We start from the raw sequence: 248,882 nt of genomic DNA on the forward strand, positions 1-248,882 counted from the left end.
ACATTTTAAAATAATACTTTTAATTATGTCTTTAAAATTGAAACTCTTTTCCACGAATAGAGAAGGGAATAAAACATAATTTTGTTTTTCGTTTCCAAAAACACATTCAACGTGTTAAATCTAACTCAATTTCAGGAACCACTAAAAAAGGAATAGAAATGTCTATTTTTAAATTAATAGAAATGTCTATTTTAACATGTATATAGTATAGCAAATAATAGGTTAAATATATTTTTAATTCATGAAATTTTAATGAAATTTAAAATTATTTTAAAATAAAATTAATTAATTTAATCATTTATCTTTATAAATATGTAGATTTAATTTTTTTAACTAAATTTTGTTAGTTTATTTAATTTTTCAAGTGTATTTCACAATATTATTTAAATTATTTATATAATTTAACACATTTTCGTTTCAATGTTAACTCAAATATTATCATAACATTAGATAAACTTAACAAAAATATAGTTAAAAGGACTAATTTCATATATTTTTAAAAATAAAAAATTAAATTGATAAATTTTTTAAAAAATGAATAATTCTAAATTTTAGTAATAATATGTTCAAATAAAATAATTTAAAAAGATGATTCATTTATTTAAAAAATTTGAAATTAAAGAAAAAGTATCAGTCGGCAGGAGAGCTGCTGAAGCATACATGAAAAGAAGACATAAGAAAAAAATAAATAAAAATTTGAATATATAAGCAGACATTTGCCTGCTGTTTGTTTGTCTGTACAGCTCAGTGCAAAAAATGCTGCAAAAATCACCATCTAATTTCCGCAGTTCAGAAAACCCAACCAACCACGAAACAAGAACCTATGATTTCCCAACAACATTAACAAAAACCGAAGCTGCAAACACATGATTAATCGCAAGTCTATCTATGCTCAAACCAAAGTATTGGCTATCACAGCAGCAGAGGGCAACACGTAAATTTAAGGAACACACTTTAATGTTTGACTACGGAAACGAAACATGTTCTTCATGGCAAAGCTCTTTCCTCAGTTTATGCGAAAAGAGCTGGCATGCATCCATGCTGAGATCAATGGCAGCAGAGAGTGCAATGAACAAAGCAGCATCAGCCATGCACGTCACGTGCTGTGCCCCAACTTGAACCAGAGGTTTGCTTACTTTGCCTTCACCCTCCACGGTGGAACCCATCACGAACCCTTTTCCCGGTAACCTTGAACTCAACCCTGAATCCTTCATCACCTTGTAGTCAATGCAGAATTGGCCACCCTTTTTCACATCCATGGTGGCCTCCGCAATGGGTATGCCATTCACGGGTCCATTCTCTGCAACAAGCTCGAACTTGTAGCCCAACCCATCCACGGGACCTCTCTCTCGCCATGCTTCTAACCGACCCCATGGTTTCCAGCTACTCACGGAGGCTCCGTTGGGCCGCAGAATGAGCCATGCACCTGGGTTTGATCTTGACACTCTGTCTGAACCAGGAGAAGGAACAAACGGGGTGATCATGGAGGCTGCAGCAACCGGTGACCCAGAGAGATCATGGATCATCACCATCCAACCCTTTCTCTCCCTCCCATGACGCTCTCTCACACCCTTCAAGGTTCTCCTCCATCTACTCGGATTGTTTCCAAAATCTGAAGGTAGAGGCCTGAATTTCCAACACCAAGAAACAAAAACATGAATATATATCGGAGGTTAAATATGTTTTTAGTCTTTAACTTCCACTGTGAAATTAGAATTCATCCCAATCCGAAACTTATACATTTTAGTTCTCAAACTTAAAAAAATGAATGGATATAGTTCTTTTAATCCAATAATGTTTAATTTTTTTTTACGTGTCATATGCGTTTCATGGCAGCATTTGAGTTGTTTACACCGTTTTACATGTTTTTGCTTCGGTGACAGTTTGAAAACGTGTTTCACATGTCAAAAAAAATTCGCGTAATTGAATTAAAAGGGACTGTATTCATTCATTCGCAAAATTTGGAGACCAGAATGTATTAAAGTTTCAAACCGGACGAATTCCAATTTTACGTTATAGTTTAGATACTAAAAACATTCTTAACCCTATAAGAAATTATACAACTTCAACATATAGGACACAACAAGTAAAAGTAGGATGCATATCTGGATGTACATATAGAATTTCATAAAACATAATAGTTATATAGTTATAATTTTATAATTTCTTTCTAGAAATCATCCATGTAAGGAGGAGAAATCACAGTTTTGTTGGTTCAGAGAAAAGAAATGGTTTTATATTTTTGTATTACACATGTTTATACATCTCAAATCATGTGTAATCTTTCGTAAGTTTCTTAAAGACTTGAATAGTTTATAGACGATATCTTCTGGCATCGATCAGATACGAATACCTAAAGAAAATAAAAGGATATAGGTTGATGACTACTTAAGAAGTATAATTAATTGAGAAACATAATAAATTTAGTATGACAAGAAACAACCTAATAAAAATGTAAAACGTGGTAGGATACTAAATTATGAGATACTGAGACTGCAGGCAGATCAGTGGCACATGGGAGGGAATCCATGGCTGTTAAGTTTCACAGTTTGGAAAATCTCTGCTGTCTGTTTGACCAAACATGGCCCATGGCACATGCAAGAAAAGCTTAATTTAAACTTGTCAAACATTTAGTTTATTCTAGTTTTTTTAAATCTTTTAAGTGATTTTTATCGGAAGTCTTACGTCGATTAGAAATAAAGTCAATTTATAATATATATATATATATATATATATATATATATATATATATATATATATATATATATATGGATGTAATTTTCACCTTACAAGTCAGTTTGTGGAGTTGAGTTAGACTTAAAACCCACTTCTAACATGATATCAGAGTCAGGTTAGAGTCTATCCTAACAAATTTTCTTGTTCATTCTGTTTCATCCGAATCGAAGTAAAAGTGAAGGTGTGGCTTTCCAAAGGGAGAGTGGCATTTTGCATGTGTGTTTGAGGAGAGAGTGAAAGAAAGAAGAAAGGTAACAAGGAAGAGAAGAGAAACATAAGAATGAAAAGTTAGGTACAAACTCCATAGATATGCCTAACCTCACCTTAATTCATTACTATAATTAACCAAACATATTAGCCCCACCACTAATAACTTTGCCAACCCATACCAATAATCCTTGCATAACAAAACTTTCCTATTTACCACACAAATTCACATCTCATAACACAAATTCCTAGTTGGTACTTTTAAATAACTAGAAGGAAACTATTTGTTTCTGGGACTAAAGCTTAAGCAGTCAATTTAGTTGACTTTTTAAAAATTATATTAACAATTTACTAAATGAATCATCATTGTTGATGCTTTTATTTATTTTTCATTATTTATTAGTAGAAAAAACACAAGCACTCGTTGATATTTAATATGGATATAAAAAATAAATCTAAAACTATATATAATGTTAAATAATTGAATTGAACAAAATACATACACTTTTACATCCAATAACAGCTATAATTTCAATTGTTAAATCTAAATTTTAAAGTACTATTAAAAATCATAAAGTTACAACATGGTAACGAAGGTTAGAGTAGATCTAACCGGCCGAAACTTAATTAGGTCTGGCGTTTCACTTTTTACTTAAAAATTGAACTTTATGATAAAAGTTTGTGATCAAGTTCGGTATAATTGAAACTTTTATTGAAGAACAACCTCAAAAATACCAAAAATGTAAATAAGTTTGGTTAATATAAAAAAAAAATGTAGACTAAATTCGAAGAAGAAGAAAAAATTGAAACATTTTTTTTTTATTTCACATGTTTATCCTGTAACCTCTATTCTCTTTGCAAAACTCCACGGAAATTATAAAAATATTTAATTTTAAAAATATGTAAATGAAAAAAGTGAAAAAGATGAAGTGTGTGTGTTAGAGTGGTTGGTTGATTAAACAAATATAGCACAGAACAGCACATTGAAAACTAAAATGCACCATATTATTATTATCTTATTATTAATACTATTATTATCTTATTATTAATACTATTATTATTATTATTATTATTATTATTATTATTATTATTATTATTATTATTATAATTATAGTAAATAGAAGAAGAAAAATCGCTGACACACTTACCTCGATCTTGAGTTACGATCAGGGCTGAACTTACAACTGAATACAGGCTGTCTGATATTATTCTCCTGAATCTGGAAAACCACGGGACTACACTCCGGTTCGCCCCCGAACTGGAACACGAACCGCGGATCCGGTTCAGAGCGGACCACCATGTGGAGCCGAGTCGAGGGCTTCCGGTTCGGTTCAGAGCCGGTTTTGTTCCTGTGCAGGCTGAGCCAGCCGCTGTGGAAGGTGATGGGGCGGTCCCTTGCGGTGGTGAGGTCGAGGGTGAGGGTGAGGCGGCCGAGGAGCTTCGCGGCGGAGACGCTGCAGGCACGGGCTGTGCTGCCGGAGTAGACGGCGAGACGGAGGGAGATGGGGCGGCGGAGCGCTGCAGAGTCGAGGTGGAAGCCGGGGGCGGCGGTGACGGCGTCGGGAGCGGAGGAGGAGGAGGGCGAGAGAGGGAGAAGCGCGGTTTGAGAGGGGAAGTTGGTGGTGCGGATTTTGCAGAAGCATGGGGTGGTGGAAGGGTGGACGCCGGAGATTGGTGGGGCTTTGGTGGCGGAGGGAAGGTTTAGAGCGAGAGAGTCTACCATGAGACGCACGAAGGGGCAAGGATCCATTGTTACCGATGAAACTGAAAGTGAAACAGAACCACCTCTTCAAACGTCAATGGGTTTTCCGAGACATGTATGTAGTAGTTGTTGTTGCTGTGTACGAGGAGAAGACAACAATGATGTTGTGTTATGTTACAATTTCACTGCTTTTTCTCTCTCTCTGTCTCTGTTTCATTAGTGTGTTCTGTGAACTTGTTTGTTTTCTTCGGGGTTTACGCGAACACGATGACGCATGATGATGGCCATTTATAGCTGGAAAATACTCTTTTTTTCACGTCTAAAACTTGCCTCCTAATATTTATTGCAAATAAAAAAAAATTAATATCTTTTTTATTTATTTAATAAATTTTTTGCTGATAACAGATAATTATTTAGATAAAGAAAGAGTATTTAGAAAAGTATGTTATTTATGGCTATTGGTATTTTATTTTTTTCTTCACTCCGTAATTCATTACTTATGCATGTTTACTATTATAATATTATTTTTCATTAATTATCAAGCGTGTTGGTTTTCTCCTTCCCTTTTCATTGTATTTTCTTTCCTCGGGAAAAATAAGTTTTTTAGTCTACGTATTTTATTTCACATTTATTTTTATTTTTTATATTTTTATTAAAATTATATAGTTTTAGTTTTTCTTTTTTTCACGTACGACATTAGTATTGGATTACCTTCAACGATCACAAAAAAGAGATAACAAATGCATTCATATAATATGTGATATTGACTTCTCTTTTTTTTTTTTTCATACCTAAGTTTAATAAATTCACATTATATTAAAATTTAAAGGTTAATTAACCAACTTTAAAATGCAATAATGAAAATGAAATGAGAAAAAAGTACATAGACAAATACTTAATGATGTTCTTAATTTGCATGTTCTCACCTCAAACAACTAGGTGGAGTATGTACGACATTGTCTTCATCCTAAGTATCATGTGAAGAATAGTTTTTTTCTTCTTTCATTTGTCTTTAATACAGCATCGATCATGCTAACATGCATAATTGGTCAGTTACTTTATGGTTTATTTTGACGTTGGTCCATTAAAACATTAAAACTGGGTCAGATAGGTTAAAAATATAATCCGTTTCATCAGTTTCTTTTAATAACCTTGGTATTTTTATTTTTTAATTTTTAATATTACAATAGGAACTAAAATTGGAGGAAAATATAGAAACGTTTTAGAATCATTTCGCTGTTTTTATTTATAGGTCAACCTAATGTTATATTCAACAATGATTAAGTTTTTTAACATGTTCTTATGAATCCTGACCTAACATTTCTAAGATGGAAATTTGCGTTCTTAGAATGTTTAGCATGTCAGTTTATATATTTGGTGTGAGAAAGTGTTGTTCACAAACTATGGAAAATGGAATGTGACAGACGTGATGAGCTCTTTGTGAAACTGTGAAAAAGACAACCTGTTGGCTTGTTGGAAACGAGAGAGGCGACATTGAACTGCGAAAAATACGAAATTTTTGGGTTGTTGGAAACAAGAGAAACGATGTTAAACTCAACATACGACCGACTCTCTAATTATTAGAAATGAGAAAAATAACGTTAAATGGTAGAAAAGACAAACTATTGGGTTGAAATCACGTCATAGAAATTTTTCCTAATCAAATTAATGAATGAGCCAAACTAAAAGAAAAGAAACTTTGCTGCTAATTATGAAATTAGTTTCAACTAATTATTCATAGGGAATGTGGGTCAAAGGTTTTTAATGATATTAGTAATAATATATATTCCATATCAATAATTCGTATTAATACCACAATTAATAAAAATAAGTTCAAAGCAGTTAAGGAAGAAAATTTTCAATGTCAAATTACAACTTTGGGGTCGTTGAAAATTATATTTCACAACTTAATACAGAAGAACGACATAATTTTTTTTTCTTATGGCATATTTATTATCAAAAAAGGAAATAAAATAGCATAGGAGATTTTATTTCACAAATTGTATACCAGTTGCATTTTCATTTATATCAAATTGAAGTCATTTTCAAAAAAATTCAGGCTTAAAATCAAGTATACCACTTTGATTTAAGTGTCAAAAAAGGAGAATTAGTATGCATTTAATATTTTAAAGAATTTAACTTAATTGCAATTTGTTTGAATTGATATAAAACATAAAAATTAATGTATGCATTTATTATCATATTATGGCACAAGAGAAAAATAGATCCTAATATGGTTGGTGGGTCCTAAACAGCTGGATTTTGGCTGTCATCACATTATTGTAAAAGGAATTGGATTTGGACAGACCAAGACACAAATTTTCCTTAGTAGAATCAATTGTTAAGGTAGCAATATTATTATTTCCTTTCTATTATCTTTGACTTGACGGCGCATTTCTATTTTTTACATTATTATTATTTAAAAAATTATATTATAGTGATGATAAATCACAAAGTGCACTTTAACTAGTAGTGTCAACTCTTAGTTTTTTTTTTTTCTATTGGCATGCTTAGATGAAAAAAATATTTTTATAAATTAAACTTGAATTATATTATTTTTTATGAGTTCAATCAAACTCAAATATCTCCTAACTTTTGTCTTATTTCCACTTGTTTTTTTCTAATCGCACCTCCCCCAAATGGGAAGTTAGTTGGTTACTAAATCCAGCTCGTGAAGGGTGGGAATGCTTGATATACTGTGATAATAATATCATTTTGAATCAAAACGAAAGAGATAAAATAATGTACATTTGATTAGGATGTTAAATTTTTTAGGTTAAATATGTTTTTTGTCTTTTAATTTTCAGTGAATTTTAGAATTAGTCTATTTTAAAACTTTTAACTAATTTAATTTTTTTAATCAATTTTTATTAAATTTATTTTACATTTTAAGCCTATTTCATAATAGTATTTAACTTAATATTAAAATAAAAATGTGTGAAAGAGTATAAACAACTCAAATACAATATTGAAATGTGTACAAAACATCAAATTAACCTAACAAAATTTAATTAAAATAACTAAATCCATGTATTTCGAAAGATGAATAACTAAATTGATAAAAATTTCAAAATTGACCATATACATATTTAATCCAGTTTTTTAATAAGTTATGTAAAACGGTATTTTCTGTATGAAATAAATATTGATTATACATCTTTATTTTATTTATACTTATTATATATATTTTTCTTCTAATCACAAGATATAGTTGATATTATTTGAATTTATTTATATATTAACAAATAATCTTTGTTTTTATTAAGAATAATTTGGATATGGTTAATATCTGATTTTTTTAATTGGATATAGAAATAATGATGAATATTCATATATTCGTCTTATTTATGTTTCTATACCCATCACAATACACGTTTTCCTCTTTATTTTCATATTGTTTAAATTAATAAATTATTATGAGGTGATATGAAATTCTTATCACAATTTTTTTAGGATTATGTAATGATGTATTCTTTAGTTTCTATGTGTTATGTTTGTTTCTTTTTACTCTTTTTTAATATTTTTATTTATTTACTTTTTTTACATAAGAATATTCAACTCTCAATTTCAAGTATTCAATGGTATCTCATTTATTACGTGATATTGAAAATTATTTTATTTATTCTCATTGATCTTTAATTTTGTTCCATTTTAAAAAGATTGGTTCACTCAAAAATGTTATTAATTCTTAACAATTCAACTAATTTGATATATAAAATGTTGTTTTAAATATATATGGTATTTTTCATCTAATTATATACATTTATTTTTTTATGTGATTTCATTTAATTATGTATCAAATAATTTCCAAGACATACATGATATTTTTACCTATTTTTTAATATTTGTATTCATTGTTTATTTATTTTCATGTAAAGTGAGTTAATGATTTTTGGTCTATGAGGAATCTCCAACACTTTATCAACTTTGTTTATTTAACATTTAAAACATCAATAAATATTTTTGTTACAATGAAATTTTATTTATGTATAAATGTGTAATATTTTATGTAATTATTTTACTCTTGCTAAATTGTCATTTGATATTCTAATTTAAAATTTACATAATTATAATACATTTTGAAAACAATGATATGTCATTTTGATATTAAAATATTTAATATTTAATAAAATCATACATAATTTAACATGATTTTTATTTTAATTTTATATAAATCGATCAATTAATATTAAAATAATAAACAAATTAATAGTCACATGAGATATATCCGTGTGAAGATGAGGATGTGAAAAAATATATATATACACATAACATATGAGTATAAAAATGCAAATGAAAATTTGTCATTAAAATAATTATGAGATAATGAAATTTGTCTCATCCATTCTATTTGTTATTTCTACCTATAACCGTATATTTTTTTTATCTCTAAATGTATATTAAGTACTTATGCACATTTTTTGTATTAATTAATCATTTTCATAATTAAATTTAAACCTATATATCATTTGCATAATTGACGTAATTAAGGATAGTGTGTAGTAGTGGTGGAGTACCAAAGAACGTTCATTGTATGGTTAATCATATGCAAACCACATCTGGCACATGTTAATGTTACATCAATGTTTCTGCCACCATTGCGACCACAACGTAGGGACAGTTCGTTTGTAGTTTTGTGCCTTTACCAAATTCCAATATACAACTTTAACAAGATAAGACTTAAACACATTATAAATTTTGTGCACAATCATAATTTAAAATTTTTCTTATAATTTAATATATTATATTTTAATTAATTTAAAAATATAAAAAATAAAGACTATTTAAAAAATAGCAAATCAAATTATAAAAAAATTATTAAAATTTAATTATTAAAAAAATATTTTCTAAATTTTTTAACAGTGTTGTGTCAGTATTCTTTAAATGTTCACAGAACTAAATATGTAATTTTAAGTTTGTTTATTTATAAAATAAATTTTAAATCTAAATATTAAAAATGTTAATTTATTTTATTTCTGGTAAATGGAGAACTCAACGTGGTAAAAGCAGGTTGGCAATGAATGAATGAGCATGGTGATGAATGTAGAGTAAAATATTTATTAATATTATTTTATTATAATCTATAATAATATATGAATGATTATTTTTTTCACATTTTAAAATACTATTTTTATTCTTTAAAATATAATTATTTATTAAAAATTGATAATTTCTTTTATAAACTTTTTTATAAAATTATTTATTTATGTCCTTCTTTTTTTTTTATCTATTAACAACTATTTTTTATATATTTTATTTTAATTTTAATAAACATAAACTTATTTTATATATTAAATTAATAACATTATATTATATATTAATATAATATCATATATATATATATATATATATATATTTAAAAAATCATATACACAACTATAATGATGTTTGTGTATTCACCAGTATAGTAATTAATAGAGTCACATTCTCCATAAATTACATCGGTAATATAAGCAGCATTTGAAAACTTCAAGGAAAAGGTCGTGGGATGCATTTTGGTTTTTGGCGAAGGTTCATGTTCCTTTGCATTACAACACTTCTATCTAAACCCCACCAATTCTGTAGCTTTACTTTGCATCTTACAATCTTTAATCAGTTATCAAAGACAAATACATACGGAAAATTACTTTAAATGGACCTGCCTAAACATATACTTTATGTATACTCGATTTTTAAATATATACGATATTATATTAATAAATCACAATATTATAATATTATTAAATTAAAATAAAATATTTTTTTATTTATTAAAAATAAAATAAAATATATTTATTAAATTAATATATACGATGTTTTATCCCGAAGAGTAATTTATCTCATGCACACTCAAACTTTATTGTTTCTTATCATATATATTAAGGGTCTATTTATTTTGAGAGAACAATAATTGTTTTTATCTTCACTTCATGAAAATTATCACCTTATTCTTATTTTTGTTTTAAAAAATATATAGAAAGAAGTAAAACCCATTTTTTAATATTGAAAAATTAAAAAAATAAATTGAAACTGTCGCTGGAATTTTATAATTAAAAGTGAAAATATACTATAAAAATAGAAAAAAAAAATTTCAAAGTAAAATTGATCTTAAGTTTTCGTGTTTGTTTGAAAGGATATTATTCCTTTACGCAACATACAACAACAAAAACTTCCAAATTGAAAAAAAAAAAAATGGGTGAAGATACATATTTTTTGAATATAGAAAAAAGATAAATATTTTTCTGACAAAGCTATAAAATATTGTAAAAAAGTGTAACATACAAGTTTATTTTCTCATTCAATATCGTTTTAATAAATGTTTAAACATTTTTCGTAGATGTATTAATTTATTTTCTCTTTATTTTTTGTCATATTTATATGGGTTAAATATGTTTTTGATTCCTCAAGTTTCAGTGAAATTTAGAATTAGTTCCTCATCAAAATTTTTGACTAATTTAGTCCTTCATATTTCAAAATGCGTGAATTTAGTCCTTTTAACCAAATTTTGTTAAGTTTATCTAACGTTTCGAGCGCATTTCATGATAGTATTTAAGTTAACATTGAAGCAAAAATGTGTCAAACAGTATATATAATTTAAATACTATCATGAAATGCGTTTGAAATGTCAGATAAACTTAACAAAATTTGGTTAAAAGGACTAAATTCACGCATTTTGGAAAATAAAGGACTAAATTGGTCAAAAGTTTTGATGAGGGACTAAACCCAAATTTCGCTCAAACTTGAGGGACCAAAAACATATTTAACCCTATTTATATATAATAATTGTGACCTGCCACTGGATCCAAATTCCTTCCATTGATTAGGTCAAGTTCAACCTTATCTCGTTGGATCAATATTCAAGTTCAGGCTTAATAAAATGATATCAAACATTCTAGATTAGATTGGGCTATTGTTTCTGCACCCCCATAATTACTAAGTGCACTCTTATAATATTAAGAAAAGATTCAAACATTTTTTTATCATTGTATACCATATAACCACCACTATACAGAAAAAGGAAAGAAATTCAAAAAAATACCTTGTTTTACAAAGGTTTTTTCAAAATATATTTTACGTATCTTGTAAAGTTCTTTCTAAAACTCATCTCATGCAAGGATGTTACTGAAAACTCATTTCAAAAAGACATTATATTTATTATGGAAAATTTATTCTGAAATATATTTCATACATTTTGGAAATTATGTTCTAGAATTTGTGTTGTGAAAATATTGTTTAGAAAGAAATATTCTGAAAAGTTTTTGAAATATATAATTCGAAATTACTTTTACAAAGGGTAAAATGCTCATTTTAAAAAACTTGATAGGGTGCATGAAGAAATTACGGGTGCAGAAAGTAAAAGCAATAGAGTTTTATAGTTTAAAATTTGAAAGGCCCGATCCCATTAAGAAACTGTTCAATGGTTTAAAACACTAGTCTAATAGACTAATACAATTATATTTTTAAGAAAATATGACCTATTAAACGTGTAAATCACGAGTAAAAATGACCAAAAAATAAAATAAAATAGTGAATAATTTAAAATTTTGTTTATATGTATTTGGTGAGTTTCCAATGTAATCTATTTGAGGAATGAATAGAATTAAGCCCTAAAATGAAGGGTGAGTTGAATGGTAAGAATTGAATGAAGTGCAAAATGGACGGTCACCGCATGCATGTCATCCTTTTAAAACTACATTCATTCCAAACTCTCACACACAAAAACCAGACACAACACAAAAACAACACAAAGGAACCACTTAAACACACAAATAATGTCGTGGCAAACCTACGTAGATGAACACTTGATGTGTGACATCGATGGCACAGGCCACCATCTCACCGCCGCCGCCATCATCGGCCATGACGGCTCCGTTTGGGCTCAAAGTACTGCATTCCCTCAGGTCTGCATGCAACATCTCTAAAACCTACCTGTATTCAACTTTGTTTCAATGTTTTCTTATTTTTTTTATCGATAAATGTTAATCGTTATTTTCGATCCGGTTTGAATCATGATCCATTTCATGCTACATTTTCAGATTAAGTCTGATGAGATCAATGGCATCATGAAAGATTTTGATGAACCAGGCTATCTTGCTCCTACCGGCCTCCACCTCTCCGGCACCAAATACATGGTTATCCAGGGAGAGCCCGGTGCTGTCATCCGTGGAAAGAAGGTATATTTTTTTATATCGACTAGAGATAAAACCAATTTATAATATATAAAACCAATTTATAATATATAAACAGATGCAAAACTCGTCTGGGTAAATCGTGCTAAATCATATAATAAAAATAAATGCAAATCTCATCTAACATGTCGATTTTGTAGGATTGAGTTAGGTTTAAAATTTATTTCTTAGATATAAGTTAATGTTATTGTGTTGGACAGGGATCTGGAGGAATCACCATTAAGAAAACTGGGCAAGCATTAGTGTTTGGAATGTACGATGAACCTGTTACTCCTGGACAGTGCAACATGGTTGTTGAGAGGTTGGGAGATTACCTTGTCGACCAGGGTCTGTAGAGACCAAAATTTTTCCAAATTTATTATTTTTTTTTTCTTTGGGTATTGTAAGTTGTTATATTTACAATTATGATCTGCATTGTTTCAACCCCATGCATGTTGGGAGTTGTTGCAGACAATAAGCATATCAGAGTTAAGCACTTGTTCCTTCTTTGAATTTTTATATTTCATTATTACTTTCTTTCTTAATGCTGTTTTCTGCTTCTCTTAACTTGTATTCTATGGATTTTCACTAATTCTTGTTCCTATTATTTATACATATTTATGAACAAAGCATATGTTATATATATACTTTACTATTAATAAATGAAATAGTATATTAATAAATATTTATACATATTTATGACCAAAGCATATACTTTACAATAAATAAATGAAATAGTATATTTAATTTGTGAAAATAAAATTAAAATCGTTTGCTTGACTTAATCAAATATGCTCAAATTGTTACCCTAAATTTTAGAAGCTTAACATATAATCGGTTGGAACAATCATATTTTATTTTTTCGACATTAATTTTGAAAACATGGTTAACTTTTATTACAAATAATTTTTTCCGATTTTGAAAATGATTTTTTAACCTGAGTCATTTGATAACCTATTTTTAAGAGTAAATAATTATTTAAAAAAATGAATTTTTATATTTGTAAAGGAAAATAAAAAGATAGTAACAAAATGAATGTAACAATTTTTTTTTATGTCAAAATTTCATTGTTCTTTTTCAACCTAACTTAATAATATTATTTTAGGATAAAGCTTTATATTGTTTTACCAGTGCTATCTGTATTGTTGGGCAAAAGAAATAACATTTCACTTTGGTAATTTACGTGATTCTTTAATACAAATATTTATCCAAATGAAACTTAACTTTAATCGAAAAGCATCATAAAACGTATATATATGAAACTTATGTAAATTTTGTGCATTACATTTCTTCCGCCAAAGGTGTGAATGAACATTGAACCGAAAACAATAAACTCACAGATATCTTAACCTTCGCAAACAACACTTAACAGTGTATTCCTTGGTTTATATTTATCAAATATTGTAGACATAATATTTTATTAAAATCCTCCCATATTTCTTGAGATATTTATCATATTCTGTTATTCTGGGATATTCTAGGACGTCTTTCATAACTTGAACTATCATGTGTTTTCTTCAAAATCTAGAGTTTCATCACAGTTTTATCTTTAAGATGTGTCTTTGAGGATGGAAAGAGAAATAAACATTTAAAATATGATTGACTTCAATTTCTAAACGATGTGAGATTTATTGATGTACCAGAACACACACTACCCATAAAAATACAAACTAGTAAGAACAAAATATTAATATATTTGGAATATTGAGTTCACTAATATTATTAAAGTAATTTTGGACTTAATCATTATGTATTGTATGTATTGAGATCTCAACATATATAATATTTGAAATATATTTGACATAATTTTGGCTCATAACGACTAACATGATTTTATTTTATGTATGATTGAAATAATCTTAGTCAATATCCACATTGAATCATCTTAGATAATCATCAATATTTATCAATATTATTTTGTTTTGTAATGATCGAAATCACATCAATCTGGTTGGAATACAATTAAAAAAGAGATTAAAAATTAAAGTGTATTATTAACATCATTATACAAATTAATATGGTAGTTATCTTTAAGTTTTTGACCTTAATTAACTATTATTTGATAATGTTTTTCTAGTTGTGAGTGTGATAGAAGACATTGAAAATAAATATGGTTTTTTTTTGGGGTTAAAAATATATGTTTGATGAACAAAGACTCTGTATGTAAAAAAATAACATTTTAAAAAGACTAAAACAAGAAATCGTCAGAACAAAAAAAAAATCCACAAAATAAAAATGAGTTTTTATAAAAATTAAAAGTAAAATAAAACTATATTTTTTTTAAAAAAAATTAAGCTTTCTGTTAAATTTGAAATTTGATAACACATGCCCATACTTTTTCCTGCATTTGGGTTTTCTCCATTATTAATATATGATTGAAATTTTGAATGAACAAACACTTTGTTGTCCTTAAACGGTATTCTATCTACAGCATGAAACTTATTCATAAACAATTAATTAAAAACAAATAAAAATATAAAATACTTATTTTATTTTCGCGGCCACTTCATTTGAATTTATTCATACACTTCTGCGCATACTTTCTTTATGCTCTGTGTGTGTAAGAGAGAAGAGAAACTGTGAATCACTCAATCGTGGATCCTAAAGCAGAAGAGAAGAAGAACAACGATATCAGTGAACAGTGAAGATGAAGACGAAGACGCCATTGAAGCAGCTGAAGCTCGCCGTTCCTGCTCAGAAAACCCCCATTACCTCTTTCCTGTACTTTAATTCCCTTTCCTTTTTCCTTTACCAACCCATTTCGTTTTCTTCGCATCTTCATTCAATTTATGAATAAAGTTCCCGTTTTTACTCTCACTCCCTCATTTTGTTGCTTCTCTATGTTCTGGGCATTTTGATAGTGTCTACGATGTGCTAGGGTAGACATGGGTCAGAGGATTCAAAGTTATATTTTCATAAATAGCTTCGTTTTTTGTAATTTTATCGTGATTGAAAACCTGTTCAATTCAGGAACCAAAAAAGTGAAGAAAGTTCACATTTTGATTTCTATCATTTAAAAAAAAATACTTTACTTCTGTTATGTTTTTGAAATTGAACGATTTGGTTTTGTCAAATTGGGATTAGGACTGCTAGTGGAACTTTCCATGATGGAGATCTACTGTTGAATCAGAAAGGGTTGCGTCTTATCTCTGAAGAAAAGGAATCACGGGTAGTTCTATCACTTTACATTCCTAGTGATTTCTAATTTTCAACCATTATGTTCTGCAGAATTTATATTGTGCATTATTACATGCCTCAATCAATGATGGAGTTCAATTTTGATTATGTTCCCTTCTACTTGTTTCCTCTTTGTATGCTCGCCCTGGTGTTGGGGTTGATGACGCTCAACCCCAAGAATCTTATATACAATTCAAAGACCAAAGGGTTATGAATTATGAGTACTTGTTGTTGATCCATGGAGAATCCTATTTGGCCCAGGTGTTTTTGGTGGCATTGCTTTTCGTAATCTTGGTTTTCTTGTTGCTTTGCTTTCCATTGACAAGGACAGTGCACAAGAGTATGCTTCCACTGTTTTTGGTTTATGGGAAATCAAAAAGTTGAAAAATGACTCTAACTCTGGTGCTCAAACTCATCAATGGGAGGAATATACAAATTCTTCTATTTGGGCCCATGCTGCACATTCTAATCTAATACTTTATCACCATTATGCAATTCACAGATTCATTTTTCTGTTTCTGTCTTTTTTTTCTCTCTATTTTGTGCTTCTAATATCTAAGCTTACAATTTACCTCTTTGAACAGCCATCTGACGGTAAGGAACTGGAATTTGACTTCACACTAGATGACCTTGAGACCATCAAAGTAATTGGAAAAGGCAGTGGTGGTGTGGTACAACTTGTTCGCCATAAGTGGGTTGGAAGATTGTTTGCTTTAAAGGTTGTCATGGGCATTTTTTTTAATACCTCTTATGCGTAGATTTGCGTGTATGGTTATTCTTTTCACAGTTTTTTTTGTTTACTCTTTCTTCATCTGATCTCTTGTTTTCTGTTTGACATAGTGATCTTGCACCTGTTATACATTGCCTTTTAAAACAAAGGCTATTGTGATGAAAATAATTTTCAATATTATGAATTGGGTTTTACCTTTCTTATGATTGAGAAATATCTTTGGACTTGTATTGCAGGTTATTCAGATGAATATACAAGAGGATATTCGAAAACAGATTGTTCAGGAACTGAAAATAAATCAAGCGTCACAGTGTCCACATGTTGTAGTTTGCTATCACTCGTTCTATCACAATGGAGTTATATCACTTGTGTTAGAATACATGGATCGTGGTTCTTTAGCAGATGTAATCAAACAAGTTAAAACAATTCTGGAACCATATCTTGCTGTGGTTTGTAAGCAGGTAAGCTAGACCATACTTCCATTTCTTGTTGAAATTGACAGCTTCTAGTCCTTGCAATAGTTGATCCTTTGCTTTAACCATTCACATGCATATTTCAGGTATTGCAAGGTCTTGTTTATCTGCACAATGAAAGACATGTAATACATAGAGACATTAAACCATCCAATCTGTTAGTTAATCACAAAGGGGAGGTGAAGATTACTGATTTTGGTGTTAGTGCTATGCTGGCAAGCTCAATGGGTCAAAGAGATACATTTGTTGGAACTTACAATTACATGTCGGTGTGTAACTTTCCTTATTCAACCATGTTCCATATTACCATAAACTGCTTGGCAGTTGTAATCAAATTTATGAACCTTCTCCTTTTCTCCATACCTTGCATCTACAAAATGCTTAACTTTGGTTTGTTTCTGTTAATTTCCTTGTTTAGCCAGAAAGAATCAGTGGGAGTACTTATGATTATAGCAGTGACATCTGGAGTTTGGGTATGGTAGTGCTTGAATGTGCCATAGGAAGGTTTCCTTATATTCAGTCCGAGGATCAGCAAAACTGGCCTAGTTTTTATGAGCTTCTGGCAGCAATTGTGGACAGCCCTCCACCTTCTGCTCCTCCTGATCAATTCTCCCCGGAGTTCTGTTCATTCGTGTCATCCTGGTGATTGTTTCATTCTGTTCACTTCCTTTGTTTTAAGAGTTAAATATGTTTTTAGTCTCTGAATTTTGATGAAATACATTTTAGTTTGATACATTTTAATCTTCAAACTTTAAAAATAAATGGATACAATCCTTTTAATCCAATTACGTTAATCAAATGCATTTACCGATCGACATTGAAGCAAAATGTATCAAATGGTGTAAATAACTCTGATGCTGGTATAAAATGTGTTTGACATGTAAAAAGTATTTAACGTAATTGGGTTAAAAGGATTATATCTATTCATTTATAAAGTTTGGGAACAAAAATATATCAAAGTTTCGTACAAAGACATTCTAATTTTGCGTCAAAGTTCAGGGACTAAAAACACCATTGTAAGAACATCAAAAACAGAAGTTTAACACGCCAAATTAACATACCACATTTATTATCTTTGCATGTTCGTGTGCCTTTAGTTAGTATTTGTAGGTTACTCTTCTGCAGTAGATACAGTTTGACTTGTTTTGTTTCTTAGTTAATTCCTTGTTTTAATCACAGCATCCAAAAGGATCCTCGGGATAGATCAACATCCTTGGAGCTTCTGGTTAGTAACGTAATGCTGTTTTATTGTTTATCTTAGATTTTGTTACAATTCCTAATTGCTGATTCATCTAATTTCATGGCACTTCCAGAGTCACCCTTTCATAAAAAAGTTCGAAGACAAAGATCTTGATCTTGGAATTTTGGTTGGTAGCCTGGAACCTCCTGTAAATTTTCCCAGATAACTCTTATATTGTAGAGTGTAAAATTTGTGCTAGACAGCCATAACTCTTGGTTACAGCAAGGAAATTCTCATCAGTTATGCTATATTAGATACGAGTATACTGGTACTGGTATCATGACAGTTTTCTTAAAGCTGATATGTATAATAGTTGCTTCTTATTTGTTGTATTCAAAGGCTTGATCATTTTGTTTGATATTCTCTTTAGCTACGAAGACTAGCTTCTGACATAGATACATAACACAATCATTCATTCAACTACTGTGATAAATATAGGAAACTGTTTGATATAAAATCTATTTAGATATAAAGAGCATGAGATTTGAAAAGATGTTCAATTTGTATTTATGTATTCACTCTAAACACGATTGTTTGATATTCCTTTTCATGGCATTCTGATATCAAAACAACAACATTCAGTGGCATTAGACAAGTCTGAAGACTTCAAATCAATTATGATTCGGAGAGGATAAAATTTTGTTATGGGTTAGGTTCTAAATGTTTTTGTAAATTTTATGATGAAATGTAAAACTTTGTTATGGATATTTGAATGAATAATTTGATTTCCACATCTCAGAATCAAATTTTCCGAACGCGTATACAATCTTCACTCCAATATAATGAAGAGGTGTAGAAAGCAATTATGAATTGCAAAAGGTAAAAGGCCCAAGAAACAGTCAAAGCCTTTTTACTTTTTATTTTCTTTCGATCATTCGATACAATATCACGTATTTTATTTTATCAGTTGTAAACAGTTTTTATTTCATTTTTTTTTAATTTTTTTATTCTATGAATAAGTAATTAGCAACACTATAAAAGCTGAACTATTAAGTGAAGAAATTCAAATTAATAAATCTTTAAATTTTATTTTAGCAGTTTCATGCTGATTCTTCACCTTATGATTACGAATATTTTAGTCGTACAAATTTATTTATAAGAGGGAATATAAATGGTTTTTCCGGGGATACATATACTATGTTGACGAGGGTGACGCTTTTTAATAGCATAACTTTTAATTATAAATTTTATATTTTTTATTGTAGAATTTGTATAGTATCATCAATACCTAAGAACTAAACTTGTTTATCAAATTCCACTGTGTTTAACAATAAAGTGGTCAACTTTTAAATATTTATGACTTTGATTAATTGTTAAGTATAAAAAATATTTTCCGTTTCAAAATGTCTAGTGCAACGTATTATTATTAAAGATATAAGTGTTTTCTTTGTGAAAAGACATAATATTATTCGATTCTAATTTAGGTCTAATAAATCACAAATATTTTAAGACAACAAACAAATAAAAGTAGTGAGTTAACCTCGTACTAAAATGAAAATACATAAAGAAATATTTTGTGTTACAGTGAATGTTTACTTCTTCTATGTAATAAAAGAGACTTGATAAATAATTGAGATACCTTGAACAAATAGCTAAAAGTGCATTTCTTTACCAAATCCTTAAATAAAGCTATGTCAATTATGAAAGATTTGTCTAAGCGATCCATCATTAGGTTTAACTGAAATCAAGTAAATGCACACAACCCAATAAAAAGATATATACATTGAGTTATTTGGATGTTGCACGAAGAAGAAACGAACATTTATCAATGCTATAGTGCATATAGCATTAAATGCATTCATCATTAAGAAATTCTTAACACAACATAAAGACATTTAGATATAAAGCTACTCAACCACCAAAAATGATTTTTACAAAAACTATTTTTTTTAAAGTCTATATAAAGCTTTTCAAGAAGAAGAAGAAGAAAATGAGATACTTCATTGTATATTAAAAAACACTATTTAAACTTCTGGTAAATAAAAACTTCAAAATAGAACATTCATCTTGTTAAATAGTAAGTTAGAGGAGAGCATTAATCCTACATACATCTTGAAACAATCAATTCTTAGTATCAACCAATTGATCACCCTGGATCACTTTACACACAAATATCCATCTTGGTCAAGAGTGATTATTTGGCAAAAAATACTCGTTATTAGACAGAAATGACTATTGTTCAAAGAATGTTTGTGTAACCCAGAATGGACTTTAAAGTGACCGGTGAAAGTGAGAAATGGCTTGTGAAAGTATACTCAATTAAGTCAAATGTGGGTAAGAGTCAAAAAATACTTAATACTTGATTTAATCAAGAATAGCTTGTTCGGAGAGTACTCAAGATGTTAGTCAAAAGTGACTTCGAGCCCAAACAATAATTAATAAATTTATTAAGATTGATTACGAGCCCAAACAATACATAAAATGTTAGTCAACTAGTTCAAAGAATATTGAGATTATGTTTTACACTATTAGTTTGCCTGATGAAATTGTTCTGATACATCTAATAATCTTAAATCACTTAAAAGTTGAGGTTAAAAATAATTTAAATACAACTTCCTCCTTCAATCCTCTAAGACGGTTTGTAAAGATAAAACTAGAAAAAAATTAAAAACAGAACTAGAAAGAAATTGGATATTATCAAGTATTCGAATCGACTAAGATAAATTATTTTGAACCTATGCTATCATATGAACTCAATTAATTTATTGAGATGTATGATTGAAGTTTTTAAATATTAATTTTATTTTAATAATAAAAACTAATCGCTTAAGCAGACCTAATCTTCAACGAATGGTGTGAAGTTTTTGAATGATGCTAATTATAATGAGAGAATGGTCAATTGTGAATTTAGAATGAGGTGACTTTCCACTATTGCTTTAATGAAATGGGTCAAAATTTTGATTAATTAATGAAATAATTAATGTGGGTTGTGTGGGTGTGTTGCAGTTTTGGAAGGAAAGAGAATGTGAATGGATGGGATGAGTGGTGACAAGCAACCAATGAGGGGACCAAACGAAACGTTTCCAATTGAATCAGTGAACGTTCTCTGTTGATTCATTCAATCTGTGGATTAAAACAGTGTCATAATCTCATCACTCGTGGACACAGATAAGAGTTTGAAAATTCATTAATTATTTCATTTTCAATCATTCATTTATTTAGTCGATTAAACCTATAGTATTACGATTTTTAAAAGTTTCGGGTATACTTTAAAAAGAAATCAAATCATTACATAATTCATGTCAATATTGTATGATATAATGAATATAATCTCAGTAAAAGAAAATCATTTTTTCTTTTGTAAGAAACTCTATGTCTCTTGACTTTTCTTTAGTTAAATCTAGGAATGAATTTTGGGATCACAAAGTAGATTTGGCTTGAAAGATCGGTTCGCATGTTGGTTGAAAAAATGTGGGACGGATTGATATATTGAATTCGCTAACCTGCAAGTCCAACTGCATAATTTATAATCTATATGGGTCAGAGGTGGGACGAGGCGGATTGGCTCGTGTCCCGCAAAAATAAAAAATAAATTTGTATTTGTGTATTTTAGTTACTTTCCTTTTGAATTTCGGTATGGACGTTCCAAATTCTTATGAGTGGAAAAGACAAGTGTTACGTATTATTAAATGTGCTAAAATTTAAATAATTTATCGTGCCTGCCAAAGTACGAATATGGATATGATGCAAATGTTAGATTATCATTTTATCATTCAACTCTCCAAAATTTCTACTTAATTTTGTAAATTTGTTAAAGTTTTCGAGCTTGTTGAACATTAAAAACTTTATCATAAGAATTTAATTTGTTAAAGTTTTCGAACTTGTTGAACATTAAAAACTTTATCATAAGAATTTAAGGAAAAAAAGTGAACCGGTCGACGAGTCCCATGAACCAAAACATATACGAGACAAGTCAAACTTTTCAACTCGTATTTTCAATGCAGGACAGATCAACCTAACCTACATTTTTCGGGCCAAGTGTGAGACGGGTCTAAATGGGCCAGACGAGTTCGCATTGTCATCCTTACTAAATATATGGCATAAGTTGGAAAAAATGTTTTTTTTTTCTCTTCCAAGGACGATCTTGATTGATTACTTAGTGTTCTTATACATTTAATAGTTTTATACTGTCTAAAATTTCAGACTAGATAAAAATTTGAATTTCTTTTTAGCATAAACATGATCGAAATTACTTAAGAGTACTCCCACATACGAAACTTCAGTAAAATACTATAAACAGATGAACCTTGCACATGTATTTCATCTGAGTTAAATTTGTTAAGAATTTCACCCTATTAAAGAACTCATAGTAAAAGAAAAAAGAAAATCTCCATTTTGTAGAGGTTATCTAAATTCTTGGAAGAAGAAACACAATAAAAAATATGGCATGTGTGGCCTAGTTGGAAGTGGCACCAAAATGATGAGATAAAATAATGATGTGGTGAGAGTTTAATTGGCCATATCCAAACACAATGGCATGATGACTCGTGAGTTGTGACCAAGTCAAATCTCCTTATCTTCCTCACTCACAACAAACATATCCTCTTTCTCACATGTTATATCCTTCTCGTACCAATCCAGCTCATTCTAATATATAACCTTAGATCTTGTCTTGTCATTGCCAAAAAGATTCATATAATATTCTTTTTTATAGGTTAAAATACATGTATCTCTTCACAAGAAAAAAAAAATGTAGATCTCTTTAGTTTGTAAAAAAACCAACTAAAAGTGTTTTTGATAATATGTTTTATAACCATTATTAATATCTAGTCTTACGTTCGAGATGTATTAGGGATGATAATATGAACTTGGTTTGCAAGCCCGTAAAATTTCGCGACCCACACGGGCTGACCTACATAAAAAAAAAACTTGCACATGTGTATATCAGTCACCTTTTTTATGGACTCTTGCATTAACGTTCCGTTCCATATCCTGGTATGATTAGAAAAGACAAGTATTATGTATTTTTTAATGTGCTAAAATTTAAACAATACATAGTGTATGTCATATTCCGAATATGAATATGATGAAAATGTTGAATTATCAATTTATCATCTAACTCCCTAAAGTCTTTGCTTAATTTTGTAAACTTTATAAAGTTTTCCAATTTTTTGAACATTGAAAGTTTTATCATAAAAATTAAAAAAAAGGTGGACTGACCCGCGAGCTAGACTTTTCAACTTGCGGTTAAAATGCAGGACAGGACAGACCAACCTACATTGTGCGGGCCAAATGCAGATTGAGCCTAACGGACGAGCCATCTACATTATCACCACTAATATTTATATATATATATATATATATATATATATATATATATATATATATATATATATATATATATATATATATAAAAATGAATCTTATCCCATATCTAAATTTTAAAAAATTGATTTAAATTTAAATTCCATTTGAAAACAAATATTATTACAAATGAACACAAAATTATGCAAATATTATAATATACTAAACATTTTTGTGTGAAAAGAGTAGAAGTGAAAGCAACAATTATTCCAAATATAACTAGTCAAAATGGGTCTAATAGTGGAGAGTTGAGATAATGTATGAAAAAATATAGAGGTAGATGCATGAATGGATGAGGAATGAATGCAACACCTTCAAACCAATTGTTAAGTGCCGACACATTCCAATCCCATCAATTTTCCTCTACTTACGTGGCTTCAATATCTTGGCAAGCAACATACGACAACAACAATTTTTTTTTAAAAGAAATACTTTTTTAAATACAATTCCTTTCATGTCACCATAAAGTGGAAGTTACAATTTATTTTTAATGTTTCAAATGTTATCCTTCTAATTAAAAAAGAAGAAGCTAGTATAATAGTATCTTATTAATTATATTGCGAAAATAAGTATAATCTTGTTTAAATGTCTTTGTTTATTACAATACGAGACAGTCAAAGTATTTAATTTTTACTATATATGAGATTGATACTCTAAGTATATTATTATCAAGTCTCTTAACACTTTTTTCCTGTATGTGATTGATAATCGAAGTAAATTTCATTTGTATTTTATTTAATTTTTTAAGATTTAAAATTAACAATAATTAAAAAATAATAATTTTTTTATTATATAAACAAATTTACATGTATAAAATAATTATAAACAAAAATTTAAAAAAAAAATAACAAGACGGACGAATTGCAATGTCTAAATTTTTTTAATAGCAAACTAGTTCAACTTACACTGTTTTTGACAAACAAAAATAGAACGGATTAAAACAGTTAAGCTGACCCGTTTTATCACTTAGTAAGAGGTAACATATTATACCGATAACACTGTTTTTTACCTGAATGTATTCCATTTCGAAAGAACAATAATATTTTGACTATAAAATTTTAATAAATTTTTCTTATAACATAATGTGTCATTTTTAAATGATTTTTCAATATTGAGGATGAAAAAAAAATGAAAAAACATTTAAAAAATAATAACTAAGATTATAAAAAAAGTTATTAGTAGTCGAAAAATTATTTTTCATTCTGAAATAATGATAATTTTACAGTTGTGAAATTTGTTGATTTAGGTTTTAACGTGTAGATATAGATGGGTATGAGAAAGAGTGATGTAAAGGTGGGAATATACTTATCTGTCTTGGCTTTATGAAGCAAAGTTGGGAAGATGTGGACCTCACCTTTTGCCTCCAAAAATAATAAACAAAGTTAAGACGGTGAGTCACAACATGGATTGGATCTCTTCAAATTTAGACCTTATCTTCTATCTTAGCTGTCTCATACAACTTATCAATTTCTCACCATATATAACGTGATTTGACACTCTCATTTTTTTGTACTACCATTATATATATACATACTCATCAAACCCAACAATAAAACTGGTCAATGTTATCCAAATCTTCTTCTTTTTCTTCTTCCTTCCTTCACCATAACTGCTTCATTCATTTCTTGGCTTCGCTTCTTGGTTGGGTGACCTTCATTGTCAATGAATCAGAAAAAGGTGCAGAATTTCTTTGTGGGGAGGATCATGGATGGTCATCAAGGTGGAAACACCAACTGGGTCATCAAAGAAGATGATGAACATAGCAATGATTCATCATCCATTGGACTCATGTCAGAAGAAGAAGAAGACTCAATGGACTCTTTGTGTTCTTCTTCTTCTTCATCAGAGTTGACTGAGGATGCTTCCTCTCCAACTTCTTCTTCATCAACACACTCAAATGGACCCTTGTATCAATTATCAGACCTCATGAACCATCTTCCTATCAAGTAAGCATTCAATTTCTGTGTACTAATGCATCTGCATATCATTGAACTCATGGATCAAACTGATACAAAATCATGACATGAATGTTAAGAATTGGTGTATCTAATTTATTGTGTTAACTAAGTTTGTTTACACATGACTTGTGCAGGAGAGGGTTATCTATGTTCTATGAAGGGAAGGCACAATCTTTCACTTCTTTAGCTAGAGTGGAGAGCATAGAAGATCTTCCTAAGAAAGAAACACCTTATAGCAAGAGAATGAAATCATGCAAAAGTTTTGGGGGAGGTTTAGATAGTCACAGAATATGGTACACTCCAAAGGCTACAATAACAAAGAAAACATCAAGAGGGTCTTTTGCATTAAGCAAAAGAGGGAGCTTTCATGGAGGGTCTAGACCTTCCATTGCTGTTCATAAAAACTTCTGAAATTCAGCATGTTAGAGTTACTGCTTATTTCGTGTACAAAATCCGGAAAATTTTGAGTTTGAGGATTCATCTTACTGAGTCAAAGCCATATGATGAATTAGCATATTTGATTCATTTTTGCTTTGTTTTACATAGTGGTATATATGATCGATCCTTTTGCCTCTTACCATCATCATCACTACCTTGATTCAAAATGATCCTAAGTTATTACCTTAATTCATGTGACACCAAATCTTTTTGAGATCAAATTTTAGGTTTTCTCTTTTCTGCAATTTGTACATACTTCAGTTACTTGTATATGATTTTTCATAAATTTAAAGGGAAACTTTGATAGACTGTGTCTTAACTTTTTAATGATTTTTACTTTAGTTCTCAGACTCTTAAGAAAATATGATATTCGGTTTTAAACCATTGGATGCTTGTGTTGTAGTTCTTTTATCTAAGTTTTAGATAACTATTAACGTAAATTGCTATCTTCTTTCACTTTTCAAAAGTAAAGTATATTTTGGTACAAGAAATAACAATTCGATTTAAGGGTGATGATTATTTAACCGAAGTTAAACAGTAGGACTACAAAATAAACTTCAAAATTATTAGAGATGGTGATGTAAATGAAATTGCAAATTAAAAGTAAAATAATAGTGGTAGAAATATTATTATTCTTTATAATTATTAATAACTATTAATAAAGAATATTGTTTTTATAACCATTTATAACGATTTTTAGTGTACATATTTTATTATTAATTTTATCCTTATTAATAAATTATTTTAATATTTTACTCTTTGAATTTTATAATTATTTTTAATTCAATTAATTACTTCTAATAAAATTATAAAAATTATTTAGTTTTTCATATTTTTATAATTTTTTTAATTTAATAATATTTTTTTTCATTCCAATAATTATGACTGAAGTTAATGTTTATCTTTTATCATCATAACAAAAAAGTGGATATTTTCATATTTATAACTATGTATTCTCAATCAATTAATTGATTGTACATATGATTTTTCAAATAATTACTAGAAAAATTAAATAGTTTAATTCTGATAACGTAATAATATAATATTCATTAATGTTTTTAGTAATCAATAATGTATGTTTTTTACCCTTACACAGATATTAATCTCTCAAAGTTGCAAACGTGATTGTTTCATTCCAAGCAGTGATTTACACTCAACTTTTTAGGCCATGGACTAGTTGTGTGCTGCTGTTATTTTGGCGATTGATCTATTCTTACCGTTTGTGAACGTATTTTGTTGTTTCACTTCATCCATTGCTCACAGAGAAATTATCTTTGTATTTAGCCACCCAATCCTAAAAATAGTTCTGTAACTATCGATGACATTGAGAGAACATAATTGTATTTTTCTTTAGTACAAAAGTACAATGGAAAAAAGTCCATTCTCTTGTTATTTCTCTCCGAACACAAGTTAAACCATATATGACTTATCGAAATAAATTTCAAGAGGTCAACAATATTGCTATAAATGATTTGCTTTTCATTCTTACAAGTTACAACTCAAATACAATTAACAAAATGGAAGAGGGAAAAGAGGTTGAAAAAATCAGTATAATTATTTGCCTGAACAATTATCATTGGCGAAGATTCCTAAACTTGTGTATAACAAAAAAATATGATGAAGAAATTTGCATATGAAACTCCTCTTCATATAGGTCATAACCTGTATACAGGTTCAATTCCAAGGAGATAAAAGCAATGTCTCATCACAATTACCGTTGCTTCACACAGCAAGAGTCTACTAGTCTCCTCAGACGACCCCACAACCTGCCAAATGTACGAAGTTCAATAGCGTGAACTCAATCCAAACATTATTCTTTTACCAAACTTACCTAGGACGCAATTCTCTAGGATATAAGTACCTTACTTCTAAGGTGTGTCACAATAAATATAAAAAACCTTCTTGCATTTACGAAAAAATAATGGGAAAAGTGTAGAAATGTAAATATTATACAGCATAAGTTAATGCCTTTAAAGGTATACCTGACAATTAGAGTAGAATTTCTTTGTAAATATTTCCGATAAATTGTATAGGTATTCGCACAACAAATTCGGTAACAAATTGGTGCATGCCTCTTCAAAAACCTGACAAATAAAACAGTACACAACCTTGTATAAGGTAAGAATCTTTTGGTTTGGAAAATAATATGCAGGAACCCCACCCGCTTCAATATCTCAGTTAAAGAAAATGGAGCCCCAATAACAAAGTCTTAAATATTACTAGTATAAAAAAAAAAGTCTCAACACCAACATCTACTATTCACATATCCCACCTCAGGAAATTGCAGCAAATGGAGCCCCAGTGCACGTTCATCTTCATGATCCAACACTATTTTCCCATTCTGTTAAAAGTTGATAACCGTGAGAAATGTGCACAAGTCATTATTCAGCTAACGGATGACTAAACCACATGATCACTGAGTCATCACATTTATAATAGATTAGTGCTGAATTAAACTCATCAAGCCAACCCGACAGAAACTCTTGTATCTTGTAAAACTAGGCATATGATACAAAAAATAACTAAAACAAATATTATTTCTTTAAGAATAAAAACAAAATAAACTATAGTGAGTTGTGTTCCTGGGAAAGAAAGGTAAACTTACTCTTTTTACTTCTTCTATGTCTCTACCAGATTTCCTGATGATAGAACAGATCCTAGCATGTGCATACTGCAAATAAACAGCAGTATTCCCCTGTTTCACAACAAGCTTACGAAGGTGAGACATAAATAACTTCAGATCGGTTATTGAAGTTGGGATTGAAGAGTTCAACAAATGCCAACATAAGTTTCATATGCATATCTTTAGCTATTTTGCAGCAATTGTTACCAAGAAAAAGCACACATTTATAGGCTTGTAGGAGTAGTTTAAACTCAAAAAATGGCCTGACTCTTGAAGTGATGGTTTCACTTCAGAGAGTTATCGATAACTGATAAGAACTAAAGAGAACACCATAGGGAGTCAACTCAAACGAATGGTTTGTACCATGTTCTTCTTCTATTTCATCAAAGTCAAGAACAGCGTTATTTTCCATCCATGGTTATCTACCACGGACTGCTCCAGGAAAATACCTTATACTTTAGAGGATATTTGTTAAAGGGGGAAATAAAAAGCAGGACAGGACCCATAGATAATGTCTACACTAGCTTCTTTACTGTAGCCTCACAATCATACACTCAATTTGAATACAGTTAATGACCTTATCATTAAGCATCTGGTCAAAGTTGAATGTGTAATTTGTTAATCTGTTGATCTTCAAATCAGCATACCTGCAAACACAGACGGATATAAGAATATAAAGGGCTACAATACAAGACTATAACTCATTCAGTGTTCTCAACACAGGCATAACCACTAAAGCAAACTGAAAGGGAAAGGGATATCGAGTCAAAGAAAAACCATGTCCTGAAAGTACAAAAATGTTAACCTGGACTAAGAAAAAACCATGTCACAGTCAGCATGCTTAATCAGAAACCTCACAGTGAAAATGAATACAATCAACAGGATTAAGAGCATTTGCTCATAATATAAAACACCCGATATATAACAGATTTTAGAATTCAGTCAACAGGAATTTGTAGCCAAACAACCTGTATGTATTAACACAAGAATATGCTCACAAAAAAGCTAACTACAACTTAGCATAAATGAAGAGAATGTTGATTTTGCTTAAAAGTAGGGGGGCATTATTGAGTTTAAGGAGCTTACTTAACAGCTCCATAACCAATTGCCTCAGATGTTTTCTCAATCTCCTCCTCAGACCAATCTTTAGCTGTATCTAAAGGAACATAGTATCTGGAAAATTAACTGTATAGTCCCAAAAATTTCACTTAATGAAATTTAAAACAGGCACCAGCATCGATGAATCTTAATCAAGCATAAAATTCACTCATGGATGCTTGCATGCAGATAAGGAACAGGTAAAAAGAGCTTAGGTGCTTTACCACGTTCAAGAATGGAAGTTCTGCAGCGTCTTTTAGCTTCATCAAGTAAATCAACCAACCGAACTACCTCACTACTGCGAGTCCGAAATCGTTTCCCATCTTCCCCAAGAACAAGACCAAAACCGACATGAGTACATTTTGGATACGCATTCTCATCCTTTGGTAACCAACCAGCACGCCTGTAGGCCTAAAAGGAAAAGTAAAGCAGAAGTTTGACATTTTAACTCACTGGAATATTGGCAGCAGTAGGTCAATAAATATATCTTAGTCCAAGATTTATCCTTTAAAAGTCAAAAAAATAATATGAAATAAGAAATTATAGAAAAACCTTCTGGACATTAATATCAGAAAACATAGACAAGTCAATACCCAAGGTGCAAGTACAAATTGCTACTGCCATAAACAAGTAGAAAAAGGCTGCTGGAAAAAATTAGTAACTATAAGATACCATGAAAATCATCATTCGAAATATACCTTAAATAGCATATCAAAGTGTTGCTGCTGCCCAATATCTGTAACATATACAATCCACTCAAGTTTTTCTTCATTTAGACGATACCTACAAGGTTCAAGTATAGTTCAGATAACAAAACAGTCTGTTTTCCTCATTTTTCCTGTAACATGCTCAGATAAAAAAGCAGACCGATGAAAATATGTATCCCAGATTTTACATGAAAGGAAGAGTATATAAACATCCAATATAAATAAATTTGACATAAGAATTGAGAACAGGTTTGGTACTCATGTGAGCCAGCAATTCTAACAGAATTTTACAAAGTATGTCTGAAAAACTAAAAGATTAAAACTAACCAAAGTGATGCTAGATCGGTTGAAAAATAGTTGTAGCCACCATCTCTTTTCACAGCAATGACTGGTATGTTTACACCCTCTACATAAATCACACGTGCACCATCACTCTCTTCAATCAGTCCTAAATTGTCCAGTTTCTCCAAAACCCCAGGAATATATGGATTATAGAAGCTCTCTCCCTGGATTAAGAAAATACTGTTTACTGATATAAGTAAAACCATTCGCAATTACTGCAACATAAATTACAAATGCGAATCAATTTACTGATAAACTTTATGCACATCATAACATATAAGACTGTTGGCCAGAAAACAGGCCTTTTCATCTATGATATTTATAATAATCACCATGGAATCCTGATAACAATACTGGTTGAGATATAATTTCAACAAAGATACCAAAGTGAGATTACAAAGGCTCTTAACTCTAAATGAGCAAAACAATCAAACTTTTTATCACAGAAGAACAAAAAAGAAAGACAAAAGTTTTACTAGAGAGATTATGTCAGATCTGGTTAAAGGACAAAATATATGCTACATTGTAAATCGAATAAAAAGCACAGAAACTGCAGAGTGAATTAGACTCAAAAATATTAACAAATGCATACTTTCATAGGATACTTGGTTGTCTAACTATGCCTTGATATAAAATCTTAGAGACTCCTCCTGGAATGTACAAAATAATAGACATAATTGTTTGACAACTTAAAGTACAAACAGCCAGTTAAAAAGGAAACTGAACCTAACCCTTTCCTCCAATTGAACTCCAAGGCGTTGATAAACTTTATCAAATTCAGCCCTACTCACGTCACAAATTTGTTTCCATGCCTTACGATACTTGATTTCTCCACTCTGAAATAAAAATTAAGACATACATAAAATTTAACCAAGTTTCCCATGATCTCCCAAATAAGGAGCAAATGAAAAAAATTGTAACATATATTTTACCTGGAGCCGGACCACTGCCTGTTGTGCCCTCAACTTAAACTCAGGATCACTATCAAACCTTACTTTTGAAGCCTTATACAAAGCCTAAAAATGCAACAAGCCATACAAGTTAGTACGTAACCTTTTCAGTGAAAAAGCAAATGCTTCATCATCACCATAATGGGAAACTTAAGCAATGCATATAGAGAAAATCCTTTGCCCCTCCTCTTTGCTATTTGCCAAGGAAGAACAGAAATTTCTTCCAAGCCAGGTTAATGGCATCAATAGCAAATTAATTTATAGATTACTTTTAAATGCATAGTCTTTACTCCCATGCTGAAAATTAATCAGTTAGAAATTACAATGAGCGTGCACCAAATAAATTAAAAAAAAAATGTCTGACAGATCATAATGAAAAAATGCCAAAAAAATATATATCAATATAAGAAATTTTGAAATTCAGTTTAATATATTTACTCACCTGAAGATCTCCAATAGCTGCTTCACTAAGATCATCTGGGTTTGTAAATTTTTCAAAGAGATACGTAATCAGCATTCCAAACTACAAAAAAAAATGCCCTTTGAGCTTTATAGTACCAATATTCAAATGAGAACTTTCCTAATGGAATATTTTATTATTCAAGCAAATATGCCATAAGAATATGGTTATCTCTATGAGAAATCAGTGGGCAACGGTAATTTGATGAGTAATGGAAACAATGCAATATAAAAGCTTTTCCCATATTCAAAAGAAGGGTAGAAATGTCTTAGGACATCAATTTTGTAAGATTGCTCAACAAAGAACAACAGAAAACAAAACACACGTTAAGATGTAGATGTACTTGATCATGAAGACAATTAGAATTTAGAAAAGCAAATTATATCATCTATTTTCTCAAACATATTTAGATCTTAAGCCATGCAGTAAGGCTGATGACAAAAACTTGCCAAGTTAAATGATTGTTCCAAATGAATTACCGAAAGTTGTGCCTTTTACAAAGAAACCTAGCTTTGACAGTGTATAGCTAAGATGTACCACAAGAAATGGCAGAAATCATATGTCATTAGATTAAAGATGCACTATTTTAAACTCTTGGCACAAAAACAGTATAACAGTAGAACTAAAATCTACCTGTGTTCCCCAGTCACCAACATGATTTCTGCGGATTACGCATTCCACCCGTGAAAATTCAAACATACGGGCCAATGTATCACCAATAATGGTAGATCTCAGGTGGCCAACATGCATTTCCTTCGCTATATTAGGGGATGAAAAATCAACCAAAGCCCTCTTGACTGGAAGCCGAGGTGCCCATGCATCAATGCCATCAACTAGCATTCTTTGTACCCTCTGCAGTAGAAAGTTTCTTGTGCTTAAGTACTGGCAGAAGTTTTAAAAAGCTCAATCATCCAAACAAAATTAAAACCTTAACTTTTGCAAATATAATCCCTTCCAATCAATGAACTCAGATCCCACCCCCACTGAAAAAATAATATTAAAGGACTTAGACACTGGTACACATTTTTTGTAATTCAAAATTAAAAGAGGCAAAATGCCATCACCTGTGCTATCCACTTCTTTGACAATACAATGTTGACAAATCCCGGACCAGCTACAGAGCATGAATCTATCATTTCAGATGGAGGAAGATTGTTAACTATGGCCTACACATATAAAAAAACACATAGATGACCTTTAAGAAAACCAAACCAAACTCTAATTCCAAATAAATAATTACTAAAGAGGAATAAAAAGGGAAAAAATCACAGCTGGTAGAAATGTCAAAAAAGTGAGTGATTATCTGTGATCATACCTGCCCAATTGCTGGGGGACCCCTAAACTCTGTCTGCTTTCCCTTCACCTTAGACCACACTCCCATTGCGTTATTGCTGCATCAAGAGAATATTCTTTGTTTCAGTTTGCGTATATGCATACATATAACGATAGTAATAATAATATCGCTTTTCAACAGTGCAGCAACAATTAAGAACTTGTTTGAGTAATACGAGTACTTCTTGAAAAAGAAATTAAGAAGAACGAAACGAATTTTTCCTTAAGATAAAACTAACTTAAACTTAAGCATAAGTTAATTTGTAAAAGTTCTCTAGTATTAACTTTTTTTCTAAAAGATTAATTTTAACTTAGAGAAAAATTTATTTCATATTTACTTTTTTTCTGCTCTCCTTGTGGATAAGTTTTTTTCACACATGTTATAGAACCTCATTTTCACTTCCCATCGATACAACAAAGGAAAAAATAGTGAACCAACCATTGATAATCTCCAAACTTCACGCCACCTTTAACAGCACAAGCATCAACTAATGGCACAACATCTGGTTCATCAGGCACCGTTGCCCTCAAAGATAATTCAAACAGCTGCGCCAATTGCCTTTTGACACTGGCCGGGTTATCTATTTCCTACATCATTACAAACACGATACAATACCATTTATCACACACACAAAATGAAACCAAACAAATAAACATAGAGTTTAGGAATTGAAACTTATTAGTGCGTATTCAATTTCATATTAGATTCTTCAGAACCCCCTTAAAATAACAGTTAACTTGATTTTAGGTACATATATATTTAGTTTCATTTGCCTTGAATAAAAATATTTATAGTTATAACGTATAGTACTAACTTGCCTTCATAATAAAAACATAAATCACATCCTTCTAAATCAATTGAACTGAGATTAACTTCTTTCAAAATCAATTTTGCCACCACTCTTCCAAACACGTACTTAATGAACTTACAATTACAGCGGTGGACGTAGACTGTGGCTTGGTGACGGGAGATTGCTGCGTCTTGGTCACTGACAAAGCGAATCTCCGAGACGCAATCTTGAGCAAATCTGTCTACACATTAAAGTTCAAACGAAACGACGTGGTGTTAGTGAATTAAGTTTAGGCGTTGAAACAGTGTTGTGGTGGTAACATTGAAGAAAACGAGAGAAGCTTAACTGACCCGAACGTGAAGGTTGTAGAGCTGGAGAGGAGGGAAAGTGAGAGAATCGATTGAGGTTAAAGCACCCTAACCCTAACATTTCTTCTGTTTCTTCTTCTTCGTTGAGGTTCCGCCCTTCCCAAACACCATTGTTACGGTGTTAGCGGTTTTGTGTGCGTTGTGTTGCCTCCGCTGAAGATAGCCAGTGGGCCACCACCACTGAAAAGACCATTTTTACAAAAATTAACCAAAATTTTAAATTTCCAAATAGTTTCATTTTGGCTTAATTAGACTTTTCATTCTTTACTTTATATTCGAGGTTCATTTTGGTCTTCTTTATTTTTTGGGGTTCAATTTAGTCCTTTAGTTTGTGTAGGAGGTTCAATTCAGTCCTGTGTGTTAATAGCGTTAAAAAAATTAACGGCAGAGTGATTTGATGTGATACTGTGGCAATTTTACATGACGTGTCAAGTAGGGACACCAGCTTATGTGGACAGTTCAAAAAGAGAAATTAAAGTCAGTGGTAAATTGAAGAAGCGAAATTAGGGTTCGTGGAAGAGGCGAAAATCAGGTGCGAGGAGGAAAGAAATCTGGATGCGAGGAAGAATTTGGGGATAACGATTGAACAAATTAGAGTTCGAAGAAGAAGCGAAAATCATTGAATCAATATATTAGGGTTCGCGGTCTCCTTCGGTGCGACAAAGGTTCGTCGCTGTGTTCGTAGTGGGACGAAATTGAAGGTAAGTTTTCTGGTTTTTTTATGGATTGAATGTCCCGTTTTACTTATATAGTATTGTCTTTGTCGGCGTTGGTATTATTTTTTGTGTTATTCTGTCTGTGTGTGTTTGTAATGGTGTGTGACCTGTGGTCCCGTTGCTTTGTGGTGGTCCCGTTGCTTTGTGGTTAGTGGGTTGTGGTCCCGTTTTAACTTTTTTGGGGTATGGGATGTAATATGTATTGTATATGTGGCATTGGTTGTGCGTCGAGTAACTTGGAATATGTATTTTTTATAGGTTTGGGATGTGTGACGATAGATTTGAGGTGGTGGTCCACCATGGGGGATACTTTGAAAGGAATGAAGGTAGGTGGAGTTATAGTCATGGGTTAACGTCCACGTTGGCGTGTGACCCAGATAGGTGGAGCTTTTTTGAAATAATGGGAATACTTAGGGAAATGGGTTATGTAAACATTAAAGATTTGTGGTATAATGTTAGTAGCTCAGAGGTATTGGAGAACAACTTGAAAATTTTGACTGATGACATGGGTGCAATGCAAATGGTTAGAATTGCTAGAAGGAATGGGCAGGTTGATATGTATGTTAATCACTCAATTTGTGAAGCTAAGGTTGTGGACAATTTTTTGGAATACTTCCCTGAAGAGGTGGTTGCAGAAATAGGAACTATAAATGTTGAGGTCCAGGCTGAGGTGGATGGGCACAGTGGTTGTGGCGATGGAGGTCACATTAATCCTGTGCAGGATAATAATGTTGTCCATGAAGCTGAAATGCAACAGGATAAAAACGTTTGTGATATGGAATATGAATTGGAAGATGACGCAGATAGTCACCATAACATTAGGGTGGAGCCACAAACTGAATTTGAGGAAACTGGAGCTGATGTAGTAGTTGAAGGTGATGAAACTGGAGCTGATGGACTAGGTGTAGATAAGGAAACGGGAGTTGATGCAGAAGTTGAAGGTGATGAAGCTGGAGGTGATGGAGTAGGTGTAGATAAGGAAACTGGAGTTTGTGCAGAAGGTGATGAAGCTGGAGGTGATGGAGTAGGTGTAGATAAGGAAACTGGAGTTTGTGCAGAAGGTGATGAAGTTGGAGATGATGGAGTAGGTGTAGATAAGGAAACTGGAGTTGGTGCAGAAGGTGATGAAGCTGGAGGTGATGGAGTAGGTGTAGATAAGGAAACTGGAGTTCGTGCACAAGGTGATGAAGCTGGAGGTGATGGAGTAGGTGTAGATAAGGAAACTGGAGTTCGTGCACAAGGTGATGAAGCTGGAGGTGATGGAGTAGGTGAAGGTGATGAAGATGAAATTGATTCTGATCTAGTTGATGTTAGTGTCCATTATAAGGACAATTTATGGGAAAGAAATGGGGAAGAAGATAGCGAGGATGATGATTTAGAATTTGATTGCAGTGACCATGTTGATATGCGAGATAGGGGGTTATCTGATGATGGGTGGGAATCAGATGAAATGTACAGCGATGATCCAAGCAGTGATGACTCATTGGCAAGTCGCACCCAATGTAAGGCAAACTTTGGGACCTTTAAAATGCCCAAAAGTATGGCCCAATACCAGTGGGAAGTTGGAACATATTTTCCAGATAAAGAGGCATTTATAGAGGCAATAAGGACATATGGAGTGCAATCTGGAAGAAGGCTTAAACTTCAAAAAAATGATAAACGTAGATGTAGAGTGATATGTTTGGGTGGGAAAGGGAAGTGTTCTTGGTTTGCATATTGTGCTTATATGGCTGAAACACACATATGGCAGTTAAGGAGAATTAATGACAAGCACAAGTGCAGCAGAGAATTCAATGTGAAAATGCTTAATGCTAAGTGGTTAAGTGGTAGGTTGGAAAACACATTAAGAGACAACCCAAGTTTGAGGGCCGTTGATATTCGCAATAAAGTTACTAGGAAGTGGAATATTGCTGTGACAAAGAATGTTTTGTCCACTTTTAATTTACATGTTTTACATTGTAAGTTCAAAAATCCAAAACACTATTGGATGTCTTTTGTGCTGTAACAGCAAGTACAATGATGTGTTTCTATAATATTGGCTTATGATTGAAAAATTGTCGTTATTGAATGTTTGTAATGCTTGTAAGTAGGATACCAAACTCAGATTTCTTTAACAACAATTTTTCATTAATTAACTAAGTTATACAACAATTGAACTTTCCAATTACATATTTCAACACAATAAAAAGAAAAACACAAACTGATACCTCCAATACACAAACTGATACACCCAATACAGATTTCAACACCACCGAATACAGATTTAATCACACACTTTTCATCAATCGTGACAACACAATGATGTTCACTACAACTAATAAACCCACTATCCCTAGTAAAACATTAACAAACATTCTGGATCCCTTAAGTTCTTTTTCCAGAATAAATATCTTCCTTCTTTGCCTTATAATAGTGTTATCCTTTTCATCAGCAGCATCTTCCGAACACCATTTAAAGTAATTACAACCAATGAAAGCTTCACTTCCCCTATGTTATTGACAACATCCACAACACAAAACAACCTTCATGTTAGTTGCAAACAATTATTGATCATCGAATCACAGAAAAAGGGTGATGGATCTAACCTTGTAATTAGGACAACCCCAAAATTGCTTTCCACCATTTTTAGTAGTTCGAGCTGTTCGTAACACAACAACTTCTCCACAGTTGCATATGGGCGCTCCACCGTGAGACAAAACACCACCACCATGATTAGATAACCTTGGATTTTGCGTACCCCACGAGTTACAGGAGCAAGATGAAGAAGAATGGCCCCTAGACATCACTCGCAATTAGGGCAAATGCTTGCCAAATGAAGCTGAACTTGAGCACGACGAAGAAGACAACTAAATTAGGGCAAATGAACACTTCTATCTCCATAAATAACCTTCATTGCCACCTCATTACACCACATTGATGACAAGGTACTCAGGACTTGCCATGTCCCTGTTCCAAACCGACACAATGGCACTATTCTGACGCCGTTTAACTAAAACTAACGGGAGGGGCCATTTTAAACTGTTTTAACAAATTGGGGGACTAAATTGAACCCCGAAAAAAAAAGAGGACCAAAATGAACCTCGCATATAAAGTAGAGGACGAAAAGTCTAATTAAGCCTTTCATTTTATATCAAGAATTTAATTTAAATATGTTTCACATTTATTTATTTATATATACATATATATATATACATATATATATAATTTCTCTTTTTTGTCCACATTTCATAATACCCGTTTTACCCTTAGTTATTTTAAAAACTAATTATTTTATAAATAATTTACTTTTAATCATTTTTCTAAGAATCTCTTTTGTCTTAAATCATCATTTAAATTTTCTTTTTACATATCTTATTTTTTTATAATTTTATATTTAACAACTATTTTAAAAATTATATATTTGTTATTAATCTTAACTTTCTTGAAAATTAAAAAATGCGAATACACAGGCGCAACTGTGTTCGCTAGTGTGTATATATATATATATATATATATATATATATATATATATATATATATATATATATATATATATTATTATTAGCGAATACACAACGTTGTGGTGCCTATGTGTTCATATTTCATTATTTCAATTTTACTCTAAATTATTATTTTAAAAACTAATTATTTTATAAATAGTTTACTTTTAACCGGTAGTCTAAAAACATTTTTGTCTTCAACAGTTATTTTAAAAATCTTATATATTTTATTTTTCTAATTTTACGTTTAACAACTATTTTTAAAAATTATTATATATTCTTTATTGAACTGAACCGAACCAAATCGAATTGAAGTTAACCGAACTGGACCAGACCAAACCGAACTGAACCAAAATGAACCGGATCGGACCGAACAGAACCGCACTAAATCAAACCAAACCAAACTGAACCAAAGTGAACCACACTGAACCGAAACAAACCAGACCAGACCAAACCGAATCAAACTGAACCGAACCGCACTAAACTAAAACGAACCGGACCAGACCAAACCGAACCGAATCGAATCGCACTAAACCGGACCGCACTAAACCGAATTAGATCGAACCGAACTGGATCGAACCAAACTGAACCGAACCAAACAAAACTGAACTGAAATATTCTTTAGTTGTACTAAATTTTAAAACACCTTCAGAAAAAGATGAGATAATTTAAAGGAAAATTTTACACTATCATAATTAATTAATATAAAGCAAAAGGAGAGTCGTTTTGTAATGCAAAAAAAATGTCATACCCAAAAGTTTTTTCAGCACCAACACCACAATCGTAAGATCTGTCTTAAACAATTGAAACATAATGTTTTTTCCCAGATTAAATATAGCAAGTGTATAAAGAATGACGTAAACAATTTGTATATTTTCAATAAAAAAATTCAAACGACAAGCTTGAATTGGTTTATATTCACCTTTCACACAAATAAATATTATGTCAAAGTGGAGAACATAGAGTTCTGAAATTGGTAAAAGTCTGAATATTTAAGAAAAATATTACAAGATGATGAAAAAAGACAATTGAAATGGAAGCAATGAAGCATTGAGTATAAAAAAAATGAGAAAAATGCAAAAGACATATAAGAGAAGGATAAAATGTGTTAGTTAGAGTTAAGGTTCAAAATAAGACATACTAGTTGGGTGGTTGTGAGATATTAGAATTGCAGTGAAGATGGTAAGGTGTGATGACAAGAGCAAGGCGACATGACCTTATATAGTAGTGACAGGGATGACAACTCACGATCATTGTCTCAATGGTGGTGATTGAATTAAAAAATGGAGTATGCGCAATGTTTAGGATAAGAGGCCATTGAAGAAAAATAAGAAAATAAAATACATAATTCAATTAGTGAGTAGTTAACCGACATAAGTTCAATTTTTAAAAAAATAAATGGTAAAACAATAAGGTTTAATTTTTATTAATTTTTTTTACTATAATATTTAATTTCTATTAAAAATAGTTTTTTTTTACTTTAATATAATACAGATAATTATAGTTAAGTTTAGTTAGATTAATTTTGTTCATCTATAACAATATATAAAGAGGATATCCTCTTTTGTGTCTATGTTTCGTTATTTCAATTTTACCCTTAATTATTATTGTAAAAACTAATTATTTTATAAATAGTTTACTTTTAACTATTAGTCTACAAACCTTTTTTGTCTTCGAGAGTTGTTTCAAAAACCTGTCTTATGTACATATTTTATTATTCTAATTTTACGTTTAACAACTATTTAAAACATTCATTATATATTCTTTATTGAACTGAACCGAACCAAATCGAATTGAACTGAACCGAATCGGACCAAACCAAACCAAATTGAACCGGATCAGACCGAATCGAACTGCATTGAACCGAAATGAACCGGATCATACCGAACCGAATCGAACTTAACCAAATTGAACCGCACTAAATTGAAACGAACCAGACAAGACTGAATCGAAACATACCGGACCATACTGAACTAAACCAAATCAAACTGAACCGAAATGAATCGGACTAGACCAAACCGCACTGAACGAACCGAACCGAACTGAATCAGTCCACATTAAACCGAACCGAACCAAACTGAACTGAACCGAACCAAACCAAACTGAATTGAACTGAACCGAAATGAAATACTTTTTAGTCGTGCTAAATTTTAAAACACCTTCAAAAATAGAGGATAAATTTTAAAGGAAAATTTTACACTTCATAATTAATTAATATAGATCAAAATGAGAGTCGCTTTATAATGTGCACAAAAAATGTCATATCCAAAAGTTTTTTCAGCACCAACACCATAATCGTAAGGTCCCTCTTAAACAATTGAAACATATTGTTGTTCCCCAAATTAAATATAATGAGTGTATAAACAATAACATAAACAAATTATATATTTTCAATAAAAAAAATATCCAAAGGACAAGCTTGAATAAGTTTGTATTCACCTTTCACGCAAATAACTATTATGTCAAAGTGGAGAACATAGAGTTCTGAAATTGGTAAGAGCCTAAATATTTAAGAAAAATATTACAAAACGATGAAAAAGAGGAGTGAAATAGAAGCAGTGAAGCATTGAGTATAAAAAAATGAGAAGAATGCAAAAAACATATAAGGGAAGGATAAAATGTGACAGCGTCTGTGTTTTCGCTACCTGTTATAGATTTAATTTAATAACTGTTGTAATTATATTAGGGTTTTTACCCTTGATTTTTACTGAAAATTATAATTAGTTTTTTTTTTCAAAATTTTAATTTAATTTAGTCTCTTAATTTTTAGATACGTTGGACTTAGTCCTTTTAATCAATTTTTGTTAATTTTATTTGAATTTTAAACGTATTTCATAATAGTATTTGACTTAATATTAAAATGAAAATGTGTCAAACGATATCAATAACTCAAATATTATCCTGAAATGTGTTTGAAACGTTAAAAAACTTATCGAAATTTGGTTGAAAGGATTAATTCTATATATTTCTAAAGTTGAAGAAATTAATTGGTATAAAATTTTAAAATTATAAAAAAATAATTCTAATTTTAATTAAAAATAAAAGAATAAAAATATATTTAATCCTTATATTATAAAATATGCATTTTATTATACTTATGATTGCTTTTGAATCATCATGTAGAAATAGATGGTAGTAAAACTTATATTATATTAGTGTAAACTGCATTTTACATTGAAAAATTCGATTTCAGGAATTTTCCTAAAGACTTAGAAAGGTAATAAATACTTCAGTAAATATTATTACCTTTAGTATTACTATTCTAAGGAAATAAATAATAAATATATTAATATAAAAGTTTCTTACACTTTCATCAGGTCATGAATAGTCATTTTAATTTTTTATTTTCTATAACAATTATTTTAAAAAATCATAAAATAAAATATTTTAAATTTTAATTTAGCCCAATATTTATATAAGGAGAGTTAATAAAAAGGAAAGTAGAATAAATTTATAATTTTGAATATCCTAAAAATAACTTTGAAAATTGTTGCTATATTTAAGTAATTTTTTCTCTAAATTAAGTTATGCAGAAAATAATGTAAAGCAGTTTATAAAATGTGATAAAACCATAAATTATTATATGTATAATTATTTATTTGATCATTACTTTTGTTGACAAATTTTAAATTAATTTTCTGGGTTTTTTTTGTTTTAATTTGTAAAAATTGTGTAATTTTGATAAAAAAAACGAAGAAGACTAAATTATATAATTTTTTTTTATAAATTAAAATCAAATTACATTAATTTTCATAACCCAAAATTAAATTAAAACTGAAGAACTGAATGACTAATATTTTTCGACGAACACATGAACCAAACATAAACCAAATAAGTAATTAATCTAAGATTTACATCAACGATTATTTTTATTAGCTTAAAATTATTTACCTACTCGTTTATTGAACTAGTTGAAGGCAGAGTGTGAAGTGAAAGCATGGTTTTTCTTCTCATCTCACTGTTCTCTGTAATATACTTAAAAGATAGAAATTATAAATATTATTTATTTTAAAATATTAATTTATTAATTTTACTAATCTAATTAAATAAAAGTAAGATTATTAAAATGTTGCCCGTCATATTTTAAATGATATAATATTTTTTATGCAAAGGGGTCGGCAAACTCACATGCGAAAAATTACGAAAGTAGGAAAAAAGATATTTTAAAAGAAATAATTATTTAAAAATTAATTTCCTGAAAATTAAAATAATTAAAAATTATGGAGTTGAGTTAGAAGTTAAAATTATAAGATGTAAAAAGAAAAGGAAAAGGGCGCTTCTCCCTGCACCTCCAAGACCTCTTTTGTACCTTCAAAATTTATTATTATGCCCTTCATTAATATGTGAAATTGGGTAACGACGCAGTAAATTTCATTTATTGCATCGCCAACTCCTCTGCACCCCCAAAAAAATAACAAGGAATATTTATAAAACGCATGTTGGCATCCGTTTCACACCATTTTGAAATGGATTACGTAGTCCGCTTCGGAAAAAAAATGAAAATTTGTGGAAAACGGAATACGAATTCCGTTTCATAAAAAGTGAAACAGATTCTATAATCCGTTTCAAAAAAAATTGATATTTTTTATTGAAACGAATTACAGAATCAGTTTCACATTTTTATGAAACGGAATTCGTATTCTATTTTTTAAAAATTTTTAATTTTTTTTCGATACGTAATCCGTTTCCTAAAAATGTGAATTTCACCAAGTTTTCTCTGAACTTGGCACAACGATGGGTGGAAGGGCTTCTAACTATTGAATTGAAGATGATTGACCACCAAGTTTTCTGAGTACACACGCTGTAGATATCAAACTTGGCACATGGTTGGGTTCAATATCTAATGCTTTCCTAAATGATTTCAGAGCCTCTTGATAAACATCTCTGGCTTCAAAAACTAAACCTGCAACTTGAAGGAAGTTTAGAATGTAAAACATATTCTTTCTAAAATTATATTGAAAACAAGCTATATACCCTTTGTGTGCCATCTAGAAGCAGAATAGGGATTAATAGCCTCAGATTTTGCTAAACACGGAAGGGTTTAGCCTCAGAGAAAACCTCCAATCCATTTTTTCCACTTTCTTTCTTGGTACTTTTTTTCTTGAAATTTATTAATAAGTTATTATAACAAAAATTTTGCTCATACAAATTCCCAATTTAGCTTCTACAGCTTTATAATTTATGTATCTCCAAGCTTCCTGAAGTAGATGAAGTATAATAATTAGTGAAGTATATGTATATGAAGCTTGACCGAACAGCGAAGCTTTGCCATTAAATGACTACAGATGAAGCATAAAAAGCAATAAACTTAAACTGCGAGGTGAACTCATCAAATAATGTGATCAATGAATACTACACGGTTACATAACAGTTTTATTACATTTCTAATGGAAATTGCCACCTTTCCAAGCACATAAAACAAAAACTATGATGTGAGACCAGGAAAAATGAGATTAATAATATGCTCCAAATAAATAGGCCAACCTACCAACACCTCAACATATGGGAAAGCGTTTGATCCCCTACTCCTATGAATTGATAGAGCTCTCGATATAGGTTTGCTTGGGGGAGTAAGTGAAAAAGAAAGAGAATTAGGGTTGCAAAGACCAAAAGTGAAATCAAGTTCATTTAATTTTTGGCCTACTCATGACTTTGTTATGCTGAAAACTTTGTGAAACGAAATTCAAATTTCGTTTCACATTTTTATGAAACGGATTATTTAATCTGTTTCGAAAAAAAATTGAAAATTTTTGGAAAACGGAATACGAATTCCGTTTCATAAAAATGTGAAACGGATTCTGTAATCCGTCTGAAAAAAATTCAAATTTTTTTGAAATGGATTACAGAATCTGTTTCACTTTTTATGAAACAGAACTCGTATTTCGTTTCCCACAAATTTTCAATTTTTTCCCGTAACAGATTACGTAATCCATTTCAAAATGGTGTGAAACGGATACCAACATGCGTTTCATAAAGATTCCTTGTTTTTTTGGAGTGCAGAGAAATTGACAACGCAATAAAAGAAATTTACTGCATCGCTACCAAGTTTCACATATTAATAAAGAGTATAATAGTAAATTTTAGAAATACAAAAGAGGTCTCGGAAATGCAGGGAGAAGCGCCCAAAGAAAAAACCGTACAAATTCATTTAATGGGCCGGCCCATTGTACTAAATGACAGATGGATAGGGAACGTTGGTTTTGCAGTTTGGCGCATAGTCTACCATGCACCATACCGCACAGAAGCTTCTCCCGTCGTTCTTATCCGATCGCAACTTCTCAATCGCATTCCAACACGCACCCACAGATTAGATTCAACGTACGTTACAATTTACAGAGCTGAATAATTAATTTAAATCTATTCCTATGAAATCCCTCTATTGCCCTCACCTCCTTTATATACAAACCCTCACCAGAAAGGCTTTGAAGTCACCCACGCACTCACTCACATACTCACTCACTGTGAGAGCGAAATCAAGGAACAAGAGGAAGAATGAAGGACGCCGGAAAGAGCCACAAGGCGAACGGAAAGCCGTCGTCAGAGGCACGGAAGGACCGGAAGTCGGCGACGGGAATGAGCGGATCGCCGAAGAAAGGAGGCCATGGCGGGAAGTTCACGTGGATCGGCAACGGCTACGATTCTGTCGAGATCGCCATGGAGCACGGCGCTATGGACGCCAGGGACCCGAACTTCGAGGATCCAGCGGAGATCGCCGTCGCCGCCGTTTGACCGCGGTGGTTTCCGGTGGTCAGATCTGTACATAGTAATTGCCGAGAGAGACGTGGTTTTCTATTTCAATAATGTGAAGTAAATCGGAAGAAAAGCGTTTTCGAGTGCGTTTTCTCTGATTGATTGCTATAAATCTGTCGTGTGTCGTAGTAGCATGGCACCTTTGATGTTGTTGTACATATATGGTCCTTGAAGTGTAGCGTGCTCGCATTCGCGATTTCATGCTTCCACGCTTCTGATAACTGATAACGAGAGTTTAATATCAATTTTCTAGTTTAAGTGTTTCACTTCCGAGAAAACTGTGTTGTCACTTTTTGGGTATGATATTTTGTTAGAACATCTTTATCTTTGTTCTTGGGAGATTTTGAATCACTTAATCTAATTTGGAATGCAGGAACTATAATTTTTAGAGAGGCGTTTCCGTAAGTATTAATGTCTATTTGAATTCTTGCGGAACTAATAATTGTTTTGTGAGATTCATGGGAAACTTGTAAACAGTGCATTTCTTGTTTGAGTTTTTAGATTTGAGTATGTAAACAGTACATAGAAGAGTATTTACTTTAAAAAAAAAAAACAGAAAGTGTATGTATTATAATACACTACAACTACACAGTTTCGAGTTTCTTCAAATATTATGTATCACAATACTCAACAAGTTATACGATGTATGTGGCAACAAGTCTATTTATCCATCATTTATCACTGTGTTTTTCAATTTCAAAAATATATCTAATTATTCCATTTTAAAAAATAATCATATAAAATTCATCTACTTAATTTTAATTTATCCATTATTTAATAAAAGAACTATTTATTATTTAATAAAAAAACTATCAATACCATCAAAATTAATTTTAACTGTTTTCTCTTAATTAGATCTTTCAAAAGTTTAGTTTAAGTTTTGACAAAATATATCCTTAAATTCGTTTTACAATATTTTATTTTTATTTCTTTTCAAATATGTATTTTTATAAATATAAATATTTCTATGCCTTTAATATATATATATATATATATATATATATATATATATATAAATGGATTAAGTATTCATCCACACAAATTTAATTGGATTGCATCTTTAATTAAATGAGTTGTATTATATTATATATCTATATTTTGATATTATTATTTATTATATATTATCTAATATCTGTACCTTTACATGAATGGATTCTTTCTGTTCATATTTGTTTTCTAAATTTATTGTTTGAATAAATTTTTTCAATTAAAATAATTATTTTATCAATTTTATTTTTTAAGTGTTTATTTCTTAAATTTTAATCAATTTTTATTTGACTATTTTTTTCAAATTTAACCATTTTTATATTGTGTATCTTGTCAACGATCTCTGGCTACTTACGATAAAACTTCTATTAATAGATAAAACTTCTATTAATAGATTAAATCGTAGTTTATAAAGTGAAATTATTTATTTTACAATTTTAAACTATATTTCTTATTTATATTTCATGTATAATCATGACTTGGCAAAATTACATTGTTGAGTAATATCATATAATTAAGAAAAATAATCGTTGAGTAATATCATATAATTAAGAAAAATAATGTTTTGATTATAGAAATTAGACGTTAATGATGTTTTTTTTTCTCAAATAATCTTAAAAAACAAAAAGTTGTATAAAGTTTTATTTTTAACCAATGAATTAAAAAGTATCTCCTACTCACACATATTCATTGTAAGACTATAAATAGGTTTTTTATTAAAAAAAACAAAATTATAAACACTAATTCCTGTACTCTTTTTATTTTTTTTTTCTAAATTTCTCCTCTACCTTCTTTCTGGATCGTCGACATCAATCTTCATTTTTTTTATGACAAAAAATTATATGATTGTTCATAATGAATAATTTTACACGTACACCCAATCAGATTGAACAAAATAGTAAATCCACCTTTTATCCTTTTAGGTGATCTTGATTTATGTGTTTATATGTGTACTATATGTTAATGCACGTAACTCAAGTTAGCTTAAATTTGGTAACTTATCACTATATTTCTTTACGTTATGTATATTGTCATTGATATGTTGGTACTTACACTAAAACCTTTGTTGACATTTAAAATCATAAAATTTATAAAGTGAAGTTATTTAATTTAACAATTTTACACTATATTTTTTATTTATATTACATGTATAATCATGACACCATAAATTTACGAACATTATTTAGTATGATCTTATAATTAAGCAAATAGATGTTTTGATTATAAAAATAAGATATGAATGATGTATTTATTTTTTTATTTCATACAACATTGAAACACAAAAGAATCACATAAAGTTTAATTTCTTGTGATATTATGCATGTCCGAACACATCTTGCTTACTTGAGCTAAAATGTACTCGACTTAAGCACAATCGGATCAGAACAAGACAATATCAATCACACAATTAATGTTGATAAATTATGATTAAGTTAAGAGAAAAAGTTAAAGCGAGCTAATGGATAATTAGGTTACAAGGCCCAAATCCATCCACCTAAGAGTTCATAATCAATATAAATATGTAAATTAATTACATTCTAAGTACTGCATTGATTGCTATGTGACGGACTTGGCTGATTTGACCGTTAAGATTTTTGTTTTACAGACACACACATTTCAGTTTGGACATGACAGAGTATCTAAGATACCTCGGTTTAAAGAAGAGAAGTGATTACTAGAAGTACATAAGAGAAATAAATTACTCTTTACAAACTATATTTGGTTCCCAAAATTAAAAAACAATAATACAATAATATTTCCAATAATAATTTTCGGTAAACATTAGCTTAAAAATATTAGTTTTAAATAATAATAAAATAATATTTTTAATTGAACAATGATACTTTAACTAATTTTTTTTACCCACTTTTAACATACCACTCCAATCATCATTAGATCATCACATCACATCACTAAAAAGAATTAAAATAAATGATCTAATGCTGATTAAAGTAATAGATTAAAAATGGGTCAAAAAAATATGGATTAAAACATCATTTTCCCTTTCATTTAGACAAACCTTAACTAACATCAAGTAAAAAAAAGAATGCCATACAATAAAATTATGGCGAATTAAATAACATAAATAATCCTTATTTTTTATTAATAAAAAACCTAATTGACGTAATTAAGAATAAATTATATCGACACTGTCTGAATTTTAATAAAAAAATAATAACATTCTTACAATAATCAAACCAAACATATGATATAAATAAGAAATATATAAATTTAAAAATATGAAATTTTTTACCATTATCTAATTTTAAATAATCTTGTTATAAGAAAATATTTAATTTTTATCTTTTTCCCAATATTTTTATTGTAATAATATACTTTAACATAGAACATTTCAAATTTTAGTCAATTTATTTACTAACATAATACACTTTATTATTCTGAATAAGATCATATAAATCATCGTTATAAACTTTAATATCTTAGTTATTATTAAAATATCCAATTTTTTAATTCGATACGTGTGTTGTTTTTCATACCATTGAATAATAATAAAAAAAATTAATTATTACACTTTTTATTGCTGATAAAAAAAATTGAATAATAATCAACTAGAAATTATGTACTAATGTTAAGTTTTTTTCTTCTTTTTTTGACCTGAAACCGTCAAAGTCTTGTTAGCCAAGTAACGTGATGAACACGGCCAAACATAATTGGTCCACGTCACCAGCCACCGGCAATAGTGTTGTTTAGGGTTAGGGCTGTTTTGGAAATTAAAAAAAAAGCCTCTCACTCGCGCCGTTATCGTGCTCCCATTTCATTTCTCTCAACACACTCACTCTTCTCTTCCCTTCTCAGCTTGTTCTTCTTCTTCAGCTTCAGATTCAGGTTCATCTTCTCTCCACACAATTCATCTCTCTCTCTCTCTCTTTTCATTTCCTCACTTCACCGTTTCGCTCACACGACGTAGTTTCCTTCAATTCTTCTTTGTTTCCGAACAGGTTAACTCAACCAACGCTGCACATTTAACGCCACAATCCAATTCCATGGCGCATATCGTAAGTTCACTCACCTTCTTCAATCTTTAAATTAATCAATTAATTAACCTCTATTCGGCTTTATTCTGCATGAGTTGTTTTTCTTTTCGTCTTAGTTAGCTCGCGTGCTTGTTTGGAATGGTTTTCAGGAATTAGATTGTCCGGCGAGTGTTAAGAAACAGTTGGCGAAGGTGTTTGAGGTGTCTCTGAGGACAACCGTGCCTGATGAACCCGATGTCGTGCCTTCAGTTGATGCCTGCGCTGCCAAATCCGGTGTTAAATTCGCTGATTACCAGTGGTGAGTTATGTGTGAATTGTGGACTTGAGTTTAGGGTTTTAAAAAATTGGTTGCGCCCTGTATCGGCATTATTAAGATCCATGTGGCATTATTAATGTGGCTTGTTAACATCTTCATTTATGGTGCAGTAATAATGCAATGGGTATATTTGCGAAGTTAAAAGGAAAGCAGTCAGGATTCAGGGGACCCCCGGGTGTTGGACAGGTATTGTAAGGCATGGTTAATTCCCTTTCTTTTTCTTTTTGCGTTTTTTACTTTCTAACTATCGAAGTTAATGTGTTATTGGAAAAGGATCATCCATGTGTGTTTTGTTTGTGTAGGCAATAGTTAAAAATCTTCCGCAGTCTGAAATGATAGAATCATGCTCTGTAGCTGGTCCCGGGTTTGTGAATATTGTTTTGTCGAAGAAGTGGATAGCAGAGGTGATTGCATTTTCTTTACTATCTTCTAATTTTTGAGCAAGAGATGTAATGCAGATGTTCTTCGAGTCTGTTTTTATTATTTTAGGGAGGGAGGGGGCGTATCTGAGATATTGTGTCCGTTTATTGGAAGGGTGCTATACTAAGATTCTAATGGTCCGTTTTTTTTGGATTATTGAGTTTATTCAAAACCGCTATTATCATTTAAGTGGAAAAACTCCTCCTGCAGAGATTGGAGAGGCTGTTGATTGATGGTATTGATGACTGGGCACCACGACTTCCAGTGAAGACTGTTTTGGTTGATTTTTCCTCACCTAACGTAGCAAAGGAAATGCATGTTGGCCACTTGAGATCTACCATTATTGGGGACACATTATCCCGAATGCTTGAATTTTGCCGTGCGGAAACTCTTATTAGAAGGAATCATCTTGGTGACTGGGGGACGCAGGTAGAGTCATTTTTTCAAGGAATACTATTTGTGTTGTGAAATTGAAAGTTCTGCATGGTTAAACTAAAGTTAAAATGGTTTATGTGACTTGTGTTGTTACTAAAACTGGCATACACTGTAAAAAAAGACTAGGTTCCTTTGGATAACTTGTGGCATTGAGTAACATAATTGCAATGGTAATTTAATATGATTATGTTTGTTAGTTAGCATTACTAGGCTTGACTTTAGTTATGCTTGGGACTATGTTTTGTGTAATTTGCTTTTCTAGCTGTCTTCGTGAGCAAGAACACATTACGCCCTCTTAATTGGACTAAGGTATCATTCAAGTTTCGTACCACTCTTTACGTAACCTGAAGCAGTTAGTGTTTTAGATCACTGCTCTCAACCTGTATCTCTCCCTCTCCCTTGATAAAATAATTTAGATATTGAACCAATCAGTTAGTCCCTAAATTAGGAATGTACATCGATTTTTTTTATAGGGATATTTGTGTGGCATATTTACTTGAATCATAAAATGTTCTATAAGGAAGGTTCTCATTTTATATTTTTACCTTATGGCTCAACGTCCATGTATTTTGTTTACAGTTCGGGATGCTAATAGCTCACCTCTTTGATACGTTTCCAAACCCTGAAGATTTTAATGAAACAGCAATTGGGGATCTTCAGGTGAGAAAATATATGAAACCAAACTTTATTCTAACCATTTATTCAGATTTAGATGTTCAGTCATACATTGTTTTGTTAACACTTCTTATCCTGACTGGACATTTTGTTAGTTCATTTGATGTATACGCATTCTAAATAATTGGATTAATTTCTAATTTCTAAATGGAAGTAAAAACTATGCATTCCAAATAATTACTATATTATGATACTGGTTCACCCTTACTAGCAATTACTATGTTTTTTTTTTCACACATGTTGAAAGAAAAAGTAATCAGTGCTTGAAAGAAAAGTGATCAGTTTTATCTGCATCTTTGATTCAAATTGGTATTCTATTATTTTTTTGTGAATAAACTTAGACACAATGATGTGCTGATTGAAATCAGTTCTATATACCTCTGTATCCAATTAGCCAGTCACCTTTCTTTTATACTGAAAGAATAGTCTAATTAGCAAAAAAGTGAAGTCAGAAATACTTGTTTTGGTTGTGTTATTTTTTTGTCAATTCTTACAACCGCTGAACAGTCAGCTTTGAAAAGGAAATGTTTATAGTAAGTCTTGAGGGATAATATTCTCATTCATGTCACTTAGTTTTAAACTTATGGGCAAATATATCTCTATCATGATACTTTTTGTTCCTCTGGATAAGTGAATTATTATTAGGGATTCTGAAGTTCATGTGAGTTGGTGCATTTTTTAGGCATTCTATAAGGCTTCCAAAGTGAGGTTTGATAATGAACCTGAGTTTAAGCGGCGGGCACACCTTTCAGTGGTCCAACTTCAGGTATTGATAGTTTTCTTTTTTGTCTTGTTTGTTTGTAAGATCTCAACGACCTTGGTTTTAAATTTAATGTGTGTTAATATGGGCTTCAGAGTGGAGAAGAGGTTTATCGCAAGGCATGGGAACGGATCTGTGATATTAGCAAGGCTGAATTTGAAAAGGTGTATCAGCGCCTTGGAGTTAGATTGGAAGCAAGGGTAGGGCTTTCTAGTTTCCTTTTTGACTTACCGAGTTCACCTGTGGTGTCTATTGAATTCCTTTTTTACCTTCCATGGGGAATATTTTAAGATGTTTTGCTACATGCCAACTCTATTCATGCTTAGAATATTTTGGATTTAACTTTTGTCTTTTTTGGCCAGATGTCTCATATTCTGTGTATGAAGTCTCTGTCTTTTGTTTGTTTTCTTCCTTTCTTTTTCTATTCAAAGTTTGGTTGGGTTAGCCTAAGAAAATTGATTCATTTTTTCTTGCTCTGAGAAGCTGCTTAATGAGACTTTAATTTTTTGTTGCAATTTTATTCCCAACTAAAGTTGAAATTATTACTTTTTATGGAACAACTTCTCTGCATTTTTTGTTCATTTACAGGACATTTGTAGCCAAATTTAGCAATAATGCTGCATAAAATCCATTGTTTTTAAGCTAATTATGCGCTGATGTGCAATAAGTGTACCAATAAGTGGATTGAATTAATGGATTTCTTTTGTGATAACTTTATGTGTTTATTTCATTCAACATATGTTAAATTTGGCTGTGAACTGAACGATACTATATTTGGTTTCAGGGAGAGAGCTACTATAATGATTTAATCCCTCCAACTTTGGATAAATTGGATAAATTAGGGATGATCCAAGAAGATGACGGTGCTCGTGTGATTTTTGTTGAGGGTGTAAATATACCAATTATTGCTGTGAAAAGAGATGGTGGCTACAACTATTCTTCAACTGATATAGCAGCACTCTGGTTAGTTTACACTTTCAGTTTTTTAATAAACAAACTCATACCTATTGTTTGAGTTTCCGGCTCAATTCAGTGGTTAAATTTTGTTAATGATTGTTCATCAGAAGCTAGTACAAATAGCTTCTGGACATGTTTACAAATTAGACATGGAGCAATAATGTTTGATCCACAACTGCACATAATATAAATATGGAGCACAGAATTTATTGACTTGAGAAGTTGAACTGTAACGATTATCTGAGCTACTTTTGTCATGTAGGTACCGTTTAAATGAGGAAAAAGTTAACTGGAATATATATGTTACTGATGTTGGGCAGTGGCAACACTTTGATATGCTGTTTAAGGTATATCTCAGTTCATGTTTTTTTATGGTTTGTGTTGGCTACCACCTTTTTTTGTCGAACCATAACTCTTTGGTTTGCTTTTCCCCTTCGAATTGCCCTTTGTTATTGATGGGTTCTTTGTATTGCTGATAGGCTACAGTATCCTTGGCTAGTTTTTGTGCCCCAATGTTTTTGTTCCTCATTTCATATTTTTTCTGTTTTCTAAAAGAGAAAAGTCATGGACTGTGACATATTTCTGGGGCATAACATTTCAGTTTTCTGTGTTCAATGCCTACCTTATTTTTTTCAATTTTTCAAAAGAGAAAACTCATGGACCATGTCTGTGCATTTTTTCTGATGAGAATTTATTTTTTGATATGTGCTCCAATTTTTTCATTCAGGCATTTAGGCGTGCAGGATGGCTGCCAAAGGGTGAAAACGAGTTCCCCAAATGCACCCATGTTGGCTTTGGTCTTGTTCTTGGGGAAGATGGAAAACGATTTCGTACTCGCAGTAGTGATACTATTCGATTGGTAGAGTTGCTTGATGAGGCGAAAAAACGCTGTAAAGCTTCCCTTCTCGAACGTGGTAAAGTACTTGTTACCCAGTGTGATATTTACTTTTTCCTTATTTGCATACAAGCATGGATGAAGTGAAGTCAAGTCTGTGCTTGATTAAATTGTATTAATTCATGTCCTTTTTAATCTTATTTTGGGAGTCTTCAATACTTTGATGGTTAATCTTCCGAATCCTATGTACTCTTAGATGCTGTTAAAGATTGGACTGACGAAGAGATTGAAAAAACAGCAGAAGCAGTTGGTTATGGGGCTGTTAAGTATGTTCCTTTATCAATCCCTTTTTTCCTCTACTTCTGTATGCCAAATCATAATTTTTCCCTGGCTATAGATGTGCTGGTACTTGCTCCGTTGTAGATGCATTATCATGTGCCAAATTGTAGACAAATGTATCATCTAACGGTTTCCTGTTGACTTGTTTTTTAACCTGTATTTTTATAGGATACTTTAAATTATGAACTAATATTTGAATCCTATTAATGCATACACTTAAGATTAACAGAGAGAAATTATATTTTTGGAGGGCTTAAAGGACCCTTCTCATGTTCTTCTATTTATATTGATGAAGAGCTGATACAATAGGGGGATGAAAGATCAAAGGACTGTCCTAGATTGCTGGGCGCAGAACTAGGTGCACTAAGAAGAGATAACCCAACACACGACTCCCTACTTTAGTCTTACACATTACACTAACATAAGTAGACTTAATAATTATTCCAACACATACTAATATTCACTGGGTTTTTGATTCCATGTGCCAACTGCTAACCCATATAAATAAATTAGAATAAATAATGGTTTGCTGGCCATTCTATGATTTTTCCTGCTAAATGCTAGTCTAGGTGTTCTATTCAGGTTCACTTTTATTTAACTTAAATTTCTACATATTGCTTTTAACTGGCTTGGCAAATCTTTATTTTGCAGTATTCTTTTTCCTGTGATGAGAATAAGAATTGAGTTGTTGTCTTTTAGCCCCTTATGCCGGTGTCTTCAATTTGTGTTTGCAGGTATGCTGACTTGAGGATCAACAGATTAACGAATTACACATTCAGCTTTGATCAGATGCTCAATGATAAGGTGCACTCAGTGTGTTCTAGTGTAGCTCAGTAATGAAGCATGTAAATTATTGACAAATATTTATGTCAGTTGTGGTAGTTTTATTTCCCTCATAACAAGCATCATATGAAATATAGGGTAATTTTCGATATTAATGTGTGGTTGGTATCAGTGGGTGGATAATGCCACTGTTGTAATATATATATATATATATATATATATATATATATATCTATATATATATATATAGGGTATATCAATAACTGTCTGAAGTCTGAGAACTCAGATTTTGATGTTCTCTTCAGCGGTTATCTGTTGCGGAGCTCCCTTTTAAGTGTATCCTTCACTTTAAGAAGTAGGAACCTTTTTTAATTGTTTGCTCCTTAGAACCGCGCTAAGAAGAAATGTTGAATCTACTAGTTGCTTTTGTTGAACTGTTCATCCCAATGTAAACTTATTCAATATTATTTTGTCTCACTTTCCTAAATTTGTTATGAAACAGGGCAATACAGCTGTTTATTTGCAGTATGCACATGCTAGGATCTGTTCCATTATGAGGAAATCTGGTAAAGATATTGAGGAAATAAAGAAAGTAAGTTATTTCTCTTCCCGTAATGATGATTTACCACTTTATTAAATGGCATGAAAAACTGATTCGATTCAATTATATTACAATATACAAAATAAATGTTGTCTTTGTTTTCACTCTGCCGTGGTTGACTTGACGCCAGTCAATTTTGTTCTCATCAATTATATTTCTTCTCATAAATTATATTAGTGATATGACATCGTTTCACGTGTGTTTTGTATATAGTTAGTCAACTAAATATCATTCTTTAATTTTTCTACATTCCTTCACACGTATTTGATATTTCAACGGCTTTGTGACAAGACTTTATATCGTTCATTAAATTGTGCACATTGCTTCTTACGTATTTCGTGTTCAACACCTTTGTGACAGAATGGGAAGATAGTGCTGAATCACGAAGATGAACGGGCGTTGGGGCTTCATTTGATACAATTTCCTGAGGTAGGACACATGAAACACAAAGTGTTCTTGTGCTTTAGACCCTTTTACATGCTAGTAATGATTGGAATTTTGTTACTGGCCTTCCATTTTCTTTATACAAAAGACTATATCATGGCTAATGCGATCTAACATTACTGTATACTGGTTTATAATCCAAAACATGCCTGCGTTGATCTGTTGGCTGTGTTTTATTTTTCAGGTCTTTGAGGAGTCCCTGACTAATCTATTGCCTAATGTGCTGTGTGAATACCTCTATAATTTGACAGAAATCTTTACAAAGAAGTTTTATACTAATTGCCAGGTATACTTCTAAAGTCACAACCTTTCTACTGATTTCTATACACTTCTTATTCCTATTTTAGTGGTACAAATAAAACTGCCAAGTAGCGTATCTGCGTGTTTATCCCGAAAAACGTTGAAGATAGGTTATTGTATATACTTTTAATTATTGTTTTGTGAAATAGGTGTGTGTTGTCACCTGAAACTTCTCTGTTCAACTTAAAACTTTCTCAAATATTGCTTCCATTTGAGTCGTCATACACTAGAAGGTTCGGTAAAAAAATAATGTTTAGATTGGAGCCATGCAATTTAGCTTCTTTTTCCATTGGCAGGTTGTGGGGTCGCCTGATGAAACTAGCAGACTCTTGCTATGTGAAGCAACGTTAATTGTGATGAGGCAGTGCTTTAATCTCCTAGGAATTGTACCTGTATACAGGTTATGACCTATCTGAAGAGCTTTATATGCAAATTTTTGCAACAGATTAATTTTGTCTTCGCGGGTACTCATTCTTCTTGCTAATGATCTGCCCCCTCATCTTCTGTCTATTGTATGAAGGGAAAGTAGGAAAGTAGTAAATGACTGATTGTAGTTCTACTCACAAAATTATTTAAATTTTGATTCAAAGCTATACGGGCTGTTTCCTTTATCTTTTTTAGGTCTTGTATTAGTAGTTGATTATGTGTTATTTTCAATTATTTTTTCTTGTCTTATTTTATTTTTCTATTTTTAAAACTGTGCAACATGTTTTCATAAATTTTGTTCGGCCGAACTTTTTTGTGAACCTAAATAAGCTGCATTAGCATTAGACATCATTTATTGTTTGTATTTGTAAGTATTTTTTTCAGCTTATTATTAGGTCTATCTGTATGTAATTTTGTATAATAATAATTTAAAAAAGTCATTTTCTACCTTTCGGTTATAATTTTTAAAAGATAACATGATGTCTGTTCTAGGGGGCACTCCTTACTCGTGTGCCCATAGTGACAAAAAGATGATTGAAATCATATTCTAAGAGACAATGAAATGTGAATCGATAAATTTTGATTGAGAGAGAGAATTCGTGAATCGGTAGATTTTGATTTTGAGAAAAGAAACTTATTGAAAGGAAAGTTCGGAAGCATTGGGGTCTTGGATTGTTTGACTACATTACAGTGTTTTTTTTTTTTCTCTTAATTTTTTGTTTATCACGGTTCTTTGTTGGTTTTTTATTTTACTGGCTTGTGTTGATTTTGGTCTATATATTCTTCCTTTAACTTCATATAATTTATTCTTTTGATTTTATCATGCTCAGTTTATACAATTTGGAAATAATTCATGAACCGTATAATAAAAAAATTTAAAAGTAATTTTTCAACTATGCAATTAAAAAAAATAATTTTGGGTTATGTAATTTGAAAGTCAAATAAATTATATTGTGAAATTTGGAAGTTAGTTATTTCTTACTTTCAAATTACGCGATTCGAAAGTTATTTTCAGTTTTGAAATTATATTCTCACGTGCAAAAAGAAACTGTCACTTTTTAATGATAAGATAGACTAGATTCGTTCACATGTTTTTCCTTATCTCAAAAGTGATTGTTTTTGCCAAGTATTAACCAATTTAAAAATATTATGATTGAAATTGATTTTTAAAACTGAGATTAATCATTTTAGTTATTTATCTCCCTACTTTAGCTTAAGATATAATATCAAATTTGAATGGATTTGGTGACAATTAAATTTTAAAAATAATCTCAAGCCATATCAATTTCAGATCTGAATAACAAATTAGATGGAAATCAATAAATCAAATTACTACGTATTTTAAACTTTTATTCATTCAATTCAGTGAAAAATAAGGACAAAATAAGCACGTTAAAATTACCCCACCTTGTAAACGGCTGTGGGAGTTTTAAGGGAAATAATAAGTAAGTTTATAATTTTACACTTTTTCCAGTTTTCGAATTTTCCATATAACAATTAAAAAATATTTTCATATAATTTTTAAAAAATTTTATCTGTACTTTAACACTATCTAAACATCACCCTTGTGTTGCACAAATACTGTAACTAATTTTCTATAATAACTACTAACATTATAATCTTATTATAGTACAAATCTTTCCTTTACTTGTTGCCTACTGTATAAGATATCCACGAAATTGATCAATATCAACATAGAACTAATATTTGTGATTTTTAAGTATTTATAGTGAAATTAAGATATCAATATAATAACTCATTATATATATATATATATATATATATATATATATATATATTATTAGTGTAAATGTAAATGTATATATATTTTAAAAGATAAAATTATAATTTTAAAATGTGGATATAAAAGAGATAATACCCTTTATATATTATTTGAGAGGTCTCTAAAAATACATAAGGAGAATATCCTCTTTTCTTAACATTATATAAAAAATATCCTATTTTCTGTATACATTTCATTATTTCAATTTAATGCTTAATTATTATTTAAAAATTAATCGTGCAATATTAAAATTAATAACCTGAAATTTTTTAAAATACTAATTTAAAAAATAATTATTTTAAAATTGATCAGATAAATATCATAAATTAAAGTTTTATACAATGTGTAAAAAAAAGTGAAATGTTTAGATATTCAATAGAAAAATTAAAGAATTATCTCTTAATCTCTTAATAAAAATAAAACACTGCTTAAATATCATAAATTGTTGTTTTTCCTGTTATCAATTTTCACCCTATTCGGTTGACAGCTTTTTATCAGTTAATAATTATTACCGTTATATTACCTTTATGTTACCGTTCTTATATTACCGTTATGTTACCGTTCTTATATTACCGTTAGAGTATCAGAAATTTTAAAATTTAATCGCATCATCACAGCCGTACATCTTTTCTTTTCCTTTCTATAAATACCGCCTTGGGCTAATGTTTCTCTCATTTCATTCATAGGTTTCCGTTTCTTGTATTCGACATATGAATTTCGGGTTTGAGTTTTCTTGGTACTGCTTTGGAGGTTATTCAGTTTTCTTTCAAATTGGTGTTTGTTGGTATTTGTGTTATTCCTTTTCAATAAGTTCTCGAGTCTATGAGATTTCTTTTGGTGGTTGAGGATTTAGATCTCAAGTTTAGAACGATTATGGTTTAGAATATACCATACTTTTCTCGATCAGTTTTTTTCTATTATTTAATTTCTCTTAATTTGATCACCATGAGTTGTGAGTTGTTTCTATGCAGCGGTGTTCGATTTCGGATTATTCTCCTCGTGTCGTGCATCTCATGGAGGGTGTTATGAGCGATCATTTCCCCCTGGGTTTTAGTTCTTAAATTGATCTATTGTTCTATATTTACATTCTTAAATTTATGGTCACTAGTTATAGATTTATTGTATTGTTTTACTTTAACATTAATTTTTTCATTCTGCATTAATTTGTGTTTGTCTGAACTTGCCAGTTTGATTTTTATTTTCTTCAGGCATAATCAAATAATTTATAGTGGCATTTGTTTGATATATAGGTTTGTTGAAGATGTTGTGAACCTTTTCATCTTGCAGAGTGATTGGGGAGTAGTTTTAAGTTGGTATTCTCTTTTTAAATGGATTTTGAATTCTCGCTTTCTGTTTCCACTTTTAGTTGTTGGCCTTATATTAGTGTTTTGTTGTTTATTTTTCCTGTTATTCTCACCGCTTCATCTCACACTGAAGCGTACCAGTGAATGTGTGCTTGTACCGTGCTTGGTTGTCGAAGTAGTATGTTGCTATATGATTTGGTGATCTCTACTACTGATTCTGAATCTTGGATTTGGTTTTATACTCACTGATAAGGATCCTTTTTCTTAGCAATTCTTTTGGAATAGGATATGTTTGAGCACTACGGTTTTAACTTATGTGTTGTTGATTCCCGAACATTTAGATTGAGTTGTGGTTTGTTTCACTGCAGCAGGTTTGTATTAGTTTTGTCTAATAATCTGTATGTCTTTACATCCAAGACAAGGCAATTGATGTGGAAACTTTAGTACGAGATCATCTGATTATGTTTTGTCGCCCTTATATTTATTTTAATTTGGACGTAGTTATTTATTTGATTACTTGATTACGTGAGTATAGATTTATTGTATTGTTGTTCTTTACAGGGATGTGTGGGGTAGGAGGTGGAAACAGTGGCAGGAGCTTCCTTGAGCAGTGAAGCATTTGTGTTTTACTTTTACATTAATTTTTTCGTTCTGCATTAATTTGTGTTTGTCTGAACTTGCCAGTTTGTTTTTTATTTTCTTCAGGCATAATCAAATAATATATAGTGGCAGGGATTGATTTGCTGAAAATTAAATGACTAGCAAGTATAGATTAATTTAAAATTTTGTTTGATATGTTGGTTTGCTGACAATGTTGTGAACCTTTTCATTTTGTAGTGTGGTTGGAATAGTTTTAAGTTGGTATTCTCTTTTTAACTGGATTTTGTTGTGGTTTGTTTCACTGCAGCAGGTTTGTATTAGTTTTGTCTAATAATCTGCATGTCTTTACATCCAAGACAAGGCAATGGATGTGGAAGCTTTAGTACGAGATCATCTGAACCTGTTATGTTTTGTCGCCCTTATATGTATTTTAATTTGAACGTTGTTATTTATTTGATTACTTGCTTACGTGTAGGTGTTGAACTGTTTGTATTCAGTATGATTGGTTGAGGACTAAAATCCCATTTTGATCGGGCTCAGGATAACCCGATTCCTTCCCTTCTATTTGATTCCAAAAGATGTCTCCTTGTGATGATGTTTCTTTTTGTTTCGAATTTGTCTTAATTGCCTTTATTTTTTCTTTTTATTAGTAAAATCTATCAAACTTGCCTGTTTGATCTGATTATATTCATTCTTTTTCAGCACATTAGTGATTAAAAAATAATACATTGCTCATGGTAATATTATTTATTGGATGAGTTTCCTTTTCCATTATTTAATATATATTTGGACTTGATCATCAATAATAAGGATTCAATTGTGATTTATTTCTCTCATCCCATCCAGGGACTTTTACAAGTGAAGAAGATGTCTCCCTCTGTTTTTGAAACTCTGTAACTCTATTGAATATCACCCAACCTCTCATCCTTGATCCGATCTCTACTTCCTTGGATTTCTGAATTGTCAGATTTGCCTCTCTTTTCTATTTTCATTTATTGTTGTTTATTATCATACTCTAACCATAATAAGTCATCTTAATAGTAAGATTTGCCTTTCTTTCTTTTGGAGCATTGATCTCACTTATCAATGTGTAATCCCTTGCTGAGTTTAAACAACAATCCTTTTGGAATAGTATTTGTTTGAGCACTACATCAACATGAAGCTGGAACTTAACATGGCTGGTAGGGATGGCAACGGGGCGGGGCGGGGACGGGTTTCACTATCCCATACCCATCCCCGTAAAAAAAGTTCATTCCCATACCTAAACCCAACGAGTATCAAACTTTTATCCCATCCCCATCCTCACCGGGTAACGGGTATAATCTACCCGTACCCGTTTTCTTACTACTTTAATATTAATTTTAATTAATTTTTATAAAATAATAAAAAATTATGGTAAAGGAAACATAATATTATCAAATATTCAATATTAGGAGTATGGTTATTTTTTCGATATCAAATACTTTGAAATAAATTATAATTGCTTACATTTTATATTAGAATACCAAATAAAATTTAATGAGAACCAAAACATTTATTAAATTTGCAAACATTAATGAAACCTAGTTGATAAATTTTAAAAATATTTTTAAAAAAATATAAAAGGAAAAAAAATTCTTAAAAAAATATAAAAGGAAAAAAATATTTAAATTAAAATATATTTTAAATGTTTGTTTACTTCAATTTTTTAAATTATAATGAATCTATTTTTTATACACTAATAAAAGTTATAATACATCACTTGATTAAAATAACGCAAAGAACAAATAATAAATATAATAATAAAATTTTAACATAAATCTTGTATCTTTTAAACCATAATATATGTTGGATGGTGGTAAAATAATATTCATGACAATTACATTAAATTTTTATATTGTAGTAAATAAAAATTATTTATACAATTATAGTGAAAAAAATTAAAGTATGATTGTAATGAGTTAGAAAATAAAAAATAATTAGATAAAATTTAATAGTATTCTACATGATGAAAATAAACAAAAAATAAAAATATAAAAAAATTAACAAATGTGTGTCTTATAAACAATTTGGAGAGTATTGGAAGGAATCACACAAATGAAAACAAATATATAATTAAAGATATGATAAGATGAAAAATATCTTAGAGATCTAAGAAAACTTTTCAAATATCAACATATATACTCAATGTTTGATAAAAAATGACAAACAAATAATAAACATAATAAAATTGTATCATAGATCTGGTATTTTTTAAACTCCAATATATGTTGGATGGTGATAAAAAAATATTCATGACAAGTACATTAAATTTTTATATTGTAGTAAATAAAAATTATTTATACAATTATATTGAAAATATTAAAGTATGATTGTAATGAGTTAGAAAATAAAAAATAATTAGATAAAATTTATCGAAATAGTATTCTATATGATGAAAATAAACAAAAATAAAAATATTAAAAAATTAACAAATGTGTGTCTTATAAATAATTTGGAGATTATTGGAAGGAACTGCACAAAGAAAAACAAATGTATAATTAAGGGTATGATAAGACGAAAAACATCTTAGAGATCTAAGAAAACTTTTTAAATATCAACATATATACTCAATGGTTGAGAAATAACAAAAATTATTTTAACGAAACAAAAGAGTTCTTCAAATGAAACAAAAATTAATAATAATAAGTAAAGAATTTTTTTTATATTACCTAGTAAATGAAATGTTTATGCTATTAAACACTTAAATTGAAAGTATTAAATATTCTCATGTGAAAGGAAAATATACAATAAAAAAAATATTAAAAAATAATAGAAATATTCAAATGTTAGACATAAATTTTTTTTAATTGACATACATAATTTTAACATAATTACATAAATGTTGTGATAAAATAAAAAATATATTGGAGATGCAAAATGAGTTTCATGACAAACCAAATATTTAGAAGAAATAAAAAATAAAAAGCATCCTCATTTAAATTATTAAAATATTTACAATTAATTAATTAAGTAACCCTATATAGTAACCCTATATATATAGGGTTACTTAATTAATTGTAAATATTTTAATAATTTAAATGAGGATGAGGATATGACGGGGACGGGTATTATGGCGGGGATATATTCATCCCCATACCCAATTGAAAAAATCGGGGATTCCCCATACCCATACCCAGTCAATGCGGGGATTCCCCGTCAAAACGGGGACGGGTTCAGACAATACCCACGGAGACGGGTTTGTTTGTCATCTCTAATGGCTGGCGACTGCTCAAGGTGTCCAAATTTATTCTGAGTAACTTCTACTATTTAACTTTTCAGGACTCTATCAACATCTGTTATTTAACTTCGCTTGATCAACTAACATTAGGATTATTTGTATCTCTGCTGCAATGTTATCCAGTCTCTCGGGTCCTTTGGAGCTTTAGGTTTTGTTAACCACACATTTCCTATGCCTTTATTGAGTTGTGAATGGTTTCAAAACATACGTATTGGATTGTGAATTGTTGTTTCTCTGCAGCGGTGTTTGGGTTATCTTCATCTAGTGTTGTAGGCAATCATGTCCCCCTTGGTACAGTGGCACGAGATTCCTTGAGCTGTTATCTTTAGGGTGTGTGTCTAAATTGAAAAGACAGATCTTCTTGGAGTCATTCCTTTCATTTTAGTAGTGGCAAGGGTTAATTAGCAAGGGCCTAGAATTTTTTTTGTATTCCCTTTTATTTAATCTTGGATCTTGTTTTCTCAAATTTGCTTTCTGTTTGCTCTTTTCGTTGGCAAATCTTTTATTCTCGTTCGTCTGAATTATATGTTTTAATATTTTATTTTTCAAGCAAATATGCCATAAGAATACGGTTATCTCTATGAGAAATCAGTGGGCAACGGTAATTTCCATATTCAGATGGAAAGGTAGATATGTCTTAGGACATCAATTTTGTAAGATTGTTCAACAAAGAACAACAGAAAACAAAACACATGTAAACAATTAGAATTTAGAAAAGCAAATTATATCATCTATTTTCTCAAACATATTTAGTTTTCACTTCCCATAGATACAACAAAGGGAAAAAAATATTGTAAGAAGCTGTCATTTTGTAACGCAACACAACTTAAGATAGACTAGATTCGTTCACATGTTTTTTTTTACCCAATTTCATGTCTCTGGAAAAATATATAATTGATTTACTATTTTTTTTTTCTTTCTAAACCAATTTATAAATATTACGATTGAAATTGATTTTTAAAACTGAGATTAATCATTTTAGAATAATATAATGATGATTGAAATTGATTTTTAAAACTGAGATTAATCATTTTAGAATAATAATGAATAACAAATTTGAATGGATTTGGTGACAATTAAATTTTAAAAATAATCTCAAGTCATCAATTTCAGATGGAAATCAATAAATCAAATTACGTATTATAAAAACTTTTATTCATTCTGTAACATTCCAATTTCAGCAGCTTAAAATTAATAAAAATAAGGAGTTTCATCATAGTTCCAAAACAGATAATCCAGTACCCAATATATTAATACAATCTTACAAAAGGTATACCTATAAAAATATATCACTTATACACTTAAACTAAACTAATAAACTCTGTACTACCGACCACTAAGCTCCCACTGGAAACCTCCTCTTCAACACTAACATGATGGCTCTTCATCCTCCAGAAGTACCTTTGACACTGCAACCATATATGCTCCCACCGAATAGGTGATCATCGCAAAAGGAAACATACAACACAAGACAAGAACACAAAAAGCAAGGGTAAGCTAATCTGATTTAATCATGCAGTTCAATTATAAACTGAAACCATGCAATCTTTCTCATTATCACCAGAATCATATAGATCACCACAACACATTTACATGACTCTAGACTCAATATCCGGATTATGTAAGCGACATTGAATCTCTTGGTGGCTTGCACCTGCGACGGTTCCCAAACTCTGCAGAGTTTGGACACAAGGGGTTATCACCCAACCACTCCCAAGGTAAGTCTCATCACCTCTATGGCGGATCGGGTCCATAGATCAGGACCTCCTGCTACTCCCCCCGACGTAATCCATCATACTCTACATGAGTCTTAATGGTTACTAGGAGCGTCAGGATACCAACCAAAATTGAGTCCTTATGTCCTTACACTAAAACATTCCTCTTAGAATTTCCCTTGAAATCCTAGTTCAACCACTTCTTCTCATATTCCAACTTCATGCAATTTCACCACACATATTACTAGTCATAACAATTCATGCATATCATAACTAAGTTCATATTTTAACATTCAAACATAGTTTCGTCCATTAGAAACAAATAAATAACACTCAACTGCAGGGGTTCTCGTCCAAGCTAGAAGGTCTCGCCTAGACAAAAAGGCTCTCTCGCTCGCCTGAGCGAGGCTCAAAACAGAGAACAACCCAAACTCTGGGCGAATTCTCGCTCAGGCTAAGCTGTCTCGCTTAGACGAGAGTGACTCTCGCTCAAGCGAGACTGGCTCGCCTAGGCGAGATCTCGCGCAGAAACAGGGATGAGTTTCTGGTGTTTTCGCTCAGGCGAGAGCTGCTCGCTTAGGCGAAAATACCAGATTCCCAATCTGTTCTCACATGCAACAACAAAGAAATCTAGCACAGTCCAAGCATACACTCAATTACGCAATTCAAGCACTCATACAACAATCAATCATGCAATTCAAAGTCATCAGAATGATTTCTACATGAAATTCAAGTAAAACAGTTAGCTTCCCTTACCTGTTATCATGTTTAGACAACTTTATAAACATCAACGCCTTAAAAACGTCAACACCTCTAACTCCACAGGATGCTCTATCTACACATAGAAACATCACAAGAACGATCAGGACATACCGTTATGATCACTGATTAGTAGAGACTCATACTGATGATTAAAACGTCACATGCAAGTAGAAGAGGACTTGCATGCAATAGAAAACAGAAAAAAACTAAAAAAAAGAGCAGAAACTCAACTTACGCGAACGGAGAAACTGATCGGTCCAATTTGAAGAGCTCGTCGAGAGGATCAATCCTACGGTCTCGGTTCTTCAATCAGACGACCAGAGAGACAGAACCTCTAGAGAGAAGTCAGATAACTCTAGAAAAGTGGTTTCTAGAAAGATGGTGTGTTTTAAAATAATGAAACTGGTTTATAACAATTCTATTTATACTAAAACCTTTTAATATTAAAATAATTGAGTCTCACTATTTTTAAACCATTATCACTTTTAAAACGTCATTTTCTAGGATCTTACACATTCAGTTCAGTTAAGACAAAGTTAATTATAAACTGAAAAATATATATCTTATTTAATTATTTTTTTAAAATACTAATGTGAGCATGAATGTATTATTTATTATATATTATATATATTTTGTTTAATTATTAAATATTTATTATTTATTATGTATATAGTTACTAAATTTACATATGAAATTATAATTTGTATTTTTTTAAATTTTGACATTTTTATATTTTAAAAATGATCAAAATATATATATGAATACGTATAGTTTAAATATTATCATAAGAGTTAAATGTATTTTTTAATAAACTTTTATATAAAATTTAAATTGATCAATATTTTAAACTTTAATCCGATTTGAATTAAGAATTTTTATAACAGATTGTGATTCGCAGACTAGCCCGTTAATAATCACTGACCCTTTAAAAAAAAAAAATTAAAATAATTAATTCTAAAGATATTGTAAAACTTATAAAACCAAATATGAAAGTATCTTGAAAGCCTGTATATGATGAAATTCTAAAGATATTGTAAATCATGTTAGTTGAAAACTTATAAATTACTTCCATTGGATTTAAATGTCTTGTTTAGCATACAATTAGACTACAAAAATAAGCACATTAAAACTACCCCACCTTGTAAACGGCTGTGGGAGTTTTAAGGGAAATAATAAGTTTATAATTTTACACTTTTTCCAGTTTTCGAATTTCCCATATAACAATTAAAAAATATTTTCATATAAATTTATTTTAATTTTATCTGTACTTTAACACTATCTAAACATCACCCTTGTACCCTTGTGTTGCACAAATACTGTAACTAATTTTCTATAATAACTAAGTTGTTGCATTAAAATTTTATTATATTACAAATCTTTCGTTCACTTGTTGCCACGAAAGTTATCAATATCAACGTAGAGCTAATATTTGTCATTTATAAGTATTTTATAGTGAAATTAAAATATTAATATAATAATTCATTAAATATATTTATACGGATCTTCCGTTGGACTAAGGGGTCATGGTTCCCAATTTTTATTATTCTTTTTACATTTATATAATTAGAAAATTAAAAATGTGATTTTAAATAATGTTTTTCAAATTTAATATTTTTAATATATTTTATATATTTGATATTCTAATAAATTTTTATATATTTATATTTATATATAAGAAAACAAAGTTATTTTTCATATTTATTTTTCAATTTTATCTTTTAAATATTTTTTAAATAAAAATAATTATTTTATTAATATTATATATTAAATAATTATTTATTTAATTCAACCATTTTTTATTTGTTTATTTATTTTTTAATTTGATCATTATAAATAAAAATGAATTATATTAAAATTGTAAAATCTATTTATATTTAATTTTATATTTATAATTATAATAATAATTATAGTTTTATTATTTTTTATTATTATAGAAAAGTAAATATAATGTTTTGATTTATATAAAAATTTTAGGATTATTTTTAGTTTCTAATTTTATTCAAAAATATTAAGTTGATTTTCCAATTTATTTTTAGTCTTTGGTTAATTTTTAATAAATAGTATAATTTTGTCATTTTTTTTATTATATTTTTTGAATCAAATTAAAAATTTTTCATCAAAATAAAAGTTCTAAATATTATTGTCAGTCTAATTGACAAAATCTTAGTATTAATTTTGATAAAAAGAATCTTATTTCATTATAAGAAATTTAATAAAAAAATACTAAATGACATTAAAGTTAAGATTAAAAAACACTAAAGGATCGACCTATACTTTTAGACGGAAAAAAATAGATTAAAGAATAATTCTACTAAAATTTTGACTACACCATGATGACTCACTTTATATATATATACATATATATATTATTATTATTATTTATGTCCATGTATATTTATTCTCGGACTTTTGCTAGTAAAGGGCTTTGAAAAACCCCGCTTAAAGACTTACCATCCCTAATCCCTAAACCCCTACCTATATAAACAATTATCGAATTCTGAAGGAACAAAACTATAATCCTGCAACTGACCCATCACGGTAATGGTTCTCAATCACGATCCTTCGCAACAACCCATGAACGGGTAAGTCACTTCTTTCTTCTTTTCTCTCTCTATTCCTCACTTCACACATTGCTTCGCACAAAGTTCGAAAACTTCATCATGGGTTTCTGTTGTGCCGTGCTGTTATTTCAATTTTTGTTTTCTTTTATGTTTTCATTCTCAAACATTACGAGGGATTGAGTTTTATTATTGAGAAAATAGTTTGAGAAAACAGTGTGTGCGTTATATTTTGCACTGTCATCTACACTCTTCATTGTTTTGTACCAAGCGTATACTTTTTTATTTTTTTATTTTTTTATTTTTTATCTTCAATGTTTCTCCAATTTATATGTGTTAATGTTTGTTTTTGTGAACTAAATAGCAATGGGGGCAACAAGGTACCGGATGATTCTGGTTTTGACCAAAGGATTCTAACTGCTCCGGTGAAATCTGCTGTTGACAAGTTCCAACTTCTTCCCGAGTTCCTCAAGGTAAGTAACTGTTTAGTATGCATTGCAAGTACATGTGATGAGGTAATATAGCTATTGGTGGTTGAGTTTGAATAACTTGTTGACACTTTGGCTTTTGGTAGGTGAGGGGATTGGTTAAGCAACATTTGGATTCCTTTAACTTTTTTGTGAAGACAGAAATAAAAAAAATAGTTCGGGCTAACAATTTGATCAGGGCGAGTAGGCACCCACATATATATCTGAGGTATGGATGGTGGTTTGCTTAAATCTTGTCCATTTTGTTATTCAATAATTTTTTATGCTTGATTTGCTTTTGGTTACTGGTCTCTGCTGCAGGTTTTTAAATGTCAAAATTCGTAAACCATCAATAGTGGACGAATCTGTTACCGATGAAGTTACTCCACAAACATGCCGCCTAAGTGACCAAACGTGAGATTCATCATAAAACATGGCTAATGGTTTTAGTTAGATATTGCTTTGCAATTGATAGAATTAATCAATTTTCAAATGCATTCTATTATCATTTGTCAAGTTCCATGTAATTATTCTCTTTATTTTAATATCTTACCTGTTGAAAGTTTTACTTACAACAAATGTCCCACTTTTATTTTTGAATTATAATTGTGCCTTTAACTACTAATGAATTTTGATTTCTTTTTATTTTGTCTAATAAAAAGGTATGCTGCTCCTATATGTGTTGATGTTGAGTACACACATGGAAGTCGTGATGACCCACGTTTACATAGAAGGGTATTTGAACACTACTGTAATCTGATTATGATGAAGATCTGTGTTATTAACTTTAGCTTTGTTTTTTTCTTCCTAGCTCAATGTTGAAATTGGAAGAATGCCTATTATGCTGCGGAGTTGTTGTTGTGTCTTATATGGGAGAGATGAAGCTGAACTTGCTAAACTCGGTTAGTATGATATTGAAATACATATGGTTATGTATACACACACACACATATATTATATATATTATATATATATATATATATATATATATATATTCTTTTTACCATTGTTCTTATGTTTTTTTACTATAAAAAATCTTACCTGTTTTATTTTTCATTTCATTAGGTGAGTGCCCCCTTGATCCTGGAGGGTATTTTGTAATCAAAGGGACTGAGAAGGTGATATTCTCACTTGAAGATTTTAATTTGCCATATTAAACTTTTAGTTATTTTAATTCTTGATCCGTGTCAGTAATTTTCATTTTTTAAATATAATATAATATCATCCAGACATTTTTCCTTATATTATTTTCAAATTATGATTTTATCTATCAATTTCAGGTGATTTTGATACAAGAGCAGCTCTCAAAGAATAGAATAATTATAGAGACTGACAAAAAAGGAAAGTAAGTAATCATTCTTGGTGTGATAGTGCCTTGTTTTCCTTTTGATATCTACCTTTGCATATAAATACAAGTGTGTTTACATGTCATATATATTCTTACTGTATGCAGATAATTTGAATTTTAATTCTGTTAGTTGTAATCCCTGATTCCCTGTAATCAGAAGGATATATTTGGATTTTGTTCATGTTCATGTATAAAAGTATACTTCTACTAAGACTTATCTTTCAAGCAATGGAGCTGTAAACAGTTCCCTTTTATGTTCAGTTATGTGGGTTGTAGGAGAACATCCGATTGCCAGTTAGAAGAAAATGAAATACGGAATGGGTTGACTTTAGTCTCTTATTCCAAAATTTAGATTGTGTTTCTTATTTTATGCAAGATGAGACCATGTTGTTAGTATATGTATTTTCATAAAACATGTTAGTGATATTAATTCTATTAAGGACCATTGTGTATATAAAAGACAGTCCTTAGAGGGAGCTTTAGACTTTAGGGGTTTGTAACTAAGTGAAGTAGCACTCTTTAAGCAAGGCGTGAGGAATTCAAAAAAAGGTTTTATCCATGAAAACCCTCTACCTTTTCATAGATGTGAATACGATGACTCATCTTTTATGCTTAATATGCATGAATCAAAGGAAAGGGTGAAGTGTTGGAGTACAAAAGTATGGTAGAAAAAGCATGAAGTTTCTTCATGAAAATCTCTTAGGCTAGAATTTTCTTCATGTATTTCTTTTATTGGTGGATTGCCTGTAAGTTCTTATTTGTACTCATCCATTCTATCTGTCCATGAATTTTTTCCTTCTGTCACCAAAATAAATAGGATCACATGTGTGACAAGTAGTGGCATCTGGTAACTTGTTCTTTTGCTATGTTAATTTCATCTTTATTGGATTAAAAAAAATTATATTCTTGTTTCTAGATTGAAACTAATTTTTTAATGGGGTAAGGTCATAAAGTTTAAATGTTGTTGGATGTTATCTTCTTCTCGTATTTACTTCTAATTTGGCTGTACATTCATGTCATTTTTATAGATTACCAATGATTCTGTTTCTTAATGAAACCTACATGTACTCCATAGGGGGTTGTCATGAAGTGAAATAGTACTCTTTAAGCAAGGTGTGAGGAATTACAAGAAAGGATTTTTTCATGAAAACTTTCTAACTAGTTCATAAATGTTAATTATATTTTATGCTTTATATGCTTAAACCAAAGGATATTATGAAGATTTGGAGTACAAATATATGATGGCGAAAGTGTAGAGTTTAATGGAGATCTGTTTTCTGGGCTAATGTTTTCTAGTTATTTTGGCTTCCAGCATAGCTGCATCTGTTACAAGCAGCACGGAGAAAATAAAAACAAAAACTGTTATTGTAGTGGAAAATGAGAAGTTCTGGTTACATTTGAATCAATTCCCTAAGAAGGTTTTCTTCTTGTACATTTTAGATATGACTTATTTTCTTTTATTTAGCTCCCTCTTTCCGTTAAAATCAGCTCCCTCTTCCATTAAAATTATTCTATAGGTTCCTCTAATGGTAGTTATGAAGGCTATGGGGATGGAGAGTGATCAAGAAGTTACGCAGATGGTTGGAAGAGATCCTCGTTATAGTTATCTACTGTTGGCCTCTTTCGAGGTAATTAATGTACATACTTGTTATGTCAAATATTATGACACTTCCATTCATAATAAGTTATAGGATTTTGAATGAGCAAGAGACTTCTACAATACATTACATGCTTATCTGTTCATTGTTAGTTATCCAAAGTAAATTATACTATTATATATTTATTAATTAATTGTGAAATATGTTTTTCACAATCAATCAGGAATGTAGAAAATGCAATGTATATACACAAGAGCAAGCATTGGAGTACCTTGATAAGATGGTGAGCTGACAGTTTTATTAATTGTGTTTTATTCTACATCAATATATATATATATATATATATATATATATATATATATATATATATATATATCCATGTCTTTTGTATTATATCTAGTTTTCTACAACCTCTTCCCCTTTTATGAAGGTTCCCTGATCTGAGTGCAATTTTGTGGAGTTAATCTTCCTTATGTAAATATGCTAATATTCTTCCGCTGTTTTTCTTTATTCCAGTCTTTTGTGTTGTCTTGGAAATTAATAGTGCGAGGGAGCATCTTTCTGTCATTCTTAATCTGTATTTTGATTTTAATTTTACTGTTAGAGATGGCTTTTCTATAGCATGAAATATTTATATTTATTACTTGGAGAGCCAAACTTGTTTTTTTCTTATAATTTTCTGTCTTTTCTTTTTCACCTCATTTAGAAATGCCCATTTATTTATCTGTAAAATTGTTCGACCGGAGGAAATCCAACCCTTCAAATAGTTATCTTCTGAGTTATTTTGTTTAAGTTCTTTTTAGGAGGGTGTGAAAAGTGCGACATGAGGAAATTCCTGTGCTAGAATGCACAGTGAAAAAATTATCATAACAACTTAATTACAAGAAGTACAAGAATCACAAGTATCTTAATTACCATTTACATTTTTCTAGAAGAGGTAGTCCATTGTTGAGTTAGGAATTTTTTGGGGAGGGGTAGTCTCTTGAACAACCTTTGGTATCATTCATTTGGGGTGGTGGTTCTAGTGGTCTATCTTTGTGAGAAGGAGTTAGTTTCCATATTTTCTTAGGAGTTCAGCATTTACTAGTGGGTACATTTGCATGGCAGGATTGTTGGTTCCAGCAGATTTATAGTTTTATGTTTCATTGTTCTTATTATATGGATTATTTTGTTGATTGCCTTCCCTTAGTGAATTATTCTGTTATGAAAAAAGTAGTCAAACTCATGCAAGTGGTACTTGAATAATATAATGAAAATGAAAATTTATTTGCAGTTTATGATTTTGATTTATACACGCCCTTCAACTTTTTTCTAATTTTAGATACATGCATATAATTTGTATATTTTTTTTCTGTATTTATTAATGACTTGTGCACTTATCAGGTAAAACGTTCCATGTATTCAAGCAATTCAGCTGAAAAGGTTTCATCTCTCTGTCTCTTGTGAGAGTATTTTTTTTTATGCTTTGGATAAAATAATATATTAATTTATTCTTTTTTTTCTTTAATTTTGTGGTTTTTCATTTGAACCATCTATATAGGAATCACGAGCATTTTCTGTCCTAAGAGATGTTTTTCTTGCAAATGTGCCTGTAAGATTTTCTTCAATCCTCAGCATCTCTTGAATTTTGTGCATTTGACATCTCTCGAATTTTATGCGTTTCTTTGGGACAATTTGATTTCATTCTATATAAAAAAATTAAAATTAAAAAAAATGATTTTGAGTATGCTTTTTGTTCACTGAACACTCAGCAGAATGTTATATTAATACACAAAAAGATTTCAAGGATAAGAAATTTTAAATGGAATTGCAAGTTGGATAAGACAGTTAACTGTATCTCCGATGGTACATTGGAACTTCTGTTTTCTGAAGTGAACATTAATTCTGAATATATTGCTGACACTTTGGTTATAGCTGGATTATAGAGATTGTTGCTGGCACATGATATCCTGGATCCTTGAAAAACTTTGGTGAACAAATATGCCAATTGATCATTTGATTTTATAAAGGAGGTGCAGATTTTTCCATAAACTGTCTTCTCATGAATAAAGTGAAAATCAACTACTATGTGTTTAGTTCACTAATTGAAAACTGGGTTGGGAGCAATATGAAGAGCTACATGAAGAGCAATATCTTGACGTCACAGTTCAAAATTTTAAAATCTTAGAACTCGTTAAGTAGTTGTTTTAACCAAATTAGTTCACAAGTAATCATTTGAACAACTAATGGAAATAATTTTATTGGTAACCGTCTGAGCAATTATATTCTCAACTCTTATATTTGTAACAATCAATTACTCTAAAATTAGGACACGAAAATATGGAGAAATATATAATAAGATTCTACAGATATTTTAAACTAATCAATGCGGAGATCATAAAGATATTTGTATCTTAATAAATTACTATTTACAACACTCCCCTCCCGAGTTGGTAAATGAATATCACTAATTCCCAACTTTTCTACAAGGTCTTGGAATTTGTTATAATGAAGCTCCTTGTGAAATTGTTTGCTATTTGAGTTTTTAGGGACATGAATTGTATCTACAAGACATCATCTTCCGTAGAAAGTCGTGGTTACAACCGATATTCCTACTAAGACTTTAGATGCAGACATTTTCATTAGGCTTCTTCAAGGTAGATTCTAGGATCTTATAGGTAAGTTGAAGATAATCGACATTCATTTACTAACTTATGGGGAATTGTTGTAAATAATGGTTTATTAATGTAAAAATATATTAAGGATTTATTCCAAATGTACCTTGAGGTACATTGGAACTACTTTGCTTTTGTGCGTTGAAACTGATACCTTAAGGCTAACTCTATTTCCTTAAGGTACATTAAAACTACTGTACTTCAGTGCATTTAATTCCAAATCTTTTCAACTTCACTATATCAGTATACATGTAATTTGGCTTATTTGTGTTTGATTTGGTCTGAGTTGTCACTTTTGTAATCAATAGGTGGATGGAGATAATTTTCGGACAAAATGTATATATGTTGCTGTTATGATGAGACGCATAATGGATGCAATTTTAAATAAAGATGCTATGGATGACAAGGTAGTATTTATTTCTCTCTTCCATTTTTTTTTCCTAAACAAAGAATTTACTATTAATGTATAAGAGAATGATACAAATGCAAAATGACAAGAAATTCTCATGAACTAACCAAAAACTACAAAATAGTAAAATAAGTTAAAAAAGGTCTCTTTATCTAACAAAGACACCTCGTGAATGGATGACTCACATATGAATGAGTACTGAACTGATGATTGGAGCCAATGCATTAGGATCTGATATTGGTGCTTCCAAAGATGGTACTTGGGGTTGATGACTCCCTAAGATACACAATGAATAGAAGAAATAGTAATTAATCAGCTTCTAATTTGATTTTTATTTTTACAATATATCAAATACTAAGTGTTTCTTTTAACACGTAGGATTATGTGGGTAACAAGCGGTTGGAGCTATCTGGCCAGTTAGTATCACTACTTTTTGAGGTACTATCGTGTTTAATTTGTCATATACCATGCTTTTGGAGAGATGCTTTGTAGTTTGTACATTTTTTATTTCGATTAATATGACATTGTTCTTTCTGGTTTAGGATCTCTTCAAGTCAATGACAACTGAAGTTAAGAACTTGACAGACAAAATGTTAGATAAGCCAGACAAGGCTAAGAATTTCGACATATCTACGGTAAGCTCTGTTTAAATTTAATCTTACTAAAGCTTTTCTGAATCTTTGCCTTGTCACTTTGAAGATTTATTTATTTATTTTTTATTTTATATGGTTCTCTTTCTGTGTGACTCTCTTTTTGATTTTGGGTTCTTGTTCCAAGTTGATGGTGATAGGAACTATGGTATTATGCGTACCTATGTCCCACGTCAAGTTGTAAGGAATTCTAGTTTACTCAAGTGTTTGGCTTTCCTCCCATAATAGCTAGCTATTGAGGGTGGGTTTCCCATTGCTTGGGTGATTATCAATGCCTAATGTGCATGGTTGTTGTCCCTTTTGTGTCTTTTTGAAGTTCTTCCTAACTCGTACCGCAAAAACAAATGACGTGGTAGTCAATAGATTACTGTACCAGACTAGTGGTGCTACAGCAGAGCAGCCTTGGGATTCAAGTAAAGGAGTGGTTTTCTCTTCCCAACCATAGAGGCTGTTTGTGTGTTCTTGCAGCAATACTATAATATAGGGTTCGAAAAATTAACTTCTGCTAAAATAATGTTTTTGGGGTAAATTGTGATTTATCCCTCATTTTCCAATGCGTTTTTTAGTAATATGTAGTTTAAATATTTAAGTATTTATATGTAGTATAAAATATTTGGGATAAAAATTTAAAATATCTGCCATCCTGCTATAGCATTTGTCGGAGTTAGTTGATTTGCTGCTATATAAGATTGACAACTATGGTTAGTCAAAATCCTGTGAAATAATTTTGATTGTCAACACTCAAAAGGATTAATTTGAAAGAAAGAAGATCTCTAGAATAATTTTTATTGTCAACACTCTAACCCTAAAGTAGTAATTACAAAGAGATCTCTAGAATCTTCTAGCTGCTTCAAACAACTTCTAGTAATATACTTAATATCCTACTAAAAACATCAACTTATTACAATCTCTCTTATATATTGTTATTTGAGACAACAGTGGACCATTTATCATTGGTTTCAACAAATATGAAGTTGACTAACAATTAGTCAGCATCTGAACATAATGTGATTTGTTTTTTTTTTTGTTTTTATCTTGGAGTGATCATTTGTGGCAAATCTCAAAGTTGAAGTGTAGTTGAAACTTTATTTATTCATGTGTTATTATCAATGTAAAATCTGCCAATGGTGATGATTTTCATTTTATCATTTGTGTTCAGAATTGTTGTTCATTGCTTTGTTCTTTCAACCTGGTCTTAGCATGCCTAATTTTCTGTTTATATTTTTTCTTCGGAAATGCACCTAGCTTCTTAATCGGACTCAGAATATCATCACTCTAGGCCTGGAAAGGACACTCTCCACTGGTAATTTTGAAATTAAAAGGTTCAGAATGGAAAGAAAAGGAATGACACAGGTTGTATATTGTCTCCCTTTCAAGTATTTTTTTTTTCTCTCTTGATACTCACCATGACAAAGTCACCTGCTCTTGCTTATGTACCTAGCGACCCATGTATGGAACTTGGAATTATCTAGCACATGATATATAACCTCTAATAATGAAATTTCTCTTATTCACAGGTGTTACAAAGGTTGTCATTTATTGGTGCTATGGGCCACATGACAAGAGTCTCACCACAGTTTGAGAAGTCCAGGAAAGTAAGTGGACCTAGAGCTTTGCAGCCTAGTCAGGTGAGATGCAGTCTAATTTTGTAGCTATTTTGATGGATTGTTCTCATGTTTTTTGAGTTATGGATAGGAAAAGCTGGGATTGTTTTATACTTGTACCCAACCTTGCTTGGTGGATAGAAAGACTTCTTGTTGTATTCTTATTTTGCTTAGGCTTTTATTCTTTTGGCTTTAACTAATAAAATCTTATATACTTATGAATTTATACCTTCTTTTCTCATCTCTTCCATTTGATAGTGGGGCATGCTTTGTCCTTGTGACACCCCTGAAGGTGAAGCTTGTGGACTGGTCAAGAATTTGGCTTTGATGACTCATGTTACTACCGATGAAGAGGAGGCCCCCTTAATTTCTATGGTGTGTTTTCTTATACTATAGGATGATGATATTTTCCTTTATTATTTATCATTTTAACTACTTAGGTAAAACATATATAGATGTTACATCCAGGTTGTGGGATTTATGACATCTTCCAAGAAACTTTTTGAGGTCAAAATTCAATCTTATTATGACCTCAGTGCATAGTTACACATACTTTACCCAGTACCCATCTCTTGGAGACTAGCCTTAATGACATACTTCTGTTGCACATAGTTCTCACTGTCCCCATGAAGTTTGACATATTGTTAGTTCGACCTACAAACAGACTAGGGCACATTATAACACCTCCAAATGCTGCCAAACTACTGCAGCCATGGGATCCACTAGGCTTTGTTCTGAACTAAAAAAATGCCTTACCTTGTTGGGTAAATGAAACCTTTTGAAAGAGAGAAAATTGATGCAAGAGACGCTAAAAACTGTGTATAGACCACACAACATGGTCCATTCGATATAAGTTGATGACATTAAATACATGATATGATTTGCCTATAAATCATATTCTAATAATCTATTTATAATTATGAATATCCTAATGAATCGTTTGAGATACTCTGAACTAAAATTCTAAGATAATATCCTTAGATATTTTTAACAAAATTCATCTGCAGCCAAACTTGTGCACCTTTCACACCTCGATATAAACAAAACCTTGCCAACTTCTGCAGCTCAACAGTCTTGATCAGCCTCCTTTGCTGTAGCTGGGTTTTTTTGTTTCTTTTTGGGTTGTGTAGGAAGGCTGTTGAATTTATTATTAGGTCGTGTACATAAAGGCACAAATAAATTTAATTTTTTTTAAGAAATGCAATAGTTATAATGATCTTGGAGATAGTGGAAATACTAAAAATAAGAAGAATTGTCTTTAAGATGTTACTCCCAACAATCTGATTTTTGGACAGCATAATAAAAGGTTCTATCCGTCCTCAAAGGTGTTAAACAGTTACCTGGAAATTTTTTCAAGAAAAGGTGCATTTTCCTTTCTTTTTTTTTGGAAAAAATTGAAAATTGTTATTCTTTTCTTTTCATAGTTTCAACTCAATGAAATTATTATTTTTTTTATGTTAAAAATGTCCGAAAATTTTTACTATCCCATCATCCCCCTTGGTTTTGGAGATTCCTTGGCCTTTCTAGTTTTTTTGTCTCTTTTATTATTTTTTTGGAAAGGCTTTTCTCATAAAATTATTGAAATAGTCATTGTGCTTGTATTTCAATGTACATTTTTTGGTACAGAAGTAAATTATAGGTGATTTCCGTATACTTCACTTTTTACTGTAGATGTATGGCATTTTATTGTGTTTCATTATTTCTTGTGACAGTGTTATTCGTTGGGTGTTGAAGACCTGGAACTTCTCTCTGCAGAGGAGCTTCACACACCTGACTCCTTTCTTGTAATTTTAAATGGTTTAATCCTTGGAAAGCATAGGAAGCCACTGGTATTTGTTCTCTCTTTCATCAAATGCATAATTTTTAAAGAAATACAGTACATGATTCTTTTCTTATTATGTGTTGTTAACATTACCATTTTTTTTTCAAGCGTTTTGCTAATGCAATTAGAAAACTGCGGAGAGTTGGTAAAATTGGCGAGTTTGTAAGTGTCTTTGTCCATAACAAGCAGGTGAATAATACTGTTCATGTTTTTCCAACCCGACCCCCTCTACTTGTTTTATTTTCCTGCTCTGTGCTATTTTGATTTTGTGTTGTATTTTACTTTTTTAGGGGGTACAGTTTGCTCTAGGCATAATATTTATTGTTTCTATTTAGTTATTGTATTTCAATAACTATTTTAATGTTGAAAATATGTGAATGAATGGTGGTCTCAATTGAAAAAAACATGTTTACAGCACTGTGTCTACTTAGCTTCTGATGGTGGTAGAGTTTGCCGTCCCCTAGTCATTGCTGACAAGGGAGTATCAAGAATCAAAGAGCATCATATGAAAGAGTTAATGGTAATGTGTATTATATTCTTTCATCCTGGAAACAAAAAAAGTATCTTGTGAAAATTTAATTTTATACTTTTTCAGGATGGAGTACGCACATTTGATGATTTCTTACGAGATGGCTTGCTTGAGTATCTTGATGTTAATGAAGAAAACAACACTTTGGTTTGTTCTACTCTAATTACGTTTAGTTTTTCTTTTCTTTCAGCTATGAAATTCTATCTTATTAATCACAGCTGATACCCATAGTTGCCTTTTCTCTCTGTAGATTGCTTTATATGAAGGAGATGCCACTCCAGAAACTACACATATTGAGATTGAGCCTTTTACCATTTTGGGAGTTATTGCAGGGTTAATTCCTTATCCTCATCATAATCAGTCACCTAGGAACACATATCAGGTTCCCCTTCTTCCCTCTTTTCTCTATGTTTTACGTCCTGATTTTTGCACTTTTATGAATGAAGTGTGTTTTTCTGCCAACCTGAAATTACTATTGTTTATCTCACTGTAGTGTGCAATGGGTAAGCAAGCGATGGGAAATATAGCATTTAATCAGGTAAGCAAAGTTTTCTTATTTACACGAGTTCAACAATTGCATGTTTAGATTTCATGAAATTATTCCTATTGTTCAAAAAAATCAAGTTTATATCTTTGTTTTGAATGAATCAATTTTTCATAACTTCTTCATAATGCATGCATTCAATAAATAAATACAAGCCTGTAAATTCGTGTCCACATGGATCCAGATTTAAAATTCTAAATAGTTGCATATGATTAGATTTTTAAAGTAATTTATGAATGCTTATGGTGTGTTGGGTAATTATATTTTTACGCTCAAAATTTTTAGTAGCATAGGTTTATAGAGAATTCCAAATAATGTAATTGATGAACTTATATCAGTCTTGTTGTATTTAGCTTCGCCGGAATGACAGCCTGCTTTACCTACTCGTTTATCCTCAAAGACCTTTACTGACAACAAAGACCATTGAGCTGGTGTGTATAGTTTCATTGTTTAATTTCTCACTGATTTGAAGGGCTTTGACTAATAATCTATTTGATTTTAGGTTGGATATGATAAACTTGGAGCTGGTCAAAATGCCACGGTAGCTGTAATGAGCTATAGTGGTTATGATATCGAAGATGCCATTGTCATGAACAAGGCATCTCTTGATCGTGGGTTTGGTCGTTGTATAGTTATGAAAAAGTATGCAATTTTATTTGGTGTTTTTTCTGTATTTGGTTGCTGCATATTTTATTCTCTAAGCTTTTCACGGTAGCACTTTTGACCTTGATGCTCCCATATATATAGGTATAGTGCTGTCATTCAGAAGCATTCGAATGACACATCAGATCGAATACTTAGGCCTAATAGAGCTGCAGACACTGCAGGACGAATGCGGGTAATGTCTTCATAGTGAATAGAAACTAATTATTATTTGCTTAAAATTTAGTTTTAATCTATCTTATAGTACGTTGGATAATGTGACATTTATAAAGTATATCAAGTTTATAAAATTGCTTACGTTTACAGATGCAGATACCTTGTTGCATAAATTTACTTTAATGTATTGAATGCTAATTTAAGCAAACATAAATAGCTACTATTGAACTATGGAATTACATACATATAAACAAATGTCTCAATTATGTGAAATTTCATATAGGTGATTTGTGAAATATTTAGGAGAAATGGTGATTTCATTCTATGAATCAATTGGTATATATAAGGTTCAAATTCATGGATATTTATATAAAGTAAACAATAGGTGGAGGTCAACATTGTCAACAAGGTGTGACATGGTTGGTATATAACTGTCTCTTAAGCATGTGGCCAAGGATTTAATCTCTGGTTTGTAATTGTATCGATGGAGAAACATCTGCTGGGATAGGCCACCCCTTTAAATGGATCTCACAACTTAAAAAACAACATATAAGTGGAGGTAAAAATGAGGAAAAATGTAATTATACTTTTTGTATTGGATTGATTGAGTTTGACCAAAATATTTTGAAAACCTTATACAAACCAACCAACTTTCTTTGAAAATGGACTTTAAGCCTAATTCAATTTCATAAAATCAACTTCATGATATGACTATATTTCTAGATGATGTGAAATCTCCAACATATCTCTTATTGCGAGGACATTGAGCATGAGAATAGAGCGGGTTTGATGTAGGATCTCCCATAAACTTAAATAGGATCTCCAACAAGCTTAAATATGATAGTTTGTGTTAGTGTATGCTAGTATGATTGTATTAGTTAATCATGGTCAATAGTCAACTCTTATGTACAGCTGCTTTTCTCTTGTATCTCTATAAATAAATACAAACACTGCACAGACTATTGTGTGTAATACAGTTCAATCAAAACAGTTTGTTATATCTTTTAATCCTTTTCTTCTCTGTTCTCTCACTCGAAACTCTAATAGTTTGGATGATAACTCTAGCCAATTCAATTTATAAATGCTTTGTTAAGACTTAAGCAAAGGAGGACAGTCTAACTCAAAAAATTAGTACAATATCAAGTAGTTTATCCTGCTCAATGTGGGACTCTCAACATTGGTATCCCATTCTTGAGATTTATGCTGCTCCACTTTATGGATATTTACCTGATGTTAGGGTGTTTTCTCTGAGGCAACTCCTTCATCCTGCCTATAGGTAGCCCTTTCCAAAAAACCTTAGCTCTAGTACCCATTGTTGAATCGAGCAGTTACAATATGTCAAAAACTATAACTGATTGTAAAGATGCAATTCTTTCTATTTAAGAGTGTAGCAGCCCAAGTGTCGTAATTTGTTTGTGTCCTGACCCTCTGCCATAGGACAATTGATGTCATCTGCAATAATTATGACTTAAACATAATAGGAAAGCCCAACTCAAAAGACTATTCAAGTAGCTTGTCCTACTGAATGTGGGACTCCAAACACACTCCTAGTCACAATAGTGGTAAAAGGCCTCCTGAATGGCAGCAACAGTTGGGCTAGCAAGACTTCAATCCTGCACAGAAGTGAGATCTGTACTCTCAAAGTAAGAGGCAGAGTACACATCATATAATAATTATCATGCTATATCAAGTTCTCAGCAGGAGTTTTATGGGCTGATTGACAAAAATCAGAGCTGTTATGTCTTGTTGGTCAAGTTAAGTTCTGAATATAAATGTATGTTCTCACTGTATAGATTTATCTTGTTCCATTAATCATAACAAGTATTTGTTATATTTAATGGATAAAACATTTATGCTCCATCTTGAGCGGGAATGGTTGAATTAATCACTCACTGCTTATGTTTCTCGTTTACATTGTATTTTTTTTTTTATTTACATTATATTTGTATATTTTTCTTGAAGTATTGTAATTAATAACATATATGAAAGTGTCTATATGTAGTGTTATAGTTACTATAATTATGTTCTTATCATGTGTGTAAACCAGACTAGTATGTTTACAACACTACACATTTTTTACCATTTATTATCGATTCAAATTATATAATTGTCTGAAATTGTTTTCTATGCCACTGGGTGTTTTCCTGCTCCCTGTAGGTACTTGATGATGATGGTATTGCTGCTCCTGGGGAAATTCTTAAGCCTTTTGACATCTATATCAATAAACAATCACCAATTGATACACGTACTCCCAAAGCATCAGCAGCAAATTTGCCTGATAGGTTTGTTTCTTATTTTCTCAATATTGGTTTCACTATTGTTGGTTCACATTTTTTTCTATTGTTTCCTTTAAGCAGTGCATATCGGTCTAATGCACAATCATTCAAGGGTCATGGAGGAGAGGTAGTTGATAGGGTGGTTCTATGCTCTGATAAGGATAAAAACATGTGTATCAAATTTCTGATTCGTCACACTCGTAGACCTGAGGTAAAGCTGTTTATGGTTTATCGTGAGTTAGAGTTATTGGTTAGAAATAGTGTATTTATTTGTAGTCTGAATTTGTTGCATTAGCTTGGTGATAAATTTAGCAGCAGACATGGGCAAAAAGGTGTTTGTGGAACTATTGTTCCGCAAGAAGACTTTCCATTTTCTGAGAAAGGCATTTGTCCTGATCTGATTATGAATCCTCATGGTTTCCCAAGGTACTATAACTCATTTTACTTGTCATTGTTCCTCATGATATATAGGTGGGGGAACAATCTTTGATTTTGGAAAATAACTGAAATAATTTATTTGTGATCATTTTGGTTCTTCTCTGTTCCTTCAACTGAAATAATTTATGCAGGGAACCATCTTTACTTTAGGCAAATAACTGACATGATTTCTGATATTTCTCTGTTCCTTCAATGACATGATTTTAATCTTAGGGTTTATGGCTTCTCCATAACTAGCTGACTAGCTTTACTACTCGGTCAACAAGTTCCAACATCCCAACTGGGAACAATTTTTCACTTTTGTACTTGGAAAATTGGAAAGTGAATGTTATTTATATTAAGTCAATTGCATGACAGCTGCAGGCAAATAAAATGTGGTCATATTTGTTCCAAATGCATAACAGGGGAACAAATGTTGAGCTAAATAAGTGATAAGGACTTGGGTTTTTATGGGATGCCTAAGTCCTACGTCATGTAGTATGAAACACTCAATTGAGTATTTAAGTGCTTGGTTTCCCCCGCTTAATAGCTAGTTTCTAAGGGTAGGTTTCCCGAATGTTTGGGTACATATTGGTAGTAGAAGTATGAGATGCTTGGTGGAGTATTTAGGTGCTTAGTTCTTCCCCCTTAACATATAACTTTTGTGGGAGGGTTCCCAAGTGCTTAGCTACTTATCATTATGTAACACAACAGTAAGTATTGTGGCCACAAATTTGCTATAAGCCATCAATAAACTCGAATTTCTGAGTACCCAATAAGATCTAAATTATGAACTTGAAGATTATTGTTAAATCTGTTGTAATAATACTTATCTATAGATTGGATAGCCTATTTGGCACAGGTCAAACTCTTAGTCAAAGAAACTTACTATTTCTCATGCCTATTGAGTAGAAACAAATTTGTTTTTAAGTGAATAAATATATAATATAACATGTGTTAAGATGGGAACTTATTTTTGTTAATGGTATCAGTCGAATGACGGTTGGAAAGATGATAGAGCTTCTTGGAGGGAAAGCAGGGGTTTCATGTGGTCGATTTCATTATGGCAGTGCTTTTGGGGAAAGAAGTGGACATGCAGACAAGGTTGAAGCCATAAGGTATGTCTTGTTTGTCTTTTGTATGGCATTCATAGAGTTATCTATATCTGTATTCTCAAAGTTTCATGCTTTCACAGTGAAACTCTTGTGAGTAAAGGCTTCAGCTACAGTGGGAAAGATTTCATTTATTCAGGTTTTTATTTTCTTATTCCATATTACTATTCGATTTGTATGTAATGTATTTATGGCAAATATCATTATGAAATACAATACTTCAGTTTACTTTACATAATGTATCTGATACAGGTACTTTTAGATACTTTTCCGAAATATATTTGTGGAGTATCTAAGTCTTTAAAAATAAAAAAATCCAATACCACTAACATATGAGGCACATAAGATATATAATATAGAATTATTGTCCATTGATGAATTTAAGAAAGAAATGATATTGATAGTGTAATTCTTTGTAGATAATAGAGTGATTTATGTTGACAATTTGAATTTTCAAAATTGCAATTATACATTTTTTTTATGTTATATGAATTTCTGTATATCTAAATATGTATTTTACACGTCATATATTTTAAAATATTTGTATGTCAGTATCCAATATGATGTGCATCATAAAATGACTGTTACTTTGACTGTTGGCACTGCTTGTTGTGAGAGCTTGAATTTCTAATAAAATATGAACTATTTATATTTTGACAAGAGTGAGGGTAAGGTTGTTACTCTAGATTTGTTACTTAATGCATGTTTCAGCTCGATAAATACTTATACACAAGAAATCATATTTACCCTCTAATACGGGTGCTAATTTCCTTTTTCTTTTTCAGGTATTACTGGTTGTCCACTGCAAGCATATATTTTCATGGGTCCTATTTACTACCAAAAATTAAAACATATGGTTAGTGAAGTCCTTCCAAAGAATATTTTCTCTTAAATACCTACTACAAAATACTAATAAAATACTAATATACCATGTTCTATTGGATGAAATTATGGGAGTTCATTAAATATATTGGTATTATTTCCCGTTTGGGGTGTCCCATTTCCAAACTAATGGACAGGTACAGCAGTCTGCACTCCTGCTGTCGCAATGTACCTTTTTTACTTGAGTTACATACATGTATATGTTGCAGCTGAGGGAAAGATTCAAGCTTGTCTCCCTCTAAGTTAAGATTTAAGTGAAATAATAGAGTAAATAGAGCATAAATACACAATTGAACATTCTCTAACATATCTCGACAATATTTCCCACATTACTTCACCACTATCTCACGATTCAGGTACAATTATTTTTAAAAAATAAAATCTTTCTGTTCCTAGTATTAATTAGTGTACTTGAATCTTTCATTTGTGGTTAACAATAGAGTAAATTAAAAATGTATGGCTAAGCTTGACACCGTTTTTCAATTGGTTCCTACATGATAAATGTAAATGAGGAAAGACAACATTTTTTGCATCACTGTTATAACACTAGGGATTGATTTGTTATATATTTTGCTTTTAAAGGACAAAATTGAAGTATCAATTATAACAACCTTATTTTTAATTTAACTTGCCTGTGTACAAGTCCACAAGTAATCGCTGTTGTGTTCATCAGGTGCTTGATAAGATGCATGCTCGTGGCAGCGGCCCTCGTGTCATGCTAACTAGGCAGCCTACAGAAGGGAGAGCTAGAAATGGAGGTATATAATTTATACCTTTTTAATAAGTTCTAGAATTTATTTTATTTTAGTGAAAATTGTTAGAGTGGTCCTGTTCCCTACCTTAGTATAATGATATTTTAATTTTTTATTTTCTGCTGTTCTGTTGGTCGGGAGTAGTTTTTGTGATTAAATTGTCTTCTCTTGTGGGTTTCACAGTAAATGTAATTTATCTATGTATTAGTTAAGGTATCTACAGCTTCACATAATTCTTTCGCTTATAATTATTTTCAGGTCTTCGTGTTGGAGAAATGGAACGCGATTGCTTGATTGCTTATGGTGCTAGTATGTTGATTTATGAACGACTTATGTTATCTAGTGATCCTTTTGAAGTGCAGGTAATAATCTAGTTGACTTTATCTTAGTATCACTGTCATTCCACTATCAGTAAATAGAGCATAAATATTATTGAATGGGAAGCTTTGCCAGCACATTTAGGGTGGCTGCCTCAACTAAATACCTTTGTCATTCCACTATCAGTCTATTATTGGAAAGGGAGCATGGAGATTAACCTCATTTCTTTTATCATAAAAATACATTTTTAAATATTATGAAGATTTTTAGTTTATAACACGGGAAAATGCTAAAAGCCCCCGGTAACAAAGGGTCATGTTCAGAAAACTTTCCAATGTTTTGAAGATGGTGAAAGATAGAGAAAAGAGAAATCATGTGTTAGAGCTACAGAACAGACTCAACATGTTGTGAATATACTAAAATTATTCGTCTAGCTATATTTTGATTGTGAACGTTGGGCTTTACTGGAGAAAAAAGTGAGTAGTAGAAATGATAATGTTAAGATGGAGGTGTGATCAAGCATGAAAGGACATGATGCAAAATTATAGTTTATCGGGAGATACTGGTGTCACACTGATTGAAGAAAAGATGAGTTGGGAAGGCCAACAGAAAATATCTATGAAGATTGGATCCTTAATTGATTGAGCCTGATGGTACTGTGTGATCCATGTAGTCGACTCACCGAGTGAAATAAGGATTTTGTTGAACCCAGTAAGTATATACATACATGATATACTGAACCTTTACATACACATACGTGTTTGTAACACTCATCCAAGTGATGGCATGTAGGTCTTAATCATATGAAACAAAACATGTTACAGAGATAGTTGTATGAGGCAATCATAGGGTCTCATATATGTGCTACTGAAAGTTAGTCTTAATGTCTTCAGATCGGACACTTTCTCCTTAAAAGAAGTGATAATTTACCTCGCTGTCAATGAAAACAATATACGCTATATTGCTATGGATCCTTTTCTTTATGATCAAACTTACTGATGATAGTAATTTCCTTTTTACGCAGGTATGTACAGCATGTGGGTTGTTAGGATATTACAACCATAAGCTGAAAACTGGTATTTGTTCATATTGTAAGAATGGAGACAAGATTTCCACCATGAAGCTTCCATATGCTTGCAAACTTATGATTCAGGTATGATGTGTCATTCATAGTCAGTTATCGTAGGAAACCTTTTATATATATGTGTGTGTATGTATGATTATAGCATCAATTAGGAGCCGTCCTAAAATCTATTTTAGGACAGTACATCTTAATAATTAGGAATGAATCATTGTAATTATACTAACATGCATATATTGACAGCGAGACCTTATATAGATTCTATTTACCCATTTGTTCTGATTAGCAGGATGTGTAGATATGTCAACATAAAAAAAAGTGATTTTTAATGTTCAATGAAGCCTTGTTTTAGCTGCCACTCTTGTCTGGAATTTACAACATTTTATTTTCTTTTGTTGATTTTGTCGTACTTTTTTTGTTGTTGATCAATTTCAGGAACTCCAATCAATGAATATTGTTCCCCGTTTAAAGCTGGCAGATGCGTGAGATGATCCAATTGTTGAGACTGCACAGATATTACTGTTTGGGCAAATTACAGGGCAGAAAAATTGCCATTGACCACTGTTCATGAATTTCTGCTGATTCTTTTGTATATTCTCCTCTTCAATTTTGCTCAACCCTCCCTTTCTTTACCCAGAAAAATTGTAAAACTTAGAACCATTTGTTTATGGGTTTTTTAATTTAAAAACATTTTGTAAAGCTATTGTCTACTGTTCAACAGTCAATACCTAATTTAGAATTAATCAAGTTTTGAAAATTGTTTGTAAAGTATTTAATAACAAAAGTAGACGATAGTGAATGCCGTATCTGTTTCTCAAATGAAATTATTCACTTACGTCGAGTGTAACTTAGATTTTTCTTTTTTTAATAAGGGGCAATTTTATATTGCCACATGACTAATAAGTAAACAATACAAATAACCTACTTTACACACTTTAGAATCTAATTTAATTAGAATTCAGTGACAATTTAATATTTTTTGTTTATATTGTCATCTATCCATGGTTTTTGTGATGATTTTAAAAGATATATCTATGATGGTTTTTAATCGACTGCAAATGTAAAAGATTTTATAATTTATAATATATTTGAGAACAATTCAGCGTTAGTTTCTGTAAGCCTTATTAAATGATCAGTAATGAGATAGAGGAAATGCACTCTATTCAACTTATTATTTTTTACTTATGTGGATGTATTTATAAGAGACAAAGAGGAAGCAAGAAAAATAGTAATAAAATAGCATTGCATTTGAATATATTTCCTCTCAACTTAGAGTATATATTATATGTACCAAAGTTAAAACATAAATTGATTCCTTAGTTCATTTAGAGATTTAGTTCGAATGTGTGAGTTGTTTATTGGAGCTTACAAACTCATTAATAAGATTCTTAGGCATATTTTTCTTTTTATGAAAATAACATCAATTTTTATATTTGTTCTCTCATGAAATTTTGAATCGGAGGCAATACAAAAATTTTAGCTCTTTAAGGACTTGTTTACTCCATACAAGTTCACATGTAATTAGAATCGTATATCGATATTTAGCTTATGCACTAGATCGAATAATAATAATTTTTTATTTATTTTTCAATATACAAGGTTCATTCATATGAATAAACAATATTATGTAGTAGATCTCCAGTAAACCATATAACCAACCTAATTTGCACCACAATACCCAACAACTTAAATATTTTCCTTTTTCTCATACAACAATTCATGTCCTAAGTTCCCTTTTACATATTTGAGAATACAAATCACAACATTCTAGATATTAATGTGAGAATTTTGTATAAATTGACTAACAACTCCCATTAGATAAAAAGATAAGGTATTGTTACATTAAGATAAATGAGTTTTCTAACTAACCTTCAATATTTACCTAGGTATGAGAAAAGATAAGGTATTGTTACTTCTATATCAACGGACAAACAATTTGTCAGGTTTGTCTCCTCCAAAATATTAAGAGTATATTTTATTTGTGAAGTGATGACATCTTTTTACTGCGTTGCTTCAATACCAAGAGAATATTTTGTTAAATGATCTTTGTCACTCTATTTAAATCTCAAAAATCTACACAATATGACTAAATTTACCAAACCGAGCTTGGGGTGATTATTTTAAGATAGAGTAAATGATGTAATTGACAAACCAAACCAAATTTTCTTTGAGCAATAAATCCAAGAAGTTGTTCTATGTAAATCTCCTTGTCCAAATCACCATAAATGAAGTCATTTTTAATGTCGAACGATCCACAAAAGACAACTATAGCAATGAAAAACTATCATAGTAGTTGATACCATAAACATGAGTGTATTCTTAGCTATTATATGAGCTTTAAAACGATCTACTACACTAGTAGGACATCTCTAATGCTAAGTGACTAACTTATTGTGAATTTGAAGTCTCTACTACTGAGTTTTCCTGATCCTCTGTTGTGATTTTAAAATACACGGATGGACATTTGTCATTATCTTGTCCTATATATGGGGGATGATGATGAAATTAGACCATTTATTGATACTTTATAAAATTATAAAACTCTAAAATTATGAAGTTTAGTTTTAAAACCATACAATTTTAAAATTTTAAAATTATAATAAACAGAAAAAATTAACATAAAAATTCAATTAAAAAATTTAAATTAATAGGTCTTCAATATACTATAACCAGAACAAAACAAAAACAAACAAATCCTATGAATTTAAAGTTGACTAGTATAATCATACATAATTTTGTATTTTCGTGTAGTTTTATTATTATTTATTTACATTTTTTCCATAAATTATATATAAATATTTTAATACCATTTTTTTATTTTTTAAAATAAAATTTTTACCCGTTTTCTATATATAGGATGAATTTAGTCTTAACTGAATTAAGAAATTTTAAACCAACTATTCAGTTCGGATTGAAACAACTCCTGAAAATTTTGACCGAGTGTGTACGAGAAACGGTTCAGTCCACTCTATCACGTTCACGTCAAGTGAACCGAACCGGCTATTCAGAGCCGTACGTAAAGAATCGCCCGATTCATTGAGACGCCAAATATTTTTGTTTCATCGCAACCACGTTTGCATTTGGAATTGTAAGTTCCTTTCCTTCCAAACAAACACTTCCGATAATAATAATAATAATAATAAGAATAATAATATTAATAATCCGAAGCGAAGCTTATTTATTTTTGTTCAGTTGAGAAGAATAGCGAAACACAATGGGAAGTAGTAGAAGCACTTAATCGCGAAGCGGAAGCGCGATATGGGAAACAAAATCGCGCGCACGACGCAGGTTTCGGCGTCGGAGTACTACCTGCACGACCTGCCGTCGACGTACAATCTGGTTCTGAAGGAGGTGTTAGGTCGTGGCCGTTTCTTCAAGTCTATTCAGTGCAAACACGACGAGGGTTTGGTCCTCGTCAAGGTCTATTTCAAGCGTGGCGATTTCCTCGATCTCTCCGACTACGAACGCCGTCTCTCTCAGATCAAACAAATCTTCACCTCCATCGATCATCCTCACGTTTGGCCGTTTCAGGTCTCTCTTTGCTTTCTTCCATCAATTCATTCCTTCATTTTGACATTTAATTACTTCATTAATTAATCAATTAATCAATTGATCAATATATTAGTTCATTTTTAGAATTTTCGATTTAGTGCATTTTGAGAAATTCACGGTACTCGTGTTGAAATACTAGCTGATGTGAATTTAGGTAAATGTTTATACGTTTGTTTAGTACCGCTTTGATGATTGATTTTGACTCTGGAATTGATTGAGTTGAAGTACGACTCTTGCATGAATGAAAAAATTATACTGAATGTCCCTAGTAAGCATGTTTGGTGACAGCTGAAATCTACAGCTGCTTTTTAGGGAAAGAAAAGCTGTTTGCAGATAATGCTGTGTTTGGATCAACAGTTGAAAATTGTAAAAAAAAAAAACTGAAAAATTAGTTTGTTTTTTGGCTTCTGCAAATTTGTAGCTTATAATTTTCTTTTCCTTTTCAGATTTATATGTAAACTGATATTTTTTTTGTTGCATTCAAAGGAAAATTGTTATAGACCTCTTTCAGCAAACTTAACCAAATAATGATTATTATAATATTAGGTTGTTAAAAAGACATATAATTTATTATTAGAATAATTTTATTTTTGCAACTGTCTCAAACACACCCTATGTCTGTTTGGTTTATCGTCCAACTGCAGTAGTTTGCGTCAAAGCATAAGCAGCTAGTATAAGCTTCTGCGTCATTTTGTGATTTGAAGTGTCTTTAAATACAACACAACTTGCTTTTACAATAAAGACATCAAAAACAATTTTAACGAAAATCAATTTTGGAAAATCTACTTCTGTTCATAATCAATTTTGTCCAAAATCACGCTATTGTTTGGAACTGAGCATGTGAGAGTGTTGTGTTGCAGTTTTGGCAAGAAACGGATAAAGCAGCCTACCTTTTGAGGCAGTATTTCTTTCATAATCTGCATGATAGGTTAAGTACTCGACCTTTTCTTAGTCTTGTTGAGAAGAGATGGTTGGCTTTTCAGGTATTATTCATCGTTCCTTACTTTATCTTCTGTTTTAGTTAGTGTTGGGTGGAGCTGGAGTTCGATTTGTTTTTGTAAATTGTTGTTTGGGGGTAATGTGCAGTTACTTGTAGCTGTAAACCAGTGCCACGAGAATGGAGTTTGTCACGGTAAGTCTTGATTTAACTAGAGTCCATCTTTTAAAGATGTACACAATAAGAAAATGGAGGACAGAGTGGAGAAGGATTTATTATATGATGATAGTGTACCTTCTCTTATCTCGGCTTGACTGTGCATTGATGTTATTTGTATAAATTTGCATTTTGTTTAAGGTGATATCAAGTGTGAGAATGTGCTGATTACCTCCTCCAATTGGCTTTACCTTGCTGACTTTGCCTCTTTCAAACCCACATACATTCCATATGATGACCCATCTGATTTCTCTTTTTTCTTTGACACTGGTGGACGAAGACTATGTTATCTTGCACCTGAGGTTTGTTCTTTTCCTTTTTTCTCTATTTCATTTATTTTTTGTTGTTGAACTGTTAAATATGATATCACTGTGTATCTTGTCTTATTCTTTGTTTTAATCGATTAGAGGTTTTAGGATAAAGATGCAAGTGGAGTGCTTACTACGTAAACCTCTATTTAGAGGCTTAATTTAATTAAGTATTCACCTCAAGCTTATAAATAAGACACTTCTGTGCTTTAGAATTGAAGCTAAGATGAACAAAAAATCTGTCATGATCTTAGAGGGGCAATTTCTGTACTTTTTTTGTTGATTTAACAATTTTGACCTTTATTGGTAAATTGTTTACAGATATCTTTTCGACCTTTATTGCACGAGTTTGTTGTGATATTTTTGTTTTATTCAAATAGAAAATGCAGTTAGTGACAAAAACTGTTAATCCTTTTTGTTCCACTGATTACATGTTTTCTTGTTAGTCTCTACTTGTTTATACCTAACATGATTATGTTACTAATCCTCTCGTTCTCTCTATTTCTTTTTTGTTCATTATTTTTGGGGCGTGGCTTACAGAGATTTTATGAACATGGAGGGGAGATGCAGGTGGCACAAGATACCCCCTTAAAGCCCTATATGGATATATTTGCTGTTGGGTGAGCATTCTTTACTGCAAGAATATCAACGTAGAAGATGTTTTCTAGTTTTTCAACCATCTATGTTTCAGGCTGGAAATGGGAATATTTATGCTCACGTAATTTAATTAACTAATTAGAGCAATGCAGAAAATAATTGACCAGCAAGGCATTATACTGCTGTAATTATGGTGAGGTAGAGGTGATGTTTAATTCTGCTATTGATTTTGTTTTATGTAAACTTATGTTTAACCTTGACTCTCTCTAGGTCTATTTTGTGGAAGCAATAACTAATGTGGTGCTGTAGTTATATCATGTTTTTAAGTACTATTTTCTTGCTATGTTTTTGATTTTATTTTCTGAGTTGGAAATATCATTTTACATCTTCAGGTGTGTAATTGCTGAACTTTTCCTTGAGGGGCAGCCACTATTTGAACTGTCTCAACTTCTTGCTTATCGCAGAGGGCAATTTGATCCAAGTCAACACCTTGAAAAAGTATATACATACATATACATACATATATATATATATATATATATATATATATATATATTTATGCCTGTGCTTGTTAGTCTTGTTTGGTATTCTTGTAGTACCATCAATAGACATACTCTACAGTTTCTCACGACTCACTTTTTAATATTTTATATGTATCCTCTATGGGGTGCAGATACCAGATATTGGGATCCGTAAAATGATATTGCACATGATCCAGTTAGAACCAGAGTCCCGATTTTCTGCTGAAAGATATCTGAAGGAATATGCTGCAGTTGTTTTTCCGATTTATTTTTCACCATTTCTTCATGATTTTTACCGTTGCTGGAGTCCTCTTCATTCCGACATGAGGGTATTCCAATTTGCTGTCATTAGGGATTTGACACTTTTGGTAACACTTGTTTATGTTACCTGATTGCTTGGACTATTCTGTGTAGGTTTTACTATGCCAAAGTGCTTTTCCAGAGATACTCAAACAAATGATGAACAATCAGTCATCTGATGATGTAGGTGCTAATTCCGGGGAACTTTTGGAAGAGATGGTTGCTAAAGAAACTGTGAGTTTCGTGAAGGATTCAGTGAGGAAGAGAGACGACATAGGCAAAGGCTTAGTACATGATAACTATGGACTTCTTGGTGATATTAATAGCCTACTGAGGGATGCTAAAAGAAATAATAGTCCATCAGATGTACCAGGAAATGCACATAATTCAACCTTCCCTGAAAATCTAACAAATCTACAAACTGGTAAACTGCTTCAAACTATCTCCAATGCTTTTCGAGGAAATGACCATCCGTTTTTGAAAAGTATTGCCATGGATGATTTGAGTTCATTGATGTCTGAGTATGATAGTCAATCAGATACATTTGGAATTCCTTTTCTACCTTTACCAAAGGATAGTATGAGATGTGAAGGCATGGTGTTGATAACTTCTTTGCTGTGCTCTTGCATACGCAATGTCAAGTTGCCTCACCTGAGGAGGGCAGCTGTACTCTTGTTGAAGGCTTCTGCCCTATATGTTGATGATGAAGATCGTTTGCAGCGTGTTATCCCATATGTGATTGTAATGCTTTCAGATTCAGCAGCAATTGTCCGTTGTGCTGCTTTGGAGACTTTGTGTGACATTCTTCCCTTAGTGAGGGATTTTCCTCCCAGTGATGCGAAGATATTTCCTGAGTATATTCTTCCAATGCTTTCTATGCTTCCTGATGATCCTGAGGAAAGTGTGAGGATATGTTATGCCAGCAATATAGCTAAACTGGCACTGACTGCTTATGGATTCCTGATACACTCAGTAAGTTTGAGTGAGGCAGGTGTTCTTGATGAATTGAGTTTGTCACAGAAGCCGTTGACATCATCCAATCAGACTTCTGGAAGAATGAAGAGGATAAATGGCGAAGTTCAACTTCTGCAGCTGAGGAAATCTATTGCGGAAGTTGTCCAAGAACTTGTTATGGGTCCTAAGCAAACCCCAAATATAAGGAGAGCACTTCTTCAGGATATTGGCAAACTGTGCTACTTCTTTGGTGTGAGACAGAGTAATGACTCTCTTTTACCCATTCTTCCTGCTTTCTTAAATGACCGGGATGAGCAATTAAGGACAGTATTCTATGAAAAAATAGTTTATGTCTGTTTTTTTGTGGGGCAAAGAAGTGTAGAAGAATATTTATTACCTTATATTGAGCAAGCTTTAAGTGACATGACGGAATCAGTCATCGTTAAAGCTGTAGAATGTATGTCTATTCTATGTAAAAGTGGTTTCTTCCGTAAGAGGACATTACTTCAAATGATAGAGCGTGGCTTTCCTTTATTGTGTTATCCTAGTGAATGGGTACGGAGATCAGTTGTGTCTTTTATTGCTGCTAGCAGTGAGTGCCTGGGTGCAGTAGATTCTTATGTTTTCCTTGCTCCTGTTATACGGCCTTTCCTCCGAAGGCAACCTGTATCTCTTGCTTCTGAGAGGGCTCTGCTTTCATGTTTAAAACCTCCTGTCTCAAGACAGGTTTTCTATGAAGTCTTGGAGAACTCCAGGAGTTCGGACATGTTAGAAAGACAAAGAAAAATATGGTATAGTTCTTCACAATCTAAACTATGGGAAATGGATTTCCTGAAAAAAGGAATTGAAGAGTTAGACTCATTAAAGAGCTGGACTGAAAAGCAACAAGGTCCTGGGGTTCAACAAACTGTCGGCACTGCCTTCCAACAGCCAGGGATAAGTGATTGTGACAAAGCTGAGGCAAAATTGAGAGATATGGGAGCCTTTGTGCATAATGATAACAATGCTGCGGGACATCGTGATACTCAATGCATCGAGAAGTTACAGTTTTCAGGATTTATGTCACCAAATTTTAGCGGTGTGAACAGTTTGACTTATGAAAAGCCATCAGAAGGCATACCTCTGTACTCCTTCAGTGTGGACAGGCGAGGAACGGGAATTCCGCCTGCTGCATCTGATCCTCCACTGCCAATGAGTTCTCTGGGTTTTAGTTCGTCTGCAATGCCCTGGGTTAATCCACTAAGCACGTCCTTTAATTTGGCTAGTTCAGTTCCAGCACCAAAGCTTTTTTCAGGTTCGTTTAGTATCAGCAATGGCTCTAAACAGTTCCATCGAGTGGTACATGAACCAGATGCCAGGGAAAATGAGACTGCTTATATTAATAGCACGTTTCAAGATTTGGGATCATCTGCTAATGTTCAAGGCACTTCAATTGCAATGGAAGATGCAACTGCCCAAACTGATCTATCAGGATTTCCATCCTATGCTCGAGCTTCCATTCCTGATTCTGGTTGGAGACCCCGCGGGGTGTTGGTTGCACACCTCCAGGAGCACCGATCAGCTGTCAATGACATTGCTATATCTGCTGACCATAGTTTCTTTGTGAGTGCATCTGATGATTCTACAGTCAAGATTTGGGATTCCAGAAAGCTAGAAAAAGACATTTCATTCAGGTCTAAGTTAACTTATCACCTGGAGGGAAGCCGTGTGTTATGTGCAACAATGCTTCCAGGTTCTGCACAAGTTATAATTGGAGCGTCTGATGGATTTATTCATATGTTTTCTATTGATCATATGTCTAGAGGTATAGGAAACGTTGTTGAGAAATATTCTGGCATTGCTGATATCACAAAGAAGGATATCAAAGAAGGTGCCATACTCAACCTATTGAATTGCCCTGTGGATAACTATACCATTATGTATAGCACACAGAACTGTGGCATTCATCTGTGGGATACTAGGTCAAATTCCAATACTTGGACTCTTAAAGCTGCTCCTGAGGAGGGCTATGCTTCTTCTCTTGCATCAGGGCCTTGTGGTAATTGGTTTGTATCAGGGTCATCTCGGGGGGTTATTACACTTTGGGACCTGAGGTTTCTTATACCTGTTAATTCTTGGCAGTATTCTCTTGCTTGCCCTATAGAAAAGATGTGTCTCTTTCTTGCTCCTTCAAATGCTTCTATGTCTTCAGCTGCCAGGCCCCTTGTTTATGTGGCTGCTGGTTGTAATGAAGTTTCTCTTTGGAATGCAGAGAATGGTAGCTGCCACCAGGTATGAGTTTAACTGTTTGTTCTTTGTTTATAGATTTTAACAAGCTAGATGTGCTACAACAAGATGAAGTGCCAACAAATATTCCAACTAAGTTCTTCAAAGTTCTATTTATCCAGAGAAAAGTGCTTTTTTTTTATTTATTGAAGTTCTCTGTCATTTGTTTTGTCACTAGTGCTCGAGTTGTTGTGTAACTTCATTTCTTGTGAGGTGGTTCCATAAGACTTATTACATGATTTGTATCCAGATTTCTATAGCCATGATGTATTATTTCATATTAGTAATATTTCTGATTATTGTCTTTTACAATTAAAAAATCTTCTCGCAGGTCCTAAGGATGGTCAATTACGACAACGATGCTGAAATGTCTGATATGCCATGGGCCTTGGCCAGACCTTCTAGTAAGCCAACTTCTCAGTCGGATCTAAGACGGAATGTTCATCGCAAGTATGGAGTTGATGAGCTAAACGAACCACCTCCTCGTCTTCCTGGTATTCGCTCATTACTTCCCTTGCCTGGGGGTGATTTGTTGACTGGAGGCACTGATTTAAAGATACGTCGGTGGGATCATTACAGGTTTTGTGCTGAACTCTCACTATTTGCTTTTCTTGTGAGAATGGTCTGATTGAATAATTTTGTCTTCTTTGTTGCAGTCCTGACCGAAGTTACTGTATTTGTGGACCCAACTTGAAAGGAATAGGAAATGATGATTTTTATGAAACAAAATCTAGTTTTGGGGTGCAAGTTGTACAGGTAATTTAAGTTTCCCTTGATTTTGTTTTCAAGCTTCCTATTTGTCTTGTGCATTAATATTTATTGAGGGGGAGGTTCTCAATCAGCATAGGTAGAAAAGCTAGGTTATGGTTTGTGCGGCTGAATAGAATATCAATGTAGGTACTTCAACTATTCTTGAAATAGGGCCCGAGTAGTTAGCTTTTGGTTAGTTCAGTTCAATCATCGTGGTGCTTTCTGTCCCAACTGCCAGGGATAGCCAATGATTCCTTTGCTGAACAAGTCAAGAAATTAGACATGCTCAACTATCTTTTTTTTAATACTTGCCAAAATAATTACTTTTCATGATTTTCTTAAAGAAGAATATTGTTCAAAGTTTGTCTTCCTTCACAGTTTTTCCTTTTTGAAACTTTGAGAAAATATTGCTATGTATGACTTGTTATAGATCAAATTGAGGGAGGTCATTTCTGTATATAGTGTCTTGTGTCTTGTTGAAGTTTTTTTTTTATTTTTTATTTTTTATAATTTTGAAAAAATGGAGGAGTAGAACAAGGGAAAATAAATGGGCTTCGGGAGCGAATCAATGATAGAATGACAGATTAAAGCATGGGTGGCAGAAACCTTTTTGAATGCTTGATCCTTGTTATCCCGGTGAATAATAGACGGGTTGTATTCACAGTGCCTTCGTAATGCTGTGGGATAGTACTTGCATCTCTGTCAACTTTCCAACCTGTTTACATATAAAAGTAGCTATATTTTTATATTTTACTCTTATAAACAGGAGACAAAAAGACGTCCTCTTACAATCAAGCTGACAGCAAAGGCAATTCTTGCGGCTGCTGCCACTGATTCTGCTGGTTGCCATCGTGACTCTATTGTTTCTTTGGCTTCTATTAAGTTAAACCAGAGACTCTTACTTTCTAGTGGTAGAGATGGGGCCATCAAGGTTTGGAAGTAAATTTCTGAAGTTCATTTTGGTTATTTTGTATATAAGTAGGCTCAGATCTTAGTATAGTTAAAATTGTACATGAATTAAGTTATAGGAGCTAACCCACCAGGTAGTCACTAAAGCCCGTTTCTGTGTATATTTTTCCATTTTTTTGTACACCTGATCTATACCGTAGGCATTATGAACAGGGAACATTATTGGTAGTTTCATTGACCTTATCCTTTTATACCCTTGAGTGTTAATGACACAAGTAATTGGTGATATTACGTCTGCATAGTTAGAAGCAGATTTCGTCTACCAATTGAATACGTTTGTGTTCAATATGATGTTCGGTAAATATAACGTACCACCGTTTTCCATGACAAAGTTGCGATTTTGATATTTTTAGAAACACACTTTAATTTGAAGGTGTCTTACAGTACGAAGGGTTTCTCTTATGATGTTCAGTTTTGTGGCTCCCAATTAATTAGTTGCCATTAATCATTTCATATGACGATAACACCAACGTTAATTTCTCACAACTCGGATTTCATATCTGCCAAAATATGTTTTCAGCACAGTCTGTTGCATGTCAGCCTCCTTAAGTGAGACAAGCAATTGGTTGGAATGAAAATTCGAACCTACGTTTGACGATCAAATAACTTCCTCTTTCAATAATAAGTAATTAACTTCAAATGTCTCGTCAGTTTCTCTTTCTTATTCATGTGTGGCCAAACTCTAGTTTATGCCATATCTGTCATCAATTTTTTTATACTTCAAACCAAAAAGCAACAATTTTCTGTGTCATTTTTCCTTTAACCGTATAATTATAAAAAAAGGTAGTTTTCGGAACATGGATGAAGATTATATATTTTTTTATCTGCAAAGACGAGTTATATATGTAAAAAATACAAAGAAATAACTGAATCCATCATATACATGAAGTACACATTGGAAAGAAATAAAAAACTAAGACCCTAATACAGAAATAAAAGCATAACTTGATATAGGGTGACATCTTACTACGGGTCATGGTCCCAAATGTTTCCACAGTATATATATGAACCAAAAATAGCATCCTAATTTTGTATCTAAACTTTTCCTTTCATACCAAAAAGGATCTTTTGAAATGAAATTTTTTATTTTCTAAAATATCAATTCAATATAAAAAATAAAGGTATGGCAAAAAATTTATTAGATGGAGAAAGAAACGGCAGAGGTCACTTTTTGGGTGGGAGAGGCCCAGGTTCAGTTTCTACCAGTCGCCAAGATGTTCAGGAAATATACGCAACCAAGCATTGAATGCAAAAGTGATGACAGGGACGTTTATTTGCAAGTTTCACATCAAGAAACGTAATATTTACAAACACCATGAAAACGATTCAATGAGGTAAGGAAATTCCTAAATCGCTTCAGTTATCAAAGATTTATGCATATATACATATATTTATTCTTATGGAGATGTAATATACCATGAAGTGAGAATGTACAAGTATATTGATATTCATGTTAGCTGACCGACGAGAACTAGCGAGGCATGTTTAATGACTCTCGAAACTCTCCAAACTTCGTGCTGTACAAGATGCCATGATTCTGCAGTATGTGTATTTTTTGCCATTTTAACTGCATCATCTATTCCAGGGAAAGATTGAGAACCGTAATCATTATGTTTTGATGGTCCATAGATCTGAAAATGGAGTGAAAGGGCAATATCACTTGATTTTATGTTTGGATAACTTCAACAAAATGTTTCTATCAGGAGTAATTACATCAAAACTAAAGATGAGCTGAGAAGGGGGAGATATTGCCAAATTTTCTACATTATCTCTTCAATTTCATCATCTCTTTTTAACTTTCTTTTGGTTGAAAATTTCCTTCAATTTCATTTAACACTATCTAGACTCTGAACTTGCTCTTGTATAATGTTTACATAAGCAATCAGAAATGGAAAAACTTACCAGATGTTTATACCATGACATTCCAAAAAGACCATCTCTGTCAGTGAATGTCCGCTCAGCCATCATCAATCTATCATTCAGCTCTCTCACTTTCAAGTGGTCCTTCTTCCATGTTATCCAACTTTTACTTACTTCTATTTCCTGAACAATCACGTTTCAATGTTTTAAACAAGAACCAATATATGTTATTGGTTATTTAAAAAGTACTCTAAGCACACCTTTCTCTGCTCATTTATCTTGATAGCTGCTTTCTCAAGCTCCTTAATAGACTTTAACATAGGTGACAAATTTATGTCTTCATTTGAAATCTCATCCTCCAGAATCTCCATGCCAAGCTGTGATTTTAATATTTGGTGTTGTCAATTAGCTTTCAAATAAAATTCCGTGAGGATAGTCTTTGTATAAATTACATTAAAACACCATCTAATGTAGGCACACCTGGAGCTCCTTTGCATAAGATAGATAATCAAAAGGTAGGAATTCCTCATCTGCTAACCAAAGTGCCACTAGACCCCAAACACTTGCAGCTGTTTTTTCCACAACACAAGCAATTATTAGATAAGTAATTAAGATCAGTGCTACAGAATAGTAATAAGCATGCAGTAAATTGTGTTATGAGAATTAATTAAAGCTTATTCTTATATAGTGAAACATGGTAACTAAGAAATTCCCCTCTCGTTTGATCAACCTGCAACATGCCTTTGAAACATAGGATCCCCGAATTTTTCCATCCAGACGAAGTCATCGTAGAGAGAGTGGTACACTGGGTATCCTGCAATATCTGAATGAAAAGCGAGTTACAATGAACACTTGGTACAATGAAGGCTCCTAACTAAGGTACCTAAATTGATTTTAGTTTATGGAGAAACTCTGTGTTTTATCTTTTTATTTTCTTCACTTGTACTACTTAACTTATAGAGAAGTTTATTCAAACATGAACTTTGACGTAGTTTGTAGTTTGAGATTGTTTGACAGAAGTGTATGAAATTTATTTGTTATTTTCTGAATTGAATATTGTGATTTCTTTCTTTCATTTCGTTACGTGCTTGACCAGAAAAATGACATCATAGAGGACATGAGAATAATGATACATCAACATCTTCATGATCAAAACAATGAGTTTTGTCTTTTACCTCCTCCAAAGGCTATGTCTGCAGCTGGGATTCCTACATGTTGCAAGAAAGAAGCATAATCTGATCCTCCACCCCCTAGTCTCCCAAACTTTCAAGTTTCATGCACAGAAATAGTTCATTAGCATACAAAAAAAAAATTAGACATTCAGATTGTACCTCTCCAAAGTTTAATCCCCAGTGATTATTGGCTAATTGTTAAACTTAATAGCAAAGTAAATTAAATTTGTCCACTCTGCAATGCAGATTTGATCCTTCCCTCTATCTATACTTTATCCTCCTCAGCCAAATCCCGAGACAGTTAATTGAATTTATAACGTAAAGATGTAAGCAAAAGCAATATGCTCACCAGTGGAGAACTACCAGAACTAGTCCAAGATTCATAAATGCTCTGTGATGAGTTATCAGGGTCTTTGACCTGCATAAGAATCAATACTTAAAAAGTGGTTAATGCCATCTTCATGTATCTTATTTTTCTGATTATGGGAAAAATAGCTTATTCTATTATTTTCATTTCAGCTTTGGTGATACCTCCTGTGTTGCTTTTTTTATCAATTCATCAAGCTGCGGAGTTGCACGGACATTGAACCCCGGTCCACCAACTGCACAGTCAGCATTCAAGTAAGCAACTGCTCTTGAAGCAAGAATTTCTCTATTCTCCTCTACCCATTCAGTTGATCCTATCTGGAGGGAATAATCATATCAAACTTTCATTTGCTTCCTGTGGATGATACTATTGATCATAAAAGAAAAAAGGCAGAAACAAGAGAAGTAAAGAAAATTACTAGGCCATATTCCTCAGCATCCCAATTGCATAATAGAATTGTTCTTCTAGGTCTCCACCCTTTTTTCAGAAGCTTCCCCAGCCTCTGGGCTACCTAATGTCATGAGATACGTCACTTGTGCCATTGGCTTCTTTTTTTTTCAGTGGTTTGACATAAACAGACAAAACAATGCCTAAAACAAATCCTTGTTACCTCAAGTAGTGCTGCAGTGCCACTATTGGGATCAACCGCTCCAAATGTCCATGCATCCCTATGGTTACCTAGTATGACAAATCTACAAGCAATTGAAAAAGTGACTTAACCAAATTTGTGTTTCCATAACTGTTCCGATCCTAAGTCTCTAGAGTGACATTGTTTAGGGTTAATCACCAAACATCTAAGGTATTGTTCACTTTGGAGTGGGACTCCGTCCTGGTTTTGCCTTTAAAAAACGTCTTAGAGGGTGAAAGGAGTAAGCGGTATTTAAACCGTCTTAGACCTCAAATTCTAAGTGATATGAGACTATCGGATGTGGTAAAAACATTAAGCCCCCACTCGAGATCTAAAGGGAATGAACGGGTCCTCCCCAGTCGAGGGCTGCGTGAGCTTTTCAAAGAGAAGCAGGGTTGCAGAAAGAGTAAAGTAGAAGGAAAGAGAAAGAGTTTTTAACGAAAATACTTTCAAAATTATATAAATTAAACTTTTATAACATACCTATCAGGCTCTTCTGCCCCTTCAATAGCACCAATAACATTCTGAATTGTGGCTAGAACATCCTTCCCCTGAAAACCAACATCCAAAATTCCACCGATCAGGGTCTTCTGCATATGACATTTTCGCAACCCCATGATTGGTAAAAAAGTAGTTCAAAAGAAAAGAAGAAAGAATGAATTTGCTTGCAATTTACAGCTATCCAGTTAATAGTAAAGATCAATAATTTGATACCAGCATGGTGTTTTAGACCAAATAGAAAGTTGAGAGAATCAGACAAAAACAGATAACATAAGAATACCATGTAACTAAGGTTGAGAATTCCTGGTCCTGGTCCAAGCCTGTAATGAGGAGCATCCTTGCTTCCCTGCCATTCATCCTCTGCGACAGGTCCACCAAGTGACAACACTATCTTCTCCCCATCAGCAGCTGACACAGGCAATGAAGGTATGAGAGGAACTTCACCTCTCTTCTCCACCTCCTCCTTGCTCAGCCTCTCACAATCTCCACCACTACTTGCCCAACCAGGAGTTGTGGGGTCCCCTAAACCACCATACACTGTCCCCACCTGAACACCACTCGGTGGCAACCACCTCTCATCGGGAAACCATTTTGCCTCACCACCACCACCACCATAGTCCTTCCGATCTGAATATATCACCACCCCAACAGCACCTTCCTCATAAGCATTCTTCACAATGTCCCCTCTATATATCTTCCCATACCTTGCCAACACAATAGTGCCAGAAACATTCACCCCATTTTTTTCCTTCAGAGTCAAATAGTCCTCCACTCTTCCATAGTTCACATAACAAACAGGAGCAGCCACAGTTCCCGACTTGGCATACGCGTGGAACGTGGGGGCAGCCTCCTGTGCCACGTCAGCATAAGGATCACCCTCGTAGGTTTCCTGGCGGAGAGTGAAGGTGGTCGGAGGTTGTGGCGGCGGGTTTGTCAGAACCAACGAACGTGACAAAGGGTATGTGAGGACAACCTCGTAGGATGCTATGTGGGATGGTATGTTTGAGGAGGTGAAGACTGAGACAACATATGATGCAGCTTCGGCGTTGGCTTCCGAACCTGCGAAGTGGGGTCTGCGGGTGAGAGTTTTAAGGTGGTTGGATATTGAAGCATTGTCTGAGAGAGAATCGGATATGAAGAGAGAGTGGTACGTGGATTTTGGTGTTGGTGTTATCAGAAGAAACAAGTAAGAGGTGGCTATGGCTAATAACGTTGTAGTAGTAGTGCTTGTTTTCATGCTTAACTCTCTCAGGAATTTGAATCCTTTATTTGTTTCTTTTTCTGTTTGTTTGATGTTTGAGGCACTTAATCTTCAACACTCAGCTTTTATGGTGAGAGAGAGATTGACATTAACGAAACATGATCTAACTCATACTTCAGCTGGTAAAATCAATTCTTGGACTTATGCAGTTTTACCATGAAAGTTACTATCGTGATAGATTGGAACAATTACAACACTCATTCGAAATTGTAGAAAACAAAAAAAAAAACTTGTTAAAATTTCCAAATTCATATTATTTGGTCTATAAAAGATGAGTTAAAAAGAATCATTATGATTACACTATTGGAGATGCTTTTATGGTGGTTTGAGTTAGTTTGGCGGTTGTGTTCTGTGGGTATTCTCCTGAATGGGATGGATATGGACCTCTAATTTGTTATCAAGAGGTCTTGTATTTGTATGCCCAGAAGGTAACCTAAAGTAATTCCAAAAATTTCCAACAAAGACATACAAATAGAAACATTAAAAAAGTACTATTAAAAGTCACATCGATCTTTGAGTCATCAAAATAATATATATATATATATATATATATATATATATATATATATATAATTATCTAATAATACGTAAAAAAAATAATGAAAATATTTGAAAATTAGAGCAAATTTAATTGAAATTGAACCAATGGAAGTAGTGTGTTGAATCATGACTAAGCAACTGGCAATAATTTTAACTTGTTCTGTTAGTACAGAATATTGTTACTAGTTGCTGGTGTTGCTTGCTCTTGTCATAGCCATTTCATTCATTGCATATACAATATATGTGTCCAAAATTGGTGAGTCACAAAATCACAAGAGTGTTTGTGGGTATGAACGCTTTTTAGAGATGCACCTCCATAATATATATGTGCAACTCCATAAGATCTGCCAAATGACTAAAATACCCTTAAGTAAGTTAAAAATTAAACTATTCATTCATATTCTAGATATTCTAAAATATACAATCCAGGTATCCTCAAATGTATATTTCAGAGAATACAAAATTTGTATTTAAGAATGTATAATTTAAATTATATCAAACTACCATAACTTGTCCGTTTTTGCAATTTTTTTTTTAAAGTTTGTCAATTTCGGTAATTTAAGAAAAAAAGTACACCGCTTTAGTGATTTTTTTCGAATATTGAACCAACTTAGGTTTTGTCTTGGTGCATTTTTCTTTATGACTTTGGCCTCACCAACGTTGCTTTAGCCACAGTGCATAGCCCTTTATAGGAGCCCACAGGGTTTCTCTGATTCATTCACCAACCACATGGAAGTTACCACTGATCCACAAAATCTGAACCATTACCAAGTGCTCAAATAACACTAATCAGCTAAACAACAAGAATCTAATTACACTAACCAATGTCCAAACATTGGACGGCCATGATTCAAGCAAGAGTAGGTGTTGCCAATACTCAGCATGCACAAGCACAAAAGTTTCCCTAAATTTCTATATTTTTCATATCAAATGCTATTCAATGCACATGAGTACTACTCAACCTATTATACTATTACCTGAACAAGAATAATTCAAGGATCATGCACAAACAGAAAGAGCCTCACGGGTAACACCAACAACAAATGCAACATGACTAATAATTAATGACCAAATTTTTCTATCAGACAATGTTGTTATACGCAGAAAATGCAAGGAGTTTATACTGTAGGCAAGTTAAAATCCTTGCATTTGAATAGACTACAGAGAGATGATATAACAAAATTCCAAAACCAAACTTTTCACAAAACAATGAGAGGCATCTCTCTCTCTCTCTCTCTCTCTCTATCTTTGCCTTCTAATTTGTCTTCACATTCCCACACTCACCACCTATATGTATCTGCAAATTACCAAACTGGGGGAGAAATATATTTTATTAACACTTTAACAGTTTAAAGAACAAAGATAGCTAGATATCTGTCCTAACAAGTTCAGCATGTCACCACCCTCTCTGATGGAAATAGTTTCTGTCTGTTTCCCTAACAGATTCTGTGGATTTCTGAAGCTTTCCCATCACAGCATTCTTGAAACTAATGACTTCTTGAGCCTTTGAGCAAGACCTCTGCATTCTAACACCACTCAAGCTGCTCCTAGACTTCATCATTTCATTGAGGGAGAGCCTTTTCCTTGGACTAGGTTCAGGTCGTTGCTTTGGAGCACTATGAGACCTCAACTTGGCCTTAAAAGACTGAGTACTAGCCATGTAGTTTGGAAATTTCCCATATTGCCTTAGATACAAGTTATCATCAGGACACACACTTTGTGGTGTCATAGGTGCAACTGAGTCACAACTACAAGGATTTGTGAAGCGTGGAGTGCTTTGTGCTGTAGAGAACCGACATTCTTCCCCTGTTAACCCCCATTCAGAGTCCTGAAAATTCCTTTGATCTGGTATGGACCAACGTGTAGGGGTAGGGGTAGGGGTAGGGGTACCTCTATATGAAATTGCAAAGAAGGGAGATGAAAGTGCCTGAAGTGATGGCTCGTCACCAAAATCTGATATTGTTCTTCTTGATCTTGACTTAGGCCTGAAAGTGTCTACTTCCACTATTTTGGGGCTCCCATCAACACTTTTGTTGATGTTAAGTGTAGCATCAAAAGACGATGATGCTCGTCTACTGTGGATTGGAACTGCATACTCACTCCTAGTATCATCAAACCTCTCCTGAGAAAATTTCAATGCAGCAGCAAGCTTAATATAACAAATAACATAATCATTTACTGTGCATAATATAATTAGAAATGTAGCAGAATATGAGATCTATTCCAATACCATGGATCTTCTTGCTCTATTTTGAGATCTAAATGCTTCATTCTTCGTACTCATGAGCCTGCGAGATTGGTGGGACCGTACTCTAGCTTGAGCTCTAATAAGAGCCTGCATACTATGCAGTGTTGCTGTTGCTTGCTTCCTCACTAAATACCCTCTGATAAGTGCCTGCAACTTCACCAATCCTTTTAATGCCCTCAGTGCCTTCCTTGCCTGTTCAAAACACATGTCAATTTCAAAATTCCACTCCACAGTGCACCAAAAACAAACAGGTAGAGTTCAACATTCTAACCCACACTATTGAAGCCAAAAAGCCTGCAACTTTTTGACATAAATAAGCAAAGCTAAAATGTACAAACTCACCAGGTATCCTCTGAACACTGCTTGAATCTTGATAGCAGCCCATATCTCAGGTCCAACGCCAAACATGGTGCCACCCCTTCCTTGGCTTGTGAGTCTAACAACTGCTACGGTGGCCTGTGCTGCCGCCACGGCAGCATCAGCCGCAGCTGCAGTGGCCGCAGCAACCGCAATGGTGTGCTTGTTTTTGTCCTTCTCTGTGTAGAATGACTGTAACCAAGCTGCCTCAGCTTGAGAAATGTTGGGAGGTATAGTTCCTGGGTTGACACAAAACTCTTGAATTATTAGTACTCTCAGAAAAACCAGATTCTATGATGTTTTGTTTCTTCTCTCTCTCTCTTGAAATCCCAAACAAACTCTTGATCCACCTTGTGGCTCTCCCCATTGCTGCTCTCACTGCAAGAAACAGTTCAACCTACAAATATAGTGAAATTTGGTGGTTAAAGTAAGCATTAGCATCTAAAAAACAATGACAAAGAAAGAGATAAGAAGAAAAGAAAACACTGTGATGTGAATGTGAATGAGGTATACACTTCCATCAAGCTGAAAAGATTGAAGCCCCTGGAATCACCATCAAAGTGTCCAAGCAAGCCCAAACAAAAAGGGCAGCTACGTCAAAAGCTAAGAAGATGACCTTCTGTAAGATCTGCCAATCAGCACAACTTTTCAAAAGTGCCAACCATTACTACGCCAATAATTTCTCGCGTTGTCAAGGAAACGGGCATGTTTGATCTTCAAAAACAGCTTGTAAGCCATCTCTGTTTTCTTTGTAGCAAGTAGCCTGTTGCTCAGTTTACTATATACTAGCCTGCTTGGGCAAAACCCCTTGCCCAAAGCCTCCTCCATAACAAGAACAGCATTTTCCAGTTGTCCAACATTGCAAAGACCACAAATGATGTACTCATAAACTTCCAAATCTGAACTGTACCCACATTCTTGCATCTCCTCCCATATGCTCAACAATGTTCCACACTTTCCAACCTTAGAAAGCCGCATAAGCAGTATCTTATAAGCTTCCATTGATATCACACACCCTGATTTTCTTGCCTTCTTGTATATCACCAAAGCAGCATACGGTGGACCATAGCTACACAATCGTTTGATAAAGGCTGTTATGGTCCCAATAGACGGCACAACACCTCGCCTCAACATCTCATCAAACATCTGAAGCGAATCAGCCACTTTCCTCACTCTGAGAAACGCAGTAATTATTCTAACAAACGTATCAAGATCAGGTTCACAGTTATCACTCAACATCCTATTATAATACTTCATGCACTCCTCAAAATCCCCAACAGACACAAAATTGAAAATCATTGCATTATAAGCTGCAGTATCTGGCTGGCAATTCTTCTCCCTCATAGCACAGAAAACTTCAACAGCTTCATCCATTCTACCTACCCTCCCCAAGCTCTCCATAAGGAATCCAAACGTCCTACAATCGGGTCCAACCCCATCAGCCTCCATTTCCCTCATAATCCTCTCAACCTCACCCACCTTACCAATCTTAGACCACCCACCGGCAACCACATTGTATGTACCAACATCAAAACACACCTTCCCCTTCATCGAATACAACACAGAATTGGCAGCACCGACATGAGAACGATGACAAAGACACGACAAAAGCACGTTCAAAGCCTCGGTGTCACGCCGAACCCCGAGATCATCCAAGCTCCCAAACATCTGGATTGCCCTAGACACATGACCAGCCCTAACAAAACTATCAATAACAATAGACAACATCAACAAATCACCATCAGTGCCACGTTTCCTCATGTCACACAACACACTCATCATAAAAACAAAAAACTTTCTTCTTCCGAGTGCCTTAACAATCACATGGTAACTACCAACATCATTGGGTACCCCTGGTTGTTTAACTGCCCAGTTGAAAAACGTGACCATGGATTCACCACTGAGGTTCCCATAGTTGAGTACTTTACCGAGAACGTTAACGTCGACGTCAGCGCCAACGTTGGACAAAGCGGTTTCGATTGCAGCCTTTCCCGTTAGCTTCTGGAGGAAGACTCCCCGCAGTTTATCTTCGGAGGGCAAAAACGCGTCCACCAGTTTCGTGTCCGGTTGCGGCGGTTCGAGGGGTTTCGAAACAGGGTTCTGGGATTTGAAAGTGGCAATGGGGAAAAGGTGGGAAATTTGGTCGAGGACGAGGCGTTCGTCGATATGGGGATGGTGGTGCTGGGGAGAACAAGGTGGCGCGTGGAGAGATGAGAGTGGGGAACGGCGCGTGGAGAGATGAGGGTGGTGGTACGGTTTGGTGAAGCGCTCGAGGAAGCGGAAAGATCGAAACGACATACACCCTTCTCTGGAGACACCCCTGATAACCACTTTGTTACGACTGCAATATCTTGCCGCTGAATGGAAAAACAATGTGAGGAACAAATATTCAACATAAGCAAATATGTGAAAAAAATAGAGAAACAATGAATGAGCAGGATGTATGTGTTGCAATTTTAGCATAGCTTCAAGTCCTTTTTCAATTTAGTCTGGGATGAGCTTATCAGGGACATAAAAAGAGTATCCCTTTTGAGGAATCAAAGAAGCCTTCAACTTGAAACTATACCTGGAGAGAGGACTATTAAAACAAGGGGTATATACACATACGTTACACACACACACACACACAACATTTCTGTCTGTAATTTTCAGCCTGTTCATCTGCTGTATAAATTATTAACTCTTGAAATTCAACTAGTATGTTAGATAGTTCTGTTTTGCCATCAGAGAGTGCATAATGCTAGATAAAAGAAATTAAGGGAGGCTGCATGCTATGGATGCCATTTCTCAGGAATTAGAAACACAACAGCATAATGCTAGATAAAAGCATCTCTCACTCACTCCAAACAAAATCATAGCCCAACACACATGTGCAAACTAAGAGAAGAAAAGACGGAAAACCTGTTCAAAGGAGGCAGAATCACCAATGTGGCAATCAGGAACAGTGCGCGAACGGCGTGCGGACGGTGCACAGTGCGCGGAAGGCGCGCGGACAGCGGGGACGGCGAGCGGACGGCGGGGCCGGCGAGCGGACGGCCCGTGGACGGCGTGCGAACGGCGCGACAATCGGTGCGGCGAACGGAGCGGCGAACGGAATGACGAACGGAGCGGCGACGGCAAAGGCAACGTGACTGTGTGAGAAAGAGAATATATTTCTGAAAAAAGAATGAAGACGAGAGTAGGGAGGGAAAGGAAATTAAGAATTTAAAGATATTATGAAAGTTTTCTTAAATCTATCATAATATATTTTTAACAGTTTTGTCACCGTGATTTAGATTTTTTTTTTACTGTTGATTAAATTATTTCAGATTATACATTAGGTACTAAATTAATAAATGGGGACATTGTTTTTTATAATAACTCTCCTAAATATAATTTTTATTATCCTTTGTTTATCACAAAATGTTATTTTTCATTTTTTTTATCTCTTGTATTTTTTTTTCTTCCTAAGTAAACCCGTCCAAACAAAGTTGTATACCCTATTAATTGCATATCTGAGTGATTATTCTCTTACTCTTCCATTTTTTTTTCACATTTAATGTTTTGTTTAGATTATAAGGGAAATAGAAAATAAATAAATATGAAAAGAGAGGGGGAAAAAAGGACAAATATATACATGACATGCTATTTATGAAAAAGTCAATTTTATGTGGCATATTATTATTAAAATAAAGTATTCTTAATAAGTATTATACTCACACAACAACAAATATGTATAGATACTTTATTTCAAAACCCAACACGTTTAAAAAGCATTAAGACATTGCATATAATTACTTAATAAATCTAAACTTCTATTATAGCTAGTGAATTCACAACTATTGTTGCTATGGTGAGTCACATACTACCAATACAACATATATGATGAAACATCTATTAAGTTGTTCGAAGAGAAACACCGAGAAAATTTAGTATAAATAAATGTATATAAGAGATTATTAATACAATATTTTAGGTCTAAAACTTTAAAATCATAATCTTATGAATTTATTTATATATTGTTTATGTTACACTTTTAACTACAATTTTTAACAAAATAATTTTTTTAAATGATAAAGCAATACAAAACAAGTGAAAGATAAATCGATAACAATGAATGATCAAACAATAAAAGCATAGAAAAAGGTAACCATAGAAGATAATCGAGGAAAAACACAATTTTTTGTAACTATTATCAAAAGATAATGAAATGGAAATATTTGAAAAAAATTATAAAAATAGGTAAGTCGTATCAAATTACACGAGTCACAACTTCACCATGAAGAAATCATATTAATGTAACAAGACTTTAGTTCAAAATATTTTTAGTTAAAGTTAAGATAATGTTACACAACTTTAATTCAGAGCATTTTTAACTAAGTCTTAACACGATTTAAAATGCACTTAATTGGTGTGACAATTTGACTCAACTTAAAATTATTTTGTACTAAATTTGATCTTGACCCGATTTTTTTACAATAAAAAAAGTGTATCAAACTGTGGTAATTCGTCTACTTTTGCAATTTTTTTTTTGAAATTTGTCAATTTCGGTAATTTAGGAAAAAAGTACACCATTTTAGTGCTTTTTCGAATATTGAACCAACTTAGGTTTTGTCTTGGTGCATTTTCTTTATGACTTTGGCCTCACCAAAGTTGCTTTAGCCCTTTATAGGTGCCCACAGGGTTTCTCTGATTCATTCACCAACCACATGGAAGTTACCACTGATCCACAAAATCTGAACCATTACCAAGTGCTCAAATAACACTAATCAGCTAAACAACAACAAGAATCTAATTACACTAACCAATGTCCAAACATTGGACGGCCATGATTCAAGCAAGAGTAGGTGTTGCCAATACTCAGCATGCACAAGCACAAAAGTTTCCCTAAATTTCTATATTTTTCATATCAAATGCTATTCAATGCACATAAGTACTACACAACCTATTATTCTATTACCTGAACAAGAATAATTCAAGGATCATGCACAAACAGAAAGAGGCTCACGGGTAACACCAAACAAACAACAACAACATATGCAACATGACTAATAATTAATGACCAAATTTTTCTATCAGACAATGTTGTTATACGCAGAAATTGCAACCTGTCCTGTGGTTCACATTCTCTCTCTCTCTCTCTCCCTCTTTTCTACATACATGTCAGTACAATAACCACCCGTGACCTCTTCTTTTCTGTCTTATTTTTCACTTTACACCTAAACTTTTCATTTTCTGTGTAATCATATTCTAAATGCTAAATATTGATTCATTTTAATAGTTTATCTTCATTAAGAAACTTGTGACAGATTTCTAATCTCATTCAGTTTTTTTCTTAAACCGGTTTTGAGTCAAATGACAGAACTAATGCTGTTACTTTACACCTAAACCAAGTGCCAAAACTAGTATATAAGCCATAGCACTAACCACTTCAAGCTCCAAATACCATTCTCCATTAGTGTTGTATTATTCTCACTAACATCATTTTTTTTCTCTGTTCTGTTTGTCATTTGTCACATCAGCAATCATTTTCCAGTTTTTGTTTTTCTTCTGGCTCTCTGTTGTGTCTCTTAAAATGTCAAACTTGCATTACTTGTTCATCTTTTTAGCAGTTGTTCTTCTTTTTCTGCAAAATCCCAGTAGAGTACATTGCCATACCAAGGGAATTAGACCAAAACGTTCTGTGGGTAAAGGGTTATTGACCAACATGACTAGAGTGCAGTATTCTGAAGAGCAATTCATGAAATGGGTGAACTTTGTTGGTTCCCTCAAACACTCAGTTTTTAAGGCAGTGAAAAATAAGCTTGTGGCTTCCTACACTTTGCACGTTGATAAGAATCCTAGTGCTGGAGATTTCACCTCAATTCAAGAAGCCATTGATTCTCTTCCCTTCGTTAATCTTGTGAGAGTGCTCATAAAAGTCCATGCAGGTGTCTACACGTGAGTAATAGTACTGCATTTTCCTGTACTTCAATTTGAATTCTGCCACATTCTGATCCTTCTGCTATTTTCCCTTTCCAAATTGTGCTCTTTTCATATAAGACATGGATTTTTGCTGTTTGTCTGCATTCAAGATTACAACTTTTGTTTCTTCTAATGTCTTTTTCCTTCTAATTCTATCATTCAAAATCCCAGATAATTGGTCTTTGTCTGAAGTAAATTCTGCAACATATAGCCTTTTAGTTCTGTCCTTATACCTCCATCTTCGTGTTAGATTAAGCAAATTTTCTTACATGCTTAATATTGTGATGAATTGTGAAAAGTGTTTTATTTGACTTGCATCTGATTTTCTCATTCCAGGGAGAAAGTTAACATTCCTGCTTTCAAATCCTACATAACAATAGAGGGAGATGGTGCAGATGAAACCATTGTTAAATGGAGTGACACTGCTCAAACACCTGGTTCAAATGGGAGGCCACTAGGAACCTATGGTTCTGCAACTTTTGCTGTGAATTCGCCTTATTTCATTGCCAAGAACATCACATTCCAAGTAAGAAAAAAAAGAAAAGAAAAACCCTCTATTTATTTCTATCCCAATTTACCTTTACTTTTTGTGTTTTACAAGCATAATAATATACATTATGAATGCAGAACACAACTCCTGTTCCTGCACCAGGAGCAATTGGAAAGCAAGCTGTGGCATTAAGGATTTCAGCAGACAATGCAGCATTCGTAGGCTGCAAATTCTTAGGAGCACAAGACACACTCTATGATCATGTTGGCAGACATTACTATAAAGATTGTTACATTGAAGGCTCTGTTGATTTCATATTCGGCAACTCTCTCTCACTGTTTGAGGTTAGATTTTCTCTGCATAATCATTACTTACTACCTCTAACCTGCAATGGTTGCCTTAATTTAATCCAAAACCTTCAAATAAACCAAATTTTCAATTTACTAGAAAGAGATATTAACGTTGAATCAAGTTTCATATAGATATTGGTAATGGCCAAAGGTCAAAGGTCTTGAAACATGTAATAGTTTCTTCATACCAGAATAACCTAACCAAAATTGTATCTGATGCATTTGTTATTTGGAATCATAAAAGTTTTCAACCACTTTCTTCTATCCATATAGCACCACTAGGTTGTTTTCCAAGTAATCAAGTTAAAACAACATAAGTGATCAATTGTTGAAGTTAGTTTCTTTTAGTATTAATTGTTTTAGGTATCATAAGTTTGCTTCAGGTCTATTTTTAAGTTTGTTTTAACTCTTGAATCGCGTATAATTTTGGTAATGACAATCTGATAATTTTGTCTGTGACACTATACTATACTATTTACATATAGGGATGTCACGTGCATGCAATAGCACAGAACACAGGGGCAGTAACAGCTCAAGGAAGGAGTAGCATATTGGAGGACACAGGGTTCTCATTTGTGAACTGTAAGGTCACGGGATCAGGGGCACTATACCTTGGAAGGGCATGGGGACCCTTTTCTCGCGTGGTCTTTGCTTACACATATATGGACAACATCATCATTCCCAAAGGCTGGTATAACTGGGGTGACCCTAACCGTGAAACGTATGTTACTCTTTCTCATCTTCACATATTCATATGCAAAAACTGTATATATTTGTACCTAAAATGTTTATATTTTTCTGGATACCATAACACCTCTTACAAATCTATATTTTTAAACAGAAAGTTGAGAATCATGTATATGTTTTTCTATTTTCTTGAAAGGGATGATTCCTGCAAGTCAACGAAATTGCAAGGCCAAAAGGTCATTTTATTTTACCAGTTCAATTTATCTGCCATGAACTCTTGGCAACATGTTAAGACCATTTGACCTCACAAAAATGATGTTTGAGACCACATTAAGTAGATTGAACAAACACTATGTTACAGTTGACAGATGTCTGTTTTTTAGGTATATATTGTTGAAGATTCAATCTTTACACTTTTATTATGAAATAGTCTTGATAAAAAATTAACCCATTAAAGGAAACTTAGTATTATGAAGAAATTAAGAATCTTTTTTGATAAATAAATAAATAAATAAATAAAACCCTCCTCCTATCTTCTTCTACACATCAATTCAGTTTTGTTGGTTCTTACTTTAACCCCTTGAGCAGCATTACACAAATGGGTCGGTGCCACTCACTCTCTTACTTACTGCACATTATGGGTGTGAAGTTTTTTTTGTCATCTTCCTCTTTATCTGTTCTTCCCACTTAACATGTCACAAACACCCTTCTTCAGCCATTGATGCTACCCTTATGCTTAAATGACAAAAAAAAAACACCCTCTATTCAGTGCAGCATCAACATAACCAAACCTGTCTCCATCAAACCATTAAGAAATATGAACGAGTCTATTCTTATGACACAACAAGGGAATAATAATAATAATAATAATAATAATAATAATAATATTGGTACCTTTTTTTATCTAGTGTGAGAGGTCAAGAAAATAAGCCTAGCTAGCCATACACATATCATTGTCCATTTCCATCCATAAGTATATATATCTATATATATATAAATGCGTGGTGCAAGTCTACGTGTTATCCTATGAACCCTCCAACAAAAAGTTATATTAAAAACAAACTAGGAACTTTCTGAAGACAGAAATTTTGGAAGGACTTTTGAGGGAAAGTGATAAGTAAAATACTTTATACTAAATTCAGAGGATTCTAACCACCGAACTTCATGTCTGTTTCTGCAATATAGATAAGGTATAGCAGCATGCACTGAGTGTCTGAAAAGCCACCTAATCCAATACCTTAACCTATTATTCTATTCAATCTTACTTGGTATACAGCTATATACACATTGGCATGCGCATGTGGGTGGCTTTATTGTTTCATCAGAAAATACTACATGTTTTTCTAATACAATTTTTTACTCTCTTTCAATTAGAAAATGTGTTGAGCTCTATACTAATAATGGGAAGTCTTACGTTAATTAGAGATAAATAGGTATAAATCTCATCTTAAAAATCAGTCATTTTGGGTTGAATTAGATTTAAAGTCACTTCTTAACATGATATCAGAACTTGATTTAGAACTTATTCTAACAAAATTTGTTATTTGTTAGATTTATTGTTTTAGTCGTTATTGGACCACCCATTAATGTATAATCCCACACACAAAATATATATACATCAGCATGAGGAGATGTGTTAGAAGTCTTCTCTCGACTAGGGATAAAACAATTTTATAATATACAAGTGAGTGTAAACCTCATCTTACGCCAGTTTTATGAGGTTAAATTAAGTTTAAATTTTACTTCTTAACACTAATTCACAGGAAAACCTCTGCTATGATTTATGATTTTCTATATAAAACCTTTTATATCAGCAATATAATTAATCAACAATTTCACTTGTTCTGATGTTTTGTATTGTATTGGGTGCACCACCAGAACTGTTTTTTATGGACAGTACAAGTGCACAGGACCTGGTGCAAATTTTGCAGGGAGAGTTTCATGGTCAAGAGAACTCACTGATGAGGAAGCTACACCTTTTCTGTCACTTAGCTTCATTGATGGGACTGAATGGATCCAATTGTAGTTAATTCACAGATTCCATTTTTTATATTGATTTTCTAATTTGAATTGCTCTCATGAAAACATTTGATGTATAAATTACAAATTTTAACTTATAATGAAATCAGTTTTATCTTGCAGAAACAAGTTGTTACCAAACTCAATCTCTTTGTACAATACAATAATCTGCATTAACTTGAATGCATGTGACTTCATTTTTTAAACAACTTAAATTCTCTTCAATCAGCTATGCTCATAGAATTTGTGTCTCAAACAGTTTTAATTTTTGGTGGTTTTGGCTTCAATGCACTTGGAGACACCTCCTGACAGAGCATGATGTTTACTTTATTTTTTGGAGCTTGCAAATATGTTTAGCACTAAACATAAAAGGTTGTTTTAACTTAACAAGTGACTTTGAATTTAATAAAAAATAAAAGAGAATTTACTCCCGTTTTTATTACTATAATATTTATAAAAACATCAAACTGATTGTTTTTAATGAAATTTTCTTTTTTTAATCACTTCTTTTGAATGGCAATCCTATATTTTGAATTCACAAGTTTATTTACATCAACATACTCTGATTTTGGATTAAACATATATATTTGATGGTTCTTTTTAAAGGAGACGATTCATGAGGAAGAGATTACTTAAATATGATCTGGTCTAACTTATATCACCATTGATATTATTTTTAACTCAAAATTTTTAGACAATGAGTTTATAATACTTTTGTTACGGTTGTATTATTGTGTTGCTGTTTTTACCTATTAGTTTTGGATTTTTGGGAATGGGGTGCATTTAGTAATTATGAGGTGTACGAAGGAAAAGCCTTTAGAATCTAACAATCTCTGGAAATTTGGGCTTCAAATTATTATTCGTGTGGCCCATAGTTTTAGCCTTATTCTGCTTTGTTCCATGGACAAAAACCATGCCCATTCTTTTCCCACTCTTTATAGTTTGAAATAAAAACCTAATAATATATATTGTTTTGCCTTTAAAATATTTTCAATTTATTTTTCTTTTTGTTTTATACATTTGATTGGTAGCAATTAATGCTAGTGTTTCCTCGAATTGAAATAAACTATTTTTGAAGCTGTGAAAGACAGTGACACTTTTAACAGATTTTGGGATAATTTGTCTCTTCTTAAGACAGCGTGCGTACTTGCATTTTCTTTTTTTGTATTTCCTATTTTGTTGAAGTGTTTTTTGATTTATAAAACTAATAATCATTTGACTTTTCTTCTTTCTATGTTTAATTTTGTTTTAATATTGCTCAATATTGTGTTTTGAATTTTATTTTACTATTATTGCAGTTGTAATTTATCCTCTCTACTGTGTTGTTAATTTTGAGAAAAAAAGAATGCAAGTTATATATTTCTTTAAAATTTTAATTCTTCTATCACAGTCTATTTAATACCTAGTAATGTTAAATTTGAAATCATTTATTTTTAAATTTCACAATACATTTTTAATGTTTTCTTGAAACAAATATATCTAAATTTGACAGTCTGTAAACTCACAGTTCATGAACCAATGAGACATGCACTGTCCTACATGTTCTTAATGAATACACCAAATTTTTTGCTACAACCTACTTAACATTGCATCATAATCAAGCTTAATTAGACCCTTAGCTAGAACCTACTTTTTACTGTTAATGAACAGAACACATTGCAGAGTAATTAAATTTGCTTAGACCCTTAGACCAAGTATAGAGAAATTAAGTTACCAGTGAAGAGGTTAAAAGAGATAAAATCAACATACAAACAGTAACACAAGCTTTGAAATCACCAAAGGCCAAAGGGTCAGAAAAAACATCAACCAGTTCATGATACACAGCTACTCCTTCTACCATTCCCATTCAAAATTCAAAACAGATTAAAAACTGTTCATATCAGTAAAAGTTGTTGATCACAAAACATGCATGAGTCAGAAGTCAACAGTGTCCTTTGACATTAAATAATCCTTCAATGAAATCCCCAATCAATATTATTTTGGGGGTTAATGGAAATCTCCAATCATTAGTTGATAATTTTGGATGACTCCAATGGTTAGAACACAATCAACGTAGCTTGGCTTTAAGTCATTCATGCTATCAATGATTTGACAGAAAATATTTCTTGATACCCCAAAAAGTCTCACATAGCATGATGTTGCTTCACTTTTAGAGGTATGTTAGTACACTTCTTTGTTTACACATTTCAAACACTTTTTTTTTACACATTTCACACAAGAATAATTGTATTTGAACCATGTTATGACCTCCTTTTCATCTCGTCTTCTTTTTTTTGCAGGAAAAGTAAATCTTTAGAAATGGTTTATCAACAGTTTGAATGGTTGTTGAAGTTTCATTATCACCCACAAACCAAACTCTAAGAGAAGAAAAAAAGCATGCAAGGAGTTTACACTGTAGGCAAGTTAAAATCCTTGCATTTGAATAGACTACAGAGAGATGATATATCAAAATTCCAAAACCAAACTTTTCAAAAAACAATGAGAGGCATCTCTCTCTCTCTATCTTTGCCTTCTATTTTGTCTTCACATTCCCACACTCACCACCTATATGTATCTGCAAATTACCAAACTGAGGGAGAAATATATTTTATTAACACTTTAACAGTTTAAAGAACAAAGATAGCTAGATATCTGTCCTAACAAGTTCAGCATGTCACCACCCTCTCTGATGGAAATAGTTTCTGTCTGTTTCCCTAACAGATTCTGTGGATTTCTGAAGCTTTCCCATCACAGCATTCTTGAAACTAATGACTTCTTGAGCCTTTGAGCAAGACCTCTGCATTCTAACACCACTCAAGCTGCTCCTAGACTCCATCATTTCATTGAGGGAGAGCCTTTTCCTTGGACTAGGTTCAGGTCGTTGCTTTGGAGCACTATGAGACCTCAACTTAGCCTTAAAAGACTGAGTACTAGCCATGTAGTTTGGAAATTTCCCATATTGCCTTAGGAACAAGTTATCATCAGGACACACACTTTGTGGTGTCATAGGTGCAACTGAGTCACAACTACAAGGATTTGTGAAGCGTGGAGTGCTTTGTGCTGTAGAGAACCGACATTCTTCCCCTGTTAACCCCCACTCAGAGTCCTGAAAATTCCTTTGATCTGGTATGGACCAACGTGTAGGGGTAGGGGTAGGGGTAGGGGTAGGTGTACCTCTATATGAAATTGCAAAGAAGGGAGATGAAAGTGCCTGAAGTGATGGCTCGTCACCAAAATCTGATATTGTTCTTCTTGATCTTGACTTAGGCCTGAAAGTGTCTACTTCCACTATTTTGGGGCTCCCATCAACACTGTTGTTGATGTTAAGCGTAGCATCAAAAGAAGATGATGCTCTTCTACTGTGGATTGGAACTGCATACTCACTCCTAGTATCATCAAACCTCTCCTGAGAAAATTTCAATGCAGCAGCAAGCTTAATATAACAAATAACATAATCATTTACTGTGCATAATATAATTAGAAATGTATCAGAATATGAGATCTATTCCAATACCATGGATCTTCTTGCTCTATTTTGAGATCTAAATGCTTCATTCTTCGTACTCATGAGCCTGCGAGATTGGTGGGACCGTACTCTAGCTTGAGCTCTAATAAGAGCCTGCATACTATGCAGTGTTGCTGTTGCTTGCTTCCTCACTAAATACCCTCTGACAAGTGCCTGCAACTTCACCAATCCTTTTAATGCCCTCAGTGCCTTCCTTGCCTGTTCAAAACACATGTCAATTTCAAAATTCCACTCCACAGTGCACCAAAAACAAACAGGTAGAGTTCAACATTCTAACCCACACTATTGAAGCCAAAAAGCCTGCAACTTTTTGACATAAATAAGCAAAGCTAAAATGTACAAACTCACCAGGTATCCTCTGAACACTGCTTGAATCTTGATAGCAGCCCATATCTCAGGTCCAACGCCAAACATGGTGCCACCCCTTCCTTGGCTTGTGAGTCTAACAACTGCCACGGCGGCCTGTGCTGCCGCCACGGCAGCATCAGCCGCAGCTGCGGTGGCCGCAGCAACCGCAATGGCGTGCTTGTTTTTGTCCTTCTCTGTGTAGAATGACTGTAACCAAGCTGCCTCAGCTTGAGAAATGTTGGGAGGTATAGTTCCTGGGTTGTGACACAAAACTCTTGAATTATTAGTACTCTCAGAAAAACCAGATTCTATGATGTTTTGTTTCTTCTCTCTCTCTCTTGAAATCCCAAACAAACTCTTCATCCACCTTGTGGCTCTCCCCATTGCTGCCCTCACTGCAAGAAACAGTTCAACCTACAAATATGGTGAAATTTGGTGGTTAAAGTAAGCATTAGCCTCTAAAAAACAATGACAAAGAAAGAGATAAGAAGAACACATACACATACACATACACTTACTATGTTACTATGTGATGATTTTATCTGAAAGGAGACAAAACAAAAGAAAATACTCTGTCAAAAGCTCGTGAAAATCTGCTATATATGACAAAAACCTTGTCCATGGAACATGCAAGGAGGGAACAACGAAACTTCAAGAAATTTAATGAATAAATAAGAGTTAACTTAGTAGGTTTGGTTTCTTATGAAACATTATTAAGTAAGAAAAATGTAGGACTTTATAAAAGAAAGGAATAAAACTCCGTTTCAGTATTTTATCTTACTTTTTTAAAGCACTTAACATCTAAGAAAAAATTATGAACCAAACAAGGACTTAGAAATAGTGGTTTCCTGAAAAGAGAAAAAGAAGTGAAAAAGTTAAGAAGGGAAAAGCACTTCTAATAAAGTAAAAATTTTGTACTTCTCAAAACTCAAGAAGAAAGAAAAAGAAAAAGTAACACAAATTAATAGTGTAACAGTGAAAAGTTCTAAGACCCTCTGTCCCGCACCCAGTTACCTTTGTGGAGAGGGACGTGTCCTACAAATTGAGGGTCCTAACCCTAACATACATGTCTGACATATTTTGAACCATTCCTATTTTATTCCAGCATCTCCATAACATATCAACTTCTATATTTCTTTATTTGTAACCCAGCCATTGTTACATGGCAAATTAATTTTTTTTTGAAGCATTAAAATCTATATAAGAAATTAAGATCCTTTTTCAAATATATAAATGGTTGGTTAATTTTACTTTTAGATCATTAACTTTTATTTATCCTTAACTCCTTGTTCCCTTCGTAGCAAAATCATCACAGACATGCTTGAAAGAAGTTTATTCATAGACATTTTTGGAGAATAAATATATGATTTTTTTTATAAAACAAATTTAACTTAAATAAACTAACTTCAATTTATAGAATAATTGTTTTAGTTTTAGTTTTTTTTTGGTTGTTTACAAAACAGTTTGTTCAGGTCACACGGTTATAAAATTTTAAAATAAACTAATTTTCCTATTAAAAGTTACAAAAATGTTTAACTATAATATTTACCCAAAGAACATATTATTTATAATATTTATTGAAATAAATAATATTGTTGTTTGCTTAAAAAATTGAACTATGACTTCTATTTTAATTCACATTGTTTCAAAACTATCGGTCAGAATTGGTTTTCTAAAGATCAAATTCTCACATAATATTTTAGTTTTTTTAAATTTTGAAAAAAAAATTAAAATGGTATCAAATGCAGAAAATTTTTATCTGTATAAACTAAAGAAAATAGAAAAAAACTGAATATATATATATATATATATATATATATATATATATATATATATATATATATATATATATATATATATATATATATATATATATATACACACACACGTAAGGTTTTTTTTTTTATAATTTATAATCTCGTTCCTAGGTTATTTCTAGGATTCCAAACTTAGCATTAATTAATGTTTCCATATTTCAGCACTAAAGAATAGACAATGAAAAAGACCTTTTGCTTGAACAAAGTTCTTTCTTTCCTTAGCTACTACTTAGCCATGTTACTTTTCTTCATTTTTTTTTTCAGTTATCTCTTTTGGAGTATCTGTAGCTTCCAGCATCTCTCAGATAATATTATTCACTTTTACACTCTTTTGTACAACTTTAAAACCATGACATGACTTATAATAATAAAATACAGCATCAATGATACCTGAGTTCAATCATATAAGTCATTGACACCATTTTCAACTTAAAACCTTAAAACAATGTGTTTATAAGTTTTTATTTTTATATAATACTCAATTTTCTTATTTTTAATCAATATAAAACTTAGACTCACAGTAATATTTTTAACAAGAACATGCACAGAAACTATTTTATCATTGCTGATAAAAAAATACTTTTTTAAAGGTTTATAATAAGCTTATTTAAAGATGAAAGTCATTGAAATATTCATGCAAGTAATTCTAAAATTTGTGCCTGTAGAAACTGTGTTGCGATTGTACTTTGGTGAAAGAAGAAGATTAAAAACAAAAATTGCTTGAATTGAACAACATTGATGTGACACTGTAAGATCACACACAACACAGGTGCTTTTTTTGGAAAGAAAATTTTATGAGTTTCACTTGCAACTCTTTTCATTTATTTGTTATTTTTATTATTTATTATGGAATTAAAATTATTTTTTTTGTTGGATTACATTTAGATAATTTCATATATGTATTTTCTTTTCATACAAAAGATAGATCTTGCAAAACGAGTAACCTCTTTGATTTGTCATTCAATATATACGAAATTTTACTATTTTACCAAAAAGATGATTATTTTCGCAATAACACGTGCATTGAAAATTTTATCTTTGTAAAAAATTTTGACTTGGAAGTTGAGTTGTCTCTGTTTTGTACAACACAAACACTTTCTGAAAGAATTTAAATTTGGGCTGAATATGGACCAACGGAAAAAAGCGGGAATCAAATTGGGCCATTAAAAGGGGAATCCAAGTTAAGTCATAAAATTGAAATATTTATAAAATGTCACATTCAACTACACACTAATATTCAAAATATATTTTTAACATGAGTTTATCATTAATTAAAATCAATGAAAAACTACGTAATAACAACATAATAACTCATGAATAAAGTGTAAAAAGTATTAAAGTTTGTGTGAATTTTTAATAGAGTTTAGTAGTTATGTATTATTAGTGTACACACTCTATACTCTTAATCAATTAAGATTAAATTTTAAAATGATTTTTTTATATGATAGTTTGTGATTAGATAATACTGTAAACAAATTTTTATCACTAGCATTATTTTTTTTTTCTTTTTGATAAGTGTTCATAAAAGAAATCCTTTGCATTTATTTATACAGTGAAATATTCAACTTTTGGCTGGCTATAAGTTCTGAAAATCGATAAAATCAAATTAACTTTAGATTCAAAAAATAGTGTTTCACTTTTGTCGGTAATATAGGCCTCTTGAAAATTATGCCATGAAGCCCAGTAAGCAAAGAACATCAGGCTAGAAAGTGGGTCCTACTATATACACTACCTTTTTCTACTATATACACTCCCCAAACCAGCGTCAATATTTTCGGTACATTAAAGATTAATTAAATTAAATTTTAGTTCTCTTCAATTAAATTAAAATAGCTTCTCAAATATTAATTATTTTTAATTAACTATATTATCTGTATAATCAATAAAAATGTATTGTTTAAAAATTATTTACAAGATTATACTTATCTGTTTTAACATTTCGAAAAGAAATGTATCTCATATCTTTAAAAAAAAAAAAACTTATTTCAAAAAGTTTATTAGGGAAAACTTATTCCGTAAATCTTGTTTTAGAAGGCTTATTCTAGAAAGCATCTTGCATATTTCGGAAAATCTGTTTCAAAATCTTGTTATAGAAATATTATATAAAAAATTTTGTTTTGAAAACTTGTTTCGAAATATTATTAAAATTTATATTTCAGAAATCATCATTATTAGAAGTTAATTATAGGAATTTGGCATAAAGAAGCTTTGGGCCGAACCTTTAGGATTATAGAGTAGAATGGAGATAGCCCAAAGTAAATTAAACACAAATTTGCTTAAAATTTCACATGATAATCTTATTTAAGAGTGCTAAACACGAATGATTAAATTAACTTAAACAAGGTAATTTTATTAATCTCACTTTTACTATTTGTACTTTGTACTACATAGATGTTCTCAATGTTAAGGATTCATGTCTCACCTTATGTTTCTTTTTGTTTTATCAGTAAAATTTAAAATTAAATTAAAAAGAGTATTTCAGAAGTGCTCTAACCCTCATAAAAAAAATAGAATCATGTCTCACCTGTGGTTTTGAAATTTGATTGACCAATTACACAACCTAAAATCAAGATAATTTGAATTTATGCGAATATTTTTTTTTACATTTAAGTCAAATTAAATTTAATTAATTTAATTATATTTTTTAACTTCAACCAGCTATATAATTTGTTCAAATTAAAATTTCAACCTTAATTTTAATTTTATATAATTTTAGCCATGGCACCAGCTTTCGTTTGGTGTATACCCTCTTGAAGAAAAAAAAAGAAAAAAAAAAAAGAGGAATAATTAGAAAAGCAGTGTGGTTCAGAATAGATGAGATTAATCTTTTACATTTGAATGTATCATAATTAAATCAAGTACACAGGGAATTGCAGGGGTAAAAACATGGGCAAAAAACATCACTCGATTTAATTGGATCTGGTCTCCTTCTTATGTTTTTTTAATTAATTTTAGGGTGTTTAGTGGACCTAAAGTGTCTTTTCAATTTTTCAATTTTCAAAAATCTCCAATTCAACGAGAATACATATATGCTATAACACTTCATACAACAACAAATTTATTTAATAAAAAAATTATTTAAAAACATATAATTTCATAGTTGCATGATTTAAAGACTACTATAGATATAGAATATACCTTTTTTTAATTACACTCTTTTTTTTTTATCTATAATTCCTACAAGAAGAAAATCCTTACACTTAAACATTGTTTGTAATTAATATATAGAAATAAGTTTTGATGTTGTGGTGATAGAATAGTTTGAGTGTATTTTGAAAAATGCATGATTTTGTAAATAAAAGAAGTTGGAATTATGTGAAAGAAGAGAGAAAGAAAAGACATGGATAAGATATGTAGAGTTAAAGAAATGCATGTAGTGACTGAAATTGATGCACGTACGTACATGGATCAGATAGCCATTGCATGGCTGAATGGCATCACAAAACAAGGGTAAGTGGTCCCTCCAAGTGTCCTTAAAGAGGGCACAGAATGATGGGTAACCAACTCAAGAACCCTAACCAATAGAGGCAGTGGTGGCACAGTGAGTGAAAACGAGAACACTTATGCATGTTCTTTCTATGATCTGTGTTGCTCAAAAAAGACTCAGCAAATTCATTTTTCTCTTGGACAGATGTTAAAGTAAATCTTTAATGAACTTATTATATGCTTTTCTTCGTTTAACTCAAATAGATGAAGGAAAGATATCCTTTGTTTTTACACGACATTCTAAGAAAAAGAAAATGATCATTTTTCACTTTTCTTCATCTACTATTTTTCATCGCCTCCTTCTTTTAAATTGGCCACACCAAATTAAGTCTTGAGACATGTTAAACTGCTTGTCAAGTCTGGGTGTGAAAAAGAAAATATACAGTAGATTCATCTTCTTCTATATATCACTTTTATTTAAGACTAATAAGGTCACTTTTATTCATGTACATTTTACCTCAGTTGGAAGATGTTGGAACTTCACATTGATAAGTGATAAAGTCAGTTTAGAGTATATAAGTCGGTACAAATCTCACTTTATAAGTCGAGTTTGTAAATTTGACATAGCTGTAAAGTTCATTTTTTAATATAGTATCAGAGTGATGAGTGTCTATTATAACAAGATTTGTCATTTGTCTGGTTTATTGTGTTATTCGCTATCGAAAAAATTGTTGTTTGTTGAACATATTATTCCATCCGTTGTCGAACCATTGTTTACTCTTATGCATAATATATATATATATATATATATATATATATATATATATATATATATATATATATATATATATATATATATATATATATGAGAGAGTGTATTGAAGTATATAAGTGGATGTAAAACTCATCTTACAAACCGGTTTTGTAAAGTTAAGTTAGACTTTAATTCCACTTCCAAACAGTAGATCCTTCATGCTTTTTTTGTATGTCAGAGATAGACAAATTATAAATGAGAAAAGCTTGTCGAATATGAAAATTATAGCACTTTCTTTTTTAACACCATATAACCATCATTTAATATTTTTATAGAGGTGAAATAGTTTTAACAAAAGTTAAGTTTTATATTTCTAAAGAAAAAAATATATTGAAATGAACATAAAAAGAGTTACGGTGTTTGTTACATATATGTACTTAACCTAATTAGCTAGATACGAGATATGTTAAAAAGGCTTCTTTGACACCATTTTACAATTTCTTTTAAAAGCAAAATAGTTTTAATAAAAGTTTGTATTTTTAAAGAGAAAGAGAGATCGAAGAATAATAAAGAATAATATAAAATACTATGGTATCGTAATTGTCCAAGAGTTGCAAAGAGATAGGAGAATCTTCCACGTAGATACACGTTGTTTTGTGATTGTTGCTTGCAGAGTTAGCAGAGACGATGTTTATGATGGTGCGTGTGTCTCTCATGGCAGAGGCATAGGTTTTCTTTCAGACAAATAGAGCAGCCATGATCATGCAGTAGCTAGGGACTGCATGGTCATCATCATGTTCGTTATCGTTACTTGGTCATCATGGTGGATATATATATATATATATATATATATATATATATATATATATATATATATATATATATATATTTAGAGGGAAAGTTTTGTGTCTCTTTTAACTTTGTTTATGAGAAAGAAAGACATTGGGTGTATACAGAAACATTGAAAAGATGAAGATAGAAAATGTGAATGAAAATGTTGAGATAAGGAGACAAAGAAAGTGGTTATAACTTAGATGGATATTGGGTTGGTTGTTGGTTACTGAAGTGACTAGCCATGTGAGAAACATGATGAAGCAAAATGATGTTGTCTCTATAAAAACCAGATATCACTCATTTTTCCTATAGTTTCAATTCCCCAGAATTATTTTTTTGCAGCATGAAAACAGATTTTAGTTACTACAAGCTATAGCTACACCATCACCCTATGCAAATAATTGACCTCATGTCCCTAGCTAGCTAGCTACAACCCTAGAAAAACAAAAGCTTCTTATGCAACCTATAATTACCTATAATTCTATAGTTTTTATACACATGTACTTGCACATTCAGTTTTGACATTGATTGACACACATCAAGGCAAAATTATCATCTTTATCCAACACTAACCATGCATCATGCATGGCTGCCAGGACCAGCTATTATATATATATATATATATATATATATATATATATATATATATATATATATATATATATATATATATAATATTTCTTGAAATCAAATATTTATGACAACCTTTGAACGGGGAGAGACTCTTCTTTTTGTAGAGAAAAAGTTGACAATATAATTTGTGAGGATAAAGCTGTTGTATTACTAAATTTAAAGATTTAACGTAATCTATAAGAATATCATGTACCTATAAGTGAAATAATGTGGGGGAAACATGTTCTCATTGGACATCAAAATGGATTAATAATATAAAATTTGTGATTAAATATGTTTAAGTGAAATTTAGAATTAATATCTCTTAAAAAGTTTTAACTAATTTAGTACTTCATCTTTAAAAATGTGTGAATTTAATCCTTTTAACCAAATTTTGTTTAATTTACTTGACATTTTAAACGCATCTTATGATAGTATTTGAATTGTTTATAATGTTTGATACATTTTTGCTTCAATGTTAACTCAAATACTATCATAAACACGTTTGAAAAGTTAAACAAACTTCACAAAATTTGATTAAAATGACTAAATTCACGCATTTAAAAAATTTGAAGACTAAACTAAGTTAAAGTTTCAAAAATTGACTAATTCTAATTTTCATTGAAATTATTTAACCCTAGAATTTATAAGTGTTTATTTAAACCACCGTCACTATTTTTTTTCTCTCAAACATTAAAAAGAGGGAAGGAATGTATTCAGTTATGATTATAAAAAACATAAGGAAGAACATCGATTCTGTTGGGAATAGTCCAAGTGTGAGTTAAAGTCCCACATTGGATAGAAAAGACAAAGTTAAATACTATATAAGAATAAAAGCCCATAACAATATTGCCTTAAGGTTTTGGGGTTAAAATGGTGTCTAAGGTCTTATATGTGTAAGACTAATGTCATATAACCATATAGAACCACAATCTCTCATGACAATGCCTATAACCATGATCAAAGGTTTTACTCAAACACATGAAGGAAAATATATCATATGAGCCCTTGAGGGGAGATTCTGATATGCGTAACTTCGCTCTTTGTTAATTGTGTTTGACCAAATTAACTTGATATCTTATGAATTTTTCTGATATTTAATATGTTGGCAAGCTGAATTGGGTTCTGTTGGAAAATTTTTAGAAAAAAAAAATATCCTTTCATAATATTTATTGTTGATGAAAAACAGTAATTTTGTTCCCATATATTAATTAAGAGATAATATATTATGTGTATTATTTAAAATTTGAGGGTGGGTGGATGAATAGGTGATGTTTATCCATATTCATTCAATTGAATATAATATATACATTTGAAGATGCAAGTAGTCATATAGATGTTTGTCAATTTGCAATAAATTTGGAAATGTGATGGCATAATTAATGTAAATTAAACCTCCCATGTGTATACACATGCATTGCTGCCCACATTAATATCATTAAGACCCTTCAATTAGTGAGTTAGCTATACTATCACTCATGCATCTTCTTAATATCTATCTAATAAATTATTATATATTTTCATTAATAAAAAGGTCAACTATATTTCTCATGAACTCCCAATATGGAAAAAGCACAAGTCAACTATTTCAATAAATATGAAATCGTGGTTGCACATAATTAAAGTACTATTGAAAGATAAAATTACTTTAATTGTTATCTACTAACATAAATTCCTTGGTGAACCAGTTTTAAGATCACTAAGTTTACTTTATAATTACATTTTATATCATTTTCCATTCACCTTCATAAGAAATTTGAGGTATATGGCATGAAAATGTTTTCATTTTCTATATTATTCATGAAAAAAGTTTTTTTTTTTATAGTAAGAGATATCATGTTTGAAATCAGGTTTATTATGTTTGAACATAACCTATTTTTCTTATTTTGTATCCATTAATTCTCCTCAAACATCAATATTTTTTTAATTCATTGTTAAAATAAGGACTAAAAAGTATTTTCCAAAATTAATCATGAGTAAACTTTTGGAAATATTTTGTCGAAAAAAGTTATGTTCCAATTCCAACCCAAATTCGTCTGACAAATGTTTCCAAAAGGTATTGTTCACTTTGGAGTAGCGTGAAGTGTTGTCGCAGTTTTGTTCTTAAAAGGTATCTCAGATGTTGGAGGAAGATGGAAGTATTTAAATTACTATTGGCCTTGACTTCTAAGTGACGTGAAATTTATTGAGTGTATCAGAATAATTTGTAATAATTTAAGATTTTCACACTACACACATTAAAGATCGTGCGAAAGTAAAATTGTATGATTTACTAATTGTTTATCTGTTATCATCAAAGTCGAACTATATAATGTATTAATTAATTCTCTCTAGGAACTAACATGATTGACAACACGTTTTTTTTTTTCAATAAATTAAGACATTCTTCTGTATCAAAGTTTTGGTATAATGTTTGTCGTATTATAACATGACATGGATATGTCAACTAATGAAACATTAGCACAAGATGAAATGAGAAGAGTGACTAAAATGGAAAGCCAAATTGTTTTCGATATTTATAATGACGTGCCCACATACTTTATCTTTAAATTTTATAGGTTAAATATATATGGTTGAGACAATACATAAATACACAATATAATTTAGTATTGAATTAAAACCTCAATATCACCATCAATGGCATATTTGATTTGGTGGTAAACAAAAATTATTGTGTGGTATTCACAAACACATCTAATTCATTCAAAAACTATGTGTCTGCCGTCATAAGATTTAATGTTTTACTATTATTATTACAAAAAGAATTATTAAAATAAAATAAACATAATTGCATTAGTTTTATTTTTAATTTTTAATGTTATTTATTTTATGGCCTTTTGAAGTATTACAATTCATAAATCCTAAAGTATAAAATTGCAGAGTTTTATGCCACAGATTTTTAAATCCACCAAATAGTCCACTGTTGACTCATGTTTTTAAGATTGAGACACACCATATAAATATCATGTTCCACTCTAAGAAAATTGAAAGAAAGAGAGAGAAAAGAAATATATAAAAATATGAAACAGAAACTTCTGATTTGTTTGGTACGAGTGATTTACATTAATTTTGACGATTTATGGAGATTAATTTGAAATTATTCGGGAATAGTATATATTTGATTTAGATAATTTGTGGGAAAATTTTGAAAGAGAAAAGGTTTAAGATGAGGAGGAAGGGATATATTTGTTGGAATTGTTTTTAGTAAATTACTAATTTATTCTTATATTTAATATTTGATTTTTTTAAATTAAATTTATTTATTGGAATTCTTTAATTTTTTTCATAAATATTATTAGAAATTAATAAATAATATTGTAAAAATATATTTTTATTTTCTCAACTAATCTCTCATAACAATTTAAACAACATGCCTAAAGACAATTTTAACATTATATTAAAAGTAACACCTTCATTCACGAATCAAATTAACCACAAATATCAGTAATTTTTCCATTTAAATTCATCATCTTCTCATTGAATCAAATTTAAATCAAATTGTTCTACTTTCTACAGAGTCTCTCTTCAAATCATGAGTAAAAATCAATCTTTTATTTTCCACACTCCAATTCAAATGGGAAGTCAAAATTTTCTCATCCTATATGAAGAGTATGTTTTATAACTAAGCATATAAAAACGGATTAAATATGTTTTTAGTCCCTAAACTTTCAGTAAATTTTGAAATTAGTCTATTTTGAAACTTGGACCAATTTAGCCATTTATCTTTCGAAATACGTAAATTTAATTTTTTTAATCAAATTTTGTTAGGTTTATTTGATGTTTTGTATGCATTTCACGATTGTATTTGAGTTGTTTATAATGTTTGACACATTTTTGCTTTAATATTAAGTCAAATACTATTATAAAACGCGCTTGAAATCTCAAATAAACTTAACAAAATTTAATTAAAAAGATTAAATCCACGTATTTTAAAGATAAAGGACTAAATTAGTCCAAAATTTCAAAATGAACTAATTTCAACATTCACCAAAAGTTAAAGGACCAAAAATATATTTAACCATATAAAAAAACTCCTATTTGCTAAAAACTCAATATACATGTACCTTAATCAAATCATACGACCAAACACAACCTTAAAATGATCAATTCATTATTACATTATTTGTTCATATACCTCTAGTTTCTTGGTGAAGTTGGTGTTGGAGGAAGTAAGATTTTGAAATGATCCCGCAATAAAAGAAGTGAAAAGGAGTTATGAATTTGGTACATAGAATGAAAGGCATACTACAGGTTGTACTGGTGAGATTTGATAGCAATGGAGTGAGTAATTAATCAGAAAAATGAAGAAAGGAAGCAGAGGGTAAGTACGGGTTAGTACTAAGTGGTCCACCTTGCTTTTCACATGTGGTGCACAAATTCAGGGGGATTTTAGCCTTAGAAAGTGATGCATCATCAATTCAACAAAACTGCAAACCCTTCCATCTACCTTCTTTTTTACTGCAACAAAACACACCAGACTAGTCAAAAATTTAATTTCTATATTTTAAATTACTTTAAAAATAAGTAGTTTTAACTTTTAATCAAATTTTGTTAAATTTATTTAACGTTTCAAGCGTATTTCATTTCATGATATATATTATTTGAATTGTTTACATTGTTTGACCTATTTTCTCTTAAATGCTAATTCAAATATTATCATAAAATATGTTTAAAACATTAAATAAACTTAACAAACTTTAATTCAAAGAACTAAATTCACACATTTTTAAAAATAAAGAACTAAATTAATCAAATTTTAATGAGACTAATTTCAAATTTTATTTAAATTTGAGAAAAAAATTCTATATTTTAAATTACATTAAAAATAAGTAATTTTAAGTATAGTTTTACAGAGAAAGCCACCAGAGAATTCAAAATGATAACTTGAGAAAGAAAAAAAAGTTGGTAGTGGTGAATAATGAGACAAAAGAGTATTTTGTTTGGCTTGCAGAGTGTGTTCTCTCTCTCTGAGATAGATATTGGTCTGTTGAGAGCAGTGGCAGCCTCTGTTCCCTTCCTGCCCTTCATTATCTTTATCATGGCCACGCAAATCAACCACTTCTTCCCTTTTCGGATTGGAACACAAATTCTATGGCCAAAATTCATTTCACTTCAATTTTTTCTTCCCAACCCTTCTGTGTGTCCAAATTTGTTCCTTCTTTCCCTTTTCACCACCCTCACTCCTTTTCCATATTCATCAAATACTTACGGTGATGCACGTGATAAGGATATTATCATGGGTTGGTTTTTCGATGAGATTAATGTGTGAATGAAACGATCTTCCGTAGAGTACTTGTTGAGTGGAGTTGATATACCGTGTTTTTTTCTCTGCCAAAAGATAAGAAGAAAAAGAAAGAGTGGTAATGCAGTGAGAGAATCCTGCAACTGTCACTGATTCTGCATCTGCAACTCTGCAACTGCAGACGCAACAGACTCTGTCACTAACAGCAGTACAGTACCATCACCGTCTCTTCCTTTTCTCTCTCTCTCTCAATCCATTCTATTCACCAATCCAATTTCGCATCCGCCACGTGTCATCCATCTATTTGCAGTCTCCTGGACCACGTCACCTACATCACATCTCTGTCCCTTCTTACCTTCAACTCACCAACTTCTACGTGTAAATTTTCTTTCTACACTGTAATTTATATCAGGCTATTAGTAGAAACAATAATGTTGTTTCTGCAGACATTGAATAGGTGTGTTTGTAGTAATTTTGAGTATACGTACAAAATACGTAAACATTGTATAAGAAAATGTATACAGTTCGTAGAAAATTAGAGACAGAAGGTAAAAGTTAGAGAATGTAGTGTTTATTTGCAGTTAGGGGATAAGAAACAAAAGAGGAGAAGATATTGATATTGAAAAAGACAGAATAATGATGATCATCTCATTTATCCTTAATTAAATAGTACCCAGTTCCCACTGGAATAAAAAAATCAGCGGTGTAAAAAATAACAATTCTATCTCACAAATCTCGTCTAATAATATGAAAATTAGAAAAAGAAAAAGAATATTACACCGTCAATCAACATTCATCATCATTATCAAGTGTCAACCACCACGCCAATCAACGGTTCTTTCTGCCCGTCCGATCCGTTCCCGGAGTCATCAATGGCAGTCAACAGCTGGGCCCGGCAGGCCTGGTACTCCCAATCGGTGGTCCCGATCGTATACAACATCAGGCCCGCACAACAAACCTGGGCCGACAACAGGCCCAGCCAGAGCCCACAGAACCCAACCTCCAGCCAGAACGCAAGCCCAACGGCCACGGGCATCCCCACCAGATAAAAGGCGCCGAGGTTCACGTTCGCCGCCACGTTCGGCCGCGCCGTCCCCCGCACCACCCCGCACCCCACCGTCTGCGGACAGTTTCCAAGCTCGCACAGTCCCAAAATCGGCAGCGCCGCCGCCGTCAGCTGCAGAATCCCCTCGTCCAAAGTGAACATCCTCCCCCACCTCCGCCTCATCGACGAGGCGAAGATCACCGCCGAGAAACCCATCACGGCGGCAAAAAACACCGCCACCACCGCCGACATCCTGGCGCGTGGAGCCCGGTTCTCGCCGAGCAAGTTACCCACGCGCGTTGACACGGCCAACCCCAGGGACGAAGGAAAGACGTAGATCAACGACGTCGTTTGGATTAAAATCCCCATAGCCGCCACGCTGGCAGTGGGCTCCACAAGGAGTCCGCATAACAAGATCATGATCTCATACCACCACCACTCCAAACAAACGGACACGCAGCTCGGTGCAGCCAGCCGAAGCAGCGGCTCCCAGCCGGTAAAACACTCTCGGCTCGGCGCACTCCACGTGTCTAGGTGGACCCCACTTATCCACACATAGAGGAGCAACAGTCCCAGAATCGAAAAGCTGGAGGCGGCGGAGGCGGCGGCGACTCCGGCCACCCCGCGTCTCACGAGAACGAAGTTGAAGCCGACGTGGAGGAGCGTGCCGGCGAGGGAAGCTAACGTGACCGGTTGGGTGACGTTCTGCGCGCGAAGGTAGACTCTGATTGGGTGGAGGAAGGAGTTGGTGACGAGGTCGGGGAGGAGGTAAAGGAGGTAGTTTTGCGCCATTTTTGTGATTTTCATGTCTTGGTGTAGTATAAGGAAGATTTTGGACATGTTGAGCCACAAGAGTGAAATGGGGATTGAGCAACATGTTAAGAAGAGAACGCAGCGTTGGAGCGTGAGAGAGAGAAGCTTTGGACGCTTTGCTCCGAAGGCTTGGGAGCACAGGGGTTCCATTCCCAGGGAGAGTCCCGAGAGAACCGAGTAACCGGTGATGTTGGCGAAGGCTATGGCCAACGAACCCGCCGCCAGTTCAGTGTCTCCTAGGTGTCCGAGGAACAGCATGGAGACCATGGAACGCGCGTAGAAAATGAGAGCAGTGAGCGCTGTCGGAAATGCGACCTCCCACAGAGATTTGGCTTCTCGAATGAAGTCCCACATTGTGGAACGTGTGCTGAACCCTTGTGTCTGCTTTTCCGTATCATTGTACTCTGTGTTGGGTTCCAACATGTTGGAAATGAGGTTGGGAAGATTGATCGATGATTGTGAATACGATGACGATGATGGAAGAGGTTGTTTGTGTTTGTGTTTGTGTATGGTGTTGTGTGCAGAGGGGACTCTGTTCTTGTGATGGAGGAAGGGATCGATAGAGAAAGAAAGTAATGAGTATATGGGAGTGTGGGGGTGTGAGAAGGATGGGGGAGTTTAAATAGAGATTTTCATTTCCTTTCAATTCCACCCTGCGTGCTTTTTCACTCCTCTTTTAACCATTTTTTTAAATAATATATATCAGAAATTTTAAATTAAAAATTATAAAAATAAATATTCTTATTTTAAATGGTTAGTTAATTCAGTGTATTTTATTTGGTTCCAAAATTCTTTATTTTGACCATTGCTACCTATCAAATCAAAGCTCACACATAAAACATTCTTCTTTTCTATCTTTTCCATGCCCTCCTATTCTCTTACCAAGTTTTAACCTATTTCTAACAAGTTAATATTTTTTTTATCATGATATTTTAATACCTAACACATGTTTATATTTATTATTATTATTATTATTTCATTCTTATTTTTTTCCTTTTCTTTATAAATATAAGTTATGGTGGAGATTCGTTGTTATAAATTAAAGGAAAAAAAAATGTTGTAAGGTACTAGAAATGAAAATGTGAATAGCATAAAATAGTAAAAATGTGGGAGGATGTCAGTGTGGTACTGAAAGGAACAATTCCCAATAACAGAAATGTTCTGTGTCTGTGATTTTTGCACACTGTTATGAGTTTTGATTCCGAGATGAGAAAATGAGAAGAAAATATTGTCTCGCTTTTAATTAAAAAATCAAGAAAATTTCTTCTTGCATTCATTGTTTCCCTCTTGGTAACTGAGATTTAAAATTAACAAAAACCTCCAACGAACTACTTAAATTTGTTTGAATAAGGTGCAGTTTTACAGTTACTTCTATTAAAAAAAATCTAATTACATTGATACCATAATCAAGTAAGAGCAATTGACTTCAACGCAGTAATCATGTCATAATGAAGCCATAAAAGCAAAGAATGTTTTGATTCCACTAATTAGGTTAGTAATAAATTGATTATCCTAGAAACGCCTTACGTATTGCACAATGGTTATCGTTAATTAAACGCAAAATAAAGGAAAACCCATCACTAATCGCAATAAAATGTTACGGGTCAAACACTAACTAATGTTGGGTCTTGTGTTTTGTTTCAAAATGGCATGTGATCAAACACTTTTATTAATTTAGTCGAAGAAGCAAAACACATAAAAGACAACATTTTTTTTCGAGGGACAACATCACACATGAACACAAAACACGTAATCCTATAATCTTTGTCACTACATTTATGCTTTTATTGCTTTCTTCATCACATATCAAAATCAAATTAGGTTCACTGCCAAAAATTTAGAGTTCGTATAATCAAAGTAATGCAAGCAAGTTTGGAATTAATTCACGTGTTTAATTTGGTTTTCTTCTACCATTTACTTGTTTAAAATGTTAATTAAGGTTAAATATATATATTTTTTCAAATATTAATTCATAATTAAAGAGGTGAACATGAATTAGGCACTAATTAGTGGGTTGATATTTTAGGCGATTTGATTTTGTAGAGAATCTTTCTACTTTGCACTACAAAACAATAAACAAATAACGAGAAAGACAGACACGTGAGGGTCACACGTGGGGGCGTGAGACAGTAGATTCTATTCCTCACTGCAACTGCAGTGAGTTGTTGGGTTTCGGCCCAGGCTTGTCTGCTGAATTGGGCTTTGATATCAGACAAGTAAAAGAGGTAATTTCTTTTGTTTTTTATTTGGGAAAAAAAAAAGACTGAGATAAATGCATGAATGTTAGAATTGCTCTAAAAGAATTTAGAACCAAAGATGATTCTTTGAATCTTTGTGATGAAAGATATTATATTTTTAACCTCCTTTTATATAACTTTTGTGCATTTACTCTTTTTTTTTATTATTTTTGCGACTTGTGTACGGTAATATTTTCTTTCAAATCAACAAAAATTAAGTAATTATTAGATTTCCATCTTTACCAAAAACAAATATTATTCATTTTTTCTAATTACTATATCCAAATTAATACAAATTGAATTACGTTAATAACAGTTTTTTCGCATGTATTAAAACCAGTTAATTATTCAAAATTATTAATAATTATTCGGAAAATGATTTTACGGAAATATTTTTTTATTAATTTATATAGTTATCGAAAAATATATTTATTATAAAATAAAATTAAATATAAGTTTTGATGTTTAATTGAAAATTGAAAATGTTAAACAATATCACAAATAAAGAAATACTAAATCGTATTATTTAGCATTTACAAACTCCATTTTTTTAATATATTTTTATTATCTTTATTAATTGTCATAATGTATTATTTACTATTATAAGATAACAGTATTTATTAAAAAGTGAATTTAAAAATAAGTTTTAAAATATTGGTAGCTAAAATTTGGATAGTAAATGTTAACTATCAATTCAAACTATTTAGAAATCAATTATAAGTTTTTTTATTCATAATAAAGACTAGATATCAATAATTATTATTTTGTAAATTAATATCTAGATTAATCCCTCTAAATTAGTCACTATAATAATGATTAATTATTATTTTTTTATCTAAAATTGGTTGTTATTTAATAATTTGTTTTTAGTAAAACAAAACTCCAATTATTTTTAAATATATATATATATATATATATATATATATATATATATATATAATATCTAAAAATAAATAAGTTATTTTTTATAGTATCTAATTATATTCTATTTTGATAATATTCAATTCAATGCATCTTTGAATATTTAGACCAATTATGCTTGTGTTTGCTTTGTTTATGTTCTCCTTTGCCTTCTTTTGTATCAAGCCTTAAATGATCGAACATTCCATCCAAGAGTGAAACTAACCTCGACAAAATGTTCTTTTTTTTTCATAAAATTTTATTTTCATAAAAAAGTTTGTACTCGGGATATTTTTTTAATAAATTTCTTGTAAATTTTAAAATTCTGTGATAACTAACTATCGTAAATGATTTCAAGACTTTTATAAAACACATAAACCTTAGAAGGTAAATTATTTAAAAACATAAGTGTTAACATATTTGTGTGTTTGCATTTTTTGATCGAAATTAAATGTTTATATATATGGTACATTATCTTTAAATAGAATTAAATAAAATTTGAATACCTGGTACTTTTGTGAGTCATACATTATCTCAACAGAGGAAGAATAATATACATTGTTAAAAATACAAAAAATTATAATTTCATGAAATATAAACTGTTAATATGACTTGATCAAATATTTACATTTAACTTAATTGATTTTATATTTTAAATGTAACAAAAAATTATTTATTTTTAATTAAAATTCATTAAACATTTATATCCTTCAATTTTAGAGTGTACGATGATTCTTATGAAAATCCAATTGTATTACTATAATTCGCTTGGACCCACCTGCAAGACAAGAAAGTGAAAACGTCAGCAGAGGTTCCACCAAACTAAATTTCAGGAACTTCCTTTTCTTTTTAATTTTTCAAACCTGCATTTAGGTTTCAACTGACTTCAAAATTATAATAAATTATCCATTTTTTAACTCCTATTAAATTTAATTCAGCCTAATTTTTTAACTGAATTCCAAACACTCATTAAACTCATCAACAATCAAAGTCTTCTCCCCATTTCCCATCTCATTTCACCCCTATCAACGAATCATTGTATAGTTATTCTTATCAGGTTAGGTCAGTCATATATATATATATATATATATATATATATATAAATAAAAGTAACTTAATTTACGAATGATATTAGTGGCTGATTCTTTCGTCGATAAATAAATCATCAACATTTGTCAATTTGACGAAAAGTAAATTTTATCGACAGATTATGATTTGTCAAAATCGATCTGTCAGTAATTAGTAAATTTCTTATAGTGACATATTAAGTAAAAATAAGAAAGTTGAACATTATATATAAGAATGATTTTTTTAAAATTTTAAATTAAAAGTGATAACTATTTTTTTTCACATATATCTCATTCTCGGCGAAAGTTATGCTATTTTTCAACTATGGCATATATATAGTTATGTTGTTTGAAAATTAGATATTATTTAATGAACGTAATAATTAATAAGTTAGTGTATATACATATGTACATGAATAAGTTGTTGTTTGGAATTTAGACGTGAGTTTAAATTTTACATGAAATTAAAATAAGGAAGTTGAACATCATATAATGATGGTTGTCCTAAGATTTTGAATTAAAAACGACGTGAATCTTTACGTATAAATTAGATTCATGTTTTATAAATTAGATTCATGTTTTATTAGTGTTGTATTTTTCCGACGTTGAAAGTTGGAAATATCTTTGATTAGGTTAAAATGATGTGTATGTGAATGATGTTTTAGCATGTTGGTGTTTGAAAGTTGAAAGGGTGGTGTGGTGTGGAGTGTCCCAGTTGGCTCACAGTGCACATGGGTGCGTGCGCAATTAACGGACCGGACCCTGCACAGGACGCTCCCGTTTTCACAAACAGATGGTTGGAAGGAAACATGAAACATCCTCTCATCAATTGGCCGCATTAGTACTATTTAGTATTTTACTTCCCTTCTTTCTCTTTCTATCTGTCTTTGTCGTGTTGAGTTGGTGTGGTTCACTGTTATTGTCCCTTCCACGCCTCACCCACTCTCCCTCTTTCTCCTATGCTTTCCCTTTGCATTTATTTCTATCTGCATGACATGAGAAAAACAAAGAAAGAGGACACATGAAATCATCACTATAAGGGTAATGCATGGTTGGTACTCTTCTCACTACACACTCTCTCAACAAGATAGAAACTGCTATTATTATTACTTTTTCTATGTAGGGAAGGGACTGTGACACATCAACAATGATGTATATGGACACCCTTTAATTACGTACACCAATTCTTTCTTCTTTTTTCTCATATATATATATATATATATATATATATATGATTAGTTATTTATTTGATATAAAAAGATACAGAGGAGTCCCCACCATACTTCATCTGACAGCAATAAGAGTCTCACACTTGGGAGGCACCACTTCTTCTTTTTGTTTTCTACCATAAGAGGAAGCTCAACCCTATGCACATAATGCAGTGTTGTTGTGTTGTGTTGTGCTGTGTTCTGCCTCATTTTCTTCATATCTTCTCCACATTTTGGACTCAACGCTCACAAAATGCCACGTAAACTATTTAATTTAACCTCTTGTGCCTCCCAAATTTTCCTGATTCAAACATTTCTGTTATCCTCTTACAAACCCTTCTTTCTTCTTTTCTTTGCTTTATTTTTTCTGCATGCCTAGCTAAGTTTGGTTTGACACACATGCCAGCAACTAAGTTGCCTATATTATAAGTGGAATTGATCTTCAAACAAAAGTTACCAATTCAGAACAGTAGTACCTATATGTTTAGGCAAGGACGGTGCCAAATTGAAATGCCACAAGTGACTAAAGCTACTTTATGCTAAGATTCTGAACCAAACAGATTAAGTGTATATATATTTGACAGTATATATATATATATATAAGTGGGTGAATAGGTTGAAGGTTGAGGGTTTGGGTTTGGGGAACAGGCTCATTCTTATTGGGTGGTGGGTGGGGTGGGACCCTCCTTCAGAAGTCATATAGTGTCAATCCATAGCCACTTGATCATGGAGAGGCACATGAATGAGAGATGCCTTGTTGGATAACAACAACTGCCTTTGAACTTCTGGCATTTGTTTATTTATTGCTCATGCATGCCTGCTATTGGAAAGTTACATGTTGCCTATGTTCTAGTTCTTCAAGTGGAGCTTTAAGATTAAATTCAACATTTGTCGTTGAATATTTCAGACTGATCATAAATAAGATCAATTTATAATATATAAATAATGTAAATTTATTTTATAAAATGATTTTGTAACGTTGAATTAGACTTAAAATTCATTTTATAACGTGTATATACACTTTTGTATCCCTTAAGGATTCTAAGAGAAGTGAGAGGGAAACATACCTTATATGATTTAGGGTTACTGTTGAAGAAAAACACATGATTTCAATTCAAAACAAATATAACAGAATAAAACCAAAGTATTATACTGTATACATGTGAAATATTAAGTGTAAAAGCAACAAGAAATTGATGAAACAGGTGACTTTATCAACAGATATATCAAAATACAGAAAGAGATTTTTTTGTATTTAAGATCCCTATATATTATGGCAAGGTTATGAACTTGCAGAAACATATTTTAAACGTTTTGGTTAAATAAATGTTTTCTGTGTCGGAATAAGATGGGTAGAGACTTCAAGTTCTACTCCATCACTGATTTAAATGTGAGATCAAGTAGCTTTAAAAAGGTCATAAATGTTGCATTTTATAGTTTATCTTCTCGGCACACTTGCATTTGTTCTGCTCATGTAAGCGAATACGTTTTGTACTTATCTTTTCTCTCTCTCTCTATATATATATATATATGTATGTATACGCATATACACATACTTATAATAAAGTAGCAGTAGCACTACCAAGTATTTTGTTTCTCAACGGCTGGTATGGGGTCCAAGATGCATTATTTGGAAGCAGATAACATTGATAATTCTTCACATACCTTTGAATTGACTTGCACCTTTTATTAGTTGGGTTGGCCATAAAGAGACTATAAATTTGACATGTTGTAACTTAACATGGCCTAAGAAACTTTTCTTTCCCATTTGACATGTTGTAACTTAACATGGCCTAAGAAACTTTTCTTTCCCATTTGCCATTTCTGGTGGGTCTGTGGAATTCAATGTGTTAGATCACATATTTTCAAACCAAACAGAATTTCAATACCTATGATGGTACACTTGGCATCACCCCCACACATAGTAAATAGCTAAAAGCACAACTTTTGATCACCACAATGTCCCCTTTTTCCTTTCATCACATTGCCAAAAAGCTCTGCACAAAGAAAAGGTTACTTAAAGGTATATATATCAACACACCACAGTGCTCACCAACAAACTATACTGCATAGAGAGAAATAAGGGCAAAAATTAAGCAGCATGAGAATAAAACAGCTGCACAAGGATATGTAGTTTGCAATCATGGGCATCAAAAGAGAAGGTGTTCCGGTACACCCAATAGTCTCACATCGTTTAGAAGTCGAGGCCAAGATAATTTAAATACATCTTCCTCCTACGTTCCTCTGAAACATTTTTTTAAGAACAAAATCGTAATGGAGTTTGAGACTCCAAAACGAACAATACATCAAATGTAATGATTGATTCTAGCTTCGCACCACTAACTTTTCAACCAAAAGTGATGACCAATTGTACGAATCAACTGTTCCTCTCATACTAGATTGAATTACTATTACGACAGTGTAGTACAAGACTTATTGGCACATAGAAAGTATGGAAGAAGTGATTGAAAATCAAATATATCAAGAATCTAGTCTGTTTCTCAGCTTACAACAGGTCATCACACCAGATATGTTCCAAGTTCATATCATAAATCAAAAGCCACAAATTTCAAACGAAATTCAGAAAAAAGAAAAAAGGGCACGTGAGATATAAGAGGATGATGTCTGAGCAGGGTGATTACAAAGCCAGCTACTTGCCTAACAAACACAGCTCATTCCCAGACCCCAGTACATTAGAGGATCTCATAATTCTGAAGGACGTGTACATGTCAAAGATATATACCTCAAAAATAGGTACAGTACTAGTTTCTTAGCTCAGCTTGCAATTAATATAAATGCATTATGCATGTACTTTTAACTTAACATTATTAGGCTCTTCCTTTTCTTTCTCCAAAGCTGATTTTCCTTTTCTTTCCTCACCACAGTTCCCTTCCTTACTTGGAAGCTATATATGTTAGTATATGGATGTGCTGTATTGTATCTTGCCAAAACTATCAAAGAAAAAGAAGAAAACAAAAGCACTTCCCAGTTAGAGAGACCCACACGCATGTCATATCCCACGTGGGGCGCATTGCTGCACATGGCCGTGAGACATTCTTGTCTAAATCACAAGATTGATGAACTTTCTTTAGGTTTCTCTACCAAGTCAGAAAAAAAAAAAAAAAAAAAAACTCACCCTCACTGAGCCGTTTCAACCAAGCTTCAAGCTTCTTGCTTGGCTTGTCACCCCATATATGTACACTGACGTGCTTTTCTGTGGTACCACAAACCAACTACACTTGTCATCCATCTCTCATCATCACCTTTTTCTCTTAAGCCAATAACCATCACTTTGACCACTCAATTTCCGGTTATATAGTCAACTATGACTCCATTATTGAGACTCTTTATAGCTTAACAAAGGGTATTCTCTGATCCGGAGTCAAAACTAATTTACACCGCGTTACAAGTCTCACATCGACTAAAGATAAAACTAATTTATTGTGTGTATATATATGTATACAAATCTCACCTTATAATAAGATTGAATTAGACTTAAAATTCACTTCTTAATGACCTGTTTCAGAAATTGACCGCTTTGAACATATCATAGACATGAACATGAGAACCGAAAATCTTGTCACATACTCAAAAATAAGGTTATGTGTGAATTGTTACACCATTTTGATAAGATAATAGTAGTTAGTTGAGCTTCTTAGACTTAAAATTCATTTCTTAATGTGCTATTTCCGAAATTGACGGCTTTGAACATACACATGAACATGAGAACCAAACATCTTGTCACATACTCAAAAATAAGGTTATGTGTGAATTATGTTACACCATTTTGACAAGATAATAGTAGTTAGTTGAGCTTCTTATCCGACCGTATAGTATATATAATCTATAGTATATATAATCTATCTGGAAATAAAATTTAGTTTAACTCAATCTTACAAAACCGATAAAATCGACTTTTAAGATTATGTGTGAATTATGTTACACCATTATTTTGATAAGATAACAGTAGGTAGTTCATGTTCTTACCCGACCATATAGTGTATATACCCTACCCGAGAAGAAAAGACAGAAAATTTAGCAGTGCATTTGCTGTGGCAATTGGTGATTGCTAGCATGGTGGGGTAGATTTTGCTTAAATGGGATTTTAGTGTTGCGTTAGATCCAAATATCCTGCTTCTTTTGCAGAGGTAAACATAAAGCGCGGATTCCATAAACGTAGTAGATAGAGATTGGTATCTACCCCACACACTAATTAGTGGTCCTGAAAACTGAAAATGAATGCTTTTCTAGGATAAAGTAAAGTAGTACTCCATGGTATGAAGCATGAAATAAATTGGTGACCCTTCAAAGCTCACAAGACCTTCTTTCTAGATTAAAGTTTTACAGGTCTTACACTCTTTGTATTGGTCCAATATTAAAGAGCAAGCATGAAGTCAGCATCAACCATTACAGCAATGGAGCATTACAAAACCAGATCTAATCGTGTTCGAATCAAGCAACATTTTCACTATAGGCAGGCAGAAATTCAACCAAAACACGACCTCGAATGATTATATTAGGATATGGTTGGATTTTGGGGGGTCATTTTTTTTTTTCCTTTTTTTTCTCATTTGTTCTAGACACATGGCCTGCAATATGAAAAGGTGCATGATTAACTCATATGGAATAATGAATCATTACAAGATCATTCTGGTTGAATTCCATGAGACCATCAAAAAGGTCAGAATCAAATCCACCAAAATAAGGAACACACACATTAGTCAACAAGGCCTTCATTTTGTGAGTGATTCTCGCGTGCTTGTGATCTTGCTTCTGATTCAAAACCTCTTTAGGGGCAAAGAAAAAAAACTTATCTTCTTCAACACAATTCCTTTGATGCCGGGGAACTGTTCCTGTGTTGTCTATTCTTCACATCCTATTCGATTGAAACTATTTATATATATATATATATATAAAAATATTTTCATGCATATCCTTGAATCTTGCTGCTACCAAAAGAGTTTTTTATGTTTAAAATGTGAGATTACAATGACAGAGAAAGTTGTGAAACTGGTAACATCAGAGCAAGCTGTCATAGAATAATTGAGGTCAAAGTTTGTTTTTGTTGCTTAAGAATCTACTTTCACAAACACTAGTTGGAGATATCTTTAATTATTAGAGTTGTAAGTAAGGGTTGAAAGATAAGTGTTAGTATTTACGTGTGTACAATAAATTTTTTTTCTTGTGCACACATAAAGACACAACGATTGATTGAAGAGTGTCTTTTTGTGTGCACGAGAAGCTCTTTTTGTGCACACATAAAAACACAACGATTGATTGAAAAGTGTCTTTTTGTATGCACAAAAAACTTTTTCTGTGCACACAGAACAATTGATCGAAGAGTGTTTTTTTATGTGCACAAAGACTCTTTTGTGCATACAGAAAGACACGACAATTGGTTGAAGATGGATAGTGTGTGGTTGATGGCTCATTTAGCTGTTGCTCTCACCAAGTTGTTTATCTTCAGTCCCCAACTATATCATTAAGGAGAAACTGTGGCCCGCATTCTGCAACCAACAATGCTACCATCTTGCTAATTTTCTTTCCATGGAATCTAAGTTACTTATTCATTAGTATTTGGTTTCTGTCTAATCAGTTTCAATGCAGCAAGAAAAAGGTTATATCAATGGTGGGGTGAGAGAGAATGATTGCCATATCTATCATCAAAAGGATATTTAAATAAAATATCTTCAACGCCTCATTATTGCTACTTTTTCATGTTAGCCTTAAATTTTAGGGGAAGAACATACCCCTTATTAATAGCTTTTATTAATACCACATTAAAATTTGTCTTTGTTACAAATTTTAATATATTTTCGTCTTCAAATAAAAATAATTATGTTAACTCAATTGTGTTAATATTTTCTTCCTATGTATCATAATATACGAGGTTTTAAATTAGATTTCGATTTGATAAATTTTAACTCAACTGTTAATTAAAACATCAATTATTTAAACTAATGTTATTATGTTAAAAGAATTATATTTATTTATTTATTAAAATTTAAAACAGGTGAGACAAATTCTAAACATATTTAATCTTTATTATCGATGTCATGAATTATAACACAACAAGCAAGCAATTAAGTTCATATTTCTACACCATTACATTAATAAAGTTCAACAAAAGTGAAAGACAAATAATATCAATTATGAGAGTCATGGCATCACAAACCATAAAAGAATGTAAAAGTACTTGTGCTGAATCTTGATATCTAACTTTCACTAAAAAAGAGTGAATAAAAGAATGTAATTACTTTCCTTAGAAAAAGAATGTAAGTTAGTGTACGAGTAATTATTGATATCTAAGTGTTAATTAGTAGGTAATGCATCATTTTCTTTTTCTCTTTTTTATTTATTTTTCTAATTAAACTATTTAAAGGTGATTGTTGGGTGGAAATGGACCATAGTGATGCATTCATTTATTTTTTGTTTTTGTGACCCTATCTTTAAGACAGCATGGAGCCACATTGGAACAAAATTTTCTTTTTACCATATATATTTTCGTTACAATTGGATCATTTTTTTCTTTTGTTTTAACCTTTTACGTAATTGCATGCTTGATTATATATATATATATATATATATATATATATATATATATATATATATATATATATATATATATATATATATATATATATATATATTATAACAATTTAGAAAAATTGAACAGAAATAACTTCAAGCATAGTGGGCCAGAATAGATACCAATGCTAGGCAGTTTCTTCACATACCTTCATAAATTTCTTTCTGCACCCCATATAATAAAACTTCCATTTTACCTTTACTGGATTGCATAATGTAGAAATTACTTTTTATTTCAAAAAACCTTACAAATCGCTAGATATAAAAATAAAAAATTACTTTTAGGATGTACAATTCATAATTCAAATAACTTTCAAATCGTGTAATTCAAAAAGTATTTAAAAAAAATACTTTTAAATTATACGATTTAGAAGTCTGTTTTCACTTTCAGATTGTAAAAATCTAAAAAATCTAAAAGTTATTTGCACAAGAAAACTTCTCAGATTGCACAATCAAAAAATAATTTTTTGTTCTCATATATCAAAAAGAGCAAAATGGAAAGTTTTTTATTTGGTGTAGCAAGAAGAAAGTTATGGAGGTCTAGGAAGAAAGTTCCATTCTATAATATTCTATAATCTATGGATTCGTGTGGGCTTTGGGCTTTTTACTAACTGAACCCAATGCACCATACTATAGATAGAAATAAACTAAATATATTAACACTATTATAAATGTATAGCACATTTTTTATCATATATTCATTATCATATTTATTACTATATTCATTATACTGGAAAAATGTCTTGATAAACATTCCTTACTAATATATACAAAAATAGGAATAATAATGGTACTACACCTTAAAGATTAAAAATAAAATAAAATTATAATATACTGAAAGGAGATAGATATTCGTCCATATATTATCCTCCTTGTAAAAACATAACGTAATATTATATTTATGATATTATTTATTTTAAATATTTTTATTTTGAAGTCCACTCCATTTACTTTTGTACTTTTCTTATCTTACTATTTATAATCGTATATACTTGATATATATATATATAATCAAAGTTGTTATACACATATACGTTATGTTTTTACTCGTATATATAAAGATGTTATTATGAGTATTTTTTAAAAGATAAAAATAAAAGGACAAAATGTAAAAAAAAGTTAAATTAGAAAACCTACATAAAATGTTTTGATAAATTATTTTAATTCATACAATAACTTATCTTTTTCATTGATCTATGTTAGAAATGTTAGGAAGAAAATAATATAATTATGAAAAAAAAAAGATACATAATTAAATCCCTATCAGTGAAGAATGATTCACTGGTTAGGTATCAATATGCATTCTTATAATATTGGTCAATTTAGGACAACAAGTGCAAATTTCAAATTTGAAGGCATAAAAAATGTTTTGTTTTGATACTTTAAACAAAGTTTGGATCTTCCTATTTTAGGCAATAAAATAATAACAAAAATCAAACCATTTTGGACAAAACTCCATGGTTGTTTTGGCAGACATTTTTGAGTATGATTTCTCATTTCAAAGAAATTAACTTTAATTTAATAAATAATTTGGTCGAGAAAAATAATTTAATAAATGAATAAAGAAGGATACAAAAATATTTAAAATTATTGCCAAATTAGAAAAAGGTTCTATACAGTATTTGGTGTCCACTTTACCACTCATGTCAATCTCAACTCTTTTGTCTTTTTAATTTTAATTTGCTCATCAAATCTATGGAATATTAAAGTTAATTAAATATTATAAATAAATTTTATATATATTTTTTTATTACATTTAATTCTCAACTAATTTGAATAATGAGAATGTTTTATTATACATATACACAGTCAAATAAAAAGATAAGGAGGAGTTATCACTTTCGATGCTTCTAAGACCACAATTAAATAAATTAGTCTTAGTTTGATTTTGCAGTTAATTAAAATATTATATGATTTATTAGAATCCCTTCACCAATGTACGAAACATCGTGCTCATTTAAAATGTAGTAGTTGAAATTAAATTAAATTAAATTACTCACAAAACGAGACCCACCTGTTTTAGTTTTTTTTTTCTAATTTTATAATGCAAAACAAAAATCAGAACATAAATTTTATACTGTGATTTAAAAACAAGTGAATCACAACACTTGTGTGAAATTAACTTAAATTATTACATTGAATATGCCAAACATCGATATTAATTTACCATTGATTATTTTTTATTAAAATTTAATTAGTAAATTTTATTTGTATTATTGTTTCTACCTTTTTTTTCATATAAAATTACAAAATTCATTATTTTGCATAAAATTTTTAATTCCAAAACTCTTTAGAATAGCATAAAATTTGGTATGTATTCAATGAACATACTTATGGTTTAGGGTTTAAGTACTTACTTTTTATGATTTATTAAAAAATTAATATATATATATATACGGTTCTCTATTCTAGCTAATAATGCAACTGCGAGATATTATTAATATACCTAAGGACATACCAAATACAGTGAGAAAAAAATATTGTATTTATCACTACAATAAATTTAGTTTAAAGTAAATTAAATATTTTTTTAATCTGTAAAAATTCTGTTTAGTAGAACTAAATCAATAAAAATCAATTTTAATGGTTGTAAAAGTTAAATCATTTTAAATTCAAAGAAACCATAGAAAAATAAGTAAATTTAAATTTAAATTAAGATAAAAGAGTTACATTACATTTACATGCTTATAAAATTTATTTATCAAAATTTATTTTTTATATATTCTTTTTATAAAAAAAAATAAAGCATAATAATTTAAAGAGCAAATACTCGTAGATTTTGATATTTGTTTATGAAAGTTTGTTTGCAGACATTTTTATGATAAAATAATGATTTTATAAATAAAATTAGTTTGTATTTAAGTTAACAGTTATGTTTTAGAAAAATATTAATAAAAGTTCGTTTTTACGAATAAAATTAATCCAGAAAAGTTTTAATTTTTAAAAGCAAAGTGATTACAAAAGTGATTTTTTTAAGATCACGCTGAATATATATATATATATATATATATATATATATATATATATATATATATATATATATATATATATATATATATATATATATATATATATATTTATTTACAATCTAAAACCGTTAATAGTATAGGTTTTTTTTAAATGTTTCTTTGATATTTTCTTTTATCTTTTTTATATTTTCGTATTCTCATTTATCCTAATCAACTTTTTAGTTTTATAGATAAACTACTCAATATTCATGATAAAATGTTAAAAAATCTTTTATTGTATAATTATATAAATTAATAAAAACATATAACTTTTACAAATTTTTTATATGTTTTACTCTTTATATCTTTTAGTTATTTTTTATTGTGATAATATTAATATCAAAACTTTTAGTTATATATTTTTTTATTATCATAAAAAATATAAATATATATGCATGAGAGAGAAATGAATAAAAGTAAAATATTATTACATATAAGATGTATATATTGAGTTATCAGATAGAATTTCAAATATATATATATATATATATATATATATATATATATATATATATATATATATATATTAAAGTATGAGATAAATTATGCCCCCGAAAGATAAAGAGATTAGAGTATAAGATAAATTAAGTTAGAGTGAATTAAGAGATTAGAATGAAAGATAAATCAAATATCACAAAATAAAGGTATTAGATATAAGATAAATTCTTTGAAAAAAAGATAGAGAGAAAAATAGGATATCTCTAACCAACTCATTAAGAAATTAGAATAAAAGATAAATTAAATATGACAACAAAATAAAGATATTAGATATAAGATAAATTATTTGAAAAAAGATAATGAGAAAAATATGATATCTCTAACCAACTAATAGGCTATAAAAGGAAGAAGAAGGCTTAACAAGAACGATACATAAGCACATTAAATCAGTGATTCACTGCACAAGAGAATAGGAAGAGAAGAAGAAGCCGATTAACACTACTAAGGTACGTGTAATATTTTTTTTTTTTCTCTTACTGGTATTATTTTTTAATAAATTTTTATGATGAGTTTAAATTTATGATCTTATTTAGAAATTCATAAATTTATGATCTTAAAAATTTTTATAATGAGACTGGTTGAGTTGAATCACCTGAAAAAAAAAATTATTAGCATTGGTTAAATGTTTTTTATTTTTTCATCTTATGTTATGATCACTGTAGACTTGTGTATGATATATATATATATATATATATATATATATATATATATATATATATATATATATATATTTATTTATTTATTTATGTTTTTTTTCCTGGCAAATATATAAGATTAAGATGAATTAAATACCTTAATTATTACTTTGATAGGTGATAGTTTTTACGTCATTCACTTAGCAAACTTCAATCAAATTTAAGAATAATAACTCAAAAGCGTTGTGATAGAGATGGAGTATAGTATAGTTTATACAGTGACATCACAAATAATAAATACTTAGATTACAATTACTAATTAAAATATATAACTTATATTACAATTAAAATTATACAATATAAATACATTTAATTCTAAATTTTATATGTTAGTGTACAATAGAAAATTTAAATCGTAAACAATTATATTTTTAATCATTGATAATTTATTCTGAAGAAAACAACTAAAATCCAATTATTAAGATATTACTAGCGATAGATAACTAAAATATTAATATATATATATATATATATATATATATATATATATATATATATATATATATATTATAAATTAATAGAAAATAAAAAACGGTTAGTAGAACATTCAACGTGGATCCGTCCTGGGTCTATGTTTCTCTATTATTCTGGGTTTGGTAGATAAACGTTAATGGCTATAATTAGCATTTGATATTAATGGTAATAATACGAACACCGTACTTCCCCTTTTTCATGCGCTACTTTGATTTTTACTACACTTTAATAGTGATATTTTATATTTACTTTTTTAAGAAAATTATCTAACTTTTTTTTTACAACAAATCATAATTAACTATTGTGATTTTGAATTATTTACTAAAACTAACTTTGTTAATGATATTAATGACTATTCCTTATAAAAATCTGATTTTTTAACAAAGGCTCTAATGATTGAGTAATTTCATAGAATGGTATGCAACTTGGTCTCTAATTAATTATTTTTCATGTTGTTGTTGCTGTATGAATTATTAAATTGTGTGGGTAATTTTTATTTTTCTGGGACCATTGATATATTGATTGAAAAAGGAACAAGGAGAAGGAAATAATAAGGCGCATGTATGAATGTAGGAGTTTATTTCTGACATCGAACAAAGCGCACGAGTGAGAAAGAATCTGGGGAGTTTGCAAAAAGCAAAAAGAGGTTGTCTTGTCTCCGATTAGATTCGGCTCCGTCCACGTGACAACTGATTTCATATCATGGGCAAAGTGAAGGTGGGAGTGGCGGTCGTTTGCGCCGCGGCGGTGTGTGCGGCGGCGGCGTTGGTGGTGCGCCGCCGAATGAGGAGCTCCGGAAAGTGGGGTCTCGCGGTGGCCATGGTGAAGGAGTTTGAGAAGCAGTGTGGGACCCCAATTGCGAAGCTGAGACAGGTGGCTGATGCCATGGACGTTGAGATGCACGCGGGTCTTGCTTCTGAAGGTGGCAGCAAGCTCAAGATGTTGATTACCTTCGTCGATAATCTCCCTTCTGGGTTTGTTCTCTTCAATCCCACAACCCCTTTTCTCAGGATTTGACTTTTTCTGCTTTGATTATTACACTCTGCTTTCATGGCTGGTTTTTTTGTTGTTGTTCATGGTGGTGATGGCTTAGTGTGTTCTTGTTTGGTTTTTCATATTGTTTGGATAAACTTCTTCTGATTTAGCACTTGTATGTATGAGAAGAAAATAATGAGGTGACATAAATTAAGGTAAAATTATCTCTCAGACATGCTAAATTAGAGTGCTTTTGTTGCTCTGATAGGATGAAATTCTCCCTAAACATTATATAGGAGAAGAAAATAAGGTAATTTTGTGACATTATAGGAGAAATTGATTCCATTTTTCTTTTTGTGGTGTGTTCTTGGCATTCTAAAGGAAAGATGGTGAAAGAGGGGGTTTGAATGACTGAGCTTTTCTGTGTTTTTTGATGGATGAAAAAGAATTTTGTCATATGAATTTGTAAGTCTTGAAGGTTTCTTCCTTTTCTGATTCATTCTTTACTCTGTTGCATTGTTTACAGAGATGAGAAAGGACTCTTTTATGCGTTAGACCTTGGTGGCACAAACTTCAGAACACTTCGTGTGCAATTAGGTGGGAAAGAGAAAGGTGTTGTGAACCTAGAGTCTGAAGAAGTTTCCATTCCTCCTCATTTGATGACTGGTTCCTCACATGTAAGTCTGTTTGTTAGAAATTCTGTCAGAGTAATGAGCCTAACCACTCTCTCTAATATATTAATTATCATGGGATTGCAGGAACTGTTTGATTTTATCGCTGATAAACTTGCAAAGTTTGTTAGTTCTGAGCCTGAAGAGTTTCACCCTGCCCCTGGTAAACAAAGGGAACTGGGTTTTACCTTCTCTTTTCCAGTGAGACAAACATCAATTTCATCTGGGACTCTAATAAAGTGGACCAAGGGTTTCAATATTGAGGATGCGGTAATTCTCGTTACCTTGATTTTTGTTATATTCAATTCTATCTTCCTTTTATTGGTATTCTTTCTTATTGTATCTCATTTGTTCTGAGCATGACTGTCTGGTGCATAATCCAGATACATGCATGAGTATTCTTCTCTGTCAGCATATACACTACTGCTTTTGCATTATAGTGTTTTAACTTTGGAATTATTATGCTGACCTTTGATGGTTTCCAAATTTATCATACAAACTCTTTTGCAATGAAGAATCCCTTCGAGTTTTCTCTGCACCTCTCTGCTATTCTTTAATTGAGCAGGCTTCTGACAGTTGCTATTGTATTGATTCTGTTTGTGATGTTTGTAGGTTGGAGAAGATGTGGTGGGTGAATTAACCAAAGCCTTCCAAAAAATTGGTCTGGATATGCGTGTTGCAGCTTTAGTAAGTCTCACTTTGCTTTCTCTTTTTAACTCTGGCTTTGAAGAATAATTTTCATTTTCCATATGGCAGAAAATTTAGATTATGTTTTGAAGTTTCACACACACACACACACACTTTAAATTCTGTGTTTACTTGGTTTCTTAAACTGGAGACAAAACCTAACTTGGAAATGTGAAGGTTAATGACACAGTTGGAACAGTAGCTAGAGCAAGATTCAGCAATCCGAATGTCATTGCTGGAGTTATTCTTGGTACTGGGACAAATGCAGCTTATGTAGAGTCTGCACATGCAATTCCAAAATGGCAAGGTCTTCTACCAAAATCAGGAGAGATGGTAAATAGATCATATGACACTTACTTTCTTGTGTGCTACAAACTGTGTTTACTGTGATCTCATGAGGCAGGTAATGATTATCTGTGTATCAAAGCTTGCTGATTATTTATTGATTCTATAGGTTATAAACATGGAGTGGGGTAATTTCCGTTCCTCCCATCTTCCTCTAACACCATATGATGAAGAGCTAGATTCAGAGAGCTTAAACCCTGGAGAACAGGTAATGATTATCTATTTATTATTGGTTTAAATGAGCAATGTGCATTTATAATACTCTTCCAATCTTGTTTGCAGATTTTTGAAAAGATAATTTCTGGTATGTATTTGGGTGACATTGTAAGGAGAGTTTTGTTGAAGATGGCTGAAGAAGCTGAGTTCTTTGGAGATACTGTTCCTCCAAAATTGAAAATTCCTTTCATAATTAGGTATGATAATTTGTCCATTCAAAAGTTCACTAATTTTCTTGAATTAGACTTGCTAAGTTTACATTTGGTCTTAACTTATAAATTCTTGTATTTGTACCTTGCCAACAATGATTCAGAAACTCTGTCTTCATATTGATTGGTTAAATTATTAATTTGGGCAAGCTAAAAGGATGCTCTATTCAGATTTCTTCTCATTGCTAAGTTCACATATCATATATTTAATTTAAAAGCCTGATGAATCCACCTTTTCCTATTTCTATCTCATTTCTCATTATTGGCATTTGCTCATCATTGTTTTTTCCATTTTTAAACTTATAATCAACACACGAATGCTGCAATGTTGAATTGGGTTTCCATGGTGTGTTATGGGAAATGTTTGGTAGCTAGCTGGTAGGGAAAGTGGAAACTGGAGAAAAGGTGAAAATGCAGGGGAAAATTTGAGTAAAATGGCAGGATCAGTTTTTCACCTCTTTAATTTATCATAGTTGAAGTCTAAAGGAACACTATATATCTATCATATATTCTTTATTACTACAATCTTTGAAGAAATATGGGTGATCATAAGAAAACATTTTTATGTTTGAATTGATTATTTACTTGTGTTTCCCTAATTTGATTTGTACACATTCTCATTTGCATGGCACTATTTTCATTCTTACTCTTTTGACTTGTATCAGAGCTTTCTAATTATTTTTTTTGTCTTTTTTTATGTAACAGGACACCTGACATGTCTGCAATGCATCATGATGCATCTTCAGATCTGAATGTGGTCGGAACCAAATTGAAGGATATATTAAAGGTAAGGATGCTTCACAGACAATGTGGAATACAAAAATGCTTCTTTGTTCACACATTTATACCATGTTATGCTAAGGATGCTTGTGGTTTTTCATCATAAACAAATTGATCCACTTTATGTTAAGAATACTTAGCAACTACAAACAAGTTTGTTGGCATTGCTCCTTTCTGAAACAAAGTGATTAGGATTTCTCACTGTTTTCCCTTTCTGTCAGATCAATAACACATCCCTTCAAGTGAGGAAGCTTGTTGTTGAAGTCTGTGATATCGTTGCTACTCGGGGAGCGCGTCTTTCTGCTGCTGGCATCTTTGGCATCCTGAAGAAAATAGGAAGAGACACAGTAAAGGGTGGGGAGAAACAGAAATCAGTGATAGCACTGGATGGAGGATTGTTTGAACACTATGTTGAATTCAGAAGTTCCTTGGAGAGTACACTGAAGGAGTTGTTGGGAGATGAAGCAGCTGATACAGTTGGTGTTGAGCATTCTAATGATGGCTCTGGAATTGGAGCAGCACTCTTGGCAGCTTCTAATTCCCAGTATTTGGGAGTGCAAGACTTTTGAACATGTGGTTTAAGCCAAGGTTAACCACTGTAACACTAGTTTCATTTTTTGGTACGCCTAATAGATCAACGGATTGAAGCTAAAAGGCCTTAGTTACTAGTCCTAGGGAGGTTTCAGCAGAAGGGGGAAGGTATTTGTAGGGTTCTGTGTTCTTGCTGCTTCTTGGATAGTTACTGAGGCATTGTTTTGGTTAGTGTTTGTCTCTCCAACATCAAGGAATAATAGAGAGATATAAACTTTTGAGTTTTCATGTTTTTCCAATGTAACGTTTTCAAACAAAGTAAACCAGGATTAATTTATTGAATTCAAAGCTTTTCGGAGTTATCAATGAAGAGTTGAGTTGGCTCTGTTTATTATGTTTTGGCTGTCATATATGAACTCATCAATTATTTGGAGAGTGGTGATCTCACTGACCAAATTTATACTTAATTCATTCCTTGTGAAGTTTGTTTTTGCATGCGTTGTGTAGCTTATGTTTATGGTTAAGGATTTTGGTAAGTATATCAAGTCTATAAGTAATAAAAAAAAGGTTTTAAATTTAGATACCAAACACTGAAATAAAAGGGTCTACATCCACTTTTTTATCTTTTTCATTTCCAAGTTGGAACTTAGAATTCAGCAAAATCTTCTCTAAACAATTTGCTTTGGCTTTAAAGAAAATCTAACTTAACACTTCCATTAATTGATGGTCAAATATTTGCAAAATCCATGTTCACGCATCCATTTGAAGCCAAGTTTTTAAGAAGACATATATGGTACAACAAATCGTGTATCATCTTCACTCTTTTTTTCTATCTTATCCTTCCTCTGTTTTCTCCTTTTTCACCCTATCTTTGCACTAAAACACTTTTAATTGTTTTAAAAGTTAGGTAATTTTAAATTTGAAGAAACCATATAAAAAATTAAAATCAAATTTAAGATAAACGAATTACATTACAAGCTTATATAATATATTTATCGACTATGTATATTTTTATATATGTCTTTATTTGTATATAAAAAAAAGAAATCCCTGAACATGATTCTGTGTGAAAAATTTAAAGGAATAAACAGGCATGCTTCTCTGTAGCATTAATCTCAATTCACATCCTTTGAATTATGAAGCAAGATCTTGTGGATTTTGGCTTTGTTTGGAAAATTTTGTTTCTAAAGAATTTTAAGAAAAAATATAAAATTAATTTTTATTAGATAAAATTAGTTTATATAGAAATTAAAAAGATTAATGCAGAAACTAATTTTAATTTATAAATAAATTAACCTTTTAAAGCAATTATAAGTATTATGATGAAATACTAGATAAATATAAAGAAAAAATTATAGATGTACATGTATTGTTGACCAGTATAATTCTTCCGAAACAAATATGATTAAACAATAAATGTAGCCCCAATACTATCCAACACCTCCACTTTATTATTATTTTTAGTGACTAAAAAAGAATAAATAAACAAAAAACTAAAAATAAAATAAATAAAGGCAGTTTAGTAATTGTTGTTGGGATTGTTTTTTATAAAATGAGCGGTCTTTTTATCCCCACTCAACTCTTCCACATATACACGTGATGAGTAAAGAAAACCTCAAACTGCTATGAGGTTGTTGTTTGTTTATACCTTAATGCATTAACTAAGACCAATTGAACCAGTTGCCAAAACCACAGATTTATTATTATTCAACCTATATGACTAATCCAATAGACTTGTAATGAGCTATGTGCAAAGATATATGCATCGAAATGCTACACTGGTCCAGCAAAAACATTTGGTTCAAGGTTCAGAACAAAAACATTTAAACCTTGTTCTTATAACCACACTGGTACCAAATGATGGAGAGATCAACCAGAAACAATTACAATTCCTTCACCTTTAGATTTCTAAACTTGGTAGTTTCTAAACCAAACACAGCATGGAAGTGACAATATAACAAATTGTAATTTTATTTAAGTATTTCAGTCTCAAAAAAAACTAACATGGTAGAACCCGCAGATTCAAAAAGCTAGAAGGTAAAACTATGAATTGCATGTAGCAATCAGTTTCTCAGTTTTATTCAAAGTTTAAAATGTCAATCTGAAAATTGTAACCCAAAATCTGTGTCAATTTCATAAAATCAAATGAGGTCATCGTCTACTAGTATCTTTTTCTCCTATAACTCACTATCGACCTCAAACATTGAAGCCCTCAGCACGGAGGCACAGTCGATGAGCCTCAATCCATTTTGCACAAGCCGCTTCACCGTGCTCTACTATGCACTCATCTCGCAACCTTTTAGTGTCCGGGCAGGCACAGCAAATTTTCTTCTTTGGCTTGGTCTCTGCACCGGTTGCCGCAGTCACCGTACCATTTTTCTGTGACCCTGTGGCCAAGGCAGAGGAAGCACTTTGCAGTTGTACACCACTCATTGTCTTGTACACTCTAAAGAACAAAATAACGATAATGAAATAACGTGTAACTCAGATAAAGGTCGAGCAAGAGTGGAGAGGTTGAGAATACATTAAATAGCCGTGCAACTATAAACAATGCTGAAAACTTTGGACAAACAATGTTACCACCCTCACCGGCGAAACATACATTCAACAGGTTCAGTAATGATACAGAATAACTAAAAGTATATTGAATCAGCACTGAATATCCTTGTAAGTAAAATAATTTTGCAAACTTCAATCAAATTGTTTGTGACACTACACACTAAGCAACAGAGACACAACATGTATTTGAACAAAAATACCAAAGAAAGGGATTAAATCATTGGTCTTTTCAAGATAGACATTTATAAAAGATTCTTAGCAAACCATGAGTTTATATCCATGGCATTTGACTTCTTGCAAACTAATAAAAATGGTGAGTTATGACAACTTCTAAAAGCCCCATTATTATAGCATATGAATTTAGATTAAACAAACTAAGTTCTGATTAGTTTTTACTTCAATTCTCCTTATCATAAAACTCAGTGCCTAGTTGAGAACCTCTCCCAGCTTAAATCGCCGTAAATATAGACAGTGATCCAACTTATAACTTGGTCACAGCAATTTCGTTCTCCCAAATACAGCAATAACAGAATTTCCCTAAACCCTAAACCCAACAAATAACAACACCACCCACAGTGCGCATAAAAGCTCCGAATGCAAGAAATTGATTTAACCTTGATGACTTAAACTCCAAGCTAAATAAAATTAAGACAAAAAACAGTACCACCGAAACAAATGCTTTTTCATCACAGCCAAGGTTTTAAAAAATGTCCCCCAGTGCGGTTTCAGCCACAACATTAGGGTTTTTCAGGTACTTGCAACCACAATCGTAGCAGCATTAGTCCCATTTGTCTGCAAAATCCCGCAGTATCAAGGATATGAATTCGTTACTGCAATTCAAAACCCTGATCCCAACTACGTAACTAATACTGATATTTTGAATTTATTATGTTAAGAAATTTTTCTCCAATGCTGAGAGAGAAATCTAAAGGAAAGTGGAGTCGCTAGTACAATGTTTTGCCCACAACGGTTGAACAAAGTTTCCCCCTCTTTAAGAAGCATAAATAAGCATACGAACACTGTGAGCACCAAAATCCAAAAGAATAAATTAACAGAAAGCTGGAAAGAGAGAGTACCAGGGAACCTTGATTCGAGGCCTTTGAAGAAGAAGTTGAATAAAACAAAATTTAAAATTAAAATAAAATAAAAGTTGCATGTAAAAATTGAGCATAAAATATCAAATAATAACCAATTTCTGAATACAAATAGGCACATAAACCACAAATAATGCAACTTGTGATGAAGAAGCTGAGAAAGTATCAATTAATTTACAATTTCGCCCTAAAGATGAAAGCAACCATAAAAAAAACGAAAAAATCTATAAACCTGTACGCGACAATAGAACGGTAGGGATTCGTTGATAAAGGCTGCAACGTCTGTTGTTGTCTTCTTCGGGACGGAGAAGAAAGAAAGGGGCGTTTTCTATTTTAAGTTCCGCTAACTTAAATAAAACACGCATACAGACCTGACGATACTTTTGAAAACATTTTATTAATATTATATTATTTTTTAAATGATTATTTTTTAATTTTAATAATTTTTTTAATTAAAAAATTGGTTACAAATAAATAAAAACTATTTAATAAAATTATAAAATTATTTATATTTAATTTTATAATTAATATTATTATTATGTTATTATTTTTATTATCATGAAAGAAAAGTAAACACATGCACATAATATATGCCATAATATGTATAATGAGATTGTTGTATACAATAAATTTCTCCATTTGGTGGCGATGATTCTTTTCCAAAATAATATTTAAATCTAATTATTTTCTCGGGGATACAAGATAAATAGTAGAATTATGACTACGCTTATTATTTTCAGTCTAACAATAATGTTTTGAATCGTTTTAAAATAATTAATAATTCTTTAAATTAATTATTAAACTTCACAACGAAAGGATAATGGAACACTTCAACTCTTATGAACTTTTATCTTCATCTTCTAAGAATACACATTATAGTCCAAAATATAAAGTTTCATAATTTGCAAACACAGAAAGAGATATTATTTTTAAACAAAGACACTAGAAAAATTCATTAAGAATAGACTTTACTTAATAGTATAAATAAATAGGAAACATAAATATATCTTCTAAGAGTTTATATATTTTAACTGGTCGTTATTTTTGTAAATATTATTAAATAATACCATACATTACTAACACTTTTGGAAAATTCAATAATAGAGAAATATATTTAAAAGCCATAAATACAATAAAATATATTATCATCATTTAGACAATTCAAAAATATGAAAATACTAGTGTGGACCTCCTTCAAACAACAAAGTCTCTCTCTATATACTGGTGTGACTATTTCTAAGAGAGAAAAGAGAAAAATGAAAAGTCATTCATATATTCTAATCACCTATCGAGATACAGAAAAGAGCTTCAATGTAAACACCGGAAACAGAAAAACAGAAGAGATATAGTCTCTATATATACTATCTTATGTACTATCTGTATCAACAAGTATCTTACAAATTCACTATTGTCATCAAAAAGTCGGTTTTGATCTACAAATTAAACTAAACTTTGAAGCAAACAACAACTTCAAGAACACTACATTTCTTCATTGCACACTATTCTACCTCAGCCAAATAGTCATCAATTTCAGCTGGTGCCAATACCTGCACCATATAAACACACTATTATTAAGTTAACCAGTCAAATAATACAAGTATACAAGGATGATTTTGAAGTCTGAGGTCCAGATAGGTTGAGATGCAGATAACTTGGATTGGAACCTCGTTTTTGTGATGCAATTTTTCATGTACTTTGAAGTACTCGTAGTTTATTAATTGAGACAGAACAAACCAAAATCCCAAAAATCAAGTCAATTATACTGATTACAGTAACACGAGGAAGCAAGGTTCACATCAAGCAACAAAGATACATATTCAATTAATTAGTAAACAAAATTCCAATTTAGAAGAAGAGAAACAATAACCTAATGCTCTTCTCCTTTTTGTTTTCCTTCTCTTGCTCCTCCTCTTTGTCGCTTCTATTCTTCTTCCTCATCTAAAAAGTATAAACATACAACTTAATATAAATTTTAAAAACTTGTACGTCAGTGGCATTAAACAAAAATTTGTACGTCAGTGGCATTAAACAAAAATTTGTACGTCAGTGGCATGAAATTCTCTCCTTGTACCCTTAACCCAAGAATTAACCCCATATCTTCAACAACAAATTTGATGGAATTATGGAATTGTTGTTAATGTTAAATGAGCGAGAGTCTTTATCCCACCTACAAAATATTAGAAAAAAAAGTTAGAAATTAACACCTTCAAATCAATTATAACTTATTGATATAATAAAATTACCTTTGCACCAACATCCCCAGTATAGTGCTGCTTGTCTGATAGGAGCTGCTGTTATCTAATTTTAACAACCACCCGAATGGGGTTGCTTTTATTCTCTCTACAACATCATTTGACAATTTATCATGTAATTCAACTAGATGCTTCAGACTTGTTGTAGATCTGTAACGTGGTTTGACAGTTTTTTGGGCCATGTCTGTGTCAATATTTATTATTCAGAGACAACTTTCAATAAGAAACCAATAAGACAACTTTCATGTGTAGGGGATGAGAAGCTCATAAATCAATTTTTTTGCTGTGCAGCCGATAAACAGGTATCTCAAAAACAGAACAAACAAATTATAAATACATGCATTGTAAATAAAAGGTTCATATACTATATAGAATATCTCAACTCGAAAACGATACATAATGCAAAATGCCAACCAAACAAAGTAAGGAAATTGTGTTGAGGAGATTAAAATTTCATTCCCCATTCAGAACAGGAAGCAGTTTTCTGTTCTGAAGATCAGTTTACACTTAGTCTCTTGTTTTCTGTTTTATTAGTTCACATCGAGTTTTATTCTAAATGAAATTTTATTGTCCTGTTCAAACGTGTCATTGATTAGATTCAGAAAATTTTACCATAAGTTACCCTGGTTTGCATATTGTAGGCTGCTAAAGTTGAAAATCATAATTCTAATTCTGTCCTGGTAGCGGTCAAGGGACCTAATGTTGCTTAAAAGAAAAATAAGTGCCTAATGGAAAAGACTATGGTGGCACTACTGCATATGAAGCTTCAGTAAAGTAAGATTAAGCAGCTTCATTTTGCATGCAATCTCTGTTCATTTTGTATTTATCATGTCTAATGCTAGGGTATGCATCATTTAATACCATTTCCATGGCTACACTCATTGATTTAAGAGATATTGCGGAACTTCAACCCAATCAAACTAAAACAATACATTAATTTTTCTTCTCATTATAAACTAAACTAAACAAATGACAGTGATTATAAATACTAATTCTAAATTGATTATATCCATAATTAGACAAACTTAATTTTTCTAACCATTAAGCCGTATACCTTTTATAGCAGGGACAATGTCAGTTGAGGGATTGAACCATAAATTTGAAATTATAATAAATTGATGATCGGCATATCAGTGAACTAAAACAGGAGTTAAATTAAAACCAGAAAAATAGAAAAAATGTACTTAGAGGGATAATTTGTAGGTCATTCCAAAGCCAAACAAACATTAACCAGTGTTTGTGCTTCAACATCCTGCTATTTGAATGTAATTTTTTGCAAAAAATAAACAAAGAAACGAGATCGTGAGAACCAAACCGATAATGAGACTGCGAGAGTGAGCAAGAACTGAGAGCGGCGATAGAACGTGAGAGCGAGAGCAACCTAAGAATGTAAGAACAGCAGAGTAGGAGTACAAGCAAGAGCGGAATAACGCAGCAGCGGGACAGCGACAGCACGAGAACAACGCCAATAAGAGCAGACATGGAAACGACAGCGCCAAAACAGAGTAAGTGTGGAAATGGAAACCACAGCGCCATAACAGCGCGAAAGCAGAAGAGCACAAGCATGGAATAAAGAATAATTTTGAAATTAACAGGAATGATAGGAAAGTTGGAAAAAATGACCAGCAAAATTTTAAATAATTATGTTAACTTTTATGAAAATATAAATTAATAAAAAAATTCAAAAAAAAAATATAAACCTGTTGTAAATTTAAATTTTGTAAGAAAAATGATAAAATAAATAAATTTCTAATAATTTTTGCATGAAGTTCCTAAAAACAAGAAATAAAAAGAAAAAATCAGCAAGAAATTTGAGCAAGTCAAGTAGTTTTCTGTCAACTTTTAAAAAGTATTTAATATTTTTTTACTAATTTAAATTGGTAAGAAAATTTACAAAAAATATAAAGGTTTTATGTGAAATTTTCTAGAAATTTAAATCAGCATGAAATTTCTGTGAAAGAAATCATATAATAAGTAAACTCATAATATTTTTTTGCATGAAATCTATGTGAATATTTCTCTTAAAAATTCTTGCAAGTAATTGATAAATTTGTAGTAATGTTGATAGTTTTAAGAAAAAAATAGTAAACACTTAAGCTTAGAACATTTTATATTATTATTTAATCATATACAATATTAACAATAGGTTTTAACTGATTAGTAGTTTAAAATTCTTTAAATTAATTGATAATGAAAAACTTCATCTCCAAGACGCCTTTAATTTTTACCTTCTAAGAATACAGTCAGAAATATAAAGTTGCATAATTTGCGTATCATTTCATTTGATAACGTTGACGACTTGAGAACAAGATTTATCTCAAGGCATAGACAACTTCAGTCCAATTGAAACAACCTAAAATTATTCAGGTTGTCTAAAAAAATAAAGATGAGACAACAAAGTTATTTCCAGATGGCTAAAAGACAAAAACTCCAAACGCCATTCTCAAATAAAGACACGACAATTGTTTTGTTTATGTTGTTACCAAGTTCTCTGTCCATGTCCTCTCTCATTAAAAACCACCTCTTCTCCTTGAACAGCCAAGGATTAACCCTATATCTTCACCAACAAATTTATAGAGTTGTTGATAAAGTTAAATGAGCGATAATCTTTATCCACCTAAAAACATAGAAAAAATATAAGGTTAAAAATTAACAACTCCAAGTCAATTATAAGTTATTGAAATAATAAATTATCTCTAAATTAACATTCATAGAATCTATTATATATATTTATATTATTTTAATTAACAAAATTAATTATTTTAGTTTTTAATATAAAAATAATGAAACCAATATATATTAATTATTATTTAATCATTAAGATTCTCTCAAGTTTAATTCTAATAATTTTTACCATGTATTAAATTTTGCTACCCAAAGAGATAGAGGAAGAATATGAGAATTAGGTATTTACTTTGCATTAAGTATTTGATTCATACAATTCTCTTATCGTGTAAACATATTCTTTATTAAGCACAACTAATATATTTACAGTTGTGTGTTTATCTTATAAAAATAATTGTTTTAATATTAAAAACTTTGTAATTAAATTAATTAAACTATTGCTATAATTGAATATCATTTTATATAAATTCAATATATATTTATAATATATAACACTCAAATCTAATTGCAAAAAAAAAATATTCCTTTAAATATACTAATAATAATATTATTTTTTTTATTCAAACTTTAAAAAAAAATGCGAGTCTAAGACTAGTAAAAAACAATTTTGAAATTTTTATAGAAGTAACAGGAATGATAGGAAAGTTGGAAAAAATTACCAGCAAAATTTTAAATAATTATGTTAACTTTCCTGAAAATATAAATTTATAAAGTTTCAAAAGAAATATAAATTTGCTGTTAATTTAAATTTTGTAAGAAAAAAAATAAAAAAAATAAATTTGTAATAATTTTTGCATAAAGTTCCTAAAAAAAGAAATAAAAAGTCAAAATTAGCAGAAAATTCGAGTTACTCAAGTAGTTTTCTGTCAACTTTTAAAAAATATTTAATACTTTTTTAATAATTTAAATTTGTAAGAAAATTTACAAAAAGTATAAAGGTTTTATGTGAAATTTTCTAGAGATTTAAATCAACAAGAATAGAAATCATATAATAAGTAAATTCATAATAATTTTTGAATGAAATCTCTGAAAATTTCTCCTAAAAGTAATTGATAAATTTTTAGTAGTGTTAATAGTTATATTGAAAAAAAATACTAAACACTTATAACTTAGAACATTTTACATTATTATTTAATCATAGACCATAACTAACATTTTTCATCTTAAAACCAAATTAACAATATTTTCCATCTTTAAATTGATTATTAAACTTCACAAGGAAAGGATAATGGAAGACTTCATCTCCTCAGAAGCCGTTAACTTTATAAGGATTAAATATGTTGTTAGTCCCTTAATTTTCAGTGAATTTTGGAATTAGTCCATTTTGAAACTTTGAACCAATTTAGTCCTTCATTTTTTGAAATACGTGGATTTAGTCCTTTTAATCAAATTTTATTAAGTTTATTTGACATTTCAAGCGTGTTTCACAATAGTATTTGACTTAAAATTAAAGCAAAAATGTGTCAAACAGTATAAACAACTCAAATACAATCTTAAAATGCGTATGAAACATCAAATAAACCTAACAAAATTTGATTAAAATGACTAAATTCACGTATTCCGAAAGATGAAGGACTAAATTGGTCCAAAGTTTCAAAATGGACTAATTCCAAAATTCACTGAAAGTTAAGGGACCAAAAACATATTTAACCCACTTTATAAAGTTGCATAATTTGCATACACACAAAGCCAGATATTCTTTGTAAACAAATGATATCCCAGAAAAATTCAATGCCATTAAGCTTACTTAGTATAAACAAATATGAAACATTATATATTTTCTAGGAGTTTATATATTTTAACTGGTTGCTATTTTTGTATATATTATTAAATAATACCATATATTACCAACGCTTTTGAAAAATTAAATAATAGAGAAATATATTTAAAAACCATAAATATAATAAAATGTACTAAGAATTTATTGTCAATGCAATAACGATTTTAATATCATCACTTAGACGGTTCAAAATTTGAAAATACTGGTCTGGACCTCCTTCAAACAACAAAGTTATAATGATAAAATGTCTACTTCTGCAGTAGTAAATGAATAAGATCTCATTGGAAAGGAATTTGATGCCAGTGCAATTGTATTGCATTAACTTAACTGGCAATATGTATAAAATGATAGAGATGTGGATCAATAAGATTCTCAAAGGAAAAAAATAATAAATTAGGAAACTTCATTAAAACAAAACATTAGTTTGATAACGTTGATGACTTAGGAAAAGGTTTATCTCAAGGCTTCCTGGTCACAACTACAGTATCTCGCAAATTCACTATTGTCATCACAAATTCAGTTTTAAGCTACAAAAAAAAATCAGCTTTGAAGCAAACAACAAGTTCAAGAACACGGCATTTCTTCATTGCACACTATTCTACTTCAGCCAAGTAGTCATCAATTTCAGCTGGTGTCAATACCCTGCACCATAAACACACTATTATTAAGTTAACCAGTTAAATAATACAAGTATACAAAGATGATTTTGAAGTCTGAGGTCCAGATAGGTTGAGATGCAGATAACTTGGATTGGAACCCTCGTTTTTGTGATGCAATTGTACTGATTACAGTAACAAGAGGAAGCAAGGTTCATATAATATAATATGGAAGGTGAAAAGCAAACTAACACACCTGAACTTTTTATCAGCACCAATTATGCCAATTTCAATGTTTTTCCCTGAGATCTGTCCCTCAAACCTGGAAAACACCCACCAAAGAAAGTAGAAGAGAAAAATTGAAAATGTGTTAGGTTCTTCGTTAAGAAATAAAGAACACAAACCAAACAACTTCCACACACAAAGGTACTTCTTCCTTTCACACAGGCTCCATTTTCAAAAACTACCCTAACTCCTCCCTGAAGGTAACACTACAAGACTATCTCAGAAAGCTCTCTCCCCCAAAAAAACTAACTACACAACTACCTTTTAGCTTTTTAATCGCCTTCCATAATACACATTCCACTTCCTCTCATTATTCCCTGCCTATCGGAACGTTTGAAAAGACTAAACAAAGATCACATGTTTCAAATATAGAAGCATATGGCAATAAAAACAATAAAACGAAAACTATCAGTTTTTAATGCAATAAACTTGGTTGATAACTTGCAAGAATAAAAATAGACGATATTATGATGATTTGGAGGGATGTGCTGTAGGTAATTGTCAAGTCAAGTCAAGACCAATTAGCCAATCTTAGATGGATTTTCCTCCTCCAAACTATAATTATGAGACACACTGTTATGCACTGCTACTTGTTGTAGGAGAAAAGAATAACACTTGACCAAAAAGAGATGAAAATTATTCAAAAATGTAGAATACCTATTGCACCTCCTAATCAACAGTAATAGTCAAACATGTCATTTTCACTGTGGTTTTCTAACTATTTAGTGCATAAACTTGAAATAGTATGTTCTCCTACCCTTCCTTCAGAGTCAATATTGCTGTGTGGACTGCATCATCAAGCTCCATATCATCTGTGTACCTATAAGTGGACAATCAAGTCAGCCATAGAAATGATATATAAATAATTTCTCAAGAGAGCATTCCCAAAAAGACTTCAGCTACTATGTTTAGAAGTCCTTTTAAGATGTCAGTAGCTACCATCTGAGCCAATTAGGCATATTTAAAGGATTTCTAAGTTCTCATTATGTGACTTGAGTATCTCTACAGATATTAATCATTATGCAATCTACAAACAAATATAGATGCATTCCACACATTTTTTTGCTTTCAGTATTGCTATTGATGAAAAGCTTACCTACCTCTTCTCAAGAAACGTTTTTGCATTAGATACATTTTTCCCCATTGCAGAAGCTTTCCAAGAAAAATATGAACCTGACGGATCCACCTAGACAAAAAAATTACATCAAATCACAACCTTAAATTACTATTTCCTTAAAATTCACAGTAATTTTGAACGAGTCCAGATGTGTGTGTATCAATATAGACAACCAGTGCTCTGAAATATTTGAAATTGAGCACATCTAATCAGAGAGCAATTTTCAATTATTTGAAGAAAAACTATTTCGGGTGTAGTAAAGAATTTGTGCAATTGAATACAAAGTTTCCATAGACCAAATATCTTCAGAGAACCTAAGGAGCACTTGTTCATTTCACCAACGAGTGAGGTTCTGAAGTCTAGACTTGCTAAATGCAAGCGATGGTCATTTACGTGATATAAATGTAAATACGTAAAGAGTTACATCAGAAAAAGAATATCAACAGACCTGGTATAATTGTGGTCCATTATCATCAAACCCAGCAACTAGCAGCGACACTCCAAAAGGTCTAACACCACTATCAGAATCAAAACAGAAATGTCAGAATTAAAAGCATGATAAAGGGTAAAAATCTAAGTAAATGTAGTTGGGTGCATACAGAGAGACAATCAGAGGATCAAACTAAGTTTTGTGCATTTAGTCAGCTGCTTATCAACGATTCCTCCACTACAAAAATATGCCTAATTTTTACATAAAAATTTTAAATGGATCACAATGTACCAATTTATCTAACATATGCCTCCAGAGGAAAATAAAACAAAGCTCTGTAAGTATTGATCCATGCTGGTTGTTTTAGTAAAGATAAAGCTGTTTTAGGCATTTACACTTGGACTTATTCCAAGCTTCCAATTTGCAAAGAGTAAAGTTATAAATTATAATTATGCTCCTGGCTTCCAGAAGCTAATAACAATTGAGATTTGGCATATCAGTTCTTCCACAATTAATTACAACAATTAATGCCCCACAACACTGGAATTGAGAATTCTGAAAATTTGAGTTTACTGTAAAATTATCATCTTAAAGTTAATGAGAGAATCCATAGCTAATAAATGCTGCCGAGGGAGAAGGAAGAAAAAACAAAAAATCAGAGCTAAACTTATATTTAAGATATTGAATTGTAAATGATTTATGTATATGCATAAAATAAACTTATATACTGAGTTGACAAGGTAAATTTCAGTGGTAAGAGTACAGTTTACAAGGAAATAATTACCCAGACTGAGTAAACTCCTGCATTACGGCAGCAACTTCCCTGACAAGTTGAGTCACAGGAATTGGTTCCTGCAAAATTTGATGATATTATCAAATACAACACACAATTCACAGATGACCCAGCACCCTATAACTGAACTATATTTTAACTAAGTATATGCAGAACCAGAACTCGATACTAAGAAAGAAAAATGTGTCGGAATAGAATTTTGTATATCATACTTTATATAATCGGTGATACTGCTCAGCCTGTTTCCTGCTTTTTCGAACCAAAACTCGAAAATCAGGACCCATGCCACTGAACAAAGACAAAATATAGATCAAATAAATAAAATATTTGTAATAAAAGTCAAGAACAAATAATTATTTACTAAAGTTTAACAGAAATGGAAAAAGGTACAATAAGCATGCTTATGAAGCTTCAAACACAAATTAAACATCATAAAATTAATTATTTCAACAGTATTCTCTTAGAAGAGGCAAAAAGTGCACAGAAAGTCAATTTTTATGTTTTCTATATTTCATTTTAAAATGTCCCCAAATATATTTAAAAATTCAACATTCAATAAACACCTAGTGTCCTCCCTGAAAAAAAGGTTAATAGTCAAAAGTCTTGCAGATTAAATCCAGTAAAACTCTTTTAATTAGAGAATCTAATGAAAAGCTACAGTAGTCCACCATAATTTATTTACATATAAAACAATATGGATTAACAGTATGCTACATCCAACTATGTTTCACGTATACTTCTGACTGTTAAAACTAGTATTACAAGTAATAGTTAGCTGCTTACCACCAACAACTTTTTTCTTGATTTCACATCTAGTAAGTCCTTAATCAGTTTAAATGTGCCTTATTCAATTTCTATTTCATACATACTTCAGAAAAACATTTCACCAAAATAGTTATGTCATGTCCCTATTGCCTCCCACATTATGTGTAGGTAAACTAAGTAGCACCTCATGATTAACAAAACATTCAAAGCTAATGTGTTACATGATTATGTTTGTTAGATTAGAATAGCTATTAAATATAGGTAGATGTATCGGAAAACTGTCATGTTGTACAAATGAGATGTTTACTTATTAGCATTAATTACCTAGATATAGCCTTTTCTTGTACCTTTTGGTGTCTATTAAGCCCTTTTTGTCATATTTTTAGCATATTTAAACATGTAACCACCATTAATATACAATAAATTATTGATTTTACAAAATATATTTAACTTCAAACTGCTTAAATATGTGCAAAGAAACAAACCTATATACGACACCAATATTTGGTGTTAATAACTGAATTTTCTGGACCTGCAATTAAGTACAACAGATTGTAAATACACATAATACATCATGAATTAAGTAACTTCCCTTTTTTTAATTTATATTGACACATTGCTAGCAAAAACTACATAACAGATTCATTTATCAATAGCCAAACTTTGAAACGTCCTTGACTATGATATAGCAAGAACACCATTCCACTAAGCAAATATTTTTCAAAGAAAAGTAAAACAACCGTGCTATATATTATACTTAGAGTACCGAGAGGATAAGGAACTGACAGTGTTAAGAGAATATGGGTGCGTTAACACACTCAAAGCATAAAGAGAGGAAGCAACAATTCATCTCTTTTCTGTTGAACTACAGACGCTTGCAGGTTAGCAACTGCAGACCAAACACACTAAATTGCTCTGCATGAAGCAGTCATGTTATTGTTGAAAGCATATTATTAATCATCGTAAATATGAAAGAAATATTGCAAACAGAGAGCACAAACAAGTATTTAGAGATCTGTGGGGGGCGGGGGGAAGTGGAGGGCGTCAGTGTTTCAAGGGTGAACTATAAAGCAATGTAGCTATATTTGGATATGAATCACTGAAGGTGTTAAACCCATGTGTAAAAGTAAAACACACAACAGAGACACCCAGAAGGATTTTAAATCGTTGGATATTTACATAGGACAATTTTATAACAAATTTCCATGAATAATGAACAAAAATGGATCCAACAATGGAAATAAACTCACTGATGCTTCGTCAACCAAAATAGATGGCAATTTCTTCTCGGTAGCAATGACAACTCCATTTGCAGCTGCAACAATCAAATATCAGATTCCCATTTACACCTAGCAAAATATACCGCTTATATTACAGGATCCAAGCCATCTACAAGACAACAGAAGAAAGAACACACGGAATACGAGAGTAAATACCACAAACAATAGCAGACATAGATTTTAGCAACCAAAATGGACTCGCAAAATGTAAAATAAGTTTACTCCAAATTAAAAGAAATAAAAAAATGAAATATCGAACACTAGATTCCTCTAAAGCCTACCAGGCCCAAAAAATTAGACATTTCAGAGAGCAGTGTTCTCAAAAAACTGAAACTAAATTCCCCCATTATGTCAAAGCCCTTTTACACAAGTGTAAGCCTTTATTTGCTTCCCCACCCCTTATAACACAAGTGAAAGCTGCTCCAAAAAAATAATCAATTTCAAATTGAAAAGCTAAAGTGAGGGCCACAAACAGATCCACTACAGATACAGAGATAACAAATCACCTTTAATTCCCAAAGACGTTTGCCCAGATCCAACAGCCGTCAAAGCATGCTCAATCTGAACAAGTTTTCCAGAAGGGCTGTTTCACAACACAACAGAATCATTAGAAACACACATCATAAAATTCTCTTTATAACCAAAACATAATTTAAATTAGAAGATATCAACAATCGACATGCCTAAATGTGGTGAGTGAAAACGAATATTGACTATCCCCCATGATAAACCGCGCGAGAATCTGCACTAACAACCTCACTCCTAAGTTACAATCACAAAGCAAATAATTAATTATATTAACTTGTTACTGAAAATTGAAAATCACAAACAGTTGAATAGTGGCTTTTCATACCAGCCCTCGTAGAAAAGATAAAACAATAATGGTCACTGTGAAGAGCAAGGAAAGGAATAAATGTGAAAGTAACGATAAAAAAATAAAATCTATAAACCCGTACGCGACAATAGGACGGGAGGGCTTCGTTGATCAAGGCGGCAACGTCGCTGCGTCTTCTTCGCGACGGCGACGGCGGCGTGGCGGAGACTAAGCGGTGGATAGAGAAAAGAGAAAGGAAGGGAAATGAGCGAGAAAACAGTGGAAATTTTGTGTAAGGTGAACAAACAGAGAGAGTAAGAGAAACAGGTCTCAAAATTGTGAGACAGAAAGAGAGAGAAGGAGTAGGGAGCAAGTCTCAAAATTGGGCCTTCTAATTCAATCTTTATTTGGGCTTGTTTCTGTCTATCAGTTCTTACTACTAATTACTTCGAGCACCCATCAATTTCTGCTTACACCTTCTCACTTTTAGAATTCACAAACTTTACATAAAACTAATGATATATTACCGATAGTTTTGAAATTTGAGTTAAATTTAATTTTGATATTTGAGTTAATGTTAGATAAATTTGAGTTAAATTTAGATAAAAACTTTAAAATAATAGATCTTGAAAGTCTTGTTTTTTTATACATTTGTTTTTTCATTTTTACTTAATCTTAGCCTTAAACTCATACTCCTAACACTACTAAATTTATTTATATAAATGATCTAATATCATGTTTCTTGAAGAGTTTATATTTAACTTAATTTCACATTAAAATGAGATTTATATTTTATATTTTAATTATATACATTCCATAAAAAAAAAAACTTTAGATTTGTGTTATATAACCCATGAAATTTTAAATGTTTTGCACAAAAAGAATAGATATTAGTTGTAGGCTTAATTAGTAATTTAATTATCATACATGTTATTTTGATTTATTTTTGTCGTCTTATTATTATTATTATTATATTCAATTTAGTTTTCCAATACTTTTTAAAATGTTCAATTTGATTTATTTTTTATTTTTTATTCAATTTAGTCTTATTTTTTTTTAAATAATTTAATTTTGATTCGAGAACAAATTAATAATTAAATTTAATTACAACTCATTTATATATATTAAAATAATATAAATTTAATTACTAAGTCTCAATTCAAAAAGGATAAAATTAGATATTCAAATAAAAAAGGAGTAAATTGAATAAAAAATTAAAAAATTAAAAAACTAAATTAAAAAAAAATAATAAAAAAATTAAAAGGAACTTGAACAACAAAGAATTAAAAGATTGAATCAATAATTAAGCCATAGGTTTAAGATTTACTAGACAACTACTAATTTTTGGGAAAAAATTTAAAACTAGTATATATATCGAAGCACTTTTAATATGAAACTTTATTATTTCATTTTAATATGAAACTTACACTCATATTTATATTATTTCAGATAGGACTTTGATTGTCTGTGTATGAAGAAAAAACCTTATAGAGGTTAAACTTCCTTTCATAATCTCTACGTCTTGAAAAATTAATCTCACGACTTTCATTGATGAGGATATTTTTCTTCAGAAAAAATGAAAAGTGAAGAACTTAGAAAGGCATTTCTCTTTCCATACAACTCAACTTAATTACCATTCCAACTTATCAAAGTACTTCAATTACATTAATCCACAAATCTGAGCCTATTTATGTTCTACTCTATCTAACTACTTTAGTCTTGCTACTACTTTGATTGTCTCCTTTTCTGACTTCAAAACTAGCCATTTGGTTAAAGTTTATCAGACAGATAAGATTCTTGAACAAGGATGCAATCCACCTATTTGTAAATATTCAATCATCATCAGTATAATATTCCACCTGATTTTCCCATTTTGAATTCTTAAGAAGTGGAGCAGAATCATAGAACCCAACATTCTTGTCTCCAATGCTGAGTGGACTGTTGCAGGTGAGCAAAATTTTCAGAACTTCCTTCATGGAAGGTCTACTAGCTGGCAGTGTTGCAGTGCACATGACCCCAAGTTTGAAGATGTTGCAGATTTCATCCATGTAACAAGCTTCCTTAATTTCTTTGTCCAAAATATCTTCTACATCTGTCCCTACCTGAATGTGGCGCCACGCCCACTCTGCCAGAGATGAGTACTCATCTCCATGATTAGCTTCTTTTCCGGTTGTCAGTTCCAATAGGACTACTCCAAAGCTATACACATCTATCTTCTCATTGACCCTTGTTGTTTGAGCATATTCTGCAATTCATGCATGAACAAAAATTTAGACCGAGTGGAACAATAGATTCAACAAACAATCAATTTTGCTAAGATAGACTCTAACACATGATTCTGATACCATGTTAAAAAATAGACTTTAAGTAATACATTTGTAACTTGTTTTTACCTGGAGCAATATAGCCAAATGTGCCGGCCACAGCTGACATGGTTGCAAGTTCTTCTGGCTTCATCAACATCATGGCTAGACCAAAATCAGCAACTTTGGCATTGAATTTAGAGTCCAATAGAATGTTACTTGTTTTCACATCGCGATGAACAACAGGTGGCAAGCAGTCATGATGCATATAGCACAAACCTTGTGCAGCTCCAATGGCTATATGTAATCTCTTTGGCCAATCAAGGACTGAACCTGGAGCTGTTTGCTTACTTTTGTTGTGCAGCCATCTATCAAGGCTAAGGTTTTCAAGGTACTCGTAGACAAGGAGAAGAGAATCCTCTTTGGAAACACAGCATAGCAACTTCACAATGTTGTTATGACGAATATTGCTCAGAATTTCAACTTCCGCAAGAAATGAACTCACAAGCTTCTCCTCTAACTTTCTGTTACTGCGGATCTTCTTCACTGCAACATAGTTTGAATCACCAACAGCGACACGATATACTGCACCATACCCACCACAGCCAATAATATTGTGTTCTGACATTGAGGACACAATGTTTCCTTTTGTGAAACTGAGCCTTTGAAAGGAAGTGAGCTTCCATGACCTTTTCAGTTCCTGCTTTCTTTTTCTGTAAACTCTGATCATCAAAAACAATGACAACAAAGCCAGAAAGGAAGCTGCTACCACCAGGCTTAAGATTATAACATGAGTTTCAGATCTTCTATCAATTCCAACCCTTTGAGGCCTGGAATTGCACAAGATAAGGTTTAGTACTGCAGTGTCAGCACAGAGACCAGGATTGTTCAAAAAGCTGCTGGCATACACAAGATTTTCAAATTCACTTGGAATCCTTCCTACCAAATTATTGGAGGACAAATTCATATTTGTGAGTCTTGTAAGAGCCAGTTGATGTGGAATTTGACCAGATATTCTGTTCTCTGATAAATCCAAAATATTAAGAGCAGGTAACTGAGCAATTGCAAGAGGGATTTCTCCAGAGAGTTGATTGTGGCTCAAATTTAGATTTATCAAGGACTTCCATGAGATTATATCTGAAGGAAGTGGTCCTGTGAACTGGTTATGATCAAGCAGAAGAGTTGTTAATTGAGGAAGAGATGTTAGCTCCGGTGGAATACTACCATTGAAGAGGTTGTTACTGGCATTGAATGACACAATATTCTTCCAGGAAGAAGACACTCCATGTGGAATTCTACCAGAAAACTGATTGTAACTTATGCCTATGTCTGAAAGATTCTCAGCCAATCTTTCCGGAAGCTGACCAGTGAACTTGTTTTCGTTTATTTTAATGGTTGATAAACTCAAAGATGTCCATAGACCACTAGGAATGTTGCCAGAAAGTTCATTGTTTTCAATCCTCAGATATCGCAGGCTATTGCAACTTCCTAGAGATTCTGGCAAAACCCCACTTAGGTTATTGTCGTAAGCAGTTAAACCATCTAACCTTCCATGGTAGCACAAGTTCTGTGGCAAACTTCCTGTGAAACTATTAGATGCAACCTGAAAAGTTTCAAGCTTTGAGATCCGACCGAAATCTGGTGGAAGAGTGCCTGATAAATTGTTGACAAAAACAAGAAATTCTATCAAAGCTGGTAGACGACCAATGCTTTCTGGTACCTTCCCTGATAATTGGTTCGTAGCCAAAGACAAGAATATTAACTTGCTGAGCTTTCCCAAATCATCTGGTATTTTCCCACTAAGATTATTGTCTGAAAGATCAATTTCTGTCAAGTTGAATGCTTCAACCACTCCAGGCATGTCCCCAGAGAGGCTGTTCTTGTAAATATATAGAACGCTAAGATTTTTCAGCATAAACAAACCTTTGGGAATTTCTCCACTCAAACCATTTTGTGACAAATCCAATACCTCCAACGCCACCATGTTTCCAATGGTTTCGGGGATTTCCCCTACCAAGTTGGATCCATGCATATCAAAGCTCTTCAATTTGTTCAACTGGGTCAAGCTTGATGGAAACTTTGAGGGAGGGAGCATGTGGTTTGAGAACAGATACAACAACTCAAGGTTGGACAAGTTCCCAATTTCAGCCGGGAAAGTACCATTGAAAAGACACTGATGAAGTTGAAGGTTTCTTAGCTCCTTCAAGTTCCCTATGCTGGCTGGGATATCACCAGAGAAGTTGTTGCCACCAAGGTTAAGAAAACGCAGGCCAGCCAAGTGATGAATGTCTTCAGGAATCTCACCAACAAAGAGGTTCTGTGAGAGGTCAAGGTACTCAAGCTTGGAGCAGTTGTAGAGAGATTTAGGGAACTCCCCAGGAAGGTAATTCAACTGAAAATCTACATGTGTGAGGTTTTTGAGGTCACATAGGAAAGGTGGCAGTTTTTGAGTGATGTTGGTGTTGTACATGGTCAGTGAAGTGACTGAGCCATTGATGCATGTGATCTCTGGCCAAGTGCAATGTGAGGAGTTTGATGGGATCCAGTGATGGAGGAATGGTGGATTTTGCAGGTATTGTTTTATCTTCAATAGGACAGCATGCTCTTCATCATACAGCAAAGAGTGAGACTCAGAGTTTGCAAAGATCAGAAAGAGGAAGGAGAGAAGAGGGAGGATTGGCATTTTGACACATGATGAGGTAAATTTGTTCATCTTGTTTTATGAATTGTTTCTAGATCTCTCATTCATGGTGCCATTCAATGATGAAGTGATAATGTATGAGAATCAATTACTTTTCTTATTGGTAACAACCACACCCACTCACACAGAGTATGACTGACAAGTTGAACAATGATTGACTTCGTAGCTTGCTTTCAAACTTGGCATGCCCATTTACCTATTCTGCATAATGCCAATTTTATGTGGGTCAGCTCAGAGACCACAGGTTGAACACTTTTTGTTAAGATATTACAGTAATAGCATCTCTATGTGCCACATAAATTAGTAAAGGTAACTTTTATTTTTAGTATTCTTCCAGAGTTATGAGGGTTCTTTTACCAGTATAGTCTGACATGATTATCAGATAACATTCTCTCCTAAATATGCAGTTAAATATTCCATATAAAAAATCTCTGTGAATCCCTACAATTTGATGGATCTATAAAGGAGAATTCACCAGAGAGACACAAAGCCAATAAAACTTGAACTCAAACACAAAGCCAATAAAACTTGAACTCAATCACATTAGAGATTGATATCACTTTCAGATCAAAATCTTAAGTGATTAGGTTTACGGGTCTTCTAGATATGGTGTTCAACTTTCTCATTTCTATCTAGTGTCGGACTTAAGTTTACACTTGAATTTTCAAAAATATATGATACAGAAGAGATTACTCCCTTTAATGAATTTCAGCACATTGAAGAGTTGGTATACAGAAGTATTTAAGATTCACCCAGAGAATAATAGAATAATGGGGCCACTAAAACATATTAAAGTAGTAGTTATTATGTGACCAATATTATATGTACTAGACTTCACGTTATGGTTTCCAACCTGGAGATGTTTTCTTTACTCTGAATCTACGTGTTTCAAGGCTTTTAGTAGGTTTGATCCTCTTTTTTACTATAACTAAGGGCCAACTAATTCAATTATTTAGAATAGTTTGCGTCAATCATCACAAAACTTTGACCTCGATTCACGTGTGAATGTGAACACAGACCAAGAGACAGCCACAGTTTTAAAATCCATGTACAAGCCCACGATGCATTGCCGCAATTTATGAAGTATTTTTGAACCTTATCACATCAACTTCGTATTCTTTTTTTCTTTCTTTCCCTTTTCATCAGCACCACAAATACTTTACACTTTTGAATAGTCAATGAAAAGATATGTGAACATAGAAGTATGCAAAAGCCTTCTAGAAAGCACACTGATATTGACTATTCCTGTGATGCTCCTTTCTTTAGCATATTATTTTCACAATTTTGTCCATTTGATATTATAGATTAAGTATTTTAGTTTTCTTATCTTGGTTTCCAAATAGAATATAATTAGAATGTCAGTATAAATATTTTTTATCACTAACATCAAATCATATACTGAGATATATAACAAATTTGTCAAATTTGTCTATCTTTTATAGTAGTTATTCCCAAAATCATATCTTAAATGCTTTTTAGTTAGCTATGAGCATAAAAATCTTCAATAGTTGAACTGGGCATAAAAATTTATTCTTGGTGATATCAATCAGGTCATAACCCTGTGACTTTCTGCTTTCATCAAATTAAAATGGGTATCTATGGAAAAACCAAATCCAAGCAATAACAGGTTCCTTTTTACAGAAGAAATTTGGGAGAATAATTTGAGTATCAAGTACTAATATTGAAATTATGTATTTTTTTACATAAACTACAGAAAAAAACTTGGAAAATGACACAAAATTTTCTTTGGGAGAAACTGTGATCCCAAAAAATATTAAGGACTAGAGATAAGTTACAAAGTACTTGAGAGATTCTCTTAATTGGAATCCTTGTACCAAGTCACCATTCCTGAGGATTTATCTCACATACCAAAAAGAAGTACTTTAAATTTTGTCACTTTTCATGCATTCTGCAGTATTGATGTTCTAATTCTTCAATTCTGTGGCTGTGTTTCACTGAAGTCAATTCTGAATTGGTAATAATCTCCATGGATTTTCAGTTGGTTATTTTCACTCAGATAAGGAATCTTCGAGTAATACGAATTTGAGGAGAAATTTCTAAGCTCCAACTTCAACATGACACCTATCTAGCTAGCTAGCTATCATTATCAATATCCAACTTGTGCTCTCTTCTTGAATTTTTAAGAAAGGGAACATCATCATCACAGTGGCTAATATTACTCTCTCCCTTAGAAAATGATTCCTCACAAGAAAGCAAAACTTGTAGAACCTCTTTCATGGATGGTCTAGTAGAAGGAAGTGTTGCAGTGCACATAACACCTAGTTTGAAAACCTTACACATTTCACCTAAGTAACTGGATTCCATGACTTCTTTGTCTAGCAGCTCTTCTATGTTGCTTCCTAATTGATGGTGCCGCCACGCCCACTCTGCAAGAGATGAGTGCTCATCACCATAATTAGCTTCTTTACCAGTTGTAAGTTCCAATAGGATTACCCCAAAGCTGAAGACATCAATCTTTTCACTGACTCTAGTTGTTTGTATATACTCTGCAATTCAAGTGTTTCAAAAACCATTCATGTTAACTCAACCAAGCAATATATTCATGGACAAAACATAGATATAGTATTCAAGATACAATTGTTGTTTTTGAGTATATAATCTTCATAACTAAAGTTAGCAATGATTTGATAAGAAATGGACTTAAGCCTAACTCAACCCCACAAAACCAACTTGTAAGGTAAGATTTACACCCACATATATACTATAAATTGACTTTATCTGTAATCGGTGTAAGACTTCCAACATGATTACTGATAAAATGTTAGTTTTGATTAGAGAATGGCATAAATAGTACTCATGTTAGTGTATCAAAGTGTTGTGCTATGTTTTACTTTGAAGGAAACTAAATTTTGGCATGTCATTCACCTGGAGCCATATAGCCAAATGATCCAATCACAGCTGACATGGTGGCAAGTTCCCCTGGTTTCATCAAGATCCTGGCCAGACCAAAATCAGCAACTTTTGCATTGAATTGATCATCCAAAAGAATGTTGCTTGTTTTCACATCTCGATGAACAATAGGTGGTGAACAATCATGATGCATGTAGCTCAAACCCTGTGCAGTTCCAGTCGCTATATGCAATCTCTTTGGCCAATCAAGAACAACATGATGAACTGAACCTGAAACAGCTGATGATGATTTATTCTTCCTGTGCAACCACCTGTCCAGGCTGCGGTTTTCCACATACTCATACACAAGGAGCATAGAATCCTCTTTGGAGACACAACACATCAACTTCACAATGTTTCTGTGACGAATGCTGCTCAATATTTTAACTTCAGTGTGGAATGAGTCCTCAAGCTTCTTGTCTATCTTTTTGTTGTCCCAAATCTTCTTCACAGCAACATAGCCTAAATCATCAACTGCAGCACGGTACACTGCACCATAGCCACCACTGCCAATAATGTTATTTTCTGTGAGTGATGACACAATGTTTGATTCAGTGAAACTCAGCCTTTGGAAAGAAATAAGCTTCCATGACCTATCCAATCCACTCTTTCTTTTTCTGTAATATCTGATGCTCAAGAATAATGCCAACAGAGCCAGAAAACAGGCCACTACCACCAGACTTATGATCAAAGCAACAGACCAAGATGAGTCCTTGCTTTCACTTTCAGAGCTATAATTACAGGATCTGAGATTCAGTGCTGGGGTATCAGAACAAAGGCCAGAATTGTTCAAAAAGCTGGTTTCAAAAGCAGAATTTTCAAATGCACTTGGAACCCTCCCAGTCAAATAATTGGAGGAAAGATTGAGATTGGTGAGTCTGGTAGGAATAGAAGGAATTTGACCTGAGAACTGATTTTCTGACAGATCAAGCTGGTTGAGATTAGGTAAATGACCAATTGAATCAGGAATATGTCCAGAGAGTTGGTTTTGACGCAAATTCAGATTCCCAAGGGACTTCCATGATATTATATCTGAGGGAAGTGACCCTGTGAGCTGGTTCTGATCAAGCAATAGTGTTGTTAGCTTGGGAAGTGCTGTTAACTCTCTTGGAATACTCTCATTAAGGTTGTTCTTGCTGGCTATAAACACAACCACATTAGTCCATGCAGACACCCCAGTTGGAATCCTACCATAAAACTGATTGTAATCTATCTCCAACCGCGAAATACTCGAGGACAATCTCTCAGGAAGCTCACCAGTGAACTTATTATGACTCACCATGAAAGTTGACAAATTTAAAGTCCAAAGACCACTGGGAATGCTACCAGAAAACTCATTACTATAAATTTTCAGATCTGTCAGGCTACTACAATTACCAAGTGATTGTGGCAACTCCCCACTAAGATAATTCTCATAGGTAGTTAAGTTTTCCAAGTGAACATTATAGCACAAGTTCTCGGGTAGCTTTCCACTAAAACCATTATTTGAAATCAAAAAGGATCTAAGCATTGAGTTGCGGCCAAAATCAGGAGGAAGAGTACCTGATAAATTGTTGGAAAACACTTTAAAATCTATCAGAGATGGAAGAAGGCCAATGCTATGTGGTATCTCCCCTTGCAAGTTATTTATAGACAAAGCCAAACCAGTTAAATGTTGAAGCTTTCCAAAACCTTCTGGTATTTTTCCTGAGAGAGAATTCTGCGATAGGTCAATGATGGTCAAATTAAGTGCTTCAACCACATCAGGTATCACCCCAGAAAGATTATTTCTAGACAGAAAAATTATGTTCAGATTCTTCAGCATGAACAAACCCCCGGGAATTTCACCACTCAAATCGTTTTGCGATAGATCAAGTCTCTCCAAAGCCACCATGTTTCCAATGGTTTCAGGGATCTCCCCGACCAAGTTGCAATCAAACATGAAAAAATACTTCAACTTGTTCAACCGCATCCAGTTATCATGCAACCTCGAAGGAGGAAACATGGGGTTAGATGACAACTCCAAGAACTCAAGATTGGACAAGTTGCCAATCTCAGAGGGGGTGGTTCCATTGAATAGGCAGTTCTGAAGTTGAAGATTCGTGAGCTCCTTTAGATTTCCAATGGTAGAAGGAATGTCACCAGAGAAATTGGTGTAACCAAGGTTAAGAAACTGCAGATTCGATAAGTTGCCAATGTCACGAGGGATGCTGCCAACAAAGTTGTTCATAGCCAGGTCTAGGTGCTCCAACTTGGAGCAATTGAGGAGATGTATTGGGAACTCCCCAGGAATTAAATTGTTGTAGAAATCAACATGTGTGAGGTTTTTGAGGTCACATATGAAAGAGGGTATGGTTTGAATGATGCTGTTGTTGGACAATGTTAAGCCAGTGACAGAATCATCGTTGTTGCACGTTATCTCTGGCCAAGAACAGTGAGAGAAGTTTGATGAGGTCCAGTGACTGAGATATGAAGGGTTTTCAAGGTACTGCTTTATCCTCAGTAAGATTGCATGTTCTTGATCATGCAGCTGAGATTGAGACTCGGAGTTTGCATGAGTAAAAACCAGAAGTAAGATCACAAGAGACTGAAACAACAGTTTCAGATACGATGATGATAATGATGATGGGATGAACAGTTCCATCTTGGTGATTGAGTTTTTCAAGTTTGAAAAGAAAAGAAGCTAACTTGTTACAGATTTCATGGTGTGATGTTTGGTTTTTACATGCTGAAAAGTTGAGAATTGTTGGGTTCCTTCGAAACATGCCATTCAATTTTGGCGGGTCAGAAAGTCAAAGCCACAATGTATGGATAGAAAATAACCAGAAGTGGAACTGCGAAAAGTACAACTACTACAGAGAAAACAAAACAAAAACATCTATGTTTGAAAACTTCGGTCATGTGACGCAACAATAGCAGTTGAAGACCACCTTGTAACCATCGAGCCAATTTCAATTTTTCTCATGATGTCTATTTTTTTACGTTGAAGTCAAGTGGTTGAAGCTTAATATTGAATTTATGCGCATTTAAAAATTAGATAGATATAAAGTTTCCACATAATATAATTATATAAAAATTCTATTATATATAGAATTCTGCATTATTGATCACACAAATGCTAGCTGTACTATGTTGCTTCTGCATCATAACTTCTCCTCGTAGGATTCTTCGGCGAAAGATTCTTAAAAAAAGAAAGAAAAAGTGAAAGATAACATCTTTGAAGAAAATCTATCTAGCAGTAAATTTTTGCATCGATTAGGTTCTGATTCTCAATTAGAAGATACAGAGTTAAAAAAATTATGATAACTAATTACAGAAATTGTATATGCTAAACAAATATTGTTATTTTTCTAAGATATTGATAATATCTGATTGCAGATTTAGTTATACTATGTGTCATTGACGTTGACTTGATAATATAATTTTGAAATCGATAATTGAGGTGTGAGACTTTAAAAGTAAAAAAAAATGTGCTTTATTTTTTGTCTGACATGTTTGTTTTCATACTTAATTTTAAGCTCTTATTATTTATTTTAGAAATTAAAAATAAAAAGAGTTTAGTTTTTTCCATGTTACAAAAGTAATAATATGGACATTCAGCACCCACTGTAAATTTCCACTGAATTTTAATTTCCACTGAATTTTAATTTTCTATGCAATGAATTAGAATAATGGATAATTAATGGGTTGGTGAAAACATAAAAGAATCACTGGTCAAACATAAAACTAAATAAACTAACCAGAACTTTGAACTTAGAATTTTCTCCCACTCGTGTACCAAAGACTTTATGGAGGTGGAAATAAAAACTAAGGATTATTCTAAACTCATTTTCATTCTAAAAAATTAGCCATTCTTATCCAAACAAAAGATTAACGTTACTTTCGATCCAAACTTTTATAAAAATTAATCTATGGCTTTTTTTCTTATACCATATTCAATTTTTTTTACTTTTATCCGATATGGAATTTAGAATCACACTTATGTTCCAAACCGTTAAAAATCTAAGTATGAGTCTAAGTCTTACATTGGTTAGAAATGAGAAAGTAGAGCATTATATAAGGATAAAAACCCATAAACTCGTTGTCTTAAGGTTTTAGGTTGAGAGTCGTGTCAATATCTTATCTGATTGGACTCAAATCTCATTGGTATTGTATCTCCCTAGTGAAACCGCCTCTGTAAACCTAACACGAAGAGACTTCAACCCGACAAACACTTAGATGAAATTGCATTGCCTTTATTTTCTACTTTGTATACTTTTCTTTTCCAACAAAACTTTTTGTTTTCTAGTTTTATCCTTTGATTTAGGACGAAATTTCAATCACAGTTCATAAGAAAATGGATGAATCAAGTCTCAATCTGGATGCTGGCACCAGCATTCAGAAAATGATTGTTGCCTTCTTGCTAAGGGAACTGTGGAAGGAGCGAAAATGCCAAAAATTGACTTCAACTTCGCTTCCATTTCTTCAAATAGTACACTGAATAACGAATGCATGTCCACCATATAATTTAACCATTCAAATTATCCTCACAAAAATGATCAAAGTTTTGATTAATTTAATTTCACAATTTTAGGTATTGAAAGTTCAAGTTCATGATATATTAAATAGACAAGTTGGATATACATTAGTATTAAAATTGATTAAATATGACTGACTATATGTATTTTTGGATAGAACGATCATCGACTACAATAATTTTCTGGTTTATTTGAGTTTCATGTTTTGTTCATCGGTTTTCGGTTTTCTTAATACAAATAATTAATATAACAATTAATGCGAGATAAAAATTCTAACAGTTATATTTTTAATTTAATTTATAGTCTTTTTCATAGTTCGTGATTAGAATTGACCTAATCATAAAACAATATTTCTTTATCATAGTTAGTAATGTATTTATATTAATTGAATGATTAGTTATCTTGTAAACCGGCCCAAACAATACAATAGGTAATATTTATTTTTTTTAAATTAATACGATAAATCACTATTTTACATTTGTTTCATCCTTATCGTGTTGAAAATTAACAAAACACCCTTAATTTGTTTGGTATTTTAATTCTTATAAATAATTACAAATCTACTGGAGCAATGATCAAAGTATTATACTGTGCATGTAAAAGAAAGAAAAAAAAATTCCTTAAAGCAATGGAAGAAAACTTGACAATTTATCCATACAAATCCACAAACACTTCGCGGAAATTACTCCTATAGTGTTTACATTTTTTTTTTTCTTTTTTCTAGTTCTTTGTATTTTTCCAGCCACTGAAATTGATAAGAATGTCTAAATTTATTAAACCTTCTTCCTCATAGTATTTTATAATTTTTTATATTTCTTGATATTATTATATCATTTGTCTTATTTTAAGAGCAACTGAGTCAATTAATTAAAACGATAGAGAAATATTTAATTATATTTAAGCAAAAGAACAAAAAATCGTATTCCAGAAAAAAAATATAAATTTAAATTTGATGAAAAGAATATAATAAATCCAAATTCAAATCAACTAAATGTTTTTAAACATTTTTTTGTGCTATAAAGAACAAAGTCTCTAGTGCTTTTGGGTCGTCACAAAAATCCTTATAATTTTTGTTTTGTGACAAACGTCATATTTAAGAACTCTAATGAAATTTATTTCAATAATAAAAATCTATCATTTTTCATAACTTGCTCTTGTAAGTTCTATAGTAATTTTACATCTGTATACTTTATTAAAAAATCCACCGCCCTTAATTTATTTGTATTATTATAATTTTAAAACAATTAATACGTAAAAAATTGAAAGAATATCAAAATAATGCAACTTTATTTCATTCATGTCAATAAAATGAAACAAAAAAGTTACATCACATGTTGTTAGTGGAAAGATTAATTAGTTGTTGTTTTTTTATATTTTATATTATTTTTTATGGGAATGTTACTTGTTTGTTCTCCCTAAAATCAAGTTGAAATGAACATTTTGTTTTAATTTTAATTATGAATAAATTCAGATTAACTTTAATTAGAAAAAAAACATTTTGTTTGAAATGAACTAAATCATTATAAATAATCACTTTTACCTCAATCAAACTACTTTCACAATGTGCTTCCAAACAGAGTCTAAAAGGAAAATGGTTGACTTAAAGAAGACCACAAAGGACTTATGGTCAAACACTAAAGTCAACTTACAACTTTCATAGTGCTTTAGTGGTCAAGTCTTCCATTATGTTCAATTTAATGCTTCTTTTTTAGCAATAATTAAATATTTTAAGCCATTTCAAGCTTTTTATCATGTTACACTCAGTGCTTTACTGAGTAAAAAGGAGTAAGAGTGTGAATGGGTTAAGTTGTGTTTGAATAAAGCAAAATGGAAATGTGAACCAATTAAAAGTGGTTGTTGAGATTATTTTTGGTTTGATGTTTAAGTCATTTCAATGGCTTGGATCAAGCCATTATTAGGTTAAGCACTTAAAAGAGATATATGATGGAAAAATGGAAAAAATAATTGGAGAAACTAGATTTTGTAGAATTTAATTTTGCAGTGAAATAGGAAGTTTTTAAAAAAAATTGAAAAATTAATAAGATTTATAATATATATATATATATATATATATATATATTTTGCTTGATAATAATTAGGAAGATTTATTATATATAATAAGAGTCGTAATATATTTTTAGATTAAATATGTTTTTGGTTTCTCAAATTTTAGTGAATTTTGGAATTAGTTTCTTTTTGAAACTTTATACCAATTTAGTCATTTATTTTTAAAAATGTGTGGATTTAGTCATTTTTACTATATGTTGTTAAGTTTATTTGACATTTTAAACGTATTTTATGATAATATTTGAGTTAACATTTAAGCGAAAATGTGTAAACTATTATGAATTAATGATTTTCCATTGATTTGATACATTTACTCATATGATTCTTTACTCTTTATGGTAAATATTTGTATTAACACTAAGTTGATTTGTTTCCTTTATGGATTACATATTGTATCTATAAATAGGACTCTTCCTATCAATAATAATACACAAATGAGTTGCTCCCTATTCTCTATTCTCTATTGTTTCTTCTCTATTATCTATTATTCTCTCTATTATTCACTTTATTTCATAACACGTTATCAGCACGATGCTTCAACCAATTGAGGACTAGTGGAAGCTTTTTCTCTATAATTATCAGCGCGTCTAATACAAGCTCTTTCTAATCCTTTCTCAAATTATAATTTTACCTTATATTATTCTTTTCTTGTAGTTGAAGAACTATATCTTGCTTAACAAATTTACAACAAATGTAACATTAGATCGAGTATAATTAGCAAAATACATTAGTGTTTCTATGACACTAAGATATGGTGCTTCTAGACCAAGAAGATCTTCATCATTTTCTTGAGGTATAAGAAGAGTCTTTATCAACATCTAACGACCTCACAACTATTGGAGTGCATAATGGACATGACTTGTCCTCTTGTGATAAGAATTATTTAACTTTATCAATTTTCATCTCCGTCTTATTATTTTTATTTTTATTTTGACGGTGATTATTATTATTATTATTATTATCGTTAAATGGACAAGTCATGTCCATTATGTACTCCAATAGTTGTGAGGTCGTTAGATGTTGATAAAGACTCTTCTTAGACCTCAAGAAAATGATGAAGATCTTCTTGGTCTAGAAGCACCATATCTTTGTGTCATAGAAACACTAATGTATCTTGCTAATTATACTCGATCTAATGTTGCATTTGCTGTAAATTTGTTAAGCAAGATATAGTTCTTCAACTACAAGAAGAGAATGGTTTGGAGTAAAACATATACTTCGTTACTTTAAGGGTACTACAAATATGAGCTTATTCCATCCAAATGATTCAGATTCAGACCAATGGGTTATGGATATGCATGTTATTTTACATATTCTTACAATGTCACAATGGTTGATCACAAACAAGATGTTTGTTCACATGTGGTAGCACAATGGTTTCATGAAGGTATATGAAACAAACCATAGTAGCAACATCGTCTAATCATACAAAATTACGAGAAAAGTTGTGAATATGTTTGGTTAAGGTTTATAATTCAACATGTGCAAGAAACTTGTGACTATCCCCGAGAAAGATGGAATCAACAACCATATATGAAGACAATAGTGTATTGTTCAATTGAAAGGATGATATAGATATCCAAAAATTTATTCATGTGAAAATATGGCAGGTCATTTATGAAGTTTTTGCCAAGGAGAACTTTTGAGCAAATGATTCACAAGTTCGGACTCCGTCACCTTAATGATGTAAGTTTACATGAGGGGGAGAAATAGAAATGTGATGAACAATATTGTATTACATAATACAGAATGTTGTACTCTTTTTCCTTCACTAGTTTTTTTTTTATCCCAAAGGGCTTTTCCTATTAAGGTTTTAACGAGGCACATTCTTTTATCAATGGACACTCAAGGGGGAGTGTTATGAATTAATGATTGTCCATTGATTTGATACATTTACTCATATGTCATATGATTCTTTAATCTTTATGGTAAATATTTGTATTAACTAAGTTGATTTGTTTCCTTTATGGATTACATATTGTATCTATAGATAGGATTCTTCCTATCAATAATAATACACAAATGAGTTGCTCCCTATTCTCTATTGTTTCTTCTCTATTATCTATTATTCTCTCTATTATTCACTTTATTTCATAACATAAACAACTTAAATACTATCATGAAATGCGCTTGAAATATCATATAAACTTAACAAAATTTGGTTAAAAGGACAAAAGTCACACAATTTTATAGATGAAGGGGGACTAAAAACATATTTAATCCTATATTTTTCACTTATCAATATGAATGCTTATAAATAAATAGTCTTTTGATAAATTTAAATTATAAATCGTAATAATTTTGATTGAATTGATTAAAGATGAAAAAAAATGGAAGGGCTTTGATTTTTCCAATTTTCAGTATAAAACTAGCATATTATACAAATTAATGGTCTTTAATTTTTCGTTTAACAAAACTAGCATATTATACAAATTAAGGATAAACTAATAATTTGTTTCTATATGTAGACATATAACTTATTTTTATCTTTATATTTTTTAATAAGATTTTAATATTTGTGAAGCATAATCAATTTGGTCAGTTGTGTTAACTTTGTTTTGAAATGTCATGTCAAAATTTCTTCTATATTATAATTTATTTATTTTTTTTCTTTCTCCTTCTACCTCCCATTACATCCTACAAAATCACCACAAGATATGTTAATGATTATGACATTTTTCGTAATGTTAGGATTTTGAATTGTGAGAGTAAAAAATGGGTTTGAATTAGGGTTTCTCTACGAAGTTCATATTTGAAAGAAAAGTGAAGAAATGTGATAAGAGATGGAGTAAGGTGGAAGAAGGTAAACCAAGAAAAAATAGAGATAACCAGATTTTGACAATTACAAGCTTTTTTAAGCTAAATTTAACAAAAAAAAAAATTAAAAAAATAACTAAATGAACTCTATTTAATAATTATTATAATTTAATTAAATAAATAAAATATATATAAATCAAATTAGATTATTAATTTATAACATTAAATGCATTGAGATGTTTTTAATATTCATTTGTATGAAAAAAAAAATTGAATTAAGTTGGATAACAATTAATATGTTGAAAATTCCTAATTTTAATATATAAAAAGTGTAAGTTTTATTTTATTAATTAATTTTTTATTCAGTTAAAGGAGTTTAACTTTTAAAATAACACAGAATTATTTAAAATTATATTCTAAAAAAAATTATTGTTTGTCCAGTCTATCACATTATTATATTAAATTATCAAATTACTAGCAAACTATCTATAAATATCCAAAAAAAAGTGCAACTTTTGTTATAATAATAAAATTTACAGGAAAATGATATTAATTGAATAAAATTATTATTATTATTTTACAGTATAATTCTTTTATGTACTAAAAGTTTATAATAATTTATAATATATCAAAACTTACAATATTTTATAGACTTTCATGTCAAATTTATAAATTTCTCACTATCTTTCTTTGGATCAAACAATTTTGACTTTACATCTCTCAAACTTAATTATCAAAAGGGTTAGATATGTTATTACTTCCTTAACTTTCGGTAAATTTTGGAATTAGTCCATTTGAAATTTTGGACCAATTTAGTTCTTTATGTTTCAAAATATGTAGATTTAGTCCTTTTAATCAAAATTTGTTAGATTTATTTGATGTTTCGTACGCATTTCAGGATTGTATTTGAGTTGTTTATATTGTTTGACATATTTTTGCTTTAATGTTAAGTCAAACACTATTATGAAACGCGAGCTTGAGATGTTAAATCAACCTACCAAAATTTGATTAAAAGAACTAAATACATGTATTTATAAAGACGAAGGACTAAAGTTTTGAAATTGACTAATTTCAAAATTCACCAAAAAATAAATGATCAAAAACATATTTAACCCTTATCAGAAAAACACACCCTCATTTTTCATTAGTCACTAATCACTGTCATCATCAATAGCATCATTCACCCTACACTCCCATCTTGAATTCTTAAGAAGTGGAACACCATCACAGTGCCTAACATTCCCCTCTCCAAAAGCAAACCCTTCTCCTATGGTGACCAACATGTGTAGCACCTCTTTCATGGAAGGTCTATTAGCAGAAAGTGTAGAAGTGCACAACACCCCAACTTTGAAAACACTGCACATTTCATTTGTGTAACTTGGATCCATGAAATCATTGTCCAGCAGCTCTTCTATTTTGCTTCCTACAATAATGTGACGCCATGCCCACTCTGCAAGAGAAGAGTGCTCATCACCATAATTAGCTTCTTTACCAGTTGTCAGCTCCAGTAGTACCACTCCAAAGCTGAACACATCAATCTTCTCACTAACTCGCGTTGTTTGAACATATTCTGAAATTGTATATCACATTCAGATTAAACTTATTCCTATGAATATAGTTTTTTTAACTCAATGACAACGTTATAGTCTGATGAATTGAACTATGAGGACTATATCTATTAAACTTTAGCGTTTGAAGATTAAATTGTACGAAAGATAGTGAAAAATTATAATTTTACGTACAAAGTTTAGAGAATAAAAACATGCTGACCTGGAGCCATGTAGCCAAATGAACCAACAACAGATGACATGGTAGCAAGATCCCCTGGCTTCATTAACATCCTAGCCAGACCAAAATCAGCTACTTTTGCATTGAACTGAGCATCCAAAAGAATGTTGCTTGTTTTTACATCTCTATGAACAATCGGTGGGAAGCAATCATGGTGCATGTAGCACAAGCCATGAGCAACCCCAATGGCAATTTTCAATCTCTTTGGCCAATCAAGCACAAAATGATCAACTGAAACTGACACAGTTGATGACTTGTCCTTATTGTGCAGCCACCTGTCTAAGCTACGGTTTTCCAAATACTCATACACAAGGAGCATGGAATCCTCGTTAGAGATGCAACACAACAACTTCACAATGTTCTTATGACGAATGTTGCTCAGTATTTTCACTTCTGCACGAAATGAGCTCTCTAGCTTTCGGTCTAACTTTCTGTTACTTGAGATCTTTTTCACAGCAATATAGTCTAAACCATCAACAGGGACACGGTACACCGTGCCAAATCCACCACTTCCAATAACATTGTGTTCTGTCATGGATGAAACTATGTCTGATTCGGTGAAACTCAACCTTTGAAAGGAAATGAGTTTCCATGAGTTATCCAACACATGTTTCCCTCTTCTGAAAAGTTTGACAATCAAGATTGATATCAGCAAAGCCAACAAGAATGCTACTGCCACCAGACACGGAATCAAAGCAAGAGGCCAAGAAGAGCCTTTGGTTGGTTTTTCAAAGCCAGCACCAACATCACACAGATTTAGGTTCAGTACTGGTGTATCAGCACAGAGGCCAGGATTGTTCAAAAAGCTGGTGGAATAGACAGAGTTTTCAAACTCATTCGGAACCTTCCCTGTGAGATGATTAGAGGATAGGTTGAGATTGGTGAGTCTAGGAAGTACTGAAGGAACTTGACCTGAGAACTGGTTTTCTGACAGGTCAAGCTGATTCAGTACATGTAACTCACCAATCACATCTGGGATTTGTCCAGAGAGTTTGTTATAGCTCAAATTTAGATTCTCCAGGGACTTCCATGATATTATATCTGATGGAAGTGGCCCTGTGAGGTGGTTGTGATCAAGCAATAGAGTTGTTAACTTGGGAAGATTTGTTAACTCGTTTGGAACACTTCCATTGAGGTAGTTCTCACTGGCTTTGAACACTACCATGTTAGTCCATGAAGATACCCCAGATGGAATCCTACCAGAAAACTGGTTGTGACTTATCTCCAAGCGTGAAATAGTTGGAGACAATCTCTCAGGAAGCTCACCAGTGAACTTGTTATTGCTCACCATGAAATCTGACAAGTTGAGAGTCCAAAGACCACTAGGAATGCTACCAGAAAACTCATTGCTGTAAATTTTTACATCAGTCAAACTACTACAGTGGCCAAGTGATTCTGGTAAGTTCCCACTCAGATGATTACAAAAAGCAGATAAATTATGTAACTGACCATGATAGCATAAGTTCTCGGGGAGTTTTCCACTGAAACTATTATTTGCAACCAGAAATGTTTTGAGCTCAGAGTAGCGACCAAAATCAGGAGGAAGAATACCTGAAAACTTGTTGTATATGATATGAAAATATTTGAGAGATGGAAGAAGGCCTAAGCTTTGTGGAATCTCCCCTGACAAGTAATTGAGAGACAAACTTAACCATTCTAGCTTTTGGAGCTTCCCAAAATCTTGAGGTATTCTCCCTGCGAGATTGTTCTGTGCAAGATCGAGTTCGACCAAATTCAATGCTTCAATCTCACCAGGAATCTCCCCGGAGAGACTGTTATTGAAGAGGTAGAGTATGCTCAAATTCCTGAGCATGAACAAGCCTTTGGGAATATGTCCACTGAAATTGCTTTTTGACAAATCCAAGTTCTCCAAAGCCACAAGTTCTCCGATGGTATCAGGAATTTCCCCGAAGAAGTTGCAACTGTACATGTGCAAAAACTTCAGTTTTTTCAACTGGGTCAGGCCTGATGGGAACTTTGAAGGAGGAAGCACTAAGTTAGAGGAAATGTCCAAGAACTCAAGATTGAACAAGTTGGCAATACCCTCAGATGGAAAAGTGCCATTGAATAGACAATAGTGAAGTTGAAGAAATCTCAGTTGCTTCAACCTTCCAATGCTTGCAGGAATGTCACCACTGAAGCTGGTGGAACCGAGATTAAGATGCTGCAAGTTAACCAACTTGTCTATGTCATTAGGAATGGCACCAGAAAATTCATTCCCTTCAAGGTCGAGTGACACCAGCTTGGAACATTTATAGAGAAATGTTGGGAACTCCCCCGGAATGGAATTAAAGCTGAAATCAACATGTGTGAGATTTTTGAGGTCACACATGAAATCTGGAAGTGTTTGATGGATACTGCTCTTGGACAGAGTTAATCCAGTGACAGATTCACTGGTGCATGTTATCTCTGGCCAGAAGCAGTGAAGGGTGTTTGAAGGGGTCCAGTGACTGAGGAATGAAGGATTTTGTAGGTGCTGCTTTATGCGCAGTAACACTGCATGTTCTTGATCTTGCAGCTGAGTCTGAGAGTGTACACAGCTCAGGAATAGGAAGATGGTTAGATAGTAGTAAAATGGTATTGTCATGTAATTGTGTAGTGCTTTTGAAATTGCAAAGGAAGAGAAAGAAGACTTTTTCACTATAAGCTTGGACTGAACACTGAATATATATGCATAGAACATAGGATAAGTGTTGAATGTTGATGATTGTTCTGCTAAATAGGTCTTGTGTCTGGTTTGTTTGTAATAAAGTTAACATATAATGAAACATCTGATGTAGTTACATCCTTTGGTCTATTCATGTTGAGTGTGTTATTTGTATTTCCAACTCAAGCAACACGCATCTGTGGAAAGTGTTGGGCCATGAAGTCACAATCAACCATAAAAGACAGTGATAAAATGTCCATTCAATGGAAGACCTTGACTTTGCTTTTCACCAATCAGAATTTGATGACAAGTTTCAAATAAGTTATTAGTCAAGAAATGTAACATGATTTGCCAGGAAAATGTGCTGTGCATGAATCATGATGTAGGGGTAATGTTGTGATTGCACTGTAACATCTGTTATCATTGAAACATAGCCGTAGAAATATTGCTAAACCTTGTTCATTTTGTTTGGTTTAGATTCAGGTTGTGTTGTTGCTTGCACAATAATAACTCACAAAATGACGAAGTTCATTCTTCGAATGATTGAGGTCGAAACCATGTACACACTGAACATTCATCTATGAAAAGCTTATGATTTGTTGTGTAATTATTGTGCAGAGAAATTTGTGACTAAGCATTAGCAGAAACATTCTTCCACTTGTTCTTTTATTCTGTGAATAAGAAGAATAAGATAGTTGCACTCAACCTAACTGAGTATTTATGTAGCTTATGATTAGTGAAGTGAGTAATTTTTCAAATATTTGAATTGTTCTTCTGCCACTGAGAGTGAAGTTTGACCATGTTCAATGTGCACATTATAACCACCGATGTCAATAAAGATTATTTTATAAAATGCATTTTGACTACTATAAAGATACACTTTAAAGTTGCAACATTTATGGATCTTTTAGTACGGATTACACTGGTAAAAACGGCAAGAAAAAAAAATGAAAAGTAAGATTATTTAGATTATAAAGAAAATAATAAAATAATAAAAACTTTATATGATTTTATTAATGTGATAACATAATATATATATAAAATAAAGTGAAAAATTAAAATAATTATAATAATGTCAGTCAGAAAAGCGATCGCTGTTAATAACTAGTTAATTCTATCACATTTTAAGTGTTTCCCTTTAATTCTTTGTTAACAGATGATTCACGCAGAAAGAAATGCACCAAGTAAATCAGATTTAGAGTTTGGATTCATCGCAGAAAATTATTTTCTCCAAAGATTCTTTAGTATTTAAGTAACTTGGATTATAGAGAAAATAAAATTAACTAGTTATTAAGAGAATAAATTCATAATTGAAAAAAAACAAAAAGATAGAAGCGATTGGGAATACTGTACCCTTTTCACGTTCCTTGTTCCATTGAACAAAAAGCTAGCATATATGCAATTCATATATTAATATTTTCAAGAATGGTGTTAAAATGTAATTCAAAATAAGATAGTTTAATTATATAGTTTACAAAAGGAACGTTTAAAATTCAGTTAAGCGTGTATTTTTTCCAACCAAGCTGAAGTGTTATACTCAAGAGTACACTTACTATCCCAAACACATTTTTTTGCATTCCACGTTTACTCATGGTTAATCACATAATATAATTAATTTAATTTCATGAATGATTAAAATTTCAAAAAATAAGTTATACACAAAAATTATATGTTGCTAATCATTTCATGAAGTTGCCAAAACATAACATTAATTGTGATTACCTATATCTTATAAGTGATTAAAGGTAAATATATATGTAGATTAGTAATAGTTTCTTCAAGAACTAAATCCACTTACTCCTATTTTGACAAAGACCACTAAAACTATAAGAAAAAGTAAGAGAAAGACTAAATCGTTGTACAATTTTAATCTTAGAAAACAACTCTGTGATTTTATTTCAAAACCAAATTGAATTGCGAAACTTTGCAGGATTCAAAGTGAGTGTTATTACTCAAAAAAGCAATAAAACCAACTGAATTTCATAACACCATCCAACCAGTGCACCTTGAACCAAATCAATATCACATAAACACCAGAGTGTCAAGCAAACACTTGTGAATTCACCATGGGCACTGCAATCAAAGAGACCAATGTAACCAGAAAAATATGCAACCAATGCAGAATCTATCTAAGGAGCAAACCACTTGCACCAAACCCAAAAAATGTAGAATAAAGAACACACTTGTTAAATATCAACAGACACACATTAGAGCTCATTTCACTCTTGGGTTCACTCCATTGAGAGTTCTAGAGCATGAAGAAATAGCAATATCCCCAAAGTAGAAAAAGAAATCCAAATATAATAGCAGACAAATCATGACAAAACCCACATAAAAAAACAGGAAAATGTAGTGGATACAGTTATAAAAGAAACAATTTGAAATAATTTGGTACTAAATGTTGAAGATCCATCCATTCACAGTATTTTATAACCTGTGTGGAGATATAGAGAGGATAACATCCTACGCCAACCAAACAAATGTCACAAAACTGCGCCCTCTATCTGCGTGGTACTCCTGTTTTCAGCTAGCTAAAGGAGACACCTTCAAAATTTTCAGATAAACCACCATTCTTACAATTTCATTGAACTCTCAAGTTCACACCAAACTTTTAAGAGTCTCAGTGATTGTATCTTCAGGCGTGAACAAATACCAATACATGCATGACATAAAAATCTAGCAAGAATCATGCCATGATAAAAAAACCTAAATCCAAGAACATATAATGGACACAGTAATGAAAGAAACCATAGAAAATCTACATACAAATATTATTGAAGAATGATGTGTCGTTCCATTCTGAGTATTTGTGGGAAGGTATTCATAACTTTCACTCAATCTGTTCATAGTTTTTGGTTAAATGATATATTCAAAGTAGACCAGCATCCATACACTAATAACTCTATCACGTAAATTTTCAAATATTCAAACCAAGATAAAAAAAATACATAGATATATATGATGAAAGCCTACCACTACACTTACATTAGACGTTATTCTGAGAAGAACAAAAGAAGGAAAACCAGTGACAAAATCATTGTATGATAGACAATCATCAAGTGAGGTTCAATAACAAAATCAATAGTAAGTTCATAACTCGAATCATATGTCCCTAAAGACCAAACCTAAATAATTACTTATATTCAAAATTGGGCACAGGGGGTGCATCAAAACTCTCAAGAATCTTTGTTTCACTTCCAGAACCTGTGGAAGTCTCATCTTTCTTCCCTCCACCGAACCACCCACCGATCCACCCCGGCGCCGCCGCTGCCTCCTGCGTCGATGGTGGTGGTGGCGGCGGCTCGTCTATCATGATGGGCATAGGCTGCTGCGCGCTGAGGAATTTGTTGAGCATGATACCGGCGCCCTCTATGAGGGCGAGGAGGACGCCACCGAAGGCGGCGGAACGAGCGGAGGCGGCGAAGCCCTGGCGCATGGAGAGGAAACCTCCGGTGGCGGCCCCGGCGACGATGGAGTTCCAGGGGTCCTCCTTCTGTCGCGCGTAGACCATGGTGCAGTCGAAGGCGGAGAAGAGGCCTCCCCAGACGGCAAAGCTGCCGCCGACGCGCGGGGCGTTGAGGCGAACGGCTTGGGTGGCGCCGACGAAGCGATCGCCCTTGGGAGAGTTGTATAGACCCTTGAGAAAATGGAAGGCGGAGCCACCCACCGCCCCCATGCCAAACGCGCCGCCGATGTCGTCGAGGATGCGATCGGGGCACGGTTCCCGAGACGTCTCTGGTGTTCCCATGGGGTTTCTCTGTCAATCTAGGGTTTGCTTTGGTATGTGAGGTGCACGCGCGTGCGTGTTGCAGAAATTTCTCTCTGCCTAGGGTTTGCTCTGTCGAGTAAGAAGAAATAGAAAAGCAATTTATTTACTACCTTCCTTCTTCCTTACTCTATTCCTTTCAGGTCTTTCGATTTTGACACCTAAGTTTATACATTTTTTTTTTGTTTAGTTTTGGTCTTGCATTTTATAATATTTGATGAAGTTATTTTTTAGTTTTATGATTCTTGTAATTATTTTTTAAATTTAAATAGTTAAACGTTATACAGAAAATATTTTTTTAGTAATTTTTTTTAATTTAAATAATTATTTATAATATTTTATTTCAATAATTAAATTTATTTTAATTATAATTATATATTTATAAGTGTAAACACCTTTTATTTTTTTCTAATTTTACTGTTTTAATTACCATTTCTAAAATTGAAATAATTTATAAATGTTTAGAAAATACATACATCTGCTTTCTGTATTTATATTTAGCATATTAAAACAGAAATTGTTAAACACATATTAAGAAACATGAGTTTTGCATGATATACATAATAGATTTTTGTATAAGAGTAATTGTTCTTTCATATAATATATTTTCTTTTGTTGAAAGAAAAAATAACATAATAAATTATCTTATCTTATATATATAATAATAAATATAGTAAATCATAATTAAAAGTTCTTCCTCTATTTTGGCTTATGAATGTTGCGCCTAGTGGACCTGGTCATATAACATAACGTCTTTATATATAGTTTTTATATAAAGGTATAAAAAATCTATTTCTTTAGTTTTATCATTTTAGTATCTACTTTTTCAAATTTAAATAATTGCTCATAATACACAATATTATTTATACTATTTTTTATGTCAATAACTAAATTTATTTTATTTATAACTATATATAATTATTAGAGGTAGCAATGAAGGTTTGGTCTGATGGGTCATTCAGCAAGCCCGCAAAAAAAAAAATGCGGAGATGGGCCGATATTGAGTTTGCTAGTTCACAAAAGCCTTTTTCACATAAAGTGTAGCTCGTGCGATTGGCTCGCGGCCCACATAAAAAGAAAAAAATCTTGCACTAGTGTATATTTATTACTTTCCTTTTAGACTTCTGTATGATTCTTCCAAACTCTTGAATGAGTCAAAAAGACAAAGGTTACGTATTTTTGAATGTACTAAAATTTGAATAATACATTGTTTATGTCAAAGTACGAATATGAATATAATGAAAATGTTGAATTATCAATTTGTCATTCAACTTCTCAGAGTCTTTGCTTAATTTTGTGAATTTGTTAAGTTTCCCAATTTCTTGAATATTGAAGGCTTCATCATGAGAAATTAAAAAAAAAAATGGGTTGGTTCGCATGCTCGCATACCATAACTTATGCGGGACGGACCAGACTTTTGAGCTTGCATTTTTAACGCAGGGTAGGCAAGCCCGATCCATATTTTTAATTATATACACCTTTCATTATTCATAATTTTACTATTTTAATTACTATTTTACGGGGCAGGCTAACCCTAAGAGCTAAAACTAAATGGGTTTAAAACATGAGCCTGTGCTAACATTCCCGTCAAACTTACAATGCTACGACTAAATGCATCGATAGTTTGTCAAATAAAAAACGAAAGTTGGAAGCAATGTGAGTAACACTTTTATTGTCACAATGTAGATATGTAGGATCTTAAAAAAAACACCTAAATTTGCAAGTAACAAACGCAACAAAATAACCTCACAAGTAGTCAAAGTCATAGCACAATACTTAGCTTTTGTGGATGATCAAGATGTAACATCTTGTTTCTTACTCTTCCATGATCTAAGTGAATCACAAAAAAAAAAAAATACACCACCCAAAGATACTTGAGAATATGAAGAATAACACCCCAATGAACTATTGTAGGAGTTAAAACAAACTCACTAACAACATGAATAACATGTGTAATGTCTCAACGAGTCATAGTAAACCAAACTTCCAACAATAGTTTGATATAAAGTATAATCAGTCAAAGGAACAATATCAAATGAGGAATATCGTACACTTGTCTCAAGAGGAGTATCAACAATCTTGTTGTTAGTAAGTCGAACACGCTCAAATAAGTTAGCAATATACTTGGATTGAGACAATAGATAACCTTTGGGAAAATAAACAACCTCAATACCCAAAAAGTAACGCCGTAAACCCAAATCTTTCATAGCAAAACGATGGGACAATGTAGTTTTCAAAGATGTAATTCCATCAAAATCATCAGTAGTAATACTCATATCATCAACATATAACATATAAGGATAACAAAACACGTCATACATTGGTTTAGAAAATTTATGAAACCAAGCACGAGGTGCTTGTTTAAGACCATAGAGAACTTTTTGAAGTTTGCAAACTTCACCAAATTTGTGAGAGACACCTGGTGGTGGAATCATGTGGACTTCCTCATGTAGATCCCTATTCAAAAAGACATTATTCATATCCTTTTGAAAAAATGTATGTCATGCACCTGATTACTCTGCTTTGTGTGTTTTTGGATGTACTTGTTTTGTTTTAAAACCACATGTTGAGCATACTAAATTATAAGCTAAGTCTGCTTTATGTGTACTTTTGGGATATGGTACTGGTAAAAAAAGATATTGTTTTTTTATTCAATTAGTACAAAAATGTATGTCTTACGTCGTATTGTGATGTTAGAAGACATTCCATTATTTTCTATTCAAACTAGCTCACATTATTGGACTACGTATATGAAACATGAAAACGTTACAATGTTTTCTCCTTGGTTTAGAGCTTGGAATTGTTTGTTCGAACACCTTTGACAGGTCAATGTGCATCAACTTCTTCATACGACGCTAGTATCTATGTGTGGAACTTTACAAAGCTTATCTGAGGATTGTAGAGAATCAAAGGACATGCCAAGACAAAGGGACAAGTTACCTGAAGATGTTGGTGAACCAAGAAGGGTTAGGGTTCTTGAACAACCTCGAAGGAGTACCCTACCTCAATAAGGATTTACCATACTTCAATAGAGTGGGTATAAGGTTTTACTCTGTGCAATCCTTGTGACTCATTACTTATGGTTAAAAATGAATGGGAGCTTCAAAAAACTAGTTTTATCAAAGTTAAAGATCTAGTTTGAGAATATCACATCTCGTCTTCTGAGTATATGTTTCTTTTTAAGATGTATTTGGCATTAGTAGGTTTAAAGAGAAATTGAAGTGAGTTTTGCTTGGATTAGAGAAAAATAATGATAAATGAATGAATTTGAAATGAAAGATTATGAAAGTTAAGTAGAGATTCGATAAATTTTATAAACTAAACAAATATTTTAAATGATAAAATTAGATGATTGTTATTTATATTATAATAATAATGATGTATATTTTATTATTTTTATTGTTATATAGTATTTTATTATAAAAATATATATGTAATGAAATTAACCATTTATATGCATTATTGTTTCAACAAGAAAAGCGAAAGAAAGCACAAGCTATACAAAGAAAAAATGAAACACCACAAAGGCTTTCTCGTGGAGGATATCTTTTGCTGGAGCAAAGAATAATGGAAGAAAAGCTAAAACAATAAATGGATTCAACAAGTTCGAATGAAGGACCGCTCAATCCTCCATCCCCTCTTAGCCGACATAAGAAATAGAAGTTGGCTCGTACTAAACTAGGAGGGCAAATGACATATAAGAAATAAAAAATTACTACTGAAAGAATTGTAAGTTAATAACATTTTATGCCTTAACAATTTATTATGTTTTGTGCTGTGAGTAACATATTGTTTTTACAGGATTTTCTTGTAGAGCAAAGTACACAAGGAAGTTTTGTTCCTCAGGGTCGTTAAGACATATTGACCAATGCTCTAGGTACTGAAGAGCACCCTGGTCGTGTACGTACTACTGGTTATGGTGTGGGTGTGAGATAATACTTTGGAAGTTATCAGCGGCAAAACACCACACAGACAGGGCCTATCACTCCTAAGATGATAGATCACTTGACTCAGACGATAAAGGCACAAGTTGCTGAAGAATTAAGGCATGAATTTGATCAACGATGGGAGTCCATGTCTTAACAACATAACCTGGTACAAGAAGACGATGAAAAAGAGGTTATAAAGATGAATATCTCAAACAAGTGTAAGTTGTATGTTGGAGAGGTCCCTCCTTGTTTAGTTGCCATTGGAAGATTATATCCAGGGGGATCAACCATGCTTACTGTGCAAATGTCGGATGATTTGGCTAGAGTGGTAGTTGAAGATGTTAGAGATGCCACAACTCCAGTTCCAATGCCCACAAAGGAGGTCAAAATAGTGGGAGAGGCACTAGGAACATTCATCTCATGGCCTAAATAGCTAGTTAAGGTTATTTTGAAAAAGAAGTAGGTATATTTTTCTTCTTTACAATGATATACTTCATAATTTAACACAAACTTCGTATTTGACTTTGTTATTATATTTTGTAGGTTCATAGCAGACAAAAATGCTCAGTTGCATGTGCTTTTAGCCTTGAGGCCCATTCGCAGCCTCAACCCAAGCTAAATTTTAGTCCAATTCATGAGTTGGCTGGCATAGTCGGAGATCTTTTTCAAAAACCATTTGCCATTTCTTGGGATAAAATAGTCTTCGGTGTTGACAATAGTGATATACCACTATATGTCCATATGAACGATGTGTACGAAATCATCCAAGGGGCATCAGATGCTGAACATTACAATTATTCAACTATGGATATCGTGAGTACATTTTATGTTATATTGTGAAATCAATAATTGTCTTTAAACTCAATGGTTTGAATGTAGGTATGTAAACGAATATGTTTCCAAAACAGGGAATGTGGATGTCTATGGTTTCCTTGAGCCTCAAGATATACAAAAGTCTGGAAATAAACATATGGAATGTCAAACATACATTAAAAATTAGATGGAGAAAACAAAGAAAAGAATTTACATGGCACCTTATATTCATGCATAAGTTCATCTTAGTCACTTTAGCTATTAATTAATTATTAATTCAAATCACTAATTATATTTCTTGTTTAGGTCTCACTGGCAATTGGTGATTATTTGTCCAATGAAGAATACTGTAGTTTGGTTATGCTCATTGCACAACCACATCCCCTCAACCATGATATACTACAAAGGTATGTCGTAGTAACTTTATAATGTGTTATTTATGTCATGAAATATGTTGTAACTGACTAGTGACTTAACTTTTGCTCTAAATGTGTACAATGTGTTGAGTGGTAAATCAACTTCATTATCACAAAATTTCAAAGTGATTTCTCCAAAGGTACAAGTTTCCATCCTTTATATTGTATGATTTGTACTTTTTGTCATATATTAATTACTATAAATTTGATCTTCTTAGTGTAATAAGCAGAAAAGAAGTTTTGAGTGTGGATACTATGTCATGTACTGGATGTGAACCATAGCTCGTGCTGCTTTGAAAGATTTTTGGGATAAGGTAATGAATCAAAAGACTCCTCTTCGAAACATGTTTTTATCAAATACTTAACTAATTTGCATTCATTGCTTTGAACTACAGTTTTTTAACAATGTTGAACCATTAGGATCTGAGAAAATTAATAAGGACTGAATGGGCCAAATACTTCTCGCAGCATAAAAATGTTTATATGTAAATATTTTCCTTTGTTGTATTAGTTTTCTTTCACTTAGAAAATATTTTGGTCAAATCCATTGTTGGATTTGAATTGTTGTTTAATTATGTACTCTATAAATTGCTGGATATGCACTGTGTGTATTGTTTTGGTTTTGAATGCAACAAGTTTTGGTTAGTTGCAATTATAAAACGCACTTAAAAAAAAAAGCAAGTATTAGATCGGTTATGGCCTTAACCGATCTAATATATTAGATCGGTTAAGGCCATAACCGATCTAATACTTGTTGTTTCTTTTTTAAAAGGTGCGCAATCTGTTAGATTGAATAGACCACAGCCGATCTAAACTAATTGATCGCGATACATTCACGTTCTAGTGCATTAGAAAATGTTGGGTTGCATTAGGTCACATATAAGAAAATATCTACTATTAATACATTAGGTCGGTTGCATGTAATCAATTTAATAAGTTACAAATATACTACGTCTCATATTAAATTGATTCATGAACCAATTTAATACACGTTTTAGTGTTTTAGAATCGATCTAATATATTTTTTGCATGGGTATATACAATATATTTTATTATGTTTAATTTCTTTCTTCTGAAATAAAGTTTTCAACAGTAATGTGTTTCTCTATATTAAAATTTTAACTTTCTTTATAGATTTCCGCATGTTGGGTTTCTGTCACTGAAACCAAATAGAGCAAGAAGAGTCCATCCCTTACTTGTATGTCTTTGTATTGAAATTATGTTGCAATCAAAAAAATGTAATTTTATGCACAAATGTGAACATTTATTTTTTAATGTTTTCATGAAAGACTCTTTTCACTATTAGGTAGCTTCTGTTTTTTTTGTTTTGTTTTTTTTACTGTACTTTATTTATTTATTTATTATTATTTATTATATGAATTTTGTATTGTAATTTAAAAATCCTTTTAATGATAAAATAGTAAAATAATTTGTGTACTTTATAATTATGTTATCATTGTTTTAAATATAGATACAGATGCTATGTTCATCATTGTATGGTGATTAGTTTCAGGATTTTTATCGTGATTTTTTTCAATAGAAACTATAATTTCAAAATTGTCAAATTAGTTTTTTTTTTTCATTTTTAATTTAATCTTGATTTTTAAAATATTGATTAAATTAGGTCATTTTTGTTAAATTTTTTAAAATAAATAAATGATTTTTATTAAAATTGAAATCGTTAAGAATGATAATTTGTTTTATTCATATAATTAACATAATGATAATGTTAATTTTAATAAAAGATTATAGATCCGTTTGAAAAAATTTAAAAAAGAAATATCATATCAATTTTTAAAATCGAGACTAAATTAAAATTTTAAAAAATTATTAAAGGATTAATTTAATATTTTTAAACAGAAACAAATATAACCAAATAATTAAAACATAAAATCATTAATGAATTAATGAATTGAGTTCGGATACCGAGGCTTAACCGCAATTTCACCCAATAGACTCACAGAACAAGTCGATTCGTCAAAAAATTTCTTTCCAAACCTGCGCATGGCATGCGCATGAGGCCATTCCATCACACTCATTTTCATCTTCCCGCTCATTATTTTCACTTTTCAAAATTTCACCGCCCAATTCTTCAGTCTTATTAATACTGTCCCACATTTCTGAATAAATCACAACTTAACAAACATCTATCCCTATTCTGTGTTTTTTTTTTTCTGCCACAATTCAGCGCCGCCGCTTCAGCCATGTCCACCAAGCGCAAAACAAGGTCTTCCTCTTCTCCTTCTCCAATCTCCTCCGTCAAGCGTGTTACTCGTTCCTCCGCTGCCACCGTCACTCTCAGTTCTCCTTCCCCAGTCTCCTCCGTCAAGCGTCGTGTTACTCGGAATGTCACTTCCGGTGGTGGTTCTGGTGAAACTAAGGCTGAAGCTGTTGACGCGCCTTCATCTGCTGTCAAAGAAGAGACATCAACCTTCATGGATGTGACACCAGCAACACCTGATGTGGAAGAGTGCAGTGCAAGATTCATCGGAGAGCCTGTTCCTGTTGATGAAGCCAGAAGGCGCTGGCCGAAACGGTACCAGGAGAAGGTAAGAAGAAAAAGAAAAAAAAAACATAATGTTAGCGCTTCAATATCTGAGTCTGTTGAATTGTGGTGTTGAATTCTGATTCAATCTTATACATGCAAATTCATTTCTTAAATGTTGTCATATGGTTTTATGCAATTTGTTCATGCATGTATGTCTTGGATAAATTTAGTATATATAATGAATCATTTATTACAACTTCCGAAGTTTCCTAATCATATTCTTAATTTTTTTTGATAGGAAAAGAAACAGTCTACTGGGTCGAGATCAAGCAGGTATATTAAATGTTTGAACTTAAGAGACTGCCTAATTGATTATGACGAGTCGCTTCCCTCTTTATTGAAACCACTTTGCGGTTTTGTTCAAAATCTATTGAAACCTTCTTTTTGCTTTTATTTTGTACGCACAGGAAACAGGACGAAGATGAGGAGATTCTTCAAGCTCGACATCACTACACTTGTGCTGAGGTTGATGGATCTACAACATACAAACTTTATGATGATGCCCATGTTAAAGTGAGACAGACTGATTTTAGAATTATAGTTTTTTTCTCCATTAAATATATTCTTGGACAATTGTTAAGTTGCGATTGCAAACTTTTTTATTTTATATTTAGGCGGATGAAGGGGAAGACAGTTACATTTGTAAAATTGTTGAGTTATTTGAAGCTATTGATGGATCAATGTACTTCACCGCACAATGGTATTATCGGGCTAAAGACACTGTGAGTTATAGTTTGTTTTATGTTTTAAGATCTGATGTGATACTTGTTTGTAATTATTAGCTGATGAATTTCTTTTAATACCTTTTTACTTTTCAGGTCATTAAAAAACTGGCATATCTTATTGAACCAAAGCGAGTTTTCTTTTCTGAAGTTCAGGATGACAACCCGTTGGATTGTCTAGTTGAAAAACTTAACATTGTTAGATTACCATTAAATGTACGTGTGCTGGTTGATTCTATATTTTTTTCATCACTTTTTTTTTTTTATTGTAATCATTAATAGTATTAGTTATTTGTTTTTTTAATAATTTAATTCAATTGCAGATGGATTTCAATTTGAAGAAGGAAACCATTTCTTGTGATTATTATTGTGATACACAATATCTTTTGCCATACTCCACTTTTATTAACTTACCATCAGGTTTCATTTTATTTATTTGTATAATTAATTATTAAATTATTTATATCAGTAATTTTTTGAGTGACATCTCACTTTTGATATGTTTTTTTTTTTTATTATTTAAAGAAAATGATGAAACTAGTAGCGAGAGTTGTTCTATAATATCCAGCGATACTAATGGGGTTGAAAAGTGTGAGGTAGACTCCCAATCTAAGGATGCCTCCCTCCCTCATGAGAGTAGAGATATGGAGGTGAGACTACTAGATTTATATTCTGGTTGTGGAGCAATGTCAACTGGGTTGTGTCTGGGTGGACATTTATCTGGCGTGAATCTCGTTACAGTGAGTTCTTTATTTGTTTTTACTAATACAATTCTTTGAATTTTTGTTTTGGCTGTGTCGTTGTTGATATTGTCTTCTTTTTGTCCCAACAGAAATGGGCTGTAGACATGAACAAACATGCTTGTGAGTCTCTTAAATTAAATCACCCTGAGACTGAGGTAATTTTAATTTTCTTGTTTTTACTATGCTAAAAGCCACACGCGCGAGTTATTTTCAAATTGTATGATTGAATGGGTTCCTTATTATTATTTTGGACTGATTATCTTGACTGTTTACTAAAATCAGGTCAGAAATGAATCAGCAGAATGTTTTCTTTCATTATTGAAGGAGTGGCAAAAATTATGTAGTTATTTTGATCTAGTTGAAAATAAGGTGTCACATGAGAAATATGTGAATCTTTTTAGTGAGGTGGAAGAAGATGATGCCGAAGAGACTGATGAAGATGGAAGTGATGGTGAACATGGTGAAATATTTGAAGTTTCTGAAATCCTTGCTGTCTGTTATGGTGATCCAAATAATAAAAAAGATCAAGGGTTGTACTTTAAGGTAGTCTTTTTGCCACTAGTTTTTCTTCTCAGGTTGGAATTGTAACTTCTTTTATGTGTCTGCTTAGCTTGTTTACATTGATTTTGGTTTGTAGGTTCATTGGAAGGGTTATGGGTCTGATGCCGATTCTTGGGAACCAATTGAAGGTTTAAAGTATGTTGAAGTATTTTACAAACTTGTTCGTATTGATAAATGCTATCTATTTAAATTTGTTTTATTACTTTTTCGTCAATGATAGTAATTTATAATTCTTAATAATGCTTTTGCTACTATACCGTGTTCATTATTACTTATATGCAATGGTTATTTACTAATTTAAATATTATATTTTCAACAGGCATTGTAAGAACAAAATTAATGAATTTGTCACTCAAGGCTTTAGGTCAAATAGATTGCCTTTGCCAGTAAGTTGTAGTTCAGTTTGTGTATTATTTCTTTATTTCTTTAAGAGCTGTATTTGAGTTTGGTGTAATTATGTTATTGGTGCTGTGGTTGAATAGGGAAATGTTGATGTGATTTGTGGTGGACCCCCTTGTCAAGGTATCAGTGGTTTCAACCGGTTCAGAAACAAAGAGAATCCTTTAGATGATGAGAAGAACAAACAAATGGTTGTTTTTATGGATTTTGTTCAATACCTTAAGCCCAAATTTACATTAATGGAAAATGTGGTTGATATCGTTAAATTTGCGGATGGCTTTCTTGGGAGATATGCTTTGGGTCGTCTCATTTCAATGAATTATCAAGCGCGTCTGGGAATTATGGCTGCAGGCTCTTATGGACTTCCTCAGTTTCGTTTGCGCATGTTCTTATGGGGGGCTGCACCTTCTCAGGTCATTAATAGTTAGTTATTTATCAATAAATTTTAGTATTGGTGAATGGCCTGTGATAAATTTATATATGTGATGCAGAAATTGCCTCAATTTCCACTCCCAACTCATGATGTTATTGTGAGGGGTGTTATTCCCGTAGAATTTGAGGTATGCAATAGATTGTTGGTTAAAGGCTATTAGTTGAACTTGCCTACTCATTCATTAAAGTTTGTGATACTGTCTTGCTTGCAGACCAACACAGTAGCCTACGACGAAGGACATACCGTTCAACTACAGAAAAAGCTACTATTAAAAGATGCCATTTCTGACCTTCCTCCGGTATACTTTAAAGTCATTTTTTCGGTTTTTCCCAAGCCCTTATCTATTCTTATTGTGTTAGTTTATTGTAGTAAATTTTTTTAATGTTCAGGTTCAAAATAATGAACATCGTGATGAAATGAAATATTGCAAACCTGCTGAAACAGAGTTCCAACGATTCATTAGATCAACCAAAAGTGGTAATACATTATTTTGTTTATGCATATGATCTATAAAGTATGTATGATACTTCAATTAAAGTCTGCCTGGGGAGTTTTCCTCGTTAGAACTTTAAATTTTTGTTGGAAGCTTTACATTGATTAAAGATAATATCAATTCATAATATATAAGTAGATGTAATATCTTATAAGTTAGTTTTGTGGGGTTGAATTAGATTTATATTCATTTTTTAACATGATATTAGAGGTGTGAATTAAAGCCCATCTTAGTGAAATATGCTTTAGCGTGATGAAATGTGTTGTAAGTCTCATTAATTAAAGATAAAATTAATTTACAATATATATGTGGGTGTAAATTTTATTTTACAAGTCAATTTTGTAAAGTTTGAGTTATACTTAAATTTAATTTCTTAACAATTTCTTTGAAAATTAGTTAATATCTTTAAATGTTGTTATTGCTTCTCAAATTATTTTCTATGTAACTAAGTTGTTAACAGACTAGATGGTTATGATAAGCTTGATACTAGGTACCTATGATATTTCTGACACTATATTTTATGATTATGTGATAAACTTTCCAATGAATGATTGCGTTAAGTGTGATGCAGAAATGTTAAGGATTCAAAGCAAACCAAAATCATCGAAGAATTTGCTTTATGATCATCGTCCCTTAGAATTGAATGCGGATGATTATCAGCGAGTGTGTAGGATTCCTCAAAAGAAGGTATTGTTCATGGTCATTTGTAATTTATCTATTATTATTTATATAGTCTTATTTTTAAGTTTAGTTCTATAATAGTATTTTTTGTTGTTATCAGGGTGCATGTTTTAGGGATTTACCAGGTGTTCTTGTAGGAACGGATAACAAGGTTGAGTGGGATCCTGATGTGGAACGTGTTTATTTGGATTCCGGAAAACCATTGGTAAACATGACTTTCGAGAGTCCATTCTAATAATTATATGTTTTATTCTACAAGCCATTGTACTTATTTTTTTATTTGTCAAATAAAAGTTATCCTTTAAATGATCAAGTACCTAATTAATTCTTTATAAACATTGCTTTACAGGTTCCCGATTATGCCATGTCTTTTGTGAACGGAACTTCGTCAAAGTAAGTAATTTTTTATCAATTTGGATTTTAAGCCCTTATGATCCTGCTTTTCTATTCCACGCTATTCCAATACAAAATTGACGTGGAAAGGTTTCTTATGTTTTCGTATTAAGTTTTGAATCATTAACTATAATGCCCTATGATTTTTTCAGACCTTTTGCTCGGTTATGGTGGGATGAAACAGTTCCAACTGTTGTGACACGAGCAGAGCCTCACAATCAGGTATGTTATCATCTATTTGCAATTCAGAATGGTTGTTTACATAGTCTGTTGTTGAATATAAAAGTTGTGTTCTTTAGGCAATTTTACACCCAGAACAAGATAGAGTGTTGACTATTCGTGAAAATGCACGACTCCAAGGTTTTCCAGATTTTTACAAGTTGTGTGGACCAGTCAAAGCGAGGTAATGCATTATTTGTTTGATATGTGTGTTTTTTTTAGAGGTTGTTTTAATAATTTGATATTTTGGTTAATAGGTACATTCAAGTTGGGAATGCAGTGGCTGTTCCAGTGGCTCGTGCTCTAGGATACACCTTAGGACTTGCATTCCAAGGTTCTACTTCTACAAGTGATGGACCATTATATACTTTACCTGATAAATTTTCTATGCTTAGAGAACGAGTTTCTTCTGAAGATGATGAACAAGTTCTATGACTAGCCTAGAGAACTACTTTCTTCTGTATCTTCAAGAAATATTGTTGTAGTGTGCCGGAAACATTGTTGTAGTGATTTTATTGTTGAAAAATTCTCCATTATTTTTCCTTGGGAAACATTTGAGTAATGAAGTAATATTTATTTAGTTTCTATGTTTTGAGATGTGTATATTATATGATATTTGTCTATTTTCATCTTATTTTAAGTAAATGAATAAAGAATGATACAAGTTGAAGAGAATATATATAATAGTCACATTTATTGTGTAGAGTATAATATATCAACTGGTGAATATGTAGATGACAAGGTTAGATAATTATTCGAAAGTTAGTTTTAAGTACTTCATATAGTATAAACATAATCATTCTTAATTATATAATTTATTTACAATAAATAGAATAGTTTAGTTTAATATATATAGTTTTCATACTGTTACTTTAATAAAAATCCGAAATTTGTTTTATTAATACGATGATAGGACTTAAAACAGAAAAGTACAGTTCTATAATTTGTTTTATTGATGTGAATAGTTTAGCCAGAAAGAGAAAAGAATTTGAAAAAAATGTTTTCACTTATGATTGAAGGACTATATATAGAATAAATATAATTTTATAATACAACATTAGTAAATTTAAATAATATAATTAAACATAGCTTTGAAATTTCTATTTCAAGGGATAGAAATATTTAACAGTTCTCAATGTTAAACAATGATGTTCCTGCATGCATGCATGCAAAACAATTAATAAAAGAAGGGACATAGTATGACATGTTAATTAGTGAATAGTTTGGGTAGGAAAAGGAAACTAATTTGAAAAAGGATTGTGAAACATCTAATACCCAAGACTATTAATAATCACTAATCCAATGGTAACTTCTCCCTTTCCCATGAGATAGGGTCTTAAAATAGCAGAAAGAGAGAGAGAGAAATAAAATAGTGTTGTGTTTAATTTTGTTGTGTGGTGCAAATGATGATGCAGAGACAGAAATAGCTTAGGCTCATTCCATTAAATAAAACACCCCGGCCTGTGTTTTGTGTTGTAGGAATCGGAGAGTCCTCAAGGAACAAAAATTCAGAAAACCAAAAAAAAAAAATCACAATGGTTTCCTTAGACTCTCTCGATTTCTTCCTCTTCCGTGTCAGCACAGATTTCTCATCTCCTCTGGCCATTTTCATTCAGGCGCAGGTTCTCATTTGCTTCAATCTTGTTTGTTCTAGGAAGATCTTGAAATGAAAATTGAAACTCATTTAGTCCATTAATTCACATATTTTTCCTTCAAATTGTATCACACTTGTTGTTTCTTAAGAAAAAATAGACCATGCACTTTGTCACACTAACCTGATTTGAGTTTTCATCATGTAGGGATGTTTAATTTGCTTACTCCTAGCTTTAGGGTGGGCCTGTGCTTCATTTGTCAGGTACTCAGATGTAAAACAGGATTAGGAAACTCAATTATCATTGTGTACAAAAGAAATTTAGAGGAGGTGATTTTTGTCTTGCAGGAACAGAGAAATAAATAGAATAAAGAAGAATATGCGGAATGGCAATAGCTTTGCATTCCTCTGTCATGATATTAATGAACTTGAACATTCCAATCAGATTGATCTTCCTAGAGTAACAGTAATTATGCCCCTTAAAGGATTTGGAGAACACAATCTACATAACTGGAAGACTCAGGTATAGGACACATACCACTGCAACTTCTTGACCCAATGAAGTATTTTTCCATGATGAACATTTTTCCCTGCCCAGCTTCTCATTTTAAAAGGAACTGTTTCGTTGTTATGATTAATTATGTTGTTTTACAGTTAACATCTCTTTACGGTGGCCCTCTAGAATTTCTTTTGGTGGTTGAAAGTGTAGAGGATCCTGCATACAATGCTGTATCAAAACTATTAGCAGATTTAGGGGTACACGTGAAAACTCTTTTTAAGACTTGATTCTAATTTTTTGATGCCTTTGTTATTTTCTGCATCTTACTCACTGCTTAATGCCTGCAGGGTTCTGTTGATGCTAGGATTATAGTAGCTGGTTTGTCATCAACTTGTAGTCAAAAAATTCACAATCAGTTGGTAATGAGTTCTTCTTATACTTTGTCCCAGTAATTTTCAAATGTATAGTAGACCATGGTATATTTTGAAACTTCTTTCCATCCTTAAATTTTGCTGTTATTCAATACATGATCATGCTGATGCATCTTTAGCTGTTTGATTGTGTAGTTGTTGAAAAACCATATTATCCATATAAACCTTGCATAGAAAATACATCTAAGGACCTACATTTACTTACTGATATGGAATGTCAGAGAAATTTCATTCTTGTTAATTTGGTAGTTTGCTATGCATTTTACCAACTTCACTATTATGACAGGTTGGAGTAGAGGCAATGCACAGAGGCAGCAAGTATGTGCTGTTTTTAGATGATGATGTTAGGCTACATCCTGGATCAATTGGAGCACTCGTTCGTGAAATGCAAAAGAACCCTGATGTACAACTTCAAACACTTTTCTTCTAGTGGTTCTTTTCTCACACATTTAATTCAAACACTTTCAGTTAACACTTGCTTACAACTATTTGGCTACACTCTTTCAATTTATGATGCTTAACAGATATTCATTCAAACCGGATACCCTCTTGATTTACCATCTGGAAGTCTAGGGAGTTACTGCATCTATGAATACCATATGGTACACAACTTGCTTTGGATTTATATATATATATCCTAATATCTGCAGCATTACCTCATCGGTTTGTTTGGAGTTAGCTGTTACAATTGTTAATTTGAAACATGTTATGATTTTAGCAACAGATCATTTGACTTCTACTAATGCTGTCACGAACACAACACATAAATGTTCTATTTTGCTTACTCAACTCGTTCCCATTTTTGTTTTGTTCTACAGCCTTGTTCAATGGGCTTTGCCACTGGTGGACAAACATTCTTTTTGTGGGGAGGGTGCATGATGGCAAGTGGCTTCTTCTACCTTTATTTTCATTAGTTCATAGAAATTCTTACATTCTCACTGTTTAGCTTTCCTCCAGATGCATTCTGAAGACTTTAGGAAAGATAACTGTGGTGTAGTGTCAGGACTTAGAGACGGTGGATATTCTGATGACATGACTCTAGCTGCCATAGCCGGTATATCTTTGAGACTAACACTTTGTCATAATCAATGTTTTTTCATGGTCACTCAAATTGCAATGATTTTGTCCTCTTCAGGGGCTCACAAGAAGCTAATCAGTTCTCCACCGGTTGCTGTCTTTCCTCATCCCCTTGCAAGTGATCTTAATTTTGGAAGGTTTGTGATTATTTCTGTCCTGAAAGTAAAGTTTCAGCTCATATTCTCCCTTAATCATTCAAACTTTTGCAGGTACTGGAATTATTTGAGGAAACAAACATTTGTTCTGGAGTCATATGTTACCAGAGTCAACCAAATAATGAACCGTGCATTGTTTGCTGTTCACTGTTATTTGTCATGGTCATTTGTAGCACCATACTGCATGGCAGTGATTCATGTTGCAGCAGCACTAAGGTTTAACGCCAGGGGAAACTCAATTGAAGAATTAAGCTACTCTTCAATCGGTGAGAACACTACTTTTTCCTTTGTTATTAGTGTTGTATCACGTGCAGAAAAAGGGCAGGATGCTGAAACAGAACAAGGAAACTTCTCCAAATATTTGAAGTGATAGGTGGAAACTCTTGTGATTGGTCTCAATATTTTAGTGGAGAAGTAGCATGCACTTGCATAATATATTGGTGCTTGATTTAAGTTATTATTTATGCCATCATTTTCTTATCCTCTATTCTGTGAGAGAAAGAAAACTGATTTTTCAGATGAACTTAAGCTTTTAAGGTCTGTCTTTCCTCAGGGTTAAACATGGTGTGGCTCCTAGTCACATGCACTTTTGTTTCGCTTTTCTCAATGTGGAACTTGACAAGGATAGAAGTTCTACTTTGCAACATATTGTCCCCAGAGGCACCTCCACTTTCTTTGGCTTCTTATAATTGGTGTAAAGTAAGTACTTCTTCTTCAGGTTCTCAAACAAAAGCACACACACAAAAAAAAAAAAGTTTCACCAAGTTTGCTTTATACATTGATGGATTAATGATGTTATCTCGGACATGTTACTCGTTTCAACAAGGCATTGCAATGAAATAAAGGGTTGCATGAACTTGTTGTAAAGAACACTATAATATGTGAATATTAAATTAATATGATGCCACGGAATGTGAAATAATAGTTGGGAAAGTATGATTTAATTAACATATCTCTTGAGCAGGTATTCATTGCAATGCTGGTGGATAACTGTCTATACCCTCTATCTGCAATTCGTTCTCATTTTTCCCAATCTATCAATTGGTCTGGCATTATCTACTATTTGAAAGATGGAAAAATCAACAAGGTAAATTGGCCAGGGTTTTATTCTACTTTTGCTTGACTTTACAAGTTGACACAAAATGCTGTCATTATTACCCTGACCTTTCCATTCCAAATGCTACTATACTAGAAAACCATTCATAACATACTAACACATTCTTCATTATTTGTTAAATTTTATAACAAACTAGTAAATCATAAATGAAACTAATTAAATGAGAAGTAAAACTTGTGAACTTCAATAAATTTCTAATGATAATAAACTGTGTTCAGAAGAGTGTATTCTTAATGTTTTTATGGTATCAATTATGAAGGGAAAGTTGGAACCATGCATTCCTTTTTGTTAACCAAATTTTGTTTACTGCATATTCTTCAGATAGAGAGAATACCAAAAAGGCAAGATGTGGCACCAGTTTTCACAGACTTAGGAGGAAAACATTTGTATGGAAGGAAAGGCATGCCTACAAGAGGCTCATTCCTCACTTCTTTATCCAAATGCTTGTTCCAATGGCGTCAATCAAAGAGATCTGAGTAATCAAGAAATGGCTTCATTCAGCATACACAATTTCTGTCTTTTTTGTCTTGTGTCTCTGCCCCCAAATTTTGAGGCACAATGGCTCCTATTTTTGAAGCAAGGGTGTTGGCATATCAATTAATATTGCCAAGTGATTCATATTTGATTGATCGATTCTTTTTGTGAGGCAAAACCCTTGTTCCATAAACATGTATTTTTAACGATACATTCAATCCCATGTAATTTTCAGCTCCATTGTAAAAATTCACTCGGGCAGTTTATGAACAACCAAGAATTTCTAAACACATACAATATGGCATTCACATTCGATCTTTATAATTCCATTTCACAAACACACGCAGTACATTATTTTGTAACTTTTCCCTTGAACAATGTTCCGTTTTAAGATTTGGGCAGATCCAAATCACGGGCCAGACATTCTTAAAATTCAAGTTTGGCTGCTGAAATTAATGATTAAACCATAAATGCAGATTTTCTAAAATCTGAAAAATAAAGTAAGAAAAACAAAATCATGCATAATAAAGGTACCAAAATTTTAATTTAGCTTAATATTTTTGTATGATGAGATTTATTTATATCAATAAACAATGAGCAATGTAGATCAGGGAAAAGGAAATTGCTAGAGATAAGAAACTAAGATAAAATAATGATGAAAAGAAGGGGAAGCCTCAGTTTTTACTCTTACTGCGCTCACAATGACAGGAGAATACAAATGATTTCATGCCCAATTATATCAAAATCATGCATTGCAACAGCAAAACTAAATTACTGTCTAATGAAGATGAATGATCAGACAAGGAGTGAAAATTTGGGGAGATAAGAAAGAGTAAAATGTTGAAATTCTCAAATCATACATCTCTTGAACATTAAAATTGTAGAACTACTGACTAGGCTATTGTTCCAAATCTCCAATGTAGAAGTCTTCAATCATGTCAAAGACTCGAGTTGCGTGCTGTGGTCTGCAAAGCAAATGTTAAAAAAAGTTACAACTGGTAGCAGCAAACTGATAAAAAAATATCAGAAGCCTTTTATGATCAACAGGTGGTAGAGCTGTCAAAGATAAAAACATGTAAAGTACTTATTTTCCATGATGAGGAATGGGTTGATGATGAATTTGACACATAAAAGTTACAACTATGATGTTTTGTTTGTAGCTGTAATCATATTTATTTAGCATGGTTTATTAATTTATTAACAAGTGAAAACCAGTGTCTCTTGTATTGACCAGATAACCTTCAACAGAGACTACCAAGATTAACAAGATAATGTGATGAAATAAACAGGAAACGCTATATTGTATTCAATATTGAAATACACATTATTAGATCTAAAGCAATTCATGCGCTTTCACCTAAGTAATGGCTTAAGCTTTTATGACAGTCAGTTCATGACATGCATAATATGAATCTAACTCTACATGTTCATACAACATGATTGATCCAGGTACATGCCAAGAAGGAAGGAAGAAATGTTCTATAGGCAAATATGAGAAAAAAGAAATGTGAAGTGAGAAAACAAATAATAAATATAGATAAATTAAGGCAAATATCTTCATTACAGATACGCACGCAATGCATGAAAAGGAATGAACGCATACCCAAAAAATCCTTCAGTTGAATCATCTCCAGCATGTGCTAGAATGGCATCACCACCTGGATGTTCTTCCACATAAGAGGTAACATCATACACCTACAGTGTGAATAAACCAAATAAATGCAAACTATGAATCTGTCCAAGTGGTAAAAATGGCAAATCATAACAACACCAGCTAATTCAGTTAAACCATTATGATTGAGCTAGCGATGACGGGTTTGGATACTTTGTATGAGGTTATAGGTTCAAACTTCAAACCACATTAACACTCATAAGATTTGATATGGAAATAGTATTGGGTTCTAAACCAAAGGAGTAGCACATTCATAAGGTGCCAAAAGTGAAACATCAATAAAAAGCTCATACCTTTTTCTTGATGATTATCCAACAATCTGTTCTCTTGTTATGCAATGAAACCTCCGTTTTACTGTAGGATTTTGATGCCTACAAGCAGAATACAGAATACAGTGCGTGATACCAATTAGATAACAAAACTATCACGCAACTAAAAAACACAGTTTTATGTTTGAATCAACCCTCCCAATTTTGTTTACTAGTTAGTATGAGCCCCAACAATAGCTACATTTACTTCCAGTGCAATCAAATTAGTTCACCATGACCAATGTTTAACATGTAGCTCAAAGTAAGCATTTTTCTATCTCACCAAACTAGCTACATGCTCCTATAATATGGTAAGGAAAATGTTAAATGAGTCCTATTTTTCTTCAGGGAAAGTCTAAGCTGAATAGATGGTGACTCAATAAGAAAGGTTCTGAATAGCACCCCCAATGTTAATTCCCCTTTTGTGGGCCTCTCTGAATTTCAAAATTTCAATCCTGAAGCAAAAACTGGGAAAACTCTGATCTTTACTCATAGAATCACATTATGATTAAAAGGCCTCCAAAATGTCATGTCTTTGCTTTTACATTGTATTCAACTCAAATAAGACATCTTCCACCAAAAAGATAAAGTCATATCATCAAGGAGGAATGTAACACCATTCTCATTGAAACTCTTTTCCACACTCTTGTAATTGGGTGAAATCCTTTGTAGGACCCACAACAAGCCAGGCCACATTTCTATTGGTCGAAAAGATAAATGTAACTTTTAACGAATACTTTGCGAGCACTTTTCGTCATCATCAACACAAATCTTCCTTCATACAGAGTATGATATGAGCAATGAGCAAAACACCCAATGACACCAAATCATAAGAAACCCACCTCACCCAGTGCTTGAGTAACCGAAACCAAGACATTATAATACTTATTTATCTTAATTTCAACTAGATCCGAAATGTAACTTGAACAAAGCTCATTAATTATCCTAATCTATCATCTATGGAAAAAGCAGCAGAATCCACAACAAAATGCTAGAAAAAGTACCGAGCTACAATAAATAAAATACCTTATCCTTGTTTGAAACGGTTTGAGCTTTTCCCTTGTGCCCTGAATAGATGCAAAGAATTAACGTAAATACACACAGTAAGCACATGCACACAAAATTTCAAAAACACATAGCGAGACATAGATCACAGCATAATAATGAACAGAACCAGATTTGCGGTGTCGTGGGTTCAAAAGAAGAACAGCAAGGAAGAGACCCAGAAGCAATGCAAGTGCAACCAGCAATACCATTATTCAAAGTCGGAAACTTTGACTCTTAATCCAATCTGAAAAGGCGAAAACAAGAAAAGGGCATGCGTTAATGCAAACATACTGGGCACTCTTCGTGTTCATAAATAGTCACAAGCACTTGCAGAAGAGAGAGGGAAAAAAAAACAGAATCATGGCACAGTCCGAATTCACCAATGAGAAGTTGAAAGCATTGAACAGGAACAGAAACAAGAACGTAGGCAAAAATGTTAATGTCAGCACTCACCAATGATGAACAAGCTGCGAGTGAAGACAATAAAGTAACACAGTCTCACACAGCTCACAGAAAAAAGAAAAAAAAAAGGAAAGAGAGAGAAATTGCTTTGTTGGGCCTTATACAGGGCCTCAAGTAATCTGGGTTCATGCAGACATTATTTCTTTTAGTACCTCCATTCCTTCTTCTTGCACCTCAAGTGGGGAAAATTCAAATTGTTCATAAGTTGAGAATAATTTTTTTTTTTTGTATCATCAATAATTTTTTTATGTTGTAATTCAAAACTTAAAGTTGTATTTCATATTGTAAAATTCAATTGTATTATATATTATACAACATAAAATTGGTTTTTGGACCTAAAAAAGTACTTTATATTATACAATTTAAAATCTTGTTTGAAAATAATCTAAAATATGATTTTGAATTGCATAAATTAGAAATATGAAAAATATTTCGGATTACGGGATCGAAAATACATTTTTCTTAAATTTTAAGATTACATCATATAAAAATATATTTTTTATATAATCTGTAAACTCAAAAATTAATTCATATTACACCGTCTAAAATATATTTCTGAATTATACAATCAAAATTAATTCATATTAAATTGATGTTAATATTTTAAAATTATTTTTATTATATTTTAAAATATCAATATAAGTGAAGTGTCCATAAATATATATTGAACACAACAGATAATCTAAAATTGAAAATATGGAAAAACTTTTGCAATAAAAGCACTAATAGCTAAATCTTGATTTCCAATATAATATATGCAAGTATTTTTTTCCTTCCCTCTAAATACAATGAAACAATAATATAAAAATAAACTTTTTGATTCGCCTTCCATATACATACATAGTTCTACGTAAATTTCAATCAACCTTAGCTTTTGATTTACAATTTTAATACAGAATAAAGTATTCTTTAGAAATGTTTGAAGTTAAGCATTCTTTAGAAATCCAACCACAAGAAAAGTATTTTTCAGAGAAACAAAATTATATTCATTATGCAACAGCAATTGAAGGCAAAGAATAAAAAAAAAAAAAGTATAATAAGTGATAATAAAAAAATATAGAGATAAAAGGGAATCTTAAAAGGATGTTTGTATTACATAAGATTGTAAACCATACATATTTTTTCATTAAAAATACTGAAAATTATAAAAATATTAAATAAGAATTGGTGCGACAAAAAATTTCTTTTTAACACATTTTAATGAAACTAGACAATATATTAGAAAAATAAGATCTATTAATGTTTTTGTGTGATATATAAATGTTTATGATATGCCAAAAAGATATTGTTAATATTTTATTGTGATATTCTATTAATGTAGGCTTCTACCCTAGTGTAAATTATTTTCTCATATTTTTTTGTTTGAATTAATTGAGATTACTATAGCAATAAATACATGTTATAAAATATTTATCCTAATAAAAAAAAGTTAAATATGTTTTTGTTCTCTAACTTTTAATAAAAATTTGAATTAATCATTTTTTAAAACTTTTGACCAATTTAGTCTTCAAATTTTAAAAATGTATGAATTTAATCTTTTTAACCAAATTTTGATAAGTTTTTTTTACATTTCAAATACAAATACATTTCATATAGTATTTGAGTTATTTATATCGTTTGACACATTTTGTCTTCAATATTAAGTCAAATACTATCATAAAATGCGTTTGAAACTTCAAATAAAGTTAACAAAAATTGATTAAAATGATTAAATTCATCGTATCGAAAAGATTGAGGAACTAAATTAGATCAAAGTTTCAAAAAGAAACTAATTCTAATTTTTAGTAAAGTTAAAGGATAAAAGCATTTTTAACACAATATTCAACACAATTATTAAACTTAACTTCATTGATTAAACTGGAATCTGTGACAATGCATTCACAACTGATAAAACAGAATAAAAGAACATCAGAAGTTCAGAACACTGACAAAGGAAAGAATAATACATGTTGTAGTAAGGTATTTGGTATCGTAGCAAGTTGTGATGCTGTTGTAGATTGTTCAACAAGCTCTCCTTTTTCTTTTCTTTTTTTTTCTTACACATTCCATTTCCACCAGAAGTTACATTATCTTCACACCATATTCTTCATTTTTCACCGATCACAGAGAACAGAATAAAGCTATAAACACAAAAGGTTCCCACTCATACAAATATCTTCTATAATGATTAAATAATCACATTTTCTATGGTTTATTCATGTTGATTTACATTAAGAATAATATAAGTGTCATACCCTTAAAAAATCTTAAATATCATTTTAGTAGTAAAAGGTTACACTATACTCAGAAAAAAATATATCATACGAAAGAGACTTGATCTTAAAATAAAATTGTTAAAAATAATTTAAACATGAATCTAAATTTTACATCGATTAAAAATGATAAAATTAAACACTATATTATAAAAGAAAAACTCATAAATATAATTTTTGAGATTTTCTTTAGTTAGAAGTGATATCAGTTTTTTATTTCATGGACTTAATGTCACTCTCTTAAACTCCTAAAAAATCCAATCACTTTCCATATTTCTTAATCAAACAATCTTGATACAAATTTTAAAACAGTTTCTATAAATATAGTAAATGAAGAATACTATTTTAACTACTAAATTTTAATAATTTTATTTTATATTATGAAATGTTATCGTTTAAGTGATTTTTAAATATAAAGAAAAGTGAAAAAATAAAAAAATAAATAACCACTTAAAAAGACATTACTTTATAAAAAAAAGTTGTCAAAATTTATTCTTAAAAAAATCATTTTTCTACACAAATGTATCATGATTCATCTTACTCAGACTGTGTCACTGCACATGCAGAATTTTGTTTTTGAAAAGTGTATCTTGATAACTAAGGTTAAGAGAAAAACAGTTTATAAACTAATCGTTATCTCGATTTCTATGTTCAGTAAAAAACTTTATACATATTGGAACAAATGTCAGTGGTTTTTCCTCCGACAAATCCCATTTTCAATTCATTCGACAAAGGACATGCAGACATTCTCCAACGTTAAAAAAAAACCCTTCTGTTGACAAATCTGTCTCCATTAACACCCCAAAGAAAAAACAGAGCAAACAGAGCAAAAACAGAGAGAGATGGGTTGCCAAGCCTCGAAGGAGAAGCCACAGTTCGAAAACTCCATGCACCATGCAGGTTTTCAAGAGTTGCAGAAACCCAAAACCCCAACACAAGAACTGGTTCTACAAATCGCAGGATGCAAAGTTCATCTGGTGGATGAAGGAGAAGCCATTGAACTGGGTCAGGGGCACTTCACAATCATGAGGGTGATGGAGCAGAACGTGGCACTGGCAACGGTTGTAAAAGTTGGAAACAGTGTTCAGTGGCCATTGACGAAGGACGAGCCGGTGGTGAAGGTGGATGGTCTTCACTACCTCTTCTCTCTGCCGGTGAAAGATGGTGGTGAGCCTCTGAGCTATGGTGTGACTTTTCCAGAAGAGTGTTATGGGAAGATGGGGATGGTGGATTCTTTTCTGAAGGAACATTGTTGCTTTTCTGGGTTGGAAAAGAGCAGAAAAAGTGACCTTGATTGGGAGGATTTTGCTCCAAGGGTTGAAGATTATAACCACTTTCTTGCCAGGGCCATTGCAGGAGGAACTGGTCAAATTGTTAAGGGTATCTTCATGTGCAGCAATGCTTACACCAACCAGGTTTTATTTATGGTTTATGGTTTAGGATTCAGAGTTTTGTTTATCAGATGAATAACAATAAAATTTTATTAAATTTTTTTTTGTGTGCTGTTTTACGTTGACTAGAAATAAAATTAATTTAAAATATATAAATAAATACAAATCTCATCTTATATATCGATCGAGTTTAACTTAAAATTCATTTTTTAATATTTTTGTTTCAACTTATCAAAACAATTATTTCATTATGGTTAAGATTGATTTTGATTTGAAATGATTATGTTGAAATGGGTTTAGTTTAATAGTAGGTTAATAGCATAATTCAGTATAATTTTTTCATTCAATGAAAAAACAGCTCTGGTTTTGGTTTGAATAAATATTTGAAACATTGACTTTGATTGAATGAACTAGTTTTGGTAAAAAAAATTATGAATTCAAGGGAATTGTCTTTTGAATTTCTTTACCTTAAAAGTAAGTTAGATGCAAAATTTATCGCAATTTTTTTTAAGATACTTCATCACGTTTGGTCAAATCGAGGTTTGAATGCAAAATCACTTTTACTCAACAATAACTGATATATATCTATACACTTTTACCAGTTTATGATGAAGCGAATCATACATGTGAGACCAATTTAGATTTAGAATCAGTTCAGTAGTTGATATTTTAACGTGATTATTAATAAGCCAACTTGAATAGACAAATTCTCTTACATTTAAAATGGAATATAAAGAGACAGAGATAGATAAACACACAAAATGATGTGGTACAAATTATTTTATAATCTAACATAATAAAAATTTGAGGTATGCTTTGTTCTTTTCAGTTTTCCCATCATTTGAAAAGAACCAAATAAATCATTAAGCTTTTCATAAAAAACTTTTGTTATGAAAATCAGGTCCATAAAGGAGGGGAAGCGATCCTAAGTGGTGCTGCAGAAAAGAGCAGTGGTAACAAAACTATGAACAAGAAGAATGATGCAACAAAGAACAGTGGAATGAACGAAAACCTCAAACGGTATTGAAACATGTTATACTATGTCACGAGTTCATGTCTAAGGATTAGAGTATTGACTAAGAATTTTTCATTTTCATACACAGTGTTAGCTTTTAAGAGGGTATGTATACAAACTAAGTTGGATTATTTTTCATGTTTGTATTATAGTGTGAGAAAGCTGACAAATGTGACAGAAAAGTTAACCAAATCTTTGCTTGATGGTGTTGGAATAATGAGTGGATCAGTTATGACTCCTGTGCTTAAATCCCAACCAGGACAGGCATTCCTAAACATGCTCCCTGGAGAGGTGCTATTGGCTTCCCTTGATGCTGTTAGTAAGTAACACTTCTCAAACAGATGACAGTTTAGAATTTAAGTGTGAGTCTAAGTCTCGTATCGAATAAAATTTTGAAAGTTTAGCAACGTAAAAAACTTATAAATTCATTATTTTAAAATTTTGTATTGAAAGTAATATTAATATCTTATATATGAATTGAACTCATATTTTGTGATCTTTTCTATCACAGATAGAGTTTTTGAAGCAGCTGAAGCTGCTGAGAAACAAACCTTTTCTGCCACCTCCAAAGCTGCAACCAGAATGGTTTCTAACAGGTAATATTATTATAATTATTATATTGCTTAAATTTGCAATGAACTTAACATTATATCATTTTGAAATTTGAATTTTCTGCTGGTTTGGTTTTTTGTTTTTTTACTGTATTTTCATAATATATTGATTACCATTAATTTTAATGTTTTAAAATATACTAAAAAGATATTTAAAATATCAGTGCATAGTATTTTTTAGTATTAGAAGACGGCAAAAAAAACCAGAATCTGGACTCATCATTTTGTCACGTCAATTTAAGGTTTTAAATTGAAGTCATGATCGCAATTTCGTGAGTTTAAAGAATCTTGACACTATATTGAATGCAACTACATTTATGAGAAGATTTGGAAAACCTTGCAATGATCTATATCAGCCTAATAGTCTTGGTAAATCTCAACCAACATAAAAGTGTGCATTGAAATTTTTTTTGTTAGGGTTAAAAAATATCTGCATCATTGAATATGCTTGAGAAACTGGGTGTTAGTTTTGAACATCTGAAATGGGAAAAAGAAACACAACCTAAGTTTAAGACCTATGTTGTGGATTCATAAATGTAACCTTAGCTAAAAAGGATGTTTTTGGCAACAGGTTTGGGGAAGAAGCAGGAGAGGCTACTGAGCATGTGTTTGCAAGTGCAGGACATGCTGTTAACACTGCTTGGAATGTCTCTAAGATTCGGAAATCCATCAATCCAGCATCTTCTGCAAATGCTGCTAGAGCACTCACAAATTATGCCAAAAAATGAAATGCTTTATTATAAGATCTAACCATGTTGCTTTCTGTGTCATGAACATGATGGATATTTTTCTTCCTTTCAACAAATATACTGAATCACTTGTACTACATAAACAATTGTCATATCCACTGCAAAATTTCAAGTAATTCTTTCTGCTTTCAATAATGCTTCCCAAAAGAAGTGTTTAAGAATAGAATTAAAACAGCGGGTGACATCAATTATCCCACGACGGAGGTCGAGTGTATTGAATTGTGACGTTTGGACTGTTACATTTCTTAAATAGAAGGGTTAAATATGTTTTTAGTCCTTAAGTTGCAGTGAAATTTGGAATTAGTCTCTCTTCAAAACTTTTGACAAATTTAGTCCTTCATATTAAAAAATAGATGAATTTAGTCATTTTAACCAAATTTTGTTAAGTTTATCTGAGGTTTCAAGCGCATTTCATAATAGTATTTGAATTGTTTACACCATTTGACACATTTTCGCTTCAATGTTAACTTAAATGTTACCATAAATTACGTTTCAAATGTCAAATAAACTTAACAAAATTTGGTAAGAAAGACTAAACTTACGAATTTCTAAAGATGAATGACTAAATTGATATAAAGTTTTGAAGATGAATTAATTCCAAAATTCACTGAAATTTGAGGAATCAAAAGTATATTTAACTTTAAATAGAAATAGTTACATCTGAATTAGATAACTCTAATTTCTAACCTAATATTAAATGCTCGATCCAACAATTGACATAGTAAGTACTGTTATATGAATTAATCGTATCCCTGAGTAAGCTAAGGAAGAACCAAACTATGTGAAGTGGTTGCATGAAAATTATTGTAAATCATTCTAAAGAGTATGGTAGGTAGTAAAATGGAAACTTGATTTCTGTTATTAATTTAATATGGTATGATAATGAATGGTTTTATGATAATGAAAGGACATTTTTTTTTTCTCTAGTAGGCCAATGATTATGACTACGAAGAAATAATGCATGGCCAGCTTGGTGAAGATGATTACAAATATAGATATAAAATTAAGAAAAAGGTTTCAAAGATAATGATTCTCAGACTTATATGTTGCCAATCCATATACTTTTGCTTTCTCTTTGGTGGAATTTTTTAATCATTATAATTGTAGGCCATTGGGAAGGGAGAGTGTAAACTAACATTCATTTATAAATTAAAGTTGTCTATGATTTATATGGAAAAGTAAAATAGCATAAAGTCAGTGAGTGGAGAAAAAGAATTAAAAGCAATTAAGTAGTTCAGAGAATAAAGTTTTTACATTAGTTGTATTTTATTAATAGTATGATACTAATATCAATATTATAGTTTAGAAAAGTAATAATGATTTATGTTCTTTAAGATGAACATAATCATTATTTTTTTAATGATCACAGTAAAATAGTTTGATGTTAATTCTTAAATAAAGCATAACTTTTAATATATATTTAACATGTACTATGCTATTAATTAAAGTTTATTAAAAATTGGAAATTCATATTTTTTAATAGGAAATAAATTATACAATATTCAAAATTATTAATAATTTCTTTTAACAAATAATGCATGAAAATGTAAAAAAAAAATGTTTTATCAATATTTCTATTTATATATACTAGAAAACACACGCATATTTTATTAATTAAAATTTAATTATTGTAATGACTTTTATTATTTTACATATGTTAATATGTATATTAGTATATATATTATTTATTTTTGTGTTGTTTTATTTAAATTTGAAATATTGTTTAGAAGACATAAATTTAAGATTACAAGCATGAAGTCATTCATTAGAGGTAGAACAAATGAGAAGTAAGATAACAAAGACTTTTTGAAATTATAGAAAAATAAATGAAATGTGAGGAAGGCTGAGAACACAATCGATCTTTGATATTTATTTGAGGGAGAATAAGACATAAGAAAATAAATAAATTAGTTTTACATAAATTTAAAATATAATAAATAGTAAAATTCACATACAAAATAAATTTTCACTTCTGTATATAATTTTTTTTCTTGAATATTTTAAGCTTGATGTTTATCATGTCATTGTTTCTTGTTCCATAATTAATCATCCAACCTTTTACTGTACTCTTATATTTGAATACGTCATTGAAAGTGACAGCCACTGTCTTCAATTTTGAAAGAAAAAGAAGAGGAAAAACTACTTACTATAGTATCTCTACATCGTTACTAAATAGGAAATTAAGCTTGTTATACCAACTTAAGATATGAAATATATAAGTTAAAACATAATTTTGAATTAATATTTAAGTTAAAACATATCAAATTCAAATTGTATAAGCAACTCAAATATGAAACATTAATTATATGACACATTTAATGTAGTTATATCATACAAATTTAATATAGTTAAGTTATAATGACCATGTGTATGTTTGAATGTAAGTTGAAAAAGTTAAATTTGGTTGAACATAATTTTTTTCAGCATAAGTTTGGTCGAATAATATCATTCAACGAAAAATATCCACAGTGTTGCATTGAATGTAACGATTATTTTTATATTCAACAAATTATGAAACAAACTTGTCAATGAGCGAGTTCAACTTTCAAGGATTATTTTAGTGTCATTTAGGATTTCAAACTTTAAAACAAACACCCTTTATATTTATTCACTTTTAAGATTTGGGAACCAAAAAATAACAAAAATTGACAAATTAAATGAATTTTAAATTTTTGTCAAAGTTTAGTGATTAAAAACATATTTAATCCTAAAATATAATAATATATAAATTATTTAAAAGTTAAATAATTAATTATATATAATATTTAATTATTTTATTTTAGTAAAGTTTACATCATATTATAATATTAAAAGGTACTTGTTTTCACATAAGGGAAGACCATGAAATGCAATGCAACCATATCACAATTACACTCATTAATGATTAGTGTGGGACTCTTGTTAACAACCAGTCATATTATGTTTCTTCCAACTATATATTAATCAGGAATTAGTGAGGCTAGATGTAATTATTTCATAATGAAAAGTGTCGACACCTAAAATATTCATCTTACTACATGATAAACACCAACCAATTTTTTTTTTTTTTAAAAAAGAAAAGTATATATTTATAAAATATGATGGATAGAGATAGATAAATCAAAAATAATTTTTTTAATAAGTAAAGGGAAATCAACGTATATCATTACCCTAATTTAAGATAAAAGTATTTGATAACATTCTATTTAATCATTTACACAGAGAAAAAAAAAAGTGATATAATAAGAATTAAAAAAAAATGTGGGTATATAATTGCTTTTGTACTCTGATTTATCGATTACAAAATTAATAAATATTTTGATTGTTATAAAAGTTTATTTTTATTCTAATTTAAGATATATTTAATTTTTTTTCTAATTTTATAATATTAATAATTATAAAATACATTTAAATATTTGATAATATTATATATTTTTTTAATTTTTAATTTTTTTAAAATTAACTAAATGATATTAAAATAATAAAAAACCGGATATAGACCCATGTTCAAGTATATCCATTACCTAATGAAAATAATGATGAATAGACTTTATACTAATTGAATATAAAAATATGAATAAGGTCGAACTTTTTTCTTCATAGAAGAGTATGAAATAATGAAATATATCTAATGTTATTTGTACAAGTTTTTCCTAACATGATAAATGGAGGGACTAAAACTTCATAAAAATGTTATTTGTACAAGTTTTTTTAACATATACTAACCTTTTCTTTCTGTTTTTTCATTTTTAGCTTTTTATCTGTTTGTGTCGTGCAAGTTTTTATAATTATAGAGATGATATCTAGAATAAATATATATTTTTTAAAAAAATTTCCATTAATTATTGACCAGAATCAATGTATAAAATACTTAACTATGTTGTATTTGAACATGTGTGGGATATATAATATCAATTTTAAAAAAATAATGTGATATATTGATTTTTTATATTGAATAGGAATTTTACCATAAGAAATAATTAAAACACATGTATTCCTAACTTTCAATCATCAAAAATATTTTCAGAAAAAATAGTGACTGATTTTTCTCTCGGTTATGGTTAAATGTAACGAGATCTACTTAGATAAAACTTATTTAATTTATTTTAAAATTAATATGTATTTATGTTGGAAATAGTCTGAGTCAGAAGCTCTACATTAAATAGAATAGACAAAATTAGATACCACACAAGAATAAAGACTCATAACATCATTACTTTAAAGTTTTGTGATTAAAAATGATGTCAAATATCTTATGTGTAAGATTTATGTTATATATATATATATATATATATATATATATATATATATATATATATATATATATAACTACAGTATCTCAGTGTCTATAACTCATGAAAAATATAACCCAACAATCTCATGATGTTTTGGCATAGTTTAATCACATCTCAATTCATTAATTGGACTTGTTTAAAACTAAAATACCTATATCTTAAAACAATTTAAATATAAGTAATTTGTGAAACTTAACTCTGATTAAATATTCCATTTCTTAATTTATCACATTATTTTAATATTTTTAATAACTTTTTATCATAAAAACCAATAAACAAGCATTTTATAATTTGAACATTATACGAGTCTTTAAAATTTATTTTTATTACTCATATGTAAAAGTTATTACACTTATTAAAATCCTTAACAAATACAAGTGAGAAACATTAAATCAAAGCAATATATTTATAACCCACAAGAAATTCAGACTCACTTTTCACTCTTAGTCTATTGGAATCAATTGAATTAAAGGATTAATTTTTTTGACTTTTAATTTTAAGTAATACTTTGAATAATACACATGTTATATAATAAACCCAATTTTATAAGAAAAAAAAACATATAATTGTATTGGGTGTCCTTAAATGGAAAGTTTGTATTAAAGTGAAGAAGCATCTAACTAGCCATACAAAATAATATGGACAAATTGAATGGTTTACCTGCTCCACTATTGCTTTCTTCAATTATAATATTACTCCTCCACATTCTCTTCTCTAACATAAAATATACTTTATTATAATTAATTAAAACATTGTTTTTCAATTATTAACACCATGCTTTCAATTTATAGGAACATAAAAAGCCATCAAAGTTGAAGCCCACAAACTAATCACAATTCCACTCTCTTCAGTTTAAACTATGATAAACAAGTACTCCACCTCAATCATATTTTAAGGATCAAACAAAAATAATTATTTTTAAATTTTTTTTTCAGCTAAATGTTTAATATATATATATATATATATATATATATATATATATATATATATATTCTAATTTATTTCCCAAAATATTCAGTTAAAAGTTAAAAGGACAGAGATTTATGTTAGGAATTTTAATTTTGTCTTTATAAACAAAGTTTTTATTTCAATATCAATTTCATTGATATAACATAATTAGGGTTAATCATCGTATCAACTATAACATCACAACATCAATATTTCGATCTCAAATTCATTAATATAAGTCATTAAGATTAATCATCACATCCATAACATTTATTATTTATAATTCAGAATTTTATCATTTTTTGTCCTTAATAAATACTTCAATATATATATATATATATATATATAATTTAAATTACCCTTCACTTAAATAATGTGAAAGTATTTACCATATCTATATATATTATATTTAAAATATATTTTGTCACTCAAAAGTTATAGTTTAAACTTTTGCAATCAAAAGTTTTCATTTAAACTTTTGATTCAATTTTTTCAAAACGCTCTACAAAATGTTTGAGCTAAGATCAATCACTATGTTTACAAGAAATACTTAATTTAACTATAATTTCAATCTTAAATTAGATAATCAAATTTCATTAACTATTTTAAAAGCGGTCTTTTATCACTTATAATAATAAGCATTTCAAAAAGATATATTTATCAATTGTAATGATTATACTTAAGTTGAAAAGAATTAGATAAATAACCATCTTGGTTATTATAAATTTATAAGTTGGTTGTGATTTATTTAAATCTGAATAAACAAAATTCTAAAGAATGGTATGATTTGAAATTTCGATAATAAAAAATTTGAGTTAAATATATATATATATATATATATATATATATATATATATATATATATATATATATATATATATATATATATATATATAAAACCCTATAAACATTAAATCATGATATTATGGTGACTCCCAACACTGATCAAAGATATATTAGAATTAAAATTCAGACCAAACCATTATTTTTTTTTTCTTTTAAAATTTGAAATTATGTGATGTGGTGGTACGGTGGCACTACTCCAACTTTGCCCGATTTAAAAATTAATTAAACATTAAAGTGGAACTTTTGAAATGTATAATCTATTAATTAACAAATCACAAAAAAAAAAAAAAAACATCATTTTCTTATGTCGGGTGAGGGTTGAGAATCATATATAAAACCCATCACCCATATACTAATTGTATAGTCAATTAAAGGCACCAAAAACAAGTAATGCTGAATATGTTTTTTTTTAACCATATGTTTCATAATTTAATCACGTTCCATTTAAATATTGAGCCATTATCATTGGGTTAGTAGCCACTAATGATGAGCATCACCATTTAACTATACCAATAAACCTATTCAGAATCTTAAACAACGTAGGATTATCTTAAAAAGTGTCTTTCATAGTGATAATTGGAATACGCCTGAAAATCAAGATCGAATTTCCCCACGTTTTTGTCCATTATTTAAATATATTTTCTTCATGAACAAAAATAGTAATATAATAGAAAAACACGTGAATTATATATTGTTGGGGGTTATGAGTACATCAAATGTTTAACACAAATTTTAAATCCCTCATTGGTAATATCAACCTATTTGTTCAGCTTAAAAAAATAATTGAAAAACCTAAAACTAAAATATCCAAAAGAAATAGTGTAAGGGTTTGTTTATAAGTTTTTAAGTCAAACTTAATATTAAAAAATCTATATAAAAAAATTAAATTTACACCCGTTCGTATAGTATTATTTGATTATATACAATATAATATCTCTATATGATTATATATTATTAATTTTTTAATTAGGCATATATCATTCTCGAGAGAAACACAAGTATCACGTGCACTTTAAACACAAAGAAATAGAAAAAAAAAAACATGGACCGATCTATGTAGCTATGGAGGTAGAGTAAAAGTGGGAACAAAACTTGTAGACTTTGTAGGCATTTTTTATTTATAATTAAAACTACAAATCAAAAAGTTTGCACAACCTTTGATATTATATTGCAAACCTAAAACCTAACCTAAGTCTTTACATGTTTGGCCACATTTAAGGCGAAAATACCGGATCATTCATAATTGAGACATGAATAAAGGAGCTTTTATGGCAAAAAAAAAGTATTCACCTATTAAATAATTTCTTGAAATGCAGTATTATAATTAACATGGTTAAAAAATTTATATTTCATGTCAATTTTGTCTTGAATTTTTTTTTTCAGGAAATACTTACAAATTTTGTTATGAAAAAAGTTTGCAGGAAATTGTTACCAATTTTTATGCAAAATATTTTGTATAAACTTTTCGCAACAATTTTTGTATGAATACTTACAAATTTTTATAATTTTATAAGAAATAATTATCCATGAAGTAATTACTTACAAATTAAGATTCTTAGAAAAAATAACAGAAAAAAGTATTTTCTTGTAAATTTTGTTAACAAATTTGCAGAAAAATCTTCATGTAGTATGAGAATGAGAATTTTTAGTAATGTAATTGTTGTTGGTAACTAATATTACTAGTCTTTACTGTAGTAGACTAATCACAAGACTTGAAAGATTAAAATTTAAGAATTTTACAATCCATTCTATATGTATATACACTGATCAATAAAGTAAATACCTATATTAAATTTTGTTTTTCAACTTATTCTCGACTAAAATAAATAAATTAAAATTGTTAAACAAGATGAGAATCATTCTTAATTAAAAGAAAAAAAATACTCAAATTAAAAAATATATAATGTTCTTTCAATTGAAGTTAACGACTATTAAATTGCACAATCGCATGTGACTGGTTATTGAGGTTAATTAATTTAATATATTCACATCTTTTTAATGTGTAAGATTTTAATATTGGAAGAGAGATCCAGAAGCGAAGAATTAAATGACCTTATAAACTACATTTTTTTCTCAAGTTACTTTATATTGTTGTTGTTTTTTATTTTATTTTTTATATTTGTGTCTTTCCAAAGCTTCGGTATCTTTTTATAGATATATTTTCTTTCACATATTTACAACTATTTATCTCATGATAACTTTTTAAATTTTGTTTAATGCTTAACAATAACTATTTAATAGTCATATTTTTGTTTAATGCTTAACAATAAGTATTTAATAGTCATAATTTTGTCTAATGCTTAACAATAAGTTTATTTGCGACCAATATTTGAATTTGTATTAATATTATATATAAAATAATTTACTCACCATTAAAATTAGTTATTGCTAAAATATTTTTTACATTTTTTAAAATTTAAAGTTCTAAATATATCATTATAACATTTGTTTTTACTTATTTTATTATCTTTAAAATAATTTCATGTAAAGTATATGAATTAGAAAAAAAATTCAAAAGTTTATAAAAATAATATGTTTTGATGAAATTGTTTTTAAACGAAATAAAATTATATTTTTTAACAAACTAATTTATCTTAAAATAGGAGTCGAGGTACAAATAAAACAAAATGGAAACTGATAAATAACTTTCACTTTTGAACTCTTATCTTGAACCTTAATATTTAAATAAATTGTAGAGAAAATGTCTGTATCAACACACACCCTTCTGATCTATATATACTAGGACTGATCATAATAGAAAAATTAATAACATTTGAAGTTTTATATATATATATAGTAATCTTATGTAGTGTATGTCAATATAGAAATCAGCAAACTAAAAGATTGAGATGTGACTAATTTTAATATATATTGTTGGACAAGAATAAAGAAGAAAGTGACTTGATTCGAAAGGCAAGGAGGAGCCATGAGATTAAAAAAAATGGCAAAGAGTTAAAGTGATAAATATTCAATGATAGAATTTCATTTTGGAATTTATCAGAGGAAAAACATATCTAGCAGAAAATAGGGGAATATTGAAGTGTTGAAAGGAATCATATTTCAAACTAAATATTTGGAAATGAACATGTGCCATATATACTTCAAAATTATTGTTCACATTCTAAATATAGACAGACAAGTCCAGAGAGAGTGTAGGGCTAAGTTTTGTAGCACAATATAATATGGTTGCTAAGGATATATAAAGGCCAAAAGTATATTAAAATTATAAATCAGAATCATATTAATGATATATATATATATATATATATATATATATATATATATATATATATATATATATATATATATATATATATATACCAACACATTATCATTGATGTGTGTTTTAGTTAGTGCTAGAAAAAGAGAGGTCCAAAACATACAGCTACAAATACATGTGTTGGAATATAATTATTATGTTGAAGCAAGTTAGGCATGGCAGCTCAGTGATGCAAGAAAAGTGGAATATGCTGTGTAAACATATATATATATATATATATATATATATATATATATATATATATATATATATATATATATATATATATATATATATATATATATATATATATATATATATCTTCCTCCATGCTTCTCACCAACACATAATGCAGTTCTAAGTTTCTCTTCTAAAATATCAAACAAACAATTAACAATGTTGATGGCCATATTTTATATTTTATCTTTAGTTTTCTAGGTTTTGACAATCTGTGAGATGTACTCTGACAAGGTTGTCGGATATATGAACACCTTTCTTCATTAGCACGTGTAGTTATTTGTTGATTCTGTCTGAAAGCTTTTTTTTTATTCTCTTCTGCTAAACCTAATAAGAGAGAAAAAAAAAAGAGAGAGAAGAAAACAGTATTAATACTCAGAAAAATTGTCATAGTTTTGTTTCTCTTCATTGATATATATATATATATATATATATATATATATATATATATATATATATATATATATATATATATATATATATATGTATGTATTATATTAACTGACAATTTTATTATATAATAAATAAAAGTAGATCTGCATAATCTGTAGATATATATTAGTGAAAATATCTCATCAATTTATATTTAGGGAGAGAGGTTTTGCCAATACTGTTCATTGTAGTTAATCATAAAAGATTTTTTGGTCTCTGTAAGAGAATCTATCAGTGTTGAACTTTTATTCACTCATATATATATATATATATATATATATATATATATATATATATATATATATATATATATAGATGTAAATGAGTATTAAATAATCATGATTCAATACCAAATTAATATGGCATTTGATGCAATACATTATATATGTATTAAATATTATAAGCTCTATTCACGGGGAGGGACATTAGAACCTGAAGTGGTGATTTATTTATAATAAAATACAAAAAAAGGTGGCAAATTGCAATAAACCGACAATGGCCAAAGTGTGACATGAAATGAGAGTACTAAATAATTAGAAAGAAAGAGGAACGAGTGGTGTGATGGAAAAATGTTGGTATGTCATATCATCTTTCTCCAAAACTTGACAAAAAATTGTGACAATCTATTGGATTTTGAAGATTAAAGAATTGAAAAACAAACAAAGAAATGCAACGAGAAGCACAAAATCATCTTTAACAACCCCACAATACTACACACAAAAAGCCTTTGATCATGATATTATTCATTAGAATATGCCTCTCTCACTCTTTCAAGTCATGACAGAGATGCACATGGACCTGTGTTCACACTTCACTCCTCACTCTTATATATATATATAGGCTTTGGAAACCAAAATCATCTCATTGTGATGTGCTCCCACAACACACAATTTCTCACTCACTCTAACAAGGTTTTCACACAATCTTCATATTAAAAGGGTTCTCCAAGAATGGATGAGACTGAGACACAGAAGGTAGAGATGAGAAGAAAAGGAAGAGCTTCCATAGCCATAATTTTGAGATATGCTGATTGGATTGATGTTGTGCTCATGCTAATGGGTGCTCTGGGAGCAATTGGAGATGGCATGTCCACAAATATTTTGTTGCTGTTTGCAAGCCGTATCATGAACAGCCTAGGTTACAGTAACAACAACCAACAACAAAGTAGTACTAAGACTTACATGGCTGAGGTTGAAAAGGTTGACTCATATTCCTTAAATTCTTGTTTCACTTTTCTGCACACTGTTTTCTGACCAACTGATATGTTTCTCTCTCTTCTTTCATTTTTGTTTTTTGATTGTCATTTGCAGTGCAGCTTATATTTTGTCTACTTGGGATTAGCAGTGATGGTGGTGGCCTTCATGGGTAATCCAAATTCAAACCTTCTTTTGCTTTACTTTTTGAGGACAAAGGTGTGAACACTGTAATAACTAATGTGCAACATTTAGCTATATAGCATCTAACTGTAGTAGCCACTAACTAGAACAACCTCAATTTTCACATGTTTAATTTGGCAGACATGTTTTTGGTCATTATATTATGAAACCCTAAAAAGTAGACTAGTATTTTCTTAAACTTTTGATCTGAATAGGAACTTCTTGAGAAAACACTAGTTAATCAATACTTGATATGCTTAACTGCAGAAGGGTATTGCTGGAGCAAAACAAGTGAGAGACAGGTTCTGAGAATTCGTTACAAGTACTTGGAAGCTGTCCTGAGACAAGAAGTAGGGTTTTTCGATTCTCAAGAAGCAACCACTTCTGAAATCATTAACAGCATATCAAAAGACACTTCTCTCATCCAAGAAGTTCTGAGTGAAAAGGTCATATTCTTCTCCTAGTTTAGGCAACATCAATTGTTTTGTACCATGAAAATCTTTGTAATTTTATGTTGTCTTCTTCTCATCCTTTCTCAGGTGCCCCTATTTTTGATGCACTCATCATCATTCATATCTGGGGTTGCGTTTGCCACATATTTTTCTTGGAGATTGGCGTTAGTAGCATTCCCAACGCTGCTTCTTCTGATCATCCCTGGCATGATTTATGGAAAGTATCTAATCTATTTGTCGAAGTCCTCTGTGAAAGAATATGGCAAAGCAAACAGCATTGTAGAACAGGCACTTAGCTCAGTGAAAACAGTGTATTCATTCACTGCAGAGAAGAGAATCAGTGGGAGATATTCAGACATATTGTGCAGAACTTCAAGGCTTGGAATCAAGCAAGGAATAGCAAAGGGTCTTGCAGTAGGAAGCACAGGTCTCTCTTTTGCAATATGGGCTTTCATTGCTTGGTATGGAAGCCGTTTGGTTATGTACAAAGGTGAAAGTGGTGGAAGAATCTATGCATCAGGCATTTCCTTCATAATGTGTGGACTGTAAGTAACTATGTCTCTCTCTTTTCCTTTTGCATTCAACTTTAATTTCCAATCTAACTCACTAAATCCTAACCTAATCCACACATATGCTACCATCACTGCATAAAAAATCTGATACATGAATCCATCAAGGTTTATTCATCACCAATGATCACATGTTTCAATCATGCATGAAATTTCATTACATTTTTGTGGCTGATGTAAAGTATATTAAAGTAGCAGGTCGATGGATCTTAACAATCAATTAAAAATTGGGATAGGGCCAGAAAGTTCAATCAATCTAAAGTTAAGAATACATTATAATCTTACATGATCTAGTTGTCATGGCCAGACATTATCATAGTTCTCTTTAGAAAAAGGGAATTAAAAACAATATATTAGTTTAATTCTACATAACTATAGCCTTTCTGTATGATAAGATTGGAATCAAATCGGTTCAGAAAAAGTCTCGGTGTCTTTATCTTTAGTAATAATGCACCAAATATTTTAGTATCTTACAAAATGATATTTAATTTGAAGACATGGCAATATCTTCGGTAAAGGAGGCAATTGAAAGAAGTGGTGACTTCATTGAAATGCTCTTTCTTTCAAAGAAAGTGATCTCTTTAAGCAACTCTAAATGAGATATCCCTTAATAATTGTCGATATTTTCATCTCATTGCGATCCTCCTTGTCTCGAGTAACATTTTTCACACGTTCTTTCTGAACCAAGATCGAATAGATTTTATTCAGACTCGACAAAGGATCTAGGATAAGAATTATATTGCATATTCTTCTTTAAAGTTAAAAACCATACAAGAAAAAAGACTTATAAATAGTGGTGTATTTTTTGTTCTTTGCTGATTCTTGTAATGCATGTTAACATGTAGATCTCTTGGAGTGGTGCTTCCTGATTTGAAGTACTTCACAGAAGCATCTGTTGCAGCATCAAGAATATTTGACATGATTGATCGAACACCATTAATTGATGGTGAAGACACAAAAGGGCTTGTGTTGGATCACATGAGTGGGAAGGTAGAGTTTGAGCATGTGAAATTCACATACCCTTCTCGTCCAGATATGGTTGTGCTGAGTGATTTCAATCTGCAAGTGGAAGCAGGGAAAACGGTTGCTCTAGTTGGTGCAAGTGGAAGTGGGAAATCCACAGCAATAGCATTGATGCAGAGATTTTATGATGCAGATGAAGGTGTTGTGAGGGTTGATGGTGTAGACATAAAAACCCTAAAATTGAAATGGATAAGAGGGAAAATGGGGCTTGTGAGTCAAGAACATGCCATGTTTGGAACTTCCATAAAGGAGAATATTATGTTTGGGAAAACAGATGCTACCATGGATGAAATAGTTGCAGCAGCTACAGCAGCCAATGCTCACAACTTCATAAGGCAGCTTCCTGAAGGTTATGAAACTAAGGTGAATCACTTTATTCAATGAACTTTGTTTGAACAAAATTTATCCAAACAAGTACTTACAATTAGTTAAAATCAATCTATATACACTTTAGTTAAAAACAAATAATGAAAAGAACTTTTATAAAAGTTAACTTGCAACTAGCGAAATAAAATAGTTTTAACAAAAATTAACTTTTATATTTTTAGAAGAAAAAAAAAATAAATAGTTATGAGGGATAATGTTAAATGGTAATAAAAAAAATTGTGTCTAAATGTTTATGTATGGCTATAAAATTTTCTTTCTGTTGACCTTGCAACTAGTTAACTTAACTTCAATCGCTCAAATTTCCAATACAATTCTACTTGGTTGAATTTACTAATAGACACTAATAAAAGAAAATAAAAATAATGATGCAACTTCATAGATAGAATTGATTGTATAGAAAATTGAAATGGATAATTATTAATCTATAAAAGAAGTTTAATTTATTTTTTATTTTCTTCTCCTACATATGCAAAGGCTTAATTAAGGACATAATCAATTTAAGTATTTTTAATTAATTTTTTATTGAAAAAATTGTTATATAAATGTTCAAAATGTTTTCTTTCTAATTATTTGTATTTTAAGTTAATCGATGAGTTGGAATCGAATAAAAAAAGTAACACTCATATAAACTTTTAAGAACAACAAAAAATGCACAAGTTTATGAACTAGATAAATCTTAATTAAGCTTCTTCCAAAAAAGTGTTATCTGTTTATCTGTCAATACTATTAAGCATGTGTTTGGAAGAAAATAAATATTGTGATTATTAGAAGCTTTCTGCGAAAGATACAAGCTCTAGTTTACAATTTCACCACCATAGATGCTTAATCTACACATAAAAGTTTGATTCTACATTTTATATTATCAGAAAAATGCAGCTATATATTACTAACCTAATCAATTTTCAAGTAGATCGGAGAAAGGGGAGCACTTCTTTCAGGAGGACAAAAGCAGCGAATAGCCATTGCAAGAGCCATCATAAAGAATCCTGTAATTCTCCTACTTGATGAAGCAACCAGTGCTCTTGACTCTGAATCAGAATTACTGGTTCAGAATGCCCTCGATCAAGCCTCCATGGGGAGAACTACATTGGTAAGTGCAATCATCAATTATTAGTATAATCAGAGTTCAGATGCTTTACTGGATTTTTGGTGTTGTGTTCTACTGTGTCTTTAAAATACACCGATAAACATCAAGATCGATGTTTATTAATGTATTTTGAAGGCACAACAGATAAACAACACATAAAAATCAGCAGAGAATCAGATTTGTATATCAGAATAAAACAAGTGTCAATAACACGAACTGAACTTGATCAGGTTGTTGCACACAAGCTATCGACTATCCGAAATGCAGACCTGATAGCAGTTGTTAGTGGTGGTCGAATCATTGAAACCGGCACACACAATGAACTCATCAACAGACAAAATGGCCACTATGCAAATCTAGCAAAGTTACAGACACAATTGAGCATGGATGACCAAGATCAAAATTCAGAACTAGGTGCTCTTTCAGCACCAAGAAGCAGTGCAGGTAGACCAAGCACAGCAAGGTCAAGTCCTGCCATATTTCCAAAGTCACCATTGCCTGCTGAAGCCACCACCACCCCATCTCCAGTTTCTCACCCTCCACCATCTTTCACCAGACTTCTCTCTCTCAATGCTCCTGAATGGAAACAAGGTCTAATTGGAACCCTCTCAGCCATAGCCTTTGGCTCAGTTCAACCACTATATGCTTTAACCATAGGGGGCATGATTTCTGCCTTTTTTGCCAAAAGCCATCTAGAAATGATGCACAGAATCAGAACTTATTCTTTGATTTTCTGTTCTCTTTCCCTTGCCTCCATCACTCTCAATCTCTTGCAACACTACAATTTTGCTTACATGGGAGCCATGTTAACCAAAAGGATAAGGCTGCGCATGCTGGAGAATATCTTAACCTTTGAAACTGCTTGGTTTGATGAGGAACAAAACTCCAGTGGAGCATTATGCTCAAGGTTGAGCAATGAGGCTTCCATGGTGAAGTCTCTTGTGGCAGATAGACTCTCTTTACTGGTGCAAACCACTTCTGCTGTCACCATTGCAATGATCATAGGGCTTGCCGTGGCTTGGAAGCTAGCTCTTGTTATGATAGCAGTGCAGCCACTCACAATTCTCTGCTTTTATACAAGAAAAGTGTTGCTCTCCACACTCTCAACAAAATTTGTTAAGGCACAGAATCAGAGTACACAGATTGCAGTGGAGGCAGTTTATAACCACAGAATTGTGACTTCTTTTGGGAGCATTCCAAAAGTTCTAAGTCTATTTGATGAGGCGCAAGAGGCTCCAAGGAAGGAGGCTAGGAAGAAGTCTTGGCTAGCTGGCATAGGAATGGGTTCTGCTCAGTGCCTAACGTTCATGTCATGGGCTTTGGATTTCTGGTATGGTGGTACTTTGGTTGAAAAGAGAGAAATATCAGCTGGGGATGTGTTCAAAACATTTTTTGTGCTGGTGAGCACCGGCAAGGTCATAGCTGATGCTGGAAGCATGACTTCTGACCTTGCCAAGAGCTCAACAGCAGTGGCATCTGTGTTTGAAATTCTTGACAGGAAATCACTAATTCCCAAGGTATGTTAGCTCTGTATATTATTCGTGCATTCTATAACATCAAAATTTGTTCAGAATAATTTAAATGTGAGTCTAAATGTCACATCAGATAAAAATGACAAAGTTATACACCATATAAGATGCAAAACTTATAATTTATGTCATTTTTATTTCGTGTGAGGTTTAGACTCACATTTGAATTATTTCCAACAAAACTAATGGTGCAACACTTTTATTAATCTTATTTGCACACTTGCATAGACACAAGCACAGCTATGCTTCCCTATCATAAATATGTTACAACTTTTACTGATGAAATCGTGTTATTCTAGGCTGGAGATAACACTAGTGGCATTAAGTTGGAAAAGATGAGTGGTAAGATAGAGTTAAAGAATGTAGATTTTGCTTATCCAAGCAGGGCAGGAACACCAATTTTGCGCAAGTTTTGCTTGGAGGTGAAGCCAGGAAAAAGTGTGGGGCTGGTTGGAAAAAGTGGATGTGGAAAATCAACAGTGATTGGCTTAATCCAAAGATTCTATGATGTTGAGAGAGGTTCAGTTAAAGTGGACAATGTAGACATAAGGGAATTAGACATTCACTGGTACAGACAGCACACAGCACTAGTGAGCCAAGAACCTGTGATATATTCTGGCAGCATACGTGAGAACATTTTGTTTGGGAAGCAAGATGCAACTGAGAATGAAGTAGTTGAGGCTGCAAGAGCTGCAAATGCTCATGAGTTCATCTCGTAAGTTTTCTCTCTACATGGATACTACATGCTCACTTGTTTTAACCATAAACTGTCATATTCATTTGTGAAAAGTATATACAATCAAATTTAACAAAGTTGCTTCATGGTTAATATACTCAAACACATCCACATGTTGTGACAGACCTACGTGTGTACATCAGGGTGTGCATGTGTATACTAGAGTATGCAGGTGTACTCTCTGATTTTGTTAAAATTATTAGTAAGTATCTGAAAATTTTATTTTGTCCTCCCTAATCTTATATATTTAAACTCGCTGACCGGTGTTTTATGATACACATTCACTTGTGTATAGTCGAGAGTGTACAAATACATTATATGACATGTCTTCACTGACTTAAGGTCTTAGTTCCTTCGGTGTCCACATGTCTGATATGATTTAGACAAAGTTGCCTGAGATAATTGTGAGTGTGTAAAGAAGTGAATTTTCCATGTTGGTGTGATGTAGATCACTGAAAGAAGGATATGAAACTGAATGTGGAGAAAGGGGAGTGCAGTTATCAGGAGGGCAAAAGCAGAGAATAGCAATTGCAAGGGCCATAATTCGGAACCCAAAGATACTACTTCTTGATGAGGCAACAAGTGCATTGGATGTGCAATCAGAACAAGTTGTGCAAGAAGCACTTGATAGGACTATGGTAGGAAGAACCACCATTGTTGTGGCACATAGGCTTAACACTATCAAAGAGCTTGATTCAATTGCTTATGTGTGTGAGGGCAAGGTCCTGGAACAAGGAACCTATGCTCAACTTAGGCACATGAGAGGTGCCTTCTTCAACCTTGCCAGCCATCAAATCCAAACTTAGGTACCATAATTGTATAATTTTCATGTACAAAAAGAAAGTATATGCACTCTTTCGTTGTGGAAAAGTTAATTCAGAATCATGGTTTCACATTCAGAATTATGTAATCTGAAATTTAAAAGGGTTGTTCCATTTTTGTGGAAAGGTTAGAAGATTTTACATGTATGATCAACCTTTTCTGAAACAAAGAAGGTGTGGACTATTCTTATAAGGGATAGAAAAAAAAGTCAAATGTACGGGCCTGTATCTCCCTAAGTTTCTTTCTGCACCCCCAATATAAAAAAACTTTACATTTTGCCCTTTTTATGCATTCCGGAATTAAGAAAAAATATTAATCCGAAAGTTAAATGAATTTTTGTATTGTGTAATCCGGAAACCAAATAACTTTTGAATTGTATAATCTGAAAATTATTTTTAGCTTTCGGGTTGTGCAAACTGGAAGTCTTTCTTAAAAATAAAATTGTACAGTTTGAAAAAGGGTAAAATGGGAAATTTATTTATTTGAGGTTAGAGGAAGAAAGTTATGGAGGCGCAGAAAAAAAAACTGCCGATGTAGTAGTGTTTGAGTTTGGTTGGTCAATGTTTAGGCTAATCAAAGGTGAATTGGGTTTCAGGACAATTTTTTGGTCCAATTCATAAAAATGCACAACATTGAAGGCCCGTATTATATGTCCAAATGGGCTTGTACAAGTACATGGATACGACCCGAATCCAATATGAAATGTGCCATTCGTGTAATACCAATTTCAAATATAATAAAAGCAATATCTTTTGGAACTTCTTAATGTAGAATGTTGTTGCTCATGTAATTGTAGGTACAAGGATCCTAACGTGAAAAGTAAAATGTTGTGATTAAGTTTAGGAGCTCTCATCTAAAAAAAACTAATTTGTAGTTTTAAATACTCTTTCGTATACATTTTTGTTTTCTATATTTTGTCCGAAAAAATATCAGTGTGTGATTAATTCTCAGTCTATGAAGAGAACTAGGAATATTAACGGTGAAATCAGGTATAAATAGTGCTTACCTGCAAAAAGAAAAATTCATTCATTTACTGTTGAATATACGTTTAAAAAGTATCTGTAAATTTTTTTAATATTTGTGGGTACTCGTTAATATTTAAAAAAGATATATACTTTATAATATTTTTAAATAAATTATAAAATATGTAAAATATGATATTATATAAATATAAAATTATTTTTAATTAAATTTAACTTAATAAAATATAAATTAAATTTTAATTTTAATTTTGTGCGAGTAACATATATCCGGAATATAGTTAGTATGATACACACCGATCCGTATATAAACGGGTATTACCTATTACTCATATGTAATAAATGTCTACTAACTATTCGTCACGAATGTTATTTATGAATACCCACGAACATGGATATTTTTGTCATCTCTACATAACAAACCAAACAATTTTTAACTTCCAAAAAAAAGGTCATAATTATTATAATAAAGCTTTTGTTTTTTGTGTTTTTTTTTTATTTGAAATAAACAAAATTATTATGAATTAAAACCAAAGTTCCATAAAATAAATAAATCAAGATCATAACACTCTCTTGAAAAATTAAGTGAGATCTAAATATATACCGTATAAAAAATGAAAAAGTTAATTATTATATAAGATTTTAATTTAAAAATAATATCAATATTTTATGTAAGTTAAACTCAAGTAATATTTATATAATTTCTCTTTAATAAAACTTCTTTTGATGTTAGACTCATCGACTGTACTTAACTTGTGATTATTATGAATTGATTAGCTACACTCCATTTATTTAGTAGTGAGTGATTCAATAGTACAATCTACCTCCCATACATTTAAATTGAGGAAAAAAAAAATACCTTTCTTAAACAAAAACATTTTCATTATAATTGCCTGAGTTCGGTTATTTGTCACTGTTTTTCCCTTTATAGTTAGTATCCATTGCATCACGAAATTTTTCTGAATTCAGTACTTTTCCCCATAATTATGAAACTAAAACATCATGTTAGGCAAAGATGATTAGACACAACTGTCTAATAAGGTAGTTGAAATACACTTAAAAGGTACATGCAAAATGATTAAAATGATCATTTTTTTTAATTGGGAGATAAATTATCTATGGCATGCCAATGAAATAAAAGTTTAGAAGTAAATTTGTAATACTACGATTCCTTTGACATAATATTTAGTAATTATTGTTTTTCAAAGGATTAAATAGTTTTTATCCCTCAAGTTTTAGTAAAATTTGGAATTAGTTTCTCTTCAAAACTTTTGATTAATTTAGTTCTTAATCTTTAGAAATGCATGAAGTTAGTCATTTTATCCAGATTTTGTTAAGTTTATCTAACATTTCAAACGCATTTCATGATAGTATTTAAATTATTTATATCGTTTGACCCATTTTAAATATTATCATAAAACGCGTTTGAAATTTTAAATAAATTTAACAAAATTTAATTAAAATGACTAAATCTACACATTTCTAAAGATAATAATTAAATTGATCAAAATTTTTGACGAAAGATTAAATTAAAAAAAGAAAATCATATTTTTTTTTTAAATAATGGGTTAGTCAAAAGAAAATGTTTGGGTTGGTGGGCACAAATTTTCTGAACAATAGCACAAAAATTGTGGCCACGGAAATTAGAAAAAAGAAAAATGAGTTAGTCAAAAAAGTGTCCAAAAAAGTGTACCCAAGTGTTGATTGATTTGATACGTGGCAACCATATATCCTCTCATCACTGCTATATATGCATGCCATAGGAAAATTTAAAACTATTATGATAATAAGTATTTAGTACACACTTTATATTATATTTTTCTAATAGATGTTTTGTTATTATTCAAGATATAAAATCTTAAAAATTAATTCAATGTAATATAAGATCTACAACAATTTTTAATTTCTAAAATATTTAGGTTTTAAATATTTTTTCATAATTTTGATATTTTAAATAAAGTCTATACAAAAAAATTATTTTATTTAGTGTTTAAAATATTTGTTGAGTATTCTATTATTTTTGTTTCCTCAATAAATATAGCTTTTACTACTGTATTTTTGTCTCTAACTTATCAATCAGTTAATTTATTTATTTATTTTAATCCTTTCCGGTTTGTTGGTTAACTCACGCTTAAAAGAGAAAGAAACTTAGTAATTGATTAATGTTTATTTTATTTAATATTTTTAACTTTTTGGTCAACTCATAATTAATATTATAACTATTTTTTGGTCTAAATTTATCTCCTATCTCACCTTGTCTTTTTATAAAGAGTGAAACTGAAAATGATTTTAAACGAATGAAAAGAATTCAATTAATCATACAATATATTTAAAATAATATATGTTAATCTCATATTATTAATTACGAAACTAGCTTGAGTGTGAATTTTTCAACATGAACTCAAAGCATAACGTGTTTCCGTTACGTTTTGTACTTTAATTACTATTAATTACTAGAATACAAAATAAATATTGTAATTCATACATAAGTCAATTTATAATAATAATTAGGCAATACAATTAAAAGTTCACATTTATGGAAAATACAATAAATTTTCCATTTATTATTTATTTAGTAATTATACTTCTTATTTAAAGTAAACTGGACATAATAATTGAAAACAAAATTTATTGAAACTATATAAATGAATTAAATTTTAAAGAAAGAGTGAGATGAGTAATAAGCAAGGATTATTCTCATGTCCTCTTAGCCATCACATATATTTATTTGGTCATAATAATAATATTTAAAACATAATTAAATACCAAATATATTATATTACATATTCCAATCTTTATTCATCACCTCCCTTTGAATAATGTAAGAGATTATCAACAAAGATAGAAAACAGAAGGTTTGTCTTGGATAGAAAAAAAACCACATTTTCAAACCTAAGTTGTTGGAGTCATGGAAAAACAATAAAAAAAAAGGTTGTTTAAACAACTATATTTGACTAAACCCTATAATTATAAAAAAATCTCATTGTCAATCTCAATTTACAGAAATCCAAAAATATAAGAAAAACCATTTAAATAAATTTTATCCAAATATTTAGCATACTTATATACTTAAAACTCAAATTCAAATCTACTGGTTCAACTAAAACAAGAATCTTGTCAACCCGTGTTTGTTTAAGAATAAAAATAAAAATTTATAAAGTATATTAAAAAATATTTACTAAAAATAATCCTTTTAACTCTTTATCAAGTATTCTTAAAACATAAAATGACAATGATTAATATAACGATTTGAACCAGATGGTCAAAAACTTGTCCAACTTGCCACAGTTGCATAGACAAGGATAAGAAAAAACTGAGTACTAAAAACTTTTTATTATGTGAAATCAGGGTTCAAGA

At 31.4% G+C, this 248,882-nt stretch overlaps 24 protein-coding genes, 3 long non-coding RNA genes and 2 pseudogenes across 39 annotated transcripts; 14 read left to right on the forward strand and 15 right to left on the reverse strand.

Annotated features, from left to right (window-relative positions):
* Positions 1–674: 674 nt before the first annotated feature.
* LOC114181015 (DUF1005 family protein (DUF1005)) lies at positions 675–4,921 on the reverse strand. Its single transcript, XM_028067330.2, has 2 exons — positions 4,092–4,921; positions 675–1,626 (listed from the first exon to the last, which is right to left on the reverse strand). The coding sequence occupies exons 1-2, from the start codon at positions 4,691–4,693 to the stop codon at positions 966–968; spliced, it is 1,263 nt and encodes a 420-aa protein (XP_027923131.2). The 5' UTR covers positions 4,694–4,921; the 3' UTR covers positions 675–965.
* A 7,407-nt stretch (positions 4,922–12,328) lies between these two features.
* LOC114182674 (profilin-4-like) lies at positions 12,329–13,337 on the forward strand. The gene is made up of 3 exons (XM_028069588.2): positions 12,329–12,525; positions 12,661–12,798; positions 13,014–13,337. The coding sequence occupies exons 1-3, from the start codon at positions 12,397–12,399 to the stop codon at positions 13,146–13,148; spliced, it is 402 nt and encodes a 133-aa protein (XP_027925389.2). The 5' UTR covers positions 12,329–12,396; the 3' UTR covers positions 13,149–13,337.
* Positions 13,338–15,307: 1,970 nt separating this feature from the next.
* Positions 15,308–18,770, forward strand: MKK6 (MAP kinase kinase 6). Its single transcript, XM_028067933.2, has 8 exons — positions 15,308–15,513; positions 15,877–15,961; positions 16,554–16,688; positions 16,936–17,160; positions 17,259–17,441; positions 17,591–17,814; positions 18,352–18,397; positions 18,486–18,770. Exons 1-8 carry the CDS (start codon positions 15,440–15,442, stop codon positions 18,576–18,578), a joined length of 1,065 nt encoding a protein of 354 aa, XP_027923734.1. The 5' UTR covers positions 15,308–15,439; the 3' UTR covers positions 18,579–18,770.
* A 6,457-nt stretch (positions 18,771–25,227) lies between these two features.
* On the forward strand, positions 25,228–26,251 carry LOC114181350 (uncharacterized). Its single transcript, XM_028067776.2, has 2 exons — positions 25,228–25,662; positions 25,809–26,251. The coding sequence occupies exons 1-2, from the start codon at positions 25,379–25,381 to the stop codon at positions 26,083–26,085; spliced, it is 561 nt and encodes a 186-aa protein (XP_027923577.1). The 5' UTR covers positions 25,228–25,378; the 3' UTR covers positions 26,086–26,251.
* Positions 26,252–27,551: 1,300 nt separating this feature from the next.
* Positions 27,552–34,946, reverse strand: LOC114182462 (arginine--tRNA ligase, chloroplastic/mitochondrial-like). 2 transcript variants are annotated; one of them, XM_028069335.2, is made up of 18 exons: positions 34,766–34,946; positions 34,555–34,652; positions 34,064–34,212; positions 33,608–33,683; positions 33,357–33,458; positions 32,926–33,144; positions 32,275–32,355; positions 31,815–31,898; positions 31,614–31,718; positions 30,868–31,046; positions 30,532–30,616; positions 30,058–30,244; positions 29,822–29,891; positions 29,313–29,382; positions 28,718–28,807; positions 28,385–28,453; positions 28,095–28,196; positions 27,552–27,878 (listed from the first exon to the last, which is right to left on the reverse strand). In XM_028069335.2, exons 1-18 carry the CDS (start codon positions 34,842–34,844, stop codon positions 27,768–27,770), a joined length of 1,956 nt encoding a protein of 651 aa, XP_027925136.1. In that variant the 5' UTR covers positions 34,845–34,946; the 3' UTR covers positions 27,552–27,767. The 2 variants fall into 2 exon arrangements, with proteins under 2 accessions (XP_027925136.1, XP_027925137.1); XM_028069336.2 differs by having other exon boundaries at positions 34,555–34,656; positions 34,766–34,919.
* A 14,481-nt stretch (positions 34,947–49,427) lies between these two features.
* On the forward strand, positions 49,428–57,169 carry LOC114182316 (arginine--tRNA ligase, chloroplastic/mitochondrial-like). 2 transcript variants are annotated; one of them, XM_028069167.2, is made up of 18 exons: positions 49,428–49,562; positions 49,676–49,732; positions 49,861–50,009; positions 50,138–50,213; positions 50,330–50,431; positions 50,658–50,876; positions 51,462–51,542; positions 52,240–52,323; positions 52,413–52,517; positions 53,102–53,280; positions 53,537–53,621; positions 54,002–54,188; positions 54,366–54,435; positions 55,183–55,252; positions 55,734–55,823; positions 56,193–56,261; positions 56,461–56,562; positions 56,873–57,169. In XM_028069167.2, the coding sequence occupies exons 2-18, from the start codon at positions 49,721–49,723 to the stop codon at positions 56,981–56,983; spliced, it is 1,791 nt and encodes a 596-aa protein (XP_027924968.2). In that variant the 5' UTR covers positions 49,428–49,562; positions 49,676–49,720; the 3' UTR covers positions 56,984–57,169. The 2 variants fall into 2 exon arrangements, with proteins under 2 accessions (XP_027924968.2, XP_085528859.1); XM_085672733.1 differs by lacking the exon at positions 49,428–49,562 and having other exon boundaries at positions 49,655–49,732.
* A 2,222-nt stretch (positions 57,170–59,391) lies between these two features.
* On the forward strand, positions 59,392–61,299 carry LOC146886607 (uncharacterized). Of its 2 annotated transcripts, none has more exons than XR_014994331.1 (2): positions 59,392–59,535; positions 60,036–61,299. It is a non-coding gene; the product is annotated as an uncharacterized LOC146886607 (long non-coding RNA). The 2 variants fall into 2 exon arrangements; XR_014994332.1 differs by having other exon boundaries at positions 59,473–59,521.
* Positions 61,300–68,846: 7,547 nt separating this feature from the next.
* Positions 68,847–88,964, forward strand: NRPC2 (nuclear RNA polymerase C2). 2 transcript variants are annotated; one of them, XM_028069323.2, is made up of 38 exons: positions 68,847–69,007; positions 69,348–69,456; positions 69,558–69,679; positions 69,772–69,864; positions 70,113–70,185; positions 70,262–70,352; positions 70,516–70,568; positions 70,731–70,795; positions 72,111–72,216; positions 72,316–72,426; positions 72,620–72,679; positions 73,780–73,818; positions 73,937–73,987; positions 75,359–75,457; positions 75,838–75,897; positions 76,002–76,094; positions 77,355–77,462; positions 77,627–77,737; positions 77,972–78,088; positions 79,426–79,542; positions 79,644–79,724; positions 79,951–80,055; positions 80,131–80,211; positions 80,315–80,446; positions 80,558–80,602; positions 80,962–81,039; positions 81,111–81,250; positions 81,356–81,446; positions 83,585–83,709; positions 83,785–83,914; positions 83,999–84,129; positions 85,113–85,238; positions 85,316–85,371; positions 86,018–86,088; positions 86,788–86,872; positions 87,125–87,228; positions 88,209–88,337; positions 88,701–88,964. In XM_028069323.2, the coding sequence occupies exons 1-38, from the start codon at positions 68,967–68,969 to the stop codon at positions 88,749–88,751; spliced, it is 3,480 nt and encodes a 1,159-aa protein (XP_027925124.1). In that variant the 5' UTR covers positions 68,847–68,966; the 3' UTR covers positions 88,752–88,964. The 2 variants fall into 2 exon arrangements, 1 of the variants encoding a protein (XP_027925124.1); XR_003604093.2 differs by lacking the exons at positions 86,018–86,088; positions 88,209–88,337; positions 88,701–88,964 and having other exon boundaries at positions 87,125–87,230.
* A 2,370-nt stretch (positions 88,965–91,334) lies between these two features.
* On the forward strand, positions 91,335–99,860 carry VPS15 (protein kinase family protein / WD-40 repeat family protein). Of its 2 annotated transcripts, XM_028066586.2 has the most exons (12): positions 91,335–91,353; positions 91,458–91,796; positions 92,678–92,800; positions 92,904–92,949; positions 93,112–93,272; positions 93,819–93,898; positions 94,268–94,373; positions 94,549–94,725; positions 94,811–97,921; positions 98,247–98,494; positions 98,572–98,671; positions 99,432–99,860. In XM_028066586.2, exons 2-12 carry the CDS (start codon positions 91,524–91,526, stop codon positions 99,606–99,608), a joined length of 4,602 nt encoding a protein of 1,533 aa, XP_027922387.2. In that variant the 5' UTR covers positions 91,335–91,353; positions 91,458–91,523; the 3' UTR covers positions 99,609–99,860. The 2 variants fall into 2 exon arrangements, with proteins under 2 accessions (XP_027922387.2, XP_027922386.2); XM_028066585.2 differs by lacking the exon at positions 91,335–91,353 and having other exon boundaries at positions 91,393–91,796.
* Positions 99,861–100,876: 1,016 nt separating this feature from the next.
* On the reverse strand, positions 100,877–105,399 carry LOC114180371 (Peptidase M28 family protein). 2 transcript variants are annotated; one of them, XM_028066677.2, is made up of 12 exons: positions 104,443–105,399; positions 104,145–104,212; positions 103,644–103,725; positions 103,452–103,544; positions 103,198–103,350; positions 103,016–103,084; positions 102,670–102,757; positions 102,225–102,317; positions 101,975–102,063; positions 101,755–101,871; positions 101,537–101,677; positions 100,877–101,265 (listed from the first exon to the last, which is right to left on the reverse strand). In XM_028066677.2, exons 1-12 carry the CDS (start codon positions 105,397–105,399, stop codon positions 101,083–101,085), a joined length of 2,133 nt encoding a protein of 710 aa, XP_027922478.2. In that variant the 3' UTR covers positions 100,877–101,082. The 2 variants fall into 2 exon arrangements, with proteins under 2 accessions (XP_027922478.2, XP_027922477.2); XM_028066676.2 differs by having other exon boundaries at positions 104,145–104,251.
* On the forward strand, positions 102,233–105,551 carry LOC114180372 (uncharacterized). Its single transcript, XR_003603683.2, has 2 exons — positions 102,233–102,373; positions 103,186–105,551. It is a non-coding gene; the product is annotated as an uncharacterized LOC114180372 (long non-coding RNA).
* A 1,440-nt stretch (positions 105,552–106,991) lies between these two features.
* LOC114181998 (protein IQ-domain 26-like) lies at positions 106,992–109,642 on the reverse strand (annotated as a pseudogene). The gene is made up of 3 exons (XR_014994564.1): positions 108,554–109,642; positions 108,194–108,403; positions 106,992–108,085 (listed from the first exon to the last, which is right to left on the reverse strand). The product of XR_014994564.1 is annotated as a protein IQ-domain 26-like (transcript).
* LOC114182539 (uncharacterized) lies at positions 109,217–111,746 on the reverse strand. Its single transcript, XM_028069430.2, has 2 exons — positions 111,470–111,746; positions 109,217–110,925 (listed from the first exon to the last, which is right to left on the reverse strand). The coding sequence occupies exon 2, from the start codon at positions 110,864–110,866 to the stop codon at positions 109,217–109,219; it is 1,650 nt and encodes a 549-aa protein (XP_027925231.2). The 5' UTR covers positions 110,867–110,925; positions 111,470–111,746.
* Positions 111,747–113,962: 2,216 nt separating this feature from the next.
* Positions 113,963–118,186, forward strand: LOC114181365 (putative pectinesterase 53). Its single transcript, XM_028067790.2, has 5 exons — positions 113,963–114,487; positions 114,848–115,037; positions 115,139–115,345; positions 115,837–116,072; positions 117,917–118,186. Exons 1-5 carry the CDS (start codon positions 114,123–114,125, stop codon positions 118,062–118,064), a joined length of 1,146 nt encoding a protein of 381 aa, XP_027923591.1. The 5' UTR covers positions 113,963–114,122; the 3' UTR covers positions 118,065–118,186.
* Positions 118,187–120,421: 2,235 nt separating this feature from the next.
* On the reverse strand, positions 120,422–122,588 carry LOC114181480 (protein IQ-domain 26-like). Of its 3 annotated transcripts, none has more exons than XM_028067949.2 (4): positions 122,429–122,588; positions 121,911–122,324; positions 121,551–121,760; positions 120,422–121,442 (listed from the first exon to the last, which is right to left on the reverse strand). In XM_028067949.2, exons 2-4 carry the CDS (start codon positions 122,292–122,294, stop codon positions 120,711–120,713), a joined length of 1,326 nt encoding a protein of 441 aa, XP_027923750.2. In that variant the 5' UTR covers positions 122,295–122,324; positions 122,429–122,588; the 3' UTR covers positions 120,422–120,710. The 3 variants fall into 3 exon arrangements, with proteins under 3 accessions (XP_027923750.2, XP_027923751.2, XP_085528406.1); XM_028067950.2 differs by having other exon boundaries at positions 122,423–122,588; XM_085672280.1 differs by lacking the exon at positions 122,429–122,588 and having other exon boundaries at positions 121,911–122,412.
* Positions 122,589–135,214: 12,626 nt separating this feature from the next.
* On the reverse strand, positions 135,215–137,064 carry LOC114181155 (protein DETOXIFICATION 51 pseudogene; annotated as a pseudogene).
* Positions 137,065–153,638: 16,574 nt separating this feature from the next.
* LOC114182319 (hexokinase-1-like) lies at positions 153,639–157,936 on the forward strand. The gene is made up of 9 exons (XM_028069172.2): positions 153,639–154,102; positions 154,630–154,780; positions 154,862–155,044; positions 155,387–155,461; positions 155,639–155,794; positions 155,916–156,014; positions 156,089–156,219; positions 156,937–157,018; positions 157,233–157,936. Exons 1-9 carry the CDS (start codon positions 153,831–153,833, stop codon positions 157,578–157,580), a joined length of 1,497 nt encoding a protein of 498 aa, XP_027924973.1. The 5' UTR covers positions 153,639–153,830; the 3' UTR covers positions 157,581–157,936.
* A 1,553-nt stretch (positions 157,937–159,489) lies between these two features.
* LOC114181216 (cytochrome c oxidase copper chaperone 1-like) lies at positions 159,490–161,505 on the reverse strand. The gene is made up of 2 exons (XM_028067608.2): positions 161,428–161,505; positions 159,490–159,988 (listed from the first exon to the last, which is right to left on the reverse strand). The coding sequence occupies exon 2, from the start codon at positions 159,973–159,975 to the stop codon at positions 159,739–159,741; it is 237 nt and encodes a 78-aa protein (XP_027923409.1). The 5' UTR covers positions 159,976–159,988; positions 161,428–161,505; the 3' UTR covers positions 159,490–159,738.
* A 1,019-nt stretch (positions 161,506–162,524) lies between these two features.
* Positions 162,525–165,019, reverse strand: LOC114182696 (uncharacterized). Of its 2 annotated transcripts, XR_003604167.2 has the most exons (4): positions 164,763–165,019; positions 163,439–163,631; positions 163,063–163,362; positions 162,525–162,742 (listed from the first exon to the last, which is right to left on the reverse strand). It is a non-coding gene; the product is annotated as an uncharacterized LOC114182696 (long non-coding RNA). The 2 variants fall into 2 exon arrangements; XR_014994500.1 differs by lacking the exon at positions 164,763–165,019 and having other exon boundaries at positions 163,439–164,756.
* A 3,202-nt stretch (positions 165,020–168,221) lies between these two features.
* Positions 168,222–174,277, reverse strand: LOC114182695 (proteasome subunit alpha type-2-A). Of its 2 annotated transcripts, none has more exons than XM_028069612.2 (12): positions 174,075–174,277; positions 173,802–173,860; positions 173,625–173,701; positions 173,089–173,153; positions 172,324–172,370; positions 171,286–171,361; positions 171,065–171,132; positions 170,299–170,368; positions 169,834–169,919; positions 169,491–169,553; positions 168,705–168,770; positions 168,222–168,494 (listed from the first exon to the last, which is right to left on the reverse strand). In XM_028069612.2, the coding sequence occupies exons 2-12, from the start codon at positions 173,840–173,842 to the stop codon at positions 168,446–168,448; spliced, it is 708 nt and encodes a 235-aa protein (XP_027925413.1). In that variant the 5' UTR covers positions 173,843–173,860; positions 174,075–174,277; the 3' UTR covers positions 168,222–168,445. The 2 variants fall into 2 exon arrangements, with proteins under 2 accessions (XP_027925413.1, XP_027925414.1); XM_028069613.2 differs by having other exon boundaries at positions 173,802–173,880.
* Positions 174,278–175,448: 1,171 nt separating this feature from the next.
* On the reverse strand, positions 175,449–179,080 carry LOC114181851 (uncharacterized). The gene is made up of 2 exons (XM_028068458.2): positions 176,326–179,080; positions 175,449–176,177 (listed from the first exon to the last, which is right to left on the reverse strand). Exons 1-2 carry the CDS (start codon positions 178,946–178,948, stop codon positions 175,765–175,767), a joined length of 3,036 nt encoding a protein of 1,011 aa, XP_027924259.1. The 5' UTR covers positions 178,949–179,080; the 3' UTR covers positions 175,449–175,764.
* Positions 179,081–180,583: 1,503 nt separating this feature from the next.
* On the reverse strand, positions 180,584–184,581 carry LOC114180414 (uncharacterized). The gene is made up of 2 exons (XM_028066733.2): positions 181,823–184,581; positions 180,584–181,443 (listed from the first exon to the last, which is right to left on the reverse strand). The coding sequence occupies exons 1-2, from the start codon at positions 184,467–184,469 to the stop codon at positions 181,031–181,033; spliced, it is 3,060 nt and encodes a 1,019-aa protein (XP_027922534.1). The 5' UTR covers positions 184,470–184,581; the 3' UTR covers positions 180,584–181,030.
* Positions 184,582–192,196: 7,615 nt separating this feature from the next.
* On the reverse strand, positions 192,197–195,710 carry LOC114182205 (uncharacterized). The gene is made up of 2 exons (XM_028069018.2): positions 192,937–195,710; positions 192,197–192,736 (listed from the first exon to the last, which is right to left on the reverse strand). The coding sequence occupies exons 1-2, from the start codon at positions 195,635–195,637 to the stop codon at positions 192,318–192,320; spliced, it is 3,120 nt and encodes a 1,039-aa protein (XP_027924819.1). The 5' UTR covers positions 195,638–195,710; the 3' UTR covers positions 192,197–192,317.
* A 2,780-nt stretch (positions 195,711–198,490) lies between these two features.
* LOC114181170 (mitochondrial import inner membrane translocase subunit TIM17-2-like) lies at positions 198,491–199,504 on the reverse strand. The gene has a single exon (XM_028067530.2). The coding sequence runs from the start codon at positions 199,347–199,349 to the stop codon at positions 198,735–198,737; it is 615 nt and encodes a 204-aa protein (XP_027923331.1). The 5' UTR covers positions 199,350–199,504; the 3' UTR covers positions 198,491–198,734.
* Positions 199,505–206,653: 7,149 nt separating this feature from the next.
* Positions 206,654–212,304, forward strand: LOC114181065 (DNA (cytosine-5)-methyltransferase CMT3). Its single transcript, XM_028067395.2, has 21 exons — positions 206,654–207,074; positions 207,312–207,346; positions 207,481–207,586; positions 207,688–207,795; positions 207,892–208,011; positions 208,119–208,215; positions 208,321–208,535; positions 208,628–208,693; positions 208,821–209,081; positions 209,176–209,234; positions 209,419–209,485; positions 209,582–209,911; positions 209,990–210,058; positions 210,143–210,229; positions 210,321–210,408; positions 210,996–211,111; positions 211,206–211,310; positions 211,455–211,498; positions 211,651–211,720; positions 211,798–211,901; positions 211,975–212,304. Exons 1-21 carry the CDS (start codon positions 206,730–206,732, stop codon positions 212,150–212,152), a joined length of 2,670 nt encoding a protein of 889 aa, XP_027923196.1. The 5' UTR covers positions 206,654–206,729; the 3' UTR covers positions 212,153–212,304.
* Positions 212,305–213,180: 876 nt separating this feature from the next.
* On the forward strand, positions 213,181–217,301 carry LOC114182552 (uncharacterized). The gene is made up of 14 exons (XM_028069442.2): positions 213,181–213,339; positions 213,517–213,572; positions 213,657–213,831; positions 213,963–214,064; positions 214,155–214,226; positions 214,525–214,641; positions 214,763–214,840; positions 215,057–215,119; positions 215,196–215,292; positions 215,374–215,452; positions 215,525–215,736; positions 216,024–216,169; positions 216,435–216,557; positions 216,909–217,301. Exons 1-14 carry the CDS (start codon positions 213,253–213,255, stop codon positions 217,065–217,067), a joined length of 1,566 nt encoding a protein of 521 aa, XP_027925243.1. The 5' UTR covers positions 213,181–213,252; the 3' UTR covers positions 217,068–217,301.
* A 413-nt stretch (positions 217,302–217,714) lies between these two features.
* Positions 217,715–220,628, reverse strand: CB5LP (cytochrome B5-like protein). Of its 2 annotated transcripts, none has more exons than XM_028068105.2 (6): positions 220,542–220,628; positions 220,216–220,332; positions 220,068–220,108; positions 219,027–219,104; positions 218,665–218,756; positions 217,715–218,026 (listed from the first exon to the last, which is right to left on the reverse strand). In XM_028068105.2, the coding sequence occupies exons 2-6, from the start codon at positions 220,295–220,297 to the stop codon at positions 217,960–217,962; spliced, it is 360 nt and encodes a 119-aa protein (XP_027923906.1). In that variant the 5' UTR covers positions 220,298–220,332; positions 220,542–220,628; the 3' UTR covers positions 217,715–217,959. The 2 variants fall into 2 exon arrangements, with proteins under 2 accessions (XP_027923906.1, XP_027923905.1); XM_028068104.1 differs by having other exon boundaries at positions 220,469–220,548.
* Positions 220,629–223,459: 2,831 nt separating this feature from the next.
* Positions 223,460–226,703, forward strand: LOC114180357 (senescence/dehydration-associated protein At4g35985, chloroplastic-like). Its single transcript, XM_028066660.2, has 5 exons — positions 223,460–224,217; positions 225,095–225,213; positions 225,361–225,527; positions 225,720–225,804; positions 226,391–226,703. Exons 1-5 carry the CDS (start codon positions 223,645–223,647, stop codon positions 226,545–226,547), a joined length of 1,101 nt encoding a protein of 366 aa, XP_027922461.1. The 5' UTR covers positions 223,460–223,644; the 3' UTR covers positions 226,548–226,703.
* A 10,725-nt stretch (positions 226,704–237,428) lies between these two features.
* Positions 237,429–244,828, forward strand: LOC114182148 (putative ABC transporter B family member 8). The gene is made up of 9 exons (XM_028068931.2): positions 237,429–237,763; positions 237,875–237,929; positions 238,208–238,386; positions 238,480–238,937; positions 239,807–240,347; positions 241,282–241,461; positions 241,689–242,975; positions 243,287–243,702; positions 244,172–244,828. The coding sequence occupies exons 1-9, from the start codon at positions 237,515–237,517 to the stop codon at positions 244,527–244,529; spliced, it is 3,723 nt and encodes a 1,240-aa protein (XP_027924732.2). The 5' UTR covers positions 237,429–237,514; the 3' UTR covers positions 244,530–244,828.
* The last annotated feature ends 4,054 nt before the right edge of the window (positions 244,829–248,882 follow it).

The sequence above is a fragment of the Vigna unguiculata genome, chromosome 4, assembly GCF_037176805.1.
Source record: "Vigna unguiculata cultivar grain cowpea cultivar isolate G323 ecotype 2 chromosome 4, ASM3717680v1, whole genome shotgun sequence".
NCBI classification, from domain to species: Eukaryota; Viridiplantae; Streptophyta; class Magnoliopsida; order Fabales; family Fabaceae; genus Vigna; species Vigna unguiculata.

Excerpts from the sequence above, each read along its gene's own strand:
- LOC114181015 (XM_028067330.2), bottom strand. The coding sequence starts at position 4,693 with ATGGATCCTTGCCCCTTCGTGCGTCTCATGGTAGACTCTCTCGCTCTA. Across the intron at positions 1,627-4,091 it reads GATCGTAACTCAAGATCGAG|GCCTCTACCTTCAGATTTTG; the intron begins GTAAGTGTGTCA and ends TTGGAAATTCAG.
- LOC114182674 (XM_028069588.2), top strand. The coding sequence starts at position 12,397 with ATGTCGTGGCAAACCTACGTAGATGAACACTTGATGTGTGACATCGAT. Across the intron at positions 12,526-12,660 it reads AAAGTACTGCATTCCCTCAG|ATTAAGTCTGATGAGATCAA; the intron begins GTCTGCATGCAA and ends CTACATTTTCAG. Across the intron at positions 12,799-13,013 it reads CTGTCATCCGTGGAAAGAAG|GGATCTGGAGGAATCACCAT; the intron begins GTATATTTTTTT and ends TGTGTTGGACAG.
- MKK6 (XM_028067933.2), top strand. The coding sequence starts at position 15,440 with ATGAAGACGAAGACGCCATTGAAGCAGCTGAAGCTCGCCGTTCCTGCT. Across the intron at positions 15,962-16,553 it reads CTGAAGAAAAGGAATCACGG|CCATCTGACGGTAAGGAACT; the intron begins GTAGTTCTATCA and ends CTCTTTGAACAG. Across the intron at positions 18,398-18,485 it reads CAACATCCTTGGAGCTTCTG|AGTCACCCTTTCATAAAAAA; the intron begins GTTAGTAACGTA and ends TGGCACTTCCAG.
- LOC114181350 (XM_028067776.2), top strand. The coding sequence starts at position 25,379 with ATGAATCAGAAAAAGGTGCAGAATTTCTTTGTGGGGAGGATCATGGAT. Across the intron at positions 25,663-25,808 it reads ATGAACCATCTTCCTATCAA|GAGAGGGTTATCTATGTTCT; the intron begins GTAAGCATTCAA and ends TGACTTGTGCAG.
- LOC114182462 (XM_028069335.2), bottom strand. The coding sequence starts at position 34,844 with ATGTTAGGGTTAGGGTGCTTTAACCTCAATCGATTCTCTCACTTTCCC. Across the intron at positions 33,145-33,356 it reads CAAAGAAGTGGATAGCACAG|AGGGTACAAAGAATGCTAGT; the intron begins GTGATGGCATTT and ends TTTCTACTGCAG. Across the intron at positions 30,617-30,867 it reads ACCGATCTAGCATCACTTTG|GTATCGTCTAAATGAAGAAA; the intron begins GTTAGTTTTAAT and ends TGAACCTTGTAG.
- LOC114182316 (XM_028069167.2), top strand. Across the intron at positions 50,010-50,137 it reads AAATTCGCTGATTACCAGTG|TAATAATGCAATGGGTATAT; the intron begins GTGAGTTATGTG and ends TTTATGGTGCAG. Across the intron at positions 54,189-54,365 it reads AGCTTCCCTTCTCGAACGTG|ATGCTGTTAAAGATTGGACT; the intron begins GTAAAGTACTTG and ends ATGTACTCTTAG.
- NRPC2 (XM_028069323.2), top strand. The coding sequence starts at position 68,967 with ATGGTTCTCAATCACGATCCTTCGCAACAACCCATGAACGG. Across the intron at positions 75,898-76,001 it reads TAGTATCACTACTTTTTGAG|GATCTCTTCAAGTCAATGAC; the intron begins GTACTATCGTGT and ends TTTCTGGTTTAG. Across the intron at positions 85,372-86,017 it reads GAAAGATTTCATTTATTCAG|GTATTACTGGTTGTCCACTG; the intron begins GTTTTTATTTTC and ends TTTCTTTTTCAG.
- VPS15 (XM_028066586.2), top strand. The coding sequence starts at position 91,524 with ATGGGAAACAAAATCGCGCGCACGACGCAGGTTTCGGCGTCGGAGTAC. Across the intron at positions 92,950-93,111 it reads CGAGAATGGAGTTTGTCACG|GTGATATCAAGTGTGAGAAT; the intron begins GTAAGTCTTGAT and ends ATTTTGTTTAAG. Across the intron at positions 94,374-94,548 it reads CAAGTCAACACCTTGAAAAA|ATACCAGATATTGGGATCCG; the intron begins GTATATACATAC and ends TATGGGGTGCAG.
- LOC114180371 (XM_028066676.2), bottom strand. The coding sequence starts at position 105,399 with ATGAAAACAAGCACTACTACTACAACGTTATTAGCCATAGCCACCTCT. Across the intron at positions 103,545-103,643 it reads GCACTGCAGCACTACTTGAG|GTAGCCCAGAGGCTGGGGAA; the intron begins GTAACAAGGATT and ends TCATGACATTAG. Across the intron at positions 101,872-101,974 it reads CTTATGCAAAGGAGCTCCAG|CTTGGCATGGAGATTCTGGA; the intron begins GTGTGCCTACAT and ends TTAAAATCACAG.
- LOC114182539 (XM_028069430.2), bottom strand. The coding sequence starts at position 110,866 with ATGTCGTTTCGATCTTTCCGCTTCCTCGAGCGCTTCACCAAACCGTAC.
- LOC114181365 (XM_028067790.2), top strand. The coding sequence starts at position 114,123 with ATGTCAAACTTGCATTACTTGTTCATCTTTTTAGCAGTTGTTCTTCTT. Across the intron at positions 114,488-114,847 it reads GTCCATGCAGGTGTCTACAC|GGAGAAAGTTAACATTCCTG; the intron begins GTGAGTAATAGT and ends TTCTCATTCCAG. Across the intron at positions 115,346-115,836 it reads ACTCTCTCTCACTGTTTGAG|GGATGTCACGTGCATGCAAT; the intron begins GTTAGATTTTCT and ends ATTTACATATAG.
- LOC114181480 (XM_028067949.2), bottom strand. The coding sequence starts at position 122,294 with ATGGGGAGAGCCACAAGGTGGATGAAGAGTTTGTTTGGGATTTCAAGA. Across the intron at positions 121,761-121,910 it reads CAGTGTTCAGAGGATACCTG|GCAAGGAAGGCACTGAGGGC; the intron begins GTGAGTTTGTAC and ends TGTTTTGAACAG. Across the intron at positions 121,443-121,550 it reads ATAGAGCAAGAAGATCCATG|GAGAGGTTTGATGATACTAG; the intron begins GTATTGGAATAG and ends AAATTTTCTCAG.
- LOC114182319 (XM_028069172.2), top strand. The coding sequence starts at position 153,831 with ATGGGCAAAGTGAAGGTGGGAGTGGCGGTCGTTTGCGCCGCGGCGGTG. Across the intron at positions 155,795-155,915 it reads TACCAAAATCAGGAGAGATG|GTTATAAACATGGAGTGGGG; the intron begins GTAAATAGATCA and ends TTGATTCTATAG. Across the intron at positions 156,220-156,936 it reads AAAATTCCTTTCATAATTAG|GACACCTGACATGTCTGCAA; the intron begins GTATGATAATTT and ends TTTATGTAACAG.
- LOC114181216 (XM_028067608.2), bottom strand. The coding sequence starts at position 159,975 with ATGAGTGGTGTACAACTGCAAAGTGCTTCCTCTGCCTTGGCCACAGGG.
- LOC114182695 (XM_028069612.2), bottom strand. The coding sequence starts at position 173,842 with ATGGGGGATAGTCAATATTCGTTTTCACTCACCACATTTAG. Across the intron at positions 169,920-170,298 it reads ATGGACCACAATTATACCAG|GTGGATCCGTCAGGTTCATA; the intron begins GTCTGTTGATAT and ends TTTTTTGTCTAG. Across the intron at positions 168,495-168,704 it reads GGTGCTGATAAAAAGTTCAG|GGTATTGACACCAGCTGAAA; the intron begins GTGTGTTAGTTT and ends TTTATGGTGCAG.
- LOC114181851 (XM_028068458.2), bottom strand. The coding sequence starts at position 178,948 with ATGAACAAATTTACCTCATCATGTGTCAAAATGCCAATCCTCCCTCTT. Across the intron at positions 176,178-176,325 it reads ATTTGGCTATATTGCTCCAG|AATATGCTCAAACAACAAGG; the intron begins GTAAAAACAAGT and ends CATGAATTGCAG.
- LOC114180414 (XM_028066733.2), bottom strand. The coding sequence starts at position 184,469 with ATGGAACTGTTCATCCCATCATCATTATCATCATCGTATCTGAAACTG. Across the intron at positions 181,444-181,822 it reads ATTTGGCTATATGGCTCCAG|AGTATATACAAACAACTAGA; the intron begins GTGAATGACATG and ends CTTGAATTGCAG.
- LOC114182205 (XM_028069018.2), bottom strand. The coding sequence starts at position 195,637 with ATGTTCTATGCATATATATTCAGTGTTCAGTCCAAGCTTATAGTGAAA. Across the intron at positions 192,737-192,936 it reads ATTTGGCTACATGGCTCCAG|AATATGTTCAAACAACGCGA; the intron begins GTCAGCATGTTT and ends ATACAATTTCAG.
- LOC114181170 (XM_028067530.2), bottom strand. The coding sequence starts at position 199,349 with ATGGGAACACCAGAGACGTCTCGGGAACCGTGCCCCGATCGCATCCTC.
- LOC114181065 (XM_028067395.2), top strand. The coding sequence starts at position 206,730 with ATGTCCACCAAGCGCAAAACAAGGTCTTCCTCTTCTCCTTCTCCAATC. Across the intron at positions 210,059-210,142 it reads TTATTCCCGTAGAATTTGAG|ACCAACACAGTAGCCTACGA; the intron begins GTATGCAATAGA and ends TCTTGCTTGCAG. Across the intron at positions 211,112-211,205 it reads GTAGGATTCCTCAAAAGAAG|GGTGCATGTTTTAGGGATTT; the intron begins GTATTGTTCATG and ends TGTTGTTATCAG.
- LOC114182552 (XM_028069442.2), top strand. The coding sequence starts at position 213,253 with ATGGTTTCCTTAGACTCTCTCGATTTCTTCCTCTTCCGTGTCAGCACA. Across the intron at positions 213,573-213,656 it reads GCCTGTGCTTCATTTGTCAG|GAACAGAGAAATAAATAGAA; the intron begins GTACTCAGATGT and ends TTTGTCTTGCAG. Across the intron at positions 214,642-214,762 it reads AAATGCAAAAGAACCCTGAT|ATATTCATTCAAACCGGATA; the intron begins GTACAACTTCAA and ends GATGCTTAACAG.
- CB5LP (XM_028068105.2), bottom strand. The coding sequence starts at position 220,297 with ATGGTATTGCTGGTTGCACTTGCATTGCTTCTGGGTCTCTTCCTTGCT. Across the intron at positions 218,757-219,026 it reads GGATAATCATCAAGAAAAAG|GTGTATGATGTTACCTCTTA; the intron begins GTATGAGCTTTT and ends TTCACACTGTAG. Across the intron at positions 218,027-218,664 it reads TCAACTGAAGGATTTTTTGG|ACCACAGCACGCAACTCGAG; the intron begins GTATGCGTTCAT and ends TTTGCTTTGCAG.
- LOC114180357 (XM_028066660.2), top strand. The coding sequence starts at position 223,645 with ATGGGTTGCCAAGCCTCGAAGGAGAAGCCACAGTTCGAAAACTCCATG. Across the intron at positions 225,214-225,360 it reads ATGAACGAAAACCTCAAACG|TGTGAGAAAGCTGACAAATG; the intron begins GTATTGAAACAT and ends TTTGTATTATAG. Across the intron at positions 225,528-225,719 it reads GGCTTCCCTTGATGCTGTTA|ATAGAGTTTTTGAAGCAGCT; the intron begins GTAAGTAACACT and ends TTTCTATCACAG.
- LOC114182148 (XM_028068931.2), top strand. The coding sequence starts at position 237,515 with ATGGATGAGACTGAGACACAGAAGGTAGAGATGAGAAGAAAAGGAAGA. Across the intron at positions 237,930-238,207 it reads GATGGTGGTGGCCTTCATGG|AAGGGTATTGCTGGAGCAAA; the intron begins GTAATCCAAATT and ends GCTTAACTGCAG. Across the intron at positions 240,348-241,281 it reads CTGAAGGTTATGAAACTAAG|ATCGGAGAAAGGGGAGCACT; the intron begins GTGAATCACTTT and ends ATTTTCAAGTAG.